The sequence below is a fragment of the Pagrus pagrus genome (assembly GCF_965226575.1).
Source record: "Pagrus pagrus genome assembly, chromosome: 6".
NCBI lineage: Eukaryota > Metazoa > Chordata > Actinopteri > Spariformes > Sparidae > Pagrus > Pagrus pagrus.
Window position 1 is genome coordinate 30,476,058 of NC_140190.1, and position 249,923 is coordinate 30,725,980.

Consider the following 249,923-nt stretch of genomic DNA (forward strand, 5'->3'; position numbering starts at 1 on the left):
TGGTAATGGCACGTCATATCTTATGAGATGATCATGTTTTGTATGTAGACCTTAATTCTTAAGCTGCAAAGTAACTATAATTGTTACACTCTGTAGTAAATAATGTACTTTTTACTCCACTACACTCATGTGTAATCATAATCAATTAGTTAAAATTTTGCAAAATAACCAAATCAACATTTTTAATCACTCATTTGTTTTATTTTATTTTATTTTATTTTGTGTTGTGTTGTTTTATTGTTTCGTAGTTTTAATTATATTATTATTATTATTATTATTATTATTATACATTTTTTTTGTGATCAATTATTTTTATTTTCAGAAGAGAAGGGTATGACACAATTCAAAACAGAATATAACAAGAAATCATTATTATACATTTTATTTTGTATTTCATTTCATTTTATTCTGAAGGCTGTGGCTGCGAACGGAAAGCCGGAAGTAGTGACAGGATACAGGAAACGATCGCTGCAGTCCAGCCGCTGTAAACTGTAAGTTACCCTTTTCTTTAAGATATTTTTTTTATCCCAAATGCTTACGGTAGAGTCAACGTAACTGTGGTGGGACAAGTGATAATATAGGCGGTTTGTAAAATTGAGACGAACACAAATGACAGCTACTCCCAACCCTTCCGGAGGAAGGAATAACGTTAGCTGGCTAGCGAAAGGAGGTTAGCAAAGGCTAACTGCAGATGTCAAATTTGTCAACAAAGCGGATATTCCTTTCTCTAAAATCACTAATGGGTTGTTCTGTATCTTACAACGGTCGACTGTAACGAAGGAACGACAGTCGATGATAGAAACAGCTGACAGACGTACTTAATGTTGTCATTTTGCACCGTTTTAACAGATTCGATTAGTTAAACGAAACTCCATTGAAATATCTGTTAATTTAAAGCTGATGTTGCCTTGTCTGTGGAGTGGAGCATATTTAAAAACCTCTGGTTAGCCGTTTACTTCTAGTTAATTCTTCTGTTTAATTATGCCCGTCATTTCCACAATGGTACTAACGTCTTGTCTAATTGTGGTCATAACTGCTTAATTTTGACAAACGTATACAAGTCAAATCCCTCTTCATCTTTCTTTTCTGTATTTACGTCATTGTTTTTTGTTTGTCTTCAAGTTACGAGTCATATAGAGGGTGGGAGTTTACATATAGAGGGATAGGTCCGTTCGGGTAAGTTTATATGGAGCTATTCATATAGTAAGCGTGAAATCAAACATTATCTGTGAAGCTCAAAGGACTACAAAATGAGCACTTGACTCAACAGCAGCTTGCGTTTCCCAAAACTATGCCCTGATCACTCTGGCTAATCCACAGACCTTTAACATTTGGTATTTTCCTAAAACTGAAATGAAGGCATTCCTTGTAACTACACCAAATCTAAATCAGAATCCTCTATCCTCTAACCAGCGTTGGATACATGTCTCACATCAAGTGAAGCAATACAATGATATGTTTGTGATAACTTTAAACAGCACAATTCAGTTAAGGAGTGTTGTATGCATGAGAAAACCTGCAGTAGTTACTCATTGCCAGGTGGCAAGATTTCTCTCCCAATTTCTATAAACACTGTGCAATTGATTCCAGTATTTAGATTAAGTAACTGGCTTTTAATGCAGAATGAGCGCCTATGAATGGCTCTATAAAAACAAAGAAAAAGTACTAAACTTTACACCATGCTTATACTTGGAAAACATCAACTGTAATGTATACAGACGGTAATGAGCAAAAAAGAAACAAATGAGCAGCCTTCCGCTGATTGGAAAACACTTAGTTTTAGGTAAACATTAGCCGAGAATGCTGTAAATTACGTCTAAAACAAAAGGTGTTAGTTTATAAAATCCTTTTATTGTAGATGACAAATTATTGCTTGGTATTTAAGGTCTAATCAAGCAAAGAGGTTTTCAACCTCACTGCCATGATTTTGTCATACAGAGATAAATTATTATCTGTACTGATCCATCAATTCGTTGGTCTGTTTGCAAACTGGGTATCAGTCCTCATTTCTGGAATCACCTTCTTATTTTTAAGTGTAACATTCTCTTAGTCATCTGATTTATGCTATGTTAAGATGGAAACGATATCCCTTATTTTCCCCTCACACAGTGTGCTAATTTCTTTCATGCACAACTTGAAGAGGCAGAATTAAATGTCAGTTTGATGCTTGAGTGAAAAAGCTTAGAATTGTAGAAAAAGACACTGTATTATCTCTATAGTTCTTGTTTTAAGTTCCCATTAATTCTGATTTCAGTATTCCTGCATCTGTAAGACTTACAGGATTTTTATGACCAACTGATGACTTTTTTGATTATTGATATTGATCAATTCGGTTGATAGTTTTGTCTTTAAATGACAGAAAATAATGAAAATACCTGTTTTATTCCTTACACCTTGAGGAGGTGTAATCAAATTGCTTACTTTATTTGACCATTTGAACATAATAAGTTTGCTGTCATGTATGACAAATTAGCAACAAATCTGGAAGCTGGAACAAATTTATGGTTGGTATTTTTTGCTTGAAATGAATGGATTTTAATTTTTCCTTCCATTGTCTCTTTAAAACCCACTGATAAGATTGTAGGATGAACTGAAGTGAGTGGTCGCATTTTGTGAAGCATGATTTTGATTGACCTTCATCAACAACTAACTTAATGCAAAAATGTGATATGTTATGAAAAATACAGTGATTCCATCATTTAGCTATGAATATTGCAAGTAGATTTGAAACATCCGGGCCGACATCAGGCTGTGATGGAACTGATCAGAGTCACATTGGGCGTTTGGTCCTTAAAGTTCTTTTTGATAGAAACCAGATTTAGGTGCAGTAAACAGTCATAATGTGAGATCAGCTTCTTTAGTTTCAGAAATGTTAGACTAAGCCTACATTACTCTCACATAGGAAAGCACAATTTCTGCTCTGGTGGCTCATACAGTTGTTTTCGAGTAGATCTTAATGTTAAGATGTTACTTACTTAAATAACTTTAAGTCTTCCTCATTGTGACATAGATCCTTCTCTCAGCTCAGCCTCATTAAGTGGAGTGTTTTCAAACAGAACAGAGTCCAAGCCTCTTTAATCCCGACTCTTGTGTACTTTTGTCAAATATTATGACACACTTCCTTTAAATAGGCTTTTTCAGGGGAAACAGTACCTTACCCTTTGTGTTTGTTCAACTGATTGATTATATGAGAGAGCGAATGAGAGCAATTGATTGACAGGTGGATTGCAGACAGGACAGGCGCCATGTCGCAGGACTAAGTTGTCGTTGAGCTCCTCCATCATTTGTGTCGACATCCATGCTAGCAGGTCGTCAGGCTTTCAGTGAGAGCCTGCTGAGCTCTGTGCTGCTCCTTCTCTTCCCCAGAGTCAGCACTGCCTGGCTGGGGGATGGCGGGGGCCAGGCTACACTGATCCATTTCCTGCCCCCCTCTCAGGGCTCTAATTGAAAAATTTGGGTGGCCCTGCTTGTTTGTTTTGGTGGAATGTGGTGGGTTGTGTTTTTAGAGGCTTGTCCTCAGTGCCGCTGCTCCATAGACTTTCGGGGTGAGTCGAGTGACGGGGGTCAGGCCGAGCCTTGTTTGTGAAGCGGCACTTCTCTCTCACCCCTGTCTGCTCTCTGCAGTCTGCCCCACCTGGTAGCCTCCCCCCTGCTGACAGGCTTGCTGGACCACTGGTTTTCACAGTATGGTTTCTCTGACCCAGTCAGACCTGGACAGACAGAGGAGCTCTGAGCTGGGAAAACAGGTCGCAGCACAGCTCGAAGAGGCAAGCTCAGTACTAATGGAGTCAGTGTATGTAGTGTGGATCCTTCAAGACTTCTTAAAACTACTAGTTGATTATAAAGTGACACTATTTGAAAATTAATGTGAAGTCAATTAATTGTTTAAGTACATTTTTCCTTAATTTTCCTGCTGTTAACTTCTGTCTGATGATCGGATCTATATCTGATAATAAACTGAATATTTTAGACTGTTAGGGCTGCAATTATGATTATTTTCATTATTGATTACCCTGCCGATCATTTTCAAGATTAATTGATTTATTGTTTAATCTATGAAATGACAAAAAAAATTGTAAATTGGTCATCACAATTTCCCATAGTGCAAAGTTACGTCTTTAGATTACTTATTTTGTCCAACCAGCAAGTCCAAAACCCAAAGATTCTTCGTATAGTATCATAAATGACTAAAAGCAAGCACCTAACATATTTTAATGTAAGGTGCAAAATATTACTGTATGGAAGCCCTGATAGCCATTTGAGGAAAAAAAAAACATTTACAACACACATAGTTTTGCCAGATTAATCTTCCTAAATTCCCCTTAAAAATGTTTTAACTTTTAACTAACTATCAGGGCTGTCCTATTGCTATCTATCTTTTTATTGGGATCCCTGTTAGCACCTGTATAAGCATTGGCTATTCTTCCTGGGGTCCACCCCACATATAGTAATACACATTTATACACAATACAGCCACATACAAACAACACAACAAACAAAAGGCTCATTTCGTCAAATTTATAGTTCATACAGAAGAGGAACAACATTGACATCCTTTCAGTAAACACAAAATAATGAATCAACCACAATTCCTCAAAAGATTTGTTTCTGCATGAAGACAAATAAATGTAATAAATGGTAATAAATGTAACTCTCTCTGTGATTGACCATCTTAAAATTATATAGTCAGCAATCATATGCCTTCACATATTTGATTTCAGGAAAATAATGGTCTTATATTACATTTCTCTGTCAAGAGCAATTTCTAATTTCACCAAGATTAATACACTAGAAGCCCAAGTTTCTTGGATTTAGGATTTGGACTGTTGGACTTTAAAATGTCACCTTTCTGTTATTATTAAATTGTACTATTTTATGGGCATTTTATAACACCTACTGTGCTGCTACTTCTGGTATGTGTTGTTTGTACTTTTTGTATTGTTTGCACACTGATTGTTTCCCTTTGCTGCTGTGCCAAATTGTATTTATCCTATGGGGGATCAGTAAAGGTACGTCTTTTCTAAAATAAGATAAAATAAGTTAAGATATCTTATCGAAATTTGTTTTGGGTCCTCAGTGATAGTAAAAAGAAGATTTTGGGGTTCTGGACTGTTGGCCAGACAATACAACTTCAGCATGGGCATTTTTAAGTGTTATTGAATTAGCAATTTATGATAAATTGGGAATATAATTGGCAGATTACTTGCATACTTTGAACAATTAAATCAGTAGATTAATTTATAGTTGAATGGTTGATTGCACGTCACAGTGTTCCTAGTATGTGACTGTGAGGATGGTTCTCACGCTGGTGATGTGTTTTCTGTGTAAAGCAGCCGGGGCAGCAGTGTTATAGCCTGGCTCATGAAGGTTCAAATCTCTCCGTTTCTCCATGTCATTGGGCAAAGCCGCCTGTCTCCAGTCTCTTAATCCTCTGAAAACATCTTCCTGCATTTGCAGGCCGATACTTCATATTTCTGTTTATTGTTGCAGGATTTTTATATGGGAAATTGGGGACTTGACTTCGTTAGGCCTTATTCTAAAAAGCACTGGAGACTGACAAACAAACAAACAGACAGGCCTAAAGATAACAAAGCCTGTGGGCAGACATCATGATGGTCGGATAGTGAGCCAGAGGCACACATCTGATCACTCTGTCCTCCTTCTCTGTCACGAAAGACTCTGTGAACGCAGGAGAAGCTGACTCATTGTGGGAGAACTGACTGGACAGTGGTCGCAGCATCTGTTTTCAAACAGAACCGGCACGGTTCATGTTATTTATGATCCATTTGTTTGAAATATGATACAGTTGACACATATTATGATTCATGTCTTCATTGCCCTCTCCACATTAGAGGCGTGTGGTGGTCTGGGTGTGAGCGAACACTGTGGAGGATTGTTCAGAGCTTCACCCAGCTCTTGTGATCAGACCACTCATCTCAGGCTGAGGCTGGCTGATGTTTGGCTCGCTCTGTCCATTCAGAGGAGCCGGGGGGGATCTTTGATGGAATCTGGTGTTTGTGTAATGTTGGGGAGCACCGAGTGAAATGGTGTTAGTGTGAGCCGCCGGCATAGCGAGTTAGCTGCTCTGATGGAAGACGGAGTGGGTGAGGGTGATGAACTGTCTAAATGGGTCTCTTTGTGCCCCCTAAACCCATTACACTCACACATATTCACACACATACAGACACACACACACACATACTTGCCAATCACTGCCATATGCGAGTCACCTTTGAGCTCAGAGCGGCATATGATCTAAGGTATGAACGCCTTATTCATGAGATAGTCATGTGATGCTGTGTGTGTTGATCTGGTGCGACAAGATTCTCATGTCTGTGGTGCTGCAGGAAGTTTGGCATGATTTTGAAGTTGTCAAAATTAAAAAGCTAACCAAAGATCAGAGTTGGAGGAACTTGGGTGTGATCAAAGTGGGGTTTACACCCGTGGCAATTGTTTTTGTTACATGATTTTAAAGACAATTAAGATTTTCGTTTTCCAGATCAGATTTTTCTTTTGGGTATATGTCCTTTCCTTTATTTGTTAGTGGAGAAAGAGGAGGTGTGAAATGCAGCAAAGCTCCCTGATTTGAACTAGGACATTGCAGTTTCGTGGCTTGAGTCTTTGATGAAGTGAGGTGATAATTACTTCCGCCAAGGAGGTTATGTTCACCCAGGTCCGTTGGTTGGTTTGTCAGCAGAATTACACAAAAACTAGTGAACAGATTTCCACAAAACTTGGATGGAGAATCAGTCTCAGCCCAGAATAAGCCCCATTAACTTTTGTACAGATCCAGATTAAGGGTTAGATCCGTGAGGGGCGATAGATATGTGACGTAGGGCATTTTTCAACATTTTGTTTATTTATAAGGAATAATGCATGGATCTTGATGATAAAAAGGTGGCTTTAGGTGGCTGGTATCTGTGAGTGAGTACAATTTGATGTTGATCCACATAAAACAGATCAATTGGATTTATTTATTTGATTTTGGATTAGGCCTGATTGATTAAAGAGGACTGTTGGGCCTTGATGGAGGTATGCGCTCTACTGGGTGCCATTCTAGTTTTAGCAACTGACAAATATTATCATTAATGATTATCTGAAGAATATTTTTTCTTTATAACTTATTTTGTAAAAGATGTCAATTGAAATTTGTCAGAGCCCAATGTGATGCTTTCTCATGTCAGATATTTTGTCTGGCAAGCAAAAATACTTAATTTTCAACGATATAGAACTGAGAAAAGTAGAAAATCTTGACATTGGAAAATTTGGAATCAGCAAATTCTTTGCATTTTTGCCTTTTAAATGACTAATAAATGATGATTAATTTCCTGTGTGTTTTGGGATTCTAGATAATTTAATGTTATTAATTAATTTTTAGTGGAATCATATTTTCGTGATAACGTTATTGTTTTTGTGAAATTCTGTTGTCCAAATTAATGATTACAAACAGATTTGTAAAACCCTTTACAAATGATCTAATGTGGATTTTGTCTGAAACACAATTAATGGCAGTCAATGTGTTTTATATTATTTGATTTGATTTTTCCTATTGGCATTGATTTCAATTCTTTTTTTTTTAATATGGTCATATTGATTCCTTAGTATTTCTCAGTAGTTCTAATCAGTAAATCTTTATTTGCTATTTTTGTGTGTTTGACACAAACACCTGTGATTGGTGATTGTACCAGTGAATCGAGAACCCTTGATTTGATGCATCAGAGCATGTACTCATATCACAAGCTTAATTAATTTTTCAAGGTAAAATCATAATTGTGGATTTGAAATGATTTTGTAGCTTTTACCGATGTGTGCTGTTTCCGTATGTCTAAAAACCCCAGTAGGGGGGAAATCAACCACATATCCTAATCTGTCTCCATGACACTATCCAGTCATCAGCAAGCACAGTGGTACTGAACTCAGTTTTCCTTTTTTTATGAAAAAGAAATCCATTGCCATCTAGCCCAGAGCACTGGACATTTTTGGGTTGCTCTGCGGTATTTGGAAATTAAATGGTTTCATGTAACAAAAAGATTTGTTTAGAGTTTTAATGAAAAGTTTTTCCTTTGTGCCCTCGTACTCCAGCTAAAAGCCAAGGAGGGGTTGTCACTTATTAGCAGCGCTGCAAGAAGATCCCCAAGCCTCAGACTTCCACAGCTACCACACAGATTAGAGCCAACCCTGCTGTTTGTTAGTCAGCCTCCAAGGAAAACAAACCTGCCTTTTTAGCCCCATTACCAGAGAGAGAGGTTGGGGTTGGGGCTGGGGGCTAACAGCATCATGGCTGGAAGACAATCGAGCGAGAAAGAAAAGGCTAAATCTGGTTGTGTGTTGTCATTGATTAAATTTAGCCTTCACAGTTCGACATGGCTCAACACATGTTGGAAGAAAGTGATCTTATGGGGATCCTCTGATGCCCCCTAGAGGTTAATACCTTTAACCCTCTTGTGGAAAATGCAGCCTACCTTGTAATTTTCCAGTTGGAGATTCAGAAATGTCTTCTTTTGTTTTCCTCTTCATGCAACTTCAAGGAAAAATTCATTCATTCAGTCTGCATAAAGTTATAGTTTCTCTTTCCTAGTTTACAGGGTATTTTTTATAGTGTGTGAGATGAAACTTGTGCAAGAGTCCCCTTAGTTTGTGCGTGACTTGGTGAATGTGTGTGTGTGTGCGCCGGTGTTATAGAGAGGGGTCTGGGCAGTGTTCCCGTGTCCATGCACAGCCCCCAGAGTAAAGTAAACACAGCGGCTCTTTTCTCATCCCAGCCGTCAGCAGGCTCTCCCCAGGCCCGCGCCAGAGACCACACACCCAGACCACACACGCACACACACACATATACACATACACACACACACACTGCCCAGACCTCTCCGCAGATCCTTCCACATACTCGAATACACACAGACCACACAACACCAGCTCGGGCCCCTCGCACGCAACCTAGCTGAGCTGTCATTCTGCCCAGCGTGTATATGTGTGTGTGTGTGTGTGTGTGTGTGTGTGTGTGTGTGTGTGTGTGTGTGTGTGTGTGTGTGTGTGTGTGTGTGTGTGTGTGTGTGTGTGTGTGTGTGTGTGTGTGTGTGTGTGTGTGTGGTGGTGGTGGCGGGGGGGGGCAGGCTATCTGTGTGTTTATGCACGTGTATTTCCAAGATGGGGGGGTAGGATAGGAACACTCCTAGAAGAAGCAGAATCAGAATTGTAGAAAATAAAGATCCCTCTGCCCCTCGCCGCTCTCACTCTAAACATATGGGATTGATGAAGGATATGCCAAGCTCTTGTTTTAGGCCTGTTAACCTCTTATCTTCTTCATGTCACATACATAGGCCCTCCATTTCCTCTGACAAGCGCAGGGCTGCAGCAACAACATGAGGTAAATCCTGTTGGAGTTTTCTTGTTAACTCCGGGATGTCAGGGCGACTGAGGGGGCCCTGTGGCAGAGAAGTTTCCCAGAAAGGTTCCTCCTCTCTGAGGTTTCTAGGTCAATACATGTGCTCCTGTCCCAGTGTAGCTTTTTATGCTTCTGGGTTGTTGTTGTGCCATGTGCCACTTTTCCTTCAGTAAATTTCCACAGTTTCAAAATTGTTCAACAAAATTGTACTGAAAATCTGAGTTCTGAAGTTTTGTGATCTTTACTTGGTGCCATGAGGCAAATATTGAGCAACTGATCAATTGTGAGCTGATTGACCTCAGTGCTCAGGAGGTTACATGGTAACTACTGAAACTTTTCATCTCTTAAGAGAATGACAATAAGTCTGGTAACTGATTAATCCAGAGATGTTTCAAAACATTTTTAGCTCTGGACACTAGTTTATTTTGTTATTTTTGTGGCCCCAGTTATTTAAAGTTAAGTTTTGTCTTTGCTTTTGGATGCAACATGTATTTTAATGAACAAAATTTTACTCAATAATGACCACTGAGAGTCCTACAATCAGTGGCAACTTTATTAGGTACACCTGTACAATCTATTGCAATGTGATATTCTACGATAACAAAGTTTATAATATTACATTTTCTGTGATGTTAGAAAAAATGTGTAACTTCATATGTTTGTGGTGGTGCTGTTGTACTAGACTACATTATATCAAAAGATATTCCTTATTCTTTGTTTTTCCCATGATCCATCACTAACTATGACCTCAATGTCAAAAACAAATTTTTCAGTTAAAACCTCTATGACCATGTCAACCAAAGCTGATTATTATAGGCATCATAAAAGTAGACTTCATAGGACAACAGTTGCATTAGGTTGTACAGGTGTACCTAATTAAGTGCCCACTAAGTGTAAAGCATAATATGTCGACAATGTTGTTTATTTGAACTCACCATGGTAATTGAGATACTTGTGTTTTGCGCACAACGCTGCAGCCTAGTTCACTGAGGTTACATCAAAGTGCTGTCCTGTGAAATACGGTTTGCAACTGATGATTTTTTTCATTATCGAATAGAGAATAATTTGATTAATGAATTAATCATTTGGTCCATAAAATCTCAGAAAATATAGAAAGATGTCCTACAGTCCAAGATGACGTATTTAAATGTCTTGATTCTCCTACTGAACAGTTCATAACCCCAAAATATTCAAACTATAAAAAAAAACACGGATGTGAAAGCTAAAACTAGACCAAGTTAAACGTTTGTGCATCAGAAATTGCTTAAACTATTAAGCGAAAATGCCTAAATTAATTTTCTGTCAAATAGATTAATCAATATATAATCTATAATAAAGGTGAAGGTCCATTAAACTCAAGGTTCATGCAACATATGCAATTCAAGTAAACCATGTTTTTAAACATGTTTTTACATTTTTGTTTTAATTTTAAGTGAGACTTTGTAAAAAAAAAAAGAAAAACAGTTCAAGTTAACTGAATATTTACTGCTAAAATATCTTTTCAGTAATTTTCGTATAACCCTGTTTGCATATCAGGTGACCCCATGAGGGTGTTGACCCCAAGGTTGGGAAAGGACATACTAATTGTTTTAGTTACTTTTCAAAGAAAACTGCCAAACGCTACATGTCCCAGCTCGTCATACGTGATGATTATCTTCTTTTCTCTGTTTTTATGACAATCTAAACTTAAATATGTTTGGGTTTTACACTGCAAACTACCAATTTGAAGATGTACTGTGAAATTTCCAAACAATTATTTTTTTAAATTTTCATAAGATGGTTTTTAACTCTTGATGCTTACACTGGCTGCTGCAGGGGTTAAAACTGAGGTTCTTTTTCCAGGAAGGTCTCTCTAACAAGTAGACTAATCAATGTTGTGCTCTGTCAGTTTTGATTTCCTTTGATATCAGCGCCCCCGTTGGCTCTTGGAAGTCATCTTGCACCTCAGTTGTACGCCTACACGTAATTAGTGACCATATAACTGTGCGAAGGGTGAACTTGTTGCAGGTCTGGTCCGTGTGAACTCCTGCATTGTTTGTGGAGAACGTGTTTTGGCTGCGGAGCAAAAGGGCGGAAGCCTCTCTCAAACTGCTTCAGAGAGTCTCGATTGGTCAGCCTTTTTGAGACCTGGCAGTAATTTATTAGCAAACATCTGTGCTGCTGAAATCCATCCTTTCATTTTTTCATTTGGAACGATTCCCTCTCTTCCTTCTCTCAGCCCCAACATGAACTGATTTGCATGGGTGCTCCTTCGTTGGTACCATAATCTGTACAGTATTGTGTGGGCTTATGTGGAATGATTGGGGAGTCCAGGTTTATTTATCCTTCGCTGTGAGGTTTACATTCTTCCCTTCCTCCCTGCTCTCTGTCTGCTCCTTCATTCTTGGCTCCCTTCTCTATTTTTCCTATTATCTGAGAGATAACTGCTGCAATGCATACATTGTTTGGAGACCTACAGGGTGGGAAATTAACGCTAGCTGCCAGCCAAGTGCTGCTCATATTTTGCTGTCCCCATTTAATTAAAGAAATTGGAATATTAGGCTGTCTGGAAATTCAGTAAACGTGTATGGTGACTTTTAAAAAATAATTTACCATATTTATTATTCAGAGAGGTTTGTGGGTTCACCAGCTATGGTTCCATGTTGACATAAAGATTTTTTCTTCATCCCCTTTTTAAGACCTGGTGGTACTGTTTTCAGTACAGCAGCATATCAGTGTAATGTGTAACTGTTTAAAAATGCTTCATTCATTTATCTGATTACAAAAACCCTTCATTAATTCTTTGTAAATAGACACATCTAATGATACTCTAATCATTTTAGGAAAAAATGCTTCATCATTAGATGTTGTTAACCTTACTGTCAGTGCATGGAGTTTGATGAGGTTTATGTTAGTCATCATGTCCTCTAACGTATACCTCTGTCTGCCCATCTTTTTCCACATCCAGGTACAGATTGACCCAGCATTCCTGTCTGCCCTAGGCCACCATGTCTCGTGCCCGTCAGCCCCCGCTGGTCACGGGCATTTCGCCCAAGGAAGGTGCGGCTTGGACCAAAGTCACCATTCGTGGAGAAAACCTGGGCACGGGCCCAGCCGACCTCATCGGTAATATATTTATAACCACATAACTAACCGCACACGCAGCTCTGTCTCAGTAAAATGTTGTCATTTCTATGTTTGTTTAATTTTTCAAAGAAATTTCTCTGTAGCAATATTAATTTTAATGGAGAATGAAGACCTCCGTATTAATCCTTCACATGTCCCCCTCTTGATCTTTTTTCTTAAGAAAATACACGTAGGCATAAATTAATACATCAAGATAAATATACAGTATATAAATATTTTTTACATCAGCAAACAGAAATATACCGGCATAAGATGTCATCACATTATGTATTTATCATTTATTTGTTTTATCCTTAATAATAATTCAATATGATTTTTTTCTAATTTTACATCTCTGTGTTAGTCACCTTTGTTAAAAGAAGGAGACTGATGTTGAGTAAATGTAAATCTATTTTGTTATTTAATTTCTGCTCTTGTATGTAGAGTATTTTGTATTAACTGATTTTATTAACTCATCCATCAACAAACCACAGCGACCCCTTTTTTAAACAGGCTGGTGTAAAGTTTGTTTTTGTTTATATGATTCGTAAGTGGACAGGACGCCTGATTCTTTGCCCCGCTGGAGAAAGAATTGCATCACTTTTTAACTATTGAGGTTTTATTTTCATGACAATTAAATAAGTTGAGTAAAAAAAAACTTGAAAAAACTGAACTCAAGCAAGTTAAATACTAAATAAGGTCAAGCATTTTGTAGAGAAAATATGTTTCACATTTCAGCAATGATTAACTTTATCTTTTACTCTAATTAACTTGACTGCATACAGAAATATTTAAAATGTTCGAGTAAGTGTTGTGTTAAAATAAGTGTTTTCTAAATTAAGGCAATTTGGTCCTTAAAAGTTACTTCATTTTAAAATAAAACAAACAAACATTTAATGTCCATTGTGGATTTATTGTACATGTAAATTTTATGTTTGAAGTGCTCTTTAAAGGTTACACTAAATAAAAGCCCTCCAGGACTTATTAGAGGAAAAAACCAAACCAAATAAAATATTGAGATATTTTACTGCTTTGCTGCTAAATTCTGCTAACTTTCTCCACAAAACACTGAAGACACAAATGTTTCTGTAAATATTTGGATTACTGTATGTCTACTTTGAGAAACTCCAAAGCTTATCAACATGCATTAGTGTGAAAATACAGTGGTTCTTGCTGTGTCTTTTTTTTAAGAATTACAAGAGCCACACAGATGGACTTCCGCCATCTTGTTCTCATTATGTGTTTGAACGTCACACTTTTTCTATACTGATATTTTCCCTCATGTTGGCCAATTCCTCCTCTGTCCAATTTCTTGGACTCTCTTACTGCTCCATGGCATGCCGTGCTCTGGCCCATGATGCAGGTCTATTCCTGACTTTGAATGTCCCTGGGGCCTGGAATTAGACAATTAGATATGCACAAATGTGTTTGAGTGCTTATGTATTCAAACAAAGTGGCCAGTAGAGAACAGAGGCAGGAAATGGGGCTCTAATGGGCATATTATTCACGGTTTTATAGGCTATTTGTTGATCAGCTTTCACAAGCTTTTATGATGTTTGATTATAGACACATGAAGCTTGCTGAATCCCCTCAGCTGGAAATGTCAAAGTAATCTTTGTGTCTGTCTTCTAGTGTCCAAATAGTTTTCAAGAGGGTTTAAAAGGAAGACGACAGATGTAGAGGCAGAGTGTACATTGTGCCAGTAATGGGCCACTTAGCACTCAAGTGACACACGTTAGCTTAAAGGAGCTGAGTGAGAGGAAGGAAGGTCACGGCCACCCACACCCGGCCTGACCCCAACTTGAACTCTGACCCCAGGTGACAGTTCGACTAAACTTGCTAATAGACGCCAATTCAGTCTGAGTGAGCTCCTCTTGTTATAGATTGTCTGTGTGTGTGTCGGTGCTACAGTCTGTTTATTTGTGCTGTCACTGTGTGTCTATATCTCTCACCCTTTTCACCTTTTCCTTCTTTCTTCGGTCTCAGGTCTGTCGATCTGCGGCCATAACTGCCTGCTGACAGCCGAGTGGATGTCAGCCAGCAAGATAGTGTGCCGCGTGGGTCCTGCCAAAGATGACAAGGGCGAGATCATTGTCACCACCAAGTCTGGAGGTCTCGGCACTTCCACAGTCTCATTCAAACTGCTCCGGCCAGAGAGGATTGGTAAGACTCAGGAGAGTGAAAATATATTTTATTTGATATCATGGATAACAAGAGCATTTTATAAAATGCATCAAATGTCAGAATATTGTGAAAGCTTCACATCACAAGTTCCTAGAGCTAAAGCTGATGTCTTCATGTTCTTTTTTCCAACCAACAACTGAATCCAAAGATAATCTAAAAAGATAGAATATTAAAAGATATTAAATTTACAGCAATATAAAAAAGAAACACACTGCAATTTATGCAGGGTTGTGGACAAAAAAGACAAATGAGGATGTCATCTTGGGCTCTGGGAAACTCTGATCAACATTTTTCACCATTTTCTGACATTTTATACACCAAACATCTAATTGATTAAAAGAGAAAATTATTGATGGACAAAAAGTTGTGCAGTTGGATGTGTTTTCTGAAATTACAGAAAACACATGCACTTTACCAGGACTTGCAAACGTGAAATAGGTGCTGCATGTACAGTTTCTACTAGTTTAATTGCAATATGGAGAAACAGTTAAAATATTAAATAAAGATAAAATAAAGTCTAACTTATGGTGCTGCTTGAACATGCAGGTTTGTTTGCACACTATGACCTAGTCCACACATACATGGGTATTTTGGAAAACAGGGTTCAAAAGCAGGAACGATCTCCTTCCAGAAGAGCGTTTTAGCACTGATCTATAATACAATAATCTCCATTCATACAAATGCATCTTGAAACTCATAACCATTCATATACACTATGAACAATTTTAAATTTAACTTTTTTAACTTACCTATTTTTGTTTCTGTTATATATTTTTAGCAGGTCATTTTTCCTGAAAACAGGGCAAAATGATTTGGCAGTAAAACGTGACTGCTCTTCACATAATCTTTCCGGGTAATGCTGTTTTTATTAAAACATTGCCAAGAGCCATCTTTGTCTCCGTTAAGACACTGAGAAGACCCAATTAGGAAGCGGACATGGATGTCTCCATCATCGTTTCCAAAAACCTCAGTTTCTGCCCATCTAAATGTAAAACAGAATAAGGCATTTCTGAATATCTTTACACTGGAAAGAGTTTTCCTAAAATGGCCTTTAAGTGTGTACGCAAACCCGAAATGCCTGGAAAAGGTTCCGTTTTAAGAAATACCCGTATATGTGTGGATAGTGCCTGTTTGAGAGGGTACACGTCTGTGTGTGTGAGTGCACATCTGGGATGTGTTGTCGAGCTCAGTGACGTGTGTCTTGCCTCTCCTGTCCTGTAGGTATCCTGGACCAGTCGGCTGTGTGGGTGGATGAGATGAACTACTACGACATGAGGACCGACCGCAACAAAGGCATCTCCCCCCTCTCCCTGCGACCCAGCAATCCACTGGGCATCGAGTTAGACAAGTATGGGCCCAGAACATACGAACACACATGCAGAAAAAAATCGCTCAGCACAATCACACCACCATAAACACACGCGCTCTAGTTATTGAGTCATGTTTTACATCCCTAAACAGAAACAAACTCTCCCCATATGCAGGCATTTGAAATATTATGCCAACACAGCGATGGCTGAACTGCCTGTAACCGCTGCTCACAGGGAGTGGAAACAGAATAATTGTGTATAAAGCAGAGAGGACGACGATAGGAAGGGATTTGGAAAGAACTAAAGCAGCGACCCACACACACGTTTGTATACGGCCTGAGAGCAGGCAGCGTGGTGCTGCCTCCCACGCGCCTGGCAGGGAATGCAGAACTTGTAATATATAGTTTGTGTTGTCAGGTTCTGGCATTTCTAGCTTAGTGTTTGTTTGGTTTAGAGGGGCCGGGGGCAAGTGACCGCTCGTGGCCAGAGACGAGACCCCCATAAACAAACTGTACCATTCACCCGTCTCTCAGGGTTGCATTAAACATCCAGCATAAGTCTACCTATTCTATTCTATTTGAAACTAATATGTGAACACACTTTCATCTGTGCATCTTAATAGTTTGTGTTGATGTGACACAGGGAGAGTTTTAGAATAAAATACTCCTTTAAGCATTTAATCATAGGAGCGGTTTGTTAAGGATCATCACTGCGCGTATCTGTGTGATGATCTCATTGGATAGTTATTCAGCTGTAGCTATTTGCACCAGCTGTTTGTAACATCATATTGGCCTATATATGATGTAGTTGTTCGATAAGTGGAGATTAAAAAGTGACTAGATCAAAACAGGTTGTACCACACAAACTAGTTTGTATGTAGAGCTCAATTGTAACTAAATAATTCCTACAAGGTAACAATTAAGCAGCTGACAAAATAAAACACAAAAACAGAATTTGTTGCGTTTACAATGAGCTATCATTATCATAGATATCATATTTGACCTGACAACTGTTTTGAAATACGAATTGAAATAATAATAAATGTGTTAAATGAAGATTAATGTAATACTCAACTCATCAAACTCATCAAAATCAGTGAGTGATTACAGTAACTCACCTCCAGCAGTGTTAAGAAACTGGCTGAGTTCAATGTTAATGTTTTATTTCACTTGGCCAGTTGGGCAAGTAGGTCTTGAATCTACTTGGCTAAAGGCAATTTTAATTTGCCCCTATACTATATATATAATATATACAAGGTGATTCACTGTTTTTTTTTTTTTTTTACCACTTGCCTGATTGGCAGATATGGAAAAAGAAATCTAATATATATAAACAATACACCCAGATAATGCTGGTTATCTTAAGTAAATTACTTGTTACAGACAGAGTTTATATTGTTGATTCCTCTGTGATGCGCCATAGGTGTTTCTTAGCAGCCACGCATGACTAAGGGCTTTTTCAGCTTAGAAATTGAAGTTTTACCAGTGTAACCCACTTCAGTGAATCACACCGCTAGGTTAGTACTTTTTTATTTACTGTAGGTATAGTCTCTGTTAGAGTTACAAACCTGTCTGATTGTTGTCCTCTACAAACTGAACACTTACCGAGACAAGAGAATAATATTAGGACGCAGGGGAGATCCCTCAGCTACCCTCATTTACTTTCATTCTATCACAGTACTTGAAGGTGCAGAAAAGGATCATTAAATATAAGATTAGAGAGTTGACAGCTGTTGTTTGGTACTGTCTTCAGTAATAGTCTTAGTTTGGTATCTCCCGAGCTAAACTGAAAACAATGAGGATTACAAAGGAAACACGACAAGGAGCGTTTTATCCTGTATTTCCCTCAAAAACACTTTTTCTTGAGCATAAATTTCACCACACATAAAAAACTGAAGGGTTTTAAAACACTAATTAACAGTGTGATCTTTAATACTGATTGCAACATCTCTACCCGGTAGTAATAATATTCAGTGCCCAAAATGTTATATGTTCATGTACAGTGAATGTGTGTTTCTACCTGCATATATTTCCTGTAATTATGAGGAAACTTGCACTTTCACTCATGATATAGTCTCATTTTACAATTTCAAGAACTCTGAAGAAATGATATAATGTAATATGAATGAGTGTACAGTGCACAGTATGTGTTGTGCTTAACAACGTACTAAGTGCTTCTGGTCTGTGTTTGTGTGTGCGTACATCACCAAGTGTTTTTATATGGATTTTCTGTTACACAGACCGTAGACCCTAATACTGTACCGTCCATGCATCAGTTTTTCTACATATGTGTGTGTAACTGCAGAGTGGGTGGTGGTGGTGGGGGGGTTAGGTTTGTGTAGGCCACGGGTCATTAGTAGAGATCAAGCTTCCCTAATGAGTGCTGGGTCCTCCAGGGGCACCCAGGCGTCACACACTGCACTTCCCACGCCAAGCTCTCCCAGTCTGGGTACTTTTTGGCTGCACACTGCCCCCTGCTGGCACATCTGACTCCAACATGACATAAAAATTATTTTGCCATGGCCTCCTCATTCACAAGTTGTCATATAGTACAATAAATTTATACATTCGTTTTTCTTAATCTTAGTGTAATTACGTAATCCTTAGTGTTTTTCTATTGTTTACATACTGTATATATGTACAATGTGCATCTTTTACAGTGGGGTTCTTTCTTGTGTTCATGTTTGTTTATGTGTCTTCTCCCAGAGGCAAAATCCCACAGAAAGACATGGAGCTGACGTTTCCTGGAATGACTGGAGACTTCACCAGTGAGAACTTCTCTGCCACCTGGTACCTCATCGAAAACCATTCAGGCTCCAGGTACTTCCTTTGTTATCACTAAAAGATTGCTACTATCCCTCATAAATACTAGTAAGAAGAGTGAAAAAAGGCAAGGCTTATACCACTTTAAAACGTCCCTTTGGCTCAAGCTCTCCGGAAAACAATAGAGCTCAGCAGTGACTGCCCATATTTTGAACTTCTCCGGTGTATTAAGTGTATTTCCCATTCATTCACTCCATCTACATTTTAGAAAATCCTTATACAGAGCTGCAACCAAGCCAGCCAACTACGAGATGAACCCAGGTGTCATAAAAGAGACATTACCTTCTACAGTGTTCAAGATGAACTGATTATGATCCAGCATATATTTGGAGACTCTGACTCTGACACATTCTGATGGGCTTTTTTCACAAACCAAACACCTAGCTAATAGTCAATTAATTGAGAAAACAATCAATAGATTAATTGAGCATGAAATATGATTGTTATAGCTAGGCCTGTCATGATAATTATGTCATCGACTTATTAATAAACATGACCTCAATATTGCCAATTATGTTTTCATGCAATTTTTGTTAATAGAGCCCAAGAGTCCATGTTATTTATTGTTTTGGTTATGTTGTTTTGTTTTATTTATGTTCTATTTATTTATGATATTTCAATATTTGTTTCTTATTCCAATTACAGTATCTTTTTTTTTTGTCATTCATTTTTTATTACGACAGCAGCATATTATATACAAGACATGCAATTACTTTGTCGCAACTAAATTTTTCAATTACAGTATCTGAATATTTGTTAGAATTTAAAGTTCATTGCTCTTTTAAAGTGTACTTTCAATATGCTATTATATTGTCGTTATATCAGTGGCATAAATGGTAATAAAATATTATTATTTTCTGGACAATATATAATCCAACAAGAGTAGTTATCGTGAAAGGCCTTCATACAGCCCTACTGTATGATACATACTGTGAGAAGGCAATGACTAAATCGAAAGTCAAAATGAGTAAGATAGAATGCATGCGGGAAAGACATTATGACGTTATGCGTTCATTTTGAGGTTGTAGTTTTCTTGGCTGAATCTTCACATGGTCATTTGGTCCTTCAGAAAACAGTTCAGTATGTAGACGAGGCAGCCCGCTGACCCATCAGCCCTGAGCCCAGTTGACAGTTGAGAGTTATTTTGGACTCTCCTGGCTTCCTCTCCCCCTTCTTAGCCTTTCAATAACCCAGACCCCAGGATCCAGCATGACCAGGGGCCTCTGTTTGGACCTCGCCGGGTGACTGTTTCTTCCTGCGGAGGAAACCTCAGTCAGGACACTGACATACGCACTCACATTGGCCAAAAATGTGTGTATGATTGTCTTTCTGAGATAGATGCTTCTGTTTGAGCTGTGCAGAAACACAAGTGTCTCCTGAGAAAGAAAAGGCCAAATATTGTGAATGTAATATAGTGCTGAAATGACTTCTTGATTAACTGATTAGACAGTTCAATCAGAAAATGTATTAATCGCTGGTTATCTAGTAAAAATGCCAAACATTTGTGGGTTCTGGCTTTTTAAATACAATGATTTTTTTGCACTTTGTATGGCATTGTAAACTGGACAATTTGAAGACGTGATCTTGGATCCTTGTAATGGGCAGTTTTCAAAATGTTGTGACATTTATTACAGGATGTCTCTAGGTCCTTAAAAGTCATAAAATGTTTTAAATTACATTTTTATAAATATTGGCCTTAAACATCATTAAATATTACTACATTTGAATTTGTGAGTTCTTAATTGCCACAAAACATTTCATCTAATTTAATTCATCCATCTTTTAATTTCTTTTCTCAAAACAAGTTAAGCTCTTCTGCAAGATAGTCCACATTTAGATTTACAAATCTTTACCATACCACTGAACCTAATCCTGTCTTTTTACTATATACTTGCACTTACCTGTTGGAAAAATGAATCCACTCACTCTAATAACCATATTCCTGTGTAAAACCTACCACTGCACAGGACCACATATATAATACTACAATACATTTATATTTACCTGCAATGCTTGAATAAGAAAAAGCTGATTTTTGTAATGATCTGTCTCAAATTTGGTTAAAGAATTTCTTTAAAAGGTTCAATTTAAGTGTCTAATACCTGTAGAAAACTCTGTTATAGATTAAACAATCAATCAATTAACTGGACAAATAATTACACTAATAAAAGTAATCACAAGTTGCCGGCTGATGTAATGCCATGATCCTTTTGTTTTTGTTTCATCAGTTTTGAGCAGTTGAAGATGGCAGCCAGTAACCTGAAGAAGCAGGCCACTAAGAAGAATGAGGGGAGTCTGGCCTATGTGAAAGGAGGCCTCAGTACGTTCTTTGAGGCCCAGGACGCTCTGGCAGGTGAGAGGGATTAACACATTTTTGTGTGCTGTGGAACTGCACCACATGCTCCACAATTAATACACAAACTTCCAAATCATCACTCTTCATCTCTGCTCAGAAAAGGAGCTCTTGATTTTTGGAAAATGTTCATGTCGTGGGTATTTCTCTCCGTCTACATGCGGTTTAGCAGCGGTTGATTAAAGAGGCTCATTTGGATGCTGTGTGAAAACGCTCCACTCTCTGCTACAGTAACACCAGCCAACTACAACACGGCTAATTCACCTTCATCAAAATGAGATCAGCTCTCACCTGTCACACACAGTCTCACTTGAGTCTCTCTAGAGCCTGGAAGAAGAGGACGCACACATGCACACACTTGGCTACATTGACTCTCATAAATGTTTCAAGGTAGCAGAGACTGACTGCTGTCCCTCTGCCAGGTACCTCAAATCAATTGTTTGCTTCATCATTCATACTTTTGTCTGTTTACTCTCTCCTCCCGCCGTAGCCGCTCAGTTACTTCCCCTTACTATTTATACGTACACTTTTCTGCCTCCATCATTATTATTATTGCTTTCCGTATGTTTGTGCCCCGGTTGGGAGAGAGGCGATGTTTTCATTGTTAGTGGCTGAATCTAAATAAACGGAGCAGACCAACACAATGCAGGCCAGAGTATTAGGACTGATAGTGCTGATAACAGACCCAATATGACCAATGGGAACAATGAACAGCCATTCTCACGTTCAGGCTGAGCGTGCCTACTATGTGCCCGCTGCTCCAATGGGAAATGTACAGTCGCTACAGATGGAGGAAGCAGTACAGCATGGAAGAACTCAAGTGACCTGTGAACTTAGAGGGCATAATGATGTTTGACCTGTCCTACCAGACAGGGTTAAATGTATTGAATATAAGACAACCCTTAAAATAACCCCACTTGCTTTGCATCACTTATTTTTTGGATTAAGACTTTTAGAAAATAAAGAACACTTAGTAATAATAATAATTTTTTTATTATTTATTTATTTTATGTTAAGGTTGCCACATATAGCATATTTAACAAACTTTAAATGTAGTGTTGAATTTATATAAAATTCATTAAATCATTCAAAACAAAACAACCAACAAACGATAGACAGTTAATTTGGATGAATTGTTTGAAGGAGAATCGACAATAACCAGTGAAAGAAGGTTTGTTTTTTCACCTTATTACCAGCTCTGCAAATAAGCAATGTTTTGAAAAGGTTTGCTCATTAGACATGTGTCAAAGTCATCAGTTAGTCCTCATCCTTACAGCCATTTCCCCTTCAAAAGTGAAAATGAAATACTTCAATTAAGGCTGCACTAATATACTGTATTATTTTTAATTTTTAAAACTGAGCTTACAAGGAGAGTTAATATTTTGCCTTGAACATGACTCCAAATTAATAGTAACATTGTTTTGTGTCAGCTGGATGAACAGTTATAAATAAATCAGCATAACAATAGTATATAGAAATATATGCAACCGTACACCACTAAAACTTCATATGGTGTTTACAGCAACCAAAAAATCATTTTATCCTGCTTTAAACATTAATATTACACGTAGGGCTGCACTATTTGATAAAAGAAATAATTTTGCCATTATTTTTGGCAGCTATCGCAATAGCAATATGATTCATGATTAGAGGGATTGATCATTTTTTCATCAAGATGTTCATATTTACTGAAAATAACTTTGATGTTGACGTTAAAAATCATGATAATGTAACATTTGTTAGGGTCAATCTGTAATTACAATAAGTAGTTCCAAACAATCAATCTGATTGGTCAGCTACATATTAAGCACATGATCAAATCAGCAAAAAAAAAATAATTTCAGCAGATATCTTCGTTACAACATTGAGCTACAAGGGCAGTTGTGTTTATATGAGTGGTATTTATTCAGTTTGGGAAATCCCACGATCTCTGGAAAGCATTAACGTCAGCACAGGGCTGACTCAACATGGATCAGAAATCAACTCTGCTGCTAGGTCGTTACTAAGGGTCAGCCTACTTGCTGGAGTAGTAAACTTGGTTTCATTACGTTGGAGTCTACTGATGTGACTGATGTTGTTACTCGGACCACTTGAATTTCCAGGGAAATGGCGATAACACTAACAAAGTTTTAAAGTCAAGAGTGAATTGCCCCACAGTAAGAATACGTTTTGATTATATCTTTTATTATGTTGGTAACCGTTGTTCTAATCACAATAACATATAATATATTACACTCGAAGGTGAGCTTTATTGTCATTATTTGTACTTCAATGATGTGATCTGTAAGCAGCAAACCATCTTGCTTAAATGTTTATGAGTCGTACCACTGCCCTTTTTAAATGGAATTTTCATTTAAAAAAAAGCACATTCTCGTGTTCGGAGCAGCAACTTGGCTTAAAAGTTCATTTTTAAACTTCCTGACTCCCGTCTTCTCACCATGACTCATTACAGCACTAAAACATCCTTTCTCGGCCAACATTTGGCTCCCAGTCATAGAAAATGAAGTGGTAGCCCAGAATGGATAGCTCAAGTGGAGATATTCTGTACACTTGGGATGGTCAGCCAAACCGACATACCAGCCGGCATGCTGCCAGCAGCCAGCCAGCTCAAGACAGCTCTGCAATAGCTCACTGCCAGGCCTAGTTAGTACAGCTGTCTGAGCGACCGTGAATCCTTTCTTTGTCCCTCAGCAGCATTTGGCAGATCTCTGTTGTTCTGACTCGTTCCAAATGAACCTCACCTGAGATGTAGCTGTGAAAGTTTAAAAGAAATGAGCTGTGGAAAAAACAGAAATTAACAGGCTGGTGTGTTCTCCTTGTTCAGAATTAGCCTTGTTGGACGTTGCTGTAGTGCTTCCAGCCCTCTCAATCATCATCAAGTCAGTTTTGTCTCCTCTCGTGTTTATTTTCAGTTCTGCTTGCATGTGAGATTTTTATTGATGACTTTAATAGAAGTCTGGAGTTATTTTTAATGCAAGTGTACTGCTGAAGGCAAGGTGGAAACATTGAAGAGAAGCCAAATCTGGGAAAAGAAATGAGGCGGACAGAAAATATTTAGAGCAAACAGCAGGACTTTGACTTCAGTATGTGGGGTTTCTCTCTCTCCCTCTTTTTCTTGTCCCTGCTAATTGCCTCTTAATTGCTCTCCAGTATAGCAAACTGTCTCTGACGGAAATAGAAAAACAAAATCCCATGTCTCTTTTTGATGAACTATGAACTCAGTGCTTAAGAACACAGTTTAGACTTTTGCATCTGCAAACCACAAATCTTGTTAATTACAGTGCTGTTTGGGTTCGTTAGCTAATGTTGGCTTTCGGCAAATGAAGACTGGGGAGTTGAGGCAGTTTTATACGTCAAGGTTGTATTCTCAAGGCTGGATTAGAAGTGCATCATCAAGTTACATGGCCTCAAATGTTGGTAATGTAATGTTCTGCACGCAAATCATTTTTTTATTGACACAATAAAAGGTCTCGACAGGGTTCATTCACATGATGGATGTACGTGTCTCGTTACTGGAGGTAGAAAGTCGGAAGTAAAACCCTGATTCCATTAAAGTTAGGAAGCTGTGTTAAACATAAATAAAAACAGAATGCAATCATTTGCAAATGAGCGGTGTTTACGACAACAGTTTTCCAAAGTGTTCCTGAGCCCATGTAATAATATCCTTTATACAGGTATGCGTTTCACAAAATGGTTAACATTGCCCCATCCTTGCTTGTCAATGACTGAGCCTTTCGAGGATGCCGCTTCTATGCCCAATCATAATGCTATGACCTGTTACCAATGAACCTGTTTACCTGTGGAATGTACCAAACAGGTGTTTTTGGAGCATTCCACAACTTTCACAGTCTTTTGTTGCCCCTGTCCCAACTTGTCTGAAACATGTTGCTGGCATGGAATTCAGAATAAGCAGATATTTACAAAAATCAGTGAAGTTGATGAGTTAAAGCATTAAATAATTTGTACTGGCTTCAATTGAGTATAGGCCAAGGAGGATTAGCACATTATCACATTCTGATTTATTTATGTTTGTCACTGCGTCCCAACTTTTTTGGAGTTGAGGTTGTATGTTTTGAGGCCAGATGGGCATTTAATCCAATAATGTAGTTTAAATCAAGTGTCATGGCTTACATCAAGTCCTTCTAGTTTTGAGGTCAGACATTTGCAGTGGGTCTAATTCTTTTTATGTAAGTTTCAAGAAATCCCATCAAGTCATTTTTTCCGTTCGCCAAATTTTTAGTTTGTTATAATATTTTAATTGTTTGCAGAAAGGAATTTTTTGCAGTGTGGTCGTGTAAACAGTCCATGTGAACCACCACAGACTGGTGAAAGAAATGGAAGATTTTGGGCATGGAGACTGAGGTCATGAAGCCTCTGTGACAAATCGGGCCACGCTGCTGAGACCGAGATGCTCCGGCTGATTGACTGACTGACGGTCAGTCAGGGAGTCCGGGGTTTGTTTCTTCTGAAATGTTGAAATTTGTGGTTTTTCATTGTTGTGTGAAAAGGAAGTCTCCCAGTGATGCAGGAAACGGAACGGCTACCGTGTTCCAAAAATGCCAGATTCCCAGGGCCTATTCCCTGAGCCCCCAGCCCCGGCAGGAGTCAAAACATCTCCAGCTTTAGAATCCAGGGACACTGTATTTTTATTCTTATTCATTTTTTTTCCTCCTCGATGGTTCCAGGAAGTGAAGTGGGAGCTGCAGCTCTTCCTCAGGTCCTGACTGCGTGTGTTATCCGGACTCTGACCTGATGTTTAGGTTAGCTGTTGCGTCATCAGCCCTTCAGTGTGTGACAGATGCAGAGGACACACAGATGGCAACAGGGCAAAGGGGGAGCGTGGAGACGTGAAGCAGACCTGCAGTGTGTGTGCGTGCGTGTGTGTGTGAGACTTAGTCTTCCTGTGTGTTCAGCCCTATCAATCCTGTGCTCTCCCATATACACTCCCACGTCTACGTGCCTTTGTCCAAACCTGCATCGGCGAGCAGTGAGAGGTCCTCGCAAGGGCCGGCGACGTCAAAGCATGTTTGAACAGTGTGTTTTAGGAATACCTCAATCTCTGCCTTGAGGCTTCTGTCTGTCAAAATGGACCCACATATTTATTTACAGAACTCTCCCCCTTCACTTTGCCTCCCTCTGCTGTGTCCGAGCTCTGCTAACAGCCAGAATTTGTAGCGGGAGAAGAGAGAAGGCAGGCAAGTAAAGGGAGTAGAAGAGAGAGGATTGTTATCCTTTTTTTCCCATGTTTCTGTCTCTTGACTTCATTCTTGAGATGTCTGCTTGTTGCATATTTGAATCGCTCCACAAGTATGTATGAGAAGGTCTGCTAAGCCTTCTCCACCTCTCCTCCACTCTGTCAATAAACCCACACTGCAGCTCTCAGCACCCAGCTGCCCACTACCCCACACCATTTATTTATCCACTGGGGCAGCCACACCGCTCGCTCTGCCTCTCTTTCTCTTTCTCTGTTTTCTCCCCTCATTCCCTCTTTTCAAATTCCCTCTCCCGCGTAAAGCTCTTCACGCTAAGTGATGGATACAAGCCATCAGAGAGTTCCTCCCACTTCCCCCTCAGCAACAGTCATTTTTGGCATCCAGACCTCCTGCTCCGCTCTCCCAACTGTTATTTTTCAGAGAGTTGAAACATTTTAGATTCGCATTACCTCCAGGTCAGAGGGCTCCAAATGTCCCAAGACCACAAAACTGTGCTGCTAATGGCTTTGCTGAGGTGAATTGATCCAGTACAGTCACCGCTGAACCAGGTCAGGTCCTCTGTTGCGTGGGAACCAGCACATGGGGGGTGGGGGGGCTTCAATAGCAGCATCTGTGGGCGGAGATCAGCAAGGTTATCTCCCATCTACCACTGGGGTAGGGCCTGTTTATTGTTTTACCTTCGGTTCCTGAAATTGAAAATGTTCCTGTCTCAGGGGAGTGCACGTTGGTTTCTCCACGATTAAGAGAACCTTTTTATGTTTTTTTTTCTTTTCCCACATTTTTCCCACTTCAACATTTATACTTATATTTGTGATTTATCTGATTTTATTTCAGTGGATTTGTCCATCACAGCCTTTTACAGTACTTATTAATTCTGACTTTTATGTTACAGCCATCCACCAGAAGCTGGAGTCTGATGGTACAGAGAGAGTGGAGGGATCAATGACCCAACGATTAGAAAACATCCTCAACAGTAAGAATCTTTTCATTTAACAACAGTCCAACAACAAGAGAAACTGCAGATGGTGTGTTTGTATTGCATGTTATTGTAAGGGTTTTTGTTCTCTCAGCACATAAAGGCCCCATTTCATGTGTCATTTCATACACTGAAAGATAATGACAAAGACATCTTATTGAATCCCAAGTTGGTTTGAGAAATCAGGATTGAATTTGGACACAGTGCTAAATACTGCCATCTTGGGTGCAGTTAGATTTTTACTAGTTTGAAAGCTATTCCAGTAGAGGAAGAAAAAAAAAAGCCAATTTTCACTGATGAGAGCAAATTATGTCAGTTGAAAAGTAACTAAATCTATCAATCTTTGATTTATGTTTGCAATTCATACTGCAACATAGAATGGACGAGCACATTTTCATACCATACATATTAAAACACTTTTAAACTCTCTCACTCAATATTGACACAAATTCAGCGTTTTTAGGTAGATGTAATAAAAAGCCCACTTTGGCTTGTTTTCGCTCCCTGCACATTACCTTGAATTGTTATATTTTACAGTATGTCCTTATCTTGATTTTAAAATGAAAATAAAACTCGAAGAGCAAACTAGTCAAAGTGACAGTCTGATGCTGTGCTATCTAATTTCACCATCCACCAGTCATCACATACTGATACGCCATCAATTGACCAAACATACTGTGTACATTCAGTCGCCTTTGTAGATCTTCCCCTTTTTAGCGAGCAGATCTCTAAGCAGATTCTGTGTTCCCACCCTCTCATCTCATACATGATAATGTGACTTTTCTAATGGAGGGTCAATAAGCAGGTCCTTTTCCCGGAGTCTAGAGTAAATAAACCCTTCAGCCGGACGTAGCTTTCATCCCCACAGCCCCAGACTTGTGGGCCCATGGCCCAGTGGGCCCAGGCCACCGTTTACCCCCCAAAACCCATGCGTCAAACATGCAACACTAATCAGCCAATCACAAAATAGGAATATTGCTCTCATGACAACTCAGATTTGCGAGTGAAAAATGTGAACTATTCCTCTGTTCAGTCCCATGCTGGTTTTCCTTCAGGGATTTTGTTTGGGGGGTGGGGTTTTGTTTTGATTAGAGGAACTTTTTTTTCCTATTTGACGGCACATCCAGGGCCACCCACGAAGCCAGTTAGCTGTGCAAAGGTTCCACGAAGCTGTCTCAGTAAGAGATAGCTGTCACTTTCTCCTTAGCAGGAGAAGGAGCTCTACTGTGTCAGATAGCAGACAGAGCAGGAAGAAAACCAGAGACCGACATTAAAAGGGAAATGTGGTATCAACATTTATTTTTATAGTATCCCAGTTTCTCATTTTCTCCTGCCTCTCTCCCTCTCACTCACTCTCTGTCTCTCTCCGTCCTTCTCACAGGAGCGAGTGATACTGCAGATACTCTTTTCCAGGAGGTCTTGGGTCGGAAAGACAAAGCCGACTCCACACGCAATGCACTCAACGTCCTGCAGCGTTTCAAGTTTCTCTTCAACCTGCCACTCAACATTGAACGCAACATCCAAAAGGTACTGAATGACAATAGTAACACCAGCACATGTATGACTATTAAGTACCCAATACAAAATAAATCTAGCTTCCCTTTGCCCCCACACCAGCATACTTGTAATGCTGTCATTTGAGTCCTAAGCTGTGTGTAGTGAGACTTTGGATCATTCATCAACAGGGAAAGCCTTCAGCTCTCTGTGAGTTGACAGAGGAGGTGAAAATGTGTTTTGTTGTTTAACTCTCAGAACTTTTCTCAGGATAGTGTTTAGGTCTTCTTATTTGTGAAGCTGTTGTCTTTAACTTGGTGTACATGAAACTAATCTTGAGTTCATTTTGCTGTCATAACAGAACATTGTCATTGCAAGTTATGGTAATATTGTCAGAGAACAGTGTTTGGGTGTCGGGTACACAGAATGTGTGGGTTAATATTCCTCAGTTAGGATAAAACACCGCAGAGCAATCATAAAACCTAATGGCCCCCATGAGAAACAATTACAGGTCCATGAGTGTGTTTACTTTCACCTCATTTCACTTTACTTAAGTTTATTGTCCCTCCACAGGGAAACTTTGCTGTCCAAACAGCAGCCTTTAAAAATACAACAGCAAAAAAGTAGCACACAAATACATAATATAACCCAAGAAAAACAGCAACCATAAAACACTTATAAACAAAGATCCGAGCTACAACTACTTAACACATTTAGAAATCATAGAGTCTCTAGTAATTGTTTTTGCCACTTTTCTGTCTTAGAATTTACTGGTTGGGGGAAGTGAGCAAGGCCCGTAACCCCAACCACTCCTGGTGTGAATGTGATTGGAGCGTTCCTAAAGAGAGTATTGCTCTTAGTGAAACGAATAAATAAAGGTTAAAAACACTTCATGTGTCTCTGTTTGTGAGCTTCAAAATATTACATTATATTGCTGTCAGCCCGTGTAGCTGTTGTTTGTAGCATAGTTGATTCACGCAGTGCTCCTATGGCAAAAACTGTTTGAAAATATGCTGGTCTCTTGGTTGAGCACACTGTCTGAAAATCTCACAGCCCTATGACCAAAAGAACATTCAACTTTGTGGGGTTCTTGTGAAGTTTAATTATTAATTGTTACTTCAAAGTTAAAGTTTTCTTTAATGCAGTGTTTCCTAGAATTTATATTTAAGTGTATTTGTTTTATGGCATATGTTGAATTGCTGTGAGCCAGAGGATGGACCTAGAGAGGCTTGAATATTCTGTGTCTGTCATGACTGATGAGTTATTTTAAATTGAAGTAATTAACCTAGCTGACTTCTCTCTCTCAGGGAGATTACGACGTGGTGATCAATGACTATGAAAAAGCCAAGTCTCTTTTTGGCAATACCGAGGTCCCTGTTTTCAAAAAAGGTAAATAATTTTTTTTATTGTTCTTATTTTAAAAAATAAATGAAATTAAGTAAAATCTAATGTTTTTTCAGTTATTTTTGAATAAAACTGTTTTCCCGTTACTCCACTTTAGTGTATGCCGAGGTTGAGACGAGGATCGGAGCTCTGAGGAGTCTCTTATTGGAGAAACTGCTGCAGACCCCATCAACACTGCACGACCAGAAGAGATACATCAGGTCTCTTTACAGTTATTTCATCTGTATTCCTTCCAGCTGTCATGTTGTTTGCTGTACACAGCTCATACTCTTTGATAACAGTAATCTACATGGTAAGCAGTGTTTTCCACATTTCACAGTCTTTACACGTGTCACACGCTCCCTACACGTTGCGAACAGTCCGTGTACATTAAATTTAAAGTCTGATACTCCTTCATTAGACTCGTTTTGGTTTCTTTGATGTCTGTCTGTGTCATCGTTTACCAGAACTTCAACCTCCAACTTCTTTCGTCTGTCTGCCTCTCACTTTTCTCTGAATGTTCACTCTTCTTCTCAGCTTTCCGTTGTCCCGTTCTCTTCTTTCTGTTTCTATTTTTCTCTCTTCTCTTGCCTTTCTTTCCCTCTTTTTGCCCTCTATCCATCTGTCCATTCATACTTGTGGTCTCTCCCGATTTATTATTGTTAAGACCGACCCGTCAGGATCACAGAGACCAGTTCTCAACCACACGGCAACATCTTTCATCCTGCTGCATTAGGCACGGCTCTGAACGCCCACTCAGCTCCTGTTTACTCTTGCCAAAGGATGGTGAATGGTGGGAGCTGTGTGCGTGTGTGTGTGTATGTTTTGTGCCCTTGAGTGCTCAGACCTCTGAAAGATGCCACCTAATAAGAAACAAATGAGCAGTCAGTTCAGAGGATGACAGTAGAGGGAGCCAGCCCACAGCTCAGAGAGTGAGTCATCTGTCACCCCACAGGTCACTGACTGATGCCCAGGAAGTAAAGGGTAAGGAGAGACGGTAGATGGATGAGAAGGTGAAGTGTTCAAGAGGATTGAAATAGCCTTTTTTACAACATTTATGTAGAGAGCAAAAACATTCAATTGTGCTTTGAGTTTGATAGCATCTATATTTAAACACTGACTTAAAACGCCTATGGAATTCTTATGCGATTATGTCATAAATTCAAAAAACACATCCACACACTCGAATCCTGCACATATTTGGTGTACACATGCTTTTTTTCATTCAGTTTGACCCCAGCAAAGTCTGATACTGTGTGAGCAGTGATTTCTCTATATTATTACAACATCACACACATACCAGGCCAGTACAGGTGTTGAAGATCAATAACATAAGCAAACATTTTATTCACATTTTACAACTAATTACCTCAATAGTAGGAGCTGTGATTCCATTTTTGGTTATTAATTGACTTAGGTACTGTACGTGCTGAAAATGGTAGTATGTATGATAAAGTATTGATGGTTCTGTTTTTTTTGTTCTGCTTCCACTTCCGGGAACCAAATATAGAAAACTTGGCTTTAAAGGCGCATTGCAGAGTTTTTATTTGCCTTCAGTTCTACTCACCAAAATACACTCTGTGTGTCTTGGAGATCTGACAAAAATTTTGAGTGGATTTACTTCCTTACATTTGCTCTGCTGATTTCTAAAGTATTTTCAATCTTGAACATGCTAGTTTTCTTCTTCTTCACTGCTTTGATAAGTGCTTTGCCACATATCTTTGCACTTTACCGGCACGTGTAGATCATCCATGTTGCTTGTGTGCCAGCATGATAACATACAAAACAGCGTAACTCTTGCTCAAAAACTTGACAGGGTACCTTTTGAATGATTCATATTGATTTGTAATTAATCGTTGAAGTTTTTTTTTTTTTTTTTTAACATAATCATTGAATATGCATGCGTCTCTGGGATATTTTTATCTTCTTTTTGTAATTTCATTGTAAGCGTCCATGTTTTTCTACTTCTTGATCTTTACTTGGTTTAGCCTTTTTGGTTATCCAAAATGTGGATAAGTGGATGCTGAAAGCCTTTTTTGGCTAAGGTTGACCTCTCTGTGAAATTTATATCTGAGCTAATTGTGAATTAATGCACTCTATACAGATTGAGGACAAATTAAATGAATATAAATGAATGTGGACATATACAGTAGCAAATGCAGATGCCACGAGGTATCTCTGATGAGTGATGAGCTTAGAGAGCAGAGTTTCCGAGACTTGGAGAATCTTTGCCAATGAGCATGAAGCTGTTATTTGCCTTTATCCTTCAGGAGTCGATAGTCAAATGTTGCTTCATAGAATTCTGAGTGTTCTGCTCCCTCCTCTTTCCTCTGATATCTACTGTACCTGCAAGCCAGCACCTCACCACAATAGGAGTATGTTTTCCTATTTTTTTTCTTCTTCATCTGTAAATTTAACACACCTGTGTGCTTTGTGCGTTGTGTAGGTACCTGTCTGACCTGCATGCTCCAGGCGACCCAGCATGGCTGTGCATCTACGCACAGCACAAGTGGATCCTGCAGCTGATGCAGAACTGCAGAGATGAGTTCATCGGTGGCCAGAGAGGTGACTAACTCACACAAGCACGCACATGTCTGAGCTAACTCACTTCACACATGAAGTGAAAAGCCTCTATTTAGCGTTTCCAATCAAGCGGCTGGTGGATGTCATGTGAGTCTGAAGGTAGCTGAGGGAAGAGAGAGAGCCAGCTGCCTCTCCGTCGTACCAGCTCTCTGCCTGCGCCCCCCCCTCCATCACCACCCGCCCCTGCCTGAGGCCCAACTGTTTATTTTTTCATGAATGTATGAATAAGATGAAAGTGAGGGAGCATTGGCTTTGGATTTGGATTTCAGGGCTTGACATGTTACTGCACACGCACACATACAAACTCTCTTTCTCACTCACACACAGCTTCACAGATGGATTGGAACAATTAACCCCAATTAAGCTGTTTCTCTGTTAAATCAGCCAGCAGAAAAATGTGAATGTGAAACCGTCCGCTCAGGAAGAACAGCGATTCACCAGACACACACGCACACGTACACTCACACTCACACTCCTACACCCATACTTACACAAAGGCACCCATACAGATACATTGTGAGTGGGTGGCTGCTTCACATAGTGCAGCTGGAACATAAACATGTCTAATGCTAAGGGTAACAGTGGTTTCCGGGGCTCAGGCTTGATGGATCTGGGGGTTGGTTTGCTCCCTGCCTCTCCACAGTTAAATATCATCTTGATTATCATGTCAGGGATGGCCCCCTTTTCACTCCACACGTGCATTCCACAGCAGAGCAACATGTGGCAGGGAGTGAAGCTGCAATTGCATGCAAATCACATGCAACCCAGGTAGAAAATTGCTGCTTTGCAAAAATGCACTGAAACACATAGTGAGAAATGCACATTTACAGTTAGTTCATTTACTTTAATATAACAGTAAAGGCCATATAAAATGCAACTTTTTAGTTCAAGAGGAACATTAGGGCTGGATTGCACCAACAAGGTTTCACCTTAAAATCAGATTAAATCATGGTTTAAGTTTAAATTCTGTTGCACCAAACTTTAGACTCAGTTTAGAATTAAGACAGATTAAATTTAAACCTCTCTTTAAACCTCAGTTTAATTTTTACTCTAAACCAAGTTTAAATTTAATTCTGTTGCACCAGACCTTTAAACTCCAGTTTAAACTGTGATTGAGAATTAATTTTAAACTGACAGTTGGGAAGGTTTAACTTTAACAATGGCTGCATTTTTGAGGTGGATAGAGCAAAATAATGAAGTTCCTCGAAGAAAATTGAGAGACAGCCTCAATCCTCTTGAATTTTATGATGAAGAGGAATTTTTGGTGAGATACCGGTTTACCAAGGAAACAGTTTTGGAGCTGAACAGGAAGACTGGACCAACTGTCAAACATAGCAGTGACAGAAATGCAGCTGTACCACCGATGCTACAACTCCTGGTTGCCCTGAGGTTCTACGCTACTGGCTGTTTCCAGAGGGTGGATGGAGACCTGTTCGGTCTACACAACTGAACTGTTTGCCGTATTGTCAGCAGAGTGTCTCGGTCCATTGCATCTCGAAGAACCAGTACATCCGATTCTCTCCAACAGTGGAAACCGTGCTGTTGTCCGTTTTCTTGTCTTCTATTATTTGCCCACATTGCTCCATTAATTCGGTCAGCAAGTGTTTTTCAAAGGAGGAAAAGTGTGAGCCTCTCTGCCGAGCCATAGTAACGTATCCGATCTGTCACAAGTGACGTTAGGCTAACGTTTTTGCTAGCTAGCAACAATGTAACGTTTGCTGTAAAAGCACCCATTGAAACAGTCTCCCTCTTTTTTTTATATAATCCGGGGCCCTGACAGCACGCTTCCGATGTAACCTATATATTTAATTGCTTATTTAATTATTAATTTTAATTTCGATATCCACAAGTATCCCTATTGATTTAAATCAGTTTAAACTAAGTTTAAATTCAGTTAAACTGAGTTTTACTAAACTGAGATTAATTTTAAATGGTGCAACAGAGCTCTGCTTAATTTTAAACCTGGATTAACTCATTTTAAACCTAGTTTTACTAATCTCTGATTAGAGCTAATCTCAGATTAAATTAAACCTTGCTGGTGCAATCCAGCCTAGGTCAAACAATATTCTATATAATATACAATGCTGACAATATATAAATAAACAAAATAAACATTTGTTAGTGTCTTCCAAAATGACTTCTCCAAACAAGTCTCCTGAACTGCCACATCTCTGGGTAAGCTCATTTAGGTTTAGCCAACTAAAGCTGCTTGGTTAAGATGAGAGAAAGATCACCTTCATATTTAAAAAAAACCAAACTTGACTGTTTCTAGCAGTCAAGACCTGAGTTTGAGTTTGCTAAGGCTTTTCTGCGGTGGTGTTAATAACATCACACTACCTCCGCGTCTGCCACCAAGAGAGGACAGACATCATCCGCACAACCACATGAGGTCACTTGTAATGAAAATGTAAATGAAGGTTGTTTTAAAGGTACCCTGTGAAGTTTTCTCCTAAATAAACACAATTCTGTTTACATTTGGTGTTTCTCATCAAAACATTTGCAAAACAGAATTTTTTGAGAGTGACACAGAAGGTTTTTCAGGCTTCCAACTTTTGGGGCACATAGAGCACGCTCAGCAGTCGTTCTCTTGGAAACATTTTCATTTTTATTGGACCAAATATAACTTCTAATAACACAAAAAGTCATGTTGGAGTGTTTGTGAGCTCTGAAAATTGAATTCAATGTTTGCCAGCTGTTTCTTTTGGGGAAAAAGTATTTTCGGTCCAGTGGTCATCAGGGCTGCAACTAATTTATTATGATTATTTTGATTTTTGATTCATCTGTCGATTATTTTAATGATTATTGGTGTAGCCTATGAAATATCAAAAAACTGAAAAATGCTCATCTTCAAATTCCTCTTTTGTCCAACTAACAGTCCAAATCCCAAAAACTGTTCATTCACTATCATAGATGAAAAAGACAAGCAGCAAATCCTCACATTTAAGGAGCTGGAACCAGCAAATATTTTATGTATTTGCTGCTTGAAAACTACTTAAAAGATGAATTGATTATGAATATATCTGACAACAAATTTTGTTTGACTAATCGATTAATCTGCTAATCAACTATTCCACTAATCATTGCAGCTCTAGTAATTGTCATGTGGTCTGCAATTCTGACTGTGGCCACTAGGCTAGAAACACCTTATAGCCCAGCGTTGTTCCTGGGATGGTGGCCTGGGTGCTAGTAAGGGCACACAATCCAAACACAATGGGGACCTCATCTAAACAGCATGACTACTAGTCAGAAACTCCAAGGGTACCCTGTCATATTTCAGCAGTTGACCAACAATGTCATCTTTCTGTGAAAATAGCACAAAATCCTTCTCTTTCATCATTTCCTCTCTTGCCTGCTGTCTCCTGTCCCCTCTGCTGTCACACATTACAGAGAGCCCCTCTATCCCCACCTCTTCCCCTCATGCACACATACACCTGGTAGCTATTTACCATCCCCGCTCTTTGCTGCTCACCTCTCGCCCAACTACGAAACCTGTGCCTCTTGAAACATCCCTCCACCCAGGCAGCCCTTGAACAGCCACCATCATGAAACCACATCCACTACATTCCCCCAACCCCAGTCTTCCTCCCCCTCCCTCCCACCCTCACTCAAATGGCCAGAATCCCCCTTACGGGTACCTCACAGCCTCCCCCTCTGCAGGCGGCCTCCTGCTCTTCCTCCTCGTATCACATGTACCAGCTCAGTGTATTTATAAACCATCTTTTATGCTATTGTCAGCTTCACACGTGGCAGGGATTATTCCTCTGTGATGGATCACTCATGTTTGCACAAACTAATGTCATATTATGTCTCTTGTGTTTCTCAGTCCAGAATATGAGGTCATTGGTCGTTCTGGTGTAGTTATGATTCCATTAACTACCATAAATTGTCTTAAACGTGAAATAGATCCATCCGTCTCTGTTGGAACAAAAGCCTGAAGTTTTCTGGTGAGGAAGCAAAGCAGCACAAGTTGCTTCCGTATGTCTAAACACTCCCGTCGCGCCCCGGTGCTGCAATCTGACTCTGCCCGATTCAATTACAAACTGCAGTACTCTTACTTCCTGAACAGCGCTTCTTCTGCCAATATCAATACAATTATCAGGAAATTTTGTTCATAGGAAAATAGGTTTGTCAGTGAACAATTAGAGGGGTTTGAGTGTTCGTATATGAAACATGCGGTTGTGATTTTAGGCTCAGTCGGTACCATTCTGGGAGAAACGTGTTAATTATTATACTTCAATTAGAATTGTAATCATGTGTTTGCATGTGTATTGGAGCAGGCAGGTATATTTAATTTTTTAGACTTTTTTTTCTCCTCAAAGAGCAAAAAAGCTGGTGAAAGAAAGCAATAAAAAATACAAAAAACAAGCTGAAATAAAATGCTAACACAGTTTGTGGGGTAAAACTGATAGTTATCCCCTTTTATGTCTTTACTTTTGTTTACCAGACACATCTTCTCAGCTGTCAATGCTTCAAAGTAACTTTAATTGCCATTTAATCTGGTGGTTCTCTAGTGTTTAGCAGCAGGAAGCGTAAAAACTTTTGGCTCTGTGAGGACAAAAAAATATGAATGGGAAGTTTAGTTTTATTTTTGCGTAAATTACAAAATAAACAAATAACAAGAATAACAAATGATATACAGTGCAAGAAGAGGCAAAAGAGCCTGTGGCAATATTTGAAGCCTCAACCTAAATAATGTTAAAGTATCACAAAGTTGTTTTTAAGAAAATCAGAACACTTTATTAACATACAAAGAATCATATGAAAAATGTGAAAAATGATGTGTGTTCTATTTTCGTTTGTGTGGGTGGCAAGCTAAATTTAAACAGGGGGAGGAAGATGTGTGTGTGCGTGTGTGTGTGTGTGTGTGTGTGTTTAGAGAGAAGCATGCATGTGTGTGGTCAGGGTAAGTGACCCCTCGAGGAACAGGAACTCCTCCGACCTGCGGAGAAGCATCAGACCTGATGAGGAAGTGAGCAGGTGACACACATTGTCTCAGTGTCTTCAACACACGCACACACAGCGGTTCCTGTATTTTAACCTTCAGACTTTTAGTGAGAAACAACACAGCAGCATGAAGATTAGTTTGAACACGTAAAGCCGCCCTGCACACACATAAACACTCACACCTAAACTGTCACACACACACATACACATTCTAAGACTGGCGGGGGTTCAGCTGACACCTGGATCAACAGCAGCTCTCATCCCTGTAAAAAGAGAGGAAAACATCTCAGAGACGGACGGCACAGCTCTATAAGGGCTGTGTGTGTGTGTGTGTGTGTGTGTGTGTGTGTGTGTGTGTGTGTGTGTGTGTGTGTGTGTGTGTGTGTGTGTGTGTGTGTGTGTGTGTGTGTGTGTGTGTGTGTGTGTGTGTGTGTGTGTGTGTGTGCGTGTGTGTAACGTGAGAACGCTTAGTGTGTTTACAGATTCAAGTGACTCAAATGAAAATTTCCTTACATTTTCTTGTCTGGAGGTCTGTGTTGTGTGCACAGCCGGCTAAACCACATTTGCTCCTTTGCTTGGGGATTTCTCAATACTTGCTTACACACTGCATTCAGTCTGTGACTCACCAGAACACTCTTCACCGTGTGTGTCAGACACATGTTTTGGAAATGTGGCCATCCGTTTCTCTTCGTTCAGACAAACAACATGTAGGCGTATTGCAGTGTTGCACGAACTCGTCTGCAGAGTTTCATTTTCATTGTAGTAAGTTTGACCCCCTCTCTGTGCTGCACTGTTTCACTTTCATTCCTCTTTGTCGACTTTCACCCCCTCTTTACTTATCTTAAAGTCATCTCATGGAGTCATTGCACTGTAGTTATCATCTCACTTGCCGAAATAGGAGTGTGTGGTTGCAGAACGACTCGCTCATTCGTCGCTGCTGCAAAGCTCCCTGTTGCCATCTAGTGGAGCTCTGGTTTTTGCCTGAGAATCAGACGTAACTGAGCCCAGTGTGGCCGACATAAACCCACTTAACCCCGGTGCTCACAAAGCCCAGAGCTCTGTTTCCTCACCCTGGAAACAACGGGACATTCTCTCAGCTGCGGGCCACGGCAGAGACAGATCAGAACACAAATAAAGAAAGGCCGAGAGGGGCGAGGGAGGATTGTTTGGTGTGAAAGCCTGCTGAGCTTATTGAGGAATGTGGAATTATGAAAATGGCTTATTTGATTATTTGATATCTCAAGTATGTGTTTCTCTTTCCTCCGAGTTCATTTCTCATATCTCGCCCCCCTCCCTCCCTTTCTCCTCCTTTCGTTCTGTCTGTCAGTGGGTGTTGGAACCGTGGACTCGGAGGGGGATACCCGTCCGTCGGCCCTAGGCAGGCTCAGCCACACAGCGTCTCTGAAGAGAGGGGGCAGTCTACGAACACCTCGACCCAGCAGTGAGCGCCACAATCATCCTACACCTCACCAACACATACGGTGCTGAGGAGGGGCTTCCCTGTTTTAGGCTCCCTCTGACTGTGCCTTTGTTTGTTTGTTTGTGTGTGTAACACTTCTTGTCATATACAGTGCTTAGGGGAATCACATTATATGAGTCGTGCGTAAGGGAGCTGCAGTAAAAGTACAAACATAAACAAAGCTGTTGTACCTGGAAGTTAAATATTTCCTCCTGCGATTCTTTGAAGCACTCTGACTTTTTAAGTCAGTGCGGTTTGCTGGTTCATCCTTTAAACCCCCTAGCACCTTCCAGTACATCATAGATGAGTATTTAGTGTAAGTGGATTTGTGTTAGGGTTGGGCAATATGGCCTTGAAATAATCCTGCAGTATTTTTAGGCTTGTTGTGTTTACAGTACATTTTATACTTTGATATTCTGAAATCTCCTCAAAGGCACTTCATAAATACTAGGAATGGATGACCAAATCAAGTATCTTATTGTTTTTGAACAAATACCTCATTTTTGATTTTGCAACAATATTGTAAAGATGGCTATTGTTACTAAAATATTAACACAATAAGATGTTTGATAAATACTCATCAGTAATGTGGATATAATGATTAGTTTGTAAAGACAAGTATTAGAACAAGAAGATAGATGATGTATAGCCTCACATCAGAGTAACGATATAATATTGTATATATTGCCCAGCCCTTGTTTGTGTAGTACAGTATGTTGCTGTCTTCGTTGCAGCCTGGCGTTTTGAAACCCCGCAGCAGGTGCAGTTTGTGGAGAAGCTGTCGGATGTGGTGATCGGTCAGTTGCCCAACTTCTGGAAGCTTTGGATCTCTTATGTTAACGGAAGTCTTTTTAGTGAGGTAAATACTAGTGACAATGTTTACCAGTGACAAAAAACACATAAAGGCTGTTCATACCTCACATTAACATGCATCCTTGGTGATCCAATCACAAGTGGACAGCTCTGAGTCCACTTCAGATGGATTCACCCTAATCACAAACAATTTTTCCCCCTTACCTCTCGAGGCACATAACCCTTCAGATACAGGGTTTGCACATGCAAGTCGAACATTGAGGGGATGGTCTGTCTTTATACTGGGTTCTCGTTTCTGGAACTTTAATTTGATCGGTCTCACAAAAGTTCTATCAATAGTGCGGTGTCAGCTTTGGAATGAAGGCAAAAAAACATATTTACAAAATAGAAACATTTAGGGATGATGTGCCTGGATGATTTGTTTGAATTGCGGATGATAATATTTTTTTCTTCTGCAGACTGGAGAGAAATCTGGGCAGGTGGAAAAATCCAAGAAGAATGCCAGACAGAGACAGAACGACTTTAAAGTATGAATCATTGTGACTGTCATACTCACTTTCATTTTTGAAATGAACATCAGATTTAGTTTGTATGTATGCTGTGTGTTTTATAGAAAATGATCGAGGAGATGACTCATAGGCTGGTGAAGCTCGTTCGGGGGGCTCTTCTCCCGACCACCCTGCCACAGACAGAGCTGAATCTTTATGGAGGCTGGGAGAACAAGACAGAGCTCACTGGAGCCTGGCTGACACAAATCATCCACACCGTCAGGTTGAACATGTGTCTCATTGATTATGTGCAGTTCTGATATCACTCCATGCCTACCATACCATTTAATGACCTATCTCTCTCTGCTGCCTCTGCTGTCTCTCATCCAGGGGTTGCCATGATGCTCTGTCTGCTCTGGAGATCCCAAATGATTTGCTGCAGGTGATCCAGGATCTGCTGCTGGAGATGAGAGTTCACTGCCTCATGGTGACTCTGCTGCACACTACAGAAGGTGAGGGAGGACTCTGTGAGCTGGAACAGTCACGCAGGGAAGAGGGTATAAGTACAGCTTAGACATTTAATGGCTAAGTTCTCCCAAAAATGAAAATGTAGTCATTATCTACACACCCCCACACGGACTTTCCATCTCAACTGTTCCTTTAAGATCTGAGTGCGAGTGATCATCTAAAATTAACAAGATTTTCGAATGATTAGTTTCTTTCGAAGTTAATGGATTTTGTCCCCAGGCACGTTATGATATGATTTATCCATGTCATGTCATTTTATGAACAAAATACAGATGAGCTGCTGATTATGCACCGCAGTCATCTTAAACACTTCATGGCAACAACAGAATTTTTGCTGCCAATGATATTTTGATCATCCATTATCACCTCGATTTTGGTATTTTAGATTTTTGAATTCTCTTTCCATCTTTTATTTTAAATACTAAAAAGAAAATGAGTAAATGCTAAATAACATAGTAATAAAACTAAGCAGAATATTGTTTTTACGACTTGTTCACACTGGAAAACTAAAGACTAAATGTTAAACATTGGAAGCACTGTATATGTTTCTATTGTTGAAGTAAAATGGTGGTGTATGTATTCAAGATTGACAAATGACATGAAATGATAAAAAACATAAATAACAAACACCATATGCAAAGGCTGGCCCCATGAATGTTTTTCAGGGCAAGTTAGGAGGGGATTGAAGGAATGTGGACTGCAAGCATTATATCAATTCTTGTTAGCACAGAATGGTCAAGTATATTAGTTTCTTGTGTACTACTGCTGTAACAATTGGTATATATTAGTATATAATACATAATGTATACAAGCAGTATGTCTTGTTGAATTGGAACACAGTCAGAGATCGTAAGTGCAGATTTATAACACCATTCTTAAATGCAAACGCAGCACAGGGAGTAAAGAGACGTACCTGTTTTTGCTCCATTCCTTTTTTGAGTATTTTGCGGTCAGTGTCCTCAACTGTCACCTTTTACCTCTTACAACTTCCAGGGAAGTAATGGAGAAAGTGTTATGAGACTAAAACCAGACATGCCAGTTTCACTTGTGGTTAGTCATGGTCATTTTTAGAAGAGTGACTGGTTTTCACTTAACTTTCCACCTCACTCGCATCAAATTGTGGTCTCGACACGAAGAGTTTGATTTTATATCCTGTTGGTGCTTTCCCTCAGAAATCCTTAATTCTGCCTAATTTCAATTCATTGTAACAAGCCTTCAAGTGGTCACGCTTCAAATGTTGAAAGGCTTCAGTAAACTGCAGAAAGGTTTCAGGTAATTGTCTCTTGATTTATTTTTGTGCTTTTTACACACTCAGATGTCAAGAGGCTCGCTGAGAAGGAGGACTGGGTGGTTGATAATGAGGGAATCACCAGCCTGGTAAGGATGAGTTATCGTATCAAGAAGCATGTCATATCATAATGAGTAATGATAGATACTCCAGCAAACTGTCAGTCCCATGTCAGATATTCCCTCAGAGACACACATCAATATCAGTATTGCACTTTAAATGATTGTTTTTGTATCTAGGTCTCTTTTTATTTAAAAACAAGAAAGAAAATATTTTTAAAAAAAGATTTCAATTGATTTTTGTGTCGTAGAGCATTCCCTCACACCTTTAAAGATAAAGTGTAATGTGTTTGTGTTGCTGTCAAGGTTGAGGTTGCCAACCTCATATGATGAAGTTGAAATGGATATCTTCAGAAGGCAGTTTTCATAATCTGTGTGTTCTTGTTTTATGCGCAGCCTTCACAGTTTGAGCAGTGCATGGTCCAGATGCTGCAGTCACTCAAAGAGCCTCTGGAGATCAAACCAGGAGAAATAAATGTGAGAAAATCGCCTGCAGTCATCAATACAAATAACTAGAGTAGCAGAAGAATCTGTTGGATCATAACCACAACTTGCCTTGTGACGCCTCATGGTTTGAGTGCTTGCTCTGCTACGTCAGTGTCCGTCATCTGTTTGGCCAGTCAACATTTGTTTCTAACACACTTTGAATATCCCATACTTGAACATCTTCCATTGCAGAGGGCACTGGTGTCAAAACGTGCACTGTCAGTACATACTGCTTCCTTTTAGGATGTGTCAGAGCTGAGAACGAATAACAACATTTTTTAAAAATTGGTCAAATTCATTCTTTATTCTCATCATTTGCATAAAGCAAGCATATTTGTCCACTCCCATGTTGATAACAGTATTAATGATTGAAAAATATCCCTTTTAGGTAAATTTAGAACAGATAAAAAATGTGTGATTAATTTGCAGTTAATTGTGAGTTGACTATAGACAACAATGCGATTAATCGTGATTTAATATTTTAATCAATTGACAGACCTAGGTATAATATAAATTCAGAAATATTTATTTATTTATTTCCATTACTGAATAAACAAGCCATTCTCAGAGGAGAGTAAGGTCCCCACAACACATGGTGCACCTTCATAAAGAAACTGGAAAGAAACCGTATGAGATTGTGCTCAATAAACACAACATATCATTGCAATAAAAACACACACCATTTAATACCAGGTTGACTTGAACAGGATAGTGGGAATTTTTTTGATGTTGTTTCACTGTGTTTTTGATCAGGTGCTGCAGTTGGATCAGGTCCAGGATCAGGCCACAGAGCTCAGTGTGAGCATCATGAAGGTAAGATCTATCAGCCTGCAGCCAAACTGACAGATATGGTCACATTGTGGATGCTTTGAACAGCATGGAAAGCAGTATTTACATTCACGTTTTTATTATGGGACGTCTTTCCTTACTTGAATCGAGGTCTAAGGACAGAGGAGGCCCTTCACCGTCCACTGTACAGATTGTGAAGCTCACTGAGGCAATGTGATTGTGATCTTGGGTTATGAAAATGAAATTGATTTGATTTGACAAACTACCTTGCACACAGTTGAATCATCTTTTTCCATGATGTTATTTTAAAGTGTGCACATGTCAGTCATGTAAAATGCATGTTTTGATGCTCTCATATCTCGATTATAACAACACTTTCACTAACATTAGGTTGGAGACCTAATTTCCCTGTTGGACCACAGACTACAACAAAAAAAATATTTTGCCTAATAAAATAAGCACACCAGGAATGTCAGCTATGTCGAAGCTACATGTTTCTAAATGTTACAGTTACAGCTGAAAATGAAAACAGAAATAAACAAATTTGCAGATTTCACATAGCTCTGCAACGCAAATCAACCAGTTGTCTACCCGGAAGTGCTACTGTTAGTGCGACATCGTACTGATTTGTTCTTTCATAAAGGAATAAACGCTCCACTGAAGCACTGACTCACCTTTAGTTACCTCACATCTAAATCTGCCCTGAGCTGACAGAGTTCATCATAAAGAATAAGATGAGGTCATGATCTGTTTTCATTTGTTTGACTCAGGTTTTCATAAACTGCTTGGAGCAGCTGAGCACTAAAACAGATGGAGACATTGATATAGCTCAGTAAGTATTTTCACTGTATGATATCTTTGGTTCTAATGTGCTCAACTGTGAAAATATGTTAAAATCTCTCATGTTTGTGTGCAGCAACATTTCAGTGGACCTGTCCTCTCCAGATCGGTTTCCTGGCGTTCAAGAAGGCTTCAGTCCAACATCTGTAAGCGTGATGTTTTTTTAAAATTATTTCCTCTAAACTGTTTGGGGTTTATGCACCTGAAATCCTCCATGTGGCGTCAACAAAGCGTGGGCTCTCTCCTCCACACAGCCAGACAAACACGTGTGTCACTCATTCAAACCACGAAATGTTATCAGGCTGTTTCCTGGTTGTGGACAAGAAGCAGATACATCCTCATTTCCTGTAACTAGTATGAGATGCTAGAGAAGGGGGTTAAGCGCAGGGGAGGAGGACGAGGAGGACGATGAGGAGGAGGAAGAGCAGGGTGTAGAGTGCTTCTGGTAAAGGGAAATGGAGCAAGATGCAGACGGGGTTTCCCCAGCCTGAATATCTGTAGCTGGGTTAGGCAGCCCGACTCGAGTGAGTGCAGCTGACCAGAGTTAAAACTGGTGTCAGTTATGATATAACTGTTTGTGTTTGTCCATTTGTCAAGCTAGAGACCACCACATACATATGAGGACATGACATGACTTCATCAGCCCTCTAAAGTCTCCTATCTTGTCTGTAGGTCTGCCATCTTTGTTAGACCAAGTGTGAAAATTGCTGCTGATGACGACATCATTTGTGGTTGTCAATATGTAGGTTAACCATTCTGTCATCACACTTCAGTGTTTGTGTTTGTTCATTTGTATGAAGTGCTGTGTGTTTGTGCTCTTCTGTGTATTGTTTGGGAGCACCAATTTTAGTATTAGACTTTGAGAGCGAGGACATTTTAGAAAATGAGGACATTTCATTTTCAGAACATGTAAGATTAAATTTAGAGAGTCATATTGAAGATTTGAGGTAAATTTTGACATTTTAGAAAGTTGGGCATTTTTGCAAAGGGTATTTTAGGACATGAAGAATGTTTGAGGAAAGTGAGGACATATTTGCAAAGAAGTAAAGACACTTGCCAAGAGATATTATAAAATGTCCCTTTTTAAGAAAATGAAGACATTTTGGGAAAAGGAGGACAGTGGAATACAGAGAACAATTTTGAGGACTGAAGATAATTATAAGTGAGGACAAGTTTGAAAATGTCAGCCATTTCAGGAAACTGGGAACATTTCATTGAAGTATTTTAGTTAACTAAAGACATTCAGAAAAGTGAGGACATTTTGGGAAAGGGGGTTTGTTATGAAAAGTGCGGAGATTTCAGAAAAATTAAAGACAGTTTCAGAATGTGAGGACATTTGTGGAAAGAGAACACATATTAAGAAGATGTGGACAAGTTTAAGATGTGAAGATAGAGCCTTTTAGAAGGTGGTGTATTTTTGGAAAGGACATTTTCAGTAAGTGAAGATGTTTTAGAAAAGTGAGGACGACTGTTGAAAGAGAGGACAATTTTGGAGGGTGATGATATTTTAGAAAGTGAGGACAAGTTTAAGAGTATTGAAGAGTACATTTTGCAATGCAAGGTCAGTTCAGTTAACTAAGGACATTCAGAAAAGTGAGGACATTTTGTGAAAGGGAATAAAATAAGAAAAGTGTGGAGATTTTAGGAATGCAAAGACATTAAGAAAATTAGGACAAGTTAAAGAAGTGACAACACTTGAAAAGAGAGAACTTTTAGAAAGTGGGATATTTTTGGAATGGACATTTTAAGAAGGTGAAGAAGTTTCTTAACAAAGTGAATGCAATAGTGGAGAGGGGGGACATTTTTGGAGAGTGAAAATATTTAGAAAATGTGGACAAGTTTGGAAATTCTGCAAGAGACAGAAAGGCAAAGGTATTTCTCCAAGTGATAAAAGTTTTAATTAAGGACATTTTTTGGTAAGTGAACTAATGTAAGGAAATTTTACATAGTGAAGAGTGTGGACATTTAGAAAAGTAAAGACAAGTTTGGAGGTGAGGAAAGTGAGAACATTTTAGTTGAGGTGGGATATTCAGAAAAGTTCATACGTATTTGAGAACGGGGGACATTTTAGGACAATGAGGACATTTTGTGCAGTCTTCACTTCTTCTAATAATGTTGTAGCCAGGTTAAAGGTAAGGCTTGGTGTCAGGCCTGTAGTTGTGATGGTCCAGGTCAGGGACTGGTGAACACATTCAGTCCCTGAGAGTCCTCACAAGTTTAAACCTTTTTTGTGTGTGTACAGGAGCAGCGTCTACTGATCATCCTCAGTAACTGCCAATACCTGGAGAGACGCACCTTCCTGAACCTGGCCCATCACTTTGAGAAACACGGCTTCACGGGGACCGAGAAGATCACACAGGTCAGCACCACACTATGTTAATTATCATGTCACATTTACAGCTGTGTTTTAGAATAACTGGAGACTTCAGGTAAAGACAGAAGTACTCTGTGTCACTCTGCTGATGAGAAGTGTGTTGTGTTGTCATTTAAAATAAAGCTGATGAGAGATGCTCACTCTCTTCTGAGCAGAGATATGACTCCTCTGTAAAAAGAAAGTAAAGGTCATGGATGTATTAGAAGCTCAGCTCAACTTCTTCGCCCCTTTTTCTTCTTCACACATACAATGACACACACTCACACAACCGAACACAATGACTAATGGCTGAATCACAAAGAAGGGTTCAGTTGGTTTTCCTGTAAAAACAAGTGAACATCATTTTCTTTGAAAGATTGATTTCTTTTACTTATCTTGTGTTTCTCTCTTTTTTTTTTTTAATTTGATTTTAATCTTCAGATATCAACTCCACTATTAATAGAGCTTTGAATTCCCCTGTTATGTCTGTACCATACAACACAGTGAAAACTGTGAAAGATTGCAAATTTTAGAAAATAAAGTCACAAATGCTACAAACAGGTTTTTTTCATTAAAAGTTCTCCCATCACATATAGGGCTGCCTGACAACTCAGTATTAGCATTTATTTATCAATTGACTTTAATCCGAAAAACATATTGATGACGCATCATGAGACACAATTGTTTTTTTTTTAAAAACGGTTAATATTTCTAGGAAAGTGATTATGTTCATTTTAAAAAATCCAAACAAAACAAGAACAGTCATCAAAGTTTTCGTTTTCACACATTTGATGACTTGCTAATAAGTCATCATTCATTAATTTCAGTCACTGAACATCCTTGTCATTATTTTAAATACACTTGTCATATCTTTAGTACTGGAATTCTTGTTCTTGTTAGTCAGTTGACAGAAAATGAACTGACAACAATTTTGATAACCAATTAATCACTGTTTATTAGTGAAAAATGCCCAAAACATTTTCCATTTCCAGCTTCTGAATTTTGACAGTTTGATGCTGTTTTCTGTTTTGTATCATATAATTATTTTTTTGTAGGATTTGGACCATTGGTTGGACAAGATGTCAACATGGCTCATACAGATACAGGATATCATAATCTACGTTTGAGGATTTTCACTCTGGTTGTCAGAAGCTCTCAACATACAAATACCGGGTGCCGGGATTTGGATTTGAAAGACGATCGTAATGAGCTTTCAGTTTCATTAATTGATTTTAAAAGCAAGATCTGTGATTTTCCCAGTTTTTTTTTTCTGTCCTTCCCTGCATCCTTGCCCGCGTCCAGAGGAACAAAAAACATCACTTCAAAGGCAACACAGTCACTATCAGCTGACTGGCACTGGCCAGAGATGTTGGGCTTATTTTCTTTTTCAGCGATCCTTTGTTGTTGAGAGGCTTGACACGGAACAGATATATTATATTGTATTATATTTTGTTGTTTGTTGTTGAATCACTGAAGGGTGGTGTTGTTTGATGAAGAATTTAAATGTAAATGATAGTTGTTGGCATAAAACCAAGGATTTGTTGATCTTCACAAGCCAGATGTGACAGTCTAACAATGGTTTAGCTGTCATTGCTGAAAAAAATGCAGTTGGAGATGGATTATGTGTCTCCTGATGAATAGATTGATTCGGCATGATTTGACTGTGAAGTGGCAATAAAAAAAGAATCTTGGGTACTTCCTGTCTTCATTTACCTGTGGTAACATTATGTGTCGTTGACCTGCCAGGTGAGTGTGGACGCTGTACGACAGCTGGACAGAAATCTCTTCGAGGGTTACATTGAGAGACGAGCCGACCCAATCGCAGGCTCTCTGGAGCCGGGAATCTACGCTGGATACTTTGATTGGAGAGACTGTCAAACACCTACAGGTACTGTTCACCACACTCACTGAGAGCTTCTGAGTCTGCATGCTGTCCTTGTGATAAAACCTGGGATATATGTCTGAGATGATGAAGGGAAATCACCTGCAGCAACCGCTTACTGACCCTGGTATTATCAGACATTAGCCTGTGGCATGGGAACTTGACATATCTGGTGTGATCTGTGTTGTTGTGGTTCTCATGTGTCATGTGTGGAGTACATCTCTTTGATAGCTTACTGTCAACACCCCTGACAACATCACTCTTTTGGTCCCCCCAAGAGTCTCGTGGCCTTTGTGTTCAGCTGTGGGTGTGCAGCGATATGTGTGTGTGTGTACACATGAGTTTGATTTGACTTTTTGCTCACCAGATGCACTCCAAACCCAGGTGAAACTTAAATGTGTATATGTGGTTTACCTTCGCACAGGATGTGAAGCAACATGTCAGAGTGTGTGTGTGAGAGCTCTGGGTGAGTCCTCAGATGGGCAGCAGCTTGTTACACAGCTTTAAGATGCAGCATTGATCGAAAGTCAGGCCTTGCTCTGGTTTGTTCCTGTCGCTGTGAGTTTGTGTGTTTGGGCTGCATGTGAAAGAGGAAGATTTTGGACACTAAACCACAGATCTAGGATATGAGACTTTCACTTGTTGCTCTTGTGTGTGGGACTGATGTTGGTGTGTGGGTGCTGCAAGGCATTAGAAATCCAGTTTCAGTACTTTCAGTCTGTTGTTGTCTCTTTTTGTTTCACTGTTTGATGCAACACATTAACTTTAGTCTGTCCTTTATATCTTTATCTCATCACAGAACTGAGTAAAGTAAAAAACAATATTGATCTTAATAAGAAAACCCAAGCATTATCACACTTCCAGCTCCATCTATTTACATTATTTGATCTTTGGGGGCACCTTATTGGTAATCATTTTAGAGACAAACATGTCATGAAGCAAGAATGAAGGAATTAAGTTGTCTCGCACACATTTCTATCACAAATGACAGTGGTCCAGATATTTTTTAAAGGAGCAGTTCCACCAAAAATGAAAAATCAGTCATAACTTACTCACCCCCAGGCTGATGGAAAGTCAGGTCAAGTTTTATAGTCCACAAAACATTTCTGGAGCTTCATAGCCAAACAGTGTGTCAGCATTCTCCTAAACAACTTAAGTAGCTGGGGAATTTTTTAAAACATAAAAACAACTGACAAAACAAAAAATCTCCACGTACAGCTCATCCCAAATCGATAAGAAAAAACATAATTTACACCCATTTTCAACCCAGAATCTTCACTGTAGCGCTAAAAGCGCCAGCACGCACCCTGTCTGGTTGGTGCACAAACTCAACCGTGTGTCGAGAGTGTAAATAAAGTCTTTTCGAATCAGTTCCAGAGACTTGGATTACACGAGACTAGCTGTATGGAGCCTTTTTTGTAATTTTTTTGCTGTGAAGCTCCAGAAATGTTTTGTGGACTAAGAAACTTCACATGACTTTCCATCAACATGGGGTTGAAGACATAAAGACTGAACTTTCATTTTTGGGTAAATTGTTCTTCCCTCATTAAAACTTTGAAGATTTCAATGAATAGCCACTTAAATTCATCCATTTATCTATACAGTTAGCTTACCTTTTTCCCTCTGGGATCAATAAAGTATTTCTGATTCATGTATGCTTGGAACGATGTGTGTCTGACTTGTTATTTTCCACATGAAAAGTATCATTTCCACATTAAAATGATCATAAATCTATTCGTACCTCATTAAAAATTCCAGAATATATGCAAATGCCATTTTTTTTCATTTATTAAGTTTTCCTGCTGGACACAAGGGGCTCTATCTTACGCTTGGCGCAAAGCAATGCACAGCGCAAGTGTCATTGCTAGTTTCAGACATTGTCATTTTCAAGCCCAGCACCCATGTTGTGTAAATAGCAAATGTATCTGCGCCTACCTGTGCGCCCCTGGGTGTGTTGGTCTTAAAGTGAGGTGTGGTCAGGTGCACTGATGGCGGATTGCTATCTTGAGACACCAGAAAGTGACAGCGCCATAGACTGACAAAAAGTTGGTCTAAAGTCAAAAGAGCACGGTCTGTTTCCTGATATTTAAAGGTCGCATTAGATGCGCCTACACAGGTGGGTTCACACCGTTCATACACTCTGATTTTATGATTTGCGAGGTTGCTTTCAGTAATTTTAAACATTTCTATGAACGCAGTCATGTCACTGTAACAAATGTCGTGGCTCATTTAATCAGCAAAACTAAAAGCTGCAGTTATAACTCTCCAAAGGAAACGAGTCAGGAGTTTTAAATAATCAATGAAGTTCATCAGCTCCTCGTGCACAAATACGCATGTTAATGTAGAGATACACATATTATTTCTGCTGCTAGAGGCTTGCTGCAGGTAATGTCATTAATATTTTCCTCATTAAGGATGTATTTCTCCCCTCATCCCACCTCTTAGTGATCAGGACTTTTTATGACCCGTCTCATGTAAGGGAAATTCTCCTTGTTGAGGTAGATAGTTGCTAATTCTCCAAAGAATTTTCGACTCAGCGTGATGAATCAGATCTCTTTAATACATGCAGCATGGACCATGTGCTATAGACCTTCTAAATAATGTCTCCCACTTCAGTCCATTCTCAGTGTTTGTGGACTGGAGGCTTCAAGTTTCCATATCACACTTGTGTTTGCTGAGTATTGGAACAGGATTGGCTTCTAAACTTTTTGTGATGTCACAAACCATGGTTTTAAACCCGCCTTGTAAAATCTTTTGGATTATCAGTGAGCTCAGAGAAAATGTACGCTTCGAGCAGTGAATGTGAAAACAGCCTTCTAATGGTGTCAAATGGTGAACATAAATCATTCTACACAGTGAAGCTCAAACATTCAACTGTAGGAACAAGAAGAAAAACACAGTTTTGACTGGAGGTGGACACAATACTGGTGTTAGCAGAGCCCATTAAGACCTACACTATAATACCTTTACATTATTTACCTTCACTGTGGGCAACTGCTTGTCTTCTCCCTGGATCACTACAACTCACAACTACAACAAAGATTAGATTTTTCTTAATCATGAATAATCAGAGATGGCTCTTTTTTTATCCTTTGATTTTTAAAGGCTATAAAGATATGTTTTTTGCTGTTTACCAAAACTCTTGGTATCAATAGAAACAACTACTCTTTCTTCCATCATTTTCATCTAGAGATTTTATAATGTAGAAAATCTGTTCACCAAAAGAAGCAAAAGGCCATGTGTGTCAGAGCAGACCTTACACTGCAAATTTCTTTGATTCTTCTCCAAAGACATTGGCAGCTTATGATGCACATCGAAACACCTTCACCCGTTGTTTCCCGTACAGGCCCACACACCAGCGGCAGTGTTCACCACTGTCCTATTTCACACTGCAGTCACACAAGTGTGTTCTCTGGGCATCAGTCGAGTCAAATGACGCGACTATGCGTGATGCAGCTTCCGTGTTTTACGCTCCTGACCTGCCTGCAGCTTCACACGCTTTCTGTTATGTCACATTTTTTTCTCAACAAATGTTGAAAGTGTCCGCGTGGTGAAGGAAATGTATTAATTATTTGGTTTGATTTAGCTTTCTCAGCATCTCATCATCACATTTCTTTTAATTTTTGTTCATGTTGTTCCTTCCTCTCCCTCAGGTGTGAGGAACTACCTGAAGGAAGCTCTGGTCAACATCATCACAGTTCATGCTGAGGTACAAAAAGCCTACACACCATGAACACTACTATGTGCTCCTTTTTATCCAACCCTGCATTAACCAGGTGTGTTTCTGTCTCCTCTGTCTTCTCATTCATGTGTCTCAGGTCTTCACAGTCTCTAAGGACCTGGTTCCTCGGGTTTTGTCTAGGATTGTTGAGTCAGTTGCAGACGAGATGTGTCGCCTTATGCAGTGTGTGTCCTCCTTCAGCAAAAACGGAGCGCTGCAGGTACTCACTGACACGAACACAAAGCAGTTTCTCACTCATACTAAGACCCTGACTCATAAGTCGACCCCCACACTTGTCGGGGATTTACATGTTGTTTCTGATAAGGCCAGATTTCAGTTCAAGCTGCCAACTGCTGACAGTTGAAGATATTCATTTGATTTCATCTGCTCCTTTTTTTTTTAAACCCCCCTCCCCCCATCACCCTGCTTTGTCCTCAGGCTCGACTTGAACTCTGTGCACTGAGAGATGCCATCGCTGCATACCTAAATTCTGAAAGCAAGTAAGTTCAGCACACAAACACGCATTCGCATTGTGGCACAGACGGGAACTCACATACGTGCCTGGTGATTTATGGCAGCGAGTGTCACAAACATAAATCTTAGCAGTCGCACATCCCTCACTACAATCCCTATTTATGTTACTTGGTGGGTTTTAGAAAGGAAGTGAAAGTAATCTGGTTCTGCTGTGTGCATGCACTGGTGTGTGTGTGTGTGTGTGTGTGTGTGTGTGTGTGCATGTATGTCTGTGTACATGTATGTGTTCATGTGGGCCGGTCAGTGTTGAAGCCTGGAAACACACTCAGACTTAAGGCCTTTACACACAAGGACGAGACGAATAAACGTTGCATATATGTGAAATCCTCGCCTGTGAATATGCCGAAACAAACAAATATCAAACTGTGCACACCAGCAGCGACGTGAATTTGCAGCACTGGTTTTATCACTATAAACTGATACTTACCACAGACCAAGCAGGACAGGGACTGGGGTCGCACTACAGCGCTGATCAGCTCGCTGACAGGTTGAGAGAGGACTCATTCAGCGGGTTCATCTCAGCTGACTGTCCCGGGGCTCCAGTCTGGTCCGTAATGAAGTATTAATACATTAAAACATCAAAGTTACAAACCAACCAACCCTTCGAGGCAGCGGTAGATTTTTATTTTTTTTGTTTAACCTTTATTGTAGCAGGAATATTCCCACTGATGTTCAGAATCTCTTTTACATGGGAGTCCTGTCCAAGACAGCAGCACAAAAAGTTTTGCATAAAAGAAACAAGCGACTGACTTGAAACAATCAGCAGATTACATCAAGACAATAAGCTCAGCAGCTCCTATGTTCTGTGGGCTAAAAGTGCTGTTATCAAAGCAGTCTGGTGAATTTGAAGAGAGCACAGGTAGTCATAACTTTAGTTCCTCTTTTGTAAATCCCACATATGTAGCAGCAATCGAGGTCACCTTTGTCACATTTCCTTTATAATTTTGTGTCCTTTGTCATAGAATACACGTTGATGACGAACATAAACAATCAACAGGACTGCCGTTGTCATCAGTTGAGACGTGACGTCCATTTCCCACAACACAATTGATGTTGATGCCTTCAGTCATTGTGCAGAAGTGCAGAAGAACTGACCTCACTCCAAAGAAAAACTATGCTGCTTTTTGATGAAGGTTCTCAGTCATCCAGGTCATGGTAAATCTAGTTGCTGTATTGTAGGCAACTGGACTTGTTTCAGTTTCTTGAAGACGTACTGAAACAATTCCAGTTGCCTACAACACAGCACCTAGATATGCTGCTATTTCACCGTGTACGATTCGCTTTCTGTGTGACACTACTTGAGATAAAAACACCGGATCAAAATGTTGAAATGTGAATAAATGGCAAGAAAAAAAAGTGTGTAAAGGCCTTTACTCTGAACTGTATTTTCTGATTTCCACTGTTAATAAACATGTTTTTTAAGATAAGTTTTATCTGAGTTTCTCGTTTCTAGCGCCAGCTTCAAACTGGCGTTGGACGCCCTTCCTCAGCTGCACAGCGGAGGCGATAAGAAGTGAGTCTCATACTAATCAGTGTTACTAATAAAACTGGCTGTGACCTTTTACTGTTTGTTTCATGATGTAAAGATTAATTTCACATGATTCATGTTTTTTTTTTATCTCTCCTGCAGGTTATTGGAGGAGCTGTTGAACAAGTTTAAAAGCAGCATGCAGCTCCAGCTCACCTGCTTCCAGGCCGCCTGCATCCAACCTGTGAAGAGATAAACTCAATCTACCACTACACTGCACTGTCTTTGTCTCTTATCTAGGTGCAATCACCTCAACTCTATCTCTTCAGTTAACACTTTTTGTTTACTCATCTCTTTTTCCAGTGTCACTTTCAATTCCTGCTGCACCAGATTGGACACAAACTGCTCTTCATCTAATCTCAACGACACTAAATATGTGATTTCATTGTTACTGTGCAGGACAGTCCCAGACATGTCATTATGCTAATCACATACAGCCAGTCATGCAGCTTACAGACAATGTGCAATGGCTTACAGGCTTTTTTAAAGAAAGTGTAGGGTCAGCAGGAGGATGAAGGCTGTAACTGAGCTGGAGTCTCTGCTGTCTCTGCTCAGACTGAACTAATCTGTCCTAAGAATGTGTTGATGTTGATTCTCTGTACTGTGCCATCTCTGTAGCCAATAAAGTCAGAGAGCTTACTGTTTAACTGATGTGTTTTGACCGTGTCACAGCAGATCAAGTTTGTGTGGTTGTCACAGAACTGTGCGTGTTGAATCTTTCAGTTATTCTGAGCTCTTTTTTACTTAAAAAGCTGAGCTATATGTTCACTTTTTATTTGATGTTTTCAGCACTACTATTACTAATAGTAATAGTTTTTTTTTAATTGCCACTTGATTTATAATTTTCTTCATTACAAGGTATAATGCAGGAGATGCTACACTAACAGACATTGAAAACCAAACACGGTAATAACTGAGTTGTTGTTAGTCACATTATTTCCCAAATTGGCGACTCATCTTCATACCTTAATGACTGAATAGGTAAATTGTCAACATATATCACCATTTCCAAAACAACATGACCGTTGCAGCATAGTAATGACAGATTTTCCGGAACTTTGGCGTACAGTCACAGTTGGGTTTAGGCAACAAAATTACTTGGTTAGGTATAGAAAAACATTTATTTGGCATGTGGGTGTCAGGGGCGCTTCGGGCAGATTCGACCATGTACACCCAAGATACAAACCATTTCGTGAACAACGAAATTTGCCACGCTGCTCGACAACTTTTCATCGTTAAGCTCTTTACAGACTGACCAGGTTTGAGATGGATCATATTGATCTCCAAGGAGGAGCTTGTTCTAGTATAATCCTTGTTAATGGCCAAAATTACACTCAAATTACAAAATAAATCTTCAACGGTTGACTTCCTGAGAGATAAGTTGTTAGTTATATTGTGAATATATCTGCAGAATCATCACTTCTCAGTCTTCCTGTCTAGTCTTTAAACTTGTCTACAGATTCATAAGTCACACACACTGTTTTGCATTAGTTTGTAGACAGTTGGTGTGTGTGCATTATGGTTTTAACCAGTGAGGTTTAGCCATTCATCTCTGGAGCTCCAGCTTCACTCACACTGTCTGGCTCATCAGAGTCTATCTCTCTGGGAGGAGAGTGCTTGCAGGGCGTATGCAGGGTGGGGACGGTGCAAGCCGTTATTATTAATCAGGGTTGCGAACAGAAGAAGCTGTAACTGGATCCCAGAGGAAGATGGTGACAGCAGAAAGTGTGATTATGGCCGTGGGTGTAGGGACATAGAGAGCGGTAGGCTTGTGGCAGAGCAGACAGTCAGAGTCACACCCACAGCTCACATGAGAAAGTTTGACAAGACACGAGGGTTATCTGAGGACAGCGTGGATGTGTGGTGGTGTAGCAGCAGTTGACCCATTCAATCAAGTTATGAATGTACACCTGTACTTGACAGTTAACTTTTGGTTACAACTTTCTGTTATTCTACATCGACACACCTCAGACCTATACTCTGTTTCTGTTTCCCCATTGACGTTTAGGGGAAAGCCATGCAGGGCAGGCGGGAGTTGTTTTGATTCTCTGTGTTCTAAACTTAGCTCTCCGTCCTCCCACGAATTCATTCACAAAATAGGTTCAAAGCCTCAAACCTTATCCGTTCTCTCTGTTTACAGTAACAGAGGTGAAGAAGGGGGAGTTTTTTTTGTTTTTGGTTATATTTATTCGCCTGAACTCTGTTCCATTCAGGAGACATGATGACACAGCCTGCAAAACACATTCACACTTTGATCTGATACCATGAGTGGGTAATTAGAGAGATGGAGAAATTTGACACATCTGAGAAGATTCGATAGAACTCAATGAGAAGTTTTTCAGCAGAAGCCAACCTGATAAGCAAGAAACAGAGAATTCACAATAACAGTATGTTGACAGGGTTGTCCTATATTAACATCAGCATTTATTAGAACTATGCAAACTAAGGTTGTACTGATTTATCAGCCAAACGTCGATATCAGCTGATATTCGCCATGTCTGGTAAAAAAGATGACATTCACTGATGACAGTGATCGATGTTTATCTTTTGTGTGGCATCAGTTTTGCACTTCACATTCACGAGTTGCTGGCTCATGACATCCTGCTGTCAGATTGTAATTCTTCTCATTGAGTAGGTGGCTGTATAGCTGAGCTAACAAGGCTTTAATACAGCTAGTTTTCAGCAAAAAAAAAAGAATCTTTCTCATGTGAAAAAGTAATATTATAGCTTGTTTTCATGAATTTAGGTGGTCTCCTAAGCGAGTGTAATGAAGAGCTGAATGACTTTAAACCACTCCTGTTATTTTTGATAATGAACATGATGGAACATTTCGGACATGATATTGACACGAGTACAAGCATGATAATCTTACCTGTTACAGCTCATATCTGACTTTCTCATCGCGTAAAACTTCAGGGACGTCCAAAGCAAGCAGGTTTCCCCCTTCTATGAAATGTACAAAAACATGTTTTCATTTGAGGTAATTGGTGGCGTTCAACCTGCTGTAGGAAAGCATTTTATAATGTTCTGTTAAGAAAGGTTACATGGTTCTACATTTGAGTTAACGACATTTGGGTCGTTCCACAAAAGATCAGGACAGTTACTGACATCTGTAAGCGTCACAGTGAGCTTTAAACTTCCCGCATGCGGTCAAACAGCAGTTGATGGTCGACAAACAGTAAATATAATTTAACGGTGTGTTTAACAACGAGACTAGCTAGTTAACCAGCCATGTCACTGTCCCCAAATCAATATCAAAATGTTCCTGAACAATTGGTGATGACAGCTTGTGTTCAGAGGGACAGTTTACTTCGGTAAATGTTCATGTTTGATACTGGCTATAACACATCAGAGCGCTGAACAGAAAGTTTCAGTGAAACTACTTGAGTAGTTCCATAAAGGTCCGTATATCAGAAGGTATTTGACACCCCGCAGCCAATCAAAATTGAGTATTCACGTGGACCAATGCATAATGTAAGTTAAAGGGCAAGTCCAGTGGATACACAGGAGGAGTCGTCACAACATTTTCTTATTGTTGGTCAACAAATCCAATCAGAAGACCAAACCAAGAACCAGCAGATCCACAGAGGATGCCATATTAACTGTCTTCCACTCAGTCTTCACACATCTGAAAATAACAACAGCTACATCAGAATGACCTCTGCACAAACAGACCCCAGGCAGTTCAGATTGGCAGTCACACCTGCTTCTGTGCTCAACACCGGAGCCCCCCAGGGCTGTGTGCTCAGCCCCCTCCTGTTCAAACTGTACACCCATGAATGCACTCCCAGACATCAAGAGAACTCTATTGTGAGTATGTGGACGACACCACCATCATCGGCCGCATTACAAGCAACGATGAGTTCATACCTGGAGGAAATCAACAATCTTGCAGAATGGTGCACACAGAACAATCTGCTACTAATCATCAGCAAAACCAAGGAGCTGATAGTTGAATTTAGAAAAAGGAGGCAAAGACACTCACCCCTGTGTACATCAGTGGAGCTGAGGCGGAGCAGGTGAACAGTTTTAGGTTCCTGGGAATCAACACACTGGGACATGGGAGGCTGATTCTGGAGCCAAATTCTTGTCAGCTTTTCCAGAGGAGCAATGGAAAGCATCCTGACTGGAAACATCACAAACTGGTGTGGTTCCTGCACGACCCAGGACAGTGACGTGAGATGTCTGCACAGAGACCAAAGGAAACCAAAAGATTTTCACAAATTGAATAAAGGTCTCATAAATTTGAAGGTGGGTCTCAAACAGCAGTAAAGCTGTAGACTAATGTCCAACACGCTTTCACAACACTAACAGATACAAAAAAAAAGGATCAGTCGCTGAACATTTTTTATTTCCCTTAAGTTTCCACTTAACTGCTGAAACAAAAGCTGCAGACTGCAGCACTGAGAATGTTCTGCTTTTCTGTAGTTTTTATTGTAGTTTTCAGGAAAAAAACATTTTGAAGATGTCTCCTCAGTGGCTGGGAAGAAAAAACATCTTTTTTTTTTTTTTTTTTTTAACTATTTTTTGACATTTTATGGATTTAACAATCAATCTGCCAATCAAAACCATGATGAACACATTAATGAATACTGAAAACCATTAGCTTCAGCTCTGATGGACTGTTCAGAAAAAGCTTCCTGAAAAGGCAGTGGCTTTCAAAGTAAAATGACTAAATTGTTTTTCACAAGCACCCTCATCAGCGATGACATCTTCCTTGCTCTTTTCGTGGCAGTGACAATGTGTTTGTGGGTTTTTGTGATTGTTTTCCATGGAAGTGGAAACAGACTGATCTGCGAGCTGAAGCCAGGAAGGCCTTTTTTTCTCCAGCGCAGCACGGAAAGCGTTGCCGACCTCTTCCTCCCCCTCCTCCCCTTCGTGATGTCATCACATTGTTTGTGATAATGAAGTGTTTGATTAACCAGCTTCATCCTGCATGTGAACCACACTTCCTGTTCAGACACGCACACATAGTACTGACAATACCGGTGGAGCTTACACAGCCATGAAGAGACGTCTTTGCACTGAAGCTTTTTATTGTTTTTTACAACACAAACATGCTCATTCAGGACTAAAAAGCTCAAAACATTCACTCCAACTCTTTCTCAGATTTGACATATTTTTAATTTAAAATGATATTTAATAATGTATTATGTAAGTAAAATATTTGGTACAAAATTGAGTTGAACGAGCTTATCTAAAATCAGCTCCCTGAGAATTTCTCACACAAACAAAGCAGGCACAAAACTCATTCATAATTTATAAAATGGTGGTGATAGTGTCTCCTCGCAACAAAATGCCACTCTCATGTCTGTCCAGCAAATATGAAGCTACAGCCAGCTTAGCATAGCTTAGCTTAGCATAAAGACTGCTAAGCTAACAGCTAACGTAGCTCATTCCAAAGGTAAAACACCTGCCTCCCAGCGCCTTTGAAGCTCCCGTATGACATATTGTGTCTCGGTGGGTTTTTGCACGGATTAAACAACTTGCTCTTTTATGAACTGTTGTCACAGACGGTATAAAATATGGACAACATTGAGTTTCTGGGTCTAAATTATTGAAATCGCTGCCTCGTTCCTGCATTATTTCTAATAGCCAGCAGGGGGCGACTCAAGTGGTTTCAAGGTGAGGTTCGCCCAGGGCATCATGCAAGCTAGGACTGCCACTGCTTCTGGCTTGAAAAACCAAGATGGCGACGGCTGTTACACCAAATATAATTCTTCAAAACGGTCGTCCACAAACCAGCAGGTTATTATATGTGCTGGGCTATTTACTGGATCTGAGAAATTTAAAAGGGCAAATTGTCATTGCTGTTCTTCAGTTTATTTAATTTGTTAATTTGCGAGCTTTAAATGTGCTGGTAGGCAGATTTTGTTACTTTTGGATATAGCTAAGCTAGCAGTTTCCCTGTTTCCAGTCGTTTCAAATTCCCCGTTTCTTCAGGAAACAACAACCTCTGAGCTAGCAAACCACACGCTGAAAATGGCAAGCTACCCTAACCTGGCTGTAGCAGTACAAACATAAACAAGCTAGCCTTGTCTTTTCTTCTGCAGGCAATTCGGCCATTTTAAAATGCCTCCCTGTGTGCAAATGTTCCATCAAAATAATATTTTGCAGGCTGCAGCTTCATGTGCACTGTACAGATGTGAGAGTAGCATCGATCTTCTCATCTAACTCTCGGCCACAAAGTGAATGAGCGTATTTCCCAAAATGTCAAACCATCCCCATAAGGCACTACAATCCCCTGCACAGTTTTCTATAGTACAATCACCTAAGCTGTCAGTTTTATTTGCATAGTCAGTATAGAAAATATTCATGGTGCCCTAGAACTACTGTAAGGAAAGAAAATAACACTAGAACTTTCGTTCCGGCCACACACACTGACAAACACACACACAGCCCCACAGGGCGATAAGTAACTGTCACTAAATGTCCATCATTGTATGTTTAACACTGTCCAGGTTTGTCCTCTTGTCTCACAGCTGCGTCTTGAAGTTTCCAACAGTCACTTGAAGCTGCTGAGATCACTCCTGCAGGCTGCTGCTGTGGTGGTGTGTGATGGCCCTCTGGTAGTCCTCAGAGGTGTTTATGTGCTCTGTGACTCCCGGGTGCTCATAGCTGCGGTAGTAGTGGCCACCCATCTGCTGGGCGTAGTACAGGAGCTGCCGGGCAAACAGCGGCTCCACCTGAAACACACGGAGGACAGACAGGTCACTGAAAAGGCTTCAAACTGTATTTGAAGCTATACTGTAGATGGTTTGTATGAGCTCAAATTGGTAATAAAATATCACAACTAATCTCAAAGCCTAAAAAGTAAGTTTTGAAAGTTTGAACTAAGATTTTTAGAACGGAAAACAACAAAAATCTGCAAGAACTGCTTTGCTCTTTAAAATTTAGAAGTGTCACATAACTTTAAAGTCAGATTTGACAAGTCAATTTACTAGCTTTTTCCAGAGATTTCAGCTGTAACAGGGGGTCTTCCTCCTGGATGGAGTTTGCTCTGTTGTCATAGAGATAGTATGGGCCTGAGGAACTTTGGTAACTGTTATCATGCATGCTCTAACCATTGACGAGGACTCTTAGTTGCCATTGAAAGCTCTGGAGAAAAGTGAGTAACTGGACCTGAAGTAGAGACTCTTTTCAACAGTATTAATGGAACTAATGATAAGAGCCTGAATCATAGTTCAGGCCTCTGAATAACTGCCCACATTTTCAGAGACTCAGTGGGTCTGGTTTTGTACTCATTGACACCGCTACCACAAGAGACAACCAGGGCTAGCTGGTTAGCATGCTAGCAGCTAACTTCACTAGATATCTCTGCAACGTGATACGCAGACATCATATTGTCAAAACTGCTGTTTCTTCTCATTCTGTTGACAATTTTAATTAGTTTTTGACTGATTCAACTACAATTCGGACATATTGCTTTTAAAACAGCTTCTTTGGACAAACCGTGACTACAGCTTCTGTGTTGGCTGAAGATAAAGTGGTGGGACAAATACATCACTCGCTGCTGATCCCTTAGGACAAGATAACAACCTCAGCCCAAACAGAAATCACAACAGTAACGCCACCAAGCTCAGAAGGGCTGGAGCACAATTGGTTGAACCTTTGTCTTTTTTCTGGGTTTCAGATCTACCCAGGTTGACACAATGTCAAAAATCCCATTATCTGATGCTGAAATGTCATATCTCTGCCACTGAAAAGAAAGACATATGTGGGCAGTGATTCAGTGGGGGTTTGGAACCAGGCGAGAGCTAAATCTCTGCCAGACTCCCTCAGACACTGACTTTAAGTTCTGAACTAAACATTATGACTGGGAGAAGTTCTTACAGACTTTCAAATCCTATGTTTCACTTTTCAAACCACACTTTAAACTTTCAAGACTTGACTTTCAACCCAGTTTATATTTTGTTTCCTTAAGTACAATGACAAAAGAGGAAGTCTACTAAAGAGGAGCGATGACGCAGGGCTAATATTAAGTATTGACAATCACCTGCACAGTGAGGGTCCGTCTTTGTCTCTGTGGGTTCAGACACTCGTCTCCAAAACTCAGCAGGACCTGGAAACGAGGCGGCGGCCGACCATGGAGCCCATAACTCTGGATCTCTGATAGACAAGACCAAATAATCATTGTCAGCTTTGATATAAAAAATAATCTCCACTGGTAAAATTCAAATGAATTCAGAAGAACTTCACTTGAAGTGATGTGACCTTTGGGGTGATTCGAATGGAAAGTCCTGGTCACACAGTGTATGCAAATACTATTAGCTATCAGGCTTCTGACACAGCTGGGGCTGTCGTAGCATGTGGGTGGGGATGATGTGGCTGTGAAGAAGTCATGTGACTGTTCCTCATCATTAAATACACTTTACAAAGTTGGTCTACCACAGTTATGAGTTGCTTCTGACTTTTAAGGGGGTTTATTTCTCTTGAGTTTTGTTCTTAGATGCAACTCATCCAAAGAGACTTACAGTAAATGAGCTGGACTTTTTCTCAAGGAAAGTTCAGACCCAAAATCTGCTGCTGATTTACTGTTTAGCCCCAGTTTCTGTCCTGTATGTATTACCTTTACATTCAAATCACAGAGCTATGCATCCCATTTTATAAGAAATACAACCACAATAAACTTATAAAGACCCAGATCCAGGTTGATTAACAACATGTTCCACTTTCTGAAGGTTTTTCCAGAATCCTCAAAGACTCCTCCAGGCATCTGGATGACACATGTGCAGCCCTTCCCTGCTGTCTCACCTGTCAGGTAGTCCTGTGTGGGGAGGAGTCTACAGTTGACCTCTCGCTCCAGTTTGTTGGGCTTGTCTCCGTACTGGGACAGTCCTCCCTGCCAGTACACTCGGCTCTGACACAGCCTCCGGGCGTAGAGTCCGTCTGCGCTCATCCACAGTAACACTCCCCGCTCCAGGGTGGACGGGGGACTCGGGGGACAATCCTCTGCCCTCCCGTGGGTGGACAGACTGTCCACAGGTAAGGGAACCACCTCAGGACTCCCAGGCTGAGGGTAGTGCTTCTCCTCTGGGGAGCATGGAGTGATGAGGCACCCCTCCGGGCTGGAGGTGGTGACCTCCCTCACCAGACTGTCTCGGAAATAAACACTCACGTGCAGGCGGAAGTCTGATTGGAGGAGGAGAGGACACAGGTAGAGGTCAATGAACATGTTTTCTGATGCTTTTAGCTTTTTTCACGTGACTTATATTTCTATTTTTATTTATCTTCCAAAAGTTTGTACTTCTCCAGCAGCAAAGAGGTCATGAATGGTTATATGGAAGTGATGTGTTAGCACTTGAACTAATTGCTTTTGTGGTTACAGTAGGAGGAAATGTGCGGCGAGATTTGTGTCAGACTTCAACCTTTGAAATGTTAAACTTTAATTAGGACAGCCTTCCAAAATAAGGGGAAAAAGAAACATAAAACAAAACATGACTAAAAAAGGAGAAATATTTTTAATTCTAAATTAAATGTGTTCAGGGTCACATTCTTTAACTACGCACTAAGAGCTTTTACTGGTTCAGGTTTGTGTCTCATCACTATTTCATTTCGAAAACCATTCCATTATGGGTCACTACGTATGTCTGAGGTAATGGCAAAACATGATGTGATATATACATTTAGATATCCCAACATAACCCACTTTATAAATTGCAAAAAAAACGCCTTATTTGGCAGTATCACTGCCTCAGACAGCCACTAGATGGCGCTCTGATGTCCACCGTTGCCTTATTCACACCTTCAACATGAGTTAATTTGAGCTTACTGTATGGTCTTAAATACAGTTTCATTAAAGCTGCATTATGTGGTAAAAGGTTTCTCACCACTAGGGGGCAGTAAATAATCAAAGCTAGCTGACCGATACCCTCAGGCTTTGGTGCTGGGTAGGTGGCCTACGATGGATTCATCGTAACACCGGCTTACAGGTGTGATGTGAACAGTGTTTTTGAATCATCCACTAAATGAAAAAATCCAAAATATTTATGAATTTTTTTCAGTGTGTTAATTACAGCGTAAATCCTTTGCACCACAATGGAGCCATTTTCGTTTCTGTTCGTGCACCTAATTTTTTAACATTTCGAACTAGTTTGGAACGTGCCCAAAATTAGGTCACAGCTGCAACCAAAAACTAGCAGATTTTCCTTGACGTGAAGTGCGAATCGAAGTGGGCGTGTCACATTCTACAGGTCACTGTGCCATGTTCTGCTCAGAACTGGAGGAAACGTGGGCTGGTTCACTAGATACCAAGGGTCCAAGAATCTTAAACTGACAAGTTTAGGAACCAGAGCTGATTTTGTATTAAGGGTAACAGTGAATTTTTTTTTTTCAGGTTTTTAAAACAATGCGTAGTTTATTTAACCTTCTCCAGATATCAGAGCAGTGTGATTCAAGTCCTCACAACAGTTTTGCATTGATTAGCCTTTTAACATTTGTCTAAATGGACGTACATGTTACATTATGATATTTTAAAGGTGAAATTAAAGTGTTATCTACCTGAGAGCGCCTCCGCTGATCTGATGCTGGCGTCCAGTGTGAACGGCGAGGGCTGACTGTCAGCAGGACCATACGAGTAGATCGAGGCTCTGAGCTGATATCCTGCACACACAGACAAGCAGAGAACAACATTTACTGTAAGTGTGCAATACTTAATCTACCAAGGATGCTAATGCTTCTATATGAGTATTGAGTACAGTACCATTCTCCATGGACGAGCCCTGCCACGGCAAGCTGCGGGGGGGACAGGGACACTGAGAGAAGGGCAGCTCAGGCAGCGAGGCCGGCTCCTGACAGTACTCTCTCCAGCTACATTCAGCTGTGGGCATGTACTGTGAGTGTGACATCTACAGGCAGAGACAAAGACACTCAGTTAAACACACTACTGGACATGTGTGCGCTCTGGCTTTCAAATTAAAGCTGTAGATATGATGATGCAGCTTTTTTTCAGCCATTAACATTCATGTATAATTCTTTTTCAGGGAGCATTAAAGGAATAGTTCACCCAAAAATGAAAATTCAGTCATTATCTACTTACTTGATGGAAAGTCAGGTGACGTTTCGTGGAGCGTCACAGCATAACAGCTTTGCAGCATTCTCCTAAACAACCGAAGTAGCTTGGGACTTCTTTTAAAATGTATAAATACAACAGAAAGAAGCACAAAATGGCTCCATACAGCTCGTCTGGCATAATCCACGTCTCTTGAAGCCCCAAGATCCCAAATTGATCTGAAAAGTCATTATTCACACCCTTTTTTAAGCTGAATTAGTCACTGTAGCTGCCGAGCTAAAAACATTAGCTTCCCTGCCGTCTGAAGTGGGTGCACAGGCTTGACAGCATGTCGAAGGTGTAAATAACGTCTTTTAAAATTGATTTTCAGACGTTTTTTTTTACATTACATACAAGTCTCCAGCTACTTCAGTTGTTTAGGAGAATGCTGCAACGCTGTTTTGCTGTGAAGCTCCAGAAATGTTTTGTGGACTACGAAACTTCACCTGACTTTCCATCAGCATGAGGGGAGGAGAGAAAGACTGAATTTTCATTTGGAGTGAACTGGTCCTTTAAGGTAGCTCCACATCAGGATTTAATGGCGGGTTAATACATTTTAGAACCTACTGAATATGTTTCCATTGTTTATAATGTGTTAGTCTTTGTTAGTAATTAGTAAAGTTAGTAGTTTACATGGGATATTTTTGAAGTCCAAGTTAAAATTGGACTAAAATTATTTTCAAAAGTAATTAAATAAAATCAAATAATTTATTACTTGTCCATCAGAATTACATTCCTGAAAGTGTGCTGAATTAATTGAAGGAGCTAAAAATTTGCAAAAATATCATTTAAAGCAACATTGTGTAGAAATTGGCATTTTGTGTGATTTGGTGCCCCCTAGAGTTTCTGAGTGCAACACCACAGCCGTAAATACAAATCTGTAACAATCAGTCAGATGTGATGTAGGTGCCAACTGAAACAAGTGACAGAGACACCACTCCCCCTGTTACAACACACCGTACCATCAACATGAAGCTGATAGTTTCAGCTAGAAAAGTTACATAATGTTGCTTTAAAGTAGGCTCATTATTTTGGTGACTCCTCAATCATTTGCATAGTTGCATGGTTGGATTTTTGGTGGATTTTCAAACTTCTGAGTCCTGACAGAAACATTTCTCAACACAAACATGCATTAAACAATGTCTACCACATTAAAGGCGCCTGTTATTAACATGGTTTTTACATGATGTGTGCCACCTGAATGTCACATCTTTGTATCTGTGTGATGGTTTTGTTTTCTTCTTCAGCACTTGAAGGCATCAGTGAGACTTGTGACTCATAAACCTGTGACTGTATTGAGCTCGTCCATGCATGCACAGTCTGTCTCCTCATCCACTGTTTCTGTTTCACATTCAGCCCCTGTCTCTCACTCTCATACTCTCTCTGAAGCCCACCCCTCTCGTTTCCATGTGTATGAAAATCACCTGAGTCTGCAGCGCAGGGTAGGACGGGTGCACCTGATAGCCCATCGGACTCAGAGGACTGTCCTCCTGTCGGGGTCCTGCACGCAAGACAGAGGAACAAAATGTGAAGTCTAAGCGCAAAAAGGCCTATCATGCAGTGTGACCTTCACTGGTGGTTTTCACTGCTCTGAACAGTCAGTGACCTTTATTTATCACCAGATGTGTATTCAGAGAATTTCCAGACAAGTTCCCCCACTTTGATTCACTTTAATGCTGTAAAATCACCAGTTTAAATCTGTCATTGTGAGCTGTGTGGGGTGTTTGCTGTGTGACTGACTTTTCTTGGCGCCCTCAGGGACGATGCGGTACACTTTGTACGGGTCTGAGATGTCCAGCTGGCTTCTCTCCACCAGCTCCTCAAAGTCGTTGCTCTTGTTGAGGGCGCAGCGGAGCCGAGTCTTCCAGGTCGGCGGGTCCGGCTTGTCGATCCCCTCCCGAAACTTGCCTTTGAACAGCGCCCAGGCCTGCACACAAGTCACCGGTAAAAACCCTTTTCAGAGAGGATGAGACACGCAGCTCTCCAAACTGAACCACAGCATCCATCACAGCCTGCACGAGTCACATTATCCAGGGTGGTAACTAACGTTTATTAAGAGAGCTAAAAACAAAGGTTAGGGTCTTAATTTAGACAACACATGAGTTTTAAAGAAGTGATCTCTGGCTGTGGGGACTTGTGTCGGACATTTTAAACTTTGAACTCATCAATAATGAGAGAGAGGACGAGACAAGCTGAGCTCCAGGATGTACCGCAGCACATGCACAAGTGAGATTGTCCAGGTAGCAAGTTCATAAAGACAGCCAAAACACTACAGAGTCGTGCATCTATATACAAGTTACTCAGCAACAGTTTTCAGTGTCTTAAATGTGAAGATTTCCTAAACTTATTTAATATTAAACTGGTAATCTTTCGGTTTAGAACTTTTTTTTTTTGGACCAAACATGAATTTTAAAGAATAAATATGCGGTTCTGGGAAGATGTGTTAGACATTTTTAACTATTTTCTGACATTAAATCTGGCATGAACTTGAATCCACAAAGCAACCAGCAGACTATGATCATGAGAGAGAGTTTGATCCAGGCTGAGCTGCAGGATGTGAGGCAGCACATGCAGACGTGAGATCTTCCAGGTAGCACAAGTTAGTAAAGACAGCTAAAACAATTAGTCATTAATTGACTCGTGCATCAACATAAAATTCATCAGCAACTGTGAAAAATGTGAAATTATTCAAATGATTGAATATTAAACTGATTGACGTGACTGATGTGGGAACATGTGTCGGACACGGTCAACTGTTTTCACACATGAAACAGACCCAACATGAATCCACAGTCATCAGCAGATGAATTAATGAACATAATTCGTCGCCGATCTGTTTTTATTGCACATTTCGTGCACAACTACAATGCGGTTATTATTGAGTTATTATCGGCAACTTTGTGAAAAGCATCATAAAGGAAAAATATATAAATTATAATATTTATCATTGTTTCCACTTTCCCGATGCTTTTCTGCACCTTTTATTCTGAAAGTCCGCATGTGTTACTCTGGCCTGGAGGATGCGGGGTGTTTTACCTTGAAAAGCGCGGCATCCTCGTCCCGGTTGTAGTCCTGCTTCCCGGCGTGTTTCCACGGTATCCTGAAGATGCTCTTCTCGTCGTTCTCCCACACCAGCCCGGGGTATTTGCCGCAGTCCACCTGCTCGATGAGCCACTGGCGCAGCTTGCCGTTGCCGCTGCTGCCGGAGCCTCCGTAATCCAACTCTGCGTTCATCTCTGCGCAAACACAAGTCCACTGTCAGCTCCTGTAATGCACTGATGGTATTTGTTGTGAAAGTAAGTTAAACAGAGAAAGCTAAGAGCAGTAAAACTCACTAAAGGTTAAGGTTAACCCACTGGTCTCCCACGCACAGATCGCTTTGGATGCCTTGGGGGGGTCTTACCTGCCAGACTCGAAACCCGTCAAGTTTTGAAATCAATCAGCCTCAGAAAGCCCTCATCATTACCGCGGGCCCGCTTAAATCCTCAGCCTATAGCGAGCAGAAGCGGGAGGGCGGAGACTGAGCCGGGGGATGCTGCGCTGAGGAGGACGCACCTGCGCCGCCGCTGCTGCTGCTTCTCTCCTGCGAAGCTTATCAGCGCGCATAGCGGCCGATCTCCAGGAAGACACCGGGGGAAACCCTGCCGGCGTCAGTCAGAAGTGTTACACACCCGCACACGTGGAAAACCATGGCACGGAGACAAAAACAATTCTGTGAAATGATAAAGCTTTACGAAAAGTTACAGGAGAGTGGTCCTGCAGAAGCTTCGGCTTGTTCCCAGCGGAAGGTTTAAATAGAGCAGCTGTGATAACACTGACAAGAAGAGCCGGACAGATCAGATTATTGTAAACATGAGGTCATGTCCTCGGTATTTTGTCTTGGTCTAATATCTATCATATCATTACAATAATCAATTATATGTGATTTAAAAAAGGCAAAATCATAGTTAACTAAACTTTAATAGGTATTTCACTGTAACAAGCAATGAAATGCTTTATAAACTATTTATCAGCAAATGTATATTGGAACGTTGCAATCGATGTTCATTCATAAACATTATGTGGAGGAGCTGCAGCTGATGTTTTCACACTGTAAAAAGTCATTACAGAATTTAGTGGAATCATCTTTTCTTTTCTAATTAACATTCAAGTTTTATTTGTTTCAACTTGATGAAACTTAAAGTTTACAGTTTTTATTTTCAGACTTATAAACATGAGTTCTTTTAACCTGAGGTCTCTTGACTTTAAGTGATGAGTTGGATGAATGTCAGATGAGTTCCATCAACTCATAGATATAAGTTTCTAAAGAAACGTGATCAGCATGTTGGCAGACTTCCCAGCATGCATTGGTTGAGAGGTAAAAGTCCTGAGACCCATCTTTTTTATACTTCGAAGAAAACATATGTTATGGAAACTTCAATACATTTTGAGGGAAGTCATGGTCCTTTTTTCCACAATAACAGAAACACTAACATGCTAACCATGATAAAGGTTAGTACTGAATCAGTCTTTACTAACTGTTACCCTTTTTCATCATGAGTTAGTTAACGTAATGTCTTTGTGTAAATGCTGGAACAAAGTAACACAAAGTTGTGTGAAATGAAGAATTGACTCTTCAAATGTGAGGAAATCAAATATCATTGTGATGATTGACAGTGTCACTGAGCAGTCGTTGATTCAGCTTAATATCTTAAGTTAACTGAAGATGTATTATCAAGTGCAGTCCATGAAAAAGAAAACTTCAAAGAATATTTTAATCAAACTATTCAGAATTAACTTAACTCAAATATTTAAGGCTGCAATTGAACTTAGACTTTTAAGTTGAAACAGCCGAAAATGATTTACTGTGTAAACTTTACAATTGATTTATGAACCACTTCGATGGGTGTGAATGGGGGGCATGGCTGGGGGGCAAGTATTTCTAAAATCTTTGCTACAGCCTGATTATAAACTGTCATTTTTGTATTGAATGTCAATTACAAAGAAACAAATACACTAAAACAGGTCGCTGAGTGAGCGTAATGTCTGCTGGTCATCAACCTATGACCGCACAAGTTACACAAAAAGTTACACAACAACTTTAAAACCTCTACATCAGTCATTTCCAACCTGCCAAACTTCAGTAAAAGTCTACAGAAAGCAGTGTTGGGATGTAACTAAGAACATTTACTCAAATAAACTACTATACTCCAGATACTTCAACCTTTTTACTCAAGCACTATTAGTGTGAATGACTCCCACTTTTACTTAGAGTGACTACGAGGAACTTTCAGTTGTTGTTAATTCTAGCGGCCCCTTTCCACAGAAGCAGTACGAAACCAGCGCCGGCTGCTGTAAAGATCTGCTATTTGTGTTGGAAGCGAGTGACAGAGAGTCCGCAGGATGGATCACGATGAGATTATGTATTTATATGTGATTTTATATGTGATACACGTGATCGGACCCGAGCACAGGCATTAATAATAACTGTACAAAAACAGTCTTTTCACTGATGGTCTCGTTTGCTGTCACAGGTCATTTAATCATCGCCGGAATCAGAGACTGTTTCATAAACACTTAAAAGTTCTTTGTAGTCACTTTCAGTAATATTTTACAAAAAAACTTTTTACTCAAGCATGACTTTGGGGTACTTTTTACAACACTGACAAAAAAATCTAATTGTACTCAAAGTTTCAAAAGTAAAAGTATTCATTCTGTAGTATTGGCTCCTGTGTTGTAGTATCATTACTGATGCATTAACCTGTGAGAAACAATGTGTTAATGGTCAGGTGAAGCTAATTTCAACTATTTTACACACCATTGGATAGTTTAATCTATGTCAAGGAATCATATTTTATATAATCAGCATGTTTGAATATAAGATCTATATAATCTGTAAGGTAATCCGTAACTATAATAGTAGCAGTAGAATACAGAGTACAGTGTTTACCTCGCATTAAGCTGTACTGTAAGTTGCAGGTAGTTGAGGAGGAGCTTGCTTGAAATGCTTCACTTCACACTCTGTTGTAGTTCAGTGTAGTATATCTACAACAACTTGTCATTTTTCATAAACAGATCAAATGTTTTGTTCCAGATATCTTCGTCTGAACAGCCACTGCTTCTGTCAGAGGGATGCAGTGGAGTGAAACGCACCATTTGAGAGCCGTTAGGAGTAGATGTAGAAAGTAAGATAAAATAGGAATTTTCAAGTAAAGCACAGCTACCTCAAAACTGTACTTACTCTAAGTACAGTACTTGAGTAAATATACTAAGTTACCCTTCTTCCACTGACCTTTGACTTGGAACCCCTTCAGACAAAACAAATGTTCTGATCTCTGCCACCAGCTGCAGTCGTGGGATGTTACTGTACTATTACTATTAGTAAATGTGCTCAAAATTTGTACGTGAACAGTTTTGTGGTATTTATTGTACTAATAACTTTATTTGTGTAATATCTTTAATGCAAAGATTCAGCCTAAATAGCGTCATAAAACGAGCCAATTTTAAGCAGAAAAGTTGATAAAAACAAAAATGAATAAACGTTTGTTAACAATAACATTAAGAACACTCACAAAAAAAGACTGACAGTGTCAGTGTCAGGGCCTTCACTACATTTATTTAACAGCTTAGCAATTTATCTTCAAAATATAATGAATTGTTATAGATTAAGTAAATGTTCTGGAGCTTTCAATCGAATCACACAGTTACTGTCTGATTACTGTTGTAAACATCGTAGGCATAAAAGAATAGTTAGAATAAGTTGAGAGACACAGAAACTCACCTGACAGATTTTTAATAGATATTTAATTCAATAAAATGTGAATGCACATAGTAGAGGTACAAGTACAGGAAAGCATTAACCCCACATGCAAAATACAACACAAACAAAAATAAACATTCATTAAGAAATTGAATAAACAAATAGCGCCTGTGATTCAGTGTTACTGGAAGATAACAGTGTTCTCAGCTCTCTCACTGTCTACAGAAAGTCATACTCATATTTCAAGTGGAAGACACAGCATAACGTAACTGACGGGGAGTGCACGCAGCTAAATGTGTGTTCACACTGTGGACTGTATGTACATATTTCCTTGGTGTCGTGCTTGACTGCCCTTGCATGTTGTTTTGACAGTTAGAGGCAGGGACATGACATGACGAGGTGGACTGAGATAGCGACATAAAAAACCCCTCCTGTCACATGACTTCTTAGCCGTTCTGCAGACACGAGATTCGACATATCATATCGATAACAAGAAAAAGTTCCTGCTGTAACTTTCTCTGCAGGATCAACGATGAAAGCAGAGGTTTTTTCAAACAGCTGCTCTGGCCTCAGTGGCTTTAACAGTCCGAGCAGAAGCCCACAGTCCTCGGCTGCTTTCAGTTCAGGAAAGACGAAACAGACAGGAGACATTTTTTCAGGTGCTTCTTGTGCCCAGTGCAGGAGTGATGCTGGACGTTATGGCACTGCTGCTGTTGCTGCTGCTGCTGCTGCTGTTAGATTTCTTCTTTAAAAGGGTTTCCACCTCCTCTTCATCATTGAACGAGTTCTTCCCGTATCGGTCCTTCCACCAGGCCTGGTACTGGAAGGGGAGAGCAGAGGGAGAGTTGGAGTGAGTCAGATGAATTACAGAATCAAAGAGAGGAGGGAATTGAGGGAAAATAAAGTTTCATTTCGTATGCTTCAAATGACTTCATTCTTAATTCAACTGAAACCCCCTCCTGGTGGTCTGAACTTTTCTCTCAAACTTTTTATTCATCTTCAAGCTCATCCTCACTCCTGTGTGCAAACATGTGTAACCCTGTCCCAAAGAAGGACACTCCCACACAGAGTTTATAAGACTGCAACTCCCCTCCAGTTAGTTAGAGCCGAAGAAGCCTCTTGGATGAGAGGTGAAACGTCTTCAAGAAACTGAAACGAGTCCAGCTGCCTACGATACAGCACATAGATTCACCATGACCTGGATGTCTGAGAACCTTCATCAACATGTGCCAAAGTGTGTACTCTCACCTGCCTTTGAATGTGGACGATCAGAACAAGTTCCTGTTTGAGCATACCCTGTGATAAAGCCAATGTTATATTCAAAATAATGCGTTTATCGTCCTCGGGCAGCCGTAGGAAGTCTGATAATAATCCTTGTTGGTGACTTTGACAGTCAAAATACGTCCACTCAAAGTGTCTGTTATTACAGACCTCTACAGAGATAAGCCTTTGGTTCAGGAGTAAAATCCTTTTTGTTTAACCAGAAACAGCTGCTATATCACTCCTGCCAAATCCACCAGACTTCATTTGAAACAGTAATTTTATCATCATCAAGCATACTTTATTCAAGTGTCACCAAAACTGTCTTAGTTTCTATTTTAGTTCTAACAACCACCAACTCTGGTTTGGTCAAAATAAACCCTTAACTCATCGCATTAGCTGTGAAAATACTGGGAGAGGAAGAAGAGCGAGGTCAGACATCAGAAGCATCGGGGGAAGTAGAGCCACAATAACGTGGTGAGTTAAGAGTTACCAGAGTTAGCGATTGTTTGAAAAGTGAAAATGCTAACCAAGATGGTTTTATTTTGTTTCTGTCAAACCTTTTGGAGCTATTAGTCATTTACAAATTTAAACATACTATAGGGTCCAGGGTCCAAGTACCAGAATTCCCCTTTAAAAACCCCTTCCTGCAATGATATGTAAGTGTGCACCAGGGTGCATCAGTACTGTACACAGTGACATCATTGTTGGATGTGGTTACAGGTGCACACTTGTGGCCCCCCATCCCCACCCCCACCCTCCAGGGTCAGAGGGGGCACCACGCTGGTGTTAAGTGACTCTTTTAGCAGCTACAGCAACAGAAGAAGAGCGATACCTGTTAACAAACTGTTGGCCAACAGCATTCATCTCATCACGCTGGTAAAATAAAGAGGACGTGAACAATGTCGTCCTACACAGTAATACTGAAATCATAACTGGATGTTGTCTTCCACCTGCACTGACTTCAGTGGTCCATCTATGTGTCCAATATGTGTCCTACCGAAGCCCAGGACGGCCGTGCTTTCAATTATTTTTGAATGCCATTATCCCAAGATAACAAAGCAAGTTTTCTCATGATGACAAGTTAATTTATCTCGCTATCTTAAGAAAATGAAAGGCTGATTTCTTGAGAAAATTATAATTTGACAATAATTTGTGACAAAACGACTGAAGAGAGGACCACACATACACACACATCTCTGCGGGGAAGGTTTGGGAGTTTTAAAGAAAACTATATGAACTTTTTTTTCATTTTTGCCATTCGTTATAAGAATAGTTTGGCTAAATAAATAAATATATAAGTACAGACTTACATTCAGTGGTCAACTTAACGCATATGTGGTGCTGTTCAGGGGGCTACAGCCTAAAAAAGTCTCAAAAAAATGACTCCAAGCACAACTGTTCTTGACTTCCATATGTTTCTTGTGAATCCCTTGTGATAAACAGTTTGAATCCCACGTACTGGAGAAAAGGTTTGACATAATGACAATTTAATGATCCTTACTTCAAGTCAGATCAGTGGGGCGTCACTCACTTCTGTCAGCTCTGTGTTTTCAAACTCCTCCAGCTGGCGCAGGAAGCCCAGATTGGGCCCTGCACACGGCCGAGCCGCCCGCACCGCCGCCAGAGACTCCACCCAGCCACGCCCTGTTATCGTCATGATGTAAGCCACCACCAGAGTCACGCTACGGGACACTCCTGCAACACTGAGAGCACAGAGCTTCACAGTATGATGCTAGTTAATCACCACATATTCAGATTCTCTTATTTAGTGTACAAAGAAGTGAAACCCTTTTTTTCCTAAAGATGTGGTTAAATAATGATTCTGCAAGTTTGATATGTGAAAAGATGAAAGGTGATGAGATTTATGATGAAAGCATGAACCAAACTTCAGTCCTGTTCGGTGACAGTGATGTGGCTGAAAATGAAAATTGGATTAATAAAATAAGAAGACCCCCAGATGAGCCAAATACTCATTATTATAGACAGAAATCAACCAAACCTGAAAATGTATGCTCCTTCCTTTCAACATCCTCACATGCAAATTACACCAGTTTCAGTTGCTCTCATGTACAGGATATTATGCCCTAATGTCAAAGATGTTTTAAATTTGTAATGTGTAAAAGTAGTTGAAGAGCACAACGCAGTGAATAACCAAAGACATAAGAGCAGTATTTTGTTTGCAAAAATAAGAAAGAAAATCTCTGCATGTTATTTTAAGATAAAGTACATTAATACAGGAACAAAATCAACCATCTGTAATTTTATGTTCACTCACCAGTGGACGAGGCAGCCCTCTCCTTTCAGCCGGGACTCGTGGATAAACATGATGCTGTCTCTGAAGTACTGAGTCCTGGTAAGATTCAACACACTGAATTAAAATGCAGATCTTGATGACAGAGACCTAAAAAAGATATATTTAACCACCAGCTAGGAAATATTTTACTATTTTCAACATAGTATCATGGCGGTTTATGATGATTTGTTTAAAAAGGCATGAATTAAAAAAAAAGATTTGTGACTCTGCAGCGTTACTATTTTCTGTGCCAGCACCATCTTCTTTGGCTGAATGAAACACAACATTTATGAACCATAATTCAGGGTGCGTATCCAGTCTGTAGTTGGGTTTAAGTAATAAAAGCACTTTGGTTAATGTGAGGAAAGGATATTTTCTGTTTGTGAAACAGTCACAAAACTTACTGAGAAACTTACTCGTACTGAGTGTGACATAAAAATGTGATACTTTGTGCCCATTTACCAGAATCCTACAGATTAAAGCGGCTCTATGTATTAATCACTTTTTATATCGTCCATATGTGAGCATATTGTAACCTGACGTCTCTCTCGGTTGCCTATACAAGCCTGTGGGCTATTAGTTTTAGTTGTTAAAAGCTGCTGGACTATGGATTTCTTTATGAAGGACTCTGGTCGGGTTTTCCACTTCAGTCCAAAGGATACAACTTTATATACATTATCGAGTGCCTCGTCTTAGTGCCTGTCTCCACTCCGCTAACAGAGAGCAACAGTAGCTAACGTTTGTTTACAAATGGAGTCCGCTAACAGAAACTAACGTCCGGCTTCCAGCTTAACACAGAAGTTCTACAGAGCCCCTTTAAATCTCATCACTATTTCACAAACTGCTGTGATACTGGGTTGCACGTGATAGCAATATCTCTTAAAACTCTTGGAATTATTCCATGTATTTACTTTTATTTGATTCAACTTAATAAAGTCCTGATGTTGTGTTTATTCAATCAAATATGGACTGCTGAATCTGTCCTACAGCCAGAAGAAAGGGCACATTTTTGTAAAATGCTATGAACTGTTGGATCATATCAATCAGTTATTAATGGGATTGTTCCTACATGTGATCTTTTTCAAATTAATGTTAAAAGGGAATATTGTAACATACTTTCTTAAATAAAACATAAAATATTAAAAAATATATTTTATACAACTATTCTGCATGGTTAATCTCTAAAATTAGACTCTTATCGGACTTTTATCCCCTCTTTTTTGCAACTACACTTGCCATGGATCATCAGATGGTTGGTACATCAGATACTGAAGAACTGTCAAACACTATATATGCAGTAAAAGTACTCACAGGTTCTGCTTGGAGTGGTCTGCAGCAGATATACACAGGTACGTCATGTCCTAGAGGGTGAAGGAGGGAGCATTTTTTGCATATGAATATAATTAATTAATAAATGTACAGCAGTTAACAAAGTGTCATTAGATCTTTCATTCTGTCAGGTCATCTGGGTCTTAACCACTTCCTGTTTCTCGGTAGATGGGACGGCCCCTGAAACCTTGCCCCTCTGACCCTGCCGATGTGGCAGGTCATAACATAACGAAGTTCGCGTGTGTGTGTTTGTGTGTGTGTTTCTATACTGTGCACCTGGCAGCTGATGGTACATGCAGTGGACAGAAACTACCCCGTCCCGTTATGACTGCACGGCTGCAAAAACCCCTGAGCCCTCTGGGACACGTTGAGCTCTGGAAGTGCTCCAGACAGGTTAGCTCGCACACACCAACCACAGATGAACTACTCGCGTGCACACACTTCAATACTAACACTAACTACACATATCTAAGGAGCATGTGTCATTCATGTCATTGAAATTGTAAATGTTGACAGAAAAATTCATGTCATGCAAACAAATACTGAGAAGTCATATCTTTGCACCATCGCCCTTAAAACTCCTCATGACCGTGACTCAGTGATTTGTAATATACACCTAGACTGAAAGGAAGCATGCATATACTCCCAGTCTACATGCAAACTGTAGATAAGTGCTGAATTAATTTTATTGACTTGCAAAAAGGCTCCAGTTTTGTTCTGTAAAACTAAACTTGTCATTTTGTCCTGCAGTATGTTAATTAGAGCCACATTCTGTACAGTAAATGTCACATCAGACCTCTGAGATTTGGTGGTTGCAAATTCTACCTTCCTCTCTCAGGACCCATCGAGCTGTCTTCCAAGAAATCAATCAGTCAACAGTTTGACTGTTAGGTATGCAAATAAATCATCCCATCTGGCCATTCGGGCTAAACAGACCTGAGTCATCATTTACGGCACAGAACTCAAAAAGCTGCATCATCCTTATCAAATCATCCTGCGATTAAGATCAAACATTTGTGCAGCAGCTGGGATGAAAGAGCTGCTGGGTGAAGGGAAGTCAGACATAAAATCAGGCCCAAAACCCTTTTTAAAAGTTTTGGTGGTTGACCAGTTTTGGTAGCGATACTGTAATACACAAGTTGCTGTTTCTCTTCAGCGTTCAATGAAACATACATGGATGGAGAAAGTGCAGAGAAATGTCTGAGCACTTTTCATGCTCGCTTTCAACAAGAAAAGATGAAAGTTGTGAAAGCGGACGCTGAAGATCAAGATTTTCAAAAACAAGTCAGCCGGACTCGGAGACGGAGAATTTCACTTGAATAAAACGACGGTTCAATTCAAATTTATATGGATCATTCATTATTACTCTGAAAGGATAATACACTTTAATTCTCCAGTAACAGACTTTGCAGTGAGAAGGTATATTCTTACATCTGATACCAAATGGAAATCAGTGAGAGCAATTTTCTACTTTCAACCTACCAGGTTCTCACAGTAGAATCACCTCTTTCTCTCCTTCTCACATTCACTTGCTCACGTACACCCGAAAAAAACACCTTTTGCCTCTCTTTCATACACAAACTGACACATCTAAATTCAGCCATGAAAAGCCAGAAACCTTTTTTTTAATGTAGTTCCACTTTCAATACTTTATGGACTTCAAGCTGAGCTGAGCTAAAATCATCTTGTGGGGAAAATATCTTGTCGTGAACCGGCCTGCATCTGCGTCACAGCTGTATCTGAGACTGAAAACTACATTCACATTTTCAGATACTGAGCGATATTGAAGCATCATGGTCAGTCAGAAGACTGCTTACTTGGTAAAACCTGGGTGAATTCCAGGTGAAGACAAAAGGACTTTCTATCAGAACATCTGACTTTCACACCGACTGAAGTGGTCTATTTCAGAAGCCTTTGATAAAAATCTATTTGACTTTGGTACAAAGGATATTACTTTACACCCTTTTATCCTTTCAAGGCGAAATTACACTGACCTCAGATAATAAATAGATTATTGAGGATTCAACCTCAGAGATTAACTGAGAATAGCTGATTATTCAATTGGATAGAAAATTAGAGGTTTAGATAAATGATCGCAAGTTTTCTAGCACAAATTCTGAAAAGTTTCTGGTTCCAGCTTCTCAAATATTTCCTGATACTTTTCAGACTAAACAATGAATCAATTAATTGGAAAATAAATCAACAGTTTAATCAATGATGACAGTAGAGTTAGTTGCAGCCCTGATGAAGATATTAAGTCAGAAAAGACAGTGTAGAACATCAGGTTTGCTGCCAACTTTTCACACTTTCAGAACGAGTACAAAGCAGCAGGGACACTGAGGGGGGAAACAACAGCGGTGAATTCGGGGGAAGTTGTGTACTTTGTGGGTGGTTTAATGTTGGCCAAGAGGGTCACACAGGTCAACATAAGAGCTCACCTCAAGGATGGGTGCAGCTGTGTCATGGATGGACAGGATGTGGGTGATGCTGTGCTGCGCCAACAGCTCCTTGTCTCGTGCATCTGCGGATCACAAAGAAAATCAAGAAATGTCATATTTCTTCCCATCCAATCACAAATCACCCCATATGAGGTCTAACCTAAATTAAGCATTTTCTCCCCAACAACAGCCCCCCTCCTCTGAAGTCTCCCAAGCAAATGTGGTCTTATGGCTTAAAGTGTTGCTCTTGTTTTGAACTGAAAGAAAAACCGGAAAACCAGTGTTTCTAAAACAGTGCAGCAGCTTGGGCCAAAAGCAAGAAACAGTAATTGTTTTAATCAAATTTTGTTCTTTAAAAGGAAGCCAAATGTTTTCTACCTTGGACAGATGTGTCTTCAGCACTTTTTTCTCATGCTTTGCAAGTGTGCAGGATGCTGAGGCCACCTAAGACAAAGATGAGTCTGTAGCTACTGAACCCTCCTGCCACCCAAATCAATTAAACTAACCCCAATTTCACAATTTCTGTATAAAAAGACTTAATAAAATATAAATTGAAACATATTCACTGTATATATTTATATGTATGTGTACATATAAATCAAAGATACTTGCAGAGGAAACACAATCTGTTTAGGCAGGTGTACTGTAAGCCAGTGACTTGAAGGTCATAAACTGAAATGATTCTTGAGTGTGTCTGTCATGAAGAAAATATTTTTATGGGGTGTCAAGCGGCAGACACAACGCTACATGTGGTAACACAGTGTTCTCTTGAGCATAGACCAGTGAAACTGCCCTACAAAGCCAATATGCAGTCACTAGGCATACATATTTGATCAAACTAGAATTAAGACTGGAATCTAAATGATTTGGCCATAGAAATGTATAGTTTATGTTAAAATGAATGTAAAATTAGCAATAGATACAAAAAGATTAAAACAGACAGCCAACTATCAGCTAAACCAAGAGAGCTACAACAAGCTAGCTGGTGAGTTATCCACAGCTAAACCTGAAAGTAAAGTTAGACTTCTTAAATACACATTTTAGATAAACTGACATCTTGTTAATTCAGTTTCATTCAACATAACATATTGGCCAATGTCAAAGCTAAGCCACGGCTACATGTGTGGTCAAAACTGAATTCTGTTTTACCATATACAAATTATTATGTCATATAAATATATAATTTCTGTATGTAAATACACATTTTTGATAAAATCATATCTTGGTAAGTCAGTTTAATAACAAACTACGGCAGTAGTTAAATTCAAACATTATGTTCAATGAAAACCCAGCTAAACTCCTTTTAAAGCTAACATAATTAGCTTAGCAGAGTAGCAGTATCTGCCATCTCAGTTTCCAGTGCAAATGGAATCTGTTGAAAAGCTCACACATTTGAATCTATGAGAGAGTGAATTTATTTAGGCCTACTGTCTTATTACTTTATATTGCCTTAAATGCCATCACATTCAGGCATTACTCAGTATGCTGCCCAGCCCGAAAAACCTTTCATTTGAATTTTTACTCAACTCCACTGCTTCTGTAGTTACTGTTCTGCCTTGCATTGTAAAAGTATTAAGGGGTTTACTCTTCCTCATAAAAAATAAAACATACTGAGCAAAATGGATAAAAGAAGATTAAGGCATGATTAATATGAAGAGTGTCAGATTTTGTATTTGGCAATGATAACTTGAACATGTCATGGTAACAGAAAGTGATCCATATTTATTAAACGTGTTCCTGTAACGTCACCAATTCATGTATGCACTCAAAAAACAGCCTAATCATTGCTTTCGCTGCTTTATGGAAAGATGTGCAGTAGGCTTGTAGTACACACCAGGGACACCCCCACACTGCGGGGCATCCCCTCCCACACCAACCCTCATGTGGCCTTCCTCTAGCTGCTGACAGAAAGCTACATACCAACCCCCACACGCTCACATAGAGGCAAAAAACACAGTGTAATAGTGTTTTTTTAAACACCAAAATACACTACTTCAATCATTCTGCTGTGCACTGTGACCTCTTCACTCTATAGAAACTGAGCTCAGTGTAGCATCTCACCACACGCACACCCATATGAGGAACTGAAACATACTCTGTTACTTTATCCTGAAAATAAATCACTTCAAATGGCAAGAAGCAGGACATCTTACCTTTAATATTTCCTAGATAAAGATTAGGCAGCACCTAAAGAAAATTAGAAATACAGTCAAAAGAAGGACGCAGAGGTTGTGAACATACAACAAGGTAATTACAATTTGTTTAATTGTTTAATTGTGGAGATTTGATACTGTACCTTGTTTATTCCATTACCCATGCCAGCAAATAATGTCAAGAAAATCAACTTTAGGACACAAATTGATTTTTTTCACCAGGTTATTAAAGCTGCTCAAGCTGTTTAGCTCCAGTTGTATCCTCTCCCCAGAAAGACAATCAGTCACTGGCTGTTACTTCGTCAAATCACCCTGACGACTTTTTTCTGTGACCCAGGATATCATAAAGCCCTCGACGCGTCCGCAGCTCATGTGCTGAGTGCCACTTGATTGAGAATATGCTGCTTGGGATGATGTAATGTGACCTTAACAGTGGAACACCCTGCTTAGATATTTATATTTAGACCAAGGGTCGGTCATGGGACTGTGGATAGGCACATACCAGGCAGACAAAGATGGTTGAGAGCCAGAGGGCAGAGGAGAACAGATCCAGCAGTGAGTGACGTCTGGCTATCACTATCTGCTGAGACGTTACACCATATAAGGAGCTCCTCTGAATAAGGCTCAATTTAGATTATATTCCCAAGTTTTAAGAGAAATTGCAATATTAAATTTTTTTAAATGAGCTTCTTAGTTTGACCGTACATTTTCCGTTATTTGACATGAAACATCTTCAGTGTTTTTCGTTTTGTCTGTGCTCCTCTTGGTTGGTTTGAAGTGGGCAGGAAGAGGTTGGAAATAAAGTGATGTCACATATTTCAAGGAACCAATCAGAATTTAGCAATATTTGAAATTCAATATTTCAATATCAAAATAAGATGACAGTTGTGTGGGTGTTTGCAGAAGGTGCGAGGCAATAGTCGATCAAATCTGATCAAACACAATCCTGATGAAGCAGATAGCTGGTTTTTTAGCACTACACAGATAATACAAAATAACTTAATGTGTTTTTTTCCTAAATTTAACTTTGATTGTTTCATATTTTATAATGAATATTTTATTTTATAGAGAAATACTTATTTTGCGATCATGTTTTCAGGGGAATTTACTTGCACAGCCTGAAATTCAGTCACTGTCTAGTAAACTCTGCCTCACATCAGACACATAATTGAGGTGTTTCTTCCTCTGTACCATGTTCTAAATTCACTGAATTTAATGTTAATGAATAAGTAAAAACTTTGACCCACTGGTGGGTCCAGAGGAAAGGTCAGGGGGTCACCAAAGTGAGTCGGATTCACCTCAGGGGACCACGAATATCTGTACCAAATGTCAAAGAAAACAACAGGATATCTTTCACCGTAACTCTCTCCAAACCAAAACTGTTGACCTGCTGGTGGCGCTAAAGTTACAGTGAGGGGATCACCAAAGTCAGCACAATTGATCTTCAGTGGACCGTGAATGTCTTCACCAAATTTCATGAAAGTCTATATAACAGTTTCCAATATATTTCCATCTGAACCAAGCCAACATATCTAGAGCCACTTTGCTGACATGGCTAAAACACGAAGATATTCACTTTGTTTTATAAATGATAATTCATTATCATAAACAGTGTTTTATCAGCTTGATAGTTAATTACTTTCCCTAATTTTATAAGGATTTCGTATAAAATATAACTATATTCTGTCTGGCGGACGAAGAATCTCCTCCCATTTATTTTAAACTCGAGTCGACTCTCAGTGGACATTTGCTTGAATCTGCATCAGTCACTGCATTTCCAGTAAATTCTGCTTCATCTTCAGCGCATCGCTCTGAGGCGATTGGGGTATTTTTAGCCCGGCTTTGTCGTCTTGTCTTGTGTTCCTGTGTGTGGCACAACTCAGACACTCTGACAAGCAGAGGAGAGTGGAGGCGTTTACAAAAAGCAGCCTACCTGCCTGCCTCAGAGAATTAGGTCTGAACAGCTCATAGCAAGCGGCAAGTCAAACCCATTGATAAACAGACGCATCACAATAAGCTGTTTTGAATAAAAGGTGAATAAAAAAACACCTTTGTCAGAGCGGCGCTGTGTGTAGGTGTGTGTCTGTGTGTGTGGGAGGAGGAGGTGGGGGCTGTGTTGTATAGACTAAAGGAAGTGAGACAGTGATGATTAAATTGATCTTTCAAAAGAGAAAGAGAAAAAGTTAACTCAGAAGTGACTTACAACGCCTTACACACAGTGACTCTAACGCCACATCTAACTATCATTTTCACTGTGGATTAATCTACTATTTTCTTGCTTCATCAGTTCATAGAAATAACTTAAAAAGCCTACTGTAATCTCCCAGAATCCAAGGTTATGTCTTTGAATTGTTTGTTTTGCTTAGTTGACAGTCCAAAACCCAAAATATAATAAAATTATGGTGACATAACACAAAGAAAAGTAGTAGATCATCAAATTTAAGAAGCTTGAACCAGAGAATGTTTGGTGTTTTGGCAGTCCGTCCGTCTGTTGGTTGATAAATAGACTGAATATCTCAACAGCTATTTGATTGCCATGAAATTTTGCACAAATATTCATGGTCCCCAGAGGATAAAGTCTTCTGCCATTAGTGATCCTCTGACTTTTCCTCTAGCACCACCATGAGGTTGACATTTGTGATTGTGAGAGAAATGTTTCAAAATCTATTTGAATGGATTACCATCAGATTTGGATCATCATTCATGGTCCCATCAGGATGGACCGGTGACCCCTCACTCTTCATCTCTCACCATCATGAGGTCAAATCTTGAATTTATCCAATACTTTGATTTATGACTGAATCCTGGCAAAATTTGTGACATTCCCATCAGCCTCAGCTTTTGTGTTTAGTGCTTATCAACAAATGTAAGCATGATACCATAAACTAAGATGGAGAAACTATATGTGCTAAATATGATAATAATGATGATAATTATTATTATGATTATTATTGTGTTTATTATTATCATCATCATTATTATTATTATTATTATTATTATTATTATTATTGTAGTCCAATTTGGACTGCTATTTCATAATAATAATATAATATAATATAATGATAATAATAATAATAATAATAATAATTATTATTATTATTATTATTATTATTATTATTATAGTAGCAGTGGTAGTTACAAAGACCCTTAATGGCAAACACTTAATTATAATTTCACAAAATATTATATACTGACAGACATGAAACTTGATATAAACTTAAAATATAATATATTAAAAGATACATAAGATAAGATAATGAAGAACACAGAGGAAGGTCCATAGCACACTAGGAAGCAACAGACAGTATAGACAAATACAAATGAATTAGAAATGATTTATATAATTTTCAAATCACTGATATGAAAGAATTTAATACCTTAAATAAGAGAATGTACATGATATGATAACCGACAATGTTCATACATGATATATGAACCCTGTATATTGCTGCAACCCTACTCTGGACCAAGGTGGTAGACCAACCAACATCAGCCTCCAGAGAGCCATGCTGCATGTGAAGTGGTGTTTGTTTGTAAGAAGTAAAGGAAGTTTGAACTCTGGGGTCTAACTGACCCTGTAAGTATGTCACTATAGAAAACACAGAGCTCATTTCATTTTGTGAAACAAAAGGAATTTATATTTATTAATGAATATGCCAAATAAAGTAGAGCCTTATTTCACAGGTCCCATAGTTTCCTGCACAACCTGTACTTGGAGGTGTGGTTTGTGTAGAGTGGAGAAACTGTCTGTTGGTACATTTCCAATAAATCCATTTAAATATTATATTTGCAAGTGTAAGGAAGGAGTCATCTAAACAGCTATACATGCAAAACTGTGAACTGCTCTGTCTGTCTGCTAGAAAACAAGTGGAAATACATGAAGAATAGAGCTGATTCCAACATTAACTGAATGATGGATAAATATTTAGCTGGCTTAATATGTGACCTAACTGTACCTGCAGGGGAACTCCTGTGGAAACACACTTACAGTGAAGTACAGTGTTTATTTCCTCTGTTCCAAATCACACAGATCTTTTCCCCGGAAATTGTTAGAAAACCAAAGCGGGTAAGTTACTGAAAATACATTTATTTATAGGGTATTTCAATACTCTATAATAACCTTGATGTGAATGCTGCCTTTCAGTTCTCCTCCGTACTTTCGCCTTCGTTTTTTTTGTTTTTTTTTGTCTTTGTCAATAGAGACGACGTGGAAAGTGCCAAAGTGACTGCAGCTTCCTGGAATCCTAAAAGAACCGAGCAGTCCAGTATGAGATGAGACCTGTTCAATCTTTAACCACACAGAAGCAGAGAGAAGTCAGTCGGTGTGGATCCCTGCACAATGTCGCTGTTTTTACTGGGAGTCGGAGGACGTTTCTTGAAATGCAGAACTGAACTGAGAACAGCCATTACAGCGATCCAGCAGCACTGGTAACTGTTTGCATGTAAACTGTCACATTTGCATGTTTGTCTGCGCATTTCTCCACATCTGGACTTTGACCACGAAGCTCTGCAGTTAAACAGGAAATGCCTGCCCTGTTTCTGGTCATGTTTTCGTCCTTTAGACAGAGTTTCTCTGAAGGCTTGTGTGATTTATATCCACTAGATGGCGTAACATGTCCAGGCAGTGCACCATGAACAGTGTCGTTGAAATACAACATGAGTTCGGGATATTTTAGTGTTTCACTTGATTGTTCATTCTGTGACAGGTCTGAATATTTATTTTGTGTTTTGAGAATATTTTTGGACACATTTATTTTGACTCTTATTGCATATCCATGCACATGCATGTAAGCACGAATATCTTAATATCTTTAACTAATTTTTAGTAGTGTTTCTATAGTCTAAAGGGAAACATACAGCAAATTATATTTATATTATATTATATTGTATCACTGTTAGTATTTAATATTATTAGTGATAATACAAATTATTATGAGTGGAAGTAACAGTTGCCACACAAAAAAATAACAGAAACCCTTCTATTTTGAATGTAGGAAATACAGTGGGCATTTCTTTGCTACAAATACCCATAAAAAGTGAAATATTATTTCACAGGTCCCATAGTTTCCTATACATCCTGTACTCATTGGAAATTTCCAGTTTGGTTTGTGTAGAATGGAGAAACTGTCTGTTGGTACATTTCCAATAAATCCATTTAAGATGTTTGTTGGTGAAACGAAGGAGTCATCTAGTCGGCTATAAATGCCAAAATTTGAACTTTGGCTCCAAGAAAACAACTATGAAGAACTAAGCTTCCAATATGAGTAGCTCCCAAAAATAATGTGACACATTTTATTTGACTTTTATTGCATATCCATGCACATGCATATATGCACCCATATCTTAATATCCCTAACTAATTTATAGTAGTGTATAGTCTAAAGGGAAACACACAACAAATTCTGCTGTATCACTGTAAATTTGCATTAGTATTTATTATTGTTAGTAATAAAAACTAATTATAGTGGAAGTAACAGTAGTATTTTAGTGGCTGCTATTAGTAGGCTATTTTATGGTTTATTTTGTTTAACATCTGTACAATGTCCCCTCTACAATCAGGTAAATCTACAGTCCTCACAGCTGGAATTGTTCCAATTAAGAAAGAAAAGTGGCCCAGAAATCTTTAAATATAGGCTACTATGCCCAAAGTCTTACTTTTCAAAGGTTAATTTCTTCATTGAAATTAATTGTGATGAATGTCTTGCAAAGTGTCATGATAGTTGTTTAGTTTATTTAATGTCAATGTAAATTAATAAAACACATGGTAATGCGTAAAAAATGACAGAATAAGTCAAAAAGCTAAGGCACAAAACAAAATAACACAGGGCATGCAGTTAAATAAAACAAAAACAAAAGGCAGATGATTGATAGAAATAGTAAAACCAGTTGTGACATATATACAGAATGGCAGTGCAAACAAGCAAAACACACACATAGCAGGCAAGTTTAGTGTTGACATGTATATCTATTATTCATCCATTGTCATTGTTGTTATTAGTATTTTGCATTTTCAATCATATAAAATATAGATATAGCATAGAAATACGTTTTATCAACATTTAAACTGTGTCAAAAAATGTTGATTCAAAATGTAATTAAGATAATAAAGATATGTATTTGTGTAGGGACAAGTATGTAGTATAAACTGCTGCCACAAACCACAGCATTTATAGCCAAAGCTATATATGGGCCTGTAAAATACATAAAGCTCAACAATATATAAGAACACAGCAAAAAATCTGTACAAGAAAAGACAAAACAATAGAGAACACAAAATGTAATACGATACAATAAAACATTATAAAACAAGAAGCACCAGATCATTCATGACTACATGACTGTTTCAGTTTGAGTTTGAAATGATCTCAGTCAGGATCCAGTTTGAGTTCTGCAGGTGAGGAATTCCACGTTGATCCCCCTAACAGAAAAAGCTGTTTGTCCAGATGAGGATGTACATAAAAGGCTCCTGACAATTCCTCTTGGTTACTCCACCTGTTACTGAGCCTGAAACTCTGAGTGGAAGAACCACGAGGTCAATGATCAGCGAGGAGCCTGATCATGTCAACATTTATAGATGAGTTTAAGATTAGCACATCTGATAAAACTTAACATAGTAATTTCTTAAGAACATCACAATGATGTGATCTTATTGGCTTTCCTTCCAAAATAAAATTTCCTTCCAAATTTAATTAAACTTGAAGGAAATATAAAAATCCTCCAGGATCTTATCCTTCAGGACGTTTTTAATACCAGACCTCACTGAGGCATTTTCCTGTGTGACTTTTTCAGTTCAGGTGGCACTCTATCAGAGTTTAATGTTTATTAATTATTATGTTGAGTGTCCTTGCTGACATGTTCCAGGTCAGAAGCCCTCCTCACAGCGTGTGTTATGTTCAACAGCAGGTCACAATGACCTGGAGCTGCAAACTGTGAAACTGTCACATGGTGCAAGTGCAGAAATAAAGGACAAAATACCGTTACATCGAAAGTACAGTGGATCCAAGCAAAATGGATGCAATTTCATACATTAATATTCAGTCGAAATTACAAGAATGTTTAAACAGCAGCTGTCACTGAGGACTATGGGGGTCATGTTCTCGAGCATGTTTTACCTTCAATGATCAAACTTACATTTAAAGGCTGATGTAACACAATAAAGATGCAGAATGGTCATGTTATTATTTCTTAATTGTACAGATTTACTATATAACAGTTATTAAGAATTGTTTTGTCATTTTTGGTTTTACTGTGTTGAATGAAATATTTTTCACTAGACAGAGCTTTTCTTTTTGTTTCCATCACTATGACCATCACTGACACGGTCTACCTGTCTGTCCCCCTGCAGCTCCTCAGTGGCCTCAGGCAGGCAGCATGTTAATGGAGTGGATCTGTACTACGAGCAGACAGGCAGAGGGAAACATGCTGTGCTGTTGATTCCTGGTGCTCTGGGTAAATATAACACAACACACCTCTTCTCAATGGTGAAGATCTCATGTCATGTACAGTGTGTGTACGTCCTTTAAGCTTGTAAATTTGGTCTCTTCTCCCACAGGAAGCACTCGGACTGATTTTGGACCTCAGCTCAAGTCCCTGAATAAAGAGTGCTTCACTGTAGTTGGCTGGGACCCCCGTGGTTATGGGCAATCCCGCCCCCCAGACAGAGACTTCCCAGTTGACTTCTTTGAGAGAGACGCAAAGGATGCTGTGGATCTGATGAAGGTCTAATACATCTGTTGATTATAATTATATAGAATTATTACCAATCTGAATAAATGTTAAAGTTTATCTAAAAGAACATGGGTGTGTAAATCAATACATTTTAGGCCCAGTTAAGGAAAACTTTGAAGCAAGATGGTGTCATTCAGAAGAAAAATTATTACAATATTAACCATTGTACTGGCAGTCTTTGGGCTTCGGCAAGTTCTCTCTGCTGGGGTGGAGCGACGGAGGAATCACAGCTCTGATCGCTGCAGCAAAGAACCCCGACCTGATCAGCAAGATGGTTGTTTGGGGATCCAACTCCTTTGTTTCCCAGGACGACCTCGCGCTTTACAATGGTACTCCTACTCCTACTTTTTATTGTCTTGGGTAACTGCCAATGTAGTCCTGAATGCTCTCTCTGTGCTTGATGTAGTCTTTATTAACTCTTTATTGCGTGTTCTTGTGTGTAGCGGTTCGTGACGTCTCCAAGTGGAGTGCGAGGATGAGGCAGCCCATGGAGGAGGTGTATGGAGCAGAAGTCTTTGCTAAAACCTGGGAGGGCTGGGTCGACGGGATCGCACAGTTTGCAAAAAGACCAGAAGGTAGTGAATTCATACTGACTCATTACACAAGTGGAGCAATCTAAAACTGAAAACCATCAGAAACAAGACAGTAAAGAGATGGAGGGGAAATGTTTTGGAGTCATAATGCAATAACAAAGGAAGTTGCAGAAAAAAACACAAGACTTGGAATTTAAGATGGAAGATAGGTATTTCTGTTACAAGATCTCTACAAGGAACTTATGGGCAAACATCCTTAATTTTGTGGTGTTCTAATAAATATCATCTGAAAAGAGTAAAACCAAAATGTTTAACTTCCTCTGTTCAGGGAGTATCTGCATGGAGCTTCTGCCCTCAATCAGCTGCCCATCCCTCATCATCCACGGAGAGAAAGACCCCATGGTGCCCAGCTTCCACCCACAGTACCTCCTTAAAAACATCAAGGGCTCAAGGTGAGACCACACATTTATTTTTTACGCAACAATATAGCCAATAAATAGAGCAGATAATATTTTACCAAATTGCTTTTATTGACTTAATAAGTGCAGCAACACAGCACAGTAGAAGAAGAAAAAGAAGTCAACACAATTGCAATTTGCAATGTTTTATAATGTCAACACAACAAATCTTATAAGAGCTATGAAAATATTAAATCTAATTCGCTCACTACATCTAAGCCATTTTTACCCTCAGGTGTGCAAAAACTACAGGTTATGAACTTCTTTTTTTTAAAAATAAGAATGTGAATTAATCTGTAATGTAGTTGGTATCCGCCATGAAAAATAAGGTAATTATTGGTTATTGTATCGTATCCATGTTGTGCATTTCTAATTACACTGATGTAAAATTCAGGAATTGACATGCAACTCTTTTTTGTCCCAAATCTAGATTACACCTGATGCCAGAGGGCAAACACAATCTCCACCTGAGGTATGCAGATGAATTCAACAAACTGGTTGAAGACTTTCTGGAAGACTGAGTGATTAATTAACAACATTTAAATAACATGGAGAAGAACCAATGTGAAATATTGACACTAAGAGACTTAATTTAGTTAATCTTGTACTTGTACTTCATAAGGTTCAACTGTAAACCGCTTCAAAATGTAATTAAAATTACTTTTATAAAGCAAATGGGTGACCTATTTCCCATTATGTAACATTTGTTGTAAATGTGGCCAATACAAGGCAATGGTACACTTAAATTATGTTTTAAAGGCAGCAACATTAGCTAACTGTCGGGATTACAAGTCTGTTGATTTCACTTTGAAAATGACATATTAACTTTCACAAATCCACTACTTACAACTTGTAAGGCCTTTATTAAGGGGCCAGGTACCTTATTAACTTTATATGTTGGTTTACATTTATTGTATGGTCTTTTTTTGTAGTCTAAAATCAGTCGTGCTAGTGGTGCACATGTAAGCATAGGTGATCCATTGCTTTGGGCTGCTCTTACTCTCTTACCAGGAAGTAGCTGTTATATATTATCTGTTATTCTCTTTATATATTATATAGTAAATTGGTGACTTATTTTCCATATTATGTAACGTTTGTTGTAAATGTGGCTAATACAAGGCTAATAGTAGGCTACACTTGAATTATTTTTTTTAAAGGCAGCAACATTAGCTAACTGTCGGGATTACAGATGTACTGTGAGTGATTTCACATTGAAAATGATTTCTTAGCTTTTGCAAATCCATTACTCACACCTTGTAAGCCCTTTATTACGGGGCCAGGTAACTTATTTACTGTTTATGTTGATTTATACAGTATATAATGTACACTGTGTTTTTTGAAGACTAAGATCAGTTGTGCTGGTGCTTCACGTCTGAGCATAGGTGATCGATTGCTTTGGACTGCCATCACTATCTTACCAAGCAGAAAGTAGCTCTTATGTCTTATTTTATAGTCTCTTTATATATCATTAAGTAAACTGGTGACTTATTTCCCATATTATGTAACATTTGTTGGCTAATACAAGGCAATGGTACACAAAAAATAATGTCTAAATAATTTCTAAAGGTAGCAACATTAGTTAACTTTGGTGATTACAGGTCTACTGTAATAGGTCCATGATACTTTCATATTGAAAATGATGTATTAGCTGTCATGAATCCATTACTTACAACTTTTAAGCTCTTTATTAAGGGGCCAGGTACCTTAGTTACTTTATATGTTGATTTATATGTAGGCCTACATGGTGTTTTTTGAAGGCTAAGATCGGTTGTGCTGGTGCTGCACGCCGGAGCCATAGATGATCGATTGCTTTAGGCTGCCGTTCTTCTCTAACCAGGAAGTGGCTCTTTCTGTTTCTGTTTACAGCTAGCACGAGTTCAAATGGTCGCTAGCCGCAGCTAGTTCAGTTAGAGCTAAACAAGATGACCGACACACAGAACGGAGCGGCGGTTGATGCCATTACGGTGCACAATTTCTCGGAGAAGATTTTGGAGCAGGTCGTTCACTTTCACGTCATGAAGCTCAGCGGCGGGTTTTTCCTGTGGGTCGGTTCGACTCCGGTGCTGTCTAACCTGGCGGTGTCGATGAGCAGCAAATATGTGAGTAAAGTAAACGCAAGTTAACTAAATGAGTGAACAAGTAGTTGGACCAGGTTTACATAGGAATGAATGAGCTCTATACGGTTTCCAACTTTGAGCCCCAAGACAGTAACCTGAGCAGGTACAGATTTGTAGTGACTGAATGTCTAAATTGATGAAGATATACAGGGTTAGTTGGCTCAAATCAGAGTAATGATAATTATGAACATATATAGCAACTTTTACAGACAGGATACTGTTTTATATTTGCTGTAATTGCGTTGAAAAGCTTGAAACAGATTTAAATGTTGCTAACAAAGTATCTGAGATACAATTAAAACTGTTGAGAAAAAACATTTCAATAAGCAATAGCAATTCAACAAAATAAACTACAACTGAACAACAAGATTAGAAAGATAAGTGTAAAGATGTTTCTTGAGGGAATTTAATTTGGAAGTTACTTGTTGGATATAAATGGACATGTCATCAGTTCTGGTCCAAACTGATGATTAAAAGCAGGGCTGCACAGTTAATAAACATGTTTTATGAAGGGACACATGGAATTATGTAGTAAACAAAAAAGTGTTAAACAAACCAGAATAAGTTTTATATTTTATATTCTTCAGAGCAGCCACCTTTTGCTTTGATGACAGCTTTGCACACTCTTGGCGTTCTCTCAGACAGATTCATGAGGTAGTCACCTGGAAACTGTTTTCCAACAGTCTTGAAGGAGTTCCCAGAGGTGCTGAGCACTTGTTGGCTGCTTTGCCTTCACTCTGCGGTCCAACTCATCCCAAACCATCTCAACTGGGTTTAGGTCGGGTGATTGTGGAGGCCAGGTCATCTGACGCAGCACTCCATCACTCCATCACTCTCCTTCTTGGTCAGATAGCCATTACAAAGCCTGGAGGTGTGTTCCGGGTCGTTGTCCTGTTGAAAAACAAATGATGGTCCCACTAAGCACAAACCAGATGGATTGGCATGTCGCTGCAGAATGCTGTGGTAGCCATGTTGGTTAATTGTGCCTTAAAATTTTAAATAAATCACCAACAGTGTCACCAGCAAAGCACCCCCACACCATCACACCTCCTCCTCAATGCTTCACGGTGGGAACCACACATGTAGAGTCCATCCGTTCACCCTTTCTGCGTCCCACAAAGACACAGGACGGAACCAAAAATCTCCAATTTGGACTCATCAGACCAAAGTTCAGATTTCCTCTGGTCTAATGTCCATTCCTTGTGTTTCTTGGCCCAAACACCTCTCTTCTTCTTCTTCTTGTTCTTCCTCAGTAGTGGCTTCTTTGCAGCAATTCGACCATGAAGGCCTGATTCACGCAGTCTCCTCTGAACAGTTGATGTTGAGATGTGTCTGCTACTTGAACTCTGTGAAGCATTTATGTGGGCCCTAATCTGAGGTGCTGTTGATTGGCAGTTTCTGAGTTTGGTAACTGGTGGTCCTCATGAGAGCCAGTTTCATCATGTGTTTGATGGTTTACGCAACTGCACTTGAGGGTACATTCAAAGTTCTTGATATTTTTCGGATTGACTGACCTTCATGTCTTAAAGTAATGATGGACTGTCGTTTCTCTTTACTTAGCTGAGTGGTTCTTGCCATAATATGGATTAGAACATTAGTCGCATAGGGCTATTCACTGTATTGAACTGTGTACCAACCCTAGCTCTGCACAACACAACTGATGGTCTCAAAAACATTAAGAAGACAAGAAATTCCACAAATTAACTCTTGACAAGGCGCAGCGCAGCTGTTAATGAAAACCATCCAGGTGACTACCTCACGAACTTATCAAGTTCATGCGAACGCCAAGAGAACGCCAAGAGTGAGCAAAGCTGTCATCAAAGCAAAAGGTGGCTGCTCTGAAGAATCTAAAATATAAATCATATTCTGGTGTGTTCAACACTTTTTTGTTTAATGCATAATTCCACGTGTTCTTTCATAGTTTGGATGTCTTCAGTATTAATCTACAATGTAGAAAATAATAAAAATAAAGAAAAACCATTGAATGAGAAGGTGTGTCCAACTTTTGACTGTGTGTGTGTGTGTGTGTGTGTGTGTATGCATAATAAGTATTATGAAGAGAAGTCCTGATCTACAAATGTTGTTCTCTAGATGTAAGAAAACATGTTTGTTTGTTAGCCCCCAACACAAGTACTATCATCATGATTTTAATTGTTTTTCAGTAAAAAAAATAAAGTTGTGATTCAAAAAACTATTATTCCCATTAATCATTAATCATATTGCAATTTTAATATCTGTCAAAATATTCACAATGTGTTCACTGGAGTAGAGTGATGCCAGAAATACAGTAATACAGATGTCAAACCAAAACAACGTGCCTCATTTAGGAGAGAAAGAAGTTACCGTACAGCATATAGAAATAAAATAAATGTATCAACCACCAGAAAAAAAGTGTGCCATGTTTTTAGTGATGGATTTTTGAATTTCTTAAAAATAGATATTCCTGTCTGATTATTTTATCCAGTAACACTCAAATTGGTATATATCAACACTTGATATAAAATAACATACACCATGATAGAGGAATTCATCCATATTGTCTCATCTCAGGCAGCCATTGCTAAATACTACGAATGAAACATGGAGGAGTTCACCCTTTCAGAGGAAGCCATTGTCATGTGTTCTTGAATCTCTGTGGTGGGTGATAACTTAATCTTAAAGGATAAGTACCGTTTTTTACAACCTGGACCTTATTTCTGGCAAAACATATGGTCATTTACTCACCCAGATAACTTTGGTGTCATTCGGCGTCGTTCGGACGAAATTAGATCCAGTGTAGCGGCGATATATCCATATAATGGGAGAGACGGGGCAGCGACACACAGCCTCTATATAACGCATTATCTGCCACGAAAGTAGTTCATTTCATCAATATTTTGTTATGAAATGCTAGCGCTATTAGCCTCTGAGTCCGGGCTCGTCTATTGTCAACATCCGGGGTCTGTATGCTGATCTACTACCTCTGACCTGGAAGATGTCGTCTCTGAGCTGCGCGCGCACCCGCGACAGCGCGGCTTGTTTACCTGTAGCTGCTACTGCTAGTTTGACCCCGGATGTTGATAACGGACGAGCCCGGACTCAGAGGGTAATAGCGCTAGCATTTCATAACAAAATATTGATGAAATTAACTAGTTTCGTGGCAGATAATGCGTTATATAGAGGCTGTGTGTCGCTGCCCCGTCTCTCCCATTATATGGATATATCGCCGCTACACTGGATCTAATTTCGTCCGAACGACGCCGAATGACACCAAAGTTATCTGGGTGAGTAAATGACCATATGTTTTGCCAGAAATAAGGTCCAGGCTGTAAAAAACGGTACTTATCCTTTAAGGTCCATGTGATTCAGTACTATTCCAGCACAGGGCCACTTCTTGGTTAATTGGTCCTTAGAGGTAAAAATATAATACATCTGCTGCACAAAGTATAGTACAGATTTCCCTTGACATTCTCTTGAATAAACCACAAATCAGAGACGACAAAGCTGTCCTCTATCAGGAGCCACTCTGAGAAAAGATGACCAAGATGTACATTTAGTTTGAAAACCTTTGGGAACAGCTGGGCTGACAAACAGATATTAAGAAAGTGAAACTAATATGGATGATGTTAGAGATATAGATTTTCTCCTTGTAGAGGGTTTAACCACTGTTCTACTTACTGTTTGTTTGTCTGCAGGATTCAATGCCTTTATCTACATTAGTCATGGGAGACCCATCCAACACTGCTCCAAATTCCTTGGCACAGAGATTAGGTAATGATTCATGACTAAATGTATGTGTCTTACTGTTGCTGCTAATGTAGAAAGTTATTAAGTTATTATGAAGCCATAAATCTCTTTTCAGATATCGTGGTTCTCTTTTGTCGACACATTTTTAGAAACTTTACTGTTAACAATTCTCTAAATCCTGCTGTTGTGTTTTTAGATTATTTTAATGGGTTCAGCTGGCCTGGAAACTTCACATTAAACATGTCTGTTTTTAGTGTTGTCACATTGTGTGTTGATGCAGTTTTGAGTGCAAATTGATTGAAATAGTCAAGACAAAAAGGAAACCTCAAATGATAACATGAGTTTGACAAGAATGAAAGTGATAATGAGGTTCACTGCCACACGTTAAGTTATGCAAGTCTTCACAAGTTGATATTCATACCACCACAAATTGAATTAAAAATTCTACCCGTGGAAAAACACACAATAAGCCTATGACTCTGTGGAAAATGGTTGCTAATGAAAAACAGACACGGTCCATTAATCTACAAATGGTGACAGAGGGGAAAAATGTATCTTCGGTCGCCACAACTTCCAAGACTGATAACTATAGTGTAATTGTTCACTAAAGCAAAATATTTTATGTTTTATCTGAACTAAAAGTGAAATAATTGTCTTAGAGCTGCACAGATTAATTGATTAGTTGCTAATTATTAAATTAAATCGACAACTATTTTGATAATCAATAGGCTTGACGCATTTTTTCCTGAGAAATAAAGTCAGAATTCTGTGTTCCAGCCTTTTAAATGTGACTCATTTCTGATTTCTTTACTCCTGTATGAAAGTAAACTGAATATCTTAGGGTTGTGGACAAAACACGATATTTGAGGACGTCTTCTTGGGCTTTGGGGAACAACGATCCACATTTTTCACCATTTTCGGACATTTAATAAACCAAACTACAAATCAGTTGTTCAAGAAAATAATCAACGGATTAATCAGCCGGATTGGAGGCGTACTATATTGTATTGTATTAATCAGTTAACAAATGATGATGATTACAAGTTGCAGGCCTGATGTAGCGACGTGATTATTTTGTTCTTGTCTTCTCATTTTGAGTAGATTGAGAAAATACTTGACAGATGAATCAACAATGTAAATAATTTTTAGTGAGAGCCCTAAATTCTTCATTTCTTTCTGTTTTGCAGCAAAGAAGACCAAAAAGCAAGTATATGTGAGTTACAGTCTTCCAATGACTGACTCCAGCCTCAGTCTGCTGGTGGAGAACAGGATCAAAAAGGAGCTGGAGCTTCACCCTGAACACTTTTAAACACACTTTTGTGTTGAACTGAGGACGTGTAGGGCAACATAAAGGAGCAGGTGCTTCTCATTTCTGTTCTGTGGACTTTCTTACTCCTTCATACTGTAGTCAACACAATAACCACAAACAGCCACATCAAGTGTTCTTTTATTGACATAATAAATTAAGTGGTTTATTATCAAAACATGTAGGCCTATGGCTTTTTGTACAAATGCATCATATTAAAAAAATAACACTTAGAAAACAGCATTAGTGGTTGAGTTCTTTTTTTCTTCTCAGAGTGTTTAACTGTTGAAAACATAGAAACTAGCAAACCATACAGGGTGTTCAAAGTACGTGCTGTGTATTAAATATGATGTAAAAAATGGAGGATGTTTGGATTCAGGTACATTTGGACAGAAATGGTTTATGGGATGGTTAATCTATTCACTGTGCTTATATCCTATAAAAGTAAGGTTGACGGTCCATACATTATAAATGAATGGCACATGTATACATACCTTAACATTTGTATGCCGTCCTAAGGGATACTTAACGTAGTACAGTGTATAAATGTACACTAATCACAACTATGCCAGTTCTATGCAGACAACTCTGCTCTATTCTAATCGTCACAAACGTTTATTTCAAAAAACTGTAAAATATTGTGCTTTCTGGCTAGAGTTACACATCCTAGGAGAAGGATTACAACATTACCACAGTACAGAGAACAAGGTGTGAGACTTGGAGTGGAAATATTTGCTAATTAAGGAGGTATTTCAAGCAACAAATTGCCCTTGGCAGCATGACAAAATAAATACTGGTTATCTTAAATTACATTCTCTGTTTTGTTAAAAGAACAGAGCCTTCATGATAAAGCCATTTAAATGCTGAGACGCATCATAAGACATACAGAAGCACACTCACTCTCTAATGTCCGTTCAACTCTCAGATTTGTTTAGCATTGCCCCACAGTCTCTACAGGCTACACATACAGTCTGCCAAGGTCTCCGGCTGTTCATCGCATCAGACAACCATCATACACCCACAACATCAGAAGTAATGCCTTGTTTAAAAATCAGTGTCTACACTGACCTCACCTCTGAGGATAAAGTGCCACATTGGACTTCTAGTAGAGGGACCACAAATAAGAAGAAGAAACATGTAAAACTATTTGTGCCCTTTCATGCAAAGAGTGGTAGTGGTTTAGCCAATCCCTGGATCTCCAATGTGTTGGCTGAAAATCACAAACACTTGATTGTGTCTCTGACATTTAGTGCAAAATAACTTATAAAGAATTATAAGATGCAGTGAAATCCTCTCTCAACAAGTCAAAGCTACAAACAGAAAACTCACAGAGCACACATTATTGAAAGCTAGTCTGCTCTACTTTGTCTCTTCACTTGCCTTTGTCCGCTTCTTCTACCTGTAAATCGTTCTCCACTGAGCAGACGGCAGGGCAAGAAAATCACCAACACCACTGAAAACTTTCATATTATTTAACACACACTGACTCCAGGTAAACTTAGTCCAGTACAATATTTTTTGGCAACTCCTGAATGAATCATAGTCACTACAAACTACACAAATTAACTATCGTCACCATCTCAAATCTCGCCATTACAAGAGTTCATCTGGTTCATCCGAACGATTCTTTTATCCCTTAAAAAGTTTTTTTCACAAGTTCAACAACCATTCAGTCAGGTTAATGCTAGAGCAATTAATAGCACAGTAGCAGGCTGTTGCTATGATGCTCACACTCCATTGGCTATGGCACGATTTCCAATCACCTCCCCACCAGTCGCCAGGGCGTATGAAGCCGGTACCGCTGCCAGAGCGGTCGCTACTGCCACTGTCGCGCCCCCAGTGGCTGAGAGGTGCAACGGCGTGTCGTGGACGCGGGAGTAGTCCCCGTCAGCCTTGGCGAGAAGGAGGTGTTGCTCTCCCGGATGGAGCAGGGTCTGACGGGTGAAGGTCTCTCCATCAGCCAGGCTCTCCGGCAGGGGCTGGCCCCGCGGCTCCGGCAGCAGCAGCAGGCAGATGATGCACAACAAGGTGCAGCAGGCGAAGATCACGTGATGCAGGAAGTAGCCCTTCTGGTTGTGGAGCTCCATGATGGGTGCGGTGAGCATGCCGAAACCGGCGCTGGCCAGGACCAGGCCCAGCCCTCCACCCCTGCACAGAGAGAGACAGGAAGTGAAGGAGATAAATCACCAAGGTAATCTGTCATGACTTAAGGTAACTACATGAGCTCTGAAGGCATCAGTATGCTGTGAACTATCAACCACGTCCACTGGTTGTTTCTAGACAGAAACTCCAGACACACAAAAGGTCTTTCTACCCCGATCCATGATTTGTCATTTTAGAAATCGGTTTGTTTGTACGATATGCACAATAAAGAAGCAACAAATTTCATGAGAGTTTCGCAAATGTACAGTTACCATCTAACACTTTACTCAGGACTCTGAAGTCCTTGTTTTTCATTCTTTACATAACTGCTTCAAACAAGTGTAACGCCATATACGACTTTGAAGAGAGAGTGTCTGAAAGAATAAACCTTCACCCCCACTTGTACTATTCATCCTGTCCTGCCCTTCTTTATCACAGCCGACTATAGCTTTCTGACACCTTTGGATGACACTTTGTACAGACTAGTTTAGTTGAAGCGCGCTGAACCGATTAGGGGCGTGTCCACACTGGCCTGTCAGTCAAAACTGTGCCACAAGATGGAGCCAATTAGCAACATGAGAACAAGAGCTGTGTCCAAAGTTTCCATACATTGAATTAAAATAGAGTATGAATTATATATTAATTGTCAAATATGCTGTTTTTACAGTTGATACAAAAGAAATCAATATCCTTTACCAAATTTTTACACAAGATGCACATCAATGTGTGTCGACATGTAAATTAAACCTAACAAAGGGACAGACAAATTAGTTCCAAAGTCTTAATTCCTTTTTTGGGGGATACACCAATTCAACTTGTTTCTCCCACTAAGAATTCCAGTACCTCAACTCAGGGTATCTGCTGATCTTCCCCTACTGAAGTCTGTAATCCTTCACAGTGTGGAATTCTTTTGGATGTTGGCTATTTAAAGCAACATTATGTTACTTTTTTACCTTAAAATATTAGTTTCAAAATCACGTTGATGGTACATTGTCTTGTTATATGGTGAATGGTGTCACTGTTTCTGCATTATGTAACTTCAGCGAGAGGGTGGGATCACAACATTACATACATGTTTACTTCAACATACAAGTTTTTAACACATGACATTGTGATGACATAATGAGTTTGTTTGTATTTAGCACCTACAGGCATAATGTTATAACCTACATTACATCTGACACATTGTTACGGACCTGGGATTTGTATTTGTATTTATGAAAAATGGCGTTGCTCTCAGAACCTGTGGGGGGCGCCAAATCACACAAAATGCCAGTTTTCCATAATGTGGCTTTTAGGGTAAATAAAAATGACTCCTTATGCACATTTTTTTTCTGACTACAATGGAAACTACACGTCTGTAAGTTCAACAAAACAAATGCTTAGACCTACTTGAAATTAGTACTTATAATGTAGTAAGACATTGGGCCTATGTCTGTCACTCACTCACTCACTATTCCTTTAGTAATAAATATTCACATTTTTTGTTCCGTTGTGACCTTGTAGCTCACTGTGGTGTGCAAGTTTTACATTTCCATAGTGATTTAGGACAAGGCCTGAAGGACACCGATTGTGCTTCCTCAGCTATTGTCTTTATGGGTGTAATGAAAAGGCTGAAGACATGTTTCATTATGTGTTTATGACCATCCAGGCTCACCTGATGACAGTCGGAGTGATTTCAGCACAAAAGAATATGCTGAGTATGCTGACTGCATGAGAGGAGAACATGCCGATGATGGAGAACGCCACTGAGAATTTCCTGTTCAGAGAGTCCCGCAGCACTGTGCAGAGGAGGACAAGAAAATATAAGTCAACCAGAAACACCCAACATGAAACACTGACAACAGCTAATTCAACATTAAAATGGGGGGTATACATTAGAGTGCTTATATGGCACAGGGACCTTAAAATTAGACTACATACAGAATATAAATGCCAAAGTCCAGCTATTTTAACAAATCACTATATATTTCAAATCACCATACTGTTGCCGTACCTGTGTCATGGCGAAGGCTGTACTTCCCAATCACTGGATCCCATTAGCGAGCATTGGAGAGTAGAAAAGAGAACATGCCATTAGTAAGCACAAAGGGCAGCAGCACAGTGCTGACTCAAAACAAGCTGAATAAGAAAAGCCTTCAGGAGAACTCTGAACAGTCTGAAATAATGACTTCTGTTCTGCATATGTAGGTCAAATAAAGGGAGAACGAGCGAGAGCTGCTATTAGACAGCGGTCTGCATCGTTTTAATGCCGCAGGGACAGGATGCAAAATGTGAGCGTGACTCCATCTACTGTTGAATTTCAACCTTCAGTTTTTCATAACTTTCAGAACTGATTTTTCTGACTTGAACTCTGAATAAACCTCTCCTGAGACAGCAGTTGTGCAATAATAGCTTAGCAACCGTAACTATGCACAGCAGGTCTGTCAAAGCTTTGAAGTATTCTCAACACGCCAAAAAAATGAAGTGCACATGGCACCAGTAAGAATGATAATTAAAATTCATCATGTAAACAGTCTGGAACAGTCTTCTCAAAACAAAAATACTCAAGCAAAAGTGTAATGGATTGATGGATTACTGTGTTTTCATAAAGCTTGTTACCCCACATTGCTTCCAAGGCCAACAGATAGCATGACATGTGGTAAGTGAATTATTTGGTGGTGTAACAGGTTTTATTAGAAAAAGCCAAGTTCAGGACAGACAACCCACTGAGAGACAGTCCTGGATGATGCTAATGTTATGTTAGCGTATAGGCTAACTTCAGCAGCTCTGTCCTGCAAGAGACTTCAGATATATTGTAAACTCATTGGTTTCTCCTCGAGCTTGAAAGATTTCTCTTGTAAAAGAAATACTGTTTGAAATACAACAAATTATTATAAGCGAAAGAGGACACACTACAGCCCAACTTTCATTTTAATGTAATGTAATGTAGCGATCAGAATGAATTTACGAACGCAGCCTAAATCTCATATTTGTATCTTACCCAAGTGTGTTTTTTCTATGGTAATCAAGTTACGTTAGCAAGAAATGACAATCTGATCTCGCACACATTTCCCTGTAATGCCACAGAACAAAGCTGAGGCTAAACTAGCTTAACCGTATGAAAAACAACAATGCTGGTTCCTTATTTTTAAGTCTTCAACATGGATTAATGATGAAAATGCTGACATTTTAACAAGATATGTTTAGCATTATTAGGGTGCTAAATTAGCATGATATGATCAATAACAAGGGCTCAACATTCACTTTTTTCATTGGCCCAGTTGGGCAAGTAGATCTCTGACCCCGTCCCCCAGTGGGCAAGTGAAAAAAGTCAATTTTTACTTGCACCTTTACAAATTGTTATCAAAAAACAACCAGCACAGTTAATTGTCATGTTTAATCTTTAAGTAAATTAACTAGAACAAGGACAGTGTGTCATAGATGCAAAGCAACAAAGATTCATGCATATCGAAAATGTGAATAATGTTCAAAATTGAAATTTCTGCTTGTATTTCAGCTCATACACCTCTTCACCTGCCGCCATGTACAGCACGTGTGCAACTCTCAAGAGAGAGGAGGAGGAAGATGAGAAGGCTCAGTCCTTAGCTACTTCTATAATCAGCACCAGAAAAAAAACTGCATTTAACATTACAATTGACTTGCCCCGGGCAAATATTATTAAAAAATAAATAGCATTGTGTCTGTTATTAAGATCCTTGTGCAGGGTTTTCCAACAACTACCATACTGTACTACTACTACCTAGCATTATTTAGCTAGCTAGCTACAGCTAATAAAAATATAACATTCAGTCCTTTCCGGTGTTAAATCAATGATCAACAGCTTAAAATGAGAGCAGCATTTGTCTGAAATCAAAGACCCAATATTTTTAAATTACATAAATTGTGTGTTACTCACAATTGAGTAAGCCCAGCTGTAGTAGTGATGCCAGCGCTGTTATGATCATGAAGGTGAGCAGCCCTCCACGCCGACCCATCAACCCCACCGCGGGGCAAAGCGCCAGGCAGGTTGCGACGGCGATGCCAGCCATAGTGTAATAATCCGCATGGCACAAAGCAGTGGGCTGAGCCTCCGGGTCCATCATACTGCGAGCGAAGCAGTGGTGGATCCCATAACCTGTCAGCCTGCACAAACAACACACAAAGAGACGATAAGAAAGCGGACAGCGAGGTGGCACCTGACACATGCGTCTGCCACGGGGCGAGCGAGCGTTACACTCACATACATGTCTTCATTTCTCCCTGGGGGACGAGCTCATGTGTAATTCATGCTCTCTCAACACAACGGATGTTGGCTTTGATTAGAAAAGGAACCGTGCAAGCCCGGCCACAAACACGACACACTTACGAGTTGACACACAGCACCACAATGTTTTTCCACAGGTTCCTGGTGCTCATCATCTTGACAATGCAGGTCCTCTGGGGTTTCTTGTGCAGCTCCTGCTCCAGTTCTGGTAGGAAACATGAAACGCACACCTTGAGACCTTTCCTTTCAGAAGGTAATGAGAGACCAGCCGCTAAGGGACCTTTAGCGCAGACAAGCTATGTGCTGTGGGGACTTGTGATAGATACGGCACATCCCTTTGCCCACTCTTATCATCTATCTGTCAGCTTGGCCACTGGGAAAGGCAGAAACAATGAATCAGTCACCAAGGCAGGGGAGGAAGAGGTGTTGGTGGCAGAGAGAGGAGCGATGTGAGTGAAGGAAATCACTGTCATGTCACTTTAAGGACTGTACGGCTGCAAGACAGTCAGTTATCAACTTTTTGATCAGTTATAAATCGTTAAAAGTTCATTTCATTTTATTTTGTGATAATTTACTCTGGCTAGTTTTATTGTAAACGTAATATTTGGGGGTTTTGCTCTGCTGATATAAAATCAATCAGCTTGAAGACGTGACATGGGGCATTTTTCACCACTTTCCGCCATTTTATAATAAAATGATGAATCACATCAGCAGCTGACAGATTTACCTCAAGTGTAAGGAATAGTTAGGGACTTCATTGATCTTACATTGAGAAGATCTGAAGGAGTATGTATGTGTTCATCTGATTGCAAGTGCGTTTCATCATAAAGAGTTGGGGAATGCTGCTACTTCAACATGTTTGCTTCATGAAAAGGAGTCTTTGTGTGTGAGTGAGTGTCTTTGTGTTCGTTGCATGTTCATTTCATCACACAGCAAGAAGCAGCTGCAACATAACATAAAGAGATGAATTAAAATAATTTGCATAATGAAATGAGTAAAGCAAAAGAAGGAGAGATGGATTTCACATCATATTCATCTTGTTGAATGTCATCACCTGCGAGGACTCCGCTCGGCTCGGTTGTCATGTCAACCTGGTTCTTCTTGGCGATGCGCAGCATCATGGCTTTGGACCGCCTGTAGTGCTGGGTGGCCAGCAACCAGCGCAGCGACTCGGGAAAAATCCTGCAGAGAGGCAGAAAGAGGATATGGAGGCAGCGGACAAAGAAGGATGAGAACAGAATATGTTATGAAAGCAAGAAGACGAAACACAAGGGGAAAGAAGACGAACGCAAAGAGAAAGAGAGTATTGTTTGTTGGTAGAAGCAGAGTGTGCTCAGTACTGTGTAGTGCAGTGTGTACTGTACAAGCCATCGCCTGGCTCAGCACGGGAAGAATCTGCCCCCCCTGCTGTGGAATTCCTCAGAGGGCGGGACTCACCAGACGTAGGGCAGCATCAGAACGAAAGGGCTGATTATGACAATCTGCAGGACCTGCCAGTCATCGCGGTCCGGCCAATTGCGGCACAGAGCGGCCACCCCTGGCATCAGTAGCTGCCCGCCCACCGTCAGAAAACTGGCCACCATGGTCATGGAGAAGCGCCAGCCTGGCAAACAAAGCTCGATCCCTAAAATAAAGAGAGGGAGAGAGGAGAGAAGGAGGGAGATTTAGTTTCACATATTCTTGCATTGTTGGTGCTCCAGTGGAGACATGTAAATTATGTATAGGCTGTATGTGTGTGGATGTGTCTTTGTGATGTGATTACTATCTTAAACTCAGCGTAATGGCCTTGAAGAGTTTGATGTGTGTTTGTTTAATGGCGAGGCCAGCGTTGAATTTCCTCTCTGAATTATTAAGGACTCTTCTTACTGATCCTCCCCCTGAGAACACACTAGTTTAACACCAGACCTCTTTATGAACTTAGGATGGACTGCACGTCAAAGCTTTTAAAAGGGTTCAGCTGTAACCGTCCCTTAATTTCCCTCCGACTGGGCTCCCATCCCTCCCATCCTGCCTGTAACATGGTACAGTCCAGATGGCCTGGGCCATATGGCAAGGTCTTTTTGAAGGTGACCATTGTGAGTGGGTGAGGAGGGAGGAGGGGGGGGACTCACTAACCTGGCCTCATGCAGCGTCACTTCTTATTATGGAGAAGAAGTGAAAAGGGGGGAGGAAAGGGAACAAGAGGGAGAGGAGAAAGTAGGAAGAGAGGACCAGAATACAAATTACTTTCCCCCCAAAGGACACGGAAAAGTCCCTTTCTTTATTCACCAGTGGAATCACCAGAGGAATGATAATAAAGAGGGAGACGCACGAAGAAAGGTGGAGGGAAGGAAAGAAAAACAAAGAAAGAGACAGAAAGATCATAAAGATATTACGATAAGAGAAAGAGAGGAAAATGATGAAGTTAGAGCACTATGCAGGAGGGCTGAGAAAGAGAAAATAAAGGTATTACTGTAAATCCCTTCATCTCTGTTCTCTGCAGCCCCAGACGGACAGTTTTAGAGCTAATGTCTCCAAAAGCCCTCCCTGCAGGAACCAAAACAGATGAAGGAAATTACAGTGACCTGTAATCCTTAACCTGCCTGTCTGCTTCTCTGTCTTCAGCCTGTCTTTGTGCATCAAGGGCAGAGAGACAGATTCTGTCCGTCTGTCAGCTATTCGTGTAGAAAGTATTTAGACTTTTTGCTCGGGTGAAAGTATGAATCCAACCATCTAGAAAAGTCTCACGCTGAAATGTTTTATTTAAGGACAATTCTGGTTTGTTACAATCACAAACATGGGTGGTCACAAACCATTTTGTTTGGGATAAATCTGATCCCTCATCGCACATAAAGTCTGTGTGTAGCACAAAATATGGGAGGTCGTAATCGACCAAGGAACTGGGTTTGTTGACTGTGATGGATGTTTGACTTATAATGTCACACTTTATCTTTGCTTTCCCTTGAAATTCCCAATTTGAATGATCATTTAAAGCTTCAGTAATCATTATTATTGTATAAACAATAAAAAGAAAGGGGGAACTCTTAGTAACAAACCCCCAAATCATTAGCGTCTGACTCTGCAGTTCCCCTCAGCTCTACAGAGCTCATTGTTTTGTTTCCTAACTCTAACTCAGCTCTCACCAACAGACAGAAACCAGGCAGCCAGCGCATGAAAACTGTTGAGCATTCAGCAGCTAAGACTCAGATATTTCGGTGGAGACCAAAACAGCTAAAAGGAGGAGAGTGAATATTTGACTTTAATCATCATCAAACTTCGAAACATTGAATCTGAATCTTGAAACAGTTTTGACAATAATTTTTCGCAGTGTCGGTAGTAACTCGATGCTAGCTGCGTTCTTTGGCTCTCCTCTCCAACAGTGAGTTGACACATGCACCGCTGCAGTGCTCACACAGCCCAGCTCCTGATGCCCAGACGCTGTTGTGCTTAACGCACAGTACACAAGCCTTGTTATATTTATCTTTTAATCAAAATATACAATTTTATTTATAGTATCAAACATGGTAGTCGTAGTTCATAATTCCAGTATCACGACAACACTACATCAAACAATAGTCCAATAGAATGATAATGTTGCAACTGTTTGCTAACACATGAGCCAACTTTATAATATTACTTCATATTAATGTGTCAGTGTTTTCAGCTTGCTCCACTGCCCCCAAGTGGCCAGAGTTACTACACATAGTAGCATTACCTATAAGAATAATATGAATGATGTATGAAGTATGTAGTTTGATATATAAAAATTCTTCCTATGTTATTTGATCATAATATATGTGTATATGCATGACACAATAATAAAAGTCATTCATTCATTCATTCATATATGTTTTGCATGTGAAACCTTTATCAGCATAGTAACTGTAATGCTGTAAGATTGCTGTAGGGCAGTAAAATGTCCCATACAGCCGTCTGAAAGTCCAAATACCTCTAAATCAACACTTAAATACTGAAAGGTGCACTATATCATTTTGGGGAAGAAATTCAAACTCAGATATTTAATATTTACCACATTAATGAGGTAATACTACAAACTCTTTTCCCTGAGTGAATAAACAAGCTGTTCTCAGAGGAAAATAAGGTCCCAAAACACTGTTTGAAGCTAGAAAGGTGGCAGGGTCCGCCACATATAAACAAACTGAAACAGTATAAATTGTGTTGTCCTTTAAGGTCAGTTTGTTTATTCAGTTTATTCAGTCATGAAAACAAAGAGAGTTTGATTATTTAGTTTGTCCTCAGAGTGGCAGCTACCAACAACACAGGACAAACTGTGACTTTATTCATTCATTTAGTCTCTAATGAGACCTGAGAGCAGATAGAAATGGTGCCAGTGCTGCCAGCCAGACTGGATCACCAGGCAGGCTTCTTGTTCCTGGGAGATTTCTTCCCCGGTGGCAGACAAAATCGCTTAGTGAACGCTAGGTTTAAGGGAACTAATCTTAACGTCAAAGGTGTTTATTCTGTCCATTACATTCTGCAATCAACATTTACTTGATAATGACCAATAAAAGCAGGACTCTTGTTTAAGTTCAGCGTTTGTTTACGAGAACTGTATTTAGTTACTTTGCACCACTGCTGGCTCCCCGTCTGTCGGTTCTGACAAACACAGCACTGTGTCTCTGTGGTACACTGCAGCCAACCGGCATGGATCTCACATGCGCACACACACGCTCACACGCACGCGTGCGCACACAATCACACACAGACACACACGCACACAGACTAGAGAAATCATCTGTACCTTGGCAAAGATAATGCATCCCTAAACCTACCACGCAAAACAAAAAAACACTCCTCAACTCTCTGGGGAGGTTTATGATCCCGTCGACTCTGCTGGGATGTCAACACACACACACACACACACACACACACACACACACTGGCAGGGACCTTTTGTTCCAGCTGGAGGAGAGTTCTCCTTGTGCTGATTATCTCACTGCCCCCCCCTGTGGGCTGATCCTCCCTCACCCCCCTCCTGCCCACTCTTCCCTCTTGCTCATCAGGGCTCAAGTGGCTCTCTCACCCTTTGTAAAGCCACCATCCCCCACCTCTACCCTCCCTCCTCACCCCCTTCCTCTCCCTCCTCCTCTTTTCACCAGCCAGCTTCTCCACTGTCTTTACATCTGAAAGTGAACAGTTGCAGATGGTGTGGAAAACAAAAACTATAATGGAAGAAAGGAAGGCTTAAAACAAAGAGGGCAACACAAAGCAGCTGATCTAATGTCCTAAGTAATCTGTGATGACAATGGCTGACAGCACCACCACACACACTTTCTGTCGCCTGCTGCTCCCATGCTAACCTTGCCTGGGGCAGGAGAACAGAGCAGAGAGACAATTGGCTTGCTAACAGCATGAGTTCAGAGTGAGGACCACAGACTGTGTGTGTGAGTGAGAGTGTGTGTGATGTGGATGTATAGAGAGGGTGTAGAGATTTGAGGGAGAGGGAGGGATGTAGTGCTGAAGAGATGAGTCAATGTATCGACCCATCGCCAACCTTTTTAATAATCAATAATTGTTTAAGTTATTTATAGTGTTTGCATGTGTGTGTGTGTGTGTGTGTGTGTGTGTGTGTGTGTGTGTTCATACAGACAACGGTGCTGCTGCTGTGCTGCTACTGTCTCCTACACACAGTTTGTCTTTGAAAATCGTGATCATCAATGATCATCAATCCCTTCAGAGAGAGCGAGAGCGCACTGGAAAATAAATGCTCCTCACCTGATGTACACATTTTTGTCTGTGGCATACAACATGGAACACCAGCATGATGTCAGTGCCTATCAACAGATCATTTTCACTGTCTGTTTTTGCAGAGAACCGAGCGAGTGACGGAGAAAAACTAGGTGAGCTTAAAAATGACTAGATAGCACTCCGCTCACATGAGCTGTGAGGCTGCTCTAAGCAGTAACTCAAGACTGAGGGCCAGGTTATACTGTGTCAGAACTAGTTCTTATGATGTGCCTTCTGACACACCAGAAATCAGAAGTTTTTAATGCTGGATTCAGACCACATGGCTGTAAAGATGGTCACTGTGTAAGATTAGGCGATTATCGAGTCATAACTTCTTGCTGTGACTTGGCCGGGAGACATTACTAACTAGACACAATCTGATATCACTGTGTTGGTGTTGTTCCTGAAACATCGTGAATAATGTTGCTCCGGGACCATAACTGCAACTTACCAATCATGCTTTTGTACTGTCACAGCTTTGTGAGTCAGGGGAAAAGACCATGGGAGAAGTTATCCTTTATAAGACGTGTTAAACGTTGGGAAAATGTATGTATGTCTTTTGTTTCCTAAGCCTAAACAAACCAAAAAACTGACAATAAACTAAAAATAAGTCAACTTAGTGTGAAAGAACCGACCAGTAGAACAATATGTTCCAATGGAGACACAAACGCTGGTCTCCTGGGTGAGAGTCCTATTCTCAACCTATGAAGCCACAACAGCTTGTTCAAGTGTAGACATTGTTGCTTTTTCATAATTACAAAGATTGGTCTTGGAGCAACATTAATTATGATGTTCCAGGAACAACACCAACACAGCGATATCAGATAAACCACAGACTAATCAACAGTCCCCAAAAAATCATGACATGCTGTTTCACAATGTGCGTGATGTCAAGGATCAACCTCTAGGAACAAGAGTGTGAACAAATACTGACTGTCTCGAGTTTGGAAAAGCCTAAAAAAACAAGCAAGACCTCTCTTCATTTTCACAGTTTGTCCTTGCAATACCAACAACATCATTCCTCTTTGCTTCACCACATTTACGGTTGAAAAATTCTCGGTGCTCCTATTGGTCATCGTTGGAAACACATTGGTGAATTTGTCCTGTGAGACAAAACTAATTCTGACACTCTGACGCTCTTTCTGACAAGATGAGGCGTCCCCTATGATTCACTACAGGGGATAAAATCCATGTAGTAAATGTTGAGATTTGACTTTATGAAATAGTAAACTGGCTATTGAGATTTCTGACAGTTTGTGAAACAAAACAAGGAGTTTGAAGATGTCACATGGGGCTTTAGACAAAAAAATATCAAATACTTTTGATCTGCTGGTGGTGACAGAGAAGTAAGAGGATCGGCAAAATGATTACAGTTCATCCTGATGGGGACTCAACTGTCTGTACTTAATTCAAAGGCAATTCATTATAGTTGTTCTTAAAGTTGTTGAGATATCTTGTCTTGACCAAAGAGGTCGACAGATGCGAGTATATGCCGATTTTCTTTGTTTTATATCAGCTGTAAACTGAATGGCATTTTATAGACTAAACAAAATGAATCAATAATGAAAATGGTATTCTGTTGCTGCTTTAGCTGAATGACTCTATAGAAATGCAGGGATGGGAAGCTGAAGGTTTGACAAGGGCACAGCATGACAGGACAGTCCGTCTACTCAGCTGAGTCAGCAGCAATCATCCCCCCAGCTCATGAACACACACACACAAACAAACACACACACACATACACACACACACACACACACACACACACACACATTTATGTACAGTATACTATTTGTCTTTGTCATTACCTACACGTCTCTCAGGAGCAGTGACAGGGAGGAGGAGGCAAAGACATTAACCTTGTAAAAGGAGCTGCAGTCTAATTCCTTCGGGTCCACATAAACCTGATTCACTGAAAATCTTTGAGGACTGGATGCTGACTCCCCGCAGGCCTTGAAAAGTGGCTCTGAATATTTTGTAGCTTGCTGCAGCAGCTCCAGTCAGCTGGGATTCACAGCATGTACATAGAACGTTCAAATGTTGACAGTATTGTGGGAAAAACTCACCAAAACATCTATAGAAACTTTTAAAATGACTCCTGCAGTATAGTCCACTCCTCTACTGTTGTTTGTTCCAACCCAGAGCTGTTCTCAAGTCTCTCTTTGGCAGCACGTTCAGGTCCATGTGTCTGAAAGACTCAAGTCCTTGAGGGGAATTCCAAGTCAACTGAGCTGTCTTAAGTCAACAGTCTTATGAGAAAATTCCAAGTAAATTGCAAGTCTTTTCAGTCTTTGAGTGCTGATGATTTTGTGACAGCTTATCTTTTATCTTTCTGGATTTACCAAGTCAAAACTCGACTGCACATTTTAATTGGCAGTCAAGTCTCAAGTAAAGTCCCTCAGAACAGAGTTACAATGGTAATGGGACAGCACTTCAAGACCCTGGCCACTAGCGGTACTTAGACTAACATTAGCTACCTGTGTTCCTACCCTGCCTTCTGCACTGATATTAGAAGAGTGATACCAAGTACAGCAACTTCAGCAACTGGACTTGAGTTACATTTTGGCTGTCATATGCCATCAAAGGAGGCAAATGCAATATTGAAATGCTTCAAAATGTGAGACTGTTGTGCAAATCAGCAGGAACAATGAAACGTTAGCTAGCTAGCTAGTTAGCAACCAAGACATCAGCAAACTAGCAGCGATCGTTTGATGCTTATTATAAAGAAGAGGACCAAATATATTGAAACAACAGAGCGCTCTCATGTTGTGGTCCACTGCACGCAGAACTCGGAAAAGTGCAATGGAATGGTCACCCAAGTCGGAGTTCGAAGGCGGAAACTCTCGCAGCCCGAGTTCGTCGACATAAACACAGATGACATCACAGCAGTATGGCGGTGCACCAAGTGAACAATGACTTTTTTAACTCTTCATTATTTTTTTACTTTATAGTGTTTGTTCGTGAAAAGTGCAGTAAATACAACTTTGTAGTTGTAATTTTCACTTTCATAAAATCAACTCAATCAGCTGCTGTACAACCTCTGTTTGATGGCGAGCCATGAAACCCTAACACTTCTCCCTTTCCCTCCATCCCATCAAGAATCGGGAAACCCTTCCCCCAGACGTGGATGCAAAATGAAGGTGTAAGGCTATGTGGTAGGGGCGGGGGTGTTTGGGGATTTTACCCTAGTCTCAAGTCTATAGCTCTGTTCTAAACACTCACAGTTTGTCACACTATATCACTTTCTCAGAGCTCTAAAGCTCCACATGAAGTAGCATCATTTTTTGGTGAAGCCATGATTGTTAGGGACATAGTTAGCTCACAGATCAGTGGCAGAGGAGTGGTCGATGTTGCAGCAGTAGGAATGGGAACTGATAAGATTTTATTAATATCAAACCCATTGTTTATTTGATTCTTGCTGCTAGTTTCCAACAGTGTAGACATCATTGTTTGCAATGTGCAGCTGTCAGAAAAACATGCTGTCCATAAAGGAACTGATCAACTCTGAGGCATATGATTCAGACTCATTCTTGACTCTCATGCTGCAGTAGTTTGGAAAGTTTCCATGGATGTTTGAGGCACTTTTTTGCAATGACTTTGAGTTGCCTTTGTAACTGCTATAAAGCTGACTGCATCTGCTGTGTGCTGTGAAGGAGCAGCCTTTAAACCAACAGTGGGTGAGCATTTAATACTTAAAAGACAGATTTTCAGTGAAGTATTCCTTAAAGATTTGTCTTTAAATACTTTCTCACCCAAACAACACTTGTATTAACATATTTTTCAGATGAGTTTGGATAATGGACAGCCACGATAACCAGATGGAATTACATACAGTACATTGTTCGCAAATGTGGGAAGAAAAATGAGTAAAAGAAATGAGGAGACAACAGCTCTTTGCTTACAGCTCCCAGAGGATGGCCCTGAGGTAGCTGTTAAATTACAAACTAATAAACCCCGCGCAGGACTGCTGCAACAACCAAATATACACAAAACACACACACATCAACACACTTACATTAGCAGAGCAAACTAAAGCCTCTACTGGCAGCTCCAGTGGAGTTTATTATGCGCTGCGTGCCGCAGAGAGATAACCGAACGATGAGAGATTTCAAATGAGCCTCGAGAAAATGAGAAAGTAAGGCTGAGCGTGCTGGTAGTAATAAAATGGTTGAGAGAGGGAGGAGGAGGAGGATGGGATGGGATGGGATGAATGGGGCAGAGGAGAGTCGAGGGACGCATGGAGTGAAAATGGAAAGGCCAAGAGAGCTGCTGGATTCAGAAATAGAAATTCAGCACTGCTTTTACAGGGTGAAGGAGGCAGGCAGAAAGAGCCTTTCTGTGGGGAGATGAGCACGATAACACAGATGGAACAGTGCAGCCACAGCATTAACACATGCATTACATCAGCAGTACAATATATGAGTGCTACATGCATATTTTTCTGGTTATGTGATTTGCTTCTCTACAATAATACATCTGTTTACTTTGCATCATGGAACAGTTGCAGGACACTGATGTGTTTTGGTAGCGTTGGCTCCATCTTTCCGCATGTTGGATTTGAAATGAAACAGTTACTCTGGTGTTAATGCGCTGGCTTACAGCTTTAATTAGAGGCTGTTTACATTCATAATGGGTGTAAACATCTGGCCCTGTTTACACAAATTCCCTCATTTTAGCGCAGTGCAGCAGGATAATGATACTTAACATACAAACAAAGCAGCCAAGGATTTTTTAAGTCCAAACGCTAACATGCCAAGTCCGTCACATGACCTCAGTTCAATCAAGTGTTTCACCTGCTGAAGACCAGATGGAAGGTAAAAAACCCAGAAACAAGCAAGGCGTGAAGTACAGACCTGAAAAATCTCCTCATTGCACAAGAAAAAAACGCTCCGGTGTGTACACAGTACAGTGGGTCAAAGTCAGATTGGTTGATTTATTATAGAAATTTATTTTACAAATAGAAACTAAATTGCCGGCTTGTTCACAGCTGTCTGACCGCTCATGTTTCTTGCCCTGCAGGATTTCTTTTAAGCGATGTTGCCACACAATCCTTAATGTGCCCAATCTCATCGGATCTCACAAGCTAAGAAGGGTCGACCCTGGCTGGGAATACCAGGTGCTCTACATTGAGTGAGTACAATCTTATTATTACCAATAGGAACAATAGTTAGACTAAGAATAGCCCTTGTTGTAATAAACCAGAATGTTTTTTGTCTAATACAAGTTTATTCAGCTTGTCCAATTTCTGTGTGCCCCTTAGCAGATGTTTGAATACACTGTTTCAACTGATTTCACCATTTACACAAAATTTATGAAAGAAAATTGTCAACATGTCAAAGTTCACAAATACAGTACACAGTAATCTATATAGGCTACTTTACTGTATTGTCTGTGGACAAAGTCCCCAGACTCCCTTTAAAAATCACTCAATTATGTGAGTTGATGAGAAATTAAAAAACCTTGTGAAATGCTGTCTCTGAAAAACTCTTAATTATTAAGGGCTTCTTGTAAATTCTGCAAATGTTCTACATTACTTTCTTTTGTTCTGTCTTAATGATGTCAGTTTGTCTCACTTGAGACAGATTACCAGGTCTGAACAGTCCCAATGATTAGAGATACAGTGTCCATTGTCCAGCTACACTGTGTTAAAAAGAAGCTACGAGTCCAGTGTTCAGTCAGTGTGAATGTGAGTACCTTTTGATTAAAGCTGGAGGTCAGGACTGCAGCCTCATTTTTTTTTATTTCAGTCCTTAACTGCACTACAGAGCCAACACAACGAGACAAAGTGTCACTGCCAAAAACCCAATCGACTGCCTGTGTCTGTCCTGCAGGCTGACTGATGTACCTCCACTGGCAAACAGTAAAAGCACAAACAAGGTACACTGATGAGAAATTTCATATTCAGAGTCCAATCTGCATCTGTTAAAACTGGGTTACATTCCCCCACAGCTCACGTGTTAGTACAGTTTGTATTCAGCCTTAGAGGAGGTGTTCATTGGAAGCATCTCCACCATACGTTGTGTGCTGCTATTCTACATGTTGTTACTGTTAATGGGACGGCAGCGTCCATTATCTGCTGTCATAGTGTGAGGTTACTTCAAAGAGGGTCATTCTGTGGCAGCGAGCCGACCGGTCCTAACCCTGCTGTATTCATCTACACACCACACCAGCAACACACACACCACACCAGCAACACACACAACACACCAGCAACACACACACCACACCAGCAACACACACATCACACCAGCAACACACACATCACACCAGCAACACACATCACACCAGCAACACACACATCACACCAGCAACACACACATCACACCAGCAACACACACAACACACCAGCAACACACATCACACCAGCAACACACACACCACACCAGCAACACACACATCACACCAGCAACACACACATCACACCAGCAACACACACACCACACCAGCAACACACACATCACACCAGCAACACACACAACACACCAGCAACACACACATCACACCAGCAACACACACAACACACCAGCAACACACATCACACCAGCAACACACATCACACCAGCAACACACATCACACCAGCAACACACACATCACACCAGCAACACACACATCACACCAGCAACACACACACCACACCAGCAACACACACATCACACCAGCAACACACACAACACACCAGCAACACACACATCACACCAGCAACACACACAACACACCAGCAACACACATCACACCAGCAACACACATCACACCAGCAACACACATCACACCAGCAACACACACATCACACCAGCAACACACATCACACCAGCAACACACACATCACACCAGCAACACACATCACACCAGCAACACACACATCACACCAGCAACACACATCACACCACCAACACACACATCACACCAGCAACACACACATCACACCACCAACACACATCACACCACCAACACACACATCACACCATCACACAAACAACACACACATCACACCAGCAACACACATCACACCACCAACACACACATCACACCAGCAACACACACATCACACCAGCAACACACATCACACCACCAACACACACATCACACCATCACACAAACAACACACACATCACACCATCACACAAACAACACACACATCACACCAGCAACACACATCACACCACCAACACACACATCACACCAGCAACACACACATCACACCAGCAACACACATCACACCAGCAACACACACATCACACCAGCAACACACATCACACCAGCAACACACACATCACACCATCACACAAACAACACACACATCATACAACTATCACACACATCACACCAGCAACACACACATCACACCATCACACAACCAACACACACATCACACAACCAACACACACATCACACCATCACACAAACAACACACACATCACACCACTAACACACACATCCCACCACCAACACAGACATCACACCATCACACAACCAACATACACATCACACCATCACACAAACAACACACATATCACACATCACACAAACAACACACATATCACACAACCAACACACACATCACACCATCACACAACCAACACGCACATAGCACAACTAACACACACATCACACAACCAACACACACATCACACCATCACGCAAACAACACACACATCACACAACCAACACACATCACACCATCACACAAACAACACACACATCACACAACTAACACACACATCACACCATCACACAAACAACACACACATCACACAACTAACACACACATCACACCATCACACAAACAACACACACATCACACCACCACACAAACAACACACATATCACACAACCAACACACACATCACACCATCACACAACCAACACACACATAGCACAACTAACACACACATCACACAACCAACACACACATCACACAACTAACACACACAACACACCATCACGCAAACAACACACACATCACACAATTAACACACACATCACACCACCAACACACACATCACACCACCAACACACACATCACACAACCAACACACACATCACACCATCACACAAACAACACACACATCACACCATCACACAAACAACACACACATCACACCATCACACAAACAACACACACATCACACCATCACACAAACAACACACATGTCACACCACTAACACACACCTCATACCAACACACACCTCACACCAACACACACCTCACACCACCAACACACACCTCACACCAACACACACCTCACACCACCAACACACACCTCATACCAACACACACCTCACACCACCAACACACACCTCACACCACCAACATACAATCCACACAACCAACACACACCTCACACCACCAACACACACCTCATACCACCAACACACAACCCACACAATCATAACACACCTCACACCAACACACACCTCACACCACCAACACACACCTCACACTAACACACACCTCACACCACCATCACACACCTCACACCACCAACACACACCTCACACCACCAACACGCACCTCAGACCACCAACACACAACCCACACACACCTCAAACCACCAACACACACCTCATACCACCAACACACAACCCACACAATCAACACGCACCTCACACCACCAACACACAACCCACACAACCAACACACAGCTCACACCACCAACACACACCTCATACCACCAACACACAACCCACACAATCAACACACACCTCACACCACCAACACACACCTCATACCACCAACACACACCTCACACAGTCAACACACACCTCCTGTGACTTGGACTTAAAAGGCCACAGATGAAAACCTCATTTATGTTGGTTTGTATACATCACAGATTAAACTCAACTCTACAGAGTCTCTTGCCAGACGGCTCAGAGGCGTCCATTTTGTTTGTTTGTTTTTAGAAGCGGTTCAGCCAAGATTTATCAGGAACTCCTGCTGAGAGGGACAAAACCCACCCCAGCGCCCGAGCTCAAAGTCTGCCCTTGTCTCACGCATAATGTATGACTAATCTGCTACTGCTACTGACGGAGAGAGAGGAGGCCTGCAGCGGGAGGGAAAGAGGGAGACGGCAGCAGGAGAGGGGACAGTGGGGAATGCAGTGTGGGGTGAGGGCGTTATCGGGAGATATGAAAGTGCTGTCAGACAGTTTGGTGTCATTAAGAACACCTTGGCCACGGGCTGTTCTGCAAGGCTGCAGAGGGGGCATGAAGGAATACATTTTAGATGGGGAGGAGGAAAAACAGAGCTTCTGTTGTGCTCTCTAACAAACAAAACTGCTCAGTGTCAGCACCACAAACAGTAAGAATTAAACCAGACAATGTTAAATTCTTAAATTAGCCTGAATGTACTGTAATTTGAAATGTAATCAGCATACCCACTATTTAAAAACACAGTCCTCTCTGCAATCTCACATTGAGCATCCTCCATTAGTCTCTGAATCCATTACACATGTTTCTGGGGTTTATTGTCGATATTTCATATAAGAATAAATGGGCATCTATAATAGAATTTTCTATCAGTGGTGAAACCCAAACTTTAACAACAATTTTGTTTGTTGGCCAACAAAAAAGCTGCAGCTGCTGAGAGGTTTTACCTGCATGTCAGCGCATGCAATACATAATTTAACTGTTGGGTTCTCCCTTATTCATAATATCCATCAACACCATGAATGTATTATTTAGACCTGGATACAACGGTGCCGCTCAGCCAAGCTTCCAATTTTCCCCAGTGGACGCTCACAGTATAGGCCTCATAGTGCACCGTTATCTAACAGACTATTATGAGTTTTGGAGGGAGAAAATCCAGTGAGCTGCACAACCAGGAAGTAAACACTGAAGCTAGAGAACTTTTTTGGCATGATGGTGTGATTTTTTCGCCTACCACTTGCATTTATGAAGTGTGTTTGAAGAGATTTCAAAATATAGAGATATACATAGCCTAAAAACATCACTATTTTATTGTAAATATATGGCCCAGCCCTATCTGGAACAATAAAATGTATAAAATAAACATAAAAACTTCTTAAGAAGCAGAAGATGATAGAGAGTACCCCCTCACCCGAAATGTATCATCTCATTAAAGACAGTAAAATGAAAATATTCAAAGCCAAAATATCCAAATGTGAGGCTCGGGTTTAGGTCCTTTAGATTTCCGCAAAATGACAAGCAAAAATGTTCATCAAAAGTTTTGCAAGAGAACACAATTATTTTTTTTTTTCCCTCAAAGAATGTCCCTTCCAGGGATCAAAACTAGTCAAGTATTAATAATCAAATAAACACAATAAAGGAAAGATGATGAATGAGGACACACGGGAGCTGGAAAGCACCATAAAAAAACAGACAGGGACGAGGAAGTGGAAGCAGGTACTTACTGAGCACGTAGAGGGAGAGAGCGAGGCCCGCCAAGCAGAAACCCTCAAAGAAGCGCAAGGTGCTGAACATGGTGACGTTTACAGAGAAGGCAACACTCAGACCGAACACCAGCATGAAAAGCACCGAGAGGATCAACACTGGGTGCCGACCAAACCTTAGAGACAGAGAGGAGCAGAGGAGAAAGACGGAGCAAAGTGTTTAGAAACTGTCACAAACTGAGAAATGAAGCTTTTGATGTGCAGTCAGCTGAAAGAAACCGTTCCCCTCATTGTTCCCGCCAGACTCTCTGGACTTCCTGGTTTCAGGGGGGTCAGTAGGTCATTGGGTCAGGTCAGAGCTGAGGCCTCGCCGGCCTGCACATTTCTTTACATTGTTTCCATAGATACTGATCCCAAACACAAGGCTGGGACTTTTTTTCCCACGAAGCAGCTCAGGTGGCTCACAGGCTGCAGATGTGACCTCAATGGATTTAACAGCCTTAAAGGGTCAGTTCACACAATTACAAATAACACTTAGCCATGCAGGAAGATTTGGTTTCTAATGTTCAAGTTTTGCGATCATTTAATAGCAAGATTTCTGTCTGAAAGCAAATTTCTTGGTCTGAATTTATTGTAACCATCTTCTACTTAAGAAATTGCCCCAATTGACAATAAAGTCTGTTGATAAACCATCTTAATCAGGACATTGGGCCTGATGCAAGAAAGAACCATAGCAAAAGATTTGTTCTTGAGAGGCATGTAGGTGTGATATCTTGATTACCCCGATTTTCTCATACTTAGGTACTTGCCAACACACCGAAGGCAAGAGGCGGCTTTACATTTCAACTTTGGGGCATTGATGATGCTAATCAGCATATCTAAGGAACGGGCACATACTTGAACAGATGGAATTCATCAGGCTGAAATAAACGATTTGCTACAGCTTTGTCCTGTTAGGAGAGTTTGATGAACTTGAAGCACTTGTATGAAAAAGCCTCACAAAGAAAGTAAGAGAGATTTAAGAGAAGAATGAAAGTTTTCTTGCATGAAGCCCATTGTTTCTGGGAAGAGACTTTACTAGTTGCGTGGCTCTCGGGATGGCAGTGTTTGTCGACTAAGCGGTTTCTCGGTGCAGATAGAAATTGAAATTTGTCAACAAATATCATGTGGATTGCAAAGGCGCAAATCAAAGGGAGGACACGGGGGACACAATCCCCCCATCCTCGGAAATATATGATTGTTCCCTCCCAATACATCACTTTAATCACACCTACTTAATTTCAATAGTATTCATAACACTCGATTAAAGCACTTGTGCCTTACAGCCCTCTGTAGTGGCACATGATTCAGATTCAGTATGTGTTTGACAATCTGTTGTTGTCGTTGTGGCTGACCTCCAGTAATAAGTTCAAACAGAGGATATGTCAGACACTTCTTTAATTCTCCCACTGAATACAATAAGAGCACATTCATAATCGTCACCAGTCTTCATTTTTCTCTGCACTGAATTAAAGGTTGCTCTTTGTGTAAGATAGCAGTTCGCTGACATTTGCTAGCGAGCCACAATTACATCAGCCAGTGTTTGCAGCTACGTTTGGCGTTTCCTTCAGGAATTCATGTAAATTTCAAAGTTGATATTAGATTTTCAGCTCTGGTTGATCACTGTGAGATTTGGTGTGGATCTTCATGGTCCCTAGAGGAAAACTCCCAAACACTTTGTACGGATAAATGCATCCACGTCTACATCCACAGTTGGCAACTCTTTTTCTTTCAAACTACTCATCAATACATGGACTAATCCTTGCATATATAAAGTATAAGTACTCACTAGCATGGTTGTCAGCTGTTTGTTTGTTTAACTAAATAGAATTTTAGAGGTTTTAAGCGCATAAACAAAACTTCTTTTACCATCATTGTTTTGGGTCAGAGGCAGAAGTCTTTGTGAATCTTTGTGTGTAATTTAGATGACCGGATCATATAGGGTTAACAGACAAGCTGTGTAGAGGCACAAAACACATGAAAGTGGCAGCTTACCAGTCGGCCATGACACCCATCACTAGGTAGCCAAATATGGAGCCCACCAGCAAAGAGAACTTGGCAATGTGCACTTTCCAGGCTGAGTCACACACCAGGTTCCACTGAAACAGAGAGGAACACCAGTCAACTTTTCAGAGAAAACCACCCACAACAAGATGAAAGGGAATTAAACATCAGCAGCTGAGCAGATATAATATGAGAGCTGCAAAGAAACAACAAGAAATGTGGGCTTCTCCCATCACAAGTCTGTCAAACTCTGACTCACTGTTTTGATAATTCATGAAGGTTGATGAGTGTGCAAACATGCTACGAGCGCTATTGAAATATTCAAATGTGCATCTTGAGGGAAAAAAGAGAAAACACGAGTGTGTGTGTGTGTGTGTGTGTGAGAGAGACAGAGAATGAGAGAGAGAGAGCAGCGTGTGTGTGTGTGAATGTGGGCGCGTGTCTATAATAACAGAAATCGATAGCTTTCCACTCTTTCCTCTAAGCCCATGGGTCAGTGCACACACCGCTGCTGCAGCTCTCAGCATCTGAAACTCAGCCAAGGACACATGTGGAAGCACGATGTGTACTCTGTGTTTGTGCACGACCCTGAAAGTATCTCCGAGGGCCCGGCAGAGCGATTCAGCAGTGTGTGAAAGTAGTGTTGGTGTTAAAACATGATTTACAGAGCTCCCCGCTGTGCCTCCGACTGTGCAGAGGAGAGGATAGAAGGAGGTGATTATTGGTTATGACTTATGGTTTTGGTTGTGAAATGGCCGGCGGTGATGTGGAGAACTCAGTCAGTGTGGGTTTATTATGTACGGACTTTTAGCAGCAAAGTTATCTGAGAAAATAGATATCATTCATGCACACATGCCTGAGCCGGGTGATGGGTAACGATGATATGTCGACACAATTTTAATATGTTACTAACTCTGTTGTCTAAATTAGATTCTAAGCAAATTCAGTTATTAAAGTTTCATATTTTACACAAGTACATGTCAGGATTAACCTTCTAGGGGTCTCAGGGGCCCCGTTCCTTCCACTGTCTGTACATTATGTACAGTTTTTCTTTGCTAGGCTCAGGATTACTTTAAAACTGAAATAATGAAGGTCTTAAAACTGGATTTTGACACAATGACCCTGTACACAACATGGTGCAAGGTACATTTATAATGTCAGTGCTTTAAAGGAACAGTTCAACCAAAAATGAAAATGAAATTGCATTGCTGATGGAAAGTCAGGTGTTTCCCCTGAACAACTGAAGTAGCTGGGAAAAAACAATCAAAAACATAAAATGGCTGTGTTAAGATCGTCTGCTGTGAGTCCAGAATTGAAAACACTTCATTCACACCCTTGACGTGCAGTTAAGTTTGCACACCGACATGCACACCAACACTTTTGGCTTAGCAGCTACAGTGAAGACTTTGGCTTAAAAAATGTGTAAACAACGTCTTTTCAGATCAATTTGGGATCTCGGGGCATTTAGAGACTTGGATTATGCCGGACGAGCTGTTTGGAGCCAATTTATATTTATTTTTGCTTCCTTTTTTTTACGTTTTAAAACAAGTCTCCAGCTACTTCACTTATTTAGGAGAATGCTGCAACGCTGTTTTACTGTGAAGCTCCAGAAATATTTTGTGGACTACAAAACGTCATCTGACTTTCCATCAGCATGAAGTCGAGTACAGAATGACTGAATTTTCATTTTTGGGTGAACTCTTCCTTTAATGTGAGATATTCCCAGAGTTAAATTAGCACAAATGGGTTAAAACAAAGCAAATCTGGAGCTTTCACAGCCCTTGGAGTTCTGGGCAAGGACACACCGATCCTCATTAAGCAGACCAGGATATCGGCCATACTGCACATTCCACATTAAAAATGTCAGCTTCACGATTTCCTCTATTAGTTACATTTACTAAGACACAGCAGGAGACACAGTGTAGAAACCATGAGCCACTCAGGATCAGTATCTGTAAATACATCAAGGTGAGATATTGAAATCAGTATCAGGAGGGAAAGTTAAGTTGGTGCATCCGTCCAGCTCTGGGACAGCTGCCCACTTTGTTCAGGTGGTAAGTCAACCTTGCATGAGTTTTTTGTGTTAAGTCATGAATATTAGTGGAGCACATTTCACTGAATGGAACATCATAGATTTGGTATTAATTTGCCATAATGATGTCTTAATGGAGACAAATTGTCCATCGGTCCAGCCCAACTCAGAGACACATACACACATGTTTGTCTAGCGTTGCTTGTGAGGACCCTAACTCCTTACCTAACCTTGACCATCAGAACTGAAATCCTTTCCCTTACCCTAACCCTAACCAAACCTAATCCTCAGCTTAACTTTAAAACTAAGTCTTAATCTTCAAACAGTCCTTTGAAGTTGTGAGGACGACCACAATGTCCCCACAACGCAGGAATGTCCTCACAAGGCAGGTTAAACGCAGAAGATAAAAATGCATGCCCGCTGCATCCTGCAGCATAGCTCTACTCATTGCTGACACACACGCACACACAAACACACACGCACGCACGTCCTCTCATATTGAGGTCAGTGGGTAACTTGTCAATCAGCTGTGTTTGTCTTGTGTATGGGGCTCTGCTCTGCTCCAAACAGAGCCTGGCAGCGATGATGAAGACACAGGGTGGTGAGGAGGATGATGAGGATGATGGTGAACATAGGGATAACACTGTGGATCTATCTGGTGCTCACTCGTTACCTTGGTAACAACATTCTGACTAAGTCCCGTCTGCAGCTCCAGCCTCCACTCCTTGCAGGCGCACAGCAGACCGATGCCGTCGCCGTATCCCTCCCCGGTGCCGTTGCCATTGAGCAGCAGCGCGGGCGAGCCGCTTGTGACTGTGACCGGCGGGGACCCCGCGGTCCAGTTACTGTGGTTTCCGAGGGGTTGCACGCACGTGCCATTGGGCTGCGCCAGAAGGAAATAATCCGAAAACTGGCTAAAGCCGATGAACAATGCCGGTATCCAGGTCAGGACCACGAGCTGCTTCTGATGTTTCCCAAAGCCCCCCAGAGACGGCAGAACCGAGCCGTCGATGTGCGGCAGCAGCCGGGGCACCGGGTGCTCCAGCGGGGTGAAGCCGTTCTCTGGCGGGTGGTCCTGCGCCTCCGGCCGGCCGGCTGCCATCACGGCCCGGCCACAAAGAGAGCAGCTGGGCGCAACAGCGGGTGAAGCAAAGCCCCCGCTCTGCTGCCGTCCGCGCACTCTGCGTTAAGCTCTCTGACACAAAGAAAGCCCAGAGCGCAGATAAATCCTGTGTGTAGCCAACAAAAGCACGATCCAAAAAATGAGGGTCTGCGCTCCGTGCAGGCGTGCAGAGGCACAGAATCACCGAGCGGTCGTCCTCATGGCGAGGGGACTGGAAGTGACCAGGGGATGTCCGAGTATAGAGGCTGTGTCAGGAGGAGAGGCTCCCGGAGAGGAGAGGGCTCGGACAGGCAGGCATGCTCACCAGCATGGGCTTTGTATTCCATGAGTACAGCTCCGGTAGCGGGATCCATCCATGAGGAGCTCAAGTGGGCCAGGCCTGCTGGTAGTGTACAAGTGAAATATGGAGCTACATCCACACTGGGATTCAGTAAACATCTGCTGCTCCTTCATCCATGTGCGCCACAGGTCTCATACCTGTCCAGACCGTGACCTCCTGGAGGTGCGCATCACTTAGCTCCACAGATCCAGAATATCTGAGCTCCCAGTCATCACCTGTCCACTGTGATGGAGCTGAGTTCAGAGACGGAGTGGAATGTGCTGCTCGGTTTGTCGCCGTCTAGTCAATGGGACACGGTGCCAAAGCGGGGCTCGGAGCGGGGATGGGGGAGACCAAGCTCCGCCCTCGCTTGGTCGCGCTATGCGCTGCGATTGGAGAGCCTTCAAAGGACGACTGCACCACTGACGGGCATCTGCAGGCAACAATGATCCTCTTTGTGTAGCCTGTGTCCTCTCCACTGAAAATCAAGCTTGTTATTTTTCAATCATTCACGTTTTCCATCGACTGATTTTGATTTATGATGAAACGATGAAGTGGAGAGGACGCTGCAGGTGTTTAAAGGCAGTGTGTGGTGGTGCTGATCGTCCCACGGAGGCTGGTTTGCGTCATGTCATTTTTTTTTTCATAACCGTCATATAAATAGGCAGTATGAGTTACTGGTTAGAGGAGACAATAGGAGGATGTTAGGTTTTTTTTTTGTTTTGGATGGTGTGTTGCCTGTCACCCACGAGGGGGCGTCCAAAGATCAGGATAGGCGTCCTTGCACCAGTTTGTCTCTGTTAATTAGATTTACAGCATAATTACAAGACAGGAAATATACTATAGCTCTCACTGCTGAGCCGTCAGCGGTGCAGCGGAGCAGAGGAGTGAGATTCAGATGTCTGCAGGCAGATATCAGAGTTGTAGGCGGTGATGTGGCTGCAGCTGCTCCCAAATGACTGAGTGTGAGTGACCTTGAGATCCAAGTGAGTGACAGATTTTCTCTCAGCAGTGGAGAAGAAGCCTGCAGCCAGAACAGCGTGTGTGTGTGTGTGTGTGTGTGTGTTAATGTGATAGCAAACAGTTTACTCCAGGTGCCTCTGAACGACACTGAGCTGGTATTCAGGGTGCGGCTGACGGTGTAACAGAGAGGTGACAATTTGTGCTCATCTGTCACCTCTTTCCTCACTCCACCCTCCTCCTCCTCCTCCTCCTCCTCAGAGACGTATTAAGAGTTAAGATCGAGGAGGAGGCTGAGAATAAACTGAGGAGTGTGTGTGGGTGTTTGTCATCTGTTACCGTCTGCCAGCCACACCCATATGAGAGCACATACCAGAGCTGGATCAGGCTTTCTCTGGGCCCCAACACAGAATGTGACCCCCCTCCACAAACACACCATTTTAAAAAAGTAGAACAAGTTAAATTAAATTAGGCTGAATTCAATTAAATGTAACTGCCAGCAATCGCTTAATCACTTTATGGTAATTATACTTGTATGAACAAATTAACATGATAATGATTTATTGCTGTTCAGTTGCTCCACACAGTGCTCTAAACTGTGCAATTGCTCAATGCATTTTTACTGTCAATTATTGTCAATTATTACCTATCACCATCATTATTTTATTCAATATTATATACAGCCTAGTTATAGTGTAGTATGAGGCACATATCTCAACATATATAGTTGCCACATATCAGAATTTAATGCACACATTTTTCATACGCTTATTTCTTGCACATATTCTCTATTTTATGCTTTCTAATAATTTCCCTCTGTTGAGACATTTCTATTCTAGAAGATAAGACCTGAGTAATCCCTCAGCGAGGAGGTTCATGTGTCACAACAGCCTGAGAGTCATAGACAGAGAGAAAAGAACAAACTGACTGAGTTAAAAATGTAAACCACAACAAGCAAGACAAAGATAAAGTGAAATAAAGACGAAGTGAAAAAAGTAATTATAATAATATAATATAACGGTAATGATGATGATGATGATGATGATGATGATGATGGTGATGATGATAAGCAGCAAATGTAACAAAACCCTATTTCTCCAGCAAAGATCAATAAAATATTTCGACTGATTCCAAACTGTTCAACATTTTAGGAAAATACACTCATTCGCTTTATTTCGTGAGTTAGATCAAAAGATAATTATAAATCGTGTATATTTGTGGAGGCGGTTAGCCTAGCTTAGCATAATGACTAGAAGGAGGGGGGAAAATTAGCCTGCCTCTGTCCAAAGTTCAAAAACACTCACCAGTGCCTTTAAACCTCACTAATTAACACATCATACTGTATCTCATTTGCTTGATCTGGACAGAAACAGAAATGTAAAAATGACAATTTCTGTGTTTCAGTGCCACCTGCAGGACATTTTTAACAGGCAGCGTTGCAATTTAAAGTCCAGTGTGTAGGATTTAGTTGCATCTAGCGGAGAGGTTGTAGACTGCAACTAGTCTCACATAGCCACATCTATGCCAAAGTGCTCTGTCAGTGCTGGAAAAATTCTGCTTTTGGGAAAAAACTGGCTTGTTTGTAAATGTTTTAAAGACATACAGTCATCTCAGGCGGCACTTAACCCAGGATGCAGAGAGGGTCTCCCTGCCTGCAAAATAGTCTTGGGGGGGAACTTGTTTTGGATATAGGGAGGCAAGCCCTGACTTTAAATCCTATATCCTCAAAAAAGAAAAGGTAACAGCAGCTAGCTTGTTTTGGTTCTTAGCGACCAGGTTAGTATCTTGCGTGTAGGCTGCTAGCTATGAGCTTGTTATTTCAAGTGGCAGAAGAGAATTTCAAAATAGTACAGTAAAATGCAGATAGTGGAAAGACGAGGGGAATACTGCCTGACAAAGTCGCCCAAAGACAGGCTTTATAACAACAGTCTGCAACCAACTGAATACCCCTCCCCTCAACCTCCCCTTCCAAGCATGTAGGTGAACCTATGGTGGCCTCTGAAAACGTGAAAAGTCCCTTTCTAGAGCCAGTATTTGGTTTGTCTATTCTGGGTTACTGTAGAAACATGGCTGACTCTGTGGAAGAGGACCAGCTGTAGATATGAAAGTCTCATTAAGGTAACAAAAACAATGATTCTTGGTTTCAGTTGATTATACACTCATGAAAACATAATTATGACACAGAAAAACACACAGAGCCTTTAGGATGGTGCTTCAACTCTTGCTCTTGTCTTCTCTCTGTGTTTGCAGCTAACTGTAAGTAAAATGGAATTTTGTAGAAGTCTTGCAGAAGCAACACCTACAACAACTATTTCTAACTAACTATTTCTTGGTGAACACAGCTGTGGAGTCATTTTGTCACCACAAGGTGACAGTCAGGCAACCAGCAGAGACGCAGCAGAGAAGCACAAAACAGACTGATAAAGTGCTGTCAGTTTGATATTTAGTTCAACTTGTGCACAATGGATACACTGTTAAGATACTAATCCATCATAATAATGTACTCTTTGTAACATTTCTGCATTAAAATGCCAAGAATGACTTGTTATCGTTATACATTTTGTTGAGTTGTGTACTTACATCATCCCAACGATGTTCACCGACTTCCTTCCTTACTCTCTGACTCTCTCTGGAAGTTAATGCAAAAGGGACTCAAATGAAACACACCTCTACCTTGAATAAGATTACAGCTGTCTCTGGACTTGAACATCATTGGAAACATTTGGGATAATATAAGTACACAGCTCAACAAAATATAACAACAGCCCCTGTAGACATTTTGATGCATAAATATGACATCTTTAAGTCACATCACAGAGAATCTCTCTAACTCTGCTGACAGACCTGGAGTGAAAGAATCCTCTGTATAGGAGGAGGTGGAGCAGCATCGTTTGTCTCCATGAGACCAGTGACCCAGATTGGTCCAGGTGTCATGTGACAGCCCTCTGATGGGCCCTCCCTCCCATTCACCCTCTCCCCCTTCCTCCCCCACCCCAGCTCTGTCTCCATACCCCCAGGAGGCATATCCATGTCACCCTGCTGCACAGGTACACTCCTGTCACAGGATCAGGGAGCGACAACAGCCTCCAGTCTTACTGCCTTACCAGACAGAACAATACACAGTGGACACGTACAGCCGTATATTCTCACTTGTAACCGCTCCTGTAGGTAGACTTTCTTGCAATTTCATTTCTAATATCATAAAACATGATAAGAAACATGCAGCCATGTTGAAACTGAGCACAGAGCTGCTCTCAGTTTCACTGCACAGTCACCTCTTTCACCTTTGATGCAAAGTCCCTCAGGTGATGAATGAGTCTTTCTCTTATCCTCCCTTATATGATCACACTCTCACTCACACACACCTGCACATGTGCAAACACAAGGAAAACAGTTCATTCTCTCTTTCTCCTTATTCCCCATGATTCAGCATGCTCTATTAAAAATGTATGACTATCTAAGCCCCTAGAATAAAAGTACGGACTCTTCCCTTTATATGACTGTGACTCTGTCCAACAGTAGTGTGTGTGTGTGTGTGTGTGTGTGTGTGTGTGTGTGTGTGTGTGCGTGTGTGTGCGTGTGTGTGTGTGTGTGCGTGTGGCTTTTGGTTTCTGGTTGCTATGCTCCCGACTCCACCCTATAACCTCCACTGCAAAGTCTAAAGTTTGTGCAAATAGGCTGTGTTTACAATACAAATCCAAATTTGCAAATGATGAGAGCAACTTCAGTATTCACAAGCACTTTGATTAGTAAAGTAAAAAACACCATATGAGTCACATATAAAGGAGAGGTTGACTCAACTGCTCAGTAGCTACAGTGGAAGGTGCTACATGTCGTCCTAGCTGCAAGAACTTGTGTTTCATATTTTCCCTCTGTATCATTCATATGAAGTGAAGTGAGTATTTATTTCTCAGTTTAAGCATGAAAGCAATGAGGTGCATCTGTCACCCACAGAAGAGGTCCACTCTCCCTGTCCCAGCTGGCCTTCTCTCTAGTTTTTTTAATAGTTAATTTTATATCTCCTTATTCTCCCTCTTTTTTGTATTTGGAATGAGTAATGCGCAAAACATTCACACAACTGTTCGGATAAATAGTACATATTGCATTTATCGCCAAATTATCAGTAAGGCGTGAATAATTTAGAATTTGTTTAGCAAAGTTTTGCAAAGTTGGCATTGGCAGGTTACGAGAGCCCAAACACATGGTTGACATTACAGTGAACCACATGGAAACCAGACAGTGTGTAATCTGTTCTGCCTTCTTCTTCTTCTTCTTCTTCTTCTTCATCTTCTTCTTCTTCTTCTTCTTCTTCTTCTTCTTCTAGTGTCACAGATGACGTCAGTTGAGAAGGCGGTCCTTAAATGCCTACTCGAAGACTGTAGTCATGAGGCGCCCAGACCACCTCTGAGGGTGCACTCACACTACCAATCCATACCGTGCCCAAGCATGTTTGACCTCCAACGTCCAGTTTGTTTGACTAGTGTGAGCTTTATGTACCTCGCTCAGGCACGGTACACTTTCTTGGCCCTGGTACGGTTGGAAGAGGTTGGTGGAGTTACCCTTTAAGTGTTTGCAGCAGCAAATTCTTATAGTCAATTCTGTAATGAACAGGTTCAAAAAAGGTGGTGTGCTTACAAGTGTTGTAACTTCCCTGATTGCCAGTTGGTGGTCACCTGAACTTGACAAAAAACACTTTTTGCTAAACATTTAAAGAAAGTAATCTGCTGACTGTTACTCCTTATTCATGGCGGTAATTACTTTTGAGTTTGTTCTCTGTGCACCACCTGCTTGTGCAGGTGCTGACATGGATGTCACCTTGACATGCCATTAGCCTCAAGGGTGTTGAGCAGAGAAGACACAGAAGGGCCGCGCCCCTGCATGAGTGTATAACCTGCTCTGGGTTTTGTGTACGTAATGCGAAGCCTAACGTTAATGTTGTAGTAATAAGCCTGACAGACGCTTGATGTGTTTGGATTATCGTGTGAACTACAATGCTTTTCCTCACCAGGTCTTCTTCTCACATTACTGAATGGATCCCAGCCAGCACTGATGTGGTGATTACCAGATGAAAAGACATCTGGAACTTTGGGATAAGTTTGGTGAAATTGTGAAAGCTTCTAACAGAATTGAAGGTTCATGACAAAAACAATAACATCCAGTCAGAAAGATGGTTTTCTTAACGTTTCATGTCATATTAGAGTCCTGAGAACAATGTTAGACAAGCAGCCACGCCCTGAACACCAGATATTATCCTCATTACTCATCAACATTATTAATCCTTAGGTTTAATGACTGAAAACTTTCCCTAGACACACACACACACACACACACACACACACACACACACACACACACACACACACACACACACACACAGGCATTGTTCATGCAGGGTGAAGATGCCAAGGATCTGACATGATGAGACAGCCCCTCAGACGCAGAAAAAACAAAACAAAACAATTAAAAAGCTCCTCCTCGTACAGGAGGTACTGTCTGTACTTGCAGGGATGTGGTCTGAGTCAGCACAGAAATGCTAACATGAGATAGTTGTATCTGTGTGTATGTTTTTATGGAAAAGGGGGTTTCACTTGATGGCAGGATTAATAATAAGCACTCCGCCCTTGATTACAGCCAAACATGGGTGTGTTCATGGGTGTGGAGCTCGTATTCGTCCAGGAGCTTCCCTCAGATCACCTGCGGGACAAGGTGGAGATGATCACGGGGCGTTGAATATAATAATGTTAATCTTAATAGCTGTAACGGCTTAAGGAGAACAAGAACAGGTTTATACTGTCCCTTTTTCTTCTTTTTTTAAATCAAAGCATGCACACAGCTCTGAGGCTGACACTAACTGACCCCCATGATGTTATGCACACATCATCTACTGTCAGAGTTTTCAGTTAAACTAAAGGATTAATTCATCCTTCAGGCTGTAGGTTGGGGAAAGTCTCATACTGTATGTCTTTACCTTATTTTACCTCTGTGCAGACATCTCACATCACTGATGTCACTGATGCTCTGTAGATGGTACCAGTACGACTCCAGTCAGGATGTTTTCTATTGCTCTTCTGTAAAAACTGACAAGAATCTGGCTCCAGAAAACTGAAGTTTCTGTAAGAAGCAGATCCTTTTTATGTGCTTTTTTTATTTAACCTGTTCACCTGCTCCACCTGCCCCTCTGATGTAGACAGAGGTGTGTGTCTTTGCCTCCTTCTTTCTAAAATCAACAATCAGCTGCTTGGTTTTGCTGACGTTGTGCAGTAGATTGTTCTCGGTGCACCACTCTGCAAGGTTGTTGATTTCCTCCCGATATGAACTCTCATCGTTGTTTATAATACGGCCGATGGTGGTGGTTAACTTGCTATTGTCACGATAGAGTTCTGTAGATGTCTGGGAGTGCAGTCATGAGTGTACAGTGTGAACAGGAGAGGGCTGAGCACACAACCCTGGATAAGTGTTTCTGCAAACCACAGATATGATGCAATTTTACATTTATTTATATTGGAACTTTATGGTTCTTTAGGTGCAATTTATTCAATTTTATGTTGTGACAACATTGTGCTTATGGTCTGGGACAACAAACACTTGGTTAGGGTTAGGAAAACATCATGTTTTTGCTTACCTGTTTCTGTCGTCACAAACACCTCTGGGATTAGTCCAGTGTCATTAAAAATACCTGGTGTTTGGCTGCAAATTATCCCAACATCTCGTCAAAAACATACCCATTTGTTGCCACTGACAAGGTGGGAAAATGTCAAGATTTTCATAAAACATCCAGTGATTTCAGGCTTACAAATGTTGAAACACTGTCTCAAACATTGGACTCTTGGTACCACCCTAGTAACTCAGCTGTAAAGGGTGTGACCTATGTACTTTGTCCTCGCTGCTGCAGCAGCCCATGGTTTGAGTCTGACCTGTGGCCTTTCGCAGCATGTCATCCCCCCCCTCTCTCATCTCATTCCCTATCATCTCACAAGCTGTCCTGTCAATAAAGCCATGAAAAGGCCTAAAAAAAACTTTAAAAAAATAAACAACATTGGTCTCTCACTTGGCAACCACTGACTTAATCACTTTCCAAAACTGTTATAGCTGACATATCTGCAAACAGTTAGCAAAATTAGCATTCATTATGAGTTATTTTTGTGACCAGCTGATGAGTAATACACTCTCCCTCTTCTGAGAAACTCCTCCTGAGAAAATATCTGGCTCTTTAGCTGCTGCCAGAAGCTAGTTGCAAACTTTGTCTGCTGTGAGGTGCTGTGCTGGCAGTGATCAGTGGGTTTGAACTAACTTGTCTGCTAAAACCAGCCAAGAGTTGGATACAATTCTTTGTGGATTTGTTGACCCCTTTTACATTACAGACACTCACTTAAATGATCGTTGATATAAAGAATATTGATTAAAAGTGCCTAAAAGAAATCAACATAACTGAATATAACAGAGGGAGAGTTCCTTAAATTTGGTGCAGGTGCAGCAGGAGTTTAAACTCATCTCTAACAGTAACAGTGAGCCAGTGAATAAAGGTAAGAAGTGAACTCTCTTTGGCCTCGCTGCAGCATTCTGGACCAGTGATATCAAACAATAGCAAGTTCAAGTACTCAAGATTGGAAGATATGAGGGTGAGAATGACTTTTCTCAGATCAGGAAGTGCCTGATCGAGGAAATTATCAAGATTTAAACAACTTTATTTGCCTGTTAATTGTATTTTAGTGCTGGATTAAGTACAACAAGATTTTTATGCTCCACAATATTTCCATTTCCTCTCCCTGAGCCTGTGAAACAAGAGAGCTTCTGCACATCTGTCACACTCTCTGTGATCTGTCAGGCAACCTTACAAACCTATTAAAGTGTGCAAGCCTTATCCTGCCTCCAGTAATCAGCAATGAAAGGAGATGGGAGAGGGTGGGAACGCTGGGGCTACGCCTCAGAAGCACACCCTAAAATTATTCAGCTCACTCAGCCAGAGGACAAAAAAGACTCACATACAAATACGATATAAAAGTGTTAAATTCAGTGATTAGTTTTAAAGCCTTTTGTGCAGCAGATTAAATATGCAGAAGACTGTGACAATCCCCTTCTTCTGTCTTAATTAAGTTTGTCCTCTGAAGTGTAATTAACCCACTGAAACATGCTCATGCAGAGTTCAAGTTCTGCACTTTATCATTTTTAAATGACAGCAGAGCTTTCAGAGCTGCAAATTAGGACACAAATCTAGTTTTTGAAAAAGGAGGACCAGCGCTGGAATGCAGTTATGTCAAAAGGTGTGTATCTGTGTGAGTTAAAAGCTACAGGCAAGGGCGTGTTCTGAAATGCAATTCGCCACAGGGAATATCTTGACAGTAAGATGGACGTTTTTTTTGCCTGAGAAAAATGTTAAGGCAGTTTATTATATCTGTGAATCACTCACAGGGCGCGCACAAAAGCTCCAAGACTCAGTCGATACTAATAAAAATGTGTCAGTGAGCAGAGCTGTTGGCTTCATCATCGAAACCCAAATATGATGGGTAGAAATTCTTCTGCAGCCCATCATCTGCACCAAGTCTACAATTATACTTGAGTTTGTGGAAAACAGCTGTTTGCAATAAATCAGAAACTGCAAAACAAATTCTAAAAAAACAGCCCTCAATTCCTGCTTCTCTCTCTTACTTTCAGTCTTGCGTGCACACACACATATCTGCCAATCCCACACACTTACAAACACACACACGCTACATTCCTCAATAGCTGCTGAGATTATGGGTGACAGAGGATTCAAGCTCTTGTAAATCACATGTTATTTTTGTTACCTTTATTGTGATCGTCTTTATTTGTGCTGGTGAACTGTATCAGGTCAAAGTCAGAGGGAAATACTGAGCTGCTACTGAGCCAATAAAGGCATGCTCGTGAAGCGTAAGACATGATCGGTCTTGACTCAATAACTGCAAACACACCGTTTGGATTCAGTCTGATTTTTTCTGTTTTTTCTTCCTTTCCTTGCTCTTCCTTCTGTTAAATGTTAATTCTGTGTAATCTGTGCTGCTGTTTTGGCAAAAAAAAAACCCCTCTCTGTAAAAAGAGGTTTTGAAGATCCTGGTCAAATGAAAACAAGACTAAGGAGTCTTCTGCCATGTTGTTAAGCACAGCTACACTTTAATTTAGAAGCTAACATCAGCAAGCTAACATGATCACAATGATGATGTTAATATGCTGATGTAATGTATACACCAAGAGGTTTAATGACTGAATGAAAGAATATTTTAATTTCATGTCTGGTCATCTACATGACATCTATAGACACAGTAACTTACAGAAAACCAAGCATTCCAACATGTTAAAGGAGCAGTTCACCGAAACATACAAATTCAGTCTTTATCTCCTTCCCCCATGCTGATTGAAAATCAGGTGAAGTTTTGTAGTCCACAAAACATTTCTGGATAACACTCCATAATGGCACATCAAAATGTATTTAATATTATTTGTGAGTTAAATGTCTCTAACATTATGCTTTTAAAAAGTGATAGGGACAGAAGCAAAACTGGTGGGGACATTACTCATCATCCCCAGTGTTTTTTTAACCTTTATTTATTCAGGGAGGGTTCACTGAGAGAAACACTCTCTTTTCCAGGAAACATCCTGATCACATTCATACATGGAAGCTGCTCAGTACTACCACAGTTTGATCTGCAGCCACTAAGCAGCTCCACTGGAGCAGTCAGGGTTAAGGGCCTTGCTCAAGGGCACCTCAGTGGTGGTAATGAGGGAGGGGTAAGCGCTGTCTTTCACTTCCCCCACCCACCCAGATCTATTCTGCCTGTCTGGGGATTTGAACTGGCGACCCTCCAGTCTAACCTTTAGGCCACCACTGCCCCCATCAACATCATCATCATCATCATCATCATCCAGTAGCACAAAACCTCAACATCCAACTGTGATGAAAAAAACCTTGCCCAATTAATAATGCTCTGGGACATATACCATGGTGAAAGACAACAGACAACATGACGCAATACACAAATCCAAACAAACAAAGAATGAAAACTTCATCTTCATCCAGTTGTACCAAACACTGTAAATTTGAGGTCATGAATCAGTAGTCTGCAGTCTATAATAGAGTCAGAAGAATTCTTCTCTGATGTTACTTTTCTCCTCCTATCCCCAAAAAATGATCAAAAATGTAATTTTCACCGTCGTCGTTTGTTATACTGGATAATGGATAGTCATTAGTTTTGCAGGTATTTGGTCATAGAATTTTGACCTGACGATGGCGCTAGATGAACAGAGGATCACCAAAGCTATTAGAAATCACCCTGAGGAGAACATGAATGTTTGCAGTAAATTTTACCCATGAGTTGTTAAAATATTGTGGTGGTGGGCTAACCGGTATTACATTCATACAGCTAAGTATGCTGCAAGCGTGACCTAAAAAAGATCACAGCTACATCACACTGCTGTTTACAGAGAGTACATTTGCATATGCTGGAGGGATAATTAGGGGGTGAGCTTGTGAATGTGTGTGTCTTCGTACTCTACACTTGTGTAGTATGACTCTGAAGTCTGCGGTTGACAACTCGACAGATTTCTCAGCACTGCCTGCCTGAAGTTTGCCGTACAGCCAGCTGATTTCAAGCTGCATTAGAAGGTCAGACAGACAAAGAAGTGATCTTTATGTGATGAAGGTGTTCACTTCATGTTGGATTTGCAAACCTAAAAATAACAAAATGCACAAAATCAAGGTGGCTGAATGTGTGGATGAACTTGCATTAAAGCGCACAATGATTTGTAAATCTTCAGTTAGACCACTTGCTTCCGTTTGCATGGGACATACTCATGATGATAAATTACATAACTGATCACATCATAACAGATTCATATCAAGTAAAGTGTTGCAAAAATATCAAGCACATGTTGCAAAGAACACGGCTGTGAATTGTCCTGAATATTGTCAGTGTAGCTCTGCACAAAACATATGATATGTAATGAATAATAATTGCAAACAAAATAAGTGAGACATGTCAGAAAAAAGCATTAATCAGTAATCAGTCCGAGCCTTTTTAAAAAATGTATGTTTTGCTATTCATCATATATAAACAGTCTTCGAACTGTGATGTGAATTCAAAGTTGCTGTCACTTCATGCTGAGCTGTCAGACTTGTTTTTCCTGTGAGTCCCTCCCATTGGCTGCAGGCGAGTGTTTAAGTAGTGTGAGTTTTTTTCTCTGCAGAGGGTGAGACGGGCGTGTTGAGGGAAGGTTTGAAAGCTGCGAGGAGGAGAGGCCAGAGATGCACCCTGACGGTTGTTTTACTTTGAAATTGGTCAGGTGGAAGCATCATCTGTCACTGAGGCAGTTTGCCTCGAAGCTCTTTAACCTTCACAGCACTCAGCGACTGCAGACTGCAGATCTTACATAATCTTCCAAGATATCATATGCACATAAATAACATATTGAGCTTATACATTTTATTTTGAAACATGTTTGAATCAAAAATATTGTCTGCATTCTTACGTAGTTATATTTGTATTTTTGTTTTCTTAACTATACTGGCAGATAAAAGTTGTGTGTATGGGTGCACACACACAGTGTACTTCTATTCTTGTGAGGACGTAATGCTTTCCAGGTCCTAACCCAACAACCCACTTGCAGCATTCTCCTAAACAGCTGAAGTAGCTGGAGACAACCGAGAGTAAAAACATAAAATGGCTCCATACAGCTCGTCCGGCATAATCCAAATCCACATTTTTTCAGAAAACTTTTATTTACTGTACATCCTCTTCTCAGCCAAAGTCTTCACTGTATCTGCTAAGCTAAATGTTACATAACATCTTTTCAAATAATCTATTGAGCCATTTTATGTTTTTTTGTTGTTGTTGTTTTCCAACATTTTAAAACAAGTCCCCAGTTACTTCAGTTGTTTAGCAGAATACTGCAGTGCTGTTTTGCTGTGAAGCTCCAGAAATGTGTTGTGGACTAGGAATTCACCTGACTTTCCATCAGCATGGGGGGAGGAGAGAAAGACTGCATTTTTTGGAGTAAATAATATAACTTTCCAACACTTTTAAAAAACATCATCAGTGTTCACAATTGTTATTTCCCAAAATGTCTTTACTCTGAAAATTTCTCAGACTTTCCAAGATTTCCTTGATTTTTCTGCATTTATTTCTGACTTTTCAAAGTGTATCACTTTCTAAAAAAAAAAAAATGTTTACTTCAAAATAGAGCTGCAACAACTACTCAAATAGTGCATTAGTCAATCAAACGAAAATGTGAATGGACTGTTGGTTGGACAAAAGAATCAATTTGAAGACATCACTTTGGGCTCTAAGGAATTGTGATGACCATGTTTCACAATTTTTTGACATTTTATCAACTAATCAATTCAAAATAAAAATAATCTGCGGATCGAGAGTTGTTGCAGCCCTACTCCAAAAATATCTTTACTTTCCATCCTGTCGAAGATGTAAGGGATGTACTTTTTACTGGGGTGTCTCCATTTCTTTTGACTGGATGATGATGATTTTGTTTGTTGAGTTTGGGAGAGAAGGCAGAATATCTTGTTTGAGACCAAGCTGCAAAAGAACCTGACATTCTGCAATGAAGTAAAGTTTTTGACCACTGCAACTGTACTTTTGTTGTCCTGTAAACCCATGAGGGTTGGGCACTTTGTGTGCATGACAAGAAAATAAAATTTAAAAAATCATCATCATCATCTAAAATAGCCCTGCTTTTCAAATAAGTTCCCATCTGCACTTTCCAAAAATGTAGCCTGAAATGTTCCACTTTGGATTTGTCACCTCGTTACCAAATACTTTCCAAAATGTCTTTGCCTTCCTGAACATCTCCACTTTACTTTCCAAAAATGTCCTCCCCTCTCAAACATGTCCTCAGGTGTTATAATATATAATAGCTTATATACCTTTTAAAAAAAAAAAAAAAATGTCTGACAGTGAAGTTGGTCCCCACAGAAACAGAACTGCAGCAGCAGAAACACTCCCCCTGCCTCCAGCTGACTCTGGAGGGGAGTGGCATGAACAGAGGGGAAAGTTTTTTGGCCCAGCAGGTTGGGGAGAGACAGAGAGGTGTGGTCACCCGCCTGCAAATACGATCCTCCCTTCTGTTGGACTGCAGTCTGCACCAGGACGAGCGGGGCGGACAGGTGGAGTCAGAGAGACCAGCTGCCTGCTGCACCTCTCCTCCACCCGGTTTCTTCCACCAAGTCGCTTCTGACCTCGCCAGGATGAGTATGTACGGGTCTCGGGGGAACCTGAACATGGGCCGCAGGGCCCAGTCCAAAGGTGACCTGACGGGGATGAGCCACCAGTACGCACGGAGCGAGATGGTGCACGGAGGCGGTAATGGATACGACCCCTACATGGACGGATACAACACCTACAGCTTCTCTAAGTCCTCCATGGGTGGGATGGCAGGCGGCATGGCGGGAGGCGGAATGTCGAGCGGAATGTCCGGCATGATGATGAGCAATATGGGCGGCGGGATGTCCGGAGGGACGATGGGCAGTATGGGCGGCGGGATGTCCAAGGGGATGTCCGGAGGGATGTCCGGAGGGATGAGGTATGAATTCACTCTCTGCTTCACTTCCTAACTTCTGAATGTGCTCTCTGCTCGGGGGCACCTGTTGCCTGCCTCTGTGGAGCAGGGGGACATTTCGTTGCCTTCTCTGCAGAAAAGCTGCTATGAAATATTCATCATGACAGCCTGTTTAGTGCCAGTATTCATTTCACCCCTGCAGACACAATAACCCTCAAACCAAAAAGGCTCTGGCATTTACAGATCAAACAGTTAAATGCATGAGAACTTCAGCAGGGATCATAATTACAGGGAAATACTGTTCTTCTGCAAACTCCACCGCCCTGCTGTGTAAGGCCGACTGTAGCCTACTATCGGCCCATTTCGGCCGATCATTAGCCGATATGCACCGATATGAAAACCCTTTTTTAATAATGATTATAATGCAACAAAAGATGCTTGGGATAATGTTTAATTTGAAAACCCCACCGTACGTTTAGTCTTTCATTGCACTGACATCATTTAACACAAAGCTTATTGATAAGCTGTTAAATATCCTGCCTCCTTAACACAGAACATATTCCGTAACATATGGTGATGAAGGTTCTCAGTCATCCAGGTCATGGTAATTCTTACCATAGTTACTTCATAGTTTGCAGGCTTATAAACTCTAAACTCTGTCACAAGTAATTGGCAGCCATATTGGAGGGATCACTACAAAACATGGTTGTGTATCGGCTGAATTCTTTACTTAAAAATATCTACCTAATATTGACATTGACCCCAAAAAGCAAGTCTCGTTCAGCACTACTAATCTAGGAGATGATCTGAGATTTACATCCCTTTCACTGAGTTAAAGAACAGGGATTTGTGACTTAATACTCCATGAAATGATTGTCTCCAGTCTCAAATTGAAGTAAGGTGATCTCTATAATAAACTTTACCAAGACTTGAGCTTTTGTGCATTCAGAGTGTGTTTGTTGAAGGAGTGACCACATTACGGGACTCCTTTATTATATAATTGATAATGCACAGTGATAACAAAACAATGCTGCACTGTAATAAAGGTCTCCATGATTTAAAGCTGTTGAGTTTTGGCAGATTTTTGGCAGAAGTTATGAATCAGCTTCATGTCTGCCGCAGCGTCCCTCCCTGGAGAGAAATGCTGCTGAGTTTGATTTATGTCTCACGCTGAGCTGCTAAGTTCCTGCTGCTGCAACAGCTTAACACTCACTCGTCGTTCCAGAAACACGTGTGTCAGTTTCAGACCTTCCACTCTGTCTGGAAATCTGTCACTGTGGTACTTTGGAGGCAGAGAATCTTACCGACATGATCAAAACATGTCTGACACAAAACAACAAAAGCCTGTGTAACAAGTCTAAGATGAAAAGTGGTGATTAATTTCTGGGTTCAAATATTATCATGAAGCTTCAGATATTTATGAGCAGGTATTCTTCTGACTGCTGATTATAGTGAAAATGGTAAAAAAAAAAAAAAAAAGTAGAGTTGTGGTCATAGTAGTCACTAGTATATCAGAGCTGACATCAGTTTATGACAGATTCGTCATCGTCTTCAGGCTCGTTGCAGCTGTTTTGCATCCAGCCCCATTTTGCTTTGTGGTGCTGTGCATTAGTTTTGGTGAAGTTTTGCAGAAATGTTGTTATTGGTAATCAGCTGATTACTGACAAGAAGCTGCAGAACACAAATGTCAAAGCTATGTTTGACTATGTTTAGAAACAGTGTCTTATTTTTTTTTTTATAGTTGATCCAACAGAGACCAGTTTAGAAGTTTTTAGTTAAAAACTAAGAAAAAAAATCATAACTTTTAAAATTGTTTGATACCAGCTTAACCTTCTCAGTGTATCTACTGCATATGATGATGATTTTTTTTATTGTACTTGTTTATTTGATTGGGACAGAGCACGCGTATGAACATACATCAGAAAATACATGATGCAAACATGCTAGAGCTTGCAAGTATGCTTATTTACATCTGTAGTTCCTTGGCAGGCATGATAAAGGTTTTATGAGTGTGTCATTAATTCACATGTTCAGCCTGTATTGGCTTACAAGACACATACAAATTCATATAAATCAGCAATACCATGGTTTTCAGAAAAATCAAGAATACCAGTTAGTATAACTTACATGATCATACTTCACTTCTTTGCTGTCCGCAACATAATACATGGATTACTAGTAAACCATATGCAGTTACAGTATAGGCTAAACTAGTTGTGAAAGTCATTCTTATGAGTCAAAAAGTTGACTGTGTCATCAGTATTTTTACTGGACTTTGACAGTTATTAGTGCCTAACTAAAGAAATGTTCAGTGGCATTTAGGAAATGATTTGATAATAAGGGCAGTCAGTGGTTTCAAGAAGATGCACCATATAATGCCAAAATTGACCTATCACAGTTATATAATGATATATGAAAACTTTTTTTAAGACAAAACATGGCTGCTTTATTATTAAATTATATTATATAATTAATTAAATTAGGATTATTAAATTCGCAGTGTTTTACTTGCTAATATCAGTGTCAACATAGGCCCCATAGTAGTCAGGCTCTACACAAAATTATTAATGTGAGTGGAAAGAAGAAAAACACACAAGTCTGCTGAAGAAGTTTATTTTATCTTGTTCTGACCAAATTCATCTTTTTGTGAAACACCATCTGCAAAAAATATTCAAATGAAACCATTTGTGAAGAGAACATCACAGTTTGGTGAAACTGCTCACAGCTCATTAACATGTGCAACATGTCACAAGGGTTCTCAAGTAGACACGCCTTCATTTAAAGTGGTCACATAGTAAAAAAGAAGTCAGTATCCCCTGGTCTAAACTGTGATATTGTGGTGGTTTAATAATAAAGTGGTGATGAGTTCCCTCTGCTGCCCCCTGCAGTGGCTCCAGCCTCAGTGCTATCCACCAGAGGGCCATGGCCCTCCAGGGCCAGTGCCAGGAGTACCTGAAGAAAGCCGAATACGCCCTTCAGACCGTGAGTCATGACTTTAAATTTTCTTTTTTTCTTTAGCTCTGTCTGGGTCGGAGCTCATCTGTAGGTTCTTATTTCAAGAGAAAAAGCATCATGTTGCAGCTTCAATGTCTGTTGGCTTGAAAATGCAGAAAGAATGATAGAAATGTTGTTTAGTTGTAAACTGAGTAACCAGATGAGAAAACCTTTAATGTGTGTCAGAACATGAAAAAGGAACCTTGTCACTGATGAAAGCATGTTTTTATCTCTCTGGTGGACCTGTTTTTATAGCCACACCTTTTTGAGTGGTATTTAAACTGTCAGTAAATCCAGTGACAGCTTCACATCGTTAGATGAGTTCTGCAAACATTCAAACGAACACACACCTCCTCAGCTTCGTGTTGAGCAGCTTGTGAATTATTTGTTTTTTTGCAGAACTCATCTAATTGGCTTGAATAATAACTGTATGTTGACTAGTGTCACCAGATTTGACCCTCCTCATGCCTGCCTGGCTCTTTATGCGCAACATAAAGTTGTCATGACGTGCATAGGACCAAAAAGACGAAATCTAAGAAGGAGCACACTGTCAGATACTTGTACTCACCAAAACATTTTGGTTTACAGACATTAAATAAACTGGATAAAAGTGTGGAACATTGTGCAGGATTTTTGTATCTTTCTCCATTTACAAATCAGAAAATCCACAGGAAAACTATACTATACATTTCTGAATCCGTCTTCCTGCACAGTAGTTTTGTACATGTCTCTGAAAGTTTGGTTCGTGCCTTGCAGGGCAATGCCCCAGGAGATACAGAGCGCTACATGGCGATGGCTAAAGAGACCATGGAGCAGCTGAAGAGCTGCGCAATCGACCTGAGACAGATGGGACAGCCCAACGACAATGTAGTCCAGACGTGAGGAAGACTTCTACCTCTCTTTCTTCCTCGTCTGATTTATTAATATCCATACAAGTCTTGCCAAATGTCCCGTCTCTCTTCCCTCATCCGTAGTTTGGAGATGTGTAAGGACCAGCTGAGGGGCGTCCACATGGCCTTCACAGGCTCCATGCAAAGGAGGAGGAGCACCAGAGGGAGCGGCGGAGGATGGGAGGAACCTGGACGGAGCTTCCAAGACGCTATGGGCTGGATCGCACAGCAGAAGGTGTGTACACACGCATACAAACACACACGCACGCATTCACTTTGCAAAGTCAGAGAACACACCCAGACGTAGCAGATTCAGGCAGAGCAACAGCCCTGATTTTTATTCTCTGCCAAGTAACATTGAAGTTAACGTGAGCATCAGGTTTATCTGAAGTATGTGTATCATTTACCCATCAGTGTGGCCTGCTGAGAGAAACACACTCATGTTATTGACCGTTCATCCAAGTTCACCCAAATATGAAAAGTCATCATCTATAGAAAGTCATGTAAACCGCAAGACATTTCTGGAGCTTCACATCAAAACAGCGTTGCAGCATTCTTGAACGACTGAAGTAGCTGGAGACTTGTTTTAAAACGTAAAGTAAAAGCCCAAAAAACATCCAAATGGCTCCATACAGTCTCTCCTGCATAAGGACTGATGACTGAAAAAAAAAGAGTTCATCGTTTCAGTGCAGAACAGGAGAAAGTAGGTGTGTGACTCAACTGCTAACCACAACATTGCATTTGTTGTAAGATACTAAAATCTGGAAAACAAGTGACAGGAGACCTCGATTGCCTTTTTTCCCCCCCTGACCATTTTTGTTCACATTTGATTGCTTTAATAAAACTTTGTGTCGTGTCTTAACTTCACTCTTAGATATCCATAATATAACCATAGATAACCATTTTTTTTAGATTTATTTTTAGATTTCTATCGATGAATTGGTTTCATTTCCCATTGGTTTTACTAATGGAAACTACAGACACTTCGCGAAAAAGTGAAAACACAGATGTCACAAAAAGGACAATGTGAATATAATTCTCGATGCATTAAAAATGCCTCTTTTTACAGCCACTTTGCTGTCCTAAAAGGGTCATTCATAGGCCAAAGGTAGATTTTTGTGTTGCTATAAGAAAATGGAGTAAACAGCGCCAATAAACCTATTGACAGATCTCAATTAAACAGAACTCGGTGCATGTAACTCTGTTACATGATGTGATGCCACACACACAGTCGGGAACAGAAATGAAAAGAAGCTTTTGTTTTGTCGTTAAGCCTTGGGCCAATTTTCTTCTGGTAGATTCCTGAAATGTTTTCAGTAAACAGGCTCATAAATTCACAGAAAAACAATCCGGATCCAATTCGTTTCTCTGCCACCACCTGCTGGTGACACTCCATCCATATCAGGCAAATGTTGGAAAAAACAACTGTTATATCTAAACTGAACATATATGCTTCTGAGAGTTGTGAGTCAGTTGTTCTGCTATCTTTCTCTCATATGTTCAGATCAGTAAAATACATGTTTCTGTGTGTTTGGTGCTTCAGCGTCTGATTGAAACAGCTTCCTGGGGAGACGATCAAGCAGCCATCGAGCAGCAGCTCATCAGCCACCAGAAGTTTCACAGCTCCATCCAGAGGAGCCCAGAGATGGACCGGGCCAGAGACGACCTGGTGGGTTCATAACACTGTACAGGATGCTGTAGACCAGAACGCATAGTGTCATGAATGCTGTGATGGAAAACAAGCCATGTCTTTTGTCGATAAAAGCAGGAGCTAGAATAATCTGTTTATTGCTTGCATTTGTATCATAATTCAATTCAAATAATTGTTATTTTAGATAACCAGAAAGAACTTAAACAACACATTCAGCATCAGTACCCTCCCTCAGGATGCACAATGCTCCAAATGAAGTAATAATGCAGTACGAAATGTTAACAGCTTGTAAATCTTCACCTGGATCTGCTCCTGCGTCATAAAGACGGACAGGAGATGGGATTCATGAGCCAGCAAGTGCAGCAGTTTATGAGGAAACGTAGAGAAAAAAATATGGATCTGGACCAATGCTTTCCTCTAAATTTCATTGAAACCTCTTCAGAGTCCTCCTCAGGGACAGAAATATAAATAAACTTCCCATCAGCTAACATAAATAAAACATTACCTCCTTGGCAGACGATGATGAAGAGTTCCAGTTTGGCAGAACTTACTGTGGGATCCAGACTTGAGGGTCCGCCAGATTTCATTTAAATATTTTAATAAATTAATACACCAGTTTTAGCTTTTTTTCCCTGTACCATTGAATTGTGTTATTATGATTATTGGTATTATTATTATTTTATTTTTTTATGAACTTTGATTTTGTCATTCAAGAGGTGGTTGTTTTATTACTGAGATAATTTGTTTTTCTCATATATATTTGAGAAACACTTCACATTGGTATAATACAGGTATTAGAAGCATATTCATGTGTAAATCAGGGAAAGTCATGCACTCCTTTAAATCTACTAAAATAGTTAATTAAGAGTTTTTTGGGGTTTTAGTTTTTGCCTTTAGAAACCCCTCACATACATCACTAGAACATCACATTAATAATTATGGGATTTCTCAGATATTTAAAAAGTTATTCCCTCCTTCAGTTCTAGTTTTGTTTGCGTTTGCAAATTAATGTGTTTTTAGTTCAGGAGTTTGGTTTCATCTTTTCAAATGCACGAAAATACGAGGGGTGATTCCTAAGTTTATGGCCTCCCTCCTATGTTTACAGACACACACACACACACACACACACACACACACACACACACACACAGTGTGTCAAATCAGGTGAACAGCGCGGGTGTTGGATGAGTTCAAATCTGCATCCCTGGATGGCAGCCAGCACCACTGTGGACTGGAACATCGCCTCAGATTGTGCTGACTTGCATTTATTAATTACCCAAAACAGAAACACCACAAAAGTTATTAAGTTCAACATTTTGGATCAACTGAACTGCTCGTGCACGTAACGAGAGATGTAGACCTCATCTCCTTCTGACTCAGTACGGAGGACTGAAACTGTCAAAATGAAAAATAAATGAATACATAGCTCAATAAATACATGAAATGAGAAAGTAAATAAATACAGAGGCATTTTAAAGCAGACATATACATTTATGTTAACATTTTGTAAATGAAAATACATTTTATATTTGGTGCATTTAATGGCATATTAATTAATTTATTGAACCATTTATATTATTTTTCATTTTGCACATCTTCAGTCCTCCATACCTAAGGCCATCCAATTATCAATCACCCCTCATACTGAGAGATCTCTGGCTGCTACAGCCAACACCCTATCTTAGATTATGGGTTTTTTTTTCGGGATGATTAATTAACTGATCAAATGTAAGGGATTTGTGTTTAATAGTGCTTTGTGTTTTTCTGTATTTTTAAGATCACATTTTGAGAGTCTCTCAGTAAATCAGTTCTCTTCCTGTAGATTAAGAAAGGAGACAAAGGAAACCTTCATGCTCTGGATCAAGAATGGGACAGTTTGCAGGTAAAATAAACACTAATGTTATTAGCTCATCTGTACTGGTGTTAGATTGTTGGTCAGGTATCAAAACCCACTTTCTTCTCTCGTGCCAGCAAATGTCGTTTGGTCGGACTCAGCAGCTGCAGGAGCTCCAGCAGATCCTCCAGGAGATGTCCAAGGAGATCATGTGGGTGAACGACAGGGAGGAGGAGGAGCTCATATTTGACTGGGGCGACAAGAACATCGACCAGTACATCCCCAAGAAGCAGGAGAGCTACTCGGTCAGTAAAACAGACACGATTGAAAACTAAAAGGTTCAGTGAGAAGCAGGAGAGAATTTGGTTCATTTTGGCACCTCAGTGCTTCAAAAACCCACGTTTAATTTCAGCTCCATTCAAGTCAATTAACATTCTTGGCAGTGCTGTGAGTCTAAATCACATGAATGCCTCTTTATGGAGTTAATCTGCATCTCATAAGGGAGCAATCATCTTTGATAGATCCGATTTTGGCAGCGGCAGTCAGTCATCCACTTGAAGCGAAGCCACAGAGTGTCCCTCCAGCTGCTTCTCGATGTTTTTGTGTCCTCTGTGATTACTGAACCTCTTTTTATGTAACAGAAACTGATGAGTGCCCTGGAGATCAAAGAGAAGGACCTGAATAAACTGAAAGCCAAAGTGGACACCCTCCTGAAGAACAACCATCCGGCTTCAGACAAGATCGAGGTGTGGACAGATCCATTGATCATGTGTATCTCAGATCAGTTTACATGCATTTATAAGTGTGCGAGCCTTATCTTTTCTGTGTTTGTGCATCTCTTCAGGCTTACAGAGACACTCTGCAGACTCAGTGGAGTTGGCTCCTTCAAATTACAAAGTGCATTGATGTTCATCTGAAGGAGAATGCAGCTTACAGCCAGGTAACAGGACACAACGTGCAACGTAAAGCAGCTCTAATAAATATTTATACATTAGCAGGTGATGAAATGACTGCCTGTAATCTAAAGGGAGTTACTTGTAGTGTCAATCATCAAGGGAGCTTCCCCTCCATGGGACTTTTTAGCATCTTTAAGCTCATTGTTTTGGTTTTACAACTTTTGCAACTTTACTGTTTTGTTCATTCTAAACCACTCTCAACGACGCCGAGAAAGAAAAGAAGCTCTGATAAACTCACTGTTCACTGCCTACTCAGCACCGAAGGGCATACAGATAATGTTCGCGACTCGCTTGTGCACAGATGCGAGTCTGGAGCTGGCTCTTGGGCAGGAACACTGCAAGTGGCACCAACACTTTGCTGGTCTAGAAAAATAACCAACCACTTACATCGGGGGCTGGGGGCGGGGTAATTGCGACCAAGGACCAACTAAAACCAGTTATGACCACCATTTTTAAAACAGAGATAGTGAATTGTATTCTGACTTATCCACGTGAGAATAAAACAAAAGATTTTCACTATCTTCACTAATCGAAGCAACAGTGGTCGAGGAACAGTCATGTTTGGATGCCACTGTAGGCATGCAAACTGAACTGCTTAAACTTCTTATGTGCTGTTTTTTTCTTACACATTCCTATCTGATTGATTATCAGCCTTCTTATCCCAACTTGAAAACACTCAGAAGGTTTTCTGTTATTTTCTTCCCTCGCTGGGCTCTAATAAGGCTTTTACATTCAGTAATTTCAGATCAAATGAAATGGATGGATGGATGGATGGATGGATTTTTAAGTTGGTTGCTTTTAATATTGAGCTTGCTCTTGCCAGTTTCTACAATCTTACCAAACTGCAACTTTAAAGTCATAATATGTAGAATCTTAATAATATTTTTTATGTGCAAGTATCAGAAAAGACATTCTGGCAGACAGGAAGTGATGCTGCTCCCCTCCCACAGATCCAGCCCTGACCCCGCACTTTAAAATTCTACACATAGTGACGTTAATTGATCCAAAGGGAATGTATGCTGTGTTCAATCGGTCACTGTCATGTGCTGAGCTGAATCAGACAGATCTCATCCCTTGTGATCAATTAAGTTTATGGTCGTCAAAACGGTCACATCACTCGTTAAATATAAAGCTGGTGTGATACAGAGCCTCTGCTCCCTCAAGGGCAATGTTATATTTCATGAAAGTGCATTGATTTTGTCTGATACTCTGATGTTTTATGATATGTCAAGGAAAGCAGGTCCCCTTGACACTGTGGGAAACCCCATAATGTCTAACTTATTATCTCTTTTATACATAACATTATGTGTTTATCAATAGTTCTTCAAGGAGGCCAATGACACGTACAGCAACCTGCAGAAGGAACACGAGACGGTCCGAAAGAAGTTCGTCTGTGACAAGAACACATCACTGGAAGACCTGCTCGAGGTCCTCAGGGGACTGGAGGTAAATCAGCCTCTCAGAGCGTTAACAGATCAGCTGGGCTTTAAAGAGGGCCGTTTAAGTGTCACAGCACTGAAATTAAACATAGATACCCTCTGAGTACGGATGCCCTGAGAGGCAAGTGTGAAAAAATTCTGGTGATATTTTTTTCCTTTTTTTCTACACCGATGAAAAAAAAAAGTTTTGTCGGAATTAAGTTCTTTTTTTTAGTTTTTATTTTTATTTGGCCAGGACAATTTTTCTGTTGTTTTTTGTTCTGATATCTGTTTTCTCTCTTGCCTCTCAGGGCTTCTGTATATCAGAGGCACTGAATCTGTAGATTAACATAATGACATAATTGACAAATAATAATCAGTAATATCATATAATGGCTAAGTGGGTAGAGACAAGTATTAGAACAAGTAGAACAGTCTGGTAAGTTAAGACCATAAATATAGTCTCAATAGATCACAATAATGATATAATATCAATATATTGCCGAATCATAATCGGTTACATTTTCCGTCCAATCTCTTTTTCTGTTTTAAGCTTCAGATTTGCTCCAGTTTGTACTTATTATTATTCATCTTGTTTTTTTTAAATCAATCTCCAGAGAGAGAAGGAGAAGATTATGGAGAACAAGCGGCAGGTTCACCATCTGGTCAACAGCTCCAAGAACATTGTGAGACTGAAACCCAGAAACCCTGAAGAGAAGAGCAACAGCCCCATCATCGTCAAAGCCCTGTGTGACTTCAGACAAGACCAGGTCCGTCTTCTTTCTTTATTTCTTAACTTACAGTCATACATTATGTAAACTTTCCTCTTCCTTTTTCTTTTTCAGCTGTATATACTATTATTTTTACAGGTTATATCCAAGTATTAAGAAATTTGAAATATAAAAGCAACATACATATCTACTCCAAAATACTTAATATGTAACCAAGCCCCCATAAAAGTTAAATACTAACCCCAACAACAACATATGAAAACATTAAAAGACTACATTAATAATGACCAGATTTCACAAGATTAAGTGCTTGTGTTTATATGTTATGAATACATGATTGGGTTGATTTTAGTCATGATTTCACCTTAAATTTAATGCAGCTGCAGCATTCTCTGATATAACTTTATAACTAGAATTTTAAAACTTGATCTGACTTGTCTTGTGGAGCCAGATTTGATTCTGTTTGTTTATTTATTTTTAAACTAAATTTTCCTTGGGCTCCACAGAAGGTGATCCTCAAGGGCAATGAGGCCATCCTGAAGGACAACAGTCAGCGCAGTAAGTGGGACGTTACAGGCCCGGGAGGACTGGATATGACAGTGCCCTCTGTGTGTCTGATCGTACCACCTCCCAATCCACTCAGCATCAGTCTGGCCAACAAGTAAGATCCAAAAAAACGTTTGTTTTGACGCATGATGAAGATGTTATAACTCGAGGAACAGTTGTTATCTGGGATACAAGAAATCTCAGTGTTGTGAGTAGAGGTTTAAATTTTGTGTCTGTGTCGTTGAAAGGAATGAGCAGTACTACGAGGCCATACTGTCAATCTGGAATCAGCTCTACATCAACGTTAAGAGTCTGATCGCCTGGCAGTACTGCATCCTGGATATCAAACGCATCAACTCCCTCACCATCTCCATGGTAAGTGATGAATAGTCTCTCTGAAGTCAGTCTCTGTTGTCTTAGGTTAATAAATATGTTAATGTCCTTAGCTGAGGAAATGTTACATACAATATGCAACATATGAATCTTCTAAAGAAAGAACAGATAGAAAAAACTGTAAAGGAGTTATACTGTATGTCTCAGGTGTGTTTCAGGTGGTAATCCAGTCAGTAACAGTCCAACACATACATACAGGGCAACAGTTAAGGGGAGACACTACAGGTTAATTTAACAGATATCACCATGAAACTTCACTCGTCGATTATTCACAATAGGACAATTATCTATTAATTGTTCTATTAACTTAATTATCTATTCAGAGAATACTGTCAGACTGCCATAAATAAATCCATTAGGAATAAAATGTTCTATAAATCAGGCTGTGAATGATGTATGAAGTAAACCCATCTGTACAATCCTTAAGAATGTAGATAGGAAATAATCTGTAAAGTTACAGCTAACCTGACTTTGTCCAAAATAAATCTCCTACCAACACCTCAAAAGCTCATTTATTAATACGTTATATTTTGTTCACTATTTAGTCTTTTAAATGTCAAGAAATTGTGAAAAAGTTTCCCAGAGCCAAAAGTGATGTCTTCAAATTGCTTCTTTTGTCCAACCAAAAGTCCAAAACCCAAAATCATCACATTTCAGAAGCTGGAGCAGCAAATGTTTGACATCTTTGCTTGAAAAATGACTGAAACAATTAATGTATTCACAAAAAAGTTGGTGAATCATTGTCTTTTAATCGATTAGTTAATTAGTTAATCAACAAGTTGCTGCAGCTCTACTTGTAGCATTACAAGGGATTATATTATTATATTATATTATATTGACTCTTTATAAACCAGGATATGTTAAGGTACATAACTTAGAAAACAGAAACATTAAACGGACTGTGTACCATCATTCTCACACCATTTTTGTTTCACTCTGTACTGTGGTCTGTTTCAAACAGTTACATAAAGTATTATTATTATTGAGTGTTTTACAATAAAGTTGAATTACATTTCAGTTACAGTAAAGGTTTTGGTTTCTGATGTTGTTAAGACCAAAGTCAAACATGGTGTGTGCCTGTGTGTGTTCAGCTGGCCAAGATGCGTCCCGAGGAGTACCGTCAAATCATCAAGAGCCTGGAGACTCACTTTGAGGAGTTCAAAGTGAGCTGCAGCGGCTCCCAGATGTTCGTTGATGAGGACAAGAGGACTATGGAGAACCAGTTCAATGGAGCCCAGAACCACTATGAACAGCTGGTGGTGCAGCTGCCCACTTACAGTGAGTATAACACCAAATATACACAACTGCACAGGCTAGGCTAAATTATTGTAACACAAGGGAAACTATTGATTAAGTGTTTGAAAATGCATAAAAATCATGTTTCTGTAAACAGTTCACTTGTAGGACGAGAGAATAAGAAATTACTTTTCAACATTTTCCTCCACTAACTATGAGAAACATCTTGTGTCTGCTCACAGTTTCACAGCAGGAACAGATAGAAGTACAGCAGGCAGCTGAGCAGCAGCAACAATATCAGCTGATTATAATCCAGCAGCAGCAGCAGCAGCAGCAGCTGCAGCTGCAGCAGCAGCAACAAGCTGCAGCCGAAGAGGAAGCCAGGAGGCTGGAGGAAGAGAGACGTAGATTGGAGATGAGGAAACTTGCAGAGAGGAAGAAAGAGGTGGTGAAAAAAGAGCAGGTGATTAAGAGGGACGTCGTGAAGGTGGTCAAGACGGAGCCGGTGAAGAGGAAGGTGCTGCTGTCCTCCTCTTCTTCATCGTCTGCCTCCTCATCCTCACGCAGCTTATCTGAGCTGCACGAGCTCAGACTGAGGCTGGAGGCCACTGAGGGCACGCTGAGTCAGCACATTCACATCTGCCTGGGAGACAACGGGGTGCACGACTGCGGCCTCAAGATCATTGAGTTGGAGGTAAACACAAAAAATCCTAAATCACAATACTTCCTCCTCTTATCCACTTCGCTAACTGTATGTGTGTATGTTTTCATGTAGTCGGTCCAGCATAACATCGACTCGATGCGTGAGGAGTACTTACGTCTGAGGGAGCGCATTTTGAAGGAGCTGGAGGGGATGAGTGATACAGATAAAGCCCAGTTCCTCCGCAGTGAGGTTGGAGTCATCAACCAGAGACTGGGCAGCCTGGAGAGCTGCTCATCAGCTTACCTGCATCGGTAAGACGACGCAAAGTCACTCAAACTCTTGTTTTTAAGCTTTGATATTTCAGAAAGTCACATTATGATCGAGAGCTCATAAGCAAGAGAGACCTGTGCCTCCAGAAAATGAAAGAGCACACTTCAGAGAGAAGGTAAGCAGCTGAGTTTTTTATTGGCAAGTTGTTGGAACAGGAGCCTTTCCTACAAAAATTTGAGGAAAAGAAGAGTGTTCTTTCAATTTCTGGAGGCATTTCTGCATCAGAAGTCAAACGACGCAGATATGTTGGATTTCAATGTGCTGATGTGTTTCTCCATGCACCTCCCATTGACTTCAATACAGCTGTCTCAACAGTCTGGCCCCAGTAGTTTTGGACAGCTTAGACACAGGCCAGTGTCAACAGCTTTAATACAATGCAAACACAAGATTTCCATATTTGGGAGATTTCGACAGAAGTTGAATTTAATTTGTGTGTTGGTGATGTTGATGTCTTCTCCAGTTGATGCTCTTGGTTCTATGTGTATTAAACTACGCTCACTATTCACACACATTACTAAACCAACAGATGTAAAGTAAGCTACTCATCTATAAAATAAATATATTCTGTCTCATTTTTCTTTAATGACTGTTTCTTCGTCTCTATCAGGCTGCGGGCTCTAAGGGACATGCTGGAGAGTGTGGCTCGAGCTGAGGACATAGTGAAAGTTCATGAGGCGAGACTGACCGAGAAAGAGACCACCTCTCTGTCGCCCAGTGAGGTGGAGGATTACATGTTTACCCTGCAGGTATTTTATACAACACATTACATTTCATACAATAAATGTCTTTTCTTTTGCAGCAGAGTTTCTGTTCATTTCTTACATGTTCTGCTCAAGTAAAAAAGCACCACTTGTGATGCTGCAGTTCCAGGATTTTCTTTCGCACCACTGAGCCTCATACCTGGCAAGCTGCAGCCTGGACAGAATACCAGTGCATATTAGTGCACAGCTCAGTGGTCAGCCATCAGCTTAAATTAGAAACACTGGGATGAAAAAGCTAGAGAGTCCTTCTGTGCTGCTTTTGGTGTATGGCATGATTCCCCTTGCTTTAAAAACATGCTGATAACTGGGCAGATGTCACATTTGACTGGTGTTTCCTGTGTGTTGTCGATGTGTAGACCATTAAAGCAGAGCTGGATCAGAAGAAGGAAGTTCTGGCCACCATGGAGGCAGAGTTGGACAAGGCGACCCACTGGAACAGCCAGGTGGGCGGGCCCTTCCACAGGTGTGACATTATGCTGTCCAAATACGGTGAGCATGTGGGGCTGCTGTCGGACCGCTGGAGACGCATCAATGGACAGATTGACACCAGGTGTGTTTCTCTCTCTCATTTATACCATCAACCTCACGTTCCACCCAGGTTTCCCAACAATTAACGATAAATGCAGACCTGAGGATGTGCAATATCTCTTTGTGAAGCTGTGCACAGACATTGGACAGAGCTCAGGCAGTGTATCATACAGCCATTGGCTTTGTGGTCAGCCACACAGCACACTGACCTCAAAACACATCTAGTAAACATACTAGGACAGTCTTGTTACTTAGTGTGCCAAATGAACAAATATAGTGGTTATATCACACGTGATACCATATATCCTATCTTTTTAAAGAAGAATTTGAAAATTATATAGGACAATTTGTGAGGCCATAAAACCAATGCTCTATTGATCTTTACAAATAAAGAATCGTTGGTACAGCAATGGCATAGCCATCAGTGCTGAAAAACATAATATTTAAATCAAAAATTTAATTGGATGATGACCTTAAAATGAAGAGAATGGTGACAGCCTGAGTTTCACATATGTTGTTTGTTTTGATGAGTGAAACACGTCAAAATCAAGGAGGAAGGAAATAATCTCATGTTGCCTAATGAAAATAACAATTTATTAAAGCCCGAGACACAGCTTCATTAGAGTAGAGCTTTCTGTAAAAGGGAACTCTCAGTCTTTAACTCTGTATCTGTCATTAATCAATAGTTATGAAAGTGCTTCATTTGGAATTCTTTCTGTTTCCTGCTTAGACTCCTGGATTTGCGGTCGTATCATCCTCAGCTGCAGCACTACAAGCAAACCAGCGCCTCCCTTTTTGGCTGGATCGATGTCACACGGAAAAAACAAGACGCCCTGCAGGCTACCAAGATTGACAGCATCCAGGCACTGATAGACCATATTAACAACCAAAAGGTCTCCTGCTCAGCCCTTCATTGTTATTAATGAATTTGCTTACAGTGTCGAGGGTTAATGTCTGTGTGTTAAATCAGCTGACATCTTCATATTATTGTGTTTTCAAGGCCCTGAACTCAGAAATCAAATCAAAGAGGGAGACAGTCGAGCTGGTGCTGAAGGACAATGAGGCCTGTGTGAACTCTATCAAGGTGAGGAGGCCCAAATACATACATATACAGACTGCAAACTCATCAGATGAAGTCGTTGAATTTCATGAATTTCATGACAATGTTTGTTTTACAGGACTATGAAACTGACCTGGCCTCTTACAGCTCTGGTTTGGAGACTTTGCTTAACATCCCCATCAAGAGGACAATGTTGAAGTCACCATCGATGGATCTTAATCAGGAGGTAATGAGACCAAATTCAAAACTATTTTTTATGGCGGAGTTCTAAGAATGAATTGAGGAGTCTCTGAGAATGAAGCTCCTCTGTTGTCAGATGGTACGGCAAGCAGAACAACCTGGCCTTACTAACACGCTGTATCTTGCTGTTAGCTTATTATTATGAGGACATAATATATCCAGGGAATGTTGATAACTTTAGCTTTAGCTCAACAAAATCACTAATCACTGTGCAACTGCATCTATTGGCAGCATAAGCTATCTATCTATAAGCTCACCTATGTGTATGAACAGTAACGTAACACTAATGTGTTTAAAAAAGAAAAAATAGTTTCTTTCACTAGCCAGATCAAGACAGAAGGCTCATGCTGCTTTTCTCCACAGCGTGTGCTAGTATCAACAAACATTAAAGTTCCTTGTAGCTGCTTTAAGTGACATTACATCTGAACTGAATCCTGAGTTTGCTGTGTCTTTGTCTCAGGCTACAGAACTGCAAACCCGTTACTTGGAGTTGCTTACCCTGTCTGGTGACTACAGCAAGTACCTGGGAGAGCTGCACAAAAACATGGAGGAGCTCAAGGTACTGTGTTGCATTTTTTAGCTTCCTTTTTCTTGTTTTCAGTTTTTATCATCTATTGAAAAACTAGTTATTTGGCTAAACTTACATGATAATGAAGTCAAAAATGTTTACTGTGCCTGACGTATAAATAAGATCAGATCAAGTTAGTTTTAATTGAGTTAAGGTATGCTAAGTTACATTTAGGTCTTTTAGTGTTGGAAATTAAACCTTTTTAAGAAAGAAAATAATTTTAATCCAATGTGGCAATTTCTACATAGATAAGGCTTCATCATTTTTTATTGTTTTGGTTCAGTGTTATCACACGCATCATTCCCTCTCCAGCTGTAGGAGGCAGCTGTTTCAGCAAAGAACCGCTTATAAACCCACTGTATACTACATGCCTAGCAGCAAATGGGAGACAAATATTGGACTTGACTCTAGCTGAATGTAACGTTGTTCCATGTTTAGTTGATGTGTAAATACAGTAGGTAAATGTTTGGTAACACCACATCAACTTGGTGCTAATAAGATGATAATATGCCAATGTTGTGTTTGCAGTTTGTTGCCTTGCCTCCAAGTGGCCAAAAAAATATTTTTTGGATGTTGGGTGATTCCATGAATCCGTTAAATCAATTCAAGTCAATCATACAAATAGACTGTGGTCAAGTTTTTTCATTGCCAAAGTACATTGAATCTTCATCTTTGCTTTCAGATTCGTAACACCAGGATTGACCTGTTAGAGGAGGAACTTCGGCTTCTGCGCGAAGGCATCCAAGACCGTGATGCCAAGAACAAATATCTGGAAGAGGATGTTGGCCGCTACAAGCTGGAGTTGTCCCAGTCGCAGGACACGCTGCTGTCGATGGAGGAGGTGAAGCAGAACGTTGCAGCACAGTGCAATTCCACCAGGGAGAGTCTAGACAGCACTCAGAGCCAGCTGTCAGACCTCAACGACCAGGTGACACGTCTCAACTACTTGCTCGAGGAAGAAAAGAGGAAGAGGAGGCTGGCAGAGGAGCGCTACACTCAGCAGCAGGAGGAGTACGATTCGGTGCTGAGGAAGAGGCAGAAGGAGCTGGAGACAGTCAGCTGGTCCAAGACAGAGGTGGAGAAGAGTGTGGCAAGTAAGGACCACGAGATTGAACAGCTGCGGCGACAGCTGGCTGCGGAAGCAGCAAAGATCAAGGAGCTACAGAAGGAGATGTCAAAGGTAAGAAGCCAGTGCAGTACGGAGATCAATAACTTAAAGCTCAGCTACGAATCTCAGATCCACATCAGCCACACAGACATCCAGAGGCTGGCAACCCAGAGGGAGGAGGATACAGCTGAGTTCCAGCTGCAGTATGACAGGATGGTGGCACAGAGGAGGAGTCTGGAGGAGGACGTCAGGAGGTTTAGGATGTCTATCAATGAGGCTGAAGATCAAAGGAAGAGGGCAGAGGAAGAAGCTCACAGCCAGCATGCTGTCATCATAGAGGAAGCACAAAAGAGGAGAGAACTGGAAAGTCAGGTGGAGGCCCTGATGAATCAGATAGATGAGGAAGGCAGCCAGTATAGAGAGGAGCTGGCTGAAGTCATGAGAAGTCTGCAGGAGAAGAGTGAGGAGCTGGCCTACATCACACACAGTTTAGAGGAGGAGACCCGCAGGAGAAGAACTATAGAGGAGGGGAAGGTTGTGCTTGAACAGACTTTGGCAAAGCAGGAAGTGAAGCTAACCAGTTCATCAAAGGCTGCGACCGAGCTGGGGGAGTGCAAGGAGGAGCTTCAGAAGATCTGTTTAGAGCTGGAGAGAGAGAGCAGGGAGAGAAGCAGAGTAGAACAGAACATGAGCAGGTTACAGGGACGCATGAAGGACCTTCAGGCTGTGAGAGATGGACTGGAGAGCCAAGTGGAGACTCTTAGGATGGCTAACCAAGAGGAAGTGGTCAGAAGAAGGCAGGTAGAAACAGAGCTGGAACAGGCCTCATTAGCCATGAAAGAGTACAACAGCACCATTACCACACTGCGCCAGAGCCAAGACCAAGCCGGCATGTCAGAAAAAAGAGGTGAAGAAGAACGTCTTAGGTTGCAGGAGGAGCTGGAGAGAAGCTTAAGACAAAACAAGACCTCTGCAGAGCGCATGACACAGCTGAGCGCAGAGCTGAAGGCCCTGCAGCAACAGCTCCTCCAGGAGCAGGCCAGGGTCAAAGAGGCAAACCTCAGGAATGAGAGTCTTTACAGAACTATAGAGGAGAGAAGTAAGGCATTGAATGAGAACACTGTTGAACTTCAAAGGCTGAAGGAGTTGACAGAAACTCAGACCAAAGAGAGGCTTAGGCTGGAGGAGGAACTTAGGGAATCAAGACATGATAAAGAAGAACTCTTGAGAGCTAGACAGACGTCTGATGATGAGCTCTCCACCCAGATTGCTGCCCTTGAGCTTCAGCTGCAGGCCAGTGAGCGCAGCAATAAAGATTACCACAACCTGGTTTCAGAGCTCTCCTCAGAAAGGGAGAAACTCAAGCTGGAGACTAAGAAAATACAAAACCAGGCCACCGAGGTACATGGAAGTTTGGCACTTAGTCCTGGACTGCTCTCATCTTTCCAAATCAGAGTCCAAATGTGGATCAATCAAGTAGCTAGCACTGTCTGTAGGAAGACGTTTGCTTGCATGCTGGAACACCTCTAGATCCCCTCTAGATGCATCCAACTTGGTAACTCTGATTTGAACACATACATTGAACTGTATGTGTTTAAATAAATTTGCATGACAGTCACTTGCATGCAAATATAATCTGTGCCGCCTTGCCTGCTGACCCCCACTGTTTCCTTGCCTGCACTGTGCAAAGACGTGCAGTCTGCATGCTTTTTTGCCTTTACTTCTTTTGCCCAGAATGATCAACACCATCAATGACATTATTACCACTGGTCCTTTTGTCTATGGTTTGATTATTGTCTATCATATTATTGTAGCATCTTAATGGTCTTTAAGACACATTTTGCAAACTTGTAAAAACAGCACTGATGTACACCTAAATTATCCCTAATTTAAAGTATTTTAGGCACCTCCTATTCAAATTTTTGACCAGTCAGTCAAGATCTGCACCTATCTATTGGCATTATCCATTTGTGCTGTTTTGCAAATTTACAGAATGTAGACAGCAACCATCCCAGTCTGAACTCAGTAATAGTTTTTCTGATGTTGTAGTTGTAGTTGCTGTAACCATGTAGTGTGACTATAGGATTGTCTGCAGGATTGGGAGTATTGATTTCACTGAGTATTTTTTGTACTGGAAAATCTTATTTAGAAATTGACTACTTAAAAGCCATTATCTATATACTTTTACTTCCCAGTCTTGTAAGACACTGTCTTGTTTTTATGGGTTTTTTTTCATGAGCAATGGCAGTTTGCATAGTACATTACTAACTTAACAAAGTAAATTATATTTTGGAGGAACGCACACAGACTTACTATCTATGTGTTTTGACTACAGTTACAATAAATAACAATAACTTTTGGGTTATTCAATTGTTATACCTTTTCAACTACGCTATTTTGTGGTTTAATTGATTGAATCAAGTTTTACATTAACAAAGATGCAGGACAAAAAGGCAGGAACTACAGCAAGATGATCTAAATTAAGCTGGAAGCCCAAACATTGGACCTCCTTCCAGAATTCTGCTGGTGGAAAAAAATTAATAAAGCAAGAGTGTGTGCTGTCCTCCTTGATAGTATAAAAGTTTAGTAGCATCAAAATTCTCATTTTTATTTTATTTTTGTTCCAAAATGTTTTATATATACCATGATGTATATGATGATGATGATGTAAAATGCAGATAAAAAATGAATGGCTCTTCAAATACAGTGACTAACCTTTTGTCTTTCTGCTCTTTCTCTGCTTCCACCCCCACAGACATCAGCCACAATGCAATCCATTCAGTCCCAGTACAATGACATTGTGATGGAGAGAGATGCTCTGTTGCGGAAACTTCAATTGTTAGAAAAGGACAAAGATCGCGCTCAAAGGCTAGATGAGGATCTCAGTCACAGCAAACTGTCTCTAGAGTCTGAGCTTCGCAGTAAACAACGTCTACTGGAGGATAATGAAAGGATGAAGAGGGATTTAGGTTATTGGAAGGACCAGTATGATAGTAAGCAGGGCCTGATCAGGCAATATGACTCAGAAAAGGAACGCCTGGAGAGGGAAAAGAACTCTTTGAAAAGTGAGATAGAGAGGCTGATGAGGGAACTCAAGGAGCTTGAAGAGAAATATAAAAGTAGGCTTGCAGGTATCCAGAAAGAACTGCAAGAAGTGACTGTTCACAGACAAACCATGGAAACTGAGCTGAAGAGAGCTAGAGAGCCCCCAACCTTGGATGCCTCCACTGTGATTTTTGATGGAGTCCGCAAACCAGTCACAGCAAACAAGCTGCTTGACTGTGGTGTTTTGGACAAACCAACATTTAGCCAGCTTGCGAAGGGGCATAAGACTGTCCCTGATGTGTCTGCTGACAAAAAAATCAATCTCAAAGGAACAGGACCAATAGCAGGGGTGGTAATTGAAGGTCCGAAAGGTCCAGGGTCTATTTCTGGACCCCTATGCAAAATGACTTTTACCGAAGCCAAAAAAGAGAATCTTCTGCCACCAGATAGTGCTGACCTGCTACTGGATGCTCAGGCTGCTACAGGCCACATAATTGACCCCAGGACTAATCAGAAGTTGACAGTTGATGAGGCATGTAATCAAGGTGTAGTTGATGAAGAGGACAGAGAGAGGTTGCTTGCAGCAGAAGCTGCAGCTGTAGGATATAGTGGTCCTGGCACAAGCAAACCCCTTTCAGCATTTCAGGCCATGAAGAAAGGACTGATTGACAAGAATACAACACTACGCCTGCTACAAGCACAGGAGTCTGTGGGAGGAATCCTAGATCCTGTACTCAGTGTGTTCCTTCCCAAAGACACAGCCATTGAGCGCAACTTAATTGATGATGACATACAGCGGGCTCTGAATAAGAGGCCTGAGCTCTACCTGGACCCAGAGAGTGAGGAGGGTGTAACCTATACATCAATGAAGAGGAGATGTAGAGTAGAACCACACACAGGCCTTCTGCTTCTTCCTATTACTGAGAAAGTAGACCCCTCCAAACTTGTCTTTGACGGTGTTCGGAAACCTGTCACAGCCAAGCAGCTGGCTGATTGTGGTGTGCTGGACAAGCCAACATTGAAAGATCTAGAAAAGGGAAAGAAAAATGTCCCAGAGGTGTCTGTAGACAAAAAAGTTAATCTGAAGGGGACTGGGCCTATTGCTGGAGTTATCGCTGGGAGTAAAGGCAAAATGTCTTTGTCAGAAGCCAAGAAACAGATGCTGCTGCCTGAAGATAGCGCAGATTTGCTACTGGAAGCCCAGGCTGCCACAGGTCACATCATTGACCCCAGAACCAATCAGAAGCTGACTGTAGAGGAGGCATGTGTCAGAGGGGTGGTGGATATTATGGATCGAGACAAATTATTGGCAGCAGAGGCTGCCGCTGTGGGATACAAGGACCCTAGTGCAGCCAAGCCTCTCTCAGTGTTTGAGGCCATGAAGAAGGGACTAATTGATGAGATGACTGGGCTACGTCTGCTTCAGGCTCAGGAGTCAGTGGGAGGCATTCTAGATCCCAACCTTAGTGTGTTCCTCCCCAAAGATACTGCTATCAAGCGCAAACTTTTTGATCAAAACCTCCGTCAAGCTCTAAACCAGAGTCCTAAGTGTTACCTTGACCCAGACACTGAGAATGATGCCAGTTATGGGGCACTGAAGAAAAGATGCAAGACAGAGCCTCATACAGGCCTTCTGCTTTTGCCTATCACTGAGAGGCTAGACCCTTCCAAACTTGTCTTTGATGGTGTTCGGAAACCTGTCACAGCCAAGCAGCTGGCTGACTGTGGTGTGCTGGACAAGCCAACATTGAAAGATCTAGAAAAGGGAAAGAAAACTGTCCCAGAGGTGTCTGTAGACAAAAATGTTAATCTGAAGGGGACTGGGCCTATTGCTGGAGTTGTAGTTGGGAGTAAAGGTAAAATGTCTTTGTCAGAAGCCAAGAAACAGATGCTGCTGCCTGAAGATAGTGCAGATTTGCTACTGGAAGCGCAGGCTGCCACAGGCCACATCATTGACCCTAGAACCAATCAGAAGCTGACTGTAGAGGAGGCATGTGCCAGAGGAGTGGTGGACATTAGGGATCGAGACAAATTATTGGCAGCAGAAGCTGCTGCTGTTGGCTACCTGGATCCTAGCACAGCTAAACCTCTCTCAGTGTTTGAGGCCCTGAAGAAGGGACTAATTGATGGGACAACTGGGCTTCGTCGGCTGCAGGCTCAGGAGTCTGTGGGAGGCATTCTAGATCCCAACCTCAGTGTGTTCCTCCCCAAAGATACAGCTATCAAGCGCAACCTTTTGGATGAAAATCTCTCTCGTGCTCTAAACCAGAGTCCCAAGTGTTACCTTGACCCAGACACTGAGAATGATGCCAGTTATGGGGCACTGAAGAAAAGATGCAAGACAGAGCCTCACACAGGTCTTCTGCTTTTGCCAATCACTGAGAAGCTAGACCCTTCCAAACTGATCTTTGATGGTGTACGTAAGCCAGTATCAGCAAAGCAGTTGCTTGATTGTGGGGTCCTGGACAAACCAACATTCAACCAACTAATGAAGGGTGAGAAAACTGTCCCTGAGGTCTCAGTGGATAAGAAGGTCTTTCTAAAGGGGACAGGACCAATTGCTGGTGTGGCAGCTGGATCTTCAGGAAAAATGTCTTTTTCAGAGGCCAAGAAACACAAGACTATGCCCGCAGACAGTGCAGATTTACTTCTGGATGCTCAAGCTGCTACAGGCCACATCATTGACCCAACAAACAATCAAAAGCTGACTGTAGAGGAAGCATGTGCAAGAGGAGTGGTGGATAATGCGGACCGAGATAGACTCTTAGCAGCAGAAGCTGCTGCTGTGGGCTACCGGGATCCTACCACAGCCAAGACTCTTTCAGTGTTTGAGGCAGTGAAGAAGGGATTAATTGATAGGGAGACTGGGCTACGTCTGCTGCAGGCCCAAGAGTCTGCAGGGGGCATTCTAGATCCCAACCTTAGTGTGTTCCTTCCTAAAGACACAGCTATTAAGCGCAACCTTTTGGATGAAGATCTCTGTCGTGCTCTAAACAAGATGCCTGAGTGTTACCTTGACCCAGACACTGAACATGATGTCAGCTATGGGGCATTAAAGAAAAGATGCAAAACAGAGTCTCACACAGGCCTGGTACTTCTGCCAATCACTGAGAGGAAAGATCCTTCCAAATTGATGTTTGATGGCGTCCGTAAGCCAGTCTCAGCACAACAGTTGCTTGACTGTGGGGTTCTTGACAAGCCAACATTTAATCAGCTAGCAAAAGGGGATAAAACTGTTCCAGAGGTGTCTATGGAAAAGATAGTCAATCTGAAAGGCACTGGACCCATTGCTGGGATTGAAGCTGGACGTCAAGGCAAAATGTCTTTGTCAGAAGCCAAGAAACAGATGCTTCTGCCTGAGGAAAGTGCAGATTTGCTACTGGAAGCGCAGGCTGCCACAGGTCATATCATTGACCCTAAAACTGACCAGAAATTAACAGTAGAGGAGGCATGTGCCAGAGGGGTGGTGGACATAAGGGATCGAGACAAATTATTGGCAGCAGAGGCTGCTGCTGTGGGATACAAGGATCGTAGTGCAGCCAAGCCCCTCTCAGTGTTTGAGGCCATAAAGAAGGGACTAATTGACAAAAAGACTGGGCTACGTCTGCTGCAGGCTCAGGAGTCAGTGGGAGGCATTCTAGATCCCAACCTCAGCGTGTTCCTCCCCAAAGATACAGCTATCAAGCACAACCTTTTGGATGAAAACCTCCGTCAAGCACTTAACCAGAGTCCCAAGTGTTACCTTGACCCAGACACTGAGAATGATGCCAGTTATGGGGCACTGAAGAAAAGATGCAAGACAGAGCCTCACACAGGTCTTTTGCTTTTGCCAGTAACTGAGAGGCTAGACCCTTCCAAACTGATCTTTGATGGTGTCCGTAAGCCAGTATCAGCACAACAGTTGCTTGATTGTGGGGTTCTTGACAAACCAACATTTAACCAGCTAATGAAGGGGGAGAAAACTGTCCCAGAGGTGTCTGTGGATAAGAAGGTGTTTTTAAAGGGGACAGGATCGATTGCTGGTGTGGCAGCTGGACCTGTAGGGAAAATGTCTTTATCAGACGCCAAGAATCAGATGCTCATGCCCCGGGATAGTGCAGATTTACTTCTGGATGCCCAGGCTGCCACAGGCCACATCATCGACCCCACAAATAATCAAAAGCTGACTGTAGAGGAAGCATGTGCAAAAGGAGTGGTGGATAATAGGGATCGAGATAGACTCTTAGCAGCAGAAGCTGCTGCTGTGGGATACAAGGATCGTAGTGCACCCAAGCCTCTCTCAGTGTTCGAGGCCCTGAAAAAGGGACTAATTGACAGGAAGACTGGGTTGCGCCTGCTGCAAGCCCAGGAGTCTGCAGGGGGCATTCTAGATCCCAATCTCAGTGTGTTCTTTCCTAAAGACATAGCTATTAAGCGCAACCTTTTGGATGAAGATCTCTGTCGTGCTCTAAACAAGATGCCTGAGTGTTACCTCGACCCAGACACTGAACGTGATGCCAGCTATGGGGCATTAAAGAAAAGATGCAAAACAGAGTCTCACACAGGCCTGGTACTTCTCCCAATCACTGAGAGGAAAGATCCAACCAAATTGATGTTTGATGGTGTCCGTAAGCCAGTCTCAGCACAGCAATTGTTTGAATGTGGAGTCCTTGACAAGCCAACATTTAACCAGCTAGCAAAAGGGGAGAAAACTGTTCCAGAGGTGTCTATGGAAAAGATAGTCAATCTGAAAGGCACTGGACCCATTGCTGGGGTGGAAGCGGGACGTCAAGGCAAAATGTCTTTTTCAGAAGCCAAGAAACAGATGCTTCTGCCTGAGGAAAGTGCAAATTTGCTACTGGAAGCGCAGGCTGCCACAGGTCATATCATTGACCCTAAAACTGATCAGAAATTAACAGTAGAGGAGGCATGTGCCAGAGGGGTGGTGGACATAAAGGATCGAGACAAATTATTGGCAGCAGAGGCTGCTGCTGTGGGATACAAGGATCGTAGTGCAGCCAAGCCCCTCTCAGTGTTTGAGGCCATAAAGAAGGGACTAATTGACAAGATGACTGGGCTACGTCTGCTGCAGGCTCAGGAGTCTGTAGGAGGCATTCTAGATCCCAACCTCAGCGTGTTCCTCCCCAAAGATACAGCTATCAAGCACAACCTTTTGGATGAAAACCTCCGTCAAGCACTTAACCAGAGTCCCAAGTGTTACCTTGACCCAGACACTGAGAATGATGCCAGTTATGGGGCACTGAAGAAAAGATGCAAGACAGAGCCTCACACAGGTCTTCTGCTTTTGCCAGTAACTGAGAGGCTAGACCCTTCCAAACTGATCTTTGATGGTGTCCGTAAACCAATATCAGCACAACAGTTGCTTGATTGTGGGGTCCTTGACAAACCAACATTTAACCAACTAATGAAGGGGGAGAAAACTGTCCCAGAGGTGTCGGTGGATAAGAAGGTGTTTTTAAAGGGGACAGGATCGATTGCTGGTGTGGCAGCTGGACCTTTAGGGAAAATGTCTTTATCAGATGCCAAGAATCAGATGCTCATGCCCCGGGACAGTGCAGATTTGCTTCTGGATGCTCAGGCTGCCACAGGCCACATCATTGACCCAACAAACAATCAAAAGCTGACTGTAGAGGAGGCATGTGCAAAAGGAGTGGTGGATAATAGGGATCGAGATAGACTCTTAGCAGCAGAAGCTGCTGCTGTGGGATACAAGGATCGTAGTGCACCCAAGCCCCTCTCAGTGTTCGAGGCCCTGAAAAAGGGACTAATTGACAGGAAGACTGGGTTGCGCCTGCTGCAAGCCCAGGAGTCTGTGGGAGGTATTCTAGATCCCAATCTCAGTGTGTTCTTTCCTAAAGACATAGCTATTAAGCGCAACCTTTTGGATGAAGATCTCTGTCGTGCTCTAAACAAGATGCCTGAGTGTTACCTCGACCCAGACACTGAACGTGATGCCAGCTATGGGGCATTAAAGAAAAGATGCAAAACAGAGTCTCACACAGGCCTGGTACTTCTCCCAATCACTGAGAGGAAAGATCCAACCAAATTGATGTTTGATGGTGTCCGTAAGCCAGTCTCAGCACAGCAATTGTTTGAATGTGGAGTCCTTGACAAGCCAACATTTAATCAGCTAGCGAAAGGGGAGAAAACTGTTCCAGAGGTGTCTATGGGAAAGGTAGTCAATCTGAAAGGCACTGGACCCATTGCTGGGGTGGAAGCGGGACGTCAAGGCAAAATGTCTTTGTCAGAAGCCAAGAAACAGATGCTTCTGCCTGAGGAAAGTGCAGATTTGCTACTGGAAGCGCAGGCTGCCACAGGTCATATCATTGACCCTAAAACTGATCAGAAATTAACAGTAGAGGAGGCATGTGCCAGAGGGGTGGTGGACATAAGGGATCGAGACAAATTATTGGCAGCAGAGGCTGCTGCTGTGGGATACAAGGATCGTAGTGCAGCCAAGCCCCTCTCAGTGTTTGAGGCCATAAAGAAGGGACTAATTGACAAGAAGACTGGGCTACGTCTGCTGCAGGCTCAGGAGTCAGTGGGAGGCATTCTAGATCCCAACCTCAGCGTGTTCCTCCCAAAAGATACAGCTATCAAGCACAACCTTTTGGATGAAAACCTCCGTCAAGCACTTAACCAGAGTCCCAAGTGTTACCTTGACCCAGACACTGAGAATGATGCCAGTTATGGGGCACTGAAGAAAAGATGCAAGACAGAGCCTCACACAGGTCTTTTGCTTTTGCCAGTAACTGAGAGGCTAGACCCTTCCAAACTGATCTTTGATGGTGTCCGTAAGCCAGTATCAGCACAACAGTTGCTTGATTGTGGGGTTCTTGACAAACCAACATTTAATCAGCTAATGAAGGGGGAGAAAACTGTCCCAGAGGTGTCTGTGGATAAGAAGGTGTTTTTAAAGGGGACAGGATCGATTGCTGGTGTGGCAGCTGGACCTTTAGGGAAAATGTCTTTATCAGACGCCAAGAATCAGATGCTCATGCCCCGGGATAGTGCAGATTTGCTCCTGGATGCCCAGGCTGCCACAGGCCACATCATTGACCCCACAAACAATCAAAAGCTGACTGTAGAGGAAGCATGTGCAAAAGGAGTGGTGGATAAAAGGGATCGAGATAGACTCTTAGCAGCAGAAGCTGCTGCTGTGGGATACAAGGATCGTAGTGCACCCAAGCCCCTCTCAGTGTTCGAGGCCCTGAAAAAGGGACTAATTGACAGGAAGACTGGGCTGCGCCTGCTGCAAGCCCAGGAGTCTGTGGGAGGTATTCTAGATCCCAATCTCAGTGTGTTCTTTCCTAAAGACATAGCTATTAAGCGCAACCTTTTGGATGAAGATCTCTGTCGTGCTCTGAACAAGATGCCTGAGTGTTACCTCGACCCAGACACTGAACGTGATGCCAGCTATGGGGCATTAAAGAAAAGATGCAAAACAGAGTCTCACACAGGCCTGGTACTTCTCCCAATCACTGAGAGAAAAGATCCTTCCAAATTGATGTTTGATGGTGTCCGTAAGCCAGTCTCAGCACAGCAATTGTTTGAATGTGGAGTCCTTGACAAGCCAACATTTAACCAGCTAGGGAAAGGGGAGAAAACTGTCCCAGAGGTGTCTATGGAAAAGATAGTCAATCTGAAAGGCACTGGACCCATTGCTGGGGTGGAAGTTGGACATCAAGGCAAAATGTCTTTGTCAGAAGCCAAGAAACAGATGCTACTGCCTAAAGATTGTGCAGATTTGCTACTGGAAGCGCAGGCTGCCACAGGCCACATCATTGACCCCAAAACCAATCAGAAGCTGACTGTAGAGGAGGCATGTGCCAGAGGGGTGGTGGATATTGGGGATCGAGACAAATTATTGGCAGCAGAGGCTGCTGCTGTTGGCTACCGTGATCCTAGCACAGCTAAGCCGCTTTCAGTGTTTGAGGCCATGAAGAAGGGACTAATTGATGGGACAACTGGGCTTCGTCTGCTGCAGGCTCAGGAGTCAGTGGGAGGCATTCTAGATCCCAACCTCAGTGTGTTCTTCCCCAAAGATACAGCTATCAAGCGCAACCTTTTGGATGAAAACCTCCGTCAAGCTCTGAACCAGAGTTCCAAGTGTTACCTTGACCCAGAAACGGAGAATGATGCCAGTTATGGGGCACTGAAGAAAAGATGCAAGACAGAGCCTCACACAGGTCTGCTGCTTTTGCCAATCACTGAGAGGCTGGACCCTTCCAAACTGATTTTTGATGGTGTCTGTAAGCCAATATCAGCACAACAGTTGCTTGATTGTGGGGTTCTTGACAAACCAACATTCAACCAACTAATTAAGGGTGAGAAAACTGTCCCTGAGGTGTCTGTGGATAAGAAGGTCTTTTTAAAGGGGACAGGATCAATTGCTGGTGTGGCAGCTGGACCTTTAGGGAAAATGTCCTTTACAGAGGCAAAGAAACAGAAGATCATGCCTTCCGACTGTGCTGACATGCTACTAGATGCTCAGGCAGCCACAGGCCACATCATTGACCCCAAAAATAATCAGAAACTGACAGTGAAAGAAGCATGTGCTCGAGGAGTAGTGGATAAGGACGATGAGTCAAAGCTGCATGCAGCTGAGGCTGCCGCTATAGGTTACAGAGACCCAAGTACTGCCAGGCTCCTGTCAGTTGGCCAGGCCATGAAGAAGGGATTAATCGACAGGGACACAGCTCTACGCATGCTTCAGGCACAACAGTCAGTAGGGGGTATTTTTGACCCTGCCTTGAGTGTATTCCTACCTAAAGACATTGCTAAGGATAGGGATCTCATAGATGAGGACCTATACCGGGCCCTGAATCAGAATCCTGCGTGCTTTCTGGACCCAGACACCCAACAAGCAACTACCTATATATCTCTAAAGAAAAAATGCAAAGCAGATCCAAGGACAGGTCTCTTGCTCCTCCCTGAACCTAAAAAGCCATTAACTGTTCAGGGGCTCAGGGACCAGGTGTTGGTCACAGATCTAGTGGATGCCAACCTGCTGGAACGTTCTGATATGGGCAAACTGAGGGAGGGCAGATTGACGAGCAAGGACATTGAAGACCGTCTGCGCCCCTACCTAAGAGGTTCTACCTGCATAGCAGGAGTTTATGATGAGGCAAATGATAAGATGATGCCCATTTATCAGGCCATGAAAGATGGACTGTTGCAATCAGGGACCACTCTGGACCTGCTTGAGGCCCAGGCTGCCTCAGGCTTCATTGTCGATCCTGTCAACAACCTTTACCTGACTGTTAGTGATGCCTACAATAAAGGACTGTTTGGGCCAGAGTTTAGGGACAACCTTCTATCAGCAGAGAGGGCTGTGACTGGCTATAAACTGCCTGGCACAGACAAGACTATATCCCTCTATCAGGCCATAGAAAGAGGTCTAGTGGAGAAAGGTAAAGGCATCCATCTGCTAGAAGCCCAGATTGCTAGCGGTGGTATCATTGATCCTGAACATGGCCATCGTATTGACACGAACACAGCCTACAAGAGAGGTTGCTTTGATGAGAAAATGAAAAAGATCCTGACAGAACAGAGTGCTGACTGTAAGGGTTTCTTTGACCCAAACACAGAGGAAAAACTAACCTATGCAGAGCTTAAAAAATGCTGTATAACAGATAAAAAGACTGGCCTCATCCTTCTGCCTATCATGGACAAGCAAAAGCTAGAGTCAACTCTGAAGAACACTCTGAGAAAGAGGAGAGTGGTCATTGTGGACCCAGAGACTAATAAAGAGATGACAGTACGTGAAGCTTATGACAAAGGATATATAGACCACGACACCTTCCTGGAGCTGTCTGAGCAGGAGTGCGAGTGGGAAGAGATCACTATCACTGCTCCAGATGGCACCACACAGTTTCTTATCATTGACAGGAAGACTGGAAGACAGTATGATATTACTGAGCTGCTTGAAAAGCGAGTAATTACTCAATCAGATCTAGATAAGTACAGATCACGTGCCATCACCCTTACTCAATTTGCAGACATCATCACCAGCAAGACCAAACATGGATCATCATCACTATCATCATCATCAACTTCCAGACAATCAGCAGCCTCAGTTACATCCTCAGTTATATCAAAATCATCATCATCATCGTCATCATCATCATCATCATCAACTTCAAGACCACTGGCAACCTCAGGGTCATCCTCAGTGACATTATCTTCATCATCAACTTCAAGACCATCAGCAGCCTCAGGTACATCCTCAATGATGTCATCATCATCATCATCAACTTCAATGTCTGCATCTTCAGGTGCATCATCAGTGAAATCATCATCAACTTTAAGAACAGCAGGAGCAGTGACATCATCGTCATCATCATCATCATCATCATCATCAGTCTCGTCAAGACCTTTATCACCTACTCTCGCCAAGATGACTACAACAAGAACTACCACTGTTACAGAGCGAGGCAGTGCAATCCGCAGTGTATCTCCAGACTCACGTGACGGCTATAGGAATATATCCAGTGTGTCTATCAGTCTTGCCTCCCCTATTGAAACAGTAGGTGAACAGGAACCTGTGGGTGCCGTTTTTGACACAGAGACTCTAGAAAAGATATCAATCATAGAGGCTCTAGATCGTGGTCTGGTGGATTCCATCACTGCACAGAGACTACTGGAGGCCCAGGCCTGCACTGGAGGAATTGTCAATCCCACAAATGGCCACAGGCTTGGTATCCAAGAAGCCTCCCGCCTTGGTATAATATATGATGACATGGTCCCTAAACTCAAGCCTGCCCAGAAAGCCTACATTGGTTTTGAGGATGTAAAAACCAGGAGGAAGATGTCTGTTGCTGAGGCAATGAAGGAGGCGTGGGTGCCATATGAGGCAGGGCAGAGGTTCATGGAGTTCCAGTTTGTGACAGGGGGGCTTCATGACCCAGAAAGGGGCTGTCGGAGAACCATCCAAGATGCTTTGAAAATGGGCTGGCTCGATGGGAGAGCAGCTCAGAGGCTCCAAGACATTAACCATCACACAAAGAATCTGACCTGCCCGAAGAGCAAACTTAACATCTCTTACAAGGAAGCACTGGATAATTGCCTTGTGGAGGAAAGCACAGGGGTAAAAATGCTCCAGGCATCATCTATGTCTTCCAGAGGAATCAGCAGTCCTTACAATGTCTCCTCTGCCCCAGGATCCACCACCGGATCCAGGAGTGGCTCACGACGAAGTTCCCGCAGGAGCAGTGTGGACTTAGGCTCCCCTGCTTCCTCATTAACTGGTAGCCACAGTCATTCTAGCTTCGGCAGCTTCAGCTTCTTTTCCACGTCTTCCACCAAATAAATCAAGAAAAGGTTCTGCTCACTCATAGTCTTCTCTTGCAAATGAAACCAATTTTGTTGAGAGTATATTGATTGTTCAGAATAGAACTGGAAAATGTGTGGGTGGTGTATGAGGAAAAAAATTCAAAACTATTTTTGAATAGTTTTAGATTTTAGCTTTGGTGTTGCTATGCTTTTAGAAATGCTGTAGTTCAAATGATTATGGAAAGTGACACTACCAAGCTGTTTTTTTTTTATGAAAATGGACTAAAGTATTAATGGCACCCATCAAAAGGTATTTTGATTGAAAATAAAATGTTAGTGATTATAAATGTTGGTGCCTCTAAAATAGGCTTGGAAATGATTGCCATGTTCTTGCATATACATATTTCAAATGTATTTTTCCAAAATCTTCATGGAATTAAATATCTTTTTTAAGCTTTGCATTAGTAACAATAACATAATGGTGTTATGTTTACATTATTTGGACATCTAAAATGCCTGTTTTTTGAGGGAAGGGATGCAAGGTTGGGATACAGTTATTTGCATAATTACTTTATTTTTACTGAATCAGTTGTCGACCATTGTTTTTGCTGTTTAGTGCTTCCAGTTTTGTAACAGTTTCTCAATATCTTAAAATAAAAGCTGAGCTTTGAGTCTTTTACTCATATGGATTCATGACTGTTCTTTTTCATGGTCAGTTTCATGCAGAATATAAATACTTTTGACAGCCTCATGTAAGATATAGATATTCCTGTGTGTGTAGGTGCTTGTAAGAGCCCCCAGTTGAAAAGGACTTTAATTCTACTAAAGTATAAAATTGTAAGAATAAAGCTGTTATGTGAGCTGTGATACCATTGGGAAAATAATACTTCAGTATGGTTAAGTAGTCAAATGAAATGTCAAGGACAAATAATACTAAAATGAAAGCTAAATAAGCTTGAATACATGTCTGCATTAATCTTTTGTCTTCAGTTCTCATTTAGATTTTCAATGACAATTTTAACATTCAGTATCATGGCTTTACTGCTTGTAAAATATGTGCATTTTGGACATCTGTTATTCCAATTTAAGAACATTGGGAGCAAATAACAGAAAACTTTAATTTAAAGCTTGTATATGGAAAGCACAAATGAAAGCCGTAAAGGATGATTCTCCATAAAGTCAGATACTCATCTGTCGAGCTTGGTCAAGTGTCAAGCCAACAGAAGGCTACAGTTAGTGGGCGGGGCTATGACGCCGGAAAAATGCTTGATTGCTTAACGTTGGTTTCAAAATAAAAGCACATTTGAGAGCTCTAGCATTTATTTGCTTTGTGTACAGCAGTTTTACCGAAGAAAGGCCACGATAGAGACATTTGAAAGGTGGAATATTTCGGCTGAGTTGGTATAAGCAGTATCAAATGATAGACACAAGTGCGCCAGGTAAACTATTGTTATATGTGTTTTATTTCGATAGTGTTACCCGGAAGTGTTTCGATAAAAACAACAGCAATTAGCATGTAGCAGATCTCTTGCAGCCAGTTAATTTTTGGAAGTGTATGTTTGGTTCTCGTTTGGTCCGCAGTGCTATGAGACCGTCCACCTGTAGGTCACTAAATCCGGTGGTCTTGTCGTTAATGTTACCGTTACAAACGCTTCGTATTTGCTAACGTTAACGTTAGCTCGGTGGCTTAAGTTATGTTGTTAGCGACGTTAGCTTAAAGCTTTAGGGTGGTCAAGTGAAGCAATACAGCTTATGCGTGAGAAACACCAGAGCAAGGTAAGACTAGCTAGTACTTTATTTAACAATTGTCACTCCATTCTGCTAATCTACACGTATTTTAATGTATCTAAATGAACTACTAAACGGTGTGTCATTGCCGAAGGATTTGTTACAGATGGAGTTTTATAAACAAGTGTTCCCCATGAAGCTAACCGCTAACTGCATATTCGTCACTGCTCTCACAAGACATAAACCAGTCCTCCCCATCTGCTTTTAAGTTAAATAACACCGAGATAAGAGTTTTGCCCTTTACACCACAGCTAATGTAACCTGACAGTTTTTTGGGGAAATGCTGTGTAGGTGTCCCTGACCCGGTCAAAGTATGGCCGACGACCCTCAGAGAAACTTCCGCTCTGCATACTACGAGAAGGTGGGCTTCAGAGGAGTGGAGGAGAAGAAATCACTGGAAATACTGCTCAAGGATAATCCTCTGGGTAGGTAACAATTATATACCAACACACGGGGAATATGTCAGTCTAAACATGGTTTACATGCTGGATGAAGTTGGCTGGCAGGTTGTCACATGAGCAGTCATTTTTAATACTTTATTTTGAGTTTCTCCAATACACAAATTACAGATGCAAGACAAAAAGTAGAGGTAAACAATAGTTGAAGAACAGTAAAAACCGAGACCCTACCTAGAAAAAAAATACCAGAATATACAAGGCCCACCACAGTGGTGTAAGGAAATTGTACATGCATGTTAAAATAAGATAAATAGGTAATACCCAATGTGACCAAAAGTCCAATAGAGTAGTCAGGATCAAGACAAAACCATGCACATTCACTGAAAAGGTACCTGACACATAGGTTCTGGGAGCAAGTGTGAGGTGGACAATGTATCTCAAGACACAGACATGAATACATTTATTATTAAGATACCCTGCTCCCTTATATAATCTAAAAGGGACCCCAAATCTTAGCACATTTTGAGTGTACCTTATCTTTTCCAAGTACATACTGGAAATCATATGTTTGCAGCTGAGGCTTGGGCTTGTGATATGAGAATTCATGTTGTGGTCATCCTGGCCAAAATGATTGCAATTCTAAATTATACAACAACTGAAGAGGGGTGTTGCTAAAGCTTATGGCAGAGAAACCTAACTGTCACAAGGGCGAGTATAAAGTTTTAAGTCTTTAAGTCACTCATGCGGTATTCGCAATTAACCTGATAATGGAAATTTACCACAGTCACTTTATCCAGACTTGTATCTTCCCATCCCTAATTGTGCCATTTTCTATAGCAAGGAGGGGACAAGGATTTCAATTACCCTAAAATAACCCTCTTGGCCACATCCATGCCAAACACAAGAGCCAGTTGATACTCACGGTAGTTGAAAGCAGTGTTTATAACAGCCCAGAATAGTAAAATTACAGCCAGGGGTAATTTGCTTCTCAAATATTATGCTGTGTGCATTGAAATACCTCATCCCAAAATGTATGCAGTCAGGGGCATGACCAGAAGAGTTACAGTCCTATCATCTGACTTACATTTGACACATTTAGGGGAAACAGGAGGGCTAAATTTCATTCAACTTGGTCTTTGAATAGAGCATACATTGTATTGTTTAAAATTGTAAAAGCTGAAGCCTAGAGTTAACGAAACAATCTTTCATTTTATTCAGAGCTTTATCCAAGACAGTTGGTGATCTTAATAAGACTCGTAATACAGGCCAAAACATTACATTCAGAAGGTATCAGCAACACATAACAATAGATTTTTCCTGGATTTATTGTCCCACTGATTATTCCCACCATCTACTTGTTCTGTAATTGTCAGTTCTTGTCCTGTTACTGTTGTTTTTACTCTTCCAACAGATCTGGAAAAGTTGAGCACCTTCAGTCAGAGGTTTCCTCTCCCCTCCATGTACAGGATCCATGTGTGGAAAGTATTGTTGGGTAAGACACACACAAACATCTCACATATCACTATAATGACTTGTATTTCCAAGGTTGCATGTAAAAAGAATAAAATGAGATGTCTTATGTATAAACTTCTGTGTAATATTAAACAATCAGACTCTGCTGTTCCTGCAGGAATCCTACCACCGCACAGTGACTCTCACTCTCTGGTGGGAGGCTACAGAAAGGAGCAGTACCAGGATATCCTGGAGGCTCTGGAGGTGATGAGATACATCAACTCTTCCACACCCTCCACCCACGTCTACCTGCGCATGTTCCAGCTGGAGAGCCAGGTGCTCCCACGATGCTCGGAGACCTCTGCCCCGGTAAGAGGACTATCGTCTTATTTTAGGCTGATGAAGCAACATAAAAACTTGAGATGACGTATGGTGAACAGCAGCATCAGCTGGAGCCTCAATCCTTAAGTCTTAAAGTCTTAAAATTTATTAAATTCAATTTTTGAAATGTAAGACCTCAAAAGGTCTCCATTGCCACAAACATTTTATTTAGTTTAACTTATCCATCTTTTATTTTCTTTTCGTCAAAATGAATCAACCTCTTCCTTGTGAAAGTCCAAATTTCTGATGTAACAAGTCTTTAAACCTACCACTGAACCTCATCCAGTCTTTTTAATTTGTTGGCAAAATGTAGATTCACTTAACGGACTTGAACAACTATATTTCTAACCTTGGATGATTTATTAAAAAAGAAAGACGGCACTTCTGTTTCTTATCATTATTATTATTATTATTATTATTGTTATTACATTATTTATACAGTTCTCATCTTTTCATTAGAATATAGATCAGTTAATATGTTGAATGTGGCAATGCTCCATCACATGTTTTAAATCTATTACACAGTGAATATTGAACCGAAGCATGACTTTAAAAAGGAAAATCACGAATCACAATTGCAATATCGGTCAGAGAAAGCGCAATTAGATTTTTTCTCCAAATCGTTCAGCCATAGATGTGACTATAATTTTTATTTCTTTAAAATTAGCTGAACTCTTCAGCAGGGATCCATAAAGACATGGGGCCTCTTTTTTTATAAAACAATTTAACTGTTTTTGTGTCACTTGTAGATATTGTGTTAAAAGCACCTATATTTACATTTTTACATGTCATCAACCAACCTCACAGACAGTATAACAGTTGGTCCTGGTTTGCATGTTATGAAGGTTTTTGCTACATTTCATCATAATTACATAATAACTGTGTGAGTCTGAACACTGATATATTTTGTGTTGCTTGCTGATAGTATTGTGAGCATATTTTGATGTTTGTTTGTTTTTTTTACAGTATATTCAGAGATGTAAATAATGGTTCTGTTTACAACAAATGGATAAAGTCTCATCGAAATAACAAAACAGGCATCATACTCTGGCTGTGTTTAAACAGCCCACTAATATTTGAAGTTGGCACAGAGCTTTTGATTATGAATTCATTATAATAGAACCCTGGAGCATGAGTGGCAAATGACTGTAAACCACATTACTATTAATACTTAAAGCATATGATGATTTATGTTCATCACTTACAATCTCAACCACAAAACCCCTTTGTGTTTTCAGCTCGACATCAGTACTAAGATGTATTCAGGACCTCAATTTAAACAATGTTTTGTAACTTTTTTACCTAAAAAAACCGCTTCATAATCATTTTGATGGTGCAGTGAGTGTCTTGTAATGGGGTGAATGGTCACTTGTTTCTGCACTATGTAACTTTAGTCAGAGGGTAGGTTCACATACATGTTTACTTCAACGCACAAGTTTTCTACACATAACATTGTTATGATGTAATGAGTTTTGTTTGTAGTTGGCACCTACATTACGTCTGACAAGCTGTTACAGACCTGGGATTTGTATTTACAACAGTGGTTTCGCACTCAGTAACAGTTGCGTGCCAAATCGCATAATAATGTTGCTTTAATATGGGATTATTGCTGTTTTTCCATCAGCACCTTTGGCCACACCGTGTCAAACCTAGCCGCGCCGACTTCAAGAGTAAGGCCAAGCTGTGGCCACCCCGCCTCCAATTGGGCCGCAGTGACATCTCACGACTTGCGGCCAACCCAACTCGGAAGTCATTCACAAGCGTATACTGCTGGTGAATACGCAAACGCTTGTATTGTGAATAATTTATAGGAAATTAAACATGTTTGTAACTGAATTAGCTGAGCCACTTTGTTAGTGGTGATTCTTCGATAGTACTGCAGGGATTGGAACAAGAGTGCCATTGCTTTAAGACACACCTTAAAGCAGGTAGCCCAGTTGTAGTGGAAATGTAAATCCCTGTCACACGACTGCAAGTCAAACTGAGTAGAGCCAGGTCGGCAGATGTAACGGAAAAACGGAATATGTCCAAATCACCCTTAATATGTCTGCCTTCAGTGTAGAGCTGTTTTGTTTTGCCTTTGAAAGTGTTTATGGCCTAAAAGGTGCTGTAACATATGATATTGACATGTTGTGACAGGATGATGAGAACGAGGACTTCCTCTCCATCAGTCGAGCCATGGAGGAGATCGTAGATGATCCTGTCGACTGTTACTGGCTCATCAAGTGTTTCGTCAATCAGTTCCACACAAAGTTTGGAGACTCAGTACCCCATCTGGTGAGTGTTACCATGAGATTTAAGGAAAAAATCTTTGAATGCCACCAGTAAAAATATTGTTCAAAGCAAGTAAAGCTTTAAGGTTTATTTTTTACCTTAAAAATGTTTGATGAGAAATTCTTAACATAAGGTCACTGACTAGAACATTTTCAGAGTTTCACTTGTTTGAGGCATTTTTAATTCACTGAGGACAGTCTCAAGATGTAGCTGAATCATGGTTAAAAAAAACAATGTTAATTCAGTTGCTGCTCCCTCAATTATTCTATTATTTTCCAGGGCAACAGTTACAAAACCAGATGTTTAAAAGGGTTTTAAAATTCACAACAGTTGTGTTGTTGTTAACAGAAATAAACACTCTGTATTCGAAAAGCGAATTATTGGCAAGTCTTCAGGACTTATTTAATTATTTTCCTTATAGTCCTGGGGGCATTTTGAGCACACGTCATGCCACTCAATGGTAAAAAGCTATGAAACATAATGAATCCTCATTTAAATGTAGTTTTTAAAATGTCAGAGCTGATGTCACAAAGTTCTCATGACTCAGGAGGAGGACGACTCAGGATCACAATATTTTGTAATGTGCGTCACTGTGAATTAAGACTTTGTTGTGTCCTCCTCTTCTGTTCATGTGCAGCCAAAGAGCCTGGAGCATTATCTGAGTCAGGAGGAACCTCGACTGCTGAACCATCTGAAGATCAGCGGAGCTCTCGCTCAGCTGCCCTACAGCCTCTGGTTCAGACGCTGCTTCGCTGGCTGCCTGCCCGAGTCCAGTCTGCAGAGGTCAGTTTACCTGATCAGCATATCAGCTAACACACAGCAAGGTTTCATACATTTTGGATGTTTTTTTAAAAGATCTTCAAACCAAATTTCTGCCACTGAATTAAGCTGAGATCAGACTACACCAAATGTGTCTTTCAGGATGATTGCTTTGTCAGATTAGTTGATCATGGTGCCTTAAATTCCTGCCATGACTGCTAAAGCTTCAGTCTGCTAATAGGAACACTTTGCTGCATGGCTAATGCCAGCTAGTTGCGACAGCTAAAAGTAGATAGCAGCAGTAAGAGATTATGCTGCCGCCTGATGTTTTGGAGCTACCTTCAAATTCTGGCCATTTCTTAGAACAAATGATCCTGCACAATGCTCATTTGTGCTTATGACTCTCTGTGTCTGCTTGTAGCTGAAACTGTGTTCTGATCCTGCTTTTAGGATGCAATCAGACAAGCAGCTACAGAAACATAAAAAGTGACGGTAGTGTGTCAGTGATTTTTAGTGGAAACTTGCTACACAAGGAAGTACTGGTTTTGATTAAATTTTAACTTTGTACTGTACCTTAGAAGCCCTGAGGGGCAAGTGAAGATTTTCTTTTTCTTTTCTGGTGATCCATTTTCTGAATGATCTAAATTGTTTTCTTTTTTCATGTGTGAAACAGAGTGAAACATTTTTTTATTGAAAAGTTTTGGCAGGAGAAAAAAAAAAAAAGTTTGTTTTTGTAATACTCATTTTGACCACATGAGGCTTAAAGTGGACCACTACCCCAACACTTAAAAAGAAAAAGAAAAAAAATCCTGCCAAATCTAAATTGTTTCACTTGGTTTCACACAGGAAAAAGATGTTGATCTTATATTCTTCACCCTGGTCACTGAGCACTATGATTATTTTCAGGGTGTGGGACAAGGTGATCAGTGGCTCCTGTAAGATACTGGTGTTTGTGGCGCTGGAGATTCTGCTCAGCTACAAGATCATACTGATGGGCATCAACCGGCCTGAAGGCGTCATCAAGTTTCTGTGCAATGTGAGTAAATGACAGCACAACAAACAGTAATGCAATGTTGATGTCCTCACAGTAGTACACTTATAAAACCTCACTTTAACCTTTCCCTTCCAGATCCCACAGGAGAACACAGACGCTATTGTGACTAAAGCCATCGACCTTTGGCACAAATATTGTGGCACTCCGATGCACGCTGTGTAGCCACGAGGGACTTGATTTTGTCTCCACTGAGAGACTAACAGACTGTGGCGTACAATCAGCAGGGATTCGTCTCTGCATGACTGAACTGAAAACTCATCACTGGCTACTTTCAGTGAGGAAATGAGAGCCACTTTTCATATTGACGAGACAATTCCCAGCTGATAATGGAGACGTGGAAAGGACTCGAACACTGAAAACAGCTTCTAAACACAGTGGCAATGTAAGTGTGAAGGCACAAAAAGGCAAAGAAGCTTTAACTTATTTTTTAATAAGTTTCTTTCTTTAAGAAACTGCATACATCATAGAAGACTCACAATAAATTAATACTCACATGCAGCTTTTCTGCTTTACAAAAAACATTTGAAAACTTTCTTTGTTCTGTACAAGTCTTATAATTCTGAGAATATTTTCTCCCAAAACACTTTTAAACATACAAGAGACAGTATTGTTACTGATGCTTGTATGTAGGCATACACACACACTCACTCAGACACAGTCCTAACACACACAACAGACCAACCAGTTCTCCCAATAATACGGTCAAAACTGAAATTCATAAACTGTAAACAATAAAGAAGAAAACATAAGGTGGCAGGGTTTCTGACTTTGTACCGTTGAAGTTTCATCTCAGACAATAAAATATGAAATATTAAAAACCAAAGTCTACTTTGTTGTAGTTGAGCAGAGAGTTCGGCAACATTAGACTGTGTCTACAGATAAGACTGTATCAAATGAATTGAGTAAATTTGGCAACTTTGAAATCCCTGTAAACAATCCTGTAGGCACAGTGACACAGCGCGTTACTGAACTCTCGACAGCAGTCACTCTAGGATGCATTCAAGATTGCGACTTCCACAGCAAGTCAAGTTGCTTTGGTTTAAAATGGGGATCTGAAGTCTGAAAGGTGTTGAATGCGGCCCATAAACAGATGAGGAAAAGAATCTGAAATTATTGCTCAGTTGATTGATGTGTACCTGTTAGGAGATCTTCATTGTTTACTGTTACTGGCTTGCAGAGAGAATTTGGGGATTTTGATTAGGACTTTGCAACATTTTGGCTTACGATTCAGCTGCCTACAACAACGTAAGCTGTTGTAAATATTTCAATTCCTCTGAAAAAATTAGATAAACGGTCACTGAGATGTCATCTGTAGAATAAAACGGTGCCAACACAAGCGCGCCCTCAAGGAAAGATAAAGTCCAGTTGAAAAAGGAGAGTGAGAACATGGTGAAAGGCAAGAAACCAATCCCTGCGTAAAAAAAGAAAAGTCCCATCCTCACCTCTGACTCATCTTCCAAATTGGCACAGATTCTGTGTTTGACGTCCAAAAGCAAAAGTGCTGCAAAGTAAACAAATCACCACCTCTTCATCATAAAAAATGACAAATAAAAGCTTTTGAATATCAAGAAGTCCTTAAAATCTCCACTGAGTGGAGATGCCAGTTTGATCCATCTAGAAGTGTTTGCTCCTGTTTCCTGTGACGGCCACAGCTCACAGGTTGTGTTTGTGTCCAGTCTGTCGGTTTGAAGTCGACGCTGGAAGAGGAGCAGTTAGCAGTACGAGGGCAGCAGGTAGCAGTCTGAACACTTGAGGCTCGGTGTGGGAGTATAAAAGCATGTCCGAGGTCTGACTCACTCATTTTATGGCCGATGAAACCTGCAGAGAGAAACCATGACAACAAAGTGAGTTAGGCTGAGCAATTTCAGGTCAGGTTTCACGTCCAGAATGAAACATGAACAAACAACTGATGGATAACCATTCAATTGATTACAGATATAGACAAACCCAGAGGATGAATCCCTGGACTTTTCAAGCATCACCAACAGGTCAAATTATTCACTTCAGTTCACCACTGATTACCTTTCAAACTAACGGAGGTGAAGTCTCTCCACCTCCAGCACATTGAATTACACAAATTATTTTTGTCAATTTAAAAGATCATTTTGCAACTCTAATAAAGTCGCAGTCGTTAAAGTATAAGACTGTAAAAAAAAATGTAATTGCAGTCACATAAGTGATGTCTCTTAACACTCACTGAAACCTTCAGTAGAGCCGGTCCCACATGCTAGCTCTTACAGAACCGACTAACTCTCCTTTCAGATAGCTGCAGCTCTCAACTTGGCTGAACTTGGTGATAACTTCTTCCAAAGTGATGGTCATGTTGGTGACTTATGATGCATTCTGGGACACCTCTTAACTCAAAAATGTACCTGTAAACCCGGTGCTGTTACGTTTATATGAAAGAAGGCTGCACTGCTGAGGGCTCTCTTGTGTGTACACTCGCCAAAGAAACATAAGTTGAGGTGAGCCATGTTTTTGTTCACCAGGGCGGAGTGTATCTTGAACGCTGGAAAGTTGGGAAATTTCCCCTTCCTAATCTGGAGGGTACAGAAGCCATGAGGGCAGGTGAAGAATCTTTATTTATTTATTTTGGTGGTCCATTTTCAAAGTGTGACCTAAACTGTTTTCTCTCCTGTGTTCATGACATGAGAACTGATGGGGAAAAAAATTATTTTGCGAGAAATCTAAAGTTCTTTTTTGTGTGAAACGGAGAAAAAAAAAAATCAGACAAATTGTTGCCTAAGTATTTTGTTTTTTGTTTTAGGAGAAATTCTGTTTTTCCCCATGTGTGAAACTGCGTGAAAAAATATTTCAGCTGTGAATTTTGTTTTGTTTTTCAGTCTGTGAAAAATGAGCCTTTATATATATATATAAAAAAAATGCTTCTCCTGCCAAAACTTTTTTTTTCACTCAGTTTCACAAATGAAATGACACATTTTGTTTGTCAGACTAATTGTAATTTTCTGGTGAAATTAGTTTTTCTGGTGATTCATTTTCTAAGTCTGATCTAAATTGTTTTCTCTCCGTGTTTATGACATGAGAACTTTGGTCCAATTCTTTTTTTTCTTGTGAAACTGAGTGAAACAAATCAGCAGGAAAAATAACGTGAAACCCAGTAAAATCTTTTTTACTTTATGTGTGAAACAGTGATTTTTTTTTCATGTTTGAGTGTTTGAAATATGAGCCTTACAAAAAAGGATTTTTTTTCTCCTGAAATCTTTTCTTCTTTCCATTTCACAAATGAAAAAGAGAGTCTGAAATTATTTGTTCATGTGTTTAAACAAACACAACTTACTATATTTTCACTCTGTTTCAAACATGAAATATATATATTTTTTTCTTCACGTCTTTTCACAGAAGGAAAAAGATTATGGAACTTATTATCCCAGCATAAACACAGGAGAGAAAACAATTTAGATCAGATTTAGAAAATGGATCACCAGAAAAAATAACACTTGCCCCGCAGGGCTTCCGTAGAGGCAACAGACTATTGCGCTAGATCAGAAATCTAGTTCACTCAGCAGTTTTACACAAAACTTAATGGTTCTATCTTTATGACAAACTGCAACTTTGACTTGCAAAATTATCTTTTAAATTATCATCTTTTATGTAATTCATGGCACAATTCAAAAGAAAAACACAGTAATGACACATTAACACTGCCCCTGTGTCGAAGCCTCTGAAGCTGTGTGCAGCTTCTGCAGGGAGATTCTGCAGCAGCCAGAAATCCCCTGACTCTGAACTGAACAGTTTTCACACTCGGCTGCTCATAATTATGTTCTGAATAATGTGACAGGAGCACAGTGTAGGTACTGCTGAGGCAGACAATGTGCAGCTTACACTGATAAAGGCTGAGTCAAGGCTAACAATGTAATCTGGGATTCCTTAAAATGGCCGTCGTACAGAGGATAAAACCTTTTCATTTAACAGCATGACCTTTCCTCTGGCACCACCCTCTGGACAAACTTTAATATTTGGTCCTTCTGCTGATAAAACTGTTTGACAGACTTAAACTTCAGACAAAACTGTGCTTTGCACTATTGTCTGATATGTGATGAACTTTACAGCCTCATAACTTTGTCCTACCTGGTAAAATGACGACTCGACTCGTGCACCTCCATCTCTGTGCTTTTAAACTCATTCAGCTCCTTCCTGATGGCAGCCTGAACACACAAACAAACACTTACATACAGTACAGACCAATCGAACCCAGAGTTAGCTAAGAATTGTTTAGAGCGGTTGTGTGTGTTTAGCTAACCTTGTCAGCAGCCGTTAGCCGAGTCCATGGCTTGTCTGCTCTCCTGTCGTAGTCCTGAGCCTCGGCGACCTCCACGTAGTCACTGAAGCGGATGAGGATCTTTGCCTCCCTCAGCTCCTCCACTGTTGGCCTCTGGCTGAGCTAAAGGACGCAGGAAAGAAGTTGTGTGAGTCCAATAGTTATAAAGTCAAACTCAGCATTCTGCAACACGCACGCTTGGGAACACGTGTCTGCAGAAAGAATGGCCGATGTTTGAGACGGATGGATTCTCTTGGTCAGTGTAAAAAAATATCATTTCTTTTCATGTGCAATGTAGGTTTAATTATATTTTAAAATCAATTCAATATTAAAAATAAAGAATAATCCTGTCATACTTTTCTTTGTATGTAGATATAATAAATAAAACACTTGACAGAAAAAAGGGATCAGATAACTTCAAAGCCTTTCACCATCGGCACAACTGGTGAAAAACAAGTGTCCATCTGTGAAAACACCAGAAAAATACAAAAAAATCAGGCAGAATTTTTTTCATGTGTAAAATCAAGTGGGCAAACATTTATCCAGGAGCTTTTTTTTTCTTTATTCATGTAACAGCGAATGTTTTTTCCCTCAGGAGAAAAAAACATTTCAGGCGGAATTTCTTTTTCTTTTTTCAAATATTTTTAGTCTGAATTTTTTAAATGAATAGAGAATGTTTAGGGGAGAACAGGGTTGGTTATCATATTTATTAGATGTTGCTCTCTCGCCATGTTGAAATATGTTGGTATTGAAATTTATTTTAGTATTGAGGGTATTGAGGTTTTGAAGGTGAGAAACAAATGGGTGAAGTGACTGTTTCTCTGCAGTAGAATAGTGGCTTCATCCATCAATACTTATGATGGAATAACATGATTACTGTGGGACAACAGTCCTGGAGATGAGGGCTCACACACACACACACACACACACACGATGAGAGGATGATGTAACAGATAATACTATCATCCTTTCAAAATGCTGTAATCTGAAGGGTGGCAGTTGGGTCACCATGATTATATTTCCAGCTGGGTCATGAACTAAACATCTGAACACATCTGAACATGTCCACGCTATGTCCTTCTCCACCTCCGTCTCACCTTTCTGGACAAATGTCTCTTGATCTCCCTCTTCTCCTCCTGCTCCTCCAGATCGTTTCGAGCTGGCGGGAAGGAGAAACAAAGAGAGCACCATCACACACACTGATGATCAATATGTTTGTTTCCTCTCACTGTATGCACAGTTACTCACGTTTGAGAATATTCCTCTGTTCCAGCTCCTCTGCTGTCGGCCGCTGACTCAACCGCCTGAAAAAAATAGTGACACGTCTATTTCAGGAAATCTATTTTTAGAGCGTTTTTCATGTGTTTCATCATCATCGTACAGGGTTCATGCGAAATAAAAAAAAAGGCAGGCAGACATGTTGCTGTTCTGGAGAGATGAGCTGACTGCGTGTGATATTTTTTATGAGGTTGTATTTCTGTGAATTTACAGACATGGAGGCTGAGGTGGGGCTGTGAGTCATATAGTTGGTAGGATGACTGATAGTGAGCGAGAACAGTAGCAGTAAAAAGATGCCAAGAGCAACAGACTGTTACTACTGAGAGGGTCCAGAGAGAAGCCAGAGGAGGGGAACACAGTGGGTGTTCTGCTTCACAGCTAATGAACACTGATTTACAGTACATGTGTTTAAGGTAGATAGCACCAATGTGAGTAAATCATCACAAATCAATTGTAAGCAGTTCATTAGAGGAGTTATAAAAATCTAAATCACTCCACATATCCATGGTGAGATATACAACAAATAACCAATGTGATAGAGAAAGGAAAGAGTCCATTATTTTCTACACCAGAACATCTTGGAGTGGACTGTTGCCCTTACAGCATGACCACTGGCCAAAAAAGAAATGTCTGGTGTTCAAGTCGTCATCCATTTTTTCCATCCACTAAAGATTTATGTACAGTATGTGACAGGAAGATAAAATGAGAATAAAGAAGAACAGACACATTAGGAGATTCTGCTTCAGCCAAACATGTTACAGCCCCTTTTAGCAGACCTGATTTATTATGGAAATAATTGAATTTCAATTTGCAAGATTTATATTTTTTGAGTGCAGCTCACGGTGGGCATCATAAAGTCAAATCAGATAAAATCAGTTCAGTCCTCTGGCTCCACCTTCTCAGATGTAAGGATTTAGTCCTTTCCTCTGCTTTTCAATATCAGATATGTTTGACTTTGGGACTGTTGGTCAAACATAACAAGGTTATCTCAATTAATCAGCTGCTAATAATCGTAACAGTTGTGAATGAAAACAAATGTGAATTTTCTTGAAATTCTATCAAAATTTGAGATACACTGTTGTCAGTAGTGTGGGCTGCATGTGTCATTTAAATAGGCAAAATATTTTATCATGTAAATCATCTCTTCTGTGTTTATCACTTTAGAACTGGTGAAAAAAAAGTTTTGCCAGTATAATCTTTCCAAATTTCTTAAAACATTTTTCCAACTGAGAAAATGTGTCATACTGATGAAAATCAAAAATTCGGGTGTTTTTTTTTTCATGTGTAAAACAGAATGAAAAACCCCCCACAAAAATGACTCCTGATCTCCTGATCAGGATGTCTTAAATAGTTTCCTGATACTGTTCTTTTAAAATAAGAATTGTACCTGCCATGCTCACAGCACCTTTCACTTAAACCTGCCTTTCAGCCCTCACACTTCACACTACACTCTTCACACTTCCCATTTCCCTCATGTCTGCTCGTCTTGCAGCTGCTCCTCAGCTTTAATCTCAGCTCTGCCTCTTTCCTGCTCGATGACTCATCATCCATCATCTGCTCCCTTTAGCAGCCAGGTCACATCCATCACAGCTCGCACAGGGTCACACACACGGGCTCACCTAGTCAGTTTGGTGGCTGTTTGTTGTCGAGACTCGAGTCTCTCCTGGTCCGACTGCAGCGGCAGGATGTTTTTCTCCTCCAGCTCTCTCTTGGATGGACGGTTACTCAGCTTGATGGCCAGAGAGTCCTTCCTTAAAACCTTCATGGCCAGTGTGCCTTCAGTGGTGACACAAGAAACAAGATAGGTGTCGTGTGTTAGTGCAAGCTGCAGATCTAGACTGTGCTGAACTCTCGCTCCTGTCTTCACAGATTTCCTTGTAGCACCCATCATAATTCTCATTTATCACTGTTGTTATTTTTTTACATTTTTTATTTAATGGTTTCCCTCAATGCTGCCAGACAGAGCCAGGCAGATCCAGATATATGTCATCTTTGTCCTGTGATCAGATAACGATGATGTCTTTTGTAAGTGCTTGTTTTCCCTGAAGCTCAATATATGTCATAAAAGTGTAACAGGACGCAAATATGATTAGTGAAGACACTGTTCACTTCAGCAGCACCTCACACTGAGAGAAACCCTGAGTGTTATACAAACGTTGGTAGAATTTAATGGTCTTCGACTTTGATTTTATTCTCAACAGCATCCTTTTCCTCTTTTTATGTATTATATTATTGTATGTTTATTACTCGTGCAAAATGAAATAACTGAAAAAACTTTACACATGCTTCCTTGTTAAATAATAGAGAGAGCTTCCAGCCATGTGTGATGTTTGTGCTCGGGCAACCATATGGAAACATGTTAACATATGTGCTCATACATGCATATGCACATATTAAATATCGTAATTAATAACAGGCGTGGTTAGATTATGCTGGAAACATACTTCTGGTCACAGTGCATACACATGCAGGTGGATGCTTTATGCCCTGAAGAAAAACACCCACTTGTAAACAATGTGTCATCATCATCTTCCTCTTCGTCGTCCTCTTCCTCTTCGTCGTCCTCTTCTTCGTCATCGTCATCCTCTTCCTCCTCCTCCTCTTCCTCGTCCTTGTACATACCATGCAGTTCCTCGTAGTCCGCCTCGTTGGGGAGGTTCTCTTTGTCGTCGTTGCACTCGATCATCACCGTGGGAACGGTGTGCATCATGGAGCTGCAGGTCGGTGGGAAAGGCCAGAGGTCAGAGGTGTGGGCTCAATGTTGCATGAAGTTGTGAAATAATAGGAGAGCAGCTGTATGTGTGTGTGATGTACATGATTTATGTTTAGTGATCTATCATCGGCCTCAAACTCTCAGAACAAACAGATGGAGAGAAAACCTGCAGTCATGCAGTTGGAGAAGAGACAGGTGCTAAAAATCAGAATCAAAACTGTGAAATAAAAGATTGATTTGTAAAAAATAAACTTGAATACACCCACACAGCACATCATTAAGCTTTTCCATGACCAACAGTACCGGCCTGGAGCAGTGGCAGGTTGGTAGCAAATTAACCTGCAGACAGGCAACCAATCATACTGATGGATGAGGAGGAGCGAGCTGCTGGAGGAGAGGTGGTGTAACCAGTGTGCTTCCAATAGGCACAGAGTGTGTTTGATCATTTGTGATAATTTGTCAGTGACAGTGTTTTTCTCCCCGTAGTCGTGTCATCAGAAACTCTAATGTAACCTGAGTGTACTGAGGTTATCAGAAGTATCAATCGTTTGTTTGATACCACGTTTGAAATGTGACATTTCCTCATACCTAACTGACTGAACAGGTCGTCCTGCGCTTGTTTGTTTGTCTCAACCCAGTGATCCATCCCCACCCTCCTCCCAGCGTGTGGCCTTTATCGCTCTTCATTCGTACTACGTTAGTAACTTAAAATAACTCACTGTTGACTTTCGGTTTCAAGCACGGGACATGAACAGCTGTCTCTGGGAGGAACGTCCTGACCGCCTCCTCTTTATACTGCTCCACCTGACTTCCTCTTTTGCTGCTGTAATAATAACTCTGGCCACCAGAGGTTGCCGCTTAATAAGAAACGCAAATATGGGTAATAATAAACTTCTTTCACAGCCAATCTAAGTGGTCTTTTCCTGATGAGAAGAGGCTGTTAAAACGATACGCTATCTGCATTTGATAGTAATAAAAGTACTGAAGCAAAAAGAAATTAGTAACAGATGTAATTTCAGATTTTCAACTCACAGATATTTAAATTATTACAAATGTGTTGGTATGTGTTTAGTGACTTATTAATTTCAAACAGGAAAAAAAAAACCCAAAAACCAACACTCCATTTACTTGGAATTATTTTCATTTTGCCATGGTTTCGAGTATCTTTTGTTGTTTTTCTTAATTTTTTTTGGGCTTTTAGCCTTTATTTGGATAGGACAGCTTCAAATTTGAGAGAAAAGGGACGACAGGTCCGACTCAAACCCAGGGCCGCTGCTGAGGACTCAGTCTTTTTGTATATAGTTATAGGTTTCCTTTTATATGTTGAGAGAATGAACTAAAGTAAGTTTCATGAGCTACATGAAGCATTTAACACCCGTCTGATCGGCTGATAAATCCAATGTGACAAAACTGATCACAGCTATTTTTTCAAAGCTCATTAAAAGTTGATGTTCTGGAGGAGAAACGTGGTTTCCATAATATAAACGTTGTGTATGATGATTTCTGTTGTGATCCTCACCTCTCAAACCTCTGCATGGTGAGGGCCAGAGTCTTGTTGAGCTCCTCTATGATTCGGCTGGGGGGGTGGAGGGCGACAGGTAGAGTCCCGTACTGCAGAGAGTGCCCGCCCAGTGGAGCATGGCCGGGAGGGGCGGGGCACTTCTGGAAGGCGAGCGAAGGAGGCTCCATGCTCCCTGTAGGTACGGAGATCAAGAGCTTCTTTGGAGGTAGAGGAGGAGATAATTTGACCGACATGCACGGCAACTTCACCGGGGCGCCGTCTGCACAGAGAAAGAGGATGTGAGAGGATTAGATGTGCACACACAGTCACATGTGCAATTATGAGCGTGCATGACGACAATCTCACCTGTAATGTGGTTAGGTAGCCTGTTGAAGGGTTTGGGTGGCAGCGCAGGAGGTTGTTTGTGTAGCATAGGAGGTCTGGAGAGCGTCGATTCCGTGCTTTCAGCCGGATACACACTGGACTTCTTCGTGGGCGGAGCCTGGATGGATTTTTGGGTGTGGTCCTGTTGACATGCACCCTCACTTTGCATCTGATAGTCCAGAGAGCCTGAGGAGAAGAAAGTATGAGGTGAAGCATTCAGATGCTGCAACACGAGCTGAGAAATGAGGCATCAACGGTGCCGAGGCTCTGCTGCCTACCTACTGCTGCAGCTGCTCCCTCCATCAGCTCAGTACCTTCACACTCTGACAGGCTCGAGCCGAGCACCGGAGAGCGCCCGTTCTCCATCTTCACCTCCTCTCGCACAGCCGGGGAAGAGCCATCTATACAGTCCCAGCGGGGGGACGAACAGGAGGCAGAGCAGCAAAAATAGATAAATGACAAACAGACGAGGCAGCCTTGCTTCTATTTTTTGTTGGAAAATAAAAATATGGAACAGGCAGCAACAAACTACAAGTCAGGGCTGAGACAAATCAAGAAAATCAACCAACAGTTTGAATTCAAAATGTATAATCCGTTTTATATCACTTCGAGTATCTTGAGATTTGGACTTTTGGTTGGAGAAAACAAGACGGCTGGACCTTGGGCTCTGGGAAAATTGCAAATTATAGAAGCCCTGAGGGGCAAGAACCTTTTTCTCTTTCTGGTGATGCGTCGTCTAAGTCTGATCTAAATCGTCTTCTCTCCTGTGTTTACGGCTCGAGAAAAAAGCTCTGCCTTGATAACCTTTCCAAGTTCTTTTTTTCTCCATCCATAAAAATAGGTGAAAAAAAATTAATTCTGAAGAATTTCTTTAAAGACTCAAGTATTTGTTTTCTCATTACTCATACTCTCATTTTGAAAGTGCACCAATAACTCATTACAAAACAAACACTTGAGCCAAATGACCCTTACAAAAAAATTCCACTGCCAAAACTTTCCCCCCACTCGACTTCACACATTAAAACATTTTTTTTTCTCCTGGAAAAATAAGATCCACTCTCCTTCACATGAGGCAAAACAAAAAAAACATTCTCCATTTAGAAAAAAATCACCTGGTTTCATGCAAGAGACAAATCTTTTTACCCACTAGTTCTGACATCATAAACAAAACAATTAAGATCAGACTTAGAAAATGGATCACCAGAAAAAAAAAAAAATCTTCACTTGCCCCTTAGGGCTTCCGTAGTATGGGGGTAACAACTGAGTTTTCGTTTTTGTGTGAACTTAAATCTCCTTTAATCAAAATAATAACTGACAGAATATTCAGTAATGAAAATAACTATTAAAAATATTTTATATATAGAAAATATATTCAAAATATTAGTTGCAGGCAAAGCTCCAGCAACATACCAATGTTTTCAAACCATAAACATTTTTTTAACTGATCAATAATTCATTTTCTCTATGACTGGTAAAATAAAAAGAAAAAAGAAATACCACGTTGCTGTGTAGGCATTGTTCATTTTTTGTGCTAATTTGGAAATTGTAAAAAAATTTTAACATTAATAAGAATGTTTACAATACATATAAATATATATAATATACAGTATACAATATAAGATATGGCAAATTTATGCGAAATCATATGTTAAATACTCATTCTGTTCCACTGTTAAATCAGACAAAACTATTCATATGCTTCAAAAATGTAATGGAACCATTAATTTATACATCCAAAAAACGATCACCTGACATGATCGTATAAACATGATTCCACTGTCATGAAATGTATACAATGTATATAAATAAATATATAAATACTCAGATATTTACCAACCATATTAACAGAGTGACACCACCAGATATAAATACTAAAATAATGTGAGGCAGAGAAAAGCTAGAAAAACTTTGGATGTTTTTGATAAAAAGGTAAAAATCAGGTCAACAAAGAAATCCTTTATCAACTGGTTGTTTCAGCACTTCAGCATTTTATATTTTACCAATCACTTTATTTTCTTACCTTTCTCATAAACCTCCTTCAGGACTCCCTTCTTTATGAGCTCCTCTCTGCTTTGGCGAGTGGACATTTTCCTCTCCAACACTGAGGTGGCAGAAAAGACATGACGTCAAATAAACAACAACAACAACCGGACACTCACAACGTTCATTAGTGTTGAGGAATCTGCAGCAGATGTCTGTTTGGACTCCATCATTGAGCCCGTTTACATGACCACAATAATCTGATAACTGGGAATAATCAGGTTATGATAATAATCTGAATTGACATGTCTGCATGCACTTTAGTAATGCAATAATGGAAAAAACAGGTCTACACGATTCAGCCAATTTGTTGGATTTCTTTCCAAGTATGTGAGGTAAAACTGTTTTTTGTTCACTTGCTGGGTGCGTGTTAGGAGCAGGGACCGCTGGGAGAGATGGTGCTCAAGGAATTCTCAGATCATGATGGAGAGAGAATTTCAGAATGTCGTGAAGAGCATTTGTCAAACTGTGTAACCTGATGAAGGATGTCATGAGCCCGGCCCATGGGATGATAGTGTGTCACGCTATACCTCTAAAAATGCAAGCAGCAATAGCGCTGTACGAGTTCGGTAGCTACGGAGAGTATAGGCTGATCACATCTGCATCCGCTCACGCTTTAACAACATCCTGTTTCTCTGACGTTTTTACACATGCGCAGATGTAAAAGGACGAAAGGAAAACAGATTAATGGTATACATGCCAATAACAAAGGAATATTGGACAAAAAACTAGGTGTGTTTATCGGATTTCTCATAACCTGATAACAGCTTCTATCCGATAAAGCATATCGCATTACGCTGTTTACATGACCACTTGAATAATCTGGTAACTCCATAAATCAAATCAATGATGGGTTTCTTAGTGCGCATGTAAACACACTCAATGTTGCTTCCCAGCAAGAATCTTGTGACTGAACCTCTGATGTCATCACAGCTTCACGACCAGCTAACTCCTCCTCGTGTCCAGACAACAAATAGTGAAACATCAACAAATGTGAGTTGGATTGATCTACTTTACTTTAAGAACAACTCTCCTCTTCACCTGTTGTATTTTACACACTGCAGATGTAGACACACGTACATGAGTCGGGACATTTGTTTTTCCTCTCCTGACACTATATAGCATGATGAGCTATTAGATATGACATGTTTCTGCACATCCTCCTGTGTATTGTTGGTAAACTGAAGACTAAAATGATACTGTAGTCTTCTTATTTTTCACATTCCCTTTAGTTCTATCACCAGCTCCCTCTTAACGTCTGCACACTTTTATAACTCCATCAATTTTCCTTTTTAAGACTTCATGTTGTTCATATTTCCCCTCCTCTCCCTCATGACATGTTCAACTATAAACTATAAGGTGATGTCAAGTGTTCAAGGCCTGGTGTATTATAGCTGTTTACTGCACTATGCTTCCCACATGAATCTGACAGGAATCATTTGACTTTCATTTCACCTCATCTCCTGAGACAGACACTCATTACCATCGCTGTGCCTCCAGTACTATTCATGAAACGAGTTGGATGCAGGAAATTTGAATATTATCCACAACAAAACACAGGATGATAACAATCAGCCAATTAGCAGAAGGCCCGGGGTTAAAGCAAAAGGTGATAGCACAATATGAAGCTCTGTAGAAACAAACAGAGGGTTCAGTTAGGAACATTTTATAACTCCCTGTGACTGTGACTCTAACAGCAGGGAGGAAATGGCCAATCATATGAAGAGCCATAACTGCTACCACAGTAACCCGAGGTGGAGCTGGGGAGGATATGCTGATTGGTTCTGACTAAAGCATGCTCTGCTTTATCGTCTAATCCACTCTATATGGGACCATCATTCACAAAAGAAATGAACAGTGTTGAGTAAAGATAGAAGTTTCAAGCAGCAGCCAATATAACCATGACTTTGACTTCAAATATGTGCAACACAAGAACCTCTATGTCGAGTGCCATTTCATAGTGATCAGGCCAAACTCTGAACGTACAGTATTTTTCAAAAACACATGTTTTCTTTCTCTTTGCCGAACCATGAATGCACACATAATGTAACACACTTGGACTGAATGATGGCAAGAGTCCAGCAGCAACACATGGTGCTCACGACACGTATATGTACCTGCGTTTGTGTTGTTGAATGTATACTGAGTTTAATTTGCATACAGGGAGAGGAAGCAAGTTCCAGTCACCTGCTGTGACAGCTGGGAGAACAGCTTGTCTGTAGGAAGCCTCTCCTCACCCCTCTGCGGAGTGTTTGTGTCTCTCAGTGAGAACAGGATGTAGAAACATTCAGCCAGCTGAGAAACAACAACAGCTTCCATTTCTCCATCCAAATCAAACGCTTGCCTCCATTCCACAGCTTTACTACAGCATGCAGATTGTAGCTGAGAGCCAGACATATGTACCAACATCCACATTTCCTCAGCTAGTGGGGCTCACATCGCACAGACCACACTGTGGCACGCTGACAATCACCGTTTAAAGCTCATTTGTTGCTGCAGTGAACATTCATCAGCTCTTCCACAGCTGCTGTGTTTGCATCGCTGATGAACGCTGTAATTATCAACTTTTAGCCGTTATGTCTGAACCGAGTGTGATAAATGTAAATTAGCCTTTCAATTTACTTACATTATTCTTTTTGTTTGCTTTTTTTCTGTGTTATTATAACTACATGATTGGTTGCATTCTGTCTGTGTAATTCTTTTCTGTAAATATGACTCTTGTATTTTTACATTTAAATAACTTGTTTATTTCATTGTTAAGTTTATTAGCCACTCAAAATGCATTTTATGTAATATGTTCTCTTATTTATCAGATTTTATTTTTAACTTCTCTGTGGATTTTATTACACTTCTAGCTCAAGACGCTCAAGACACTTCTAGCTGAACGCTACGGAAGCCCTGAGGGACAAGTGAGGATATACTGGTCTAAACTGTTCTCTCTCCTGTGTGACTTAAGAACTGGTGGGAAAAAAAACATTTTCCATGTGTAAAACATAGTGGAAAAGAAACATCTGCAGGAGATAAAAATATTTTCATGTGTGAAACTTATATTTTTTTCCCCCAGGAATTTTTTTTTCACAGTTGTGAAGCCGAGTTAAAAAACGTTTTGGCAGGAGAAAAAAATCGTAAGGTGTATTTTCTGTAATTTTATTTTTTTGTATTTTATTTTATTCTATTGTTTTTAATTTGTAAGGCTCATTTTTCAAGTGTTTGTTTTTGTAATATCTATTTTAACCACAAGAGGCTGAAGTTCACCACTAGCACATGTTCTCAATAGGACTAAAAGCATTTTTTTTTTTTTTTCCAGGGGATTTTTTGTTTAATTTTATCAAACTTAAACCTTTTTTCCAGTCAGTTTCACACATGGTGCAAAAAAACTAAACAAAACAAATCCCACTGTTTCACGGATTTTTAATCCTGAAAATAAAAAATTCTCTCCCGGAAGAAAATAAGAAAAAAGACAAAAAGTTGTTTGTTTTTTTCACTCAGTTTCAGAGATGGATGACCAGAAAAAAAAATAAATAAAAGATCCTTCACTTGGCCCTCAGGGCTTCCGTAGATCGCAGACTATGACTGCTGTAATTTTTGCCTTTTTTAGTCTCATTGCTCTATATAGTTTCTATTTTATTCTATCATTTTATACAAGTCTAATTATTTTCTTAAAGTTTCTCTCTCTGTACTTATTCTGTCCTTTGGGCTGCTGTAACACCTGAAGTTTCGCTCTGGGGATCAATCCAGGATTATCTTATCTTATCTGTACTATCTGTACTGTAACCATTTAACATGTTAAAAAGAGAGCGTCCAGTAAGAACCAGGCTGAATCAGCTGATGTTCTGGTTGATGAAGCAGCAGCAGGAGCAGCTGACCTGAAGCCTCCTGGTGCCTCACCAGCCTTAAATAACTTTAATCATACACAGTCGATCTTTGCTGCAGCCTCTAGATCACCCCCCACTCTGCAGCACAGCGGTCTGAGGTGCCATTCATCAATGCTACTGTTGCTATGTGCAACGGGGGGATAGTTATGGTCTGTGGGACATGTGAGTGAAGCAGATTACTACAGGGAGCAGATGAGGGGAACCGGGTGATAATGGAAGTGTTGTGTTTGCAGTGTTTTGGTTCTCACCAGCAGAGGTCTGCTTGAACTTTTCACTCTTCTTCTTCCTCCATTTCCAGGGTTTAAACAGACGTCCCAGCGTGGCAAACTTGCTCCGTCGCCGGATGGGAGGCGTGTGTGTGCCCGGAACCAGCGAATCAGAGCGCATCGCTGCCAACCTCTCCACTTCCTCAGCTGGAAAACAACAACAACGGCAAGGTCATCAACAAGCAGATAAACAACACTGACAGGAAGACGTTTTGAGTTGTTTGATGGTGGTTTGTCTTTTACCCAGATCATAACAGCAGAATTAAAATATAGGAATATTTCAGTTTTCCTATCATATTAATTACAGGGGACACAGCTGCAAAGATTATCAATTGATCAGGCATTAAATCAGCTACTATTTTGATAATCATTAAATAATTTAAAATCATTCTAAAATATTTTTTTCTTTGCTAAAATCCAAAACATTCTGTGGTCGCAGCTTTTCAAACTTTAGGATTTTATGTTCTTTTTCATTTTAACTCACTATGAACTAAACATCTTCGGGTTTTGAAGATGTGCAAATGTCAAGGGACACGTCCTCCCAGAGGGGCTGAGCATAATCGAGTCAGGAAAAGCTCATTTGGATCTCAGTTAATCACGGTTAAAGTCCCAGACAGATCCGAGACCCAGATGAAGAAAAACCTCAGGACGGAGCTGACAGGGAGGAATTAAACACGGATTGGAAAACAGAACACGAACAGACTGCTGAATATCCACAATGCATTTCTACTTTTTTAAACAAAAATAGTGCCATGTTTCAAGTCAACTCTCTCCCTCCTCCACTTTTTCCATTCACTGGCTCTGAACTGTAGTTCCTGTGGCCCTACAGGGAGTTGTGTGAAAGTAATCATGCTGGAGGCTGTTCTATAAAGCCAGCACCAGTTTTCCATTTGAAATAACACCTTTTCCCATCACACACAACATCCTGCTGTAGGAGGCAGACTGTGCAGAACGAGGCCGAGGCCTGGGCCACAGGCGGCAAATAAAACAAAGGAAACCAACATATGTAAACACACAAGCACCAGCAGGCACGGATACACATATATACACATATATACACAGATATACACATATATACACAGATATACACATATATACAGTTGCAATCAAAATTATTCAACCCCCGTTGCATTTTAGGTTTATTGGCGAAATTTAAAATTTTTCAGGTGCAATAAACAAATTACACAAGAACAGTTTAAATAGTTAAATAAAACTAATATTACAAGGATTTTATCCAAATTCAACACTAAATCCTACTTTCAATGACTACTGCAGTCTCAAAAATATTCAACCCCCTGAACAGAATTCCTCATAAGAGACACATTTGCAAATCAGGTGTGGTCTCAAGCACACCTGATGCAACCAATCAAGGGCTTCATGAGCTGCATCAGGCGTGCTTGAGATAGAACACCTCAAATACCTGGACTGTTGACGGTGACGTTTCATTGCATGTTAGAAATATGGCTAAGTCAAGAGAATTGTCCAACACGTTCAGAGAAGAGATCATTGCCCTGCACAAGGAATTGGTCCTTCCAACACGACAATGATCCCAAGCATCCCTCAAAGTCCACCAAGGCTTGGTTTCAGAAGAAGTCCTGGAAGATACTAGAGTGGCCATCACAGTCGCCTGACTTGAACCCAATTGAAAATCTCTGGTGGGATTTGAAAAAGGTGGTTGCAGCACGCAAACCCAAGAATATTAGTGAACTGAAGGCCTCTGCCCATGAGGAATGGGCTAAGATTCCTCAGGAACGCTGCCAGAAGCTGGTGTATGGCTATGCATCACGTTTGCAGCAGGTCATAACAGCAAAAGGGTGCTCTACTAAGTACTAAAGATGCTTGTCATGAAGGGGTTGAATAATTTTGAGACTGCAGTATTCATTAAAAGTGCCATTTTGTGTTGAATTTGGAGAAACCACTGGTAATATTAGTTGTGTTGAGCCATTTACATTGTTCTTGTTTGATTTGTTTTTTGCAAACAGCTGCTAGTTTGTACATTTTGCCAATAAACCTAATTTGTAGTGGGGGTTGAATAATTTTGATTGCAACTGTACACAGATATATATATAATATAATACACATATACACATATATACACAGATCCATTGCAGCAGAATATAAAACTTTACGTTATCCCTGTATAAGCAGGCATGGCTTCTAGTGTGTCAGAAAAGCCTCAGTTTAACCAATAAAAACATTGTTATCACTTATCATCATAATGCAATATCTGTTAAACTCATTGCATTTTTTTATTAGTCTCATTGCACTATTAGCCATCCATCCATCCATCCATTCATCCATAAACTACACCTCTTTATCCTTTGCACGGGTGGCAGAAGCCAATCCCAGCTGACATTGGACGTAAAGTGCGTTAATCCATGGACAGGTTGCTGGTCGATCAAGGGGCTCACACATCGACACAGACAATTATTCACACTCACATTCACACCAACTGGCATTTTTAGAGTTGTCAATTAATCTGCATGTCTTCTTTGGGCTGTGAGTAGAACATGCAGCCAGCAGGTTGGAACCCAGAATCAGTTATTCTCACCAGCAATCTATGAAATAAGTATTTTTTGAGACATCCTGTTAACTAAAAGAACTATAAGCAGACAAAGGGACTAAGACATGACCTCTGTGGTGGTACAGCTGGGTATTAAACCCCAGTACTTATTTTGGTACAAAATAAAATGTGTTCAAAGAATCAGCAACTGTCTGAAGTACTAGAAGCTGGAGAGGACTCTTTTGATGCCAGGTTTCTGATCCTGTTTGCTTCATCCTTTCATCAGAAAGTTCCTGACTTAAATCACATTTTTCTCCAATTTTAGACTATTTTTATCCGGCAGAACGAAACCAACAACTGCCACAGACAAGATGACAAATAAAAGCTGAGCGGTGCATCAGTTACACAAACAGATAAACGTGAAGCAGCTGCAGACAGGAGGAGATGTCAGCCTTGTTGTGGCCTTGTTACAAGAGGGATGTCAGTTCAAATCTGTACCAGCTCAGCAGCTACCATCGAGAGGCCCTTCAACAACAACATCCCTCCCTACACCCTAAACCCGCTCCACCACCAACCCTCCTCAGCTGCCCCTCTGGCAGCAGACAGCAGTCAGTCTGTGGTTGTTCTGTGTAGCAGTCTGGTGTGAACACTGAATCCTCCCCTGAGCAAATAAAGCTCTCTCAAAGACAAAACGTCTACAGTATCATCATGATTTGTCTTACATTCATTTGGCTCTAAAACTCTTGGATTATGTTGCAGGAGCGGGTTCCAGCTGTGCTGCAGGGTGAGGAGATGCATCATTTTAGTTTCTGAGGAATGATGTCAGAGTTTCAAGGGGTCACATCTTCCTCTTGACTCATCTTGACCCACGTAACAGATTATAGGTGTCCGGTCCTAGCTGATGTTTTCTGACCCCTCAGCAGTGAAGTGGGAGCAGCAGTGCGTCAGCGGGCTCAGACTCACACTGCAGCGCGACATTCTTTCAGTCAGACCCCCAGTCTGTTTTCTTACACTGACTCACTCAACAACAAGCTCAACAACAAGTCCAAGCAGCCGGATAATAGGTGATGCTGCTGCTGGGACCAAAACCGGTCACTCAGTTACCTGACTCATCCAGGTACTGGCTCCATTCATGTTTGTGGATCAGTTGTTTTTTTATGGACGTATTTTGGGGAATAAGCTGTTGCAAACAAATGCAAAGTAAACAGCTGACAAATATTACGAAACTGTGGCTATTTTAGCCTCATGCACAATCTGCTTTTGTGTGTGAGACCACACTTATTTTAAACTCACGTCACAGTCACGTTAACCTGGAAATAATCAGAAAGTTTGAGGTTTCAAAGGATAAATTAAAGTGTCAGAATTGTTATTCTAAGCAAAGAGCGGCTTTCTTAGTGTCAAATCATGGCTAGACTGAAGGTTTCCAAGGGGACACTGCATGGAGCTCGAAAACACCTTCCAGAAACTGGATCAGCTGTTTCCAAAGCACTATCAGGCAGATCCAAAGTGACCACACCATCAGAAGATCAATACATCACACTTAGTTCTCTGAGAGATAGGAAAGAAACTTCACCACAGATACAGATTTTTCTAAATAAAGAACACAAAACTCCGATCAGCAAAAGACCTGTCAAAAGAAGGTTGTCTCGTAGTGTCTCAGCAGACGAGTGGCAGGTTCTTAACACTTATCAACAGGCGAAAAAGAGGAGCCGGGCTAAGAAATACCAACATTTCACGAGGGCCTCACCAATACATCAGTTGGCCAATGTAGGCCTACAGATATATATATGTTGTCTGATAAGCGCTGATATGAAAACTCTTTTTGTTTAAAGAGATTATAATACAGAGAATATATACAATAATTATTCCTGCACCATTTTTACCTTTTTAATAATCTTAATTTTGAAACACCTGCACTGTTATTCATTCATCTTACGGTTGAACTACTTCTATTAGGTAGAGGTAGTTTTTCCTTTCATTATCTCGTGTGTATTATTGTTTTGGATGCCTACATTTCCCTCACTATCTATCGATCTAATAATCAACACTGCAGATGATCTCTGCCTCAGAAACATGTCTTGGGTTGACTAGTCATCAATCTCCTGCCTGCCTGTCTGTATTGATCTGTGGTGGCAGTAACACTGAAAATAGTCTGACACATCTTCCAATTGAATTAACTTGTCAATTAATCAAATAGAGCTATGACTACTGCTCCTCAGGCGACTAGCACGTTCTTTTGTCAATTATTTGATGAGCTGAAGACCGAAAATGAATCGACAGTTTTTGTAACTGTGCATCACGTCATTCATCAGGCAGAAATGTGCTGGATCTGCAGGTTTCAGGTTCTCTTTTACCTTTTTTATATAATAATTATTTATAAGATGTGAAAACAAGCAATTTTAAGATACTACCTGTGGCTCAGACTATTTTCACATTATTGTGATCGACATTGTAAAGACAAAATAATAAAACTAATTAATGAAGAAGAATCGTGAGGACAGGACATTCTGCTTTTTCTCTCATTTTCCATGTGTTTTCCATGACTGGAAAACTGTTTTCCAGGTTTTCCAGGATGCGCGGGAACCCTGTTAACACTACATTTGAATCAATCTTCTGAATGGCTGTATTGATCTGCAGATGGATCAGTAATAAGAGATGAGTTGATTAATTGTACAAATCATATGTCAGGGCAGCCTGAGGTACTGTGAATGTGATAACACTCGTGCTGTGATGAGTCCAAAAATGTATTTGTCAATTGGAGAAAAATAATCAGCAGCAATTCATATAGTGTATATATATATATATACATAGTATATTAATAGTTAAGTCATTTTTCTGAGCAGAAAAACCCACATTCTCTATTCGAGTTATTGAAATATGATGATTTGCTGTTTTTCTCTGTTTGACATAACTTTATATCTTTATGTTTTGTTGTGATAGTTGGACCAAACCAGACATTTGAAGACATCATGTCGGGTTGCCCTAAGATAAAGGGCTAAAGATTTTCTGGATTGATTTTAAAAAAGAGCTTCACTGTTTACAATGAGCAATCGATTAGTTGTCAACCATTACATTAATCACTTAATTCATCGATTAAATGGTTCAAGTCTTTTTGTTTTAATTAAAAAAAGTCAAAATTCTCTGGTTCCAGCTCCTTACATATGGATATGTTCTGGTTTCATTCCTCCTCTATGACAGTAAACTGAATATCTTTGGGTTTTTGTTTAAACAAGACAACTGAGGACGTCATTTTCACTATTTTGTGACATTTTATTGACCAAACCACTATTCAATCAATTAAAATAATCAACAGATTAATCGATAGTGAAAATAACCGTCAGTTGCTTCCCTGATATAAAAATGGAGAGCGATAAAAGAAAACTAAAACAATCATTATTTAAAGCGCTCATTAAGGTCTTGGTTGATGAAGTTATTTGCATCGGTTCATTTTTGAATGGGCACTAAGCTGTAACTCATCTGATCTCTTGCTCAGAAATCTGGTCTTTTTTAAATGATGTTCTGCACGACTTGTGATATTTGATTTTGTTGCCTAGTCCAAACATTTACCGAGTGATTTCAAAAACACCAAGATATAGACTGTGTATGGTGATGTAGCCTAAGAATAGCAGACTATTATTTCAAGGTCACAACGTCCTGCCCTGGTGCTGATGCTGTTTTACAGGACTGGAGGGTGGAACCAAAATGCAAACAGAGAACCAAAACTAAACCACAAACACACACGAGCCAAATAAATCTGGACTCATGCTCCAGAGTAACTCCGTCTCACCTAAACTACATCACAAAGAAGCGAGCACTGTGAGAAACTACGTTCATACAACAGGTTTTTCAAAAACTACTATTTTTTTCTTTAAAGGTCACTAAAAAGTAAACAGAGTTAACAGAAGGAGCTGATCTGAGAGCTGCTCCCGGGCTGGAGGGCAGGCTGGCCCCTCAGGCAGGGAGCGGTCACCCACAGATAGATGACAATAATCCTTTAAAACTAGGAGTACAACACCTCCTCCTCCTCCTCCTCCTCTTCCTCCTCTCCCGCCCTGACCCTGCCCATGGACCGTGTCCTCACCGTCCGGCGGCTCGGCTCCCCGGCAGTTGCTGCAGATGTGTTTGATCTCCTTGCCGATCTGGCAGTGGATCATGAACGGCATGTTGTTGTTGTTCGCGGCGGGCTGGTGCTGCTGCTGTCCGCTGGAGCTGCTGCGGGACTTCATCCTGGTCAGACAGAAAGCTCTCCTCCTCTTCCTCGGTTTCTGCTCCTCGGGCACGGGAGCCGCTACAGAGGGGCAGTCGGCGGTAGATCCGGATCCGGACCATGAACACATCACGTCGCCTCCAAAGCCCGCCATGTTTGAGCTGCTGGACTGGTCTGCAGGGCTGGACCCTCTCGCCCTCTGCTCTGGTGAAGGGGGGGATCTCAACTGTTGTAGCTCTGTCCACTACTGACAAGCCCGCCATATTGACAGACGCACTTCCGGCCACATCTTACAGAATAAAAGCTTTTTGATGGAGCGGACTTAAAAGAACTGCAATCAAACCATTTTTTTGTATTAGACATGTATTGCAAATTATTAACTATACTGCCATCTCCACAGAATAGACCTTTAACTGTCATGACAGCCCGACTGGAACAGCAATACTATCTTTCTTAAAAAATAATAAACCATCAAAATTGAATGAAATTCAGTACACTGGAACCTTCTTTAGATTAAAAGATTAAACACCAGGTACCCATGAGGACTGGATGTAGCCATGCTCTCCTGTGAGACGTGCAAATGAAATAAGTCAGCTATAAGTCGCAGGAAGTCATTTGGTGTGACGACTCAGTTTAACAATTTCAGTCATTCCAAACTTGTTGCTGCACATTTAGCAGCAACTGATTTTACACCCAAATACAATACAATAGAGTTCTGATCTCTACTTTTAAAACAGGAAATCAAATGGCGCACAGCCACAAAATGTGGTGTGCAATAAAAGCACGCTATTTTAATTATCAAAACGTGTGGTTCTTAACTGTGTTCTCTCAAGGAAATACATATACGTTAAATAAAAATATATCAGCGGACTTGGATAATCTCTCTATATATCTATAATTCCACAATCTATACTGGATCTTGTCAAGACGCTGCTCCTTCTTCTTCTTCATTGCTTTATTTTGAAGTCTTCATTCACTTCCGGCTCTAGCCTCTATACGTTGACGCTGTTTAGCTCCTCCACAGATTCAACCAATCCTGGCTCGCTGTCGCGTGCTGGCCTCGCGGTGATATCCAATCAGATTTGAAGCACTGGGGGATTTAGACTTCAGAGGGAATTTAAATATCCATCAGGAAGATTTACACCTCTGAGGTTAAAACTACAAATTAAACACATCTGTAGCTAACATTTAGCCTACATCTGTGAAAAAAATCACTTTTTACATACAGAAATAAACCCACAGCTCAAAGTTTGTAATGACAGGTTTATTATTAACCTTTCCTTTTAACATGTTTTTATTTTAATTAGATTGCATTGGTTTAGGCTGCTCATCAACTGTCCTTTCTAATTTCATTTTCATGTAAAAATACGTGTATTTTTAAAATTCTCTGTACCTCATTTTCCTGATTTTTATGTCCTTTTGAAAACATATGTAATGAATTGTCTCATAACAACAACACCTACTTTTAATACAAGCAAAATGTAGGCTACAGGGGCATTGTAGGCTGCTACATTCTGAATTCTGATTACTTTAAATTTGTATTTATTTATAAACCAGCCAACCCCTTCTATAAATGAATGAATCAAACATTTGAATACTAAAGAAAAACAGAACAAAACAGCATTCCACTGTGAATATTTTATTTTTGGGTCTTGATTATCATTCATTAATTAGTCTGTATGGTTTCTTTTGTATCTGAAGCTGAGAATATATCCACAGAAACTTCATTAGGCATTGTTGTGTTTCTCGAAAAGACACAAATAAGATTTTAAAGATGAAATTTTTAGACTTTTTTAAAAAAGTGATAAAACAAACATCTGATAAACCCTATGATAAAAACACATGGGGTTAAAATCTCAGTATATATGGGTCAAAGCCCATAGCAAGTCCTGAAAGTGATCAATAGGATCTTAAAATTAATAGTCTACTGGAAACCAATGGAGAGAGGCCAAGACTGGAGCAATATGTTCCCATTTCCACACTGTCAGCAGTCTGACAGATGTGTTTTGTACTCACTCTATAATCTGTCAATGAAAAAGATGACGTGCACTGTTTGACTACAGAGAGACAAGGCTGAAGAACACTGGATGAAACTGGGTTGTTCCTCTCAACAGAAACTAATTAATGCAGTTTTTTTTATGAATTTCTTCATTTTCTTATCTATATTAAGGGACAACAGCGCTGAAATCCCAATGTAATGACACATTTTAACAGCATCTCATGTTCCCTGCTAAATATAAAAAGCTCATTAAATATAAGTAAAGAGAAAAGACACAGATAGCAGCTTCAAGGTCCTTTAGATAAAAGCAGGTCAAATTTGGGAAGTCATGTTTACAAATCTGAACTGAGTCAACATGCAAGTGAGAGACACATATGTTGTGTGGAGGCCAATAAAGGGTCACAGTTTGTAGTTACACATCTCTTCCAGCAGGCGGAGCTCACTTACAAGCAACAAGGGTGAATTCATTAGTCTCCAAACAGTGACAGACTCTGAGCCACAGGGTGCAGGCTGGTTAGGAGGAGTCAGTGTCTGCATGTAATCAGAACCGACTCCCTAATGTTACAACACTGAGCTGCAGAAACATACAGAACTAATGAGACTAGACTCGTGTATGTAGTCAATATCTGAGGCATCATGTTTTTGTCTTTTCACTCGTGTATGTTGTGCGTGTGCTCATGTTTATTCTTTATGTAACACTAAGATCAAAAGCTGTGTTTTCCCTGCTGCAGACGATGACTCATGAAGGCTTTCAATTCAAGATTATCACAAGATGAAAGGGGGAGAGCTAGGTGAGCAGGCCTCATTAAAGGAACAGTTCACCCAAACATATAAATCCAGTCATTTTCTCCTCAGCTTCATGCTGATGGAAAGTCAGGTGAAGTTTTCATAGTCTACAAAAGATTGGTTTTTTTAGGGTTTATTTTTTATGTTTTAAAACAAGTCTCCATCCACTTCAGTTGTTTAGGAGAATGCTGTAACGCTGTTTTGCTGTGAAGCTCCAGAAATGTTTCGTAGAATACAAAACTTCACCCGACTTTCCATCGGCAAGATAATGACTTAATATTCATTTTGGGGTGAACTGTTCCTTTAACATATAATTGAACACACAACAATATTTAACATGAAACCGAAATTGATGAAGAGACAAGAATAAAGTAAGAAGCACAATCTTTGTTCTTTATCCCAAGTATCACTCAGGTTTCCTTCTCTACTCCATCGTCTGTGGGTCTTATTCTGATGACTGGCCTGATTGAAACGACTCTTCACAGTTGTTCCTTTCTCTAATGAGAAGGAGACGCGAGATTAAAGCACTGCTGGTGTGAGGTTGATCAATAAATCCATAGTCTCCCTCTCTGACTCACAGGCTGCTGAGACCTACAGTTAGTCTCATGTGACTGGAAGCCAAACTGCAGGTATGATTCACATTACTGTAAAGAAGTGACACAGGAGAGCACTGAGTAGCTATCACCATCTCTACAACACTTCTCATATCACACATTACATTATTATGAGCTGCCATTAATGTCTGGAGGACGAGAGGATAGTGGTGTGAAACCAATGGATATTGATATTGACAACAAAACCAGATATATTTGACGACACGTTAGGAAAATGTACAGCCTAAAACCACTTATTTTAAATGAAATATCAGGACAATTTCCAGCTTGGTTTGTGGCAACAGAACCAAGTATTTTAAGCCAAAACATGATCCTTTCCTAACCCTTACCAAGTGCTTTTTGTGCCTAAACATAAGAGCATAATCTTAGTGTTGTCACAACATCAAGAAATGTGATGTTTCAACATATCCATGGTTTGAGAACTCTAAACGCCAACATTTATTCTGCAGAGTGGGTTGAATGTAAAGGTACTCGGTTTACCAGTCAGTCAGACAGTCCACCACATTGGTGCAGATTAAAATGTCAAAACAAATATAGGACAAGTTGTCATTCAATTTGGTACAGATGCCCTGAGGATGAATCTTGATGACTTTGGTGATCCTCTCACTTTTCCTCTCGCACCACCAGCAGGTCAGTATTTGACTTTGGTTTATAACCATATCGAAGCTGCTGTCATTCAGCCTGAGAAGCTTTTGTGTTTTGTTCTAATTTGCAAACGTTAGCATGCTAACAAGGAGTCAGATTTCTTGTTTGTGAACACCTACTTGTCCAATAAAGATGATACTGATTCTGATGCTAACATGAAAAAAAAGACGTTGATCATGGAAAACGTTATACCTGATAAACATTAATATGTTAACATAAGCATTGTGCACTAGGGTGCTGACCTTAGCTTTCAGCTCAAAGCACAACTGCCTTACAGAGCTGCTGGCTGCAGACTGTTGTAGACGAGTACATGGCTACTCCAGGGATTTTACTTCCATACAGTTTGAGCTCGAGGGGACACAAAGGAAAAAAAAATATGGTTAAATCAAAGCAGCAGGGGCCCAGATATCCATACTTTTGGTCCAGGATCCAATTCAGTTAGGGCAGAAACCTACATTTAAAAATAGAGCAACATCTTTTTGCATCTTTTCTTGATGGCATCCTCATCATAATCAGGATTTGGGGTTCAGTGTCTTCAAAGTCACTTCGACATGTGAACAGGAGGAGCTGGTGATCAAACAGCCAAGCCTCAGGGGCGTCTCAGTAGAGCGAGCACCCAGGGTTCAATTCCAACCTATAGCCCATCCTGTCTGTCATCCTCTCTCTTTCTCTCCATGTGTCCTGTCTCTCTTCGCCTGTCCTATCCAATAAAGAAAAATAATAATAGTAATAATAATAAAAACACCAAGCCTGCGATCAGTGGACACCCTGCTCTACCTCCTGAGACACAAACCCCCTAATTATTACTCAGGACAACAGTCGGTTTATTTACTATTTTTTACACATAAAAGGCAAGACAGGTGTATTTATATAACACATTTCAGACACAGATTCAAAGTGCTGTACACAAGCAAAGAAGAGCATGAGAATGGCATTCAAAAGCAACAAAAAACAGAAAAAGCTCACAATGTTAGAGCATGCTGTGGTGATTCTAATAACGTCACATGAGCTGCATGTCTGTGAATTATAACGGCTCAGGGTTTGTTTATCGGGGGCACAAAACATGCTGCAGTCAGAGCAGCCTTCAGTGAGGTGACGTCTTATCAAACTGTGAGGAAAACCAATATACCTGTGTTTCAAAACAACACCCGTACCTACAATAAAAGTGCTGACAGTACAGTCTAATTAGATAAAAATATTGTGATTCTACTTTGTCATATTTTCATCTATTCATACCCAGAGAACTGCATCTCATTTAATTCCACACTCTGCCTTGTTGCACTGAATTCCAAACCTGCAAAATCGCATTCAAAGAACGACAAGAAATAGAGCTGCAGTGTGTGGATGGATGTGGTAGGTGGGTGTCATTTTGTTTCAGAAAGGCTCCGTGTACCCCCACAGATGAGGGGCTCAGCGGGGACTCCAAGGTTTGGCAGGTTACAGCTCAATATGCTGCTGACAGTAATGGACTTCATGCCTCCATGTGTCTGACAAGTCAGAGCGCCTTTGTATATACGACGAGCTTCCAAACATACCACCAAGTATGACAGACAGACAGACAGACACACACACACACACACACACACACACACACACACACACACACACACACACACACTCAGACCCCAGGTGTGCTGCTTGTCAGATCAGAGATGGCAGCGTGTCCTTTGTGAGACAGCTGTCAGATTATTGTCTATTTGTGAGACACTGAGCCCTTTCCATCTGTCTCACCATAAACCCTCCTGTCCAACATACTCAGTATGTACGTCTCATGAACAGGAATGGCCACATCAGCACCCAGCAAAGCGCCTATAGAGTTCCCATCTCTGAGCCTTTGTACTGTGATGGAGATCCACATCAGCATTGACTGAATCAATCTCACCTTCACCTGCCTGAGTGGTGATTCATATTTCCATGGTGCTGAGTCTGCCCGACAACTCTAACGACATTCAAACAGCAGACACACACACTGACTCTGAAGCTTGTTCTGATGGTATTAGAAGGATACAGAGGACGTTGCTACCTGTTTTTTTGTCCTCTCACCGCTGTTTTGTTTGTACCTCCTGGGGTCTGAACATCGTCCTGCACAGTGTCAGAGAAGCCAAATATGCCCTTAAAACCCATTTGTTTCTCAGGCTCCATTCAGACCTGGTATCAACATCCGTCCTGAGTGATCCCATCACAAGTGGACAGAAGAAGAAGAAGAAGAAGAAGAAGAATTATCTGCTTATTAATATGCCAATTTTAGCAGCAGATGTATATGAGCACTGTCTGTTTCAACTAATCCAACCATTCAGCTATTGGCCGCAATATCACCAGACTCCCTGAACAAATCAGTGATGTGATGTGATGTGAGTTGTTGCATAAGGAGAAACTTACAAAACTTTGTGAAACAGCTCAACAAATTCTAAATCACAGGTGCCTTCTAGCAAATTTGACATTTAATGCAATACATTCAGTCGTTTATTTCTTTGCAAAAAGTGTTGCTGTACCAGCCTGTCTGTGTCTGAAGTGCGTCTTACCTGCCAACATTTGGCAGCTGTTTCAACACAGTTTCAACTGGTTTCAACAGTTACACTAAATCTATGAAAGAAGAAACATTTTATTGACAGTAATCATGTTAATAATAACCAATATAGACTTCAAACTCCCTTAAAAAATCTCTCTTTTGTGAGTTAAGAGAATTTTTATAAGAAGTAATGTAATACATTACCTTCATCATTGTGCCTGTTTGTCCCAGTGATGAAAATGTCTATTTGCATTTAGAGCAGGGCAAGTGAGAGCCAATCATAAGTGGCCACTTGAGATGCATGTTATTGCCAGGTGTGAACTGACGGAGCTGTCAACTTCTGATCGGAAAGCTCAGTCTATTACCTTTTATTATGTGGACTGCACGCTCAATTCTGCATGTTTTATATATTGACTCTTGTCTCCCTCTTTCCCTTTTCCTTCTCTCTATAAAGAACTTGTTTACTAATGTTTTAAAAGGTGATATATAAATACAGTTTCCTCTATAAACTGCTTATTGATCAGGGTCCAGAGGTCATGTGTCTGAGTGTCCACAGCTCCACATTAACTGCCAAAGGAAAATGCCATGATCAATAACAGCAGTACTGCTGTTGCCTGCCTGATGCTGGCCCACTGTTCACAGGTCAGGCTTGCTTTTAAACCATCCCTTTAAGCTAAATGCTGCACTTTAACAAACACACTATTAATGCACTGCTGCTCCAGTCCCAGAGGGAGTGTTTATAAAGTGTAGAGAAACATTTCCCTGTTGTGTGAGCCCTGAGAGAGATCATTTCTAATATTTCCTCACTCGTTTGTCACATTTCCTTACGTTTGGAGTGTGTGGATTGCCTTCTTGTTTACGAAAAACCCAAACTATCTTCATGACTAGAAAGCTCCTGTGGTAACAGATACAAAGTATGCTCATTACCGTCTATATGATTAATGTCACATTGGACAACCTTCCCTCTTCTCTACTGGCCCTCTTGTCTATTTCTGATGACTATCCATTATCCCACATACTGTATCACCTACTCATCCGGGCCTCTATCTCCATCAGGCAAAAATTATTAATCATCTTCTGGCCTTTGATGGTGCTGCTGCTAATTTAGGCTCCGAACTGAGACCGCGGTCCTGACAGAGATTTAGTGTGCAAAATTAATGTGAGGTGGTGAGGTGGAGACCGGCTGTTAGGAGTCTAAAACAGACTCGCTCTGCTATTTAATCTTCGTCACTCTGTTGCTTTTACCTCCATGTTCCCACCAGTTCATCTGTCCACCCACTGATTAAGACGCTGACTGGCTGCAGAGGTGTCACAAAGCTCTGGGTGCTCCTGAGTGACAGAAGTTAATTGTTTTGATTTGGGAGCATCCTGAGCAGAGTGGATGGAAGAGGCTAAATAATTAGCTGTCAGGTGGGGTAAAGTGGCTTCCAGTGGATAAACTACACTAAATTATTATCATCATCTCTCCAGGACACACATATAACAGGGGCGTCCAACACTCCGGTACAGTGTTGGTTTGGGTGATATGTCATTATTACTATCAGAGTTTCTGCAGTCATCATCCAAATAACTGTATAACTTTTTATGACTTTTTAAATTCCCCATAGGATGCAATTTAAGTTTAGTTATACCAGTCAAATAATGACAGTATGGACAATAAGACCTACAATTATTATTATCATTATTATTATTAAAAATATTAGATTTCTAACTATTAATATAGCAACAAACAACTATTTGCTTATCTAAAGATATAGTTGAGGAGCAGTGTCCTGAGCAGAGAATGACATCACACTGCCTCTGTGAGTTGTTATCTGAGCTTCTCTGTTCTTTGTTAAGGTTGCTAACGTGCATGTTGGAATCTCTTTGTCCTCCTCGCATCCATTTCAACATGGCCGCCTACAGTGAAATATGTTTCTGGAAACATTTTAAGCAAGAAATAGGCTATGCATTGCTTAATTTTACATTTTGATCTGAGTTTCTGTTCGTGGTTCAGATGCTGCTTCCTTTTTTTGTTTTTTCCAAAATCTGACCACTTCTTTTTGGAAAAGTGTTAGTTGTAATGACTGAAAATAAATAAAATAAATGAATAAATAAAATCACGAGAATCACAAGATTTAAATAATAAGTCAGTTGAAAATAAAATAAGTCACACATCTCCTCTCCAATATATCATGCTGTGTTCCCGAAACAAGTTTAAGCAATTTTGCCTTCAAGTAATTGATGAGTTGTATGTAAAGACACTGGAAACAACATGCAAGAGAGCCATGAAAAGGGACAGTCCTCTGCAGCTCTCCCTTTTTCTTCCCATTTTCTTGTGGGGACTGTTGTCTTATCCAAATCAAGGATCTAAGGGCAGACGCTGTCATATGTTTCTACAGATAGTGCAGTTTGCCCCTTTGAGGCAAATTTGTGATTTTCAGAAAAAGTTACAAGTGAAAATTTTACAACATTAGCTTCTGTCTGATTTGGTCTCTGTTGGTCTTTTCTGTCTTTCTCCATCTGTCTAGATGTGTGTTGCCATCAACACAAGAACAGTGTTAAAACAAAGTGTGATGTGATGAGGAAGGACAAAAGAAGTCTGCGAGTTCAAAGGCAACACAAAGTTCAATGTTTGTCTTCTTCCTACAGTTTCTTCGTCTCCTTCTGTCTCACTGTCATTCACTGTTCAAAAGCCTGCACGCCCCCCCTCTCCCTCCCCCTCCCCCTCTCCCTCCCCCTCTCCCCTCCTCTCTGTGACTGGACCCGTTATGTGCTGAATTAATACAAAGTGACAGAGCCTGTAGGAGCTTGTACGTGTGTGTGGTTGTGTGTGTGTGTGTGTGTGCGCGTACATCCCTGTAAATGTGTGAATGTGAGACTTGGCATATCACAGGGATATGACTCACCCCTCTCCTCTCCCTCTCTCTGTCTCCTGTACGCAGCTCATCTATTTTGATAGGTGGCCTTCACCAATACAGACAGCATACTTAAAAGGAAAAACAAACGTCTGGATAAAAACTCTAAAAAACATGGACTGGTGATGTGTCTTGGATCTCTGGCTGCATTTTGTGGTTTGGTTCTTGCCTGAGGAGGAGTCCTGCAGCTACGCCCACAGCTGAGGTGCCCAGGGAGGAACCACATGGGGGCCCACTTAAAACAACCACCGGGGGGGTGGGGGGGACAAATATGAAGGAAATGCTCACAGGCAGACAACAAAACAAGGAGGAGTACAACACTATAGGCAAGCAGTATCATATTAAGAATTAGAGATGACATTACTCTATGACAGAAATCTGGTTATCTCTGGGGTGTTGACAAAACAAGGCATTTAAGGACATTATGTTGGGCTTTGGGAAACACTAATGGACATTTTCTGACATTTTTCTGACTAAAACTAATGAATGGATCAAGACAATAATGAACAGATAAATCAACAATCTAAAATATTTTTTACTTGCAGACCTACTGCACAACATCACAAACAAAGCCTGGTCTGAATTTGTGATACAACATTTGTAAAAAAGAGGTTAAAGGGTAAAGAAGCCTGGTTAAACAAATATTGGCTTTTGTAATTTGGACATAAATATAAAAAATATTTTATTAAATAATCTCTCAGATTCTGAGCTGAAGCAAAGATGTACGTCATGGGGGTACAAGCAGCATCCCCTCCAGCTTCTGATGGAACAGTCAGGTCATTAACATGTAATGTTAACGTGAAGAGACACGTATTGTAGAAATGTCTATGTGATACAGTGGTTTGCAGAAACATTAATCGAAACATGTTTTTCTGGCAACTGGGCCGGACATATCTGTGATAAACTAACCAATCAGCTCCAGTGATTTACTATTTGGGCTCCAATGACACCTAAAGTATTATCCCAGACTGCATCTAAACAACTCCCTGCACAAACAGCTGTCTCACTAAAAAAATAAAAGAAGGCCTGGAAACTGACTTGTTTGAGGAAGTGTTTCCTTTACTGACAGCTGTCTGAGCCTATAAACACTCAGCTGTGGTTAATGCCACCTCCGCCACATGTTTACATGTTAATCCTTTGGCCTAATTTAGTTTTTTGGCTTCAATAACTGAAGATGATGGAGAGTAAAGTCACACTAATGAAGTCCTCTCCAGGAGCATGTGGGTGACATCAAAGACAGGACAGGGCTCACACTGTGCCTTCACTTTAACCTCTGTGATGTTTACACTGCAGCTACACTAAATAGCAGAAAACAGTAAGATAAAATGAAAAAAAAACACTAAAACACAAGCACTCTAACACTCATCCTGGGTGCAATCCATACACAGAAGTGATAGACATTTAGTTCTCCAGCAGCAGTTTATCTCAAATGCACAATGCACCCACAAGACAATAAATGTTGCTTCATCTGAACTGAAAATATGTCCTCTCTCTGTGTGCCACTGGTATCACTATCACGTTTGCCCTCCCTGACAGATGGGTGTTGAATGCAATAAGTTCAGACATGTTGTCAAATGCCGTCAAAAGACATTCAGGGAAACAAAAGTCAAACTGTGTCCCAGTTCTGTACCGAATACCACTGTACTGTTCTACTGGAAGTGACAAAACAAGGGAAAAAGTAATGGTGGAAATTGGACTTTTTGACATTTTCTCACCAACTAATAAGCTTGTGACAACACCTGTGTTACCTGGTACACCAGGCTTTTTAGAAGAAACAACGCTCACCATCTGTAGAGTGCTGCGTTAATCTACTGCTAATGAAAACCGAACGTTTCCTACAGCTGCATCTTCACATTAAAAGCATTCACTTTCATTAGGAAGTAGGCTAGTCACAGGAAATCCAACATGTTTAGTGAGCACCAGTCACTATCATTCATCACATTGTGCATCTACAGAGCAAAACAACAGCTATTTTTCAGCATTTGTTGACAGCTGATCCATTTTAAATATGTCAGGGAGTAGTTTTATTCAGTCTGTGTGAGTGATGGAACAAGAAGGAGCTGTTAGATGAAGAGCTGCAGGCGAGAGGCTACACAGTGAGGTAACCAACTCCTTTCCAAATGTGATTCTTGTCACTCTGTGCTGGGACTCTGCTGCTGGCGCTGCTGCTGCACGGAGCAGACCCCTTCAGTTTATAACTGTAGCTTCCATCAAAAAGCAAAATGACGGTCGGGGCGGAGGGCAAGTACCAATGAACTTCACTGGTGAAACACTTTTTCTTCTTTGCCATTCTTCTCATTTACAGGTCTTATAAGTGATGGAGCTAGCACGATTATCAATATGCAAATGGTGGTTTAAGGGTGTTTTTAAATCCATATATGTATAATTGTCAGAGTGGAAATAAATCTTGTGTGCCAGAGATTTGTAAAGCAGAATCAGGCGTAGACACAGCTGATGTAAATAATGCATTTGCATATTTCTGTCTTTATGCAACACACAGTTTTAGTCCTAAATCTTCACAGAGTTTTATGCATCCGGCCTCAGAATCTTTGAGTGAACTTACTTTAACTAAACCAGGCAAAAATATGAAAAGAACACAAGCAAAATTATTAAGATAAAAGTCACAATTCATCCTGACAGATTTGATACCCCCAGTATCACAGTACGCAACTATGTTTACCTCACTTCTGCTCTTGTCCTCTGAAATTGTTCCAGGCCTTCCCAGTGTCTTGATTGTGACTTAAGTCTGAGTCAGAAGGCTTCGCTGGCTCAGGTCTTCTCTGTCAGCACAATGGTTAGCTTGTCTGAGCTGAATGGATGGACCTACGTGCCAGCGGAGGAAGAGTGAGGGGGTGTGGTGGGAGGCAGCGAGGCAGGAAGCTCTCTGCTGCTCTCCGCTGCATTTAAAGCTCTCACACTTTCTCCCTGTGCTTTTGTATTCTGCACAGGTACTTCTGCCACTCTGCTGCTCAAGGCCTGTACACAGATAGCAGAGCTGATGTATGTGCATGGGAGAGACAAAGAGCATTACTCACACAGTGGGAGCTGTGTGCATACCGTTCCCACCATATTCTATGGACGACGGCCAACTCTGTTTCTTTCTCAATGTGCCAGTCTTTATGTCCGTCGTGCCATCCTGTCCTCCTCCTCAGACTCTTCCTGCTCCTCCACCTCCTCTCATTTAAGCCCTCTCTGTCTCAGTCTTTCATTCAGGTCTGTATTAGGGCTCTCTGAATGAGAGCGTGGTAATGCCTGCGTCTTGGTCTTTGTTAGAATGGCTAAGCTCTAACCGAGCTGACCTGGATTTACTTTGCTGGAGCAGAGCTGTGCTGTGCTGCCTGGGATCTGGACTGGCTCAAGATGACGGAGCGCAGCAGAAATGCCAAAAGACAGACTTCTGAAATGGATCTGACTGAATATACTGTCATAAAAACACAGAATGAAACAGAAACGTTTTCTAGTTTAGGTTTTAACTTCCTAAACCATGGGAGACTCACTGGTTGGTCCATACATGTATAGTGCACTTGACAATCTCTGCTCAAACACAGACAAAAAAAAAAACATTGAATAACATTGGATCATATAACTGTATACAGACCTACGGACACACTCTGAGCTCTGCAGAGCTTTTCAGCATCCTTAGGCTCATTGTTTTGGTTTTACAGCACATTTACTGTATGGTTCACGTCAGCTGCTCATCAACCTTCTTTTCTAGCAGCAGCAGCAAACAACAACAACAACAACATCAGTGTTTCCTACACACAGAAGTTACTTGGGCAGGGTGCACAGGTATATTTGGTGACAAATTTTAGCATTTTATATTATATATTTTATTATTTCTGTCCTCCTTCAGTCTACTGTCAATCACACATGCTCTGCAGACAGGGAGACGGCTGGATCGGCTACATAATTAACGACAAGCGTCCCCTAATGCGGCTCACCTGCTGTTATGACAACACAATTGCAGGTGAACACATCTGAAACACAGGGTGTGTCTTACTGATGATGAAGAAAGCAGATAACGTTCCTGGTAGAGTAAAAAACAGAAAGGACAGACAGCCAGTGTGTGTGCATTAAGGTGGACAATTAAAACAAGACCCTATGTAATGTAGGCCAACTGTTAAAGCGATCCTAAAGAAAGATGGTTGATTTTTGAGTGTCATTCTCAGGTCGTCAAAAACCCACTGACCATATTTCAGCCAGAATTCCCTTCCCTTCAGCTCTCTGTATGTCAACAACAACCTCCGAGCTAGCAACCATATGCTGATAATGGCAAGTTACCCTAACCTGTTACTAATGATAGAAATCTAAACAAGCTAGTAGTTGTTACCTTTTCTTTTACTGGGATTTAGTCATTTTATTGCCCAGGCTCAAGTTCACAATGACCGTTGCTGCATTCTGGGTTAAACATGCATAAAGTGATTGTGATTGGTTAAAAGAAATTCAAAGAAATCAGAGTGTTTTTCCCCTACACCACCGCTGGAGAAAGGTCTGGCTGATAGAGACTTTAGCACAAGTTAAATAATTAAAATATAGCTCCAATGAAGTGTTGGCACCAGCAGATAAAGAATATAGATTTTGACAGGGTGTTAAATGGTCCTAATAAAGGTACATAACGGGAAATCTGAAGACTAAATCAATGCTAAAGAAAAGCAATTTCTAGCAGTTTATCTGCATATTTGATTCAGCAGACTTCAAAATCTCTGTTTACATACATGTTTTATGTTTTAAAACTGCCATTCATTCCCCACAGACTGCCTCCAATCCAAATAAATCACGTCAGTGAAGGCATAGTGCACAAAAACAGCAAGAAGCAGAGTGATGATTCAGCAAAAGTGGACAGCAAAGAAACAAATCATGAAATCATCTCATCCTGGTTCAACACTGAGCACGGCTGAAGAGTCGGCTCAAGACAGAAACAACAAGCCGTCTAGCAAAACCTCTGGTGATAAACTCTAATGTACTAAATCCAAATCTCACATACACCTCCTCCCACACACATGTTCACAAGCATGTGTGTTACCACATGCACACTGAAGGTGTATATGTGTCACATATGAATGGTGGCACACATCAAAGAAGAGAGTGGGCTGGATTTATGCAAAACAACAGCAGCTAACATGAAGTAAAAGGGAATCAGGGGAGTGGGCGGGCAGATGGCTTCATGGGTGACAGAGAAAAGATTAGACCAAGGAAATCATGGTGGAGGAAGAGAGAGAAGGAAGAAAAGAAAACAGGAAAGGTGTGAAGACAAATATCCCTCTCCTGACATCAGTGGCCGTGCCCGCTGGATTCTCAATGATGCCACGGCAGCCTTATGCAGCTGCAGCCTGCCCGCTCCGTTCCCAGCTAATAGCCAGGAGCAGCACTGTTAGCAAGGCACAGCAGCAGCATCCTCTCCCTCCCTCCCTCCCTCCCTCTCTCCCTCCCTCCCTCCTTCCTACCCCCCCTCCTTCAGATTCATGCCTGATGGAGAGCCTGACACAAAGCTCCGAGAAAGAATAGTGTTACTCAGATTGGGGAGGCTCGGCCGGTCAGAGAGGAGGTGCTTAATAGAAAACAAAATGGAGAGGAAGATTGTTGAGGGCAAGAGAGAGGGATTATGAGTAGGTGGGTCTGAACACTGTGAGTCATAAAGGTCTAAGTGGGCCAAATGAGGTGGTTGTGGTGCTGGTGGTGGTGGTGGTGGTGCTGGTGGTGGTGGTGGCAAGCATGTGAGTAATTCCTGATCTCATTAAGATTTATGTAAGGCTGCTTTTCACATTCATTTCTCACCTCTGCTTGGAGGAGAAATACGATCTACACGTGCTATTTTACACACTATATAATCTTGATTTAATCTAAGGCTGCAGATATGGTCAAAAAATCATATTGCTATTATTTTTACAAATTCAAAAATCATGATGAAGTGACTTGTATTGGGGCCTCCACCGATAAACATATTTTCTTATATTTGGAGTAGGTGGAGACTAATTATCAGGGCCCATATTCTGTTAGACTGCTGATAAAATAAACGACTTTAAAAATGTGCCACTTTGGCTCTGATGCAGCATCCTCACACAATGTTCCTCCTACTACACTATCTGATTGGTAACACATCACAATTAATTAATTAACATCCTACAAACACTAAATAATCTGAAAGTAGGGGAGAGGAAATATAAAGTAGCAGAAAATGGAAATAGACAAGTAAATTGTACTTATTGGTTTATTCCATCACTGGATTCATTTTTAATGCAAATGAATGTCTGTCTTCAGCCTCCTTGATCCCTAACAATCGGTATCGGCCCTGAAAAAGCCATATCGGTCGACCCCTCATCTGGAGAGCTAGATTTGTAGTCCAGGACCTCTCTGCAGCACCACAGCACTTCATCATAAAGCTGTTTTGACACATTTTACCTCTATCAAAAAACTGCAGCTTCTTGCGCTAAGCTTTATATTTTGATTAAAATATAGCCCTGATTTAATATAAATACAGACTGAGGCAGCAGACAAAGCAGAACAAAAGGGAATTTTCTAGAGTTGGCATCTGTCTGAAATGGAAAATATAGGCTCGAGTCTGGAGCCTGCACTGCCAGGCTATACACACCATGTGACGGGGATTTGTCACATCGGGGCAGTTCTGGGGGAGGGTCGAGCCCAATTGGGATCCAGCAGCTCATTAAGTAAAATAGAGAAAGCCTCGTCATATATGTGCAGTGAGGTATAGAGACAGTCCGTGTCGATCCTCCAGGCTTCTGCTCGGTGGCATTTTCAGCACCGAGGGCCAGTGGACAGCTCCGCGCTGATGTGGTATTAAAGCACCTCCCTCGGGGCTGTGAGGGAGGAACATGCCTATTTTCAGATGTAAAGACACGGGCAGAGCAGGAGACAGATCTATCTGCAGATGATCCAGGCTTCGTGACAGCCTACCTTCGTGACCATGGCAACAAAGGAAACAATAACTTATCTCTGCTGTTGAGCCTGAGCCGCCACATTTGCTGGTGAGGCTCTCACATGCCGGAGCATCCATTCCTCCTCCAAATGCAATAATAACAAGTGCATTTTAAATGAGGAGCCAGAGGCGGCCAAGTTCGCACAGCGCTTCACTGCAGCCGACAATCAAGGCGGAGTCTGGTCGGAGAGAAAGCAATCAGTCCTCCTGTAGGGGTAATTAGGTTTCCCATACATAACCGAGCCGTGCCGTGCTGGAATAAAAGCCAGCCTGAGAGAGAGATTCCTCCCTGTGCATGAGTCACTGTGCGCTCACCATCCACCCAGGTGCAGCTGAGCACCATGGGTACCGTCAGAGCTGCACAATGAAAGCCCACAGTCATGCTGGTGCGTGGGAACCGTCACGAAACCATGAAAACCTGTCACTACACCATCCCCCGTGGACTGCAAATACACCCCGACACGCAGCGCAGAGCGGCCGTGCCACAGCGGCGGGCTCGCCTACCTGTCTCCAGGTGCAGAGAGATCCTCGCCTCGTTGATGTAAGGCGTGTCACTCTTGGACCGGACCCTCCGGATCGGTCTGCGGTCTACCTCCTCCTCCGGGGCCGCCGCCATGTTCGGCCAGCCGGGCAGCGTCCACTGGCGACCGGCGGGACTGCGAGAGATTCGGCGCCGCAGCAGCCACTCGTGCACCCGCCCGGGCAGACGGTGTGGGAGGGGGGCGGGCTGTTGTAATGGTGATGGAGGGGAGGAGGGGGGAGAGAGGGGGGAGAGAAGGAGGAGAGACGGTGGGTTTAATGATGAGCTTCTGCTTCTTTCTTTTCCTGTAAGTCGGCTCCGACATGAAGACTGGCCAATGAAAAGACCACATGCAACCACATCATCTCTCCTGCCTGGCTTCTATCCACAGAGGACTGGTCAGAGGACTGACTAGTCACCTGACTGAAGATGAATCAATAACTAAAGCCCTTTGTTAATTGATTTGCATGTCATTTATCAACAGAAGATATCAAACATTCTGTGGTTCCAGCTCCTGAAAGTGTAGGATTGGTTGCTTGTCTCTTTCTATCAGTATACATTTATAATATCTGGGCTTCAGAGTCTCAGTCCAACATTACAAGCATTATGAAGATCTCAGCTTGTGGCCTGGGAACTGGTGAGACCATTTTCACTATTATTTGTCAAATGTAAATGGAATAATTAAAGGATAAGTTCACCCAAAACCACCATTCAGTTGTGAGATGAATATATTTTTGTAAGCTTTCCACATCACTAAAAATGACTTTCAGGTCTATCTTATGATATATGCAGACATGTCCTTGTATTGCTTGTAAACCTGAAGATCAGTTAATCAGTTAAAGGAAAAGTTCGCCCAAAAATGAAAATTCAGTCATTCCCGAAGCTTCACAGCAAAACAGCATCGCAGCATTCTCCTGAACAACTGAGGTAGCTGGAGACTTGTTTTAAAACGGAAAAACAACCAAAAATAAAAACATAAATCAGCTCCATACAGCTCGTCCACAGTAATCCAGGTCTCTGGAAGCCCTGAGGTCCCAAATTGATTTGAGAAGATGTGACATATTTTAACCTAGCAGCTACAGTGTTGTTTGTTTTTTACTGTAAATGTGAAAAATCTCACAGGCATCTTTACACTGAGGGCAATGCACCACGTACGATTCACAATACAAATGTTTCAGGGTGAAACAAAGGCAGTAGAAGTGACAGGTTGACTGTGCTCAATCACAAAGAGACACTAAACAGTTCTACTTACAGTTGAAGTTCAGTGGAATTCATAATGGAAAAATATATTACTGTTCAAATGTATTCCATGAAACTAGTCAAGATATTTTGACAATAGCTCTGATCAACATTTCCTATATGTAAACCTGTAAATATGCCCCAGACAAAGCAGGAGCAGGACTGCAGGGACACGACTCACATGTGTGGTTCTGGTATCAGCCTAATCAACTGAAATAATGTCAGTTTAGTGTGAAAAAGAGGTGTGGACTGGAGTCAATGTTGACAGAAAATAAATGACTTGGACTTGAAAGTTAAAGACTCGTGACTGGACTTTTCTGTGCTCATTTTATGTTTTCAGGTGATTGTTTTTACTCTGGCTGTCAGTATTTCTCTTTGTAAGTGATGGGAAGGAAATATTTTATTGATGGGGGAAAAATTGAGAAATAAATAAGCTTTTATTAAGTTTTTTGTTTTTTTTCTACATTTATTTCCCTGAATGTCAATAATTATAATACAAATTGAATTAAATGTCATAGTTTTTGAACAGGTGACACAAACTAGCCAATAATAGCATTATAAGCCAGGGACTAGTACCTTGTATTCTCTCTTTTCAAAGGCCTGATACTGCAGGTATGACTGTTATATTATGGGATGTGACTTGACACAACCTGTGTCTTGAATTGACTTCACTTGCACTAGAAAAAATGACTTGGGACTTTGAGTCACAGGTTTTTAAAAATGAAATGGTTATTGTAATACTCTGAAATTCTCATGTTAACTCAAACATAATTCTGACCTTCTTCTTCTTGCTTATTTGTGTGACCTGACTACAACTTCTGATTGGAGATGCTTAAGTAATCCATCTATCAATCTTTCTCTGATCACTCAGGATTATTATTATTATTATATTCTTATGTTAATGTTGTGCTTTATAATCTGTTAATCCAATGATGGCCTCTAGTGGAGAATGAAGAATCAAACATGCTTACACATGGGGGCTATTTCAGTAACAAAGCACAAGTCATTTTTATTCATTTTTATATTGGCAGACAGAAATGCTTCAAAGTGCATGATGCTGTGTTTCTGCCCACAGTGAGGGGATACTGGACCACTGCAGTGCACATGCTCCCTCTGCTGGTCGCGTCCCCTCTGCAGGGGTGTGCTGTTACCTCGCTCACTCTGTTGACAGGCTCATTGTCAGCCCACTGACTCACTGGAGCAAACACCGACTAGTTCCTGGTTCCCTTCGCTCTGACAGGTCCGCTGGCTTCGCTCTGACAGGTAGCTGGTAAGCATTAGCAGACTTTAGCTCAAACACAGGACCCCCCTCATCTCTGGATATATACAGCCATGATCATGACACTGTCTTTAGGACGTGATGTGCTCGTGGAGCTGCTGTCAGTAGCTGTGATACCAGCGCTAGCTTCCATTTGATATGCTCTTAACATAGTTAGCTAGCATACCCTACTGCGAGCTAAGACAGGCTCAGTTTACTGCGCAGGAGGGTCCATGCTTGTTGTAGAACAGACAAACTGTCAAAATACCACTTTACTACTGAACGAGTCCGTCTTAATCCCCTTATAGCATCATTTTCGAGTACAATAGGTAACTTAGCATGTTAGCTTTGAGCTTGTTTATGTTGACCTGTGAGCTTTAAAAAGCCACAATGACCTTCCTGAAAACGAAACTAACCTCACTACAAGCTAACAACAGGTTGTCTCCCACAGCTAGCTAATCATCGCTTTTATCACCTGAAGAGGGTTTTTTTGTGAATGATAAATACGAGCCAAACTGTGAAGAAACCTCTGAGTTATCTCCGACTTGTTCAGTCAAAGTCTGTCTTGTGATTATTTGAAGAAAATAACTTCCTGTGCAAAAAGTGTCAACTCCCACTGAGCAAGACTACATGAAAGACTTCAATTCAGTGCTTTTGTTGAAAAGACTGAAGAGCTGGAATGAAAGTTTCTGCAACATAATTTTAGACAGGACACTGGATGGGGCAGATACTCAACCAGGTGAGCTTACTATCAGTTTTATTGAATAATGATTAGTGCATTTTATAAAACACCCTCCAGGAGCAGAAAGTCACAAAGTGCTTCACAACGAAAAATACAGAACAACAAAAACATGAACAAAGAATCAGCAAAACACATAAAAACTGCTTTTTAAAAGTGTGAACTGTGTCCACGTTAGGTCAGTTCAGTGGAAGGGTTAGGGTTAGTTCAACACACGTCACCAGCACCCACATGGAGCCAACTCGGCACAGAAAAGGTATTAAAAAAGATGAAAGTCACAATAAATCTGCTCATAATGACAACTGCAGTTATGTGAAAGGAGAGTTGGTCAGTTCAGTGAGCTGCTAATATACAGGAGCAGCTCTGCAGTGTTTAAGTTATGGGTATTGGTGAGCGTTCAACTAGACGACATCACTAAGACACTGTTGGCTGTGTGGTCTTTATAGTTACGGATTTTCACAGTCTGATATTTCATTAGTTTGATGACAAACTGAGACTTTATTGACCTGGAAAATGATCTTTTAAATTGACAAACATCATGTGTGATTCATGACGCAATTCAAACGGGATTGAAAAAGTATTTATCTCTCTTCATTCACTACCATGCAAAGTTTGTCTGAAATAAGGTCCCATGAAGGAAACCGGAAGAGGCAGGACTTCAGCTCTCTATTGTTCCAAGGTTGGATGATCAACACATGGTATTCAGTATAGCTGACGGGTTGCTCACCTTTATGATTCTTTTGGAGGCTACAGTTTGTAGTGCTTTTGCATTTTATTGCATTACACATATTCTCTGTATGTAAATGATGTGTTTTCTATAACTTTGTGATATTTTCAAATTATTTAGGTAGAGGCTTCAAATAAGACCTCTGGGTTTTCCGCCTGCTCCTGCACTGTGCGGTATATAATTTGTCATCCTTGTTATTTGTATTGTTTTCAATTGTGTAAAAACTACAAACTACCTGGTTGAGTATCTGCCTCATGTATTGAGGCTCAGTCTGGAGGTTTGATTCCACGTCTTTAATTAAAGTTGAAATGATGTCAGAAGTGACATGAAACTGTCATTTTAAACCGTGTAAACATGTGACTTGAACACCAGTAGTGAACACTGAAAGGAGGTCTCTAAAAGTGTCATTCTGGCTCAGTGGGTCAAGAAATTGGAAATCGGCTTTGTTTCCAGAGTGAATAGTGTAATATTTTCCTTTCCAGGTTAAACCAGATGATTTTGTGCCAGTTCACCTGTAGAGGTGTGATTAACTGTCAGCTGTTTGCCCTGATGAAAAGACACGGGCAGTTCAAAGAGATGGCCCAGCCCAGTTCAGGTAATCTTTATTTCTCACCTTTTCTGCTTATGTTGCATCTTCTTGCTGAGCAATTATTATCCACAAATCCCTGAACTTCCATCATTGTAACTTTGTGTTATGCATTTGTGCTCAGATCTGGCAGCATTCAGGAAGATCTTTTCCAAAGCCAAGAATATCGCCATCATCACCGGAGCAGGAGTGAGTGCAGAGAGTGGAGTCCCCACCTTCAGAGGGAAAGGAGGCTACTGGAGGAAATGGCAAGCACAGGTAGGTCACTATATTATTATATTATAATATATTATATTACTGAATTGTATCACAGTATACTGAGGTGTTTCTGTTATTTAGCTTACCTTAATTGATGTAAATAGGGTGGACAGAATAATAGAAACACCTATCAGTATAATGCAATAAAATACACCAGCACCACAAACTGCAAAAATGATCATAAAGTTGATTCGACACCTCTCTAAACAACAAAAACTGGAGTAAACTAGGAGTACCTAATAAACTGGCAAGTGTATTATGCAATAGAGCTGCAACTATAACAACTGAATAACAGTTTCAAACATTTTCATGTTTTAGGAACTTGCCACTCCAGAGGCCTTCTCCAGGAATCCCTCCCGTGTTTGGGAGTTTTACCACTACCGCCGTGAGGTGATGCGCATTAAAGATCCCAACCCCGCCCACCTGGCCATCGCCGAGTGTGAGGAGCGACTGAGCAAACAGGGACGTACGGTTACAGTGGTCACTCAGAATATCGATGAGCTCCACCGCCACGCCGGATCCAAAAACATCCTGGAAATCCACGGCAAGTAGAAAGAGCTGGATTTGGCCCCAGTAGCCCCGCAACCCCCCGAAAGGGGGGATAAAAGCGGCAACACCCCGCGACCCCAATAGGGAAATAGCGGAAAGAAAATGAGATGAGAGATGAGATGAGACTAAAAAATAAATGAAGTTTGTAAGGCACAAATCTTCAAACTGGAGTAATATTTGGCATTTGTATTTGATATATGACACAAAACAGTTGTTAATTAATTTTCTGTATTCTGACTAATCGATTGACATGTTTCAGCCCTAATCTGTCGTCTCTTGCGTTGATAATCCAGGAAGTCTGTTTCGAACACGCTGTATAAGCTGTGGTCATGAAGCAGCCAATTACAAGAGCCCCATCTGTGCCGCGCTGGAGGGAAAAGGGTAAGAGCCTCATCTGATGTCATTTGATTTGGACTGTTTTCCTCAACAAAATGAAAATTTGTAATAAAAGATATTGATCAAATTTACTTGAGCATAAAATGCCAGCGGAAAAATAATTATAAAAATCTGTGACTGCAAGGAAATGTCACTTTAAAAGCCACTTATCTGACATTCAAAATGAATGTGTTTAATCATCTAAATGTTCCACCGACTACAGTCAGTCTCTGTCTTGAATTAAAAAATGTGATTGAAAATTAATGTCAGAGAATTATAATATTGACAATTAATATTGATATTAATAATGACAAACCGATCTCTGTTTACAGTAATTCTGATCCTTTTTTATGTGTCTACGGTTCTCAAGTCATACGTAAATGTCTGTTTATTAAAATTAAATGGAAACACTTAAAGGAATACAGCAAGATGCAGATGACTAATAAAATAACATCAAATAAAATAAATAAGATAATAAGTAAATGGAAGTGTTGCTTTGGCTGTTCGTTTGTCCGTCATGTTTGTAGGTTTTTATCATAATGTTATTGTATACTTTGTAACAAAAACACTGTGATTATTTGAAAAATAGCTGTAGTGCTGGGAATTGTCAACCATATTTTACCTAAAATGGTTTAATTTTACTAAGTGTGTTTGACGTGGGCACTGTGTAGCTAGTATAGGAAGTAAAATATAAACATCAGATAGGGACAGCATTAAAGACATGAATTGGTGAGAGTTGTGCTTTAGATCTGTTTTATCATTTTAAGTGTTTTGGGGCATATTTGCTCTTTACAGTGACAAACCTCTTTTATCAAACTGACTCCTCAGAGCTCCAGACCCAAAAACAGATGACGCTGAGATCCCTGTTCAGAATCTGCCCAGGTAAGACACACACACTTTCTCTTTGAGTACTCTGCTCTTCTGAAATGAGGTTATTTGTTTTGACAGAGTGTGTGTGTGTGTGTGTGTGTGTCTATGTTTCAGGTGTGAGCAGACAGGCTGTCACGGCCTCCTGAGACCAGCTGTGGTTTGGTTTGGAGAGACTCTGGACTCAGACATCCTCACCCGAGCAGAGCAAGTGTTGGACAGCTGTGACCTCTGCCTTGTGGTACTGACACATTTTTATCTCCATACTCTTTAATAATTGTATAAATGTTTGATATTTTGTTCTAAATGATTGAAAACCCAGACGCTCAAGGACTGATAGACCACAGTGCAACTGTACAGCTACAGAACTTTAATTTGTCTTGATATTTTGAGTAATAACAACATTTTAGATGTTAAATTTGGTGCTGTATAAAAATCAAGTATGTTGTACTAAACAAGGAAAACAGTCAATTGTTATTCATATAGAAATTCTCCTTGAAATCTTTAGTAAAAGAAGGTAACTTAAGGTATTTAAACTTCCCTCTCTGCAGGTCGGCACATCATCTATTGTGTATCCAGCAGCCATGTTTGCTCCTCAGGTGGCAGCCAGAGGAGTTCCTGTGGCTGAATTCAACATGGAAAACACGCCAGCCACCCAGCGCTTCAAGTACGTTTTAATTTACTGTCAGACAATCAGATACATGCATCATTTTTTACTAATTCATGTCATGTTTACAGCTTCGACAATATTTCCTCTGTGTTCCAGGTTCCACTTCCACGGCCCCTGTGGGGCCACGCTGCCCCCCGCGCTGGAACGCCATGAGATGGAGCAGAGTGAAAAATGAGTCCTGGACATCAGCTGCACACAGACCAGACTGTCTAACACTGGAGGACTTTATTTACCAAAATAAGTAATAATAAGAGAACTTAACATGTCCAGTCTGGAGAGAAACTGAAGAAATGTTTGTCGAGGCTGTCACACAGATACAAGTGCAATGAAGAGTAAACACTACATTATTTAAAGTTACACACTCACAGAACTTTGGGCATTTAAGTTCAAGTTGACAAAAGATGATGATGATGAAACAAAGTACATTTTATTTTAGTGTCATACCAGCAGACTACAGAGCAGCTTCTTTCCTCAGGCTGAGAGACCCTCAGTTCATCAGCGCACCGCCATAAAAATAGTTTTAATTCCATGACATATCCAACCTGACCTGGTGACAGGACTTAAGAACAAAGGTAATAACTATAAAGAAAAATAGCTGGTCTTCGTGCCGATGGTCTCGTTTGCTTATGTTGGTCGGAAGCATCAATATTCAATTTTGTGACATTCTTATGACCATTTTAAAAGTTCCTTGTAGTACATTTAATCCTATCAGGGGTGACATTTTTTAACATTGAATATTGAACATTGTAGCAAAAATATCTATGATCCCGAATCACACCAGTGCTCTGTGTGGCCTGCTGCCAACACTAAATATTATTATAACTGTGAAACCAAAATTTAAAATGATTAGCTGTGCTGGTTGTAAAGGGTAATGTTGACAAAGAATCAAATGAATAATAATGTGGATTAAATATGATCACGTGTCAGCTGATCCCTCCTTCTGCATTGAATGTACAGTGAATATGTGACAGTAGGGGGCAGTGTTTAGCTGCTGAATACTACACCTGCTGTTAAGAGGAAAAACTGATTTCTTCTGAGGGATCTGTGGGCTCTGTCTGGGATATGTGGTGTGTGTGAGTGTGCATGTGTGTGAATTTATGGACTGTGATGAATACTGTGTACGGTGCCTTCCAGTGGCTGTGAGTCAGCTCCAGTTAAACCAGTGACTGAGCATTTCCTCAGCCAGTCATGAAAAGATAAAGGATTTGTTACATGTATGTTGATGTTCTGATGATGACATGATATAAACAACATGAAATATAAGATGAACGTCTCTGCAGAGCTTCCTCAGATTGACTTTTTAAGCATTTAAAATTCTGCATGAGTTGCAAATGCTGCAACAGACTGAATCAGAAATGATGAGTGTATTAGTGCAGTGTGTGATGGTGATGGTGTCCTCTACACTGTATGTTCTCTGTTGTAGGCAATGTCCTGATTTGGCTAAAGACGGGATTGTGCCTGACACTTCCCTGCATGGAAACCTGACAGTTTCTGTATTTATGCTACTGTCCTGTATAGCAGTGATTCCCAACCAGGGGTACATGTGCCAGCTCACCAGGGGAAAGATTATGGAGGTGTTGGAAAAAAAGCTAACAAAACTTCAGTTCACCCAGAAATAAAAAAAACAGTCATCATCTCCTCCCCCCATGCTGCTGGAAAGTCGGGTGAATTTCGTAGTCCACAAAACATTTCTGGAGCGTCACAGCAAAACAGTGTTGCAGCATTCTGCTAAACAACTGAAGTAGCTGGAGACTTGATTTAACAGCCAGAAAACCCCCCAGAAAATGGCTTCATACAGCTCTTCAAGCCCTGTTGATGTTAGATGTTATTTACACCCTCCACACGTGGTCGAGCTCGTGCACCCACTTCTGACGGGGTGCAAGCTAACGCTTTTAGCCTAGCAGCTACAGTGAAGATTTCAGCTTTAAAAGGGGTGTGAATAACTTTTTTTCAAACTAATTTGGGATTTCGGGTTCTGTTCTTTTTCTGTTTGTTTATTTTGGTTAATTTTTCCATTGAAGTCCAGCTATTTCATTTCTTTTGGAGAATCAAACAAAGGAACAGACAAACAATGCGGTCCTGCTGATTGGACTGTCACATCAGATATAAGTCTTATGATGTATAGTATACCCTTGATGTGCAGGGAAAGCTGCCAAGTCCAGTCCTCAAAGAAAGAAATAAGTCGTGCTAGTGAAGTGACGTAGAAAGGAGGGAGGGGACTGCCACCTGCAAAACTAACAGGAAGTTAGCTGACAACAATGCTTACAGCAGCTTTAATTGCCCTTTCATCTGTGCCACTGTCATGCCCCAAGTGAGTTTATCTGATGAATTATCCACTGGATATTTAACACTTCTAATTTAAAAAGTGGATCTTATTTCAATGATTTTGTCATACATGGAGTGATCCTGAAAGTGTTGTTAAAGGAAAGGTCTCAAAACAACACTCACATGCCAACATTTACATGTAACTAACGTCTTTTCAAATCAGTTTGGGATCTCAGGGCTTCAACAGACTTGGATTACACCGGACGAGCTGTATGGAGCCATTTTCTTCTGTTGTTTAACATCTTCAAACAAGTGCCCAGCTACTTCAGTTGTTAAGCTCAAATGTGCATTGAGGGTGTAAATAACATCTTTTCAAATCAGTTTGGGACCTCAGGGCTTCCAGAGACTTTGATGACACCGGACGAGCTGTATGGAGCAGGTTCAGTTGGTCAGTAGGTACCACAACAGGAGGATCCTGCTCTGTGCACGCGCCCAACCGTCTCTTTGTGGACTTCTCTGTCCATATTGGATAAAGTTGGCAGGAATACCAGAACATTAAGAACATTTCTCTTTAACTGCATAAGCACAGGGAAGAGAGACATGGGTTACTGACCAAACACTCTATAACAGTGATTACTGTTAGAATTAACACTCAGTTTAATAAGAGAATAACACTTACAGCAGCTTTAATATATACAGGGCTGTGGGTGCATCAGACAGAAAAAGATTGGGACCACTCTGCTCTATATGTTCTGTGTTATAGACGATGTTCTGCTTTGGCTGGAGATGGTATTGTTCCTGACACTTCCCTCTTTGGCCACATCCACCCCCACCAGACCTCCATCATCTCAGCACAAACACACACTGTGCTGGGGCCGAGTCCAGCTCCGTAAACGCTCATTTGCAGGAGTGCCTGATGTCAAATGAGGTAATTAATATTTGACTAATCTGATGCTGATATTCACATTAGCCACAAGGAATCTCATCATCCCTTCTCGTCTCCTTCTCTTCCTCCCTCTGCTCTCTCTCAGCTACATCTCACACTGCTGTTTTCCCTCTCTGCTCTCATCTGTACATCTGCCATGTGTGGTGTTTGAGATGCCATGCATCCCTCCCTCTGCTCCCTCCCCAGCTACACCTCCATCACCTGCTCATTAGAGAGAGGATGATGGTCCGACGGTCCCCCATGACTCTGCTCCAAAAATAACAGAGCCAATTTCCCGCCTGTTAGGCGGCGATTTCACACCAATCTGAGTTGTACTGCCAGCTAGGCCTGTCAGGGAGAGAGAGAGAGAGCGAGAGACAGAGAGAAATAAGGTGGAAAAGAAAAGCAACGCGAGGAATGGAAAAATGTAGGTCAGAGTGTAATGTGTCTGAAAGTACAAGTTCTTTATCCGATAAACATCCCACCCTCATCAGTCAGCAGAGGTGGAAAGTGACAAAGTACTCAAGAACTCTGTTCACCTACAAGTTCAGCTATTTTGGGTGACTGTTTACCTTTTAAAGGGATAGTCCACTGCATAATACCCTGAAAAAACACACTTTGGTTTTTGCACAAATTTAAACAATGTGTCATGTTTTAATTAGACACCTTTAGAGAGATGCTGGAAATTGGATAATTTTTTTAATCTTTGGACAGAGTCAGGCTAGCTGTTTCCCTCTGCTTCCACTCTTTATGCTAAGCTAAGCTACTTGTAGCCTCATATTTACCATCCAGACTAAAGCCTGGTATCAAAGGCGAATAAGCATACTTCCTTAAGCTGCTGTACTATTCCTTTTCCTTATGAGCCTGTCTTCTCCAGGGTTCCTCTTTTAAAAAAAAAAAAAAAATCTAGTTTTAAAGGAACAGTTCACCCAAAAATGACAATTCAGTCATTATCTCCTCACCTCCATGCTGATTGAAAGTCAGGTGAGGTTTCATAGTCCACAAAACATTTCTGGAGCTTCACAGCAAAACAGTGTTGCAGCATTCTCCTCAACAACTGAAGTAGCTGGAGACTTGTTTTAAAACAGAAAAAACAAACAAACAGAAAACCCCTCATAAAATGGCTCCATACGACTCGTCAGGTCAAAATTTCCACAAGACCTGAGGTCCCAAACTGATTTGAAACAACGTTAATTACACCATCCACTCGGGGTCAACCGACACACTGACACTTTTGGCTCAGCAGCTACAGTGTGAAGCTCCAGAAATGTTTTGTGCACTACAAAACTTCATGTGACTTTTCAACGGCAGGGAGTGAGGAGATGAACTGAATTTTCATTTTTGGATGATCTGGTTCTATACATGCAACTCTTCTGTTAATTTAGTTTATATGTTGCAAATGTGTTGAATGTGTAAGTGGCCATAAGCCGAGTCCCACAAGATACAACATTATCTAAAGTTAATGCATCACTAATATACATTTATGTTACATATACACACAGTACATCCCCCAGGACATGGACTGTAGCAGCCTGATTCAGATCTAACTGAAGATGCTACAAACTGAATAATCATTTTCTCCAGTTGTGACATCTCACAGAGGTCACGGTGGTTTGTTCACATTAGCATTTTAAATTTCACCACATCAAAAGTTGTCAAAACAGTGAGGACAAATTGCAAGCTTCACGCTTCAACCACACTAACACACACTTACTACAAAATCCAGATAATGAGATAATACTTGTTCTCCATTAGAGCCAATCAATGATAAATTCTTTGTCATGGTATTATGGGTTGTCCCCCATTAGCAGTCCCTATTCCCCACCACCAGCAGCCCTAATTAGTTGGACTTCTTTAGCTGGAGATGAACTTGCTTCTAAGTAAGTTTTTGCATGCACGGTACGGCTGCTTTACATATCCATCCAGACTCTGATGAGGAGGGGCTGAAAACATGGGCAAATATATGTGAACAATTACATTCATGATGCAGCCGGCTGTCTACGTGACCATGTAGTTAAAAAGAAGAACATCTCCGGCCTTAGTCACACCTAGTTTAGCAAAATACAGTCCTCCAGGACTCTACAAGCTAATACTTTTGCCACCAAAATAACTTAAAAGAGTCTATAATCACATTAAAATTCATCACATAGGAGCTTTAACCCCATCTGTCAGTCAGTCAGTCAGTCAGTCAGATGTAAACCAGTGTGAATTTCTTTATAAAATGAGGGCAGCTGAGAAGACATGTTGAAATGAAGAGAAGAATTACAGCATCCTCTCCCCTTCAGCCAAGGCCGGCGCGAGGTTACGGTAAATATCTCCATCAATGTCACTGTGTCACCAGCTACCACGTCAGTACGGTTATATCCCCCCTGCTGGAGCCCCTCACGCCACCAGTTTTATGAGCTGTGCGCCCACATGTGACCTCCAATGGACGGGGGCTTGTGTTTGTCTGTGTGTCTGCGAGTGGCTGCGTGACTTGGAGGATGGAAGCGGTGTAGCTGATTTCCCAGAAGTCAGTCTGCTTTATTTTGTACAAACATTTGAAAATATTTCATGAGTATTTGTTCAGAATTATCACCTCAGGCCGCATGTTTGACTTTCTGTATTTCTGTAGCTGTTAGGGTCGTTAAACGGAGAGAAAATAAGATGCAAAGTAACAGTGGATCATGAATAAAGTTGTGGAAATCAGTATATATAGAGTAATATTTAAAAAGCAAATGAGTGCACAGAGCATTTCTGTCCTGTTTTGATCGATGAAGATGTTCATTTCCCCACATCACCAGGGAAGCTGCTAATGCCAACACCTGTGGCTACCTAATGGACCGCCTAGATTTAATGTACAGTATGTATGTATGTGTGTGTGTGTGTGTGTCTGTCTGTGTGTGTGTGAATAATTTGCCAACCCTCAAATTCTCATTCAGCTGACAGAAATTCCAATTAGAGAATCTTTCCCTCCCTCTCCTCAAACTGGAGCGTCATATTTTATTCATCTGTTTGGCAAACTGTGAAAGTGAATTAACTCGGAGCCACGAGTCCACAGACGCCCACCCCTCCATCCAGCAACTCTCAGAGCTATCGATTTTTAATTCACACTCAAGAAAAGGTATACATTGTTCATTCTGCAGCATGACGTTGTAGGATATGTGCAGCGTGTGTGTATGTGTGTGTCGTTTCACCCAGTGGTTCCACCGTCATTCACCACACTGAAAACTTTACAGACTTTTACAGTTACAGTTTAATATAAACCCCCTTAAGACTTAACAAGTATATATATGCAGTGTGTGAAATATCATTTCCAGGGAAATACCAACATTTTGTCACACGTCTGTATGATATAACAGAAATTGGAATTGCTGTGTTTTTATCACACATGTCTAGCTCCATATCTCATCTATACAGCAGAATCAGGCCCAAAAATGGCAACCCCCCACCCCAGTTTTTCTGTCCTGGTCCGACTATGTTTACTGGAAGCTGCCAGTCCATGAAGAGTCAGCGTCGGTGACTCGGTGGTCAGGGGATGGGGCAGGGTTGGCTGCTGCCTGTTTATACAGGAAACACGTAGCTAAGCCGAAGCAACTAGCACATTATTAGACGTTTCACGGGGACTTTAAGTAACTCCAGTGTAAACCCACCTGTGGCAATTTGAGACAATCACAGCAAAAATAAAGGACCTTCACCCAGGAGAGCAGGGTTCGCTTCCTGCCTTAAAGCAACATTATGTAGAAATTGGTATTTCGCGCAATTTGGCACAGTTCCTAAATGCAACACAGCTCTCATAAATATAAATCCCAGGTTTCTGTAATAACTTGTCAGATATAAAGTAATGTTATGTGCTAATTACAAACAAACCTCAGCATGTTATATCAATGTTGTGTTTTGAAAATGTATGAATTGAGGTAAACATGGATGCTGGGGCATTTAGCCCCTTTTGGTCAAAGTTTACATGAGCATTGCACACACCTCAGAACAATAACAGCTTGTCAATCTATCATAACCTGAAGCAGAGACAATAACACCTGGCTATATCATGCTACTGGCTAATACTCATCACTAATCATATGACTTGGCTTATGAACAAAATCTGGTGAGTTTATAACTTGCAACAACACCATACCTCTGTCTTAGCAAGCCAGCTAATATTACTTACTATTCAACAGTGAGAAGTCCAGCTAAGCGTCTGTCACTGACAACTGAAAGCAAGATTTATTCTTGCCTCTTGCAGGGTTACTGTCCTGAACTAACTTCCACCATCGATGTCCTCTTTGGTCTCTTCACCTCTGTCATGACATCAGTGGAGGCTGCTGAGCTTAGTTCTGTTGGCAGCTTGTCCGTCTCCCGTTTTGGTGCCCATTCCCTGGACCTGAAAACCTCCTCCTCCACACCGTCCAAAGCCGCTGTGATAGCGGGGAAAACACCAAAACTCCCCAGTGGTGCTAACTTGTAGCTACACTACGCAGCAGTTACATGTTGCTTTCAGAAAACTCTGTAAATCACAGAGAGTTGAGGCAGAGCAACCAGAGGACATCAGAGGGAAAACCAGAAAACAGTTTCTCATTAAAATATGATCCAGTTTCATCAAAATCATGGATGGTTGGTAAAGCGCCACACACTGTAGTGCTACCTGCTCAACGAAGTTAGCACCAGTAGCAAAGTGACAACAGTCATTATTTCACTGCAACATTTGCAACTGCTATTTTAGGGTAACATAGTTACATAATGATGCATCAATGATCCTTTTCTAAACTTAACCAGGTCGTTTTTGTTCCTACATTTCCAAAATTGTTCTAAATTTCCTAGAAAGTCCTCACTCTATAAAATATCTTCACGTTCCAAAAATGTCCTTAATTTAAAAAATGTCTTTACTTTCCAAATGTCCTTGCTTTAAGAAAATATTTCAATTTTGCAATAAATCCCTAATGTTCTAGATTTGATCAATTTTTTTCAAAAAGCTTGCACCAGTCACTCACTTTTCAAAATGTCCTCACTTTTCAGGTGAACTTCTCAAACTTGTCTTCACAAAGATAGAGGTTCAGAGGCAAACACACACACACACACACACACACACACACACATACACACACACACAGATTGTTTACTGGCTCCACCATGGTAGAGTTGAGTGCTAATGTGTTGCTGTGGGAACTAAGATGTGTGCAGCTCCTCAGCAGAAGACGCCTGCAGCACTGTTACTGTACACACACTTCCCAAATCATTTCTCACACACTGCTGAGCAGTAAAGAGTGAGCATGAGCCTCTGCACGTACACTTGTGTCCATGGCCATTGATCTCCAAAATGTCAGCTTTTCATTGACTAAAAAAACCTTGTTAAAACTTTGTGAGATACTCCAAAAGGCTTTTCAAGGGTTTGATGAGTAATATGAGGGACAGAGACTTTTAACTGTGGAGAGGAACGTTTAGAAGTTAAAGAGACAGATAATTCTCTCAGGAGTTGGTGGAAATCAAACCAGAGATTAAAGGAGAGTGAACAGACTTACAATCGTCAGGTGGGCACGAATGACTCCACTGAGATGATAATTGTGCTGTTTGCTCACATGTTGATTGTCTTTCAATTCAAATTGAAGTTCTTCTGCCCCCTAGTGGGCAAAAAGCCATCAACCCAGTTGCTTTCTCTACAGGACGTATAACAGACGATTGTTGAAGATTGAAGATTGTAGTAGAGGAAGTAGATGTCACTACCTTGAAACCAAAACATTTTTTCACGAGGGAATGATAAGATGTCCTCACTGGTCCCACCTGTTGCTACGACCAGCTATGTTTTCACAAGTTTACAAGGTAACAAGGTCAACTTATTGTCATTTTTTAAAACACAAGGGTTTAAAGACAAAATGATGTTCAAGTCCTTTGTTGATGATGAATCCACGTTTTATGGGAATACCCACAAAGGCGAAAACAGCATACAGTAAACAGCTTCTTCTACTACATTTAAATGTTTAATACGGTATGTCAGAACGTATACGTAACCTATTCTTTTTAAATGGTTTCCTATGAGGAGAGAGTGTGCTCAGAGAAAAAGCTCTGCACCTGGCATCTTTTTTCAGAGCGCTCTGCCTCCGCTGTTTCACACAGAAGCTACCATAAAAAAGATAACAGAAATTAAAAAAATCCAATTGTAGGAGCAGATCAACCGGACACTGAATGATGCTGTTTAGTGTTGTGCTTTTATCACCCTAAGCTTGCGTTAGCTAATGTCAATCAAAACCAATGTGCAGTGCATTTTTCTTTTGCTGCACAAGTAATTCAAGCATGTGCTCCCGGGTGCTCCAGCCCTTTCTGCTAGAAATAAACATAGTGTGGACACGGGCCCTAACTCTTTTTCAAAGAAGGCAAAAACCACCTCAAGAAAACAAAAGAAAAGAAAAGTTTAAACTTTTTGCAAAATTGAGGAAATGTTATTGAATGTAGCTGTTTCCAGCAACCTTTTTTTCATGCTATATTTCAAGATGTGTTTATGGACACAAGGCTTATGACACACTGGCTGTCATTTTTTCCAAAAGTCAGGATCGAACGATTTTGAAATTGATCTGTTTGAAAATGAACATTAAAGCTATGGTCTATTATTTAGATGGTGGTTATGGCCCAATAGTACCACCTACACAATGTGAAGAGCAAAAGGAACCAAATAAATCCATTCTCTCTAGTGCCTGCAAAACTGCAAAGAAATTGACCAATAGCAGCCATCCGGTCCTGATGGGAGTTTCCTCTTGCTCAAATTTGCACTCTCTCTCTCAGACCATCCGTCCAATCCCCTCGCTCACTCCCCTGCTCCTGGTCAACATAGACATAATAATTATGTAGCACGCGGCTGGAAAGGCTGAAAGAAAGCGAAAGTCTGTCACTGAAAAGGCAGATACAATGGTGGCGAAAGGTCCGTGAAGGCAGCATCTGTTAGTCTCTTGGCCCTCAATCACTTTTAGAAGTGGCTAACTTAGCTGTTGATAAATAGTAACTTATTACGTAGCTGTAAGGTAACGTAGCTGTAGCATGCTAATGACGTTACGCTAGCTTGGCTGTGGAGCTTAGCTGTGGACATTGTAATGACTTACAAGATTTACGTGAGTTTCAACGTGCATTGTAATAACTTTACCTGTGAATCCGACATCGTTACTGCGCATTCAAAGCTGGGCTGTATTTGGTTTCTGCCGGCCGGCTTGTTGCTTGTTGCGGGAGGGGGTGTGTCGCGGGACTCCGAGGGGAGAGCGATACGAACTCGGAGGGGAGGGATTAAGGAGCACAGAGGGGAGGGGTGTGTGTGTGAGTGTGTGTGTGTGGGGGGGGGGATGCTTTTTTTCTAAATCTTTCTCAGAACGTAGACCAGAGCTTTAACATTAGCTTAGTTTACTGATCGGTCAATAAATCAGGCTGATAGAGAAGTTTTAGAACACCGAAACTACAACATTTTGAGCAGGTTATTACCGTTTGACGAATGTTAGGATTTCAATAAAAAGTGACAGCCATATTGGGTGGGTTTGAGAGCTACATCTGTTGGGTTGGACCATTATGATATAATTATGATATTATGATATCGTGTAGTCAGCTTGTTTTGATGTTTTGCTGCCCCCTTGTGACCAAAAATCTATTAATGCAGCTTTAAAAAGGACTCAGTGTAGTGATTTTCTTTCCATTTCCCCTGGGAGAGTGACGAAATGTGAATGTCAGCCATTTCACTGGTATGGATGTTTCCATTGTTTTGCTGTGTGACAATAGTTATTCTTAGCACCTCACTCAGAGTGTGTGCGTGTGTTTATGAGTGTGTCTTAGTGTGTGTCTGAGTGTGTTTGTGTTTGCTGCAGAACAGTGTTGTTTAACAAGCTTAGCAGGATCAGGTGCTGAGTAATCTGCTGGTAATGAGGCTCACAGTGGTGTGTGTGTGTGTGTGTGTGTGTGTGTGTGTGTACATGCATGGTAGCATTTGAGCATGTGTCCTTCAGTTATGACCAAACAAAACACACGGCTCTACATCTGCACGAGCTCAGTCAGAGTATCACATCCTTCCTTTAAATGTCCTCTTCTCTGTTCTCCGTTATGTCAAACTGACCCCCCACTCACCCTGCCTCACTTCTGCTGCTACCAGCTGAACATGTGGCTATATTTCTGTATGATTGCGTGCAAACATACATGCATCTATGTTGTCTCTCTGTGTTGGGCAGGGTTTAACTGAATTAAGATGACTGAGGCTGGTGCTCTTCCCAATCGCCCCAGATTGGGCTTTGGAGTGAAAATCCTCCAGGGAAGCACTAATCCCTGACTGTCGGGAGCAATTTTTATTCCGTAAGCAAAGCTTTCTCGCTCTCTCTCTCTTGCTTGCTCCCTCTCTTGCTCTATCTCTCTATTTATAGCCCTCTTAAGCTGCTCTGCGTGCCACTGTTTACATTTAGAGCCCCCACTCTTTAGATTCAGAGCCCCCCCCTCCTCACGCTCCCTGTCCTCCCTCGGTTCGCCGGCAGAAGAATTAAAAGCAGGACATCTCTATTGACCAGCGTGCTCGCATCAAGGAGGGGGACGAGATGGACAGATAGAGAGATTATGAGGATGAGGGCGAGACAGATAGAGGAGGAGAGAAGAGGAGGAAAGACGAGGGAGATGTAAAGTGACAAGCAGATCCGAATGTGTATTCCAGGCGGTCAGGCAAGCTGTCTGTGTAGAGAAGACAGATTGTGATGGAGAGGAAGAAGAGGGGGAAGAAGCTTTGAAGGGAAATGTTTTGTTGGGAGGAGCAAAGAAATGGAGACGCACATGATGCTGTTTTTTCAAATCACAAACCATTAAGGACAAGTGACTTATTTTAATCTGCAAATGTGTTGTTTTTAAGAGAAGGAGTAGATATTCAGGGGAAACCTGAACCTGTGATTTACATGTAAACACGTACTGGAGCCACCAGATACCTACATCTTTACTTATATCTCGTTTGTTTGATCTGAACAAGAAAACAAAATGTAAACACGACAATTTGGTTTTGTGTTGGACTATTTCTTTGTTGTGTCCAGTTACTTCACCTCTGCTGGTTGCTTGGCAACCAAGAAAAAGTCCAGCACCATAACCCCCCATAAAACTGAAAACTGTCATTTTTACACTTTGGTTTCTGTGCAGATTAGACAAAGGAAATATTTTAGAGGTGTTGGAGGGAAGATTTTGTTCCTTTTGAACAGACTCAGGCTAGCTTTTTCCCCCTGTTTCTATTCTTTAAGCTAAGCTAAACTAAGCTAACCAGATGCTGGCTGTAGCTTCATATTTAGCGTTTAAATATGAGACTGATCTCTGATCTAACTATGAACAAGAGATCAGACGAGACCCTGGCATCACCGTCTTCCTTAACTGACGACAAAGAAGAAGAAGTCACAACAACAGGCAGAATGGATTACACACTGTCTGATTTCCATGTGCTTCACTGTTATGTAAATGACATGTTTGAGCTCTTTTAACTTGCCAATGTTAGCAGCAGATGTTTGTGAACACACCGTCTGTTTCAACTGATCCAACCATTGTGTTAGTAACCACAATATCACCAGACTCCCTAAACAAATCGCGTAGTTTTGAGAATTGTTGTGTGAGAAGAAACTTAAAGACTTTGTGAAACGCTGTCTCGGACAAACTCTTAATGATTCTTTCTTTTCTGTGTGAAAACATTGTGTCCATTGGTTCTAGCAATGTAAATATATATTTGTTTATAGAGCGGTGAAGTGAGATCCGATCACTGGTGGTCACTCAGGATGGATGTTAATACCAGGTCTGAACACGGCCAAAGTTTATGTCCAGCTGAAAGAAGAACGAAAAGAAGAAAAAAAATGTTGGTCCAGTAACTATCTTTTTCCAGAGCTTTCAAACACAACACACTGTAATACTGAGGAGGAGTTTACATGTTACAAATGCAGAAGTTATACAGCAGTGACAAATTGGGTTTTAAAGGAGCAAAAAGCGAAATCATTTCACCGCTAGGTTTGCTGTTGAGCACTGCCTGTAGACCAAAACAAAGTGTGCCATTAGCCACACCTCCCTCTGCCTCTGCTCGACAATGACAAATGACAATGACAATATTTCCTTCTTAGCAACGACTTTTTAGCAAACCCCCAGCTGGATTGGAGGTTCAGTGATCAAGTTGTTAGAGCTGGTAGAAGCACTGCATAGCTGTGAGTTGCTCCAGTTGCCGATCGCAGCTGACTGCTATCGGCTGATTGGGCTAGAGCCATGGCCGGATCCTGGCTAGTGCTAGCACCGGGAGCTAATGCTAACGTTCCTACTCTTCTCCGTGAGTGAGACCGATGTTTCAGCCTGGTGTGACAGCCCGTGAGCCCCCCAGGTTGTCCGCCAGGCTAAATTTTACAATGCTAATTGAAATGTTAGCTGCCTGTCGGGCTACTCACCAAACACAACCGTAACGCCTGACCCATTGCTGAGGACCGAGCTGGTAACAACTCCAGCTCCGGACATTAACCCATGCTACATACTCATGCAATATAGCGGCAAGTGTGTAAAGTTACTGTAACACAGACAATAAAACAGACATTTGACTTTATGGTGTTACTTGCCTGTCAAGAAGAAGAAGAGCCAGCTCCGAGTCCGACTGTAGCCCCTTTAGCTCTCGTAGCTCCCTCCACCTCGGAAACGCCAGGCCAATGTTAATTCTGGTTTTATCCCTTTCTTTATCGGACAATTTCTTTGCCAATGACCGTTTTTTTTTTTTTGTCTGCTCCTGCTCGTCTTCATTGGAAGGTTTTGTTCCGCTGTCTGCCATTGCAGTTCGAAAATGCTGCCGCTGCCGCTGTCACTACTCACTGGCTGTCGCGTTTGATAGGGAGGGAGGAGGGAGGAGGCGGAGTTTCACATGAACGCACATGAACGCGCGGCCGGACCGGCTTGTAAACATGAGGCTGGAGATCAACACAGAGAGCGGGTGTGTGACGTCATCCTATTCTCCATGTAGCGATTTTTTAATTCCTTCAGTCTTAAATAATGCATTTCCGCTTATTGCTCCTTTAACATCCTGTTATAATATTTTTGGGCTTTTGTGGCTCTCAGCCCACTGGATCCTGCTGAAGACCTTAAACTATAAAACCAGGTCACGAGCATATCATTCACTTTTTCTTTTTATAAACGTAATGATTTCCTAAAACAGCGGTCACTGTAGTTTTTAACAAACTGAAAGATATAGTGTATTTGTTGAGGACTATTTTCAGCAGCATATTAGTGCACATTTGGTTCTCTAGTGCATATTAGCAGCAGGACAGTGTGTGTGGGATTGTGTCAAAATAAACTACAGTGTGTGTGTTCATGGTAATAAAGGAACATGTCACCTGCCACTTCATTAATGTGTCTTTACTAGTTTTTGGGCAACAATGGAGCTCTATAGAGGAAGAAGTTATATGAGGCTCTGAGTACACACACAGTACTTGTGGGAAGGATCAGTTCACAGGATTTTTTCACAATAAAAAATATAGAACATCAGCATCTTTTAAAAAGGAGAATCTGTAAATCCAATTTCTTGGTAAAAATGCATCTCGTTGAGCCTTCCTGTTTGTTACTGCAGAGGTCAACCTGCCCCCTACAGCTGAGAACTAGCAGTTTAAGGCAGCAGCTAACATTTAGCTCATTATGTAAATGCCAATCATCAGTTGTAGCACAGACCCTGGGGGTTTGGAGATGCTCAGACACAACTAAGGCTGGTGAACCAGCACGCTGCATTCACAATTCTAGTACATAAACAAAGCGATTTATGGATCGCGAGGCTGCATGGTGCTAATGTGTCAGCTCTGCTCCCTGCACACAGTAAGGCAGCAGTGATATAAACTAGTTATGTCATTTAATGTGATGGAGCAGCCTCGTCCTCTGTGTATTTTACACTCAGATGAGGCACGCTTCCACTTGTGTTTCCTGCCCAGTGTCAATAACATAATCAGATGTGGGGCTCACAGCTGCTCTACCTGTGAGTGTGTCAGCGTGTGTGTGTGTATGTGTGAGTGTGTGTGTGAGTGCTCAGGATAAACAGACAGAGGAATACAGTGCAGTGTTTGGGCAGTGACACATTTTTTTGTCGTGTTGGCTCTGTCTTCCACCACGCTGGGTTCAAAAATGAAACAGTGACTGAGAGGTGAAGCTGCTGACTGTCTGCATTCTTTGTGAGTGTTTTGCTCAGATTGTGTGAACAGAGGAGCTGCAGACCCGACATCGTTTTGTCCAAAAGATTTGGTGGGTGGCTGATGGAGGCAAACCACACAGTCTGAAACACCATGCAAGGGTCATTCTACAGAAACTTCCACCTTTGGATAGTCAAAATGTCTGAACATTTAAAATTAGACCACAGTATTCCATTACTCAGCAATGACTTTTTATCTTTTGTTACCTGGTGTTACCTATAAGAAAGTAACACCAGTGACAAAATGGCTCCTATACAGGGCATCAAACCACACTGTCAAACATGTAAAACCCACTAAATCATAACAGTGACGTCTACTAAAGCTTCATATGAAGTCTTATAACTGGAAGGAGACAGTGGACTAAACCATGTCCTCTCTTCACAGGTCTTCAGGAAGTAAAGTGATGTCATACGTGTGATTTTTATTTCAAAATAAGAGACTTGTCACACGGTACCACCAGTGGCGCGACTCCATTATATATTTTATGATATTTATTTGGAATTTAATTTTTTATGTCATTTCTATCATATATTTGATAGTTATGTATACATTAATGCCTTTTGAATGGTAGAAAAACATGGTTTTGAACTCAAAATACGGTACTTTCCTTCTATACATGACTGTGGGGATGAGTAGCTCTGTGGTGCTTGGAATGTTAAATAATTGATTTAAAAACAAATATTGCCAAATTGATGACCCAAGAGGCAGTAATTGTTCAAATAACCTTTTGTTGTTTTTAGTACAAAATATGAAATAAATGTAAGTCTCAAGTGTTTCTTGGGTGTAATTTTAAGGTTAGGGACAGAAAAATGGATGTTTCCATAGAATGGCCCACAAATGGATTTGTTTTACCCAGCCAGTGTCCCTTAGTGTAATTTTCGTATTAGACCCCCAGCGCCAACATCTGGTGCTAATGCAAGAAACAGTGAGATAGATAGTAAAGTTGTGGACATGTAGCTATATAATAAATAGTGGATGGAGCCATTGGTTTGTAGACTGCAATTTTGGAGCTTTAAATCTGCTTTATGGTCTTTGACATCGTGGTTTTTTGGAGCCAGAAGTGACGATGTTTGGACAAAATGGCAGAGAACGGGGGAGCGGTGATGGTCATCTCCTTCACATCATGTAACCATCCCCTCACATATGTCCAATTAAAAAAGTGATTGATACAAGTAAATATGTACAAATTGTTACATTTTCATAACCACGATATTTACCTTTACATAACCACGCCATGAAAAGAAACATTCTGAGGGAAAATAGAGGAGACATACTGTAGGGAATGAGTATAATTTGATTAATTCTTGTCTTTAGAAGACCACAAAATCCTCAGTGGACTGATACACATCAAGCAAACATGATGCTTTGACTTTTAAGATGTGAGCCTTCTTGATGATCATCACAGGGTTAAATGTACAGCAGCAGTGTATCTGGGGCAGTATAGAGCTGCTCAGCTGTCCATTTAGCCCCCGCTCATTAGCTCCTCCTCTGCCAGCTGAGAGCTCTGATCTGCAAACATTGATTGGGATCAATAATTCACACCGCCGCTTTAATATTTGATGTGTGGAGCTATAATATGTTGGGGATAAGTGCCAGTGTTAAGTGTGAAACACACACAAGCACAGCTGCTGGTGATTTGTGAGCGCTTTCAAAGTGTCACCAAGCCGCTGCTGAACATTTGAAGTGTCAGGTGGATTGTGAAGTTGACCCCAGACCGTGGTCAGCGAGGGTTTCTCTGTCTCTCCTGTATTGATCAGACTGGCTACCTGTGGCTCCTGCATCTGAGAATAATGAAACTATTCAACCGCACTCGCAGAACAGGTAGTACAAGAGAAAATACTTTCACTCGTGTCAACATCAGGACTGTGAGAGCTGAAACCTTCATCACAGTCTGATCTTTTTTATTAATCTCTCTGAGACTCTTTTTGGGTTTCAGTGAAGAAGAACCTTGTCAGTTTACAGAAGGTGTTGTAGATCAAACTGACACATGTATTCTCTCAACAAGACTCTCACTCATCCAGGTCGCAGGATATCTTGAAGTCGTCAGTCAAAGACAGAAACATGAAAAACATTTTGAGTGGAGAAATGTTTCTTCGGGAGCAGACTGATTACGATTTTATGAAGCTCTCTGTAACTGCAAAGCTAACATCTCATCTTTTACTTCTATTTCCAGTCTGGTGTTCAGCATTGAGACACATGATCAACCGGATTTAGGTCATGTGACACACTTGTCCTAGTGCCATGTCTGTTTGTGTTGGATCACTGTCCTGCTGTATGGTCCTAAAATTAGCATATTGTATATAAAAAGGGCTAAAAGTCTGACACTTCACCTGAACGAATATCTTGCAAGGCAGCTGGATCCGTCTTGCCAGGCTTCTAGCTACAGTATGTCTGAACGACAGTGGTCCAGACCAATCAACGTCTGATGAGGTATTACTGGAAGCTCTTTTCATAATTGAGGTGTGCAGCGAGAGAAGCGACTGAGGTTAGCATAGCTGCTGTAGCATCAGTTATATTGGAACTGTACAGTTTACTTCATTGAAAGAAGAGCAAAGATCAACACAGAGGACTTTTCTAAGAAAAAACATGTTTTTACTCTTCTCCCAACTGACTTCAGTAAAGCATATTTAACAACTGGCTGTTGATCTGATTGGTTGAAGTGAGCTCATGATAGATGGCAATAGACTGATGGTTCGACCAATCACCTGCCAAATACTTTTTGAAACTGCTTGCCCTTTTCCACACAGTCTAGCAGCACATTTCCAGATGGTTCTGTGAAACAAACCATCTGCCAAGTCAGGTTACTGAAAACCTTTCTCCTGCTGAAATGAAAAAATAAGTCTTTAAGTAGAGCAGATGACCCACATGATTGTTTGCTGATCTGGTGCTCCCACTGTTGACGACTTTTACAAAAGAAAAACAATCATGTTACTGTCTCATCTACTGCTCATGGTCAAGGTTTTTTTCTACATCAAACTTTCCACAAAGACCTCTCACCTAAATGTTCTCTCAGACAGAGAGTGATCACTGCCATTGCCTTCATAGTTTCTAATGTAGACTTATCGGCATCTATGACTCCTGCAGCAGTGGCTTGGAGAGAGGCTGCGCCTGCTGCCCCTATCAATATTTCCCGCAGCCATCAGAGGTGATGATGGGTAAACTTTTTCAGGTTTCTGCTGTGACCCACTATCACGTCACCCATTGGTTTTTGGACTACCGTTTTGAAGCCTGAGATTGGCACGATGGCCGTCACCATCTTGGTTTTTTTCTTGAGCCAGAAGTGATCATATTTGGATGAGAGGGTTGAGCTGGAGAGGATATCCTGATTGGATCTTGGATCACAAGGTATCCCCAGCCTAAAGCATACCCTGCATTATCATCTATTTGACTCCAAATGGGACCAGACTTTACTAAATGAACATCATGCAGTGTTGAAGAAGACTTGAAACTAACAATTGAGACCATAAACTGTTTACTGAGGTAATAAATCAAGTGAGAAGTAGACTCATTTTCTCATATGCTTACATACAATCAGACTTTTTGAAACCAGTAGAGTCATGCTGGTCATTAGAAATATTGCAGGTTCAAGACACTTAAACCCTTCACTTTTCAGAACTTGAAGCTCTGTCCATATTTTACAGTCCATAATAATGACTGCTCCTCATTGTGTTACCATGGCAACCTCAGAAACAACTCTAAGAAAAGAACAAGAGCTGATTTTACTGGTATCTGAGTTCCCGGAACTATAAACAAACACATTGATTAACAGAGTCTTGGAGCAACAGCGTGAGAGTCTGATTATCCAGTCTGAGCTGATTAACATATTAGTTAGCTAAAACTGGTGAAGCATGTTTCTAATTGGTTCTTTTTTTTTTAAGTTACATCCTGCCTTTACTGGCTGACTGATGAGATACTGTGACTTTATTGCCGATCACTGCTGCACAATCTCTGTCTCCAAATGACAGTCACCAGCACAAGATGGCAGTGCTTGTACCAGAGATATGGTGGCTTCATTTTTGTACATCATCCATCTTTACATATGTCAAGGGGAAAACATGGATAAAGTATTTGACCAACAGCAAATATTGTTTATGTGGTGAAGAAAATCTTAAAATAAATGTGAGCCTCAGGTAGCCTTAAAACCTTGACAATCAGCAGTTTAACCTTAAAGATATACTTTATTTAATACCTGCAGTGTAGTTTATAGTGTGATCTGCAAACCAGCAGCCTTAAGAACGTGTTAAGCTCTTCAGTCAACAGTTGACACACTCAGATACTACACCTCTATCAGTGGAGGACCATTTTAATCTTCCCGTGACTCATCTTTGGGATCCGTCCAAAATGATCAACAGCCATGATGCTAATAATGTGCTGGTGCATCAAGAGAGGCTCGAAAGCATCATATTTGATCGATATACATACAAGTAGAGTTAAGATGTTTGTACATTTTAGACTGCAGATCATGCTGAGATCGGCTGCATACACCTCAGTAAACAACCCACTGTGTGCAAGTGGTTGAGACAATTGTGTCTTTTCCATAAGCTTCACAGAGAATAAGAGTGTGAACAAAAATCCATTTACCTTTTACTTGAGAGAAATCCTGCGATTATTCCACCAGGATGACCCTAATCCTACTTTGCAGTCCACAGCGACTTTATATACTCCTAAAAGCAGGAACATGGAAGAGAGTCATTAGGAGGACGATTGCTGCTCCACGGGGAATTATTATTGTCATCATCACCATATGTGAAGTATTATTGAGTCACTGTGGAGAATTAAAAGCCTCCTTTTCCTTGAAACTAAACACCAGAAGCTGTTGGTTTCTTCGTCAGAGTGTAGAGGAGCAGTTAGTCTGTTTAATCTTTCATCAGTATCAGACTGAAGTTGGGTTTTTTTGTGGCTTGGCAGGCAGATTTTGTCATTCATTTAAATTCATCTGGAATTGTATCCATTCAGGATCACATTCATATTTTAATCGTGTTCATGTAAAATTCCCTCACAAGCACTCCGAGGGAAATTCATAAAAAACACAGTCAATCTGGCAGGCTTTTTCTTTTTAACTTTCAAAGACGCAACTGTTGCCATATGAAAGAGTTCTGAAACTGTACGCGTTTGTACCCATGCGTGCATGTGCATGCAAGCAGACTTCTGTGTGTGTGTGTGTGTGTGTGTGTGTGTGTGTGTGTGTGTGTGTGTGTGTGTGTGTGAGTGTGTATTTAAATGATAGTTGCACTGGAAATGTTTTTCAGCTTCCTTCCAACATCTCTTGCTGAGGGAGATGAGAGGAGCAGACACACAGAATTAAAAATATCTCTCAATAGCACTCCCACACACACACTGCAACCCAAGAGGCCACACACACACACACACACACACACACACACACACACACACACACATACACACAAAAAGACACATTAACACACAGTCTACTGCTGAACACTGTCTTTTTGCGTCTCTCTCATCTTTTTCATTTACCCCTCTTGTGCATATGGACGCATACGTGCAATCTGCTGGCTGTCAAGCGCTTTAAAGCAACATTATAGAGGCGTATAAAGGCAGATTAAATGGATTAACTACATTTTTTTCTCTTGGTTTATCTTTTGACCTCACGTTTTATCATTTTTATACATGTTAGCATCATGTAAAGATGAAAGAATAAACTTGTTTATCGCCGCAGAGTGATACTGCGGAAAACACGGTTCACAAGGTCTTTTATTGGCTGTATAAATATCTTGTTTATGCATGCATGAGAGCTGGTTTCTGCATTCATCTATTCCTGTTCTCCACAGGAAAAGCATGGAGCTAATTGTGTTTGTATGAATGGCAGCAAGTAGGTTTATTCATGAATGCAAACAACACTGCAGCAGCAGCAGCAGCAGCAGCAGCAGCAACAGCTTCCTCCTCAGCTCCGGTGAGAGCTCCTATTCGTGAATGTGCTGAAGAACCCTGTTTGCTAAGTTCTCATTTATCTGTCTCTGTGTATCCCAGCCAATTGGCTGCCATCACACACACACACACACACACACACACACACACACACACACACACACACACACACACAAAAAAAAGAAGAAAAAACCTACAAGAACAGGAACTCACCTGGCCGATTACAGGAGCGCCTGACAAAATCAAAGCTACAATCTCGGGGTCCCCTGGTTTGAGGTGGTGTTGGACTTGGTCTGACATTTTCAAAGTCTATTATAAATTTACTCGTGCACACATGCTCACACACACGCACACACACATTGTGATCACTACAACTACATGTCTACATCCTGGCAGTTGTCTTTGCATGGTTGGTGGGAGGGGAGTGTGTTGCTTCGGTCACCTCTGAAGCTTTCATCTGCACCACCCCGTCCTTCATGTCAGAACCTCAATTTGGAGAAATGTCAGTGAGCACAATGAGCCGGCAGGGCAGGGCGCTGTGTCACCACGCCACAGACAGCTACAAACACATCAGCTGCACTCATCATCTCAAACCACCTGAAAGAAAGTCAGAGAGAGGAGAGAGAGAGAGCGAGCCACGGTGTCAGATTGGGAAACACCTCAGCAGCGTATCAGTCACAACTGCTAGCCTTACTGCCTCTGTTACCATGGTAACGGGGGACTGTCAGGCATCCTGGAGGGAGGGATGGTCCAAAAATCTGCAGCTGTCACTTACTTCAAGAGAGAGAGTAATGGAGCCTGTGTGTGTGTGTGTGTGTGTGTGTGTGTGTGTGTGTATCAACTTCACTTCACTGAGAAGATGCTAAACAGGAAAGATGAGACACTTTGAATGAGCCAGTGGGGATATGAGATGGAAATTACAGCTGCATTTTATGTTCCACAACAACTTAAAGCAGTTCAAGTGGACAGGTTTATTTTATATAAATGAGGGGAGATTTAAAAAGAGACAAATAGTTAGAGAAAGAACACAACAAAGACTACATAAATGG

At 40.8% G+C, this 249,923-nt stretch overlaps 10 protein-coding genes across 14 annotated transcripts; 6 read left to right on the forward strand and 4 right to left on the reverse strand.

The window, feature by feature from the left end:
* Window positions 1-424: 424 nt before the first annotated feature.
* exoc2 (exocyst complex component 2) lies at window positions 425-55,167 on the forward strand. 2 transcript variants are annotated; one of them, XM_084354525.1, is made up of 28 exons: window positions 425-491; window positions 12,333-12,490; window positions 14,477-14,653; window positions 15,896-16,022; window positions 18,690-18,803; window positions 21,035-21,159; window positions 27,265-27,345; window positions 28,730-28,875; window positions 30,150-30,231; window positions 30,344-30,446; window positions 32,672-32,790; window positions 39,080-39,193; window positions 39,946-40,070; window positions 40,483-40,551; window positions 40,638-40,795; window positions 40,903-41,024; window positions 42,356-42,417; window positions 42,784-42,864; window positions 43,627-43,686; window positions 44,433-44,494; window positions 44,579-44,648; window positions 46,745-46,861; window positions 48,602-48,743; window positions 52,391-52,446; window positions 52,556-52,678; window positions 52,897-52,958; window positions 54,446-54,505; window positions 54,623-55,167. In XM_084354525.1, exons 2-28 carry the CDS (start codon window positions 12,373-12,375, stop codon window positions 54,714-54,716), a joined length of 2,769 nt encoding a protein of 922 aa, XP_084210651.1. In that variant the 5' UTR covers window positions 425-491; window positions 12,333-12,372; the 3' UTR covers window positions 54,717-55,167. The 2 variants fall into 2 exon arrangements, with proteins under 2 accessions (XP_084210651.1, XP_084210652.1); XM_084354526.1 differs by lacking the exons at window positions 54,446-54,505; window positions 54,623-55,167 and adding an exon at window positions 53,955-54,419.
* A 4,451-nt stretch (window positions 55,168-59,618) lies between these two features.
* Window positions 59,619-69,002, reverse strand: LOC311258336 (interferon regulatory factor 4-like). Its single transcript, XM_084354528.1, has 9 exons — window positions 68,906-69,002; window positions 68,607-68,806; window positions 67,311-67,497; window positions 66,995-67,071; window positions 65,223-65,367; window positions 65,021-65,122; window positions 63,275-63,652; window positions 62,517-62,629; window positions 59,619-61,206 (listed from the first exon to the last, which is right to left on the reverse strand). The coding sequence occupies exons 2-9, from the start codon at window positions 68,802-68,804 to the stop codon at window positions 61,045-61,047; spliced, it is 1,362 nt and encodes a 453-aa protein (XP_084210654.1). The 5' UTR covers window positions 68,805-68,806; window positions 68,906-69,002; the 3' UTR covers window positions 59,619-61,044.
* Window positions 69,003-72,335: 3,333 nt separating this feature from the next.
* Window positions 72,336-82,153, reverse strand: LOC311258338 (dual specificity protein phosphatase 22-B-like). The gene is made up of 7 exons (XM_084354531.1): window positions 81,929-82,153; window positions 81,786-81,819; window positions 79,633-79,715; window positions 77,177-77,226; window positions 75,848-75,922; window positions 75,104-75,275; window positions 72,336-73,129 (listed from the first exon to the last, which is right to left on the reverse strand). Exons 1-7 carry the CDS (start codon window positions 81,947-81,949, stop codon window positions 72,965-72,967), a joined length of 600 nt encoding a protein of 199 aa, XP_084210657.1. The 5' UTR covers window positions 81,950-82,153; the 3' UTR covers window positions 72,336-72,964.
* A 3,832-nt stretch (window positions 82,154-85,985) lies between these two features.
* Window positions 85,986-92,431, forward strand: bphl (biphenyl hydrolase like). 2 transcript variants are annotated; one of them, XM_084354530.1, is made up of 8 exons: window positions 85,988-86,213; window positions 89,131-89,234; window positions 89,338-89,504; window positions 89,689-89,842; window positions 89,957-90,088; window positions 90,375-90,498; window positions 90,935-90,976; window positions 92,371-92,431. In XM_084354530.1, the coding sequence occupies exons 1-8, from the start codon at window positions 86,125-86,127 to the stop codon at window positions 92,372-92,374; spliced, it is 816 nt and encodes a 271-aa protein (XP_084210656.1). In that variant the 5' UTR covers window positions 85,988-86,124; the 3' UTR covers window positions 92,375-92,431. The 2 variants fall into 2 exon arrangements, with proteins under 2 accessions (XP_084210655.1, XP_084210656.1); XM_084354529.1 differs by lacking the exon at window positions 92,371-92,431 and having other exon boundaries at window positions 85,986-86,213; window positions 90,935-91,690.
* Window positions 92,371-97,896, forward strand: psmg4 (proteasome (prosome, macropain) assembly chaperone 4). The gene is made up of 3 exons (XM_084354532.1): window positions 92,371-92,603; window positions 96,296-96,371; window positions 97,535-97,896. The coding sequence occupies exons 1-3, from the start codon at window positions 92,427-92,429 to the stop codon at window positions 97,654-97,656; spliced, it is 375 nt and encodes a 124-aa protein (XP_084210658.1). The 5' UTR covers window positions 92,371-92,426; the 3' UTR covers window positions 97,657-97,896.
* Window positions 97,779-126,268, reverse strand: slc22a23 (solute carrier family 22 member 23). Its single transcript, XM_084354527.1, has 10 exons — window positions 124,867-126,268; window positions 122,153-122,256; window positions 120,140-120,294; window positions 105,479-105,665; window positions 105,096-105,223; window positions 104,144-104,246; window positions 103,694-103,920; window positions 101,792-101,824; window positions 101,453-101,576; window positions 97,779-99,801 (listed from the first exon to the last, which is right to left on the reverse strand). Exons 1-10 carry the CDS (start codon window positions 125,293-125,295, stop codon window positions 99,381-99,383), a joined length of 1,911 nt encoding a protein of 636 aa, XP_084210653.1. The 5' UTR covers window positions 125,296-126,268; the 3' UTR covers window positions 97,779-99,380.
* A 13,451-nt stretch (window positions 126,269-139,719) lies between these two features.
* dspb (desmoplakin b) lies at window positions 139,720-173,005 on the forward strand. Of its 2 annotated transcripts, none has more exons than XM_084355146.1 (24): window positions 139,720-140,140; window positions 143,005-143,098; window positions 143,867-143,988; window positions 144,085-144,235; window positions 145,544-145,669; window positions 147,474-147,533; window positions 147,623-147,790; window positions 148,127-148,231; window positions 148,330-148,425; window positions 149,762-149,887; window positions 150,477-150,629; window positions 151,097-151,251; window positions 151,385-151,511; window positions 152,621-152,807; window positions 153,008-153,459; window positions 153,541-153,719; window positions 154,346-154,484; window positions 154,856-155,049; window positions 155,758-155,920; window positions 156,028-156,111; window positions 156,206-156,313; window positions 156,788-156,886; window positions 157,578-159,404; window positions 160,759-173,005. In XM_084355146.1, the coding sequence occupies exons 1-24, from the start codon at window positions 139,806-139,808 to the stop codon at window positions 172,357-172,359; spliced, it is 16,851 nt and encodes a 5,616-aa protein (XP_084211272.1). In that variant the 5' UTR covers window positions 139,720-139,805; the 3' UTR covers window positions 172,360-173,005. The 2 variants fall into 2 exon arrangements, with proteins under 2 accessions (XP_084211272.1, XP_084211273.1); XM_084355147.1 differs by having other exon boundaries at window positions 157,578-158,075.
* A 697-nt stretch (window positions 173,006-173,702) lies between these two features.
* Window positions 173,703-180,723, forward strand: tbc1d7 (TBC1 domain family, member 7). The gene is made up of 8 exons (XM_084356107.1): window positions 173,703-174,098; window positions 174,402-174,535; window positions 175,920-176,000; window positions 176,139-176,329; window positions 178,481-178,618; window positions 179,253-179,398; window positions 180,281-180,410; window positions 180,504-180,723. Exons 2-8 carry the CDS (start codon window positions 174,424-174,426, stop codon window positions 180,588-180,590), a joined length of 885 nt encoding a protein of 294 aa, XP_084212233.1. The 5' UTR covers window positions 173,703-174,098; window positions 174,402-174,423; the 3' UTR covers window positions 180,591-180,723.
* A 115-nt stretch (window positions 180,724-180,838) lies between these two features.
* Window positions 180,839-220,566, reverse strand: phactr1 (phosphatase and actin regulator 1). 2 transcript variants are annotated; one of them, XM_084356106.1, is made up of 13 exons: window positions 220,363-220,566; window positions 196,747-196,911; window positions 192,604-192,684; window positions 190,862-190,984; window positions 190,566-190,769; window positions 190,218-190,479; window positions 188,491-188,699; window positions 187,605-187,761; window positions 185,956-186,011; window positions 185,805-185,866; window positions 184,690-184,830; window positions 184,518-184,594; window positions 180,839-182,246 (listed from the first exon to the last, which is right to left on the reverse strand). In XM_084356106.1, the coding sequence occupies exons 1-13, from the start codon at window positions 220,472-220,474 to the stop codon at window positions 182,231-182,233; spliced, it is 1,665 nt and encodes a 554-aa protein (XP_084212232.1). In that variant the 5' UTR covers window positions 220,475-220,566; the 3' UTR covers window positions 180,839-182,230. The 2 variants fall into 2 exon arrangements, with proteins under 2 accessions (XP_084212232.1, XP_084212231.1); XM_084356105.1 differs by lacking the exon at window positions 220,363-220,566 and adding an exon at window positions 203,349-203,695.
* A 2,126-nt stretch (window positions 220,567-222,692) lies between these two features.
* On the forward strand, window positions 222,693-228,925 carry sirt5 (sirtuin 5). The gene is made up of 9 exons (XM_084356108.1): window positions 222,693-222,887; window positions 224,824-224,936; window positions 225,052-225,185; window positions 225,504-225,733; window positions 226,032-226,115; window positions 226,938-226,991; window positions 227,094-227,217; window positions 227,528-227,643; window positions 227,743-228,925. The coding sequence occupies exons 2-9, from the start codon at window positions 224,834-224,836 to the stop codon at window positions 227,819-227,821; spliced, it is 924 nt and encodes a 307-aa protein (XP_084212234.1). The 5' UTR covers window positions 222,693-222,887; window positions 224,824-224,833; the 3' UTR covers window positions 227,822-228,925.
* Window positions 228,926-249,923: the final 20,998 nt, after the last annotated feature.

What these genes read in the sequence shown, in the direction of transcription:
- psmg4 (XM_084354532.1), top strand. Translation starts at nt 92,427, where the DNA reads ATGACCGACACACAGAACGGAGCGGCGGTTGATGCCATTACGGTGCAC. An exon ending in TGTCGATGAGCAGCAAATAT is followed by an intron (nt 92,604 to 96,295) that starts GTGAGTAAAGTA and finishes GTTTGTCTGCAG; the next exon opens with GATTCAATGCCTTTATCTAC. An exon ending in TTCCTTGGCACAGAGATTAG is followed by an intron (nt 96,372 to 97,534) that starts GTAATGATTCAT and finishes TCTGTTTTGCAG; the next exon opens with CAAAGAAGACCAAAAAGCAA.
- bphl (XM_084354529.1), top strand. Translation starts at nt 86,125, where the DNA reads ATGTCGCTGTTTTTACTGGGAGTCGGAGGACGTTTCTTGAAATGCAGA. An exon ending in GTTGATTCCTGGTGCTCTGG is followed by an intron (nt 89,235 to 89,337) that starts GTAAATATAACA and finishes CTTCTCCCACAG; the next exon opens with GAAGCACTCGGACTGATTTT. An exon ending in GTTTGCAAAAAGACCAGAAG is followed by an intron (nt 90,089 to 90,374) that starts GTAGTGAATTCA and finishes TCCTCTGTTCAG; the next exon opens with GGAGTATCTGCATGGAGCTT.
- sirt5 (XM_084356108.1), top strand. Translation starts at nt 224,834, where the DNA reads ATGATTTTGTGCCAGTTCACCTGTAGAGGTGTGATTAACTGTCAGCTG. An exon ending in CCTGTTCAGAATCTGCCCAG is followed by an intron (nt 226,992 to 227,093) that starts GTAAGACACACA and finishes TCTATGTTTCAG; the next exon opens with GTGTGAGCAGACAGGCTGTC. An exon ending in GCTGTGACCTCTGCCTTGTG is followed by an intron (nt 227,218 to 227,527) that starts GTACTGACACAT and finishes CCCTCTCTGCAG; the next exon opens with GTCGGCACATCATCTATTGT.
- exoc2 (XM_084354525.1), top strand. Translation starts at nt 12,373, where the DNA reads ATGTCTCGTGCCCGTCAGCCCCCGCTGGTCACGGGCATTTCGCCCAAG. An exon ending in GGCCCAGGACGCTCTGGCAG is followed by an intron (nt 21,160 to 27,264) that starts GTGAGAGGGATT and finishes TTTATGTTACAG; the next exon opens with CCATCCACCAGAAGCTGGAG. An exon ending in CACAGCGGAGGCGATAAGAA is followed by an intron (nt 54,506 to 54,622) that starts GTGAGTCTCATA and finishes TCTCTCCTGCAG; the next exon opens with GTTATTGGAGGAGCTGTTGA.
- LOC311258336 (XM_084354528.1), bottom strand. Translation starts at nt 68,804, where the DNA reads ATGAACGCAGAGTTGGATTACGGAGGCTCCGGCAGCAGCGGCAACGGC. An exon ending in CCCTGAGGGCGCCAAGAAAA is followed by an intron (nt 67,072 to 67,310) that starts GTCAGTCACACA and finishes TCTTGCGTGCAG; the next exon opens with GACCCCGACAGGAGGACAGT. An exon ending in GACGGACCCTCACTGTGCAG is followed by an intron (nt 61,207 to 62,516) that starts GTGATTGTCAAT and finishes CGTGTGTTTCAG; the next exon opens with GTGGAGCCGCTGTTTGCCCG.
- dspb (XM_084355146.1), top strand. Translation starts at nt 139,806, where the DNA reads ATGAGTATGTACGGGTCTCGGGGGAACCTGAACATGGGCCGCAGGGCC. An exon ending in TCAAGATCATTGAGTTGGAG is followed by an intron (nt 153,460 to 153,540) that starts GTAAACACAAAA and finishes GTTTTCATGTAG; the next exon opens with TCGGTCCAGCATAACATCGA. An exon ending in TCATCAGCTTACCTGCATCG is followed by an intron (nt 153,720 to 154,345) that starts GTAAGACGACGC and finishes CGTCTCTATCAG; the next exon opens with GCTGCGGGCTCTAAGGGACA.
- LOC311258338 (XM_084354531.1), bottom strand. Translation starts at nt 81,949, where the DNA reads ATGGGTAATGGAATAAACAAG. An exon ending in TGGGTAATGGAATAAACAAG is followed by an intron (nt 81,820 to 81,928) that starts GTACAGTATCAA and finishes AATTTTCTTTAG; the next exon opens with GTGCTGCCTAATCTTTATCT. An exon ending in AAAACACAGAGCTGACAGAA is followed by an intron (nt 73,130 to 75,103) that starts GTGAGTGACGCC and finishes CTCCCCTTCCAG; the next exon opens with TACCAGGCCTGGTGGAAGGA.
- phactr1 (XM_084356105.1), bottom strand. Translation starts at nt 203,628, where the DNA reads ATGGCGGGCTTTGGAGGCGACGTGATGTGTTCATGGTCCGGATCCGGA. An exon ending in GAAGGAGGTTTATGAGAAAG is followed by an intron (nt 190,985 to 192,603) that starts GTAAGAAAATAA and finishes GGGACTGTATAG; the next exon opens with ATGGCTCTTCCCCGGCTGTG. An exon ending in TGATGACACATTGTTTACAA is followed by an intron (nt 187,762 to 188,490) that starts GTGGGTGTTTTT and finishes TCACCACTGAAG; the next exon opens with GCACACTGGCCATGAAGGTT.
- slc22a23 (XM_084354527.1), bottom strand. Translation starts at nt 125,295, where the DNA reads ATGGCAGCCGGCCGGCCGGAGGCGCAGGACCACCCGCCAGAGAACGGC. An exon ending in CTGATGCTGCCCTACGTCTG is followed by an intron (nt 105,224 to 105,478) that starts GTGAGTCCCGCC and finishes GCCTCTCTGCAG; the next exon opens with GATTTTTCCCGAGTCGCTGC. An exon ending in GCCGAGCGGAGTCCTCGCAG is followed by an intron (nt 104,247 to 105,095) that starts GTGATGACATTC and finishes GTTTCCTACCAG; the next exon opens with AACTGGAGCAGGAGCTGCAC.
- tbc1d7 (XM_084356107.1), top strand. Translation starts at nt 174,424, where the DNA reads ATGGCCGACGACCCTCAGAGAAACTTCCGCTCTGCATACTACGAGAAG. An exon ending in TGTGTGGAAAGTATTGTTGG is followed by an intron (nt 176,001 to 176,138) that starts GTAAGACACACA and finishes CTGTTCCTGCAG; the next exon opens with GAATCCTACCACCGCACAGT. An exon ending in TCATCAAGTTTCTGTGCAAT is followed by an intron (nt 180,411 to 180,503) that starts GTGAGTAAATGA and finishes TTTCCCTTCCAG; the next exon opens with ATCCCACAGGAGAACACAGA.